This window comes from Megalobrama amblycephala, linkage group LG9, assembly GCF_018812025.1.
Source record: "Megalobrama amblycephala isolate DHTTF-2021 linkage group LG9, ASM1881202v1, whole genome shotgun sequence".
NCBI classification, from domain to species: Eukaryota; Metazoa; Chordata; class Actinopteri; order Cypriniformes; family Xenocyprididae; genus Megalobrama; species Megalobrama amblycephala.
This window is the reverse complement of record NC_063052.1, coordinates 42,982,402-43,251,646: the sequence shown is the minus strand read 5'-3', so window position 1 is coordinate 43,251,646 and position 269,245 is coordinate 42,982,402. Positions and strand designations below refer to the sequence as shown.

At 36.0% G+C, this 269,245-nt stretch overlaps 14 protein-coding genes, 5 long non-coding RNA genes and 2 other non-coding genes across 30 annotated transcripts; 10 read left to right on the top strand and 11 right to left on the bottom strand.

Annotated features, from left to right (window-relative positions):
* Nucleotides 1-2,415: 2,415 nt before the first annotated feature.
* Nucleotides 2,416-6,510, bottom strand: LOC125276037. Its single transcript, XR_007186572.1, has 5 exons — nucleotides 6,268-6,510; nucleotides 5,269-5,315; nucleotides 4,270-4,563; nucleotides 3,945-3,974; nucleotides 2,416-3,847 (listed from the first exon to the last, which is right to left on the bottom strand). It is a non-coding gene; the product is annotated as an uncharacterized LOC125276037 (long non-coding RNA).
* Nucleotides 6,511-6,629: 119 nt separating this feature from the next.
* On the top strand, nucleotides 6,630-12,738 carry LOC125276035 (glycosylated lysosomal membrane protein). Its single transcript, XM_048203432.1, has 6 exons — nucleotides 6,630-6,791; nucleotides 7,763-8,035; nucleotides 8,139-8,333; nucleotides 9,603-9,821; nucleotides 9,973-10,238; nucleotides 11,840-12,738. The coding sequence occupies exons 1-6, from the start codon at nucleotides 6,705-6,707 to the stop codon at nucleotides 12,009-12,011; spliced, it is 1,212 nt and encodes a 403-aa protein (XP_048059389.1). The 5' UTR covers nucleotides 6,630-6,704; the 3' UTR covers nucleotides 12,012-12,738.
* tmem79a (transmembrane protein 79a) lies at nucleotides 12,691-21,645 on the bottom strand. Of its 2 annotated transcripts, XM_048203434.1 has the most exons (6): nucleotides 21,519-21,645; nucleotides 21,133-21,305; nucleotides 18,749-19,280; nucleotides 17,227-17,412; nucleotides 16,809-17,031; nucleotides 12,691-13,881 (listed from the first exon to the last, which is right to left on the bottom strand). In XM_048203434.1, exons 3-6 carry the CDS (start codon nucleotides 19,173-19,175, stop codon nucleotides 13,689-13,691), a joined length of 1,029 nt encoding a protein of 342 aa, XP_048059391.1. In that variant the 5' UTR covers nucleotides 19,176-19,280; nucleotides 21,133-21,305; nucleotides 21,519-21,645; the 3' UTR covers nucleotides 12,691-13,688. The 2 variants fall into 2 exon arrangements, with proteins under 2 accessions (XP_048059391.1, XP_048059390.1); XM_048203433.1 differs by having other exon boundaries at nucleotides 21,133-21,543.
* Nucleotides 21,646-21,662: 17 nt separating this feature from the next.
* On the top strand, nucleotides 21,663-39,814 carry msto1 (misato mitochondrial distribution and morphology regulator 1). The gene is made up of 14 exons (XM_048203431.1): nucleotides 21,663-21,877; nucleotides 23,462-23,591; nucleotides 24,639-24,708; nucleotides 24,809-24,884; nucleotides 24,958-25,021; nucleotides 26,253-26,418; nucleotides 26,628-26,742; nucleotides 32,209-32,343; nucleotides 32,436-32,588; nucleotides 33,704-33,835; nucleotides 34,073-34,257; nucleotides 35,853-35,957; nucleotides 36,047-36,159; nucleotides 39,144-39,814. The coding sequence occupies exons 1-14, from the start codon at nucleotides 21,794-21,796 to the stop codon at nucleotides 39,386-39,388; spliced, it is 1,773 nt and encodes a 590-aa protein (XP_048059388.1). The 5' UTR covers nucleotides 21,663-21,793; the 3' UTR covers nucleotides 39,389-39,814.
* A 3,990-nt stretch (nucleotides 39,815-43,804) lies between these two features.
* On the top strand, nucleotides 43,805-43,995 carry LOC125276307. Its single transcript, XR_007186627.1, has one exon. It is a non-coding gene; the product is annotated as a U2 spliceosomal RNA (small nuclear RNA).
* A 278-nt stretch (nucleotides 43,996-44,273) lies between these two features.
* LOC125276031 (lanosterol 14-alpha demethylase) lies at nucleotides 44,274-56,157 on the bottom strand. The gene is made up of 11 exons (XM_048203424.1): nucleotides 56,010-56,157; nucleotides 55,706-55,859; nucleotides 53,087-53,185; nucleotides 52,824-53,000; nucleotides 52,507-52,633; nucleotides 52,040-52,214; nucleotides 51,835-51,954; nucleotides 49,720-49,915; nucleotides 49,423-49,518; nucleotides 49,163-49,331; nucleotides 44,274-45,441 (listed from the first exon to the last, which is right to left on the bottom strand). The coding sequence occupies exons 2-11, from the start codon at nucleotides 55,853-55,855 to the stop codon at nucleotides 45,251-45,253; spliced, it is 1,500 nt and encodes a 499-aa protein (XP_048059381.1). The 5' UTR covers nucleotides 55,856-55,859; nucleotides 56,010-56,157; the 3' UTR covers nucleotides 44,274-45,250.
* A 943-nt stretch (nucleotides 56,158-57,100) lies between these two features.
* nup42 (nucleoporin 42) lies at nucleotides 57,101-61,491 on the top strand. 6 transcript variants are annotated; one of them, XM_048203430.1, is made up of 8 exons: nucleotides 57,101-57,331; nucleotides 58,830-58,928; nucleotides 59,058-59,241; nucleotides 59,348-59,436; nucleotides 59,551-59,627; nucleotides 59,709-59,795; nucleotides 59,871-60,003; nucleotides 60,983-61,491. In XM_048203430.1, exons 1-8 carry the CDS (start codon nucleotides 57,205-57,207, stop codon nucleotides 61,432-61,434), a joined length of 1,248 nt encoding a protein of 415 aa, XP_048059387.1. In that variant the 5' UTR covers nucleotides 57,101-57,204; the 3' UTR covers nucleotides 61,435-61,491. The 6 variants fall into 6 exon arrangements, with proteins under 6 accessions (XP_048059387.1, XP_048059384.1, XP_048059383.1 ...); XM_048203427.1 differs by having other exon boundaries at nucleotides 59,001-59,241; XM_048203426.1 differs by having other exon boundaries at nucleotides 58,830-58,952; nucleotides 59,001-59,241.
* Nucleotides 61,492-62,378: 887 nt separating this feature from the next.
* tert (telomerase reverse transcriptase) lies at nucleotides 62,379-78,522 on the top strand. The gene is made up of 16 exons (XM_048203423.1): nucleotides 62,379-63,165; nucleotides 65,945-67,049; nucleotides 67,196-67,382; nucleotides 68,597-68,750; nucleotides 69,010-69,177; nucleotides 69,264-69,425; nucleotides 69,494-69,583; nucleotides 70,860-70,942; nucleotides 71,194-71,307; nucleotides 71,667-71,738; nucleotides 71,813-71,998; nucleotides 74,338-74,461; nucleotides 74,785-74,846; nucleotides 75,445-75,569; nucleotides 75,925-76,062; nucleotides 78,159-78,522. Exons 1-16 carry the CDS (start codon nucleotides 62,908-62,910, stop codon nucleotides 78,260-78,262), a joined length of 3,132 nt encoding a protein of 1,043 aa, XP_048059380.1. The 5' UTR covers nucleotides 62,379-62,907; the 3' UTR covers nucleotides 78,263-78,522.
* Nucleotides 78,523-80,854: 2,332 nt separating this feature from the next.
* slc6a18 (solute carrier family 6 member 18) lies at nucleotides 80,855-89,512 on the bottom strand. The gene is made up of 12 exons (XM_048203422.1): nucleotides 88,454-89,512; nucleotides 86,629-86,769; nucleotides 86,037-86,174; nucleotides 84,409-84,590; nucleotides 84,225-84,335; nucleotides 84,035-84,147; nucleotides 83,823-83,951; nucleotides 83,590-83,746; nucleotides 83,314-83,518; nucleotides 83,085-83,244; nucleotides 81,593-81,755; nucleotides 80,855-81,449 (listed from the first exon to the last, which is right to left on the bottom strand). The coding sequence occupies exons 1-12, from the start codon at nucleotides 88,596-88,598 to the stop codon at nucleotides 81,231-81,233; spliced, it is 1,863 nt and encodes a 620-aa protein (XP_048059379.1). The 5' UTR covers nucleotides 88,599-89,512; the 3' UTR covers nucleotides 80,855-81,230.
* On the top strand, nucleotides 84,495-127,532 carry LOC125276028. 4 transcript variants are annotated; one of them, XR_007186569.1, is made up of 20 exons: nucleotides 84,495-84,633; nucleotides 86,072-86,202; nucleotides 86,584-86,749; nucleotides 88,476-88,605; nucleotides 91,390-91,509; nucleotides 95,360-95,505; nucleotides 99,372-99,958; nucleotides 100,048-100,264; nucleotides 100,510-100,575; nucleotides 102,785-102,896; nucleotides 103,078-103,209; nucleotides 107,647-107,907; nucleotides 110,385-110,479; nucleotides 112,145-112,365; nucleotides 119,051-119,088; nucleotides 119,457-119,618; nucleotides 119,801-119,951; nucleotides 123,389-123,899; nucleotides 124,275-124,412; nucleotides 127,411-127,532. It is a non-coding gene; the product is annotated as an uncharacterized LOC125276028 (long non-coding RNA). The 4 variants fall into 4 exon arrangements; XR_007186570.1 differs by lacking the exon at nucleotides 127,411-127,532 and adding an exon at nucleotides 125,055-125,668 and having other exon boundaries at nucleotides 100,079-100,264; XR_007186567.1 differs by lacking the exon at nucleotides 127,411-127,532 and adding an exon at nucleotides 125,055-125,668.
* LOC125276026 (sodium-dependent neutral amino acid transporter B(0)AT1-like) lies at nucleotides 95,032-108,242 on the bottom strand. The gene is made up of 12 exons (XM_048203421.1): nucleotides 107,689-108,242; nucleotides 105,466-105,606; nucleotides 105,145-105,282; nucleotides 103,714-103,895; nucleotides 103,281-103,391; nucleotides 103,087-103,199; nucleotides 102,819-102,947; nucleotides 100,384-100,540; nucleotides 100,045-100,249; nucleotides 99,806-99,965; nucleotides 99,384-99,546; nucleotides 95,032-95,484 (listed from the first exon to the last, which is right to left on the bottom strand). The coding sequence occupies exons 1-12, from the start codon at nucleotides 107,885-107,887 to the stop codon at nucleotides 95,281-95,283; spliced, it is 1,902 nt and encodes a 633-aa protein (XP_048059378.1). The 5' UTR covers nucleotides 107,888-108,242; the 3' UTR covers nucleotides 95,032-95,280.
* LOC125276025 (sodium-dependent neutral amino acid transporter B(0)AT1-like) lies at nucleotides 109,610-128,112 on the bottom strand. The gene is made up of 12 exons (XM_048203420.1): nucleotides 127,417-128,112; nucleotides 124,262-124,402; nucleotides 123,756-123,893; nucleotides 123,469-123,650; nucleotides 120,269-120,379; nucleotides 119,488-119,600; nucleotides 119,233-119,361; nucleotides 114,313-114,469; nucleotides 114,004-114,208; nucleotides 113,491-113,650; nucleotides 112,186-112,348; nucleotides 109,610-110,512 (listed from the first exon to the last, which is right to left on the bottom strand). The coding sequence occupies exons 1-12, from the start codon at nucleotides 127,619-127,621 to the stop codon at nucleotides 110,264-110,266; spliced, it is 1,953 nt and encodes a 650-aa protein (XP_048059377.1). The 5' UTR covers nucleotides 127,622-128,112; the 3' UTR covers nucleotides 109,610-110,263.
* Nucleotides 128,113-133,107: 4,995 nt separating this feature from the next.
* Nucleotides 133,108-133,534, top strand: LOC125276024. The gene is made up of 2 exons (XR_007186566.1): nucleotides 133,108-133,162; nucleotides 133,297-133,534. It is a non-coding gene; the product is annotated as an uncharacterized LOC125276024 (long non-coding RNA).
* Nucleotides 133,535-133,674: 140 nt separating this feature from the next.
* On the bottom strand, nucleotides 133,675-136,021 carry LOC125276020. The gene is made up of 4 exons (XM_048203417.1): nucleotides 135,764-136,021; nucleotides 135,329-135,658; nucleotides 134,855-134,902; nucleotides 133,675-134,524 (listed from the first exon to the last, which is right to left on the bottom strand). The coding sequence occupies exons 1-4, from the start codon at nucleotides 135,822-135,824 to the stop codon at nucleotides 134,352-134,354; spliced, it is 612 nt and encodes a 203-aa protein (XP_048059374.1). The 5' UTR covers nucleotides 135,825-136,021; the 3' UTR covers nucleotides 133,675-134,351.
* Nucleotides 136,022-138,967: 2,946 nt separating this feature from the next.
* Nucleotides 138,968-141,083, bottom strand: LOC125276019. The gene is made up of 4 exons (XM_048203416.1): nucleotides 140,929-141,083; nucleotides 140,484-140,813; nucleotides 139,990-140,058; nucleotides 138,968-139,704 (listed from the first exon to the last, which is right to left on the bottom strand). Exons 1-4 carry the CDS (start codon nucleotides 140,987-140,989, stop codon nucleotides 139,532-139,534), a joined length of 633 nt encoding a protein of 210 aa, XP_048059373.1. The 5' UTR covers nucleotides 140,990-141,083; the 3' UTR covers nucleotides 138,968-139,531.
* A 1,003-nt stretch (nucleotides 141,084-142,086) lies between these two features.
* On the bottom strand, nucleotides 142,087-168,393 carry LOC125276021 (sodium-dependent neutral amino acid transporter B(0)AT1-like). Its single transcript, XM_048203418.1, has 15 exons — nucleotides 168,195-168,393; nucleotides 167,759-168,091; nucleotides 161,934-162,002; nucleotides 159,873-161,671; nucleotides 155,909-156,049; nucleotides 155,403-155,540; nucleotides 154,971-155,152; nucleotides 151,223-151,333; nucleotides 150,423-150,535; nucleotides 150,168-150,296; nucleotides 148,952-149,108; nucleotides 148,643-148,847; nucleotides 144,897-145,056; nucleotides 144,305-144,467; nucleotides 142,087-143,029 (listed from the first exon to the last, which is right to left on the bottom strand). Exons 4-15 carry the CDS (start codon nucleotides 160,216-160,218, stop codon nucleotides 142,781-142,783), a joined length of 2,094 nt encoding a protein of 697 aa, XP_048059375.1. The 5' UTR covers nucleotides 160,219-161,671; nucleotides 161,934-162,002; nucleotides 167,759-168,091; nucleotides 168,195-168,393; the 3' UTR covers nucleotides 142,087-142,780.
* On the top strand, nucleotides 144,428-150,943 carry LOC125276023. The gene is made up of 3 exons (XR_007186565.1): nucleotides 144,428-144,484; nucleotides 150,392-150,553; nucleotides 150,736-150,943. It is a non-coding gene; the product is annotated as an uncharacterized LOC125276023 (long non-coding RNA).
* Nucleotides 168,394-171,336: 2,943 nt separating the features above from the next.
* Nucleotides 171,337-172,276, bottom strand: LOC125274628. The gene is made up of 2 exons (XR_007186301.1): nucleotides 172,204-172,276; nucleotides 171,337-171,890 (listed from the first exon to the last, which is right to left on the bottom strand). It is a non-coding gene; the product is annotated as an uncharacterized LOC125274628 (long non-coding RNA).
* Nucleotides 172,277-178,272: 5,996 nt separating this feature from the next.
* fhod3a (formin homology 2 domain containing 3a) lies at nucleotides 178,273-242,606 on the top strand. Its single transcript, XM_048203415.1, is given in 27 exon segments — nucleotides 178,273-178,650; nucleotides 189,083-189,195; nucleotides 193,835-193,899; nucleotides 211,582-211,649; nucleotides 211,737-211,842; nucleotides 213,184-213,278; nucleotides 213,363-213,474; nucleotides 216,035-216,129; nucleotides 216,331-216,474; nucleotides 216,554-216,768; nucleotides 223,366-223,419; nucleotides 223,548-223,682; nucleotides 223,763-223,813; nucleotides 226,231-226,421; nucleotides 227,705-228,034; nucleotides 229,046-229,651; nucleotides 229,654-229,901; nucleotides 230,085-230,243; nucleotides 232,562-232,744; nucleotides 233,551-233,670; nucleotides 233,857-234,018; nucleotides 236,226-236,416; nucleotides 236,500-236,704; nucleotides 240,240-240,263; nucleotides 240,855-241,053; nucleotides 241,145-241,303; nucleotides 241,376-242,606. Coding segments are annotated over 27 exon segments (4,275 nt in total). The 5' UTR covers nucleotides 178,273-178,485; the 3' UTR covers nucleotides 241,456-242,606.
* A 2,469-nt stretch (nucleotides 242,607-245,075) lies between these two features.
* On the bottom strand, nucleotides 245,076-250,789 carry LOC125276016 (glutathione S-transferase A-like). Its single transcript, XM_048203414.1, has 6 exons — nucleotides 250,508-250,789; nucleotides 250,312-250,377; nucleotides 248,902-249,007; nucleotides 247,977-248,095; nucleotides 245,897-245,985; nucleotides 245,076-245,785 (listed from the first exon to the last, which is right to left on the bottom strand). Exons 1-6 carry the CDS (start codon nucleotides 250,673-250,675, stop codon nucleotides 245,653-245,655), a joined length of 681 nt encoding a protein of 226 aa, XP_048059371.1. The 5' UTR covers nucleotides 250,676-250,789; the 3' UTR covers nucleotides 245,076-245,652.
* A 15,205-nt stretch (nucleotides 250,790-265,994) lies between these two features.
* Nucleotides 265,995-266,156, top strand: LOC125276303. Its single transcript, XR_007186625.1, has one exon. It is a non-coding gene; the product is annotated as a U1 spliceosomal RNA (small nuclear RNA).
* Nucleotides 266,157-269,245: the final 3,089 nt, after the last annotated feature.

The following is a 269,245-nucleotide window of genomic DNA, read 5'->3' as shown; positions in this document are numbered from 1 at the left end:
AGTATTTCACATGTATATGTACATGTAGTGGACATGAAAAACATCTAATAAAAAAATGAGTTTGCACAAATCTTTTTTTTTAGACTCATTTATACATTAAAGAAGAGCAAATATCAAGTGGATACATTGTTTTTTTGCTCAGTGGAACATAATTCAGGTCTGAAGGGATTAAAGGGTTAGTTCACCCAAAAATGAAAATACTGTCATTAATTACTCTCCCTCATGTCGTTCCAAACCCGTAAGACCTTCGTTCATCATTAGATTAAGATATTTTTGATGAAATCGGATGGCTCAGTGAGGCTTGCATAGGGAGCAATGACATTTCCTCTCTCAAGATTCATTAATGTACTAAAAACATATTTAAATCAGTTCATGTGAGTACAGTGGTTCAATATTAACATTATAAAGCCATGAGAATATTTTTGGTGCACCAAAAAAACAAAATAACGACTTATTTAGTGACGGCCGATTTCAAAACACTGCTTCATGGAAGCTTCGGAGCGTTATGAATCAGTGTGTCGAATCATGATTCGGATTACGTGTCAAACTGCTGAAATCACATGACTTTGGCGCTCCGAACAGCTGATTCGACACAAAAGATTCATAACGCTCCGAAGCTTCATAAGGAAGCAGAGTTGAATAGAAATAGTATCAAAGGTTTTAGCACACAAAGGAATTAACGAACGGTCCTCTGTTCTGAATCAACAAACACTGGATGATGGAGGATTACACACTGTTCTCAATGACCGACCCATCACCAAAATGTCTGAAGATCCAAATGATCTTGAAGCATTTTCCCCCAATCATCTTTTACAATGTACTCTTATTTAAAAAAAAAGGGGGGTCAATAGTAATTTTGCTAAAATGTATAATGAACTGTTTGATGGCTCCTTATGTAAATATATGAATTGAATTGTTTATGTTATCATTAACAATGTTGGAGTCAATGCTAACACTGGTAAAGACTGTCAGGCCCTGTCTCAAATGACTCACTTCTACACACTTTCAGTCTTGTGGATTTACAATGGCTGCCTCGTGCATGTGTCCGTTAAATCCACGCTTTCTCCGATGGTGAGAGATACAGACCCTCTCATCTCCCTATAATCTCTGGTGTCGTGTGGAGCGTGCTGTGCAGGACTGTGACCGTTAACAGTTTATCCTCAATAGATTATTTGTTTTTAGTAGAAAGTCTAAGTTAAGTTTGGAGTTTTATTTTTGCCTTTGTTTTATTCTGTTGTTTGCAATGCCAGATGGACAATAAATGCATTGGCATACGAATTTATTCCACTGGTAAAGACAATGACTTTATTTTGCATGCATCAGAAACAGACTTCTACAGACCACATGCATTAAAGATCAGCAGAAACAGCAAATTACTGAATATTAACCACAAATGATTATGACTGTTTGAGCTTTGCCACAACTGAAGATCTGAACCACATCTGAACCACACTGGTGAACCTCCATCAGTGCTGACACAGAAACACTGATTAATGGTGACAGATTGTACACTAAAGCACACAAATGCGTCATTTAGATGATGTTTCACTAATCATACAGATTTTTGAGTGAATTTTACAAGAGAGAGTTTAGAGGTGTGACTCTCATCACTGTCACTGCAGAGGTTTACAGTACTGAAGACCTGATGAGAAAGCGTTACAATACAAGATAGAGCAGTATATAATAGATGATGAACACTTGAGGAGAAACTAAGACTTTCTCATGCTGTGTTAAATAGGGGTGGATTAAGGATGATTGGGACAGTTTGAATTTCCACATTGTGCAAGGTTTCTAGTCATAAAAAACATCAGAACACATTTCTTTTTTTGGTATCATTCGGGTGATTGTGACAGAACATCTTTAATTGATTTAGGGGAATGTGAACATATTTACTATATTGCATATGTTCATATTTTGATATAATTTTATATGCAATATTTCTTTTTCTGTTCATCATCATTAAGAGTCCATGTTTATGTTTACTTCATGTTTACTGTAACACGGTTCGTAGATGTGGGAAGAAGGAGGCGGGAACCGGCGAACATTTAACAAAACTTTAATATAAAATAAACAAAGACCAAAACGAAAGTAATGGGTCTGCCGGCCACACAAACATAATAAAACACAACATAATATCCAGGCCTGGTCCTCTCTCGTCCTTCACTGTCGTCGCTCCTGCTTTTATGCATCCGGAGCTCCTCCGTGAGAGACCCTGCGTTCCATTCGGAAGGGCTCATCCCTATATGCCCTAATCCCTTCAAAGGGTTTACCCTCAGGAGTGAGAGCTTTGAAGAGATGAAGGGTGTAGGGGTAAAAAAAAAGCACTTCTGCGTCATCTTAACGAGACAGTCAAGGAAGAGAAGATTGTGCAAGCTGCGCCCTTTGTTTAACGTCAGTTTATTTATTTTTGGTTTATTGCACCTAATATTGTATATTGTGTCTATGTATTTTAAACATTTGAATGGACTGATAAAGGAGCTGTAAAGTATTTTTGTTGAAGTACAATGTCATTTTGACCATAATAATGTACCAAATCTAACTTGTATAAATGTTGCAGCAGTATAGAAGAATACTATACATACATTTGTAGGTAAAATCAAACTCCTATAACCTCCTGTTCCCATTGTGTGACGTCAAAGAACTTCCCTGTGCAAAGGATCATGGGGTCCCAAAGTGTCCATTAGTTGTACCCTTCGAAATCCTTCATTCAGAAGGGCCCTTTGAAGTGGCCACATTTGAGCACTTCGGTTTGGAACGACCCTTCAATATGGCGGCCATGATTGTTTTCTCTCCGAAGTGCCCTTCAGAGGGCGATATATCCCGTTTGGAGCGCACTGAGACTCAAGGCCGGTGTGCCTCACAGGTGGAGCTCGTTATCGCTCGCGTCACCGGCCTCACGCTGTTCCCTCACGGCTCTCGCCGCCCTGCTCGTCACATTTGCTTTCTCAGTTTATAATCATCCTCAATTCATACAGTACACATGATGTAACTGAGGTACAAGAAGGCTTGAATACAGAAAGCTATTGAAAATACTTTAAAAAATCAAGTAAACAAGTGAAAAAAAAAAGCTTTAAGGCCAAAATGTATACAAAAAACCTAATGTTTATACTATGAACACTTGAGTTTTGATGGATTCAGTAGTAACCTCTCAGTTTCCAGTTCAGCAGGTCTTTCTACTTCACTTTATCTAAGTGTTGAACTCATTAGGTTTTTCCAGTCGTGTCTGACTCTTGATGATTTTATGGCCGTCTCTTGCCGTACAAGAGTGTCAGAGTGGATTTGTTCCTGAACTCTCCCTTGTTGTGCGATTCCTGTTAGCAGCCGCCCATAACAGTGAGAAACTAATGTTCATGGCAGTGTATTTTTCCGGGATAAGTAGCCAGGTCTGTCCTCAACCCTCCCCATTACATGGCTTGAACTCACACACAGTCAATGTGGCACGTCCACCTGACCTGCGTGTCTCTGGAGTGTGTGCAGTAAACCCACACTGACACGAGGAGAACATGTGACCTCCACACAGAAGAGACTCAGACTGAGATGAACCGAGGATCTTCTGCTGTGAGGAGACACTGAGACCCTCTGAACCCCTGCAGATACTGTCACCATGAAGAACATCCAGCTCTAATGTTCATACATGCTGACAATCCTCTAGATCTGTTGACTCTGAAGGCAGATTACAAACAATCAGTGTCGTCTCTAGATCTTCTGGACTACTGTATGTCTTTCATTTGAACAGGCTCATGTTCTGCGTTCCTGTTCTGACGTCGGTATTTCCAGATGAGAGCAGATATCACCAGAGCCAGCAGAGTTACACTCACACACAGCACAATAATCCTAGACGCTACAGCTGGAAGAAGGAAAGAGAACACAAATTTATTAAAATGATTTTTAAACTCACTGCTTAAAGATTTTGTAAAGTTTTCATTGACTCCTGTTTTACTTACTACGTTGTTCTTCATCTGTGTGCAGTTTTTCTGTAGAGGAGATTGAAAGGTTAGTATTTGCTGTTTAAATCATGATGAATAAACCTGAGCTTTAAAATAAGCTCAAATATCTCTGAACATCCACTGATCTTCTCTCACTGTAATCAAGATTTCTCCTTCATAATCCAGAACTCAGTGTCAGTGTAAACTCATTAATGATCATACTGGAGATGACTGATCTAATATATTAGACAGGATGAGTCTCATTCAGTGTCTCTATCACAGTCCCTCATGAAGATCAACACTATTACTAAAAGAAATCCATAAAAAAATGTTTTGACTTTACCATGAATATCAAGTTGGTACTCCAGTGTGTGTCGCTGCACTTCTGTCTGATTATTTTTGTAACGAATTCTCAGAATGTATTTCCCAGCATCACTGAATCTCAGATCCTTGATGATGACGTCACATGATCCATTTTTGAATATCCTGCCATCTTTTTCATTCGGATAAATAGGGATAATGTTTGAAAATCTGCTTAAAGCGATATCTATAAATCTTTCCGTCCTTTAATTCACATGACAGAGTGACGCAGCCTCCTTGTTCCCCGTCACACATCGAGGAGAGGATTCAGTGGATTCTGCAAACAGACAAAAAATATTCATATCAATACTGTGTATCAACACTGTAAACGTTTTCCTTTTCTTTGTCAAGTTGCAAAAGACATCAAACTCTCAAACATTTAATCAAGCTCTAAAACATGATTTTGATCTTTTTCCAGGATCTAAACACTATCCAGCACAAACCCCTTCCTTCATCCACACATTATTCTGGAGTTATTTGACTGGATTTGATTTTTCTCAGTCTCCACACACACTCCTGACACTGAATGAGCCAATGAGCATCTCCAGACGGGTTACTGAACCAAAGAACCGCTCACAAATCAACCAATCAGAAAGAACCCAATGATCCGGATCAATCAGATCTTTCTGACTCAGACTCGACCTGATAATCTGACTTTATCTCTGTCTGTAGATTTGATTTGATTCATTTTGAATCTGTAACGTGAGACACGAGAGAGCAGGATCCAAATGCACCTCAATTTTAATTTAATTTTAATAATAATAATAATAATAATAATAATAATAAAAAGATAAACCAATCTAGTATATTGTATATTGACACCACATACAGTATATGAAAGAAAAAGACTAAAGAACACAAAAAACACAGAGAAACACTCTTTAAAATACAGGTTCATTATTTCAAGCAAAGTCACTTGGTGCAAAATATAAATACTGAAAATCAAAGATTGTTACAAATTATAAACAAAAATGATACTGACCGATACAATGTATCAAACACAACAGCAGAAGATTCAAGCATCTGGACCTGATGAGAAACAGAAGAGCTGATTTATGTCACAGATTCAGGATAATAATCACAAACACATTTATACAGAGATAAACACTTTCCTGAACGGTAAAACATTATAAACATTTAGTCTGAAATATTTGACACATGAGGATCTGAGATGATGAAAATATCAAATAAGAAACATCAAACTATATCCCTGCTAGAAATTTTACGTTCCCAGAACATCAGAACGTCTCCACTGGTGTTAAAGGGATAGTTCACCCAAAAATGAAAATTTGATGTTTATCTGCAGAAGATAAACATCAAATTTTCATTTTTGGGTGAACTTTAAGGACGTTGTCTAGTAACGTTCCCAGAACGTTCAGAGGAAGTCACGATGTGGAGTTCTTTTAAGGTTTGGGGAACGTTATTTGGTGAACCTTCAGGGAACATTCAGGACGTTCTGGGAATGTTTAGTGGACCATTACTATAGGACGTTCTGATTACTTCCCAAATATCCTCATTGTAACGTTCTTATGTGACCATAAAATAACCAAAATGAACATCCTCCTAAAATCATATAAGGAACCTTGAACTGCAGCACTTTCATTAGCAAAAGAGGACGTTTTATATCCCGAATGTTCTGTAAAGTTTCTGAATTTTCGTCATCTTTAGAGAACTTTTAGGGAACGTTGCTCAAGGTCACGAGAATGTCGCCTTCTACATGGATAATCTCTTTGATTTTATAAATGATTCCAGTGTAACACTGAAAATGATCAGTCAAACTCAAACAACAGGCTTTAGAAACTCACTAACAATCTAACAATTATATTTAATAACCTCAGAGATAATAATAAAAATAATGGATTCATCATGGCGGCTTATTTCCGCGTCAGGTTGTTTTCCATAAACGGAAACACAAATATTGGTAAACACAAAACAAGCTTAATTTATATTATATATATATAAAAAAAGCATGAAAACTTACATTGTAAAAGTTCCGCATGAATTTCATGTTCAGGCGTCAAAACTGTGTAAACCTCAGGACAACATCTTCTTCAGAGATTTTCGCGGAAAAACGAAACTAAAAGTATCCCAAAGGTGATCTCGAGCTTCCTGAAATATGAAACATTATTTCCTCATATTTTCCTCTACTGGTTATTCTTTCAAAGCAGATTGATCTATCGGTAAATTAACATAATACTACATGATGTTCAGTGACTGAATTATTTATTTAATCATTCGCATATGAATTCAACAATTAACTAATGTTTTTTTTTTTTTTAAAGACTTTTAATTTAAAAAGTGAAAGACTCTCATTTTGAAACCTGTTTCCGTGTCTGGATCATGTGATTGGACGGGTCACATGATCTGAAACAGCAGAATGTCATTTCTTGTTTCCTCTTCAGTGTTTAGAGAGTAAAGATGTGGATATTCAGAGTGAGTTTGATCTGCTCGCTGTTGTTTGTTGTGTTTGGATTCCTGGGGAATGGAGACACATTTCGACGGAAGGTACAAATAAAACACTGAGATAAAACTGAACAATCAAACAAACTTCATCAAGATGCAACAACAAACAATCCTTAAAACCGACAAATACGTTTAGAAAAATCATTATTATTTACAGTTTTATTCTAATCTATGGAGGTTATGGAGCATATCCAAAACAACAACATTACTATAGTATTGTGTCTCAAACAGCATGTTGTGTAATTGAACATTTTGGCTCATTTTTGTTTTATCTGTTGATTATCAGGTTCATCTGTGTGTGTTTTTGTAAGATTAGATGAAACTAGATCTTATTTCAGTTTAATTAGTGACATTAATTAGTGTATTAATGATTTATGTGTGCTGTTGTTTCATACATAAGTCCCTTTAAACTCATAACCTGCTCTTGGTTGTCATATTATCATATTTTGAATTAAAATGAATAATAATCTCAATCTAGATCAACTGAATGTGAACTGATTTACAAATCATTTACAGTCACAGCATTACAGATATTTGACAATCTATCAGTAACCTTAAAATTGAAAAGTGATCAACATTATTGTTTAATTAAATCAGTATAATGTTTTTCTTTCTGATTGGTTCATTTGCTCTTCCAACATTTTAATTTGTTGCACCACAAAAAGTGATATGTTTTATTTTATACGTGTCATTTAATCTTAAGTTTTGTGTCACACTTTATTTTAGTGTCCTTGTCACACGTCACATGATGTTACTATAGTAATGACTATAAATTATGCATAATTACATGCAACTAAACTCTAATCAAACCCTAATCCTGCTAAACCTACAGTAAGTACACATAGTTAATTAATATTCCTCAGTACAATCAAGTTTTCCTTATTAAAAATCTATTGACTACAAATAATTAATTGGGTTTGTATGTTGTTATTGTAACTCTATAAAGTCCTAAACGAGCTTTATCAGGAACATGAGGGCATGTGCTGATGCTCTCTCTCCTCTGTTCTCCTCAGGTGTCTCTGGAGCTGAACCCCGGTCTGAAGCCTCCCTCGTCTCTTCCTCCTGGAGCGGTTCTGGTTCATGCGCGAGGACTGGGACTCAACGACACGCTTCACTTCTTACTGTGTAATCATGGCGCTCCAGCGCTGCTGCTGGTCCACACTAACAGCACAGAGTCTGCGGTGCGGCTGAACTGGCCCGTGTTCATCAACAGCACTTCCTCAGGCAGCCTGAGGGTGGAGCCGGAGAGCAGCGTGACCTACAGCTCTGCGCTAGTGTTCACCAGAGTGAGATTCATGTCATGCATTATCAGGGAACTGAACCACTTCTGCTACTGTGTAAAATGAGAACTGAATGTGAGAAGTGAATTCTGCTGTGTTTGTGTCTCAGTTATGGGAGTACGATGATGTCAACAACACCGCCGACCCGCAGAAGACGGCAGAGTCCAGTTTCTACCCTCCTTACGAGCTCCAGAACTTCATCTGGTCGGATCTGAACTCCACCGTCAACCAGTCGGATCACGTGATCACGTTATGCGGCAGAGAGAAATCAGAGAGCTTCCTCAACGGCTCCCTCTGTCTGAAAGTAAGCAGAACTGCAGTACGACTGACAGTAACAGGATGAATGTAGATGATTAAATCCGTCTGTCTATCTATCTATCTATCTATCTAGCAACCACCCAGAACACCATGGCAACTGCCTAGCAACCACACAAATCACCCTGGGAACATCCTAGCAACCAGCCAGAGTACCCTAGCAACCACCCAGAATACCTTAGCAACCGCATAGCAACACCCTAGAAACCACCCTGAGTACCCTAGCAACCACATAGCAACACCCTAGCAACCACTCAGAATACCTTATCAACTGCATAGCAAAACCATAGCAGCCACCCGTAGTACTTTAGCAGCCACATAACAACACCTCAGCAACCACCTTGAGTACCCAGACTCTATCAAACTTTATCTATAAAACTAAATCTATCTATCTATCTATCTATCTATCTATCTATCTATCTATCTCATATCTATCTATCTATCTATCTATCTATCTATCTCATAGCAACCACCCAGAACACCATGGCAACTGCCTAGCAACCACACAAATCACCCTGGCAACATCCTAGCAACCAGCCCGAGTACCCTAGCAACCACCCAGAATACCTTAGCAACCGTATAGCAACACCTTAGCAATCACCCCGAGTACCCTAACAACCACATAGCAACCACCCAGAATACCTTAGCAACCACATAGCAACACCTTACCAGCCACATAACACCTCAGCAACCACCTTGAGTACCCTGACTCTATCTATCTATCAAACTATTAATTAAATCTATCTATCTATCTATCTATCTATCTATCTATCTATCTATCTATCTATCTATCTCATAGCAACCACCCAGAAAACCATGGCAACTGCCTAGCAACCACACAAATCACCCTGGCAACATCCTAGCAACCATCCTGAGTACCCTAGCAACCGCATAGCAACACCCTGGCAACCACCCAGAATACCTTAGTAACCGCATAGCAACACCCTAGCAACAATCCATAATATCTTAGCAACCGCATAGCAACACCCTAGCAATCACCCTGAGTACCCTAGCAACTGCATAGCAACACCTCAGCAACCACCCCAAGTACCCTAGCAACCACATAGCAACACCCTAGCGACCACTCAGAATCTAAACTTCTAAACTTCAGAATCAAAACTTCTAAACTAAAACAAACTGAAAACTTTAAACTTTATAAACTACTTTAATCTTTCTGGACCGGCTTTTTCAAGCCAACTTACAGTTTGTCTCGACAAACTTTTTCATCTAGTTAATGTTTGTTCTTCGCTCTCATCAGTTCTCAGTGTTTGAGTCGGCGGGTCGGGAGCAGGCGTGGCCGAGTCTCCTTCATAACGCCAACTCCTCGCAGCTCCGCGTCTGGCTGGAGGGAGTCACACCGCGAGGAAACGACTCCAGATTCGCTCTGGAGTTTCAGTCGGTCGGTGACTCTGGATTCCAGGGAAGAGTTGATGTCCGCAGCTCCATAGATGATGAGTACACTCCCTCCATCTTCAAGGTACAAACCTATCTGCCTCGTCATCAGAGAGGAGATGTCGCTGAAGTAATTCTGATGAAGTTATTCTGATTCAGGATTATGAGGAACATAAATCATTTATGATAATTACTGCAGTACTCATGTCCTGTCATGTGGTGGTGTCTTCTCTCAGGTGTCTCAGTGGGTCTCGTTCCCGCTCAACTCCAGCGGAGCGTGGGGTTTCTCTCAGTGGAAGCCCGTGGCGTACCGTAAGCCTGAGCCGGTGTTTGAGGACGCCACGCCCTGCAGACACTCTCCGCTGGTGTCCGTGAGCCGCGTCCCTCCGTCCGCTCTGGTCCGGGCCTATTTCAGAGACGATCCTCAGATCCACGGGCTCAACATCAGCTTCGGCATCGATAAAGACCCCGTCTTCTACAGCGACACCCGATACGTCAGCTGGTGAGTGGACACACTTACAGTACTGATACAACTGTCAACGACTGGCTGCCAAAAACTGTAAAATTAAAGTGAAATATAATAAAAAATAAAATACTAAAACTTTTACAGAAATTTTCATTTAATGTTTTACAGAAAAACACTGTTATTTTACAGTTTATTATTATGATCAAACACCTTCACTTTAAATAAAATGAATAAAAAAACGGTCAAATTACTGACGGCAACAGAAAACAACTGTAAAATAATTTTTAATTGAGCAATTTTTAATTCATCGTTTATTTTACCTATGCTTACTTGCTGATTAGTATATGTTATTATAATTTTTTATTATATGAATTAAACATATTTAATTTTATATGTATTAAATAAAAATTTAATTATCATCTATTGACAAAAATAAAAAATTGTTTTTGAATATTTAAATTGAAGATATTAAAAATACTATATATTAAATACATATAAAATAATTTTGTATTGGTTCTTTTTTTAATTCATCATTTATTTTTTACCCATACTTGCCCATTAGTATTTGTTGTGAAATAAGAAAATATAAAAATATAAAGAATATTTGTAATAGTTTTTGAATATTTTTTATTTTTTAATATTTGAATTGTAAATATAAAAAATACTATATATATATATATATATATATATATATATATATATATATATATAAAAAATATTCAAAAACTATTAAATATTATTAAATATTAAAAAATATTCAAATATATATATATATATATATATATTGTTTAATATATATATTAATATATATATATATATATTAAATTGATATCTTATTAATTGTAACTTTATTTTTTCCCATACTTGCTGATTAATATCTAAGAAATAATATTTTATTTTATCTATTTTGCTTTTGAATATTTTAATTGATACATATTACATTTTAATTTTATTGATTGTAATTTTCTATTGTTTTTTTTGTCATTTACTTTTTTACCCCATTCTTGCTGATTAGTATCTGTTAGTATAATTATTTAATATATTAATTAAAAATATTTAATTTTATGTATTAAATAAAAATTTAATTATTGTCTATTGACAAAAATATTGTTTTTGAATATTTAAAGATATTAAAAATATTTAGATATTAAAAATACTATATATTAAATAAATATGAAATGATTTTGTTGATTGTAATTTTGTAATTTTTTATTGATCTTTTTGCATGAATGACCTTTGACTGCAGTTTTCCACTAATTACAACAATAAAGCACATATTTTCACCTTTTTTTAGTAAATATGTGCAGTTTGTTTCATTGAGTAAAATACATCTGCTCATGTTTAAATGGTTTACAAGTGAAGTAAGTTTCATGAACACGCCCCTTGTCAGTCAGATAGCCCCGCCCCCAAACTCACATGATTGGTTGAGTCAGAGGTCGACGGGCCGCTCAAATGTCTAACTACCAATGACTGAATTATAGTAACTTTACAACGACACACCAGAAACTGAACAACAGCTCTAAAACACATTAAACAAACAGTACCTCATATTAAATAGTATTTCCTGTATGACAGTGTTTGATCTGTTTGAACAGTGTTCGTCTGACCTCTGAACTCTGTGTCTGTTTTACTCTCAGGACGGTGTTAATGGGCATGGGCGAACCTCCGGCCGATGCATTCTCCACGTTAATCATTATCATCATCGCCGTTGGACTTGGCACTCCGCTGGCCATCATCATCGTGGGTGGAGTGTTTGTTTATGTCCGCAAGAGGATGACACATGGGTCAGGCTACGAGCCAATCAACTGAGTCCTCATGGTACAAGCCCCGCCCTAATGTACACACACACACGCCAATCAGTGACGAGATCACTCACCCCTGACCGGACGATAAGAACGATCACACGCACGTTACTGAGGATGATGTCTGAATGTGCCTGAACATTTGCACAGACAAACTCTCTCTGGATGAAAATATCATGACGTCTTTTTGATTTAAACATGTTACATATTGAATTTTTTACATCTTTATACTTCAAACTGATTGGCCACAGAACAAATCAAGTGATTATTTGATTTTGTTCATTTTATTTTTAGACATGATGCTTGTTTGTTCTGTGTCCCATAATAATAATAATTAATAATAATAATCCTGCTTGTATAATCAGTTATTTTAAAAAACATGAATTTCTCTTTAATCCTGAAATATATGCAGTTGTTTTGAGGAATGAAAGCACTGATGGAGGTTCTCAGGGATTCAGACTTCAGTAGGTTTAGTGTTTCCTGTTCATCAGATGATTTTAGGAGAACTCTGCTGCTTTGTTGTAAATTGCATTTTTGTAAACATTGATTTGCACCACGTTTAAACACTGAAATCTTTCTGTTTTTGCCACCGCCAGTGACTTATAAATCTGTAAATATGGATTCAAAAACTTTTTTTCTCTATATAAGCTTCTTCTCTGTGATGTTTATTACCTGTCAATCAAACATCCTGTGCATCATTTATTCATAAACATTCAATAAAGATGGAAACATCAGACTGTGAAGTCATAAGCAAGACTGCATTAGGACAAACATATGAGGAATATGGCACAAATCAACAATTATAATCACATCATGACATAAATAACTGCATGATGCATGTCTGAAACATTAAACATCAAAATACTTCTCTGTAAAACACTCTATTATCCAACATATCCGGCTTACAAATTACATTTCAAGGCCCGTTTTAGGATTCTTACGCTTGTATTGTGACATCTGCATGAATATTGAACACATATCTCTATAATTTCACTTTACAGTAATAAGAATGTTGAAAATTTGGGAGAGAAATGTGTTTAATTCTCATGTAATAATAAAAGAAAGGCATCATAATGGTCCTAAAAACAAGCAAAATATAGCCTTTATGTATAATGTACATTTTAATGCATTATCTTTTCATAAATAACTGTAACCAAAGTTAAAATGCATTATAATATTTTCAGATTCCACTTGGAAGTTTTCATGCGTTTTAATGCATTATACTTTCTGAAGGGGTGTTGAATGAATAGATAAGTATAATAATGTATTATAACTGTGGTTACAATTATTCATGAGGTCATATGATGCATTATAAGGTGAATTAAAATACGTTTATAATGCATTATATAGAAAGGCTATAAGTTGCCAGTTCTTTCTTTTGATTTCAAGGTAAAATGTGATCATGACAGGCTTTGTGAGAGTCACTCCTCTACTAACTGAGTAAATATTGAGGTCAGATCGTGAAAGCCCAAACCACCGGGGTTTACAGCAGTTAAACAGGTTTAGTCTCATGACACATATTGAGTTTCAGTGCAAGAGAGTCTTTACTGAATGATTCTCCAGTCTTTCAGTCTTCATTATTTGATTGTCTGGCTGGACGGAGGTGGACGTCAGCAGCAAAGTCGCACCCACATTTGTTTAAGTGATCGTTCTGATTATTCAGATGCTGAACGTGTCATTGTGTTCACCCCCACCACCTTGGTTTTGGGGGTGGGGCTGTGGTGGGCGGGGCCACATCAAACACCGCCTCCTGTCCTCTCACAGAGCCGATGAAGTAGAGGTTTGCTCCCAGCAGAACAAGCAGAGGAAGGAACGAGAGCGCGAAACCGAGCGCTCGTACGCTGCTGCCCAACGCCACGCAAACCCAGTAGATCAGCCTGAGGATCGACAACACACAAGATTCAATGAGCAACATTTAAATGAATGTGACAGTTTATGTGAGAGTGGTTCATGAACGACTTTTGTTCAGTTTGTATGTCATAAAGAAACATGCATGGAGTCATTTTTGGAATAAACAAGTAAAGTGTTACTTTTTGAGAACACAACATAATATCCATGTAACAATTTAGAGTATTGCAATGTAAATGTTACATTTAAAAGCGTTTCCAAATAAGAAACGTAACATTTCAATTTATTATTTTTTTTACTTTTTAAATGATTTATTTACTATTACTTAGACATACATTTGAAAATCAGTAAAGATTTAGAGCATTGCTATAATGTAAATGTTACATTTAAGTCTTAAAAGTAAAATTTTCCAGTTTAAAAGTAACATTTTTCCCATTTAAAAATAACAGTACTGCAATAATGTCAATGTTACATTTAAGTATTAAAAGTAACATTTTTCAATTTAAAAGTAACATTTTTCCAATTTTAACATAACAGTACTACAATAATGTCAATGTTACATTTAAAAGTCTTAAAGTAACATTTTCTGATTTAAAAAGTAACAGTATTGTACTAATATAAAAGTTACATTTAAGTGTTAAAAGTAAAATTTTCAGATTTAAAAGTAACATTTTTTGTAATTTAAAAGTAACAGTTTTCCAATTGTAGAGTAAAAGTATTGCAATAATGTAAATGTTACATTTAAGTATTAGAAGTAACATTTTCCAATTTCAAAGTTTTCATGCATGGAGTCATTTTTGGAATAAACAAGTAAAGTGTTACTTTTTGAGAACACAACATAATATCCATGTCACCATGTAACAATTTAGAGTATTGCAATGTAAATGTTACATTTAAAAGCGTTTCCAAATAAGAAACGTAACATTTCAATTTATTATTTTTTTTACTTTTTAAATGATTTATTTACTATTACTTAGACATACATTTGAAAATCAGTAAAGATTTAGAGCATTGCTATAATGTAAATGTTACATTTAAGTCTTAAAAGTAAAATTTTCCAGTTTAAAAGTAACATTTTTCCCATTTAAAAATAACAGTACTGCAATAATGTCAATGTTACATTTAAGTATTAAAAGTAACATTTTTCAATTTAAAAGTAACATTTTTCCAATTTTAACATAACAGTACTACAATAATGTCAATGTTACATTTAAAAGTCTTAAAGTAACATTTTCTGATTTAAAAAGTAACAGTATTGTACTAATATAAAAGTTACATTTAAGTGTTAAAAGTAAAATTTTCAGATTTAAAAGTAACATTTTTTGTAATTTAAAAGTAACAGTTTTCCAATTGTAGAGTAAAAGTATTGCAATAATGTAAATGTTACATTTAAGTATTAGAAGTAACATTTTCCAATTTCAAAGTTTTCATGCATGGAGTCATTTTTGGAATAAACAAGTAAAGTGTTACTTTTTGAGAACACAACATAATATCCATGTCACCATGTAACAATTTAGAGTATTGCAATGTAAATGTTACATTTAAAAGCGTTTCCAAATAAGAAACGTAACATTTCAATTTATTATTTTTTTTACTTTTTAAATGATTTATTTACTATTACTTAGACATACATTTGAAAATTAGTAAAGATTTAGAGCATTGCTATAATGTAAATGTTACATTTAAGTGTTAAAAGTAAAATTTTCCAGTTTAAAAGTAACATTTTTCCCATTTAAAAATAACAGTACTGCAATAATGTCAATGTTACATTTAAGTATTAAAAGTAACATTTTTCAATTTAAAAGTAACATTTTTCAATTTAAAAGTAACATTTTTCCAATTTTAACATAACAGTACTACAATAATGTCAATGTTACATTTAAAAGTCTTAAAGTAACATTTTCTGATTTAAAAAGTAACAGTATTGTACTAATATAAAAGTTACATTTAAGTGTTAAAAGTAAAATTTTCAGATTTAAAAGTAACATTTTTTGTAATTTAAAAGTAACAGTTTTCCAATTGTAGAGTAAAAGTATTGCAATAATGTAAATGTTACATTTAAGTATTAGAAGTAACATTTTCCAATTTCAAAGTTTTCATGCATGGAGTCATTTTTGGAATAAACAAGTAAAGTGTTACTTTTTGAGAACACAACATAATATCCATGTCACCATGTAACAATGTATTGCAATGTAAATGTTACATTTAAAAGTGTTTCCAAATAAGAAACATGTAACATTTCAATTTATTTATTTATTTACTTTTTAAATTTTTTATTTACTATTACTTAGACCAACAGCTGAAAATGAGTAAAGATTAGAGCATTGCAAAAATGTAAAAGTTACATTTAAGTCTTAAAAGTACAATTTTCCAGTTTAAAAGTAACATTTTTCTTGTTTAAAAGTAACACTACTTCAATAATGTCAATGTTACAATGTTACAAAATGTTACTTTTAAATTGAAAAATGTTACTTTTAATACTTAAATGTAACATTTTTTCAATTTAAAAGTATTTTTTTTCAATTTTAAAGCAACAGTACTACAATAATGTCAATGTTACATTTAAAAGTCTTAAAGTAACATTTTCTGATTTAAAAGTAACAGTATTGTAGTAATGTAAATGTTACATTTAAGTCTAAAAGAAAATTTTTTTCCCATTTAAAAGTAACAGTTTTCCAATTGTAGAGTAACAGTATACTGCAATAATGTAAATGTTACATTTAATTATAAAAAGTAACACTTTCCAATTTTAAAGTAACGGTATTGCAATAATGTCAATGTTACATTTAAAAGTCTTAAAGTAGCATTTTCTGATTTAAAAGTAACATTATTGCAATAATGTAAATGTTACGTTTAAGTCTTAAAAGTAAAATTTTTCCAATTTAAAAGTAACAGTACTGTAATCATGTAAATGTTACATTTGAAAGTCTTAAAAGTAATCTTCCCCGACACACACCTGCCAATCACGAAGATGATGGTGAGCAGCGGCACCAGTTTGAGCGTTTCCTGTTGGGTGTATGTTGCCATGACAGCGAGCTGCAGGAAGTAGAGCAGGTACAGGTGGAGTGAGTCTCGGACGTAGTGTCCGTGAACGGAGACCTCACGATTCTCCCACGTCCCGTCAAACAGAGGCCTCAGCGTCCCAAACTTCAGACGGGACACGCCCTGAACCAGCACACCTGAAACAGACAGACGGACATTACAGTTTACTATATATTCACATAGAAAACAGATATTATTTCACAATAATACTGTTTTTACTATATTTTTGATCAAATAAATGCAGCCTTGGTGCCTTTTAAACACATTAGAAAACTTTACCAATCCCAAACTTTTCATAGTAGAGTATATATCTATGTTTTATAGATCCTCACCCAGAATGATGGGAATGCTGGCGAAAAACGCACAGCGCAGTGTGTAGACCAGCCTGAGGGGGGTGCTGTCGAGGGGCGGGGCGTCAAAGGGGAGGAGCTTGTACCCGCCCCACGTCAGTAACGGGAACATGACCGCGGCAGCCGTTACACACGCGCACAACCGCACAACCTCCACACAATAACTGTCTGAGAGAGAGAGAGATGATCAACACAAACACTTTCATCAAATCAGCACTGAAGAAAAATGTGCTGCAATACTGCAATATATCCCACAATGCAATGCACTCTACTTGACCCAGGGTTATTATTAACTAAAAAAAACAAAAAAAACAAAAACAAATTTGCAACTTGAAATAATCGTTAATTGATAAAAAATAATAAAACAAAATGTATTTAAAAAAATATTGGAATATTTGAATATTTGAAATATTATAACTTTTTTTTAAAGTATTTTAATTCATGTTTTTGCCAAGGCAACATTTCTCATTTTTGTTTATTTTAACTTGAAGTAATAAAATAACTAAAACACTAAAACTATAGACACTTTTAAAAGAAACAAAAATGACAAAAACCACTACATTACTAAAACTTTAATTAAAATTAAACTGAAAATGGAAAAAATAGAATAAAAAATTCAAAATATTAATAAAATGTATAATAGTATAATCAATGACAGTAAAATAACATCAGTTTCATTGTTTTGTCTTAATAATTATTTGATTAGACTGCCATTAAACAAAAGTTAAAGTATTTTGCACAAAATGCAATTACTATAATTAGAAATGAAACTAAAACCATAAAAACATTTTTGCAACTTGAAATAATCATTAATTAATAACAATAATACAAAACTTATTTTAAAAAATTGCTTGAAATAAAAAAAAGTTAACTAAAATAATATAGAATATTTAAAAAATAAACATCTGAAATACACTAAAATATATATTTAAAAAAGTATCTTAATTAATCTTTTTGCCAAGGCAACATTTCTCATTTTTGTTTAGTTTAAGTACTAAAATAACTAAAACTGAAATAATAGACTCATTTAAAAAGAAACAAAAACTAAAAAAATGCATTACTAAAACTAAAATTGGAAATGGAAAATATTAAAATAAAAACTAATTCAAAATATGAATATAGTATAATCAGTGATACTAAAATAACTCAGTTTCAATGCAATAAATGAATCAGAAAAGAGTTTTTAACAGAAACCAATACTCTTTTATCTCAACTAATTATTTGTCTAGACTTTGATTACTATAATTAGAGATGAATGCATTTGTTTCCGCAATGATAAAGGAACGCTGAATTGTGAGCACTTCATACTGTTGCATGCTATTTTTAAATCTAATAATCTACTATAGCCTACAGTATATACAAGCAGTACACAATTACTCTAACACATACTCCTGTATTCATACAAACATCTTAAAGTTCAGGGTTTGAGTGTCATATTATGCTGTAGTGATTTGTTGTCCTGCACAAATCTGACAGATTGCAGTTGTTCAGAAGCATCATTTACCTCCAGGTTTGTCTATATCGTCGATCCAGGGCGGGTGGAAGTGTTGTGGAGGGTTTGTGTGGAAGTTCTGCACATACAGAGGGATCTTCTCCATCTGGATCTCCTGCATCTGAACGTCTTCTCGTCCCGTGGGCTGAACGATCGTCACGTTCGGAGTGAACGACTGCACCGCTTTCTCTGGCAGCCAGGAGTCCTGCGACCCGTTCCCATCAACTTCATCACCTTCCTCCTCATCGTCAGCCAGTGAACCGTCGTCGTCTCTGTGCTGTGACTTCTTCTCCTCAGTCTCCGTCCAGTCGTCTCGTCGCTCCAGCTCTCTGGTGCTCTCCGTCCTGCTGTCGGCTCCCTGAACATCTCCATCGGATCGGGTCAGATCAGGGAGGTTCAGAGGTTTGATCTCTTCAGATGTTTCAGGTTTATCCGTCATGCTGGAGTCCGTCTGTGTTTCTGAGCTGGACTGACCGATGAAACTGACCAACGACACTCAGAACAGAGTTCAAGATGAATATACAGGATTCACATTTCCATTGTCCTAAACATTGAGAGAGAGAGATTTCAAACATCTTCTGGAAATATAGATCAGTTCAAAATGAACAGTTTTAGTGCAATATTTAGAAATATTTGACATATTTATCAGTGTCCGACTCCGGTTTGAACAATGTAAGGCTGAACACTGTCGTCATTAGACATGTGCCGATATTTGACGATATATTGCGATAATGAATATGCACGATATTGTTATCATGGGCATTTCAAAATACCATAAATAACAATTTATTACCAATTATTGAAATATTTATAATGCATTTAAGAATACTTTCCACATCAACCGTATAAAATGCACAACACCGCTGTATTCTGCGTCAAAGAGATGTAAACAAGCCCAACGTGCACGAGAAGCACATGGCTGAAAGGAGACGCGCTGAATAAAAGTGCACGTTCACTGTCTAACAGCAGAGGGCGCTGATGGAACAGCAGAAATGCAGCGGTTACCCCGGAAACCCTGCAAACAAACCAACTGCTCTACTGCCTCAAACAGCCATTTATTTTTTTGTAATCTCAATGTTGTTCATCACAGCACCAAATACTTAAAGACTTAATAGGCTATTTATTTTCAAACTTAATCATTTTTCTATTTTAATCTGGACTACAACATACCCTAATGATTAGAAATTCTCTGATTATTTGTTATTGTTCAGTAAAACTTTGAGACATACGGCTTCATTAGTTAACATGTTAATTCATTATTACCAAACTGACAATGAAAAATACTTATAAAGCATTTATTATTCTTAGTTAATGTTAATTTCTTAGTTACTGTTTAATAACATTACTAAAATCAAAAGAACTTATTTAATGGACCTGAGATAAAACTAACAACGATCAGTTGTGTTTCTTAACTAACATTAACAAAAAATAACACTTTCTGTAACAAATGTAGCTGTTGCTCAATCTTAATTAATGCATTAAATAATGAGACCTTATATAGTGTTTCCTGTTGTTCTTTATAATTGTTTTGCACTTTAATCTGTTTGAAAATTTTGCTTTAAATATTTTGTGTATTATATTATTGTGTTTAAACATTCAGAGTTTTTTTTATTACAAAAAGAGTTCTTAAACCTGTTATACTATGACAACACTTTTTTTGCAACTTATGTCAATATCGTGATAATATTGTATACTGTGATAAAAGCTTCAGCAATTAATCGCAACATGAAAATTTGATACTGTTACATGCCTATTCGTCATTTTGGCTGCGTGAGATTCTCCAGTTTTGTTGTTGTTGAGCTGTTAAAGCTCCGCCCTCTTCTGGAAAGGGGGCGGGGAGCAGCAGCTCATTTGCATTTAAAGGGACACACACAAAAACGGCATGTTTTTGCTCACACCCAAATAGGGGCAAATTTGACAAGCTATAATAAATGATCTGTGGGATATTTTGAGCTGAAACTTCACAGACACATTCTGGAGACACTTATATTACATTTTATGAATTAGTCGAACACAAAAGTTCACATGGATCAAAGTTATCAGAGAACAGACTCCTCATGCATTAGTCACATACAGCACTTAAAAACACACAATACTTCACTGTGAAGTGTTACTCTGATTCACTCAGTGTCCACATTGTTACACTAGCTGTAATGAATGCAGTTCCACCAGTTTGACCTGAACTCGCGGAAATACAACAGAAATAAACACAACACTACTATAACAACACACTGTAATTAAAGGGAAATGATTCATTTAAAGCAAACTCAAGTACATGCTGCTATTAAAACGCCTAAGAATCTGAGGCTTAAACAACAAACTCTTGATGTGAGATTATTTCCCATGAAACTTTCCAAACAATCCGAGAATGAAGGTAAAAAGCTGTAGTTTCTTACCTGACACTCCACTGAGAGGAATATCATGAATGTATATTGAATATTATAACTTATAATGACAGATCAGGAGTGTGAGCCTCGATCAGGATCTGTGATCACACACTCGTACAGGTGCGACGGTCAGACCGCAGGTAAATCAATTTCTCTCGGGATCACGTGACTCGCGTCGACGCCTAGAAATAGAAACACCTCGCGCTGATTTTAAACTAGTGCATGTATGACGTATAGGATTTTACTTTTAATTTCGCAAGATTTACTTCATTCATCATGTTAAAAATTAAGGCAGTAAATAAGTGCACTAGAAATTAAATATTAAATTCTGCTTGTACTGAACTAAAGCTCAGTATAATAGGAATCAAAACTAGCATATGTATAAATAAACATACTTTTCACAACAACTATTCTGTTGTTTACCAGCGCTGCACATGTGTGCGAGTCAGGCGCAGTGAAACCGAACTACCCCGCTGCTGAGTGACAGCTCCCTCAGCCAATCACAGTGCTGCATGCGCCGTAACAGCCAATCACGGTGGAGGATTACTAGAGGCACACGCGGAAGTTCGTCTGGACTGCAGCCTTGCGTTTTTCGAGCACATCATGAGAAATATCATGTTCATCTTCACTAAACTTATGATTAAGATGTTTTAATATCTTAAAAGGCATAATGAGCGGCACGTGCAGGGAGGTGGTCACACTCCAGCTGGGACATTATTCCAACTTTGTCGGGACGCACTGGTGGAATTTACAGGTGAGTTTGTTTAATACATTCAGTTTATACTCAGAAAATATCATTTCAGTGGATCAATAACAAGAGATGTCTAATAATTTTATAACTTAACTTTAATTTTAGCTTCCAAAATGAAGAATGGCTTTGTTTTTAGTTAAGAAAAAGATGTAGATTTTACCATGGTAACAGTATTTTCTACAGTACAGTAAACTAGTACAGTGGTAACCCTGTCAAAAGAGACAGAGATTAGTTATTTATGATTTTACCGCAAAAACTATACTATAACTGTAGTAACAACACTTACTAAAACTGGCATGATTTTGTGCATTGTCATGGTGCTTGTGTCATGTTTTTGACCATGTAGCATGGTAATGCCTTTATATTTTGGATTATTGCAGTATTTATTATAAGTGATTTGTCTGTGCACATTATTTTTTATTAAATGCATGACTTTAAAGTAGTAATTTGATACTGTTGTAATAGTAGTAAATAGGGCTGGGTATTGACACAATTTTCACGATTCTATTCGATTACTATTCACATGCATTCGATTCGATTATTTTGGATGTAGTATTTCAGTTTCAGCACATGGCAAATATTCTAGAGGAAAAAAATCTCTCCACTAATGCTGTAAACTACACATGAGAGTCAGCTGGTACTACTATAATAATACTTGAAGGTTAAATTAACTTATTTATATACAAACACTTAAATTACACTCAATGATGTTTCTGTTATGAATAAGGTTCAGAATTACATAATCATATTTCTACTCCAATTCGTTTTTTTTAAATATAAACATTTAAATGGCAGCTGTCATAACTGATTTATTCAAACATGCATTAAATATTGAAGAACATTATAAATTATAATGAATATGTAACGGTGCATAGCTATATTTATCAGAATGCTGCTCTCTAGAGCACTTTTCTAGCTGACTAATGAGTTTATGGTCACTGAATATGTTTTTCTGAGGTAAATGTGACGTCACGTGACATTGAAACTGTTTTATTGAGGTTGAAGCACTGATTGAGCGATTACACGAGACATGATACGGATTTCAGTAAGTTGTACTGTATATTTTAACATACCTTCAGATGTTCATGCATGTTTATTTCGCTGTAACTGGTATTAAAGCGGAGGAGAGGATGATCACATGCTTCTCTTTAACTGAGGCGCTAAAGCGATCCGTCACGCCACATTAAACAGCGCCAAAACGGTATTTATTTTCTGAATCTCATAATAAGATGGACGTCGTTTGAAATCTGAGACTTTGCTTCATATCAAAAGTAACAAAGATTATTGCGATTTATTGGATGGGAGGAGCTACATATTCTGCTCATTCATCAACTGAAAACAGAGTAATCGATTCTTAGGATTTAAGAATCAATATCGGTTCGTAAAAATGAGAATCGATTAAAATCGAGAAATCGATATTTTTTACCCAGCCCTAGTAGTAAGAGCTGTGTGTGTGTAAACTGCTGTCTTTAGACCTGCTTGTTAGAGCGCCCGCCTCCTGTGCCAGCGTACCCGGGTTCGAGTCCCTCTTAGTTCAGGTGATTCGAACAGGTAAATCACATGCATCTCCCGTCTGTGTTTGTGTAGGATGCGGGTCTGGTTTATGATGCGGTGGTGCCGGAGGGTGAGCTGCAGAGTGACGTGATGTTCAGAGAGGGTCTGACGCTGGGGGGTCACGTGACATACACCCCCCGACTCATCGCCATGGACCTCAAAGGTAATGGACACAGTCTGATTGTACTGTTGCATTTTGATTTGGTTTCCCTCCACCTATTTGTATACGCATTTTGGGATATCGCATTAAAAACACTGGATAGAAGCGCCAAGATGCACATAAAATCTAAAAATATGCATAAAAACTGATCTTTTTTTTTTCATCTGATAAGAATATATACATATAAACTACGAACAAAAACATATAAATCCCTCAAAACCTCATGTGATTTTGCCTCAGCAGAGGCTGTGATTGGATAACTGGACTAGCCAGCGGACCAATCGCATCGCAGCATCGTGGTTCTGAAACGTCTGAGTCAAAGTCTGTCATCAGAATGATTTGGTTTAATTCCTCCAGGAGCGTCTCACATGATTGTGTTCCCAAACACCAGCATCAGAACGCAAGATCACATGACAGCGTTTATTGTGTTTCTGATGTTCTGAGACAAACTCATTTATGATGGAGGGAAAAAGAGCCTGATTGCAGAAATGTTTTTACTGATATTTTGCGCCAGTTTCCCAGTGACAATTTTTGTTCTCTTGGGGTGGAAACGCTGCTTTATTCACAAATGTTTTATGCGATAATCCAATTTTGCGAATAAGTTAAATTCACAACTTTGGATGGAAACACAGCTGTTGATGATGAGTGAACTGTGAGTTATTGTGCTTGAATTTTAGATAAATTGCGATTTATAAAGAGGGATGCATTTAGGCACATATTTTGTACATATGCGCTTACACAAAAAATAAACAAAGATAAAATAAAAAGTTCCTTTACTTTTCTGCATTTCTCCTCTTCTCTAGTTTGCTTCAAATAACCTGGCACTGTATATCACAAATATTGTTGGCTCCTTGACTAATTCCTCTCTAATTGAATTAATGTAAATGTTTTATAACTCATTTTTACATTCACATTCATGATCATTCTGCACACGTCTGTATAAATCGGGCTGAGCTGTCATGATCCAAACACTAATTATGAGCAACAGTACAGTAATGTTTGACTTGACACTTGATGCTTATAATGATTTTGTTTTGTTGGTATCTTCAGGAAGTCTTCAGACGCTGAGGAAGCAGGGCAGTCTGTACGACACAGAGAATGAAAACACCACCTTTACATGGTACAACACGTGTTTACTGTTTATACTCTTGTGTTGTTTTTCAGTGTTTATGATTTCTAATTAAAAGCTGAATGATTGAGTTTTTATTCTCTGCTCTCAGGCAAGGACAGATTATGACCCACAAAGAAAGTCCTCCCACCAAAAACCCTTTCCTAAAGGATCTCGACAATCTAGATGTAAGTGAGAGTGTATTAATGAAGCTCAGCAGGGGTTTTGAAAGCATGTAATAACTGATATCTGTGTGTGTAGACGGGAGGTTTACTAGCAGATCCAGGTTTCACGTGTCGTTCCTCTGCGGTGGGTCACAGCTCAGGTGTGTATGAACTCAAAATCAGCTTCATTCATCATTCTGCTCTTATTGTGAACATTTACACTGATACATTTGGCAGATGCTTTTATTCAAAGCGACTTGCATTGAAGGTGTGTGTTCATCAGTTCATGTGTTTCCTGGGAATCAAACCTGTGACCTTGATGCAGGGTTATTATCGTTAACTGAAGCCATTAAAAATATTTTATCTACTTTAAAAAAAGTTAACTGAAATAAAATGTTAAAATAAACTTGCTTGTAAAAATTAAATAAAAGGTAGTTGTGAAGGTAACATTTCTAATTTTCTTTAAGTTTAACTTGAAGTACTAAAATAAAATGTACTACTAAAATAACTAAAACTATTAAATAAAATTTAATAACTGTATAGACACTTTTTTTTAAATTAAAACTAATAAAAACGACAAAAACAGCAAAATTACTACAAATTTAACAATTTATAGTGAAAACAAAATATAAAAATAAAATCATTAAAAACTATATAGACAAAATAAAAAAATTAAAACTAATAAAAACGACAAAAACAGCAAAATTACTACAAATGTAACAATTTATAGTGAAAACAAAATATAAAAATAAAATCTAATTCAAAGTTGAAGAACTAAAATATCTAAAACTAATAAATAAAATAAAACTGTATTGACATATTTAAAAAATAAAACTAAGAAAAATTACAAAAACAGAACAAAATTATTAAAGTAATTAAAAGTATAAAAAGTATAAAAATAAAATCTAATTTAAACTTAAAGTACTAAAATAACTAAAACTAATAAATAAAATTAATAGAAACTATTTACATATTTAAAAAAATAAAAAACGGCTCAACACAAAATTACTAAAACTTTAACTAAAATTATAGTGAAAACAGAAAATATAAAAATGTATAATATAAACAAAATATTAATTGATTCAAAATATTAACAAAAACTATTATAGAATATCAATGCTACTAAACTAGCACTGCCTTAATGTTGTAATAATGACTTCCCTTTCAGATGACATCATCAGTCCCTCTTATTTCTTGCCATCTATCCAAAAAATGTCTCATCCTACATTTTCTTTGCTCATTTAATATCCCGCTTCACTTGTATCTACAAAAGCAAAAGAGGTTCTCAAAAGGATGAAAATGTCAAAATATATGTTATTTGTTGATTCTGTATTGTCCAGCCCTACCTGTAGCTATTCATGTATTCATGCAATATTGTGAATTGTCCTGAAGTGGCCAGCGCAGGAGCGAGCGTTGCCATGGAGACGGTGAACAGCAGTCTGGAGCGGATACAGAAATCCTATAGGCTGGAGGGAAGCGTGAGGGTGTGGTCAGATTTCCTGAGGATCCATCTACATCCTCAAACCATCTCCGTCATTAACCGGTACAACCATGACGGGTGAGTAATACAATGACTGAGAACCAGTTTACATTCTTTAGTTCAGCTGAAAATAGCATAGTCCAAAAACACTGACATAGTAAAGATGCGCTATTGGAGAAGCGCTAATTAAACCGTTTCGGTCAGTGATTTCGGCCCTCCAGAACTTTTTGACACTGCATCACTGTAACTGTAAGAGCTGTAACTGTGTTTATTGTGCGTGTGGTCAGTGAGTCTGAGCGTCTGGAAGCATTTGGCCAGGGGGAGGCGCTCTTACAGGGTCCAGTGCTGGAGGATCTGGAGGATCGGCTGCACTTCTTCGTGGAGGAGTGTGACTATCTGCAGGTAACGCACACATCCACCTCTACGAACCACGACAAACTCAGAAAACCTGTCAGCTTCACGTCCAGCTCAAAATCAAAGGAAATAAGGTTACATTTGAATAAAGGTTTTAAGCTTGTTATTTGGAGCATCAAGGTTTTTTTTGTTTGTTTTTTTACATTTTAACAAACTACCACATCTCCACCAAAAACCAATGTGACCTGAATGTGGTTTTGTGAGATTTATGGAGCCCATAAAAGGGTCCTGGTGTTGAGGAAAAATATGGGACGGGAGGAAAAATTAATATTATTTCAATGGTTATGCATATAACAAAACTTTGCATTCCCCCAAGAATCTTTGCGTTGCTGATTTTGTATTTGTTCAAAAGTGCAAATGTTTGAAGTGAATGCGTACAAGTTTCGAGCAAACACCAAAGGTTCAAGTGAATACGAGTTTCAAGCGAACGTGCAAAAGTTTCAAGTGAACGCAAAAAAAAGTTTGAAGCAAACACGTAAAAGTTCGAAGCAAATGTAAAAAAAAGTTTGAAGCAAATGCAAAAAAAAGTTTGAAGCGAATGCCAAAAAAAAGTTTGAAGCGAACACGTAAAAGTTTGAAGCGAACACGTAAAAGTTTGAAGCGAACACGTAAAAGTTTGAAGCGAACACATAAAAGTTTGAAGCGAATGGAAAAAAAAGTTTGAAGCGAACACGTAAAAGTTTGAAGCGAACACATAAAAGTTTGAAGCGAATGGAAAAAAAAGTTTGAAGCGAACACGTAAAAGTTTGAAGCGAACACATAAAAGTTTGAAGCGAATGCAAAAAAAAGTTTGAAGCGAATGGAAAAAAAAGTTTGAAGCGAATGGAAAAAAAAGTTTGAAGCGAATGCAAAAAAAGTTCGAAGCAAATGCAAAAAAAAGTTTGAAGCAAACGCAAAAAGAATTTCGAAGCAAACATGTAAAAGTTTGAAGCAAATGCAAAAAAAGTTTGAAGCGAATGCAAAAAAAGTTTGAAGCAAATGCAAAAAAAGTTCGAAGCAAACACGTAAAAGTTTGAAGCAAACGCAAAAAAAGTTTGAAGCAAACGCAAAAAGAATTTCGAAGCAAACACGTAAAAGTTTAAAGCAAATGCAAAAAAAGTTTGAAGCGAATGCAAAAAAAGTTTGAAGCAAACACGTAAAAGTTTGAAGCAAATGCAAAAAAAGTTTGAAGCGAATGCAAAAAAAGTTCGAAGCAAACACGTAAAAGTTTGAAGCAAATGCAAAAAAAGTTTGAAGCAAATGCAAAAAAAGTTCGAAGCAAACACGTAAAAGTTTGAAGCAAACGCAAAAAAAGTTTGAAGCGAATGCAAAAAAAGTTTGAAGCAAACGCAAAAAGAATTTCGAAGCAAACACGTAAAAGTTTGAAGCAAATGCAAAAAAAGTTTGAAGCAAACACGTAAAAGTTTGAAGCAAATGTAAAAAAAGTTTGAAGCGAATGCAAAAAAAAGTTTGAAGCAAATGCAAAAAAAAGTTTGAAGCGAATGCAAAAAAAGTTCGAAGCAAACACGTAAAAGTTTGAAGCGAATGCAAAAAAAGTTTGAAGCAAATGCAAAAAAAGTTTGAAGCAAACGCAAAAAAAGTTTGAAGCAAATGCAAAAAAAAGTTTGAAGCAAATGCAAAAAAAAGTTTGAAGCGAATGCAAAAAAAAGTTTGAAGCGAATGCCAAAAAAGTTTGGAGCAAACACGTAAAAGTTTGAAGCAAACGCAAAAAAAAGTTTGAAGTAAACACGTAAAAGTTTGAAGCAAACGCAAAAAAAAGTTTGAAGCAAACACGTAAAAGTTTGAAGCAAACGCAAAAAAAAAGTTTGAAGCAAACGCAAAAAAAAAGTTTGAAGCAAATGCAAAAAAAGTTCGAAGCAAACACGTAAAAGTTTGAAGCAAATGCAAAAAAAGTTTGAAGCGAATGCAAAAAAAGTTTGAAGCAAACGCAAAAAGAATTTCGAAGCAAACACGTAAAAGTTTGAAGCAAACGCAAAAAAAGTTTGAAGCGAATGCAAAAAAAGTTCGAAGCAAACACGTAAAAGTTTGAAGCGAATGCAAAAAAAGTTTGAAGCGAATGCAAAAAAAAGTTTGAAGCGAATGCAAAAAAAGTTTGAAGCAAACACGTAAAAGTTTGAAGCAAACGCAAAAAAAGTTTGAAGCGAATGCAAAAAAAGTTTGAAGCAAACGCAAAAAGAATTTCGAAGCAAACACATAAAAGTTTGAAGCAAATGCAAAAAAAGTTTGAAGCAAACACGTAAAAGTTTGAAGCAAATGTAAAAAAAGTTTGAAGCGAATGCAAAAAAAGTTTGAAGTGAATGCAAAAAAAAGTTTGAAGCAAATGCAAAAAAAAGTTTGAAGCGAATGCAAAAAAAAGTTCGAAGCAAACACGTTAAAGTTTGAAGCGAATGCAAAAAAAGTTTGAAGTGAATGCAAAAAAAAGTTTGAAGCAAATGCAAAAAAAAGTTTGAAGCGAATGCAAAAAAAAGTTCGAAGCAAACACGTTAAAGTTTGAAGCGAATGCAAAAAAAAGTTCGAAGCAAACACGTTAAAGTTTGAAGCGAATGCAAAAAAAGTTTGAAGTGAATGCAAAAAAAAGTTTGAAGCAAATGCAAAAAAAAGTTTGAAGCGAATGCAAAAAAAGTTCGAAGCAAACACGTTAAAGTTTGAAGCGAATGCAAAAAAAGTTTGAAGCAAATGCATAAAAAAGTTTGAAGCAAATGCAAAAAAAAGTTCGAAGCAAACACGTTAAAGTTTGAAGCGAATGCAAAAAAAGTTTGAAGTGAATGCAAAAAAAAGTTTGAAGCAAATGCAAAAAAAAGTTTGAAGCGAATGCAAAAAAAGTTCGAAGCAAACACGTTAAAGTTTGAAGCGAATGCAAAAAAAGTTTGAAGCAAATGCATAAAAAAGTTTGAAGCAAATGCAAAAAAAGTTTGAAGCAAATGCAAAAAAAGTTTGAAGCGAATGCAAAAAAAGTTTGAAGCAAATGCATAAAAAAGTTTGAAGCAAATGCAAAAAAAGTTTGAAGCGAATGCCAAAAAAAAGTTTGAAGCGAATGCCAAAAAAAAGTTTGAAGCGAATGCAAAAAAAAGTTTGAAGCAAACGCAAAAAAAAAGTTTGAAGCAAATGCAAAAGTTTGAAGCAAATGCAAAAAAAAGTTTGAAGCAAATGCAAAAAAAAGTTTGAAGCGAATGCAAAAAAAGTTTGAAGCAAACACGTAAAAGTTTGAAGCAAATGCAAAAAAAAAGTTTGAAGCAAATGCAAAAAAAAGTTTGAAGCAAACGCAAAAAAAGTTTGAAGCAAACACGTAAAAGTTTGAAGCAAATGCAAAAAAAAGTTTGAAGCAATGCAAAAAAAGTTTGAAGCAATGCCAAAAAAAAGTTTGAAGCAAACACGTAAAAGTTTGAAGCAAACGCAAAAAAAAAGTTTGAAGCAAATGCAAAAGTTTGAAGCAAATGCAAAAAAAAGTTTGAAGCAAATGCAAAAAAAAGTTTGAAGCGAATGCAAAAAAAGTTTGAAGTGAACACGTAAAAGTTTGAAGCAAATGCCAAAAAAAAGTTTGAAGCGAATGCAAAAAAAGTTTGAAGCGAATGCAAAAAAAAGTTTGAAGCAAATGCAAAAAAAAGTTTGAAGCAAACGCAAAAAAAGTTTGAAGCAAACGCAAAAAGAATTTCGAAGCAAACACGTAAAAGTTTGAAGCAAATGAAAAAAAAAAGTTTGAAGCGAATGCAAAAAAAAGTTTGAAGCAAATGCAAAAAAAAAGTTTGAAGCAAATGTAAAAAAAGTTTGAAGCGAATGCAAAAAAAAGTTTGAAGCGAATGCAAAAAAAAGTTTGAAGCAAATGCAAAAAAAGTTTGAAGCAAATGCAAAAAAAGTTTGAAGCAAACACGTAAAAGTTTGAAGCAAATGCAAAAAAAAAGTTTGAAGCGAATGCAAAAAAAAGTTTGAAGCAAATGCAAAAAAAAAGTTTGAAGCAAATGTAAAAAAAGTTTGAAGCGAATGCAAAAAAAAGTTTGAAGCGAATGCAAAAAAAAGTTTGAAGCAAATGCAAAAAAAGTTTGAAGCAAATGCAAAAAAAAGTTTGAAGCAAACGCAAAAAAAGTTTGAAGCGAATGCAAAAAAAAAGTTTGAAGCAAACACGTAAAAGTTTGAAGCAAACGCAAAAAAAAGTTTGAAGCAAATGCAAAAGTTTGAAGCAAATGCCAAAAAAAAGTTTGAAGGGAATGCAAAAAAAGTTTGAAGCAAATGCCAAAAAAAAGTTTGAAGCGAATGCAAAAAAAGTTTGAAGCGAATGCAAAAAAAAGTTTGAAGCGAATGTAAAAAAAGTTTGAAGCGAATGCAAAAAAAAGTTTGAAGCAAATGCAAAAAAAAGTTTGAAGCAAATGCAAAAAAAAGTTTGAAGCAAATGCAAAAAAAAGTTTGAAGCAAACGCAAAAAAAGTTTGAAGCAAACGCAAAAAGAATTTCGAAGCAAACACGTAAAAGTTTGAAGCAAATGAAAAAAAAAAGTTTGAAGCGAATGCAAAAAAAAGTTTGAAGCAAATGCAAAAAAAAAGTTTGAAGCAAATGCCAAAAAAAGTTTGAAGCGAATGCAAAAAAAGTTTGAAGCGAATGCAAAAAAAAGTTTGAAGCAAATGCAAAAAAAAGTTTGAAGCAAACGCAAAAAAGTTTGAAGCAAACGCAAAAAGAATTTCGAAGCAAACACGTAAAAGTTTGAAGCAAATGAAAAAAAAAAGTTTGAAGCGAATGCAAAAAAAAGTTTGAAGCAAATGCAAAAAAAAGTTTGAAGCGAATGTAAAAAAAGTTTGAAGCGAATGCAAAAAAAAGTTTGAAGCGAATGCAAAAAAAGTTTGAAGCGAATGCAAAAAAAAGTTTGAAGCGAATGCAAAAAAAGTTTGAAGCAAACGCAAAAAAAAGTTTGAAGCGAATGCAAAAAAAGTTTGAAGCAAATGCAAAAAAAGTTTGAAGCGAATGCAAAAAAAGTTTGAAGCGAATGCAAAAAAAAGTTTGAAGCGAATGCAAAAAAAGTTTGAAGCAAACGCAAAAAAAAGTTTGAAGCGAATGCAAAAAAAGTTTGAAGCGAATGCAAAAAAAGTTTGAAGCAAACGCAAAAAAAAGTTTGAAGCGAATGCAAAAAAAGTTTGAAGCGAATGCAAAAAAAGTTTGAAGCAAATGCAAAAAAAAGTTTGAAGCGAATGCGTAAAAGTTCAGAGCGAACGCAAAAGTTTTGTGAGCAGGATTCTCATGGGAACGCACAAGTTTTAAGAATGAACGCAATGTTTCTAGGGGGAACTGACAAGTTTTGCAAGTGAATGCACTACAGATCCAAAGCATTGAAATATTATTTTATGTATTATCTTCTGTTATATTGTTTATTATAATCTGTAAGTGTGAAGCCATCTGTCAGGAGCATGAATGTAAATATAAAGCTCTTCTCTCAGTCTCACGCTCTCCGCTTCTGTTTCCTGCTGTTCAGGGCTTTCAGGTGTTGTGCGACCTCGCTGACGGTTTTTCAGGCTTGGGGTCAAAGGTCACAGAGTTGTTGAAGGACTCTTACGGAGGGCGTGGCATCCTCACTTGGGGCGTGGCACCTGTCAATCACCCAGAATCGGTGAGATTCGTCATTCGTACGAAAAGAAATACAGCAGTTTTAACCGGTTTCATGTGTTAAAGCGGCTGAATCTATTTGTCTCCTGCTGACAGAGCCCTATAAAGGACTTGTACCACATGCTGAACTCTGCGTTAGGAACACTCCATATGGCCAATCACAGCTCGTTCTTCTGCCCTTTGACCCTGAGAGGTGGACTGGGGAGGCGTCCTCATCCGCCCACAACTTTCCCGCTGATCAATTATGATGTAAGCAGATTTCATTCACTGGAAACTGTTACAGTTACGATCACTTTATATTATTTAATTTAAGCTTTTACTCACATGTAAACATTAATCAATGATCATAAGCAGAAGAAAAATGACATAATTTTGGGGTGAACTAACCCTTTAACACCTTAATTTTGGTGGTTTATTGTGTGAACATTTTACATTGATGCACTTTAATCTGACTTGAAGCACTAAAATAGCTAAATCTAAAACTGAAATAAAATTAATAAAAACTAGGGATGCACTGAAATATAAATTCTGGGCCGAAACCAAAAACTCAGGATGAATTTGGCTGAAAACTGAAACCGAAAATAAATTAATAATCAATTAATTAATCAAACTTATTTAATAATCAACACTCAAATAGCTAAAGCTGAGTTGTACAAACATTTAAATAGCACACAAGGCAGTTTTTATATCAACATTTTAATAACAGAATGGTTTCTTCTTTGATTTGTTGGTGAAATATAAACAACAAACTCTGTAATAACTTGTTTTCATGTCAGATTTATTCAAACACACATTAAATAATGAAGACATCACTGACAGCTTAAGTAAAAACACAATGAATATGTAATACAGTGCATAACTAACTTTGCATCAGTGAGTTTATGGTCATTGAATTGAAGGTTAATGTAACTTTAAGTGATATTGTGTCGCCTATAAGCTGTTATATTGACGTCTTTCCACAATTGAAACACTGATTGAGCGATTACATGAGACATGATTCATTTCGAATAAGTTGTCCTGTACCTTCTGATGTTCATTCATGTTGATTTGGTGCTGTAACTGTAGTAAAAAGGAGATGAGCTGATCGGTTCACGAGCCGCTTGAACTGAGGCTCTACAGCAGTCTGTCACATGATATTAAAGGCTATTAAACAGATATTAAAATAGCTGTTTTGGTAGCTGAAATTCCGGTGCATCTCTAATAAAAACTTCTTTTTTTTACAAAAACTAATAAAAATGCACAACAAAGTTACTTAAACCTTTAATCAAATTAAAAACAGAAAATATTAAAATAAAAATGAATTCAAAATATGAATACTAAATAGCACAGATCTGTTGATTAATTCTGATGTTCTCTCTCATCAGCCGACGCTGTGGTTTCACTCCAGCTCAGTTCTGGCTCTGGCTCTGGACAGCATGACGGTGTCGTACAGACTGGGACAGGCCAGCGCCCCCATGTGGCAGCTCTCGGACGCTCTGACCGACTCGGGAAGGAAGGTCAGCGGGATTCAGTCCATTTAATACACAGCTTCATTATGTCATTTTTACATATTAAACATCATGTCAGTGATGCTTTTGATTAGAATTACAGCGTATTAGAATCCAATTAGAGCATTTAAAGCGACAGACGACAAAATAATAAACAGAACATCATCACCACTGCTGTTCTTATGGTTTTTGGTGTGAATGGGCCTCAGTCTGTAACTTGTGACTTTATGCAACTGTGTTTTCTAGGTGGTTTCAGCTTATGGCTCTGTTCCGTTTCCCATGATGCATGGCAGCTGCCTCCCTGAGGCTCTGGATGCTTTTGCTGATGCGTTACCGTGGAAACCCCTGTCTGCGTGTCCTGAGCTCGGCGACGGACGCTGTTTCGGCCAATCGGTGACTCTGAAAGGTTTCGGTGGGCAGAGTCTAGTCAGGTGAGAGGATGTTACATTGATATATTTAGCTGAGGTTTGTTTGTTTATCCTCCTAATAAATGTGTTACACTGTCACACACGAGTCCTGGTGTTGACGAGCATTAGTTTTAAAGTTACATTACAACAGACGAAGTGATTGAGTTATGATTAACCATCATGCACTGTTCGATTTCTGATTACTGCCTGTATGGTCAATACGTTTCACACATTATAAAGAATACAAATCAGAATTTATGATTTATAAAAATGTTTTTAACCACCTTACCTGTGGGACACTTGCTATTATACGTTTATAACAATCTTAGTCTAAACCTAAAGTAATCTTGACAAACTATAAATCATCTGAAAGCTTTCAGACTCTAGTTTTCATATTTGAAGAAATGACAGAGCAATAGATAAATAGCCATAGATTCTTCATTTGTGATGTGGTGCCAAACTATAACACACGGATTTAGGAGTTGAATTCAAATCAAATATTAACATTACTGCACAAACTTCTTCTGAATAGGAAATCTACTTCATAAATATTTCAAAAAGTGTGGAAAAAATATGGTTCAGATCACTCAAAACATATATGAAAGAGTCCTTATATGGTGGAGTCTGGATGTCATCTAGTGGAAGAGTTTGGTACTGCGCGCAAAAAAACCTTCAGATATCGACCTAAAATTTGGCACAGAACTTGTTCAGATATTTAATTTTGATTTTCTTGAAGTTTTAGAGTTGAACATGTTTTGTAAAATATATATTTTAATTTTTCATAAACTTCTATAACTTTTTTTAAATGTTACTTTTACAAATCTCTTCACTTGTACAATAATCTGTGAAGTGTTTCCTTTGAAAAAGATACCAATTTATGTTTAGATTAATTTATGTGAATGTCATTTCATTTAAATTCTGCTTCTTAAAATTCAAATTTTGCACCATGTTTGTTACCTTTAAAATTTAGCAATGGAATTGCAATTAAAAATGCAATTGAATCCATTTTAAAATGCTGTACCCAGTCCACCAGTTATTATATTTAACTAAAACTATTTAAAATATTTCTGTAAATTGAAATGAAACTATTTAATGAAAAACTAAACGAAAATTAGAAAATTAGCCTTTTCAACTAAATGAAATAAGTTTAAATAGAAGCACTAAAATTACTTGGAATTAAATAAAAACTAAAACTGAACTAAAATAAAAATAAATTAACCTAAATAGTATAAAAAATGTACAACTAATAAAAAAATAACAATAGCAGCACATAACAAACAAAAGCACATAACAAAATGACTAAAAAAATAAACTAAAATTTTAAATTAAAACTGAAAATATAAAAATAAAACCTAATTCAAAATATCAATAAACTATAGTGTCATATAAATAATATGGTCAAACTGTACAATAAGGTTTCATTAGTTATGTTAATTTCTACATTTACTAAAACTTTTTTAAAATCAAAAGTTAACATTCGTTAATGCACTGTGAACAATTAGATTTTTACTAACTTTAACAAAGATTAATAAATGAACCTTATTGTAGAGTGTAACCAATAATACTAAAATAACACAGTGAATATTGATTGGTCTAATATTAGTCTTGTATTTTGTCAGTCCTCCTCTCCCGGGCGTGGAGCCGCCCAGTCCTCTGCACTACGAGCGCTCTGGAGAAGACGTGCTGGCGACGTACGTCAGGTTACGTTACCCATCATCCCCACTGTGAGTGATCGACACACGCGGCTCTAACCGTACGGCTCTGAGACTGCTGTCATTGGTCATTGGTCTGAGTCACATGTCTGTTTCTGCAGGGCGGTGCAGCTGCTGTCCAGCCCCAGTAAACTCACCCCTCCATTCCCACAGATCTTCAGTCCGGATCTGGGTCCGCAGGGTTTCCTCCAGAACCAGTCCGCTCCTCCTGCCAGTGAGTGGATTTAAAGAGGACCTGTGATGTCGAAGTCTTTGATGAGACTGAATGATCCTATAATGAAATATTTCATACTTCAGTACAAAAAAAATAGCAAAAATGTATTTTTAGTGTTATAATAGTGATTTGATAATCACTAAAAATAAATTAAAAAGCAAATTGTGTGGGGAAAAAAAGGAATGGAAATGGTAAATAAGCCATTAAGTGCTCCTCTGCCGCCATCTACTGGTTATAGCGTTGATTTAATTTTACATTTTAAAATAAGTGTTTGTTTTTCACCATATGTTATTTTTCTTACATTGTTATACTTTAAATTTTACAAATGGTGACGATCTTTGAAGGATGAAAGAAAAACGTTTTTGGTCATCACATTAAAAAATAACATTTAAATTAGATAATAGTTACACTTTTGAGCTTTGAAGTGCTGGAAAGTCCTTAATTGCTCTAACAGTGGTCTATAACTATCTAATTGCTGGGTTATTATGATCAAAGCTATATGTGAATCATCTTTGGACACTCGTCACGTCGAGGGAGTAAGATTTGATGTCATCAGAGTTCGCCGTACCTTTGCTTTTGATGAATGGACTATATGCACGGTTCATATTTTAATGCAGTTATCACATTTACCTAATTTGCCAATAAACCAGTTTTATTGATTTCAATAAAGACGAAGCTATTGGGAGCGTTTAAAAACGCAGTATCTGTAATTAGACACACACACGCATTATTTTCCAGCACTTCAAATGTTATTTTTAATGTGATGACCACAAACATTATTTGTTCCTCCTTCTGAGATTGTCCCCATTGTAAAACCGAACGTTTAAAAAAGTAGGAAATTCAACATTTACGGAAGAGGATTAGGGCCAAGCAATAATAAAAAAATAAAACCATCTCGAGATTAAAGTTGCTAAATTGAGAAAAAACTCATTAAATTACGAGAAAAAAGTCGAGATAAAATGTTGAGAATAAACTTGTTAAATTACGAGAAAAAACTTGTTAAATTTCGAGAAAAAAGTCGAGATAAAATGTTGAGAATAAAGTCATTAAATTACGAGAAAAAAAGTCGTTAATTTACAAGAATAAACTCGTTAAATTACGAGAAAAAACTTGTTAAATTACGAGAAAAAAGTCTAGATAAAATGTTGAGAATAAACTTGTTAAATTATGAGAAAAAACTTGTTAAATTTTGAGAAAAAAGTTGAGATAAAATGTTGAGAATAAAGTCATTAAATTACGAGAAAAAAAGTTGTTAATTTACAAGAATAAACTCGTTAAATTACGAGAAAAAACTTGTTAAATTACGAGAAAAAAGTCGAGATAAAATGTTGAGAATAAAGTCATTAAATTACGAGAAAAAAAGTCGTTAATTTACAAGAATAAACTTGTTAAATTACGAGAAAAAACTTGTTAAATTACGAGAAAAAAGTCGAGATAAAATGTTGAGAATAAACTCGTTAAATTCCGAGAAAAAACTTGTTAAATTTCGAGAAAAAAGTCTAGATAAAATGTTGAGAATAAACTTGTTAAATTATGAGAAAAAACTTGTTAAATTTTGAGAAAAAAGTTGAGATAAAATGTTGAGAATAAAGTCATTAAATTACGAGAAAAAAAGTTGTTAATTTACAAGAATAAACTCGTTAAATTACGAGAAAAAACTTGTTAAATTACGAGAAAAAAGTCGAGATAAAATGTTGAGAATAAAGTCATTAAATTACGAGAAAAAAGTCGTTAATTTACAAGAATAAACTTGTTAAATTACGAGAAAAAACTTGTTAAATTACGAGAAAAAAGTCGAGATAAAATGTTGAGAATAAACTCGTTAAATTACGAGAAAAAACTTGTTAAATTTCGAGAAAAAAGTCGAGATAAAATGTTGAGAATAAAGTCATTAAATTACGAGAAAAAAAGTCGTTAATTTACAAGAAAAAAGCTTGTTAAATTTCGAGAAAAAAGTCGAGATAAAATGTTGACAATAAACTCATAATTTAATGAGTTTATTCTCAACATTTTATCTCGACTTTTTTCTCGAAATTTAACAACTTTAATCTCGAGATGGTTTTATTTTTTAATTATTGCTTGGCCCTAATCCTCTTCCGTAAACATTTGATAGAAATCACTTATTTAAAAATAAAAAAGACAATAATTACCACTTTAACCAGCAGGTGGCGGCAAAGTAGCATTTATTTGCGCATATATCAGCATAATCGTTTTTCACTTCAATTTTTAACTAAATATTAAACATTATAAAATAACTAGGTTTAAAAATACATTTTGTCAATGTGAAGTATGAAGTACTCATAAAATCTCATGAAAAACAATAACTTTTCTTGTGAATGAATGACACAGAAAGCGAGCGCCGCTCTCTCTTTATAATCACAGCAGCTGTCAGTCAGTGCAGCACAAGATCAATGATTTCAGCACACTTTATTCAATTAATCTAACTAAAGTGCACATTAAATATTTAATTTTTGAAGCTTATTTTCACCTAAAAGTGTGAAAATTGATGGTCGAATTGAATTTAGCAGAGGAGGAACACTGAGGTACAACTTTATTTATTTATTTTTTTATGCCGTCTTATGTTTGAATAACTAAATTAATGCTATGCCTGACTATTTAAGTGACTATATTCTGATTATAAGCTAAGTATTACACTACTGATGCTCAACACACCAGCACATGACTCTCACCGGAAGTTTTCCAGCTAGCTTATATTAATGCGTAAGTTCTAAAGAGCGCTCCGTGCATATAGTCCATTGACGCCACTGAGTTGTTGAACTGAATAACGACACTTGATTTCGATTTGAAATTTTGATTTTAATGAGGACTTTAAATCATTAAGGGATCATAAGACAAAATGATCTTCAGTGTAAATGTCAATATTTGTATTGAACCCAGGTTTCTTGTCTTGTTCATGGCCCCTCTCTCTCACTGTTCATCCCTGTGTAATTCCAGTTCTCGTCTTCTTTCTGTGTCTCTCCCAGCTCCCTCTCACTCGGTCAGTAGTCTTCCAGTCCTGACGTCTCTCCAGTCCAGTCCTGCTGTGGGTGTCCAGCTGTCCGAGCTGCAGAAAGCATGTGCTGCGCTGGACCTGCGCCGCGTGACCCCCAGCTTCCTCTCTCACGGGCCGGAACTGGGCGAGCTCACCGAATCCCTGGAGCAGCTCCTGAACCTCGCGCACTGCTACCGCCTGGACCATTCCCGTTCTTCATCGGATGATGATGACTGATGAAAGCTCGTCCATCCTCCCACTGTAGAGTCGGGTCAGAGACCCAATCAGCCCCGATTATCAGTCATGTCCGGAATGGACTGTCGCTCAGCTGCGTTCACGGCATGTTCCCTCTGGGAATTATGGGATATGAGCTCACTAACCCTTCAAAACAGCACAAACACTTAGAAGACTGTGAGAAGTGCATGTCTCTGTATATGTAAACCTCATTAAACCTGCTTTTCTAGAGCTTAATTGTGTAGAAGTAAAATATTTTTCCTTCATATAAATTATTGCTTAATTATCAAATATGCCTGTTATACCCTTCAAGAAAGTTAACGGTTATTATTGTGAATGGACATGCACCTTCATCGAACACTTGTTTATTTGACTGTAAGGTTTTTGCTGTGGTCTGATTATGAAGGAAATATACACTTATAACATTAAGTGAGACTTTTTTTTTTCTCCATTTGATTTATGTCAAATGTCACATGATCAAACAGGAAAACAGGTCTCATCGTTTCCGTTAGTGTTAACAGCAGTATGAATTGATGGCGATCTCCGCAGACTTTTGAGGTAATCAGCTAACCTAGCTAGCTATTTTTATCATTGCTGTTTTATATATCCGAATGAAGAAGAAAAATATAAACATTTAGATATCAATATGCATATGTTACGGATGCTCATCTTTGAAGGCATCTTTAGTACAACATATTTATATTTAACGAAGACCTGAACCGGAAGCGATGCAACCTGAGGGTATGCATCGACGTCACTTTCCCGCCGAAACGCGCTCCCTCAGCTGAACTGTGGCAAAAGAAGCTGCTGCATGACTGGATTTAATAGAGGAAACTGCGAAAACGCGAGTAAAACAAACGATTACACTAAAGGTTGGACTCGAAAGTGTTTCTTACAACTTGTCAAATAAACCTAATCCATGGATATTGACATGCAGCCAGGAATCGTGTTTCCTGACATGTGCCTGATTTCGACGCCGGGGAAAGGCGGTGAATATTTTATATAACTACAATATAGGTAGGTTTAAATCCGCGTAATCACTTATATAAATGTTATATATGTTGTCCAGCCCTGAAACTTGTAAAGTTTTTTGTCAGTGTTTATTTAAAAACACGCAATTATGCAGAATATAAGATGGTAAATATTAATTGATGAGTTGTCAACATAATATATAACAATACAATATATACGGTATGATTTTACCTCAAAATCCAACAATTTGACACAAAATGATAACTGCAATCCATGTTTCTCTGCTGGAGTCCAGCCGTTTCTGTGAATTGCAGCGATACATTTGCTTCTTTTTTCGGCAGTCTGTAAATATATACATAAGGTTTTGTGTCAAAGCTATTTGTACAGTCAATCACAAAGCTCTTTTCCGTTTTGGATGTGTTTTGTGTGTTTTTCGCGGCATTCACGCTGAAAACCAATGCTTCCGCTCAGTGGGCGTGACCGCGGTCGTAACGGTCGACAGTGACGTCACGTGCATACCCATACAGAAGTTTGTTGCGCATAAACTGAATTGCTATTAACGTTGCTAAAAGGAACTGATTTCTCGAAATAGGCCTATCTTATTTAGCTTTCTCACAGACAGCGCTGTTTGAAATTGAGAAATATTTCGTCATCAAAAGGTTATGGATATAAACACGATAAATTAGCATAACCGTTGCGTGGATTTGGCGGGAGTTCAGGTGTGTGCAGTTTCATAATTTCATATCACTCTTGTGAGTATTTTCATATTTAACCTTTATTCGAAAATTTGTCCTTCACTTTGTTTCGTATAAATACAAAAATATTTATAACCAATAAGCATTGATTAAATCCATTATCAGAAGATTTCATTCTCAAAATATTAATATTTTCATTTGTATATATTCATATTGTGTGTACAAGTTTAGAAATGTTTAAAGGTGCCCTAGATTCAAAAATTTAATTTATCTCGGCATAGTTAAATAACAAGAGTTCAGTACATGGAAATTACATACAGTGAGTCTCAAACACCATTGTTTCCTCCTTCTTATATAAATCTCATTTGTTTAAAAGACCTCCGAAGAACAGGCAAATCTCAACATAACACTGACTGTTACGTAACAGTCAGGATCATTAATATGTACACCCCCAATATTTGCATATGCCAGCCCATGTTCCCAACATTATGAAAGGCATTAGACAAGGGCAGCCAGTAATGTCTGGATCTGTGCACAGCTGAATCATCAGACTAGGTAAGCAAGAACAACAGCGAAAAATGGCAGATGGAGCAATAATAACTGACATGATCCATGATAACATGATGTTTTTAGTGATATTTGTAAATTGTCTTTCTAAATGTTTCGTTAGCATGTTGCTAATGTACTGTTAAATGTGGTTAAAGTTACCATAGTTTCTTACTGTATTCACGGAGACAAGAGCCGTCGCTATTTTTATTTTTAAACACTTGCAGTCTGTATAATTCATAAACACAACTTCATTCTTTATAAATCTCTCCAACAGTGTAGCATTAGTCGTTAGCCACGGAGCACTATCAAACTCATTCAGAATCAATGTAAACATCCAAATAAACACTGTACTTACGCGATTAGACATGCTGCATGACGAACATTTTGTAAAGATCCATTTTGAGGGTTATATTAGCTGTTTGAACTTTTTTTATGTTGTTCAAGGCAAGCGCGAGCTCTTGGGGCATGGAGCACGAGAATTAAAGGGCCACACACCCTGAATCGGCTCATTTCTAATTATGCCCCAAAATAGGCAGTTAAAAAAATTAATTAAAAAAATCTATGGGGTATTTTGAGCTGAAACTTCAGACACATTCAGGGGACACCTTAGACTTATATTACATCTTGAGAAAAAAAGTTCTAGGGCACCTTTAAAGGGTTAGTTCACCCAAAAATGAAAATAATGTCATTAATTACTCACCCTCATGCCGTTCCACACCCGTAAGACCTTCGTTCATCTTCAGAACACAAATTAAGATATTTTTGATGAAATCTGATGGCTCAGTGAGGCCTGCATAGGGAGCAATGACATTTCCTCTCTCAAGATCCATTAATGTACTAAAAAACATATTTAAATCAGTTCATGTGAGTACAGTGGTTCAATATTAATATTATAAAACCACAAGAATATTTTTGGTGCACCAAAAAAACAAAATAATGACTGATTTAGTGACGGCCGATTTCAAAACACTGCTTCAGGAAGATTCGGAGCGTTATGAAATCTTTTGTGTCGAATCAGCGGTTCGGAGCACCAAAGTCACGTGATTTCAGCAGTTTGGCGGTTTGACACGTGATCCGAATCATGATTCGACACTCTGATTCATAACGCTCCGAATCTTCCTGAAGCAGTGTTTTGAAATCGGCCATCACGGTGCACCAAAACGTCGTTATTTTGTTTTCTTGGCGCACCAAAAATATTCTTGTCTCTTTATAATATTAATATTGAGCCACTGTACTCACATGAACTGATTTAAATATGTTTTTAGTACATTAATGGATCTTGAGAGAGGAAATGTCATTGCTGGCTATGCAGTCCTCATTGAGCCATCGGATTTCATCAAAAATATCTTAATTTGTGTTCCGAAGATGAACAAAGGTGTGGAACGGCATGAGGGTGAGTTATAAATGACATTATTTTCATTTTTTGGTGAATTAACCCTTTAAGTAGAAATATTGAGTTATTTTCATACAGACCTTTGGTCTGTTGTATTATGTCCCACGTTATTGACATGACAGGAGATTATAATTTTTTAACAACAAACAGTTTTTCGTGGTACTTTGAACTTTTATTGCTAAATCGTGTTCACATTTGTATTATGCCTTCTTGGCTTATAGCAGTTATTATTTTTGCAGGTAGCCCAGAATGTTTGCATTTTTAATAATGCTCTAGGTATATAGATGGATAAATCATTTGTTTTCATCGTCTGTGCTGTGCTGGAATTCTCCTCAAACGCCTCAGTAACTTGATGAACGTGCAGTACCGCTTTTAACCACATCAAGCGAATATGAAAGTGTGTAAAAAGCTTCGTTTCTTCTGTGTTATTTCCTGAATCTGGGGTCTGAACTCGAGCAGAAACACTTTAATATTAAATAGTGAATGTTTCGTGATTAACTAAGACTATTAACAGAGATAAACAGTCTTACTCTGTCCTCGTGTTTGATTGGACGATGGACTCTGTGCTCGTGTTTGATTGGATGATGGTGAACTCGAGGTAGCGGTTGAAGAAGAATCCGCATGTTTTGTGGAGGTTTTCAGCTTCTTATTTGTTCAATATCTCAGAGTTTCTGTCAGTCTCTGAGCGGGACATTATTTCTCGAGTGTGTGTTTGTAGTTTGAAGTGTTTCTCGTGATGTCAGACCGTGTGACCGTCAGCGAGATGTGTAGCGCGCTGAGTGACTCCTTTAGCGCGGATCCATTATTGGTATCGCTTCTCGGCCTTTTGGCTAAGATCAAGTGTAGTATCTGTTCTTATCAGTTTAATATCTGATACGTCCCCTACCCGGGGACCATATATTAAATTGATTTTTGGATCAGGGAGATGGAATAGGGGCTTGCTCCGTCCACTCCACGCATCGACCTGGTATTGCAGTACTTCCAGGAACGGTGCACCCCACGGGGAAAAAAATTGGTGAAAAATAGAGTTGTAATTATGAACGGCATATATTTAACAGATTTGTGTATGCATAGACTTTTTATTCTTAATCTGAGAAATTTGTGTAATGGTTATATCATTATATGTCCACTAGGTGGTGATAAATTGTCTTCACTGTTAGAGGTTTTCTGTGAACAGGGTTAGATATTATTTTTATGATTTGAAGAAGTCTTTGAAACGAAAACTTGTGCTTTATTTCAAACAGAAACACGTTTTCCTCAAGAAGGACTCAAAAGCAGATTAATTTTTCCTTCATTTAATTTCTGAAATGTCACTGAAAATTAATTACTGCTTTCTGCAATTGTTTCAAACTGACAATATCTTGAAATTATTATTAAAACTTCATCACGGCACTCCTTGAATTGTGGCTGCGTGAAAAAAAATTGTTCTTAAAAATGTAGTTTTACAAAGTGGGATGATTTTAAATGAACTAGTAAAGACAAAATGTGAATAAATATGGTGACCAGAGACATACATCTTTTAAATAAACCTTAATGTTGACATGATTTGCATCAGCTATCAATATACTTTTATGTTTTATGTTGCCTATAAAAAAACATTTGTCAAATAATGAAAATTTAAGGTGTCAAAGTTAACACATTAAATATGCGTACTCACTTATAAATAAGTAAGCCATATTTTACATAAAGCTGAAGACAATTTCCATATTCTAAACAATGAAGTTATTGAACTAAATTAAAAACTCAAACTGCTTTTCTTAAGCAGTGTATGAACACCACCTGTTTTAGGTGGCCAAAGCACAACATAAACATCAGTCTGACATTTTTATATGACGTGATTTTAATGTTAAAAGCTTTTTATACATCACAGGTTTTCTGCAAAAACAAACAAATATGTTAAATCGTATAAAAATATTTTTTATTTATGCTTTGCTGGGAGGATGATGCTATCAGAAGATTTGAGGAATTAAAAACTGTGATTTTTGACTCTTGACCCCAGAGGTCATCTGGGCACTGCAGGTCACTTTAGGTAAAATAGGTTGTGTTTTAAATAACAAACACAAGATGTTGGAATCTGAGTAAGAGATGTCAGATTGATTCAGCCAACAATAATGCATTAATTCAGCCAACAATAATTGCATTAATAATGCAACAATAAGTAATAATTCACCCAACATTTGTAGTTTGAAGAGGCACTCAATAGTTCTGCTCCCAAACCTACTCATTACAATCAACTGCAGAAAGAGGATATTCCCATCACTTCTGTGTTTGTGTCTTCCTCCGTGTGTATCTGATGACGGGGTTGTGCGGTGTGTGAATCATGGTCGTGTAGTTCACAGGAGGAAAGTGTCCGTCTACCAGCTCAAAGTCGTACAGCCTCAGCAAAGTCGACCAGATGGTTTTAATCTGCACGTATGCAAAATTTTCTCCGATACAACGATGACGACCTGTAAAAGATCAACAAGTAAAGATACACAGTTGTTTAATATGACATTAAGACCCATTTCACATCAATCCTCAACAGTTATTAGAACTGCGACTTGTACTGGACGAGCTGGAGCTGCTTTAGGGTACGTTTACATGACAACGATGTACTAAAGTTTTTTCTTTGTACAGATGACAACGTTATCAAAACTATACACACTGATCCACGGAAATGAATAAAGACACTGTATTACACATGCCAGATGTCACTCTGTACAGAAAGATTACGCGTCTGCGCATATGCATTCTTTTACAGAGCACTTGCGCCAAATGCGCATGCTTATCCACCTTATTTTTACAGTTTACTGCACTTTGATATTTTTTTCATTTCCCTATCCACCTTATTCCTGACTAGCCTACTGTGTTTCGAATTATGGGTTGCACTTCTGGTTTGGGGAACTTCCATTTAAAAAGACTGAAACGAATCATTTCAAATCATAAGGTTGCCCTACAAATAAAGTTTATCCGTCAGTTTGACTGAATGATCTGTCAATGTTTCTTTCATGTTTTATTTTTTAGACATCATGAGAATAACGTAACGCTTGGTATTTTAACGTAACATGTTATAACAAGAATATCTATGGCAAGAGCTCTTTTCAGTCGCTGCTTTCTATCCTCGTGATTATTTTCTTTTGTCCATTTTCATACCGCTGTAATAGTATGAAAAAGGACAACATATACTCCACATTTGTGGTCTGTTCTCCTGATATAATTTATGATATATTAATAATTCACTGGAAGGATCGAAGAATCTCTTGTGTTTCTCCTCAAAGCCTCACGTCTCTTTCCTACGGAAGAGGATTAGGGCCAAGCAATAATAAAAAAATAAAACCATCTCGAGATTAAAGTTGTTAAATTTCGAGAAAAAACTTGTTAAATTTCGAGAAAAAGGTCGAGATAAAATGTTGAGAATAAACTCATTAAATTACGAGAAAAAACTCGTTAAATTTCAAGAAAAAAGTCGAGATAAAATGTTGAGAATGAAGTCATTAAATTACGAGAAAAAAGTCGTTAAATTACGAGAACAAATTCGTTAAATTATGAGAAAAATGTCGTTAAATTTCGAGAAAAAAGTCAAGATAAAATGTTGAGAATGAAAGTCATTAAATTATGAGAAAAAATTTCGTTAAATTACGAGAAAAAATTCGTTAAATTACGAGAACAAATTCGTTAAATTATGAGAACAAATTCGTTAAATTACGAGAACAAATTCGTTAAAATATGAGGAAAAAAGTCGTTAAATTGCCAGAACAAATTCGTTAAATTATGAGAACAAATTCGTTAAATTATGAGAACAAATTCGTTAAATTACCAGAACAAATTCGTTAAAATATGAGAAAAAAGTCATTAAATTACCAGAACAAATTCGTTAAATTATGAGAACAAATTCGTTAAATTACCAGAACAAATTCGTTAAAATATGAGAAAAAAGTCGTTAAATTACCAGAACAAATTTGTTAAATTACCAGAACAAATTCGTTAAATTACGAGAATTTGTTCTCGTAATTTAACAACTTTTTTCTCATAATTTAATGAGTTTATTCTCAACATTTTATCTCGACCTTTTTCTCGAAATTTAACGAGTTTTTTCTCAAAATTTAACAACTTTAATCTCGAGATGGTTTTATTTTTTTATTATTGCTTGGCCCTAATCCTCTTCCGTACTTTCCAGGTTTGTTTTCACAGGTAAATACAATTTATTATCTGTAAAAATGATGGAAATCACTTTGAAATAGTATCACGCAATGCTGAAGTTTATGAACATTTTTATTAAGGCAACGTATGTTATAATACAGATATATATCACTATAGTTATATTTAACCCGTCTGTTATTGCTGTGGAAAGAATCACGCTTTTTCATGGCCTGTTGAAAGTACCTTGTTGATGTCCTTTAATGTTCGTTGGTTGAAGGGTGAGTAGAATGGCATCTCATTAAAAAACGCATTATTGCGTTCATAGAGCGAGTCTTTCACTGACTGTTTACAGCTAGACGCAAGTAATTTGCGCAAAGCGTCATGGGCCGTTGGAATAAGGTGGACAGCGGCTAATAAATCTGAAGTCTCCATTCACTGAAATACCTTAATTCCGCATTGACAAATAAGGAGGATAGGGTAAATATGCATGTGCATGATGTCACCGTTTTTACAGTTTACATGGAGATGATAATGGTATCGTTTTCAAAAACTTGCACTTTGAAACCCGTTTTCAAAAGTTTGCATTTTCAGGCCACCAAAACGCAGTTGTTGTGTAAATAAACGGCCAAAATGCATAATTTTCCATTTTTAGTTGAAAATGATGTCGTGCAAACAGCCGCCGAGATGGATTTGGTGACGGCACTAAAAACCTTAACTAGATTTATATCATGACACAGGTTATTTTATAGTTTAGATATCACAATTTTAGATTACCATTGAAATCTCACAATTCTCGACACCAATTTTAATATCACAGTTATCAAAAACTACTGTTTACATTCACTTAAGACATAATTGACTGTGTTTACTTGAATACTCGGGCATATTTTTTGTATGTTTTTGTCCCGTTTATGTACAATAAACCATGAAAAAGAACTGGAATTCAGTACTCACACACTGTATTACAGGCGGCTTTCTGTGTGAGCGCTTCATGTGTTTGTGTGCGAGTACCGACACCAAGTAACGATAACTATAAAGATTAACTATATTTGTGTTCACACCAACGAACGATAACGGTCTGTTTATTCTGAGCTCACACGCTGCAGTTTCAAAGTGTGTACAACATGTTTTCGCTGTTCTTGTTGCAGTTAAGCACTTTAACCAGCAGATGTCCTCAGCATGCAGTGTTTGGAGTGAATAGCTAGTGTAATCGATCTAATCTAACAGTGAATTTAGCTGAACAAGTCAATATTAGTGGCATAAAAACAACGGCCTAGACTTTTTCACTGAAACTTCAAATGAAGCAAGACGAAACGAGCGCTGGATACCTGAGGTTTTCTGGCATAATGATCTCATCGTTAATACTTTTTATACTTTTTTTTCATTGTTAATACCATTTATTATTTTCATAAAGTATCCTTGAAAAGGGGGTTTGACTTGTAAAACAGTTTTTATTTCTGGACCTCGGTGATTAACTTCTCCGCACTGTCGCCCTTAAATTAGAACAGGATTCTGATTGGCTGTCAGTGTTTTATCGTTCAACAGCTAGAAAAAAATACGTTCTTAAAGTGATCCCAACGATATATATTTGATCTCTATATCGTTATCGTTATAGCTGTGGTGTACACAGTGCTATTCTTTAATATTTAGAATGATTTTTAGAACTATATCTTTTTCGTTATCTTTATATTTATCGTTCTTGGTGTGAACGGCCTTTAGAAGTCGAACCGATAATAGATTTTACCGATAACGATAACTAGGTTGGACCATTCTGGCTGATAACTGATAGTTTTTAAAATGGATACTGAATGTAAACGAACGTAACGCTGTAATGCCATCTCAGATGTTTGCCATTTGAAACGCTCAAGCGATTTTAAATCATTCAAGCGCAGTAAGATGAGAAAGTCAATCGGTTTTGCCGATTAATCGGCACCGATAACTAATTGCTGGAACAATCGGTTATCGACAAAAATCCATTCCGGCTTGTCAGATTTCCACCAGTTTAACATCTTTAAACCCTACCCAATCAAAGCATTTAATCAAACTCACCTGCTCCAAACGGGATGTACGCGAACTTCTCTCCGGCCGCAGGGTTGTCGTGTAGGTACCGGTCAGGGTTAAACTCCAGACGCTCATCCCACGTGTCCTGAAGACGGTGGTTCACTGTGGGAGACACACACACCTGGTGTCCCGGCGGGATGATGTAATCGCCCACTTTCTGTTGAGGAAGCAGAAAGACGCTTGGTCGGTCCAAAGTATTTTAAGGCTTTAATATCAGTATTGGAGCCACTTTTCCTTTCGGCTCGTACCTGAGGCGTCTTGGCCATCCTCATCATGGTCATTATAGGCGGTCGCAGTCGGAGCGTCTCCTTCAGACAGCGGTCCAGCAGACTCAAGTCTTTAAGCTGCGTCACATGCCAAAACAGTTCTTTAGTATCTCAGGTCAGTGTTTAAAGGTGCACTATGTTAGTTTTATAAACACTTATTATAGATGTACTGTAGTGATTCAGATCAGAAGATGTACATTTTTGTAAATTTACTTATAATTTATTGTAATGCATAATTAAAAATGAATGACAAGCAATAGACCGATGCAGTGAAATCACCTGGTCGTACTGGAGAGGAGGAAGATCTTCTCCGCACACGGTTTTCTGTTCGCTGTAGCAGCGCTCCTGCAGCGCTCTGTCCCGCGCCAGGAAGAAGCCCATCCACGCGCTGGTGGTGGAGGACGTGTGCTGACCCGCCAGCAACAGACCAATCAGCATCCCGGCTATCTCATCGTCATTCAGAGGACGGCCGTCTCTACAGGGCAGAGAGTTCATCTGTAGTGAGCTGCTGTCAATCATTCACACACACTGATTTCTTCCATACTTGAAATCTTAGTATGTAATCATTTGCTTTTGTTCACAGATCCACCACAGGATGGCAGTGTCTAGTTCACATGGTGTTTTTATATAGAGATCTGCACAGATATTTAGGTGAATTGTGAAGTCATTACTGCAGAAATGCACTGTAGAATTTTAAGAATGAACCCAAAACAGCTCACCTTAACTCAAAGATGGAGCGTGTTTGTGCAACATGGAAATGAGTCCTATGTAAATTAAATATTTCTATTTTTATGAATAGTAGATTTTTTTTATATTAAAAATAAGAATATTAATCTTTATATTAATATTATAAAACATTATAATATACATTATTATAATTTATAAGTTTAATTACACACAAATTACTATATAAAATGTATATGTGTGTGTGTGTGTGTGTATGTCTGTGTATATATATATATATATATATATATATATATATATATATATATATATATATATATATATATATATATAAAAGAATTATATATGATATATTTATATATATAATGTAAATATATCATATATAATTCTTTTATGATATAAACAAGTATGTGTGCAACATTTTTATAAATACATGTTACTGGAATAATAATTGTATATAATTGTATAAATATTTTTTTTATAAATACATATTAGAATAATAATAAATAATTGTATATAATTTTTAATTGTAAAATTATATAATTTTTAAAAAATTATATATGATTTTTAATTATAATATTACTATAAATTATTAATTTAATAGGATTTAATAGTTTTATTATTAATTATGCATGTTTATATTGTTATAAATTATATTTGTATAATATAAACAACAATTCTTTTACGATATAAACAAGTGTGTGCAACATTTTTATAATACATTGTTATATTAGAGTAATAATTATAAATAATTGTATATCATTTAAAATTGTATAATTATATTAATTGTTTTTTTTTATATATTTTTAGTCTATATAAAATATTACTAAAAATTATTTAATAGTGTAATAGTTTTTATATATTTAATTATGTGTTCATATTGTGTGTGTGTGTGCAACATAGGAAATGAGTTATAAATTTATTTATTTTATGAATAAATTGTTATGTTTGAATAATAATTACTTATAAATATATATAGTAAATAAATAAATAAGTGTGTGGGTATGTAATTTATATTATTATATTATAATTATAATATTACTAAAATCATTAATTTAGTAGGATTTAATTTAATAATAATTTGTAATTTAATTTTCAAAAATATGATAAATTATACATTTTATATAATATAAACATAATTACTTTTATAAGATAAACATTTTAGATTAACTTTCATTATAATATACTTTATTTAATAATTATTACTATAAATTATTAATTTAATAGGATTTAATAGTTTTTATATTAACTTTATGCAATGTTTATATTGTAATAAATTATATTTTTATATAATATAAACATATAATACATTATTTTACAATATAAACCAGTATTTGTGTGCAACATGGAAATTAGTTATTATAAATTATTTTTTTTAGAAATGAATTATATTTGAATAATAATTATAAAAAATTCTATATTCTAATTCTATATAATTAAAAAATTGTATATATTATATTATAATTATAATATTACTAAAATCATTAGTTTAATACGATATAATTTTTGTAATTATTATTTTTTTAAAATATAATAAATTATACATTTTATATAATATAAACATATATAAAATTATTTTATAAAATAAACATTTTATATTTTTTTTTACTTTTTAATTGGTTGCAAATCCAAGGTTATCCATGGAGAAACTGACCCAAACCCTGCTGCAAACAGAGCAGATTGGGTTTCAATGATGTGACGGTGACATACTTGTACGTGGCGTCTATGAGCGTCTGCAGGATGTCGTCGTTTTTCTCTGTGGCTTCTCTTCGCTTCTTGATGACGTTATAGAAGATTTTCTTAATCTCTAAGTGTGCCTGATCCCTGCGTCTGAAAACAGAGCAGAAACACAGCATGATGTGAATCCCAGAGCTCTTCCTGGTGTGTATTCAGTCATGTTTTCTGCTGGCGGTACCTGAAGCTGGGCAGAGGCAGCCATCCGGGCAGCAGCCAGGCGGCGTGAGTGAATCCTCCGTCCAGATCGGCGTAGAGCTGAGCGACCCTCTCGTCCAGCATGCCACGGATCTCACAGCCGTGCAGACAGCGGCTGGCCGTCAGGATGATCAGCTCGGATAACGCATCGAACAGATCTGAAGAGAGAACATTAAACACTCAGAGTCTTGATGTTGTTTCTGTGCTCTACTAGATTATTTTCCTCATATTCTCTATTGTTGCAGCTACAATAGAGTCGTTTCAGGGAGTTCAGAAACACTGACACTGATATAGAGAAATTTTTTTCACATTTTTCATCCTCAAACAGCAACATTACACACTACAGACAGCATAACAGGTCCTCTTTAATGCATGTTCCTGGTCTTATTGTGAACGATTCATCAATGCATGATATTCTAAAGAAAGAAACTGATGGATCCGTGTGCTTACTTCTCTCTCCTCTGTCTCCCCATCGCTTGAAATACTCTTTGGTTTCTTCTTCGATTATTTGAACGTGTCCTTTGAAGTGTGCGATGTTCAGTCCGGTCTTCAGCATTTTCTTCTGCTCCAGAAATAACTGAACGAACACAAATCACATCAACAGTGAATGCATGATGAGAGGATGCTGAAGAATGACGTCCAGGTAGGTGGTTCAAGAACTTAAAAATATTTTATGCGATTGTACCAACAAATATATCTTTTTATACTGTCTAAATATATAAAAGCTTCTCAGATATTTCCATGTTTTTCGGACTGTGGGATCTTACCGCATTGGGCACGTCGTAAGCGACGCCCTTGCCGAACACGGGTGTGGTGAGGCGCGCGTAAACGTCCTCCGCGTTCAGATCGTCGTTCTTGCTGTTGAACATGAGCGCGGCCGCGTCGCTGCCCAGCAGATACGTGAAGGTCTTCCCGACCATCGTGAAGCTGACCACGGGGCCGTACTGCAGGACAACAGCAACATGAGATCAGATGACCAGCCTGTTATTAAATGTGACTCTGAATGTCTTAATGTTCTGCTGAAACTGACCTTCTCGTAGGCCTGCTCCAGAAACTCAATGGGACTCTTGCCGAAAGCCACAGCGTGACCGAGAAAGGGAACACTGGATGGGATATGAGGAGGAAGTTTCTGAGGAAGAGAGAGACTGAAATTAACCTTTATATGTGATGGATGGATGGAGAGATGGATGATAGATGGATGGTTAGTTAGGAGGACATTTCTGAGGGAAAGAGCAAAACTGGAAATTGGACAGACACAAATATAGAAAGATAGAATGATGGAAGATAGATAAAACAATGGAAGGATGCAAGGATAGATAGAATGTTGAAAGGATAGATAAAACAATAGAAGGATATATAGATAGAAGGATAGACAGATGGATGGAAGGATGGATAGAACAATAAAAGGTTAGCTGGATAGAACGATGGAAGGATAGATAGATGGATGGATAGAACGATGGAAGGATTGACGGATAGATAGAATGATAAAAGGTTAGATGGAAAGAACGATGGAAGGATAGATAAATAAAATGATGAAAGGATAGATGGATGGATAGAACGATGCAAGGATTGACAGATAGATTGAACAATGGAAGGATTGACGGATAGATAGAATGATGGAAAGATAGATAGAAGGATAGACAGATGGATGGAAGGATGGATAGAACAATAAAAGGTTAGCTGGATAGAATGATGGAAGGATAGATAGATGAAAGGATAGATGGATGGATAGAACGATGGAAGGATTGACGGATAGATAGAATGATAAAAGGTTAGATGGAAAGAACGATGGAAGGATAGATAGATAAAATGATGAAAGGATAGATGGATGATAGAACGATGCAAGGATTGACAGATAGATTGAACAATGGAAGGATTGACGGATAGATAGAATGATGGAAGGATAGATGGATAAAACGATGGAATGACTGATAGATAAAATGATGGACAGATAAATAAAACAATGGAAGGATTGATAGAAAGATGGACAGATAGAATGACGGAAGGATCGATGGATAGACAGATGGAAGGATAGATAGAAGGATTGACGGATAGATAAAACGATGGAAGGATGGATGGATGGATAGACAGATAGAAGGATGAATAGATAAAATGATGAAGGATAGATAGAACGATGGAAGGATTGAGGGATAGATAGAATGATAAAAGGTTAGATGGAAAGAACGATGGAAGGATAGATAAAATGATGAAAGGATAGATGGATGATAGAACGATGCAAGGATTGACAGATAGATTGAACAATGGAAGGATTGACGGATAGATAGAATGATGGAAGGATAGATGGATAAAACAATGGAATGACTGATAGATAAAATGATGGACAGATAAATAAAACAATGGAAGGATTGATGATAGAAAGATGGACAGAGAATGACGGAAGGATCGATGGATAGACAGATGGAAGGATAGATAGAATGATGAATAGATAGAAGGATTGACGGATAGATAAAACGATGGAAGGATGGATGGATAGACAGATAGAAGGATGGATAGATAAAATGATGAAGGATAGATAGAACGATGGAAGGATTGAGGGATAGATAGAAGGATGGATGGATAGATAGATAGAACAATAAAATTATAGATGGATAGATAGAATGATGGAAGGATTGACAGATAGAACGATAAAAGGTTAGATGGATAAAATGATTGACAAATAGATAGAATGATGGAAGGATTGACGGATAGACAGAATGATGGAACAGTGAAAGGATAGATAGATAGATAGATAGATAGATAGATAGATAGATAGATAGATAGATAGATAGATAGGTATAGATTGATTGATAGATAGATAGGTTTAGTTTGATAGATAGATAGATAGATAGATAGGTTTAGTTTGATAGATAGGTTTAGTTAGATAGATAGATAGATAGATAGATAGATAGATAGGTTTAGTTTGATAGATAGATAGATAGATAGATAGATAGATAGATAGGTTTAGTTGATAGATAGATAGATAGATAGATGGATAGATAGATAGATAGATAGATAGATAGGTTTAGTTGATAGATAGATAGATGGATAGATAGATAGATAGATAGATAGATAGATAGGTTTAGTTGATAGATAGATAGATAAATAGATAGATAGATAGATAGATAGATAGGTTTAGTTTGATAGATAGGTTTAGTTAGATAGATAGATAGATAGATAGATAGATAGATAGATAGGTTTAGTTTGATAGATAGATAGGTTTAGTTTGATAGATAGATAGGTTTAGTTTGATAGATAGATAGGTTTAGTTTGATAGATAGATAGATAGATGGATGGATAGATAGATAGAATACAATTATAGATAGAATGATGAAAGGACTGACAGAAATAGAATAATGGATAGATAAACTGATAGAATGGTAGACAGAGTGATGGATATACAAATAGATGAATAAAATAAATAGAATGACAGACAAAGATGGATCAACAGATCAATAGAACAATGGATAGAAGAACAACAGATATTCATATGGAGAGAATGATAGATGAATAGAGTGATAGACAGAATGAAGGATGTATAGAAAGAACAGCAGACAGACAGATAGATGACGTGTGATTTTATTGATTTTGATCAGAAATCTCCATGCATCAGTGCAGTAAATCAGCAGAGCTGCAGGTTAATGATCCTCACCTGGTGCCGCTGCTGCTGCTGTCCGAACAGAGCTCTGCTCAGATAGGCCAGAGTGAGAGTGACCACTGAAGCGGCCAGAAGCACAGAGGTCAGACTCATCTTCTGCACAGTGCTCTCGATCAGCTGACCGCTCACCTCCAGGATCGTCATCTTACTGATATACAATAAATAAGACTTTATAAATAAAGCATGCAGAGATGTGAAGAGCTTAGTAAGATATTTTTTCAGGTGATGATGATGATGATGATGATGACAGCGCTGATCTCCACTGGAGTCTCTCTGATATCCCTAAAAACTTTAATACCTGCGTCTCTCCGTTCAGCTCCACAGCGTCTGCAGAAGGCTCCGCCCCCGCCTGATGTGAACCCGCCGCTCATTGGTCACCTGGGTGTGTCCATCAAGTAAGTCCATGCTCCGCTCCGCCGTCTCGCACGCTGATTGGCGGATGCCGCCTGAACTGATGTCTGCCTATATGATGTCACCTGCGCCGCTGTTGGTCAAATTTTGCGTCCAGCGCGCTCCAGATACAGCTTTTCTCACGCACACCTTTATTTATTAAGGAAGTGCGTTTATATACAATTTAAAAAATCTGATCTGAATAGATCGAATGTGTTTAAATGTCATTTAAGAGAAAATATTACATCTGAAAGCATCACAAATGTGTTTATGGCTGCAATACCTCAAAACTGAGTCCCAAAATGCCAGTGAGAACATTTTTTATAGCTTACTTCAAAATGTGTGCAATTCATAAATTGAGTAATTTAGAATTAATACAACTCGATATAACTTTCATTTAGACTAACTCATAGCTGTATAACACGTTTATCATAGTGTTTATTGTATTAATGTAGTATAATTTCAGTCAAACTGTAAAAATAACACTGAAAAAACAAATATTATCTTCTATATCAATAATGTGCCACGTTTAGAAATAATGTTTAATATATTTTGATTTACTTTTATTTTAAAATGTATACTTTTATTTTAAAAAAGTTCAAAATCAGCAATAAATTACTTTGCACCCTTTTAGTTTCGGTTCATCATATATTTGTGTGCACATTTAGCCACTTTCTAAATAAAAAAAACAACCTGTACTGTAAGTTAAAATGATAAAAAATATATATTTCTGAGAATTACTCTAAAATGGTTAGCATGATGGCAATGAAAAACATTCATTGCCATCATGCCAACCATTTTAGAGTAATTCTCAGAAATATAATTGTTATCATTTTAACTTTAAAGCACCAAAAACAGAAAACTGTAATTTTCCACAAATTAAATTAATCCACTTAAATACTGATCAAAGCTCCTTATTTTATGTGATAATTGTTTTAACACATTGAAAACGATTCATTTTCAAGCGCCGCATCAGGGCTTTTATTTTGAAACAATTTGTTTACGTCCGAAATGTGCGTCTTACGTCAGCGCTGGTGCCCGTCGTTAGAGAAGCTGCGTCAAACTAGCACAACAGCACATGATTTGTGTTTATAAAGTTTAAAATGACCGTGTGCAGCTTCTTTCTTCAAGGTCGCTGTCGATACGGAGATAAGTGCTGGAATGAACATCCGAGAGACGGAAGAGGAGGAGGAGAATATCGAGGAAACCAGCAGCAGCCCAGCAGAGGAGGTCAAACATAAACACACTTTCATTTCACTATATTGTGTTTTCATGAGCAAGATAGCATCAAGATATAGTCTGATTCAACTGTCTCTTACAAAACAACTATATCACCACAGTGATTACGTCATTTTTGGACACTATAATGCTCTTAAAGGGACAGTTCACCCAAAAATGAAAGTTATCCCATGATTTACTCACTCTCAAGCCATCCTAGGTGTATATGACTAACTTCTTTCAGACGAACACAATCGGAGATATATTTAAAAATATCCTGGCTCTTCCAAGCTTTATAATGGGAGTGAACTTAAAACTTAAAGTAAAATAACTAGCTTCCGCCAGATGACCATACGCATCGTTTCCCTGACATATAACTGATTGTGTTTGTCTGAAAGAAGATGGTTTTGATAATTTTCAGTTTTTGGGTGAACTATCTTTTAACACTTGTGAAAAATAAGTGCGTTTAATTGTATGTAGTGTACTTAAAATCTTAGATAATATATTAATGAAATAAAAGGCAACTTAACTGTACTTTAACGATTGTTTCTTAAAGGATTAGTCCACTTTTAAATAAAATTTTCCTGATAATTTACTCACCCCCATGTCATCCAAGATGTTCATGTCTTTTTTTCGTCAGTCAAAAAGAAATTAAGGTTTTTGATGAAAACATTCCAGGATTATTCTCCTTAAAAGTGGACTAATCCTTTAACACACTTAAGTACACTTTTTAAAATTACACTTTAATCATTTTAAATGAAATGTTTTACTTTAAAGCACATTTTAAAACATTGTTTTAACACTCTGTTTTTATGTTTTAAAATACTCTTATTTTGATGTGCTGACTAACACACTTAAGCAAGTACTTAATTATGATTTTAACTGTAGTGTTATTTGATATTTCATTTGCAACTTTATTATTAGAATATATTTGAGTTTACCATAAATGCTTGTTAGTACATTCTGAAGTACACTTTAAAGAAATTTCAAAGACCATGAAGGTAATTAAGAAATTAGATGTACTTAAGTGAGTCATAAAGGACTCTTAAGTTCAAATAACTGGATTTAATATAAATTTAAGCTACAATACATTTTCATTTAATTTGCAAATAACATGCACTTAAATGGCTGAAAATTTATATAGTAGCCTATATTCTTTAAAATTATATTAATTCTGTAATGAGTACTCTTTTAAGTGCTTTCACAAGGTAAACACTGTGGTCTACATGTATTTATATGCATATGTCTATATATGACCTTCAAAAATAATGCAATTGTATTTTTGCAAATTCATACATATGCAGTATTTATGTTTGTCAATCAAAAAAAAAAAAAAAAAATATATATATATATATACCTTGAGATCAGAAGGTTTTTAAAAGTGTGTCCAAACGTTTCACCTGTAGTGTTTATCAAAATGTCAAACAAAGTATTTTAACACCCAGTATTCTTTATACCAATTTTTAAACTGAACTTTACCGGCAGTGACTAAAGTGACGTGTCGTTGCAGGCTATGGGAACCGCGTGTGGATAAACCCGGCTCAACGGGGCGGCGGTGAGTTCATCCAGCCCTCCTCGTTCTCCCGCGGCGGTAATGATGGAAGCAGAGGTGGCGGTAATGACTGGGGTAGAGGTGGCGGTAATGACCGGAGCAGAGGTGGCGGAAATGACTGGGGTAGAGGTGGCGGTAATGACCGGAGCAGAGGTGGCGGAAATGACTGGAGTAGAGGCGGCGGAGGTGGCGGTAATGACTGGGGCAGAGGCAGCGGTAATGACGGAGGCAGAGGTGGCGGTAATGACTGGGGCAGAGGTGGCGGGATGTCCAGAGACTTCAGCAGCCAGAACAGATTCTCAGCGCTCAGCTCTCAGAGCAGCTTTGATACAGCTGGACAAAACGCAGCGGATGACAATGCAAAACATGTGTAAGTGCAGTTTACACTCATGCAGTTTTGGGGGGACTGCTTGTTCATTAGTATATAAAGAGATTATTAATGCACTTTGTGTTTTTATTGTATATTTGTATTTCAGCGAAACAATCCAGGGTGACATGGAGGTCTGGCAGACTTCTGGCCAGTGGCCGTTTTCGTGTTATTCGGTCCTCAACAAACAGATCTCAGGTCAGACTTATCACAGTGATTATTTGACCTACTTTCAGTCTTCTGCTTGCCTTTTGAGTAAATAAGAGTTTTTCATGGTGAAAAAACACTTAATCTTATCTTGATGTTTTGCAGGGTTTGTTGAGTGGTCTCCTGAGGAGCTGAGACAGGAATATTACACCTACCGAGCGTCTGGTGATATACAGCCTTATGTAAGACAACCGTAGATTCAATAGATACTTTCATTCCCATGATGATCTGTGCATTTCATGCAATCCTGTGTGGTGTTTCAGGTGAACTCAGTCCAGCTGCTGGCCAACCAATGGAGTAACAGAGTTCAGGAGCTGCGAACCATGAGCAGACCCACTCAGATCAGTGTGGTAAGATGATGTTTCTCATTCGGCATTGAACCGGATGGACAGGAGGAGTTTGAATCGTGTTATTGATGTTCTCAGATTGCAGAGCTGAATAACTCCAGTCCCCAGATGCCATCACATGGGCTTGGCTCATCAAGCGCCGGGTTCGGTTCGACAGCATCAGGGTTTGGAGCCACATCATCGTCAACAACATCTGGCTTTGGAGCAGGAGGTTTGTTCTGGATTTCTTCACAGTAATAAACAGGGAAATAACAGTGTTAAAGGGTTAGTTCACCCAAAAAGGAAAATTCTGTCATTAATTACTCACCCTCATGTCGTTCCACACCATCCGTAAGACCTTCAAATTAAGATATTTTTGATGAAATCCGATGGCTCAGTGAGGTCTGCATAGCCAGCAATGACATTTCCTCTCTCAAGATCCATTAATGTACTAAAAACATATTTAAATCAGTTCATGTGAGTACAGTGGTTCAATATTAATATTATAAAGTGATGAGAATATTTTTGGTGCGCCAAAAAAACAAAATAACGACTTATATAGTGATGGCCGATTTCAAAACACTGCTTCAGGAAGCTTCGGAGCACAAATGAATCAGCGTGTCGAATCATGATTCAGATCGCCAAAACTGCTGAAATCACGTGACTTTGGCGCTCCGAACCGCTGATTCGATACGCTGATTCATTTGTGCTCCGAAGATTCCTGAAGCAGTGTTTTGAAATTGGCCATCACTATATACGTTTTTTTTTTTTTTTTTTTTTTGGCGCACCAAAAATATTCTCGTGGCTTTATAATATTAATATTGAACCACTGTACTCACATGACCTGATTTAAATATGTTTTTAGTACATTAATGGATCTTGAGAGAGGAAATGTCATTGCTGGCTATGCAGGCCTCACTGAGCCATCAGATTTCATCAAAAATATCTTCATTTGTGTTCTGAAGATGATCGAAGGTCTTACGGGCGTGGAACGACATGAAGGTGAGTTATAAATGACAGAATTTTCATTTTTGGGTGAACTAACCCTTTAAAGGTACACTATGTAACTTTTGGCCCCCTTGTGGTTAAACAACTAAATTGCATGCATTTTGTGGAAGAACATTGCTTTGGTTGTGCTTGGGCTCTAGAGTTTGATCCTCTCCAGTTCATCCTGTATGTTTTGGTTAGTAACAGCTATATTGTTTTCTCAGGATTTGGTTCCGGTACTCAGAGTATCAACAGCTTCAGCTTTGCCCAGTCCAAAACTGACTTTGGAGCAGCACCTGATTTTGGAGGCGCTGCGTTCAGCCCTGCTCAGACCGCGCCAGGTTTCAGCAGTCCCGCTCCGTCTGCCACCTCCTTTTCTTTTGCAGCACCAGCTGCGGAAAATCAATCCAGCTCTGCAGCCGGGTTCAGTTTCAAGACGTCTTCGGCAGGATTGGGCAGCGGGTTTGGGTCTTCGGCACCGCCCGCGAGCGGCGGCTTCGGTCAGAGCAGCGCTGTGTTCACTGGAGCTGCACAGGCTGCTGGGAATTTAGGAGGGAGTCTGTTTACGGCCCAGAGCGACCTGAGCGCCGAAGAATTGAAGGAGTTCACAGCCAGACGCTTCACGCTGGGTCAGATCCCTCTCAAACCTCCTCCTGCAGACCTCCTCATGGTCTAACACTGACTCTGGGCTCATCTTTTTAAGACAGGATTAATAAACATGTTTATGGACTAAGACAGTGAGTTTTTGTATTTTAGTTCAACTTTACTAAATTTGCATTGTTGGTAATCCTTGCAAAATGCTTTAATAGATGTTTCCACATCCTTCAAATATATACTATGGTTGTAGTACCATGGTATAGTGATGGTAAATCATCAATAATATTGCAAATGAAGTAATATTATCAAATACATTTCTATCCAACTATGAAAAAGTGCATTCGAATAGCATTTGCTGCATACAATCCCTTATTGCTGTGATGTAGTACAGTGATGGTGTCAGTAAGTAAATTTACATTTACTCTTATTTATATACACAGGTATTTGCATGGTACTTGCATTTGCTAAAAGCGCAAGTTTTGTGCTCAAAATGAGCATAAAATTCAAAATAATAATCCTAATAAGGGATAGTAAAGATCTATTTTCAAAAGCACAAACATAAAAAATTTGATGAGTAAAAACAAAAATATAATTACTGTAGCCTATACTGTATATTCAGTTTGTGAAAATATGAAATGCACTTATAAAATGTTAAAAAATATTTGTTAAATACTAGGGATGTGCAACGATTAATCGTGATTAATCGCTTGCAAAATAAAAGTCTGTTTACGTAATATATGTGTGTGTTCTGTGTATAATAGTTATGTATATATAAATACAGACACATACATGTAGCCTATATATTTAAGAAAAATGTTAATTTATATATAAAATATTTATATTTACATGTACTATAAACTGTAAATATATATTTATTTAAATATGTATATATTTCTTAAATTTATACATGCATGTGTGTGTGTGTGTATATATATATATATATATATATATATATATATATATATATATATATATATATATACATACACACACACACACACACACACACACACACACACACAGAATATATAATTATACACAGAACACACATATATTACGTAAACACAGACTTTTATTTTGCTAACAATTAATCGTTGCATATCCCTATTAAATACAGTTTTCGTTTATCATTGTTCTCATTTATTTTGTTTTATTTTTGTAATGTGGTTGTAAAGTCATAATTTAGTTATATTATAGCACTGTTTTTATCTGTTTGCAATTTAGTGTTTTTACATGCTTATTAAAATTATTTAATTACAATTAATGAATCGCACGGATAAGACTTGGAAAGGAAGTATGTAGTTTCCCGCGAAATCCGTCCCCACAGCTCTTAAATGAATTTTACTGTTAGGCTTACGGTAGTGATTTAGGGTCAAAACAGGGTTTGTAAAATTGTTTTATGATGTACTCGCTTATTATTTAAATTATGTTGATTTCGAAGAAAAAAAAGTTTAAGTAGCTTTAAATATTCGTTTTTATTCGTCTGTACATCCGGGTCCTGCGACAGACGAATGATTGGCAGAGGCGCAGCGCGGGAAGCTCGAAGCACCGGATGAGGGAAACACAAACACGAACACGCATGTCTCGACGTGACTCGACAGATAGCGGTTTCAAATATGTGTTCGGCATTCTGCGGTCATTATATCCAGTCGTGCAGACTCTGGAGGAATTCACAGACGGGCTCGTGTTCTCTGATGGCCGGAAACCGGCTCTGCTGGAGGAAAGAGACGCACCGCGCTTTAAAAATCTCGTCAGAGGGCTGATGATATGCTCGTTCACGCCACTACAGCAGCTGCGCGTTCCCGCACAGGTACCTCACACCTGTTTGTGACAGTTAATTTGTTTACACATCAAAACAAACTGGAGATTCTTATTATATATTAGTTACTAGGAATCTCGTTAGAAAATGTCCTCCTGAGTCAGAGTTGGAAACGTCTTGGAAAAAAAATAAAAATTATATTAAAAAAATGTTTTTCCACAAATTTTGCATGTATGCAAATTGCATAATATCCAAGGTACACATTTTTAGTAATTGTACAGTTAATTCTCATATTGTATTTTCAGAAAATTTTGGAATATTTTCCCTCTCCCCACATTTATCACTACCGAAACACAATAATAAATAATTTAATAAGAAGAGTCACATTGATCTATTAATATTTTGTTTACATCTATCTTGTAAATATATTTTTTGCTATTTTTTAATAAAGTTTTCACAGGTAAATCAATAACAATTACAACTTTAACAATATTTCAAGTGTAATTTATGAGATTTGTTGCATTTTGAATCCAATCTTTCTTCGTAAAAGTCATAAAGTTTATCAAGCTGATTTCAAAGTGAAGGATTCATTAGTTTGAATAAACATTGAACCAAACACTATAATAACATCTATACTTTATTTTTGACAAAACATCCCAGTTTCGGTAGTGACCACATCACATGACACAATTTATCTCACATACTAAAACACTAATGATTTGAATAATAAAACCTACTGAAATTCTAATGATTTGCATAACTAAATGCTAAAATTTTGTTTTTTTTCCCCTCACAAATAAACGATTATGTGTTCCCTTTTGTCAGTACCGAAACATGTGGTAAAGTTTCGGTAGTGACAATTTTAGATACTTTTCAGTCATCAGCACATGGTTATCTAGTTCTGAACAGTTGTACACATAAAAAAACCCTAAATTTTCTTGAATAACCCTCAAAAACAATGATGTCACTACCGAAACTTCACCACGTTTCAGTCGTGACTGTTTCGGTAGTGACAGTTTTTAATACTTTTGAACTCAAAGATGGTTATCTAGCACAGTTCTGAACTGTTTTACACACATATAAACTAAATTTTATGGACCAACAAAGTTTGCTTAATTGCAGAAAAAAGGTGTTTGTTAGTGACGTTCCTTAAAGTTGCACACAGATTTTCAGACATTTGAACACATTTAACTCAGAATGATGATCTATCTGCTGTGAAAGAGAGGCTGTGAGAGGAGGAACACAGGAATTTTCCTGATCAAGTGTGTCAAAATCAGACTCAGACAATGGACTGAAACACACACTGTTTCGGTAGTGACACGAACATGCAGGACACTTTTTTTTTTTTTTTTTTTTAACATAAAGTTTCATGATTTAAAAGATAAAATATAAAATTTTTTTTTAACTTCACTTTAAAAAAAAAAAAAAATCTTTTTTTTTTAAATAGTGGGAAAAAATGCAAAAATTATTTCAATATAATTTTCTCAAGTTGAAATTTAGGGGTCAGGGTTCAGGACAGACACCTCCCAATTGAAAGTACCCAATAAATGATTATTTTATATATATTAATCTTAGTGATCTTTTAAATATTATTTATTGGGATTCAATAGATAATAGGAGGATCTTGGTAAACCTCTAATATTTGAATACTTAAATGCTTTTTAAATGTGTTTTCTTTGGTTGTGGGACAGCAGTCTGCACCAATTCTGGCCCATATATCATACTTGTATAAGCCCGTTTCTGCCACATAAGGAAAAAAATCATGCATTGGTAAATCTTAATTATAAAATGTCGAAAAAAGTATGACATGTTAAGTCATATATGAGATTGAAAAGTCGAAATTCTGACTTTCTGTTATAATTATGATGACTTTGCCACAATTTCAACTCTTTATATCATTAATACGACATTAAAAATTCAAAACTATGACTTTCAGTTTCTACTTAGTATGTCATAATTCGACTTAGAATGACAATTTAGGTTTAGTGAATTTAGTGATTTTATGTCATAATTTCAAAAGGTTTTTCAGCAAAGTTTTGATCATTTAGAGCAGTGTTTCTCAACCCCTAGTGGTCCTTGACATAATGCCAGGGGGACCTTATAAAATATCTGAATATGAATGTTTGTATATTTTGTCATTTGACATATTCCCATAAAAGAAGAAGATAATATATGTATTAGGGCTGGGTAAAAAATATAGATTTCTCGATTTGAATCGATTCTCATTTTTACGAACCGTTATCGATTCTTAAATCCCAGGAATCGATTAGTCTAGTCTGTTTTCAGTTGATGAATGAGCAGAATATGTAGCGCCTCCCATCCAATAAATCGCAATAATTTTTGTTACTTTTGATATGAAGCAAAGTCTCAGATTTCAAATGACGTCCATCTTATTATGAGATTCAGAAAATAAATACCGTTTTGGTGCTGTTTAATGTGGCGTGACAGATCGCTTTAGCGCCTCAGTTAAAGAGAAGCATGTGATCATCCTCTCCTCCACTTTAATACCAGTTACAGCGAAATAAACATGTATGAACATCTGAAGGTATGTTAAAATATACAGTACAACTTACTGAAATCCGTATCATGTCTCGTGTAATCGCTCAATCAGTGTTTCAACCTCGATAAAACAGCTTCAATGTCACGTTACGTCACATTTACCTCAGAAAAACATATTCAGTGACCATAAACTCATTAGTCAGATAGAAAAGTGAACTCTAGAAATCAACATTATGAAAATTAAAACAACAATATGGAAAAGCAACAATATGTAAATTATGAAAGTAAATGTGATGAAATGTTAAATGACATGTTACGTGTCTTATATCAGCTCAGCACTCTTCCGGAGGTTTTGGCGTTCACCCTGAACCACATTAAACGGAAGAAGCTGAGGAACGTCCTGGGATTCGGCTACCAGTGCAACGACGTGACGGCCTGTTCGGATCCCTTCCGATTCCACGGAGATGTTTCCCAGACGGCCGCCTCCATCAGCACCAGCGAGCTGTGGAAGAGGATCAACCAGCGTCTGGGCACGGAGGTCACGCGTCACCTGCTGCAGGACTGCGCCGTGTTCGCCACCGTCCCGCCCTCGTGTCTGCTGCAGGTGTGCGGCGAGCCCGTGTACGACCTCCTGCTTCCGCGCTCCTGGTCCGGGTTTTTCCTCAGCCACGTCTCGCCTCAAACGTCCTTCGGCGTGGTGCGGAAAAATCCCGCTGTGCCGCGGAAGACGGTCGCGAGAGACGGTAAGGAAATAGTCTTGAAAAAGAGAGCGAGAGATGAAGATGATAAACAGCCTGCGATGAAGAGGCGAAAGGTGATTACGGACGAATCCGACGGACCTTCGACCCAAAGTCACGGATCTCAGAGCTGGAAACCCGCGGATCAGCGGCCTCCTCGACCTTCACACTGCTCGATCCGTGTTCTGAGCATGCTCTATAATGGGCGGGGCATGAAGGGCTTCCTGCTCAACAGGAAACTGAAAGGTGTGGGCGGGGCTAGACGGCTGCAGGGGGCGGATCTCGTCCGGATGATATTCCTCCAATCGGATTTTAACGTGTCCGACACGCAACCGAGACCGAAGAAACTTCCCAAGCGATTCTTCGCCATGGTGCCCCTGTTCAGTCGACTCTTACGCCAGCACAGGAAGTGCCCGTACACCCTGTTCCTGCAGAGGAAGTGCTCGGGGACTCCAGACACGCAGGATATGGAATCGCTGCTGAAGTCGCATTTCTCCGCTTACAGGGTGTATCTGTTTGTGAGGGAATGTTTGTACTACGTTATTCCTGAGGAACTCTGGGGATCCCAGGAAAACCGGCTCCACTTCCTGTCCAATGTGAAGAAGTTCCTGCTTCTGGGGAAATTTGAGCGCCTCCCGTTGGTCCAGCTGATGTGGAAGATGAAGGTTAAGGCCTGCCATTGGCTGGGACTCAAGAAACGTGTGTCTTTAACATTCTTCACTCTTAAAATATACAAATAAAAGTCAATTCCTAATATTAATAAAAGCTAATAATATGCTAAATCAACGCTAAAGCTGTAGTTATCAGGCTGTAATGACTGTTATTGACCAGATGTGGTGCTGCAGGTCACTGCGCGAGTGAGCACCGCTACAGAGAGTGGATCTTCGGTCAGTTTCTGGCCTGGACGTTGAGCGGGTTCGTGGTCGGTCTGGTCAGAGCGCAGTTCTACGTCACCGAGAGTATGGGACAGAAACACGCGCTGCGCTTCTACAGGGCTGAAGTGTGGAACAAACTACAGGAAATGGCCTTCAGGTGCGCAAAACAGTCATGTGACTCTCATGACACCCAACAAGAACACGTCAAAAGAAATGAGAAAACATTTTTTTTTATTTTGTGAAGTTTTCATGACACACATTATAAGCACATTTTTGCTCACTTCTCATTATAGTAAATAAAAATTTTTTTTACTATTTATACTATTTATTACAATAAATAGATAGATTACTGTTCTTTTAAACTTAAATGTTTTTTTTATTTACATTTATTTGATATTTTTAAATTATTTTTAGATGCTTTTAATTGAAAATTATATAATTGAAAATTAATATAAATATATTTCAGTTTTTACACAGACACGCATTACCAAAGGTTCGAAAAATAGTAAACACATTTATGATGTTAGAAATTTTTTCTCAATAAAATAAAATATATTCAAATAGAAAAGTTATTTTTATATATATATATATATATATATATATATATATATATATATATATATATATATATATATATATATATATCTTTGCATTTGAAAAATAAATATTACTGACATATTTCTACTAAATAATGTATTACTAAATATTACAGTATCTAATTTATGGTTAAGATTAAAAACTGTGCACCGTTTTTTTGTAATATTTATCATTTTTATGCACATGTATACATTTAAAATAAATATTCATAAATTTTATATATATATATATATATATATATATATATATATATATATATATATATATATATATATATATAGTAATATTTATTATTTATATATTTTATTTTTTATAAAATAAAATATTTATAAAAGATTTTTTATAAAATAAATATGCATAAATTATATGTATATTTATATATATATATATATATATATATATATATATATATATATAGTAATATTTATTATTTATATTTTTATTTATATATATTTTATTTTATATATATATATATATACACACACACACACACACACACACACACACACACAAAATAAAAAATTATATATAAAATCAATCTTTGCATTTGAAAAATAAATATTACTGATAGTATTCAGTAACATCTGAAAATATAAATATTACAGAATCTTATTTATGAAACTTTATATAATATTTATCATTTTGATGCATTTATATATGCATATATATATATATATATATATATATATATATATATATATATATATTACAGAATCTAATTTAATTTTAAATTTTGATTTTAATTCTGGACCGGTTCTGGTGGTTTGTTTGCAGAGTTCATCTGTCTAAGGGCCAGTGGAGGGCGCTGTCTCCTTCTCAGGCCTTGAAGTTCCCAAAGACCACAGTAACATCCCGAATCCGGTTCATCCCGAAGGTCAGCAGCATGAGACCCATCACTCGACTCACAGGAACCAGAGAGTCTCTGCAGGTGCGTCACGAGCGTTTACACTCAGTTTACAGGCGAATTCAGTTCGTCTGGAGTCACATTACAGCTCATTCAGGATTTGAGTGGTTGAAGTTTCTCATTCGGCTGTTAGTTTAGTACATTGTGAATGTATAAGGGAAAGTGTGTGATTCACATGTGTTAATGTTTGTTAATAAAAATAAATTTGTGTTTTTATGTGGAAAGTAGTGTGGTTGTGTATGTAATGTTGTTAAATGATAGATTAGTTTGTGTTTTTGAGCAGCATTTCCAGAGTTGCGTGCGGGTCCTGCTGAACGTGCTGAACACGTGTGTGCGCTCGGCCCCGGGGCCCATGGGATCCACCGTCTGGGGTTGGCAGGACATTCACAGAGTCCTGAAGAACTTCAGCCCGCAGCAGAAGAGCTCGCCGCGCCCGCTCTACTTCGTCAAGGTCAGAATAATCCTAAATAAATAATAAATCATAAGGCACCAGTTCTGTTTCCCATCATTCTCTGTGTGTGTGTGTGTGTGTGTCAGGTGGACGTGAGCGGGGCATACGACAGTCTTCCTCACCAGAAGCTGGTGGAGGTGTTGGGTGAAGTGTTGGGTCCGTTTGCGGAGCAGAGTTTCTTCCTGCGTCAGTACGCTCGCGTGTGGAACGACCCCAACCAGGGCCTCAGGAAACACTTCTGCACAAAGGTGTGTGAACGAACGCCAGCGCTGAAGATGAGAGAAATGTGTCCGTGTGCTGATGTGTGTGTGTTCAGGCGGAGATGTCCGAGCCGCTCAACATGAAGGGGTTTGTCGTGGACGAGCAGGCCAGCGGTTCCCTGCGCGACGCCATCCTGGTGGAGAGGGTGAGACATACGTATTCATTTATTGTAAAACGACGAGCATCGCAAGCAATTTATTAGTGCTGGGCAATTAATCCCATTTGATATTTAATTGCAAATTTGGCTTCCAATGATTAAATGTTAATCAAGATGAAATGTTTACATACTCATTTACATTTCTACGTTTACATTTCTCAACGATTCTCGTTTTGTCTTGTATTATAAATCACGTGCACACCTTTCCTTTACAACAGGCAATGTTTACACCACTAAAAGCCAAACTAACTTAAGTGTAGTGTGTATATATATATATATATATATATATATATATATATATATAATATAATATAATATAATATATTTATTTATTTATTTTTAAGTTTTTACATTTATTTAAAAAAACATTTAATTTATATTTATTTTTTTATTTCATATATTTTGATTTATATTAATATTTAATATATTTTTATTTATAATCACATATATATATATATATATATATATATATATATATATATATATATATATATATATATATATATATATGTATGTATTTATCTGTGTATTTATTTGTTTAATTCATTTATTTATATTTGTATAGTTTTTTTGTGTATTTTATTATTTTTATGTATTTTTTATACATTTATGTGTATTCATTTTAATTCATTTATTTATTTTAATTTATTTTTAATCCATTTGTTATTTTGTTTTATATATGTGTATTTTTATTTTTAATTCATTTATTTTTATGTTATATATGTATCTGTGTGTTCATTTATTTTTATTTATTTATTTTTAATTCATTTGTTATTTTGTTTTATATATGTATTTGTGTATTTATTTTTATTTAATATATATGTGTGTGTGTATTTATTTCTTTTAATTTTTATTTAATTCATTTTGTTTTGTTTTATATATGTATTTGTGTGTATTTATTTATTATTTTTATTTAATTTGTTTATTTTTATACTTGTGTATTTATTTATTTTAATTTTAATTTTTTTTTTATATATACAGTATGTATATGTATATTTATTTATTATTTTATCTTTCATGTAAAACAATTCAAAACACAAATATAATTCTATTAAAACACACTTTTTTTTTTTTTTTTTTTTTTTTTTAAGTTGAATAAATGCATGTTTCCAAAGTCAATAAATCTCAATGCTGTCAGAAATAATGATGTTTTTCGCCCTGTTATTGAGCTCAACATCAGTGTTCAGACAGTTTAATCAGTTTTCTAGTTCAGATGACAGAATGGCAGCAGATCAATAAGTGTGTGTGTGTGTGTGTCTCTCAGCACTCGTCTGAGGTCCGCGGAGGAGACGTGTTTCAGTTCTTCCAGAAGATGTTGAGCAGCTACGTCATCCATCATGACAATAAGTGAGTTTAATTCATTCAGCCATCAGTTTTCCATTTACATTACATTTACATTTATGCATTTGGCAGACGCTTTTATCCAAAGCGACTTACATTGCATTATACTATACATTTGTATCTGAGTATGTGCAATCCCTGGGATCAAACCCATGACCTTGGCATTGCTAGTGCCACGCTCTAACCACTGAGCTACAGGAAAGCTTTCCCTGTGACTCTGTCGAGTGATGATGTCATCAGCGGCTCCTGTGTTCCAGAATGTTCCGTCAGGTGTGTGGGATTCCGCAGGGATCTCCGGTGTCGGCTCTGCTGTGTAATCTGTGTTACGGACACATGGAGAACTCTCTGCTGAAGGGCATCGCCAAGGGAGGGTGAGAGCATGCAAAAACCCTAATAATCAGTTTATAATCTTTAATAATTCATGTTACATTAAATTGTGTTCAGAGTAAATGCAAATGAATATGTGAATTGGATTGAAAATAGTCCAAACCTGTATTATTTATATACTATTATAGTTTTTATTAATATTTTGAATTGGCTTTTAATTTTAATTTATTTTTATTTTAATATAAAATATAATTCAGTTTCCAGTTAGTAATTTTAGTGCATCTACTTTCATCTAATATTTATATTTTATTTCAGCTTTCAGTTAAAAACAGTTTTTAATAGTTAGTTTTAGTAAACGATAATAACCACTAGGTGTCATGTTTTCATGTGTGTGTGTTTGCAGGTGTCTTATGCGGCTGGTTGATGATTTTCTGCTCATCACTCCTCATCTGAGTAAAGCCACAGAGTTCCTGACGTACGTCCACACGCCACAGCTCTGACCCACACACGTGATGTCATCACGCTCGCTCACCTCTGTCTGTCTGTCAGGACGCTGCTGGCCGGCGTTCCCGATTACGGCTGTAAGATCAACCCTCAGAAGGTGGCGGTGAACTTCGCGGTGTGTGAGGAGTGGGTGAGCTCGGGGGTCAGCGTGTTCCCGTCCTGCTGCCTGTTCCCCTGGTGCGGCCTGCTGCTCAACACACACACGCTGGACGTCTACAAGGACTACTCACGGTGAGGCGTCTCTCCTGACGCTATCAGGCTGTAAATCAGGGAGGGACGTCTATCTTATCTGTGATGCGCTTATACTGCAGCGATGAGGCTCCTGAGATCATAATCCATACGAGTGTCATCACCATAATGTTTTATGTAATCATTCCAGCCTGCAGTGAAAAGATCAATTTGAGGTGACGCGTCATGGATTATTGACAGGGAGAAGGAATGCGGTTGCTAAGGTGTTCAGAGTGGTTGCTAAGGTGTTTTCTGGTCGAAGCACATCACTATGAGTACATCAATAATTGTTACCGAATAGGTTTTCAAACACTTCCACCATTCGTTACTATAGTTAAATAAAACCATAAACGTTTTTGTTGCTTAAAAAATAATAAACATCAACTGAAATAAAAATAAGTTTAAGGTTTTTTATATTTCAGCTAGTTGTCCAAGGAAAATTTTCTGATCTTCATTTAGTTTAACTTGATGTACTGAAATAACTTAAACATTAATAAACACTATATAAACATATTTCTTTTTAAAAACTAATAAAAATCACAAAATCCCCAGAGTTAAATCAACTCTGCTCAGAGAACATATAAAAATAACACTGAAGCATAGTTAAAGTTAATGAGATAATATGATGTTTGTAGAGTTGTTTATTCAGATCTTAAGAGATTTAATGTCTTTTATCTTCAGTTGAGTTCATCTAAGGCTGTGGCTGGACGTTATTTGTAGTTATTGTGTTTCTCTTCTGTGATTCTGCTTGTTAACAGCAGGCGTTCATCAATAATGCTCAATCATAACTTAATTATCTCATTAACTTTAACTCTGCTTCAGTGTTACTTTAAAACTATATAGAGAGGGACCGTATGTAATCTGAGCAGAGTTGATTTAACTCTGGGGATTTTGCTGTGTATAATTACTAAAACCTTAACTAAAATAAAAAATATACAGTACAGTCCAAAAGTTTGGAACCACTAAGATTTTTAATGTTTTTAAAAGAAGTTTCGTCTGCTCACCAAGGCTACATTTATTTAATTAAAAATACAGTAAAAAACAGTAATATTGTGAAATATTATTACAGTTTAAAATAACTGTTTTCTATTTGAATATATTTTACAATGTAATTTATTCTTATGTTGGCAAAGCTGAATTTTCAGCATCGTTACTCCAGTCTTCAGTGTCACATGATCCTTCAGAAATCATTCTAATATGTTGATCTGCTGCTCAAGAAACATTTAATGTGTACAATTGTACAAAATATTTGAGTACAATATTTTTTTTTCAGGATTATTTGATGAATAGAACGTTCAAAAGAACAGTGTTTATCTGAAATCTAATCTTTTGTAACATTATAAATGTCTTTACTGCCACTTTTGATTGATTTAATGCATCCTTGCTGAATAAAAGTATTCATTTCTTTAATTTCTTTTCAAAAAAATAAAAATAAAAATTCTTACTGACCCCAAACTTTTGAACGGTAGTGTATAATGCTACAGAAGCTTTGTATTTCAGATAAATGCTGTTCTTTTGAACTTTCTATTCATCAAGGAATCCTGAAAAAAAAAGTACACAACTGTTTTCAACATTGAAAATAATCATAAATGTTTCTTGAGCAGCAAATCATCATATTAGAATGATTTCTGAAGGATCATGTGACACTGAAGACTGGAGTAATGATGCTGAAAATTCAGCTTTGCATCACAGGAATAAATTACTTTGTCAAATATATTCAAATAGAAAACAGTTATTTTAAATTGTAATAATATTTCACAATATTACTGTTTTTTACTGTATTTTAATTAAATAAATGTAGCCTTGGTGAGCAGACGAAACTTCTTTTAAAAACATTAAAAATCTTAGTGGTTCCAAACTTTTGGACTGTACTGTATATATATGAAATTAAAAATTAATTCAAAATAGGAATATAAATTTTCAAGTATTTTTGCATCAAAATGAATTTAGCATCAAAAAATTTCTTAGCTTTTAACAATCTAGATGACTAAACTATCGCTGCGTCTGAATATGCCTACTTCCATACTATATAGTAAGCGAAAAACAGTATGTGAGCCGAGTAATGTTCATAAAACAGTAGGCAAAAGTCCTCTGATGACCTACTACTTCCTGCGAGATTCTGAAGTGCGCAATTCGATGGACACTTTACTATCCCATGAAGCCATGGAAGATAACGCTGTAGGTCACATGACAGTGACAACATGGCAGATGTAGTACGTCAGAAAATCATTCATACTATATAGAATATGTAGTCGCAAAGTAAGTTTCAAATCAAATCTAGTACCTACTATACAGTTTTTCTGATGCAACATATGTAAATGATCTCTGCTCCGCCCTCTTAGGTATGAAGGCCTATCACTGCGCTACAGCCTGACTCTAGGCTCCGCCCACTCGCCAACCGCGGTCATGAAGAAGCTGCTGTCAGTCCTCAGTCTCAAGTGTACCGACATCTTTCTGGACCTCAGGGTGAGTGACCTGGAACGCTGGAATCTCATTGGCCTACAATTACGCATATTAAACACCAAATACGCTCTGATTGACTGTGATTTTTCTCACTTTCATAGAGTGTAGCTAGTAAAAATCCCATAGGGGAATTGATGTATATCAATATGTACATATGGGGTAAATACTTCTGGAGCCAAAGTCACTGAAAAAGTGGTGTTGTGATCTTTTAAGAACAGAAAAATGAGTAATGTTACAATCTGACTCTTATTAATATTCATGAGTAGTGTGAGAGGATCAGGGTTATTGAGGAGGGTTTATTCATCATGTGTCTGATGTTTCTCCAGATGAATTCAGTGGAAGCCGTTTACAGAAGCTTGTATAAGCTGATTCTGCTGCAGGCGCTCAGGTAAACTGTTCAAAAGCTTGCCATAGGTAAGATTTTTTGTTTTTTTTGAAAGAAAATGTATGCTTTTATTCAGTGAGGACACATTAAATTGATCAAAAGACCTTTATAATGTTATAAAAGATTTTATTTCTGTTCATCAGAGAATCCCTGAGAACGAATCATAAATGTTTCTTGAGCAGCAAATCAGCATATTAGAATGATTTCTGAAGGATCATGTGACACTGAAGACTGGAGTAATGATGCTGAAAATTCAGCTTTGATCACAGGAATAAATTACACTTTACTATATATTCACATAGAAAACAGCTGATTTACATTATAAAAATATTTCACTATTTTTACTGTATATTTGATCAAATAAATGCAGCCAAGAGACAAAAACAATCAACTTTTGAACACTAGTGTAGTTGCTTTGTCTTGGTGGCAAAAGTTTAACACGAACACAGATCTGAGTTACTCAGACTGTGATGTTTGAATGTTTAGTGGTGAATGATTGTGAGAAACTGAGCGGTAAAAGATTCCATTCACTGCAGAAACGACCCACAGTAACCATCAGCCCCCGAGAATGAGTGACGCTCGTGTCTGTGTGCGTTTGCAGGTTTCATGCATGCGTGAAGAGTTTGCCTCTGGGTCAGAATGTGGAGACACACCCGTCTTTCTTCCTGAAGATGATCTGGGCGATGGCTCGAGTCACGAATAAACTCATCAGACACACAAACACAGGCAAGAGCACGAGCAGACTGAGCTAGAAACATTAAAAACTGAAGTTGTACTGGTATTTTCTGCTCTGTTGTGTCGTATATATGAGTGAAACGCTTTGCAAACAAGAACAAATGTAGGGCAGGGCTTGATTTTGTTTGTGGGGAATTGATTGGATGCTTGTGGTTTGCTATTGGTGGATCTCATGACAGGTTGCCCCGCCCTCATCATCAGAGAACAGAAGATATTCAAGATTCAAGACTGAGGAACATGAATTTAACACAATAATGATAAATCATTTATAATAAACACTGCAATATTCCATTAAATAAAGCAAGAATTGTCCGTTTGGTGACGTTCTCACGGTGTTGTCCCTCAGGTCTGGTTCTGGGCTCTCCGGACGGCGGAGGCGTTCTGCAGTATGAGGCGGTCCAGCTGTTGTTCTGTCTGGCGTTTGAGGTTGTTTTCACACGGCATCGATCGGTTTACCGCAGTCTTCTTCCTCCACTGCAAAAACGTACGTCTGCGTCAAACTCTTGCAACACAATCTTCTGTGTTTTAGGCTGTTGTTTGGTGTGGAATGAGGCGACAGATGCATTATGGGTGTTGAGGCTGTAATAGCAGTGCTATTTTAGTGTCATTAATATACTATTACAGTATTTATTAATATTTTTGATTAGTACTTTTTTTTTTTTTTGTATTTTCTGTTTTAATTTTAATTTTACTAAATAGTATTTTTTATTTTATGATACTTTTAATTCATTTTTATTTTAGTAATTTTAGTACTTCAACTGAAACAAAAAAAAAAGCTGAAATAAATTAATTTTAACATTTAAAAAAAAAAAATAATAATTTGCGTTAACTATAACAAGCTTATTTACTTAAACGACTTAGAGGTCGAGTTGCGTTAATAAAACTCCATAAATTTTATTCATAAACTAAAAATATAAATATAAATATGGAAACCATAATTCAGTGTGATTCAGAGATATTTTAGTATTATTTATGTTATTTTAGTTTTATTAATATTTTATATATATATATATATATATATATATATATATATATATATATATATATATATATATATATATTTATTTTTTTTATTTTTTTTATTTTTTTTATTTTTTTTTTTACGGAAGAGGATTAGGGCCAAGCAATAATAAAAAAATAAAACCATCTCGAGATTAAAGTTGTTAAATTTCGAGGAAAAAAGTTGAGATAAAATGTTGAGAATAAACTCGTTAAATTACGAGAAAAAACTTGTTAAATTTTGAGAAAAAAGTCGAGATAAAATGTTGAGAATAAACTCGTTAAATTACGAGAAAAAAGTCGTTAAATTACGAGAACAAATTCGTTAAATTATGAGAAAAATGGCGTTAAATTTCGAGAAAAAGTCGATATAAAATGTTGAGAATAAACTTGTTAAATTACGAGAGAAAAAACTCGTTAAATTACGAGAAAAAAGTCATTAAATTTTGAGAAAAAACGCATTAAATTTCGAGAAAAAAGTCGAGATAAAATGTTGAGAATAAACTTGTTAAATTACGAGAAAAAAGTCGTTAAATTACAAGAAAAAACGCGTTAAATTTTGAGAAAAAAATCGAGATAAAATGTTGAGAATAAACTTGTTAAATTACAAGAAAAAACTTGTTAAATTACGAGAAAAAAGGCATTAAATTATGAGAAAAATGTCGTTAAATTTCGAGAAAAAAGTTGAGATAAAATGTTGAGAATAAAGTCATTAAATTATGAGGAAAAAATACTTTTTTCTCGTAATTTAATGACTTTATTCCTAACATTTTATCTCTACTTTTTTCTCGAAATTTAACAACTTTAATCTCGAGATGGTTTTATTTTTTTATTATTGCTTGGCCCTAATCCTCTTCAGTATATATTAATGTTGAATTAGCTTTTATTTTTATATTTTCATTGTTTTTGTGAATTTTGCTTGCTGATTTTGTCATGTGTTTTTGTCATTTTTATTAGTTTTGGTTGTTTAAATACTACTATTTAGGTTTAATTTATTTTTAGTTTTAGTTCTTATTATTTAATTTCCCATGTAGTAATTTTATTGCTTTAGTTCTACGTAAGCATATTTTAGTTAATTGCCAAGGGGACATTTCTTAGTTTTCCATCTAAAAGATTTATATTTTATTTCAACTAAAATGTTTTTAATAGTTGTAGTTTTAGTTAATAATGATAATAATCAGGTGTGATTTCAATGTCATATTTTTAAAATCATGTTTAATAGCCATATTCCCACAAAAGACCTAAACAACCCTCAATCCACCAATCAGGGACGTCGCTGTTACTGTGGAAACAGAAAGCAGAGCTTTTAGAGACAAATGACACGTTTACACTCTTAAATGACTAATGATTTTTGTTAATGTGTATTTGACTTATTTTATGCTTATGGAGGAAAAACAATGGAAAATACTTCCAGGAACTTGGACTGTCGGAAAATATACGAGCGTTTCGTAATGTGAACATCTTCTGTTACAGTTTTGCTAATGATTTGCTCTGTCAGGTTTTTATTCGGGCTATAGTCTTGTTTCTGCATCATAAATGAGGTCCTGAAACGTAATGGAGTGTGTGATCTCTGTGCTTCAGGAAAGAGGCGTCTTCAGCGCGTGCTCCTCGGCATCAGACTGGCACGCGTCCGACAGGCCGCCACTCCCAGAATCCCTCAGGACTTTAAAACCATCCGGACGTAGAATCGTTTTCTCGTGAAAACGTTCTGCTCCAGCTTTGTTTTTATTCGTCTCCTGCAGCAGCTGACTAAACAGATCTACGCCGAGTGTAAATTGTTGATGGATTGTCGTTAAACGCAGCGAGAGATAAGAGACGCTTGTAAACTAAAGTGATTCATTTCAGTTCATGTTTATCTGATATCTGCATGTTCATGTTTGTGCTTTAAAATGTAAAAAGAATCAGTTATTTCAACACAGAAAATAAATTAAGTTCATCGCACAAGTGAGTTGTTTAAGTTACTCAAACAAAAGGACATTTCCTGCAAACCAATGAAATATTTAGTTTAATTTGATGAAGTTTATCATAATCAACCAACCCTTTAATGTGTGTTTTGCAGATTTTACTCTTGAATTAGTGCCGAAAATGTGTAAAAACTCAACAGGAAATGCACTATTTGTAAAAATAGCATTTTTATTCTTATAAACGTTGAAACAAATTTTATCAAGCATGACATTTTCACTGAAGTGAATGAGTTGATTGACAGATGTTTTCAGTCACATGACGACACTCAGTTTTATGCAGCTGTAAACGCCTGCGCTCGTTATTCTGGTTAATAACTGACTGAACTGAGGGAACGTGATCCGTGAGCGAAACACGTTTGAATGGAAATGTACAAACTCTCTGATGTCTGTAATGTGTGACCAGATGATGAGATTCTGTGCAGCTGCTTAAATATAACATTAAAGAATCAAACGTTTGTCTTGGAGGAACTTTTTATGTAGTAAAACATTGATCTGCGCTAGAATCGCTCCAGCTACTGCGTCAAGTCAACTCAAGCATCTGAAAACACTTCAAAATGTGTATATATCACTTAGACAAATGTTAATTTAATAAGGATGTTAATTCTTAAACACACATATATGCACACAGTGCTGGGTAGTAATTGATTGCATGTAATCAGGTTCCAAAAATTAAGTAATTAGATTGTATTGCATTTTAAAATACTCGTAATCGGACTACAGTTACTTTTTTATTGATTACATATATTATTTGAATTATCACTCAGAGAGTTATTTAACCTTGCATTACTTTCTCTGGAAAGCTTTTGTCTTTCAAACACATTAAAATGTATAAATTCACATCATTTATTTCATATTTACTGTACATGCAGTGCAGTGAACCTCTTTGACCTGATATATTTACTAGAAGTTCCTCCTGAGAATTTAACTTTAATAAGTTAGGTCAATAATAATGGATAATAAATTTAAGTTCATATTCTCTGATGTTGGTTAATGGTCACATGACATGCATTTTTGTTGTTTTATTTTTATTTGTTTTTATTTTAAAAATGATTTACTTTAATTTAAAATGTTTATGATGTAATTACTTATTAGCATTTCATTAAACTCACAAACCCCTGCAGTGGGAAATGTAATGTAATATTTAATGCACTTTAATGTTGTTGATGACAAATAATGGAATATATTTTCTTTCTATTTGTATTTTTCCAACAATATGGTACAAGATTATCCTATTCAAATCAATGCGATAAACCAGTTTAGTCAAAAGTAATCTAAAAGTAATCTAAATGTATTCTAAAAGTAATCTAAAAGTAATCTAAATATAATTTAAAAGTAATCTAAAGGTAATCTAAAAGTAATCTAAATGTAATTTAAATGTAATCTAAAGGTAATCTAAAAGTAATCTAAATGTATTTTTTTATGTAATTTGGAATCAGTATTCGAATACAATTTGTAAGTAATCTGCCCAGCACTTTAATTTAAAATGTTTATGTTTAAAATGTAAATGTTTGTTTTCATTAAACTCACAAACCCCTGCAGTGGGAAATGTAATGTAATATTTAATGCACTTTAATGTTGTTGATGACAAATAATGGAATATATTTTCTTTCTATTTGTATTTTTCCAACAATATGGTACAAGATTATCCTATTCAAATCAATGTGATAAACCAGTTTAGTCAAAAGTAATCTAAAAGTAATCTAAATGCAATTTAAAAGTAATCTAAAGGTAATCTAAAGGTAATCTAAATGTAATTTAAAAGTAATCTAAAGGTAATCTAAAAGTAATCTAAATGTATTTTTTAATGTAATTTGGAATCAGTATTCGAATACAATTTGTAAGTAATCTGCCCAGCACTTTAATTTAAAATGTTTGTTTAAAATGTAAATGTTTGTTTTCATTAAACTCACAAACCCCTGCAGTGGGAAATGTAATGTAATATTTAATGCACTTTAATGTTGTTGATGACAAAATAATGGAATATATTTTCTTTCTATTTGTATTTTTCCAACAATATGGTACAAGATTATCCTATTCAAATCAATGCGATAAACCAGTTTAGTCAAAAGTAATCTAAAAGTAATCTAAATGTATTCTAAAAGTAATCTAAAAGTAATCTAAAAGTAATCTAAAAGTAATCTAAATGTATTCTAAAAGTAATCTAAAAGTAATCTAAAGGTAATCTAAAGGTAATCTAAAAGTAATCTAAATGTAATCTAAATGTAATTTAAAAGTAATCTAAAGGTAATCTAAAAGTAATCTAAATGTATTTTTTAATGTAATTTGGAATCAGTATCCGAATACAATTTGTAAGTAATCTGCCCAGCACTGTATATGTACATATATATATTGCACGTAATATTTTTTAATATTTAAATTAAAAAAACAATTAAATAAAAAAAAAAATCACTAAAAATGAAATCACTATTTTGAGTTTTGTAAACATGATATTTACACCTTGGAAATTTGTCGAGCATCTTGCGTTTTTTTTTCCACATAGTTTAAGGACAAACTTTTGTCACTAATATATATATGTAATTTAAATAATTTCCAGATGTAGTGAAGTCAAATTTCAGAGTTGTACTAAAAACTGGTTCTTCCTCGGGCACACGTTGGTTTAAAAGTAAAAACGTGCTTAAAATCCAGGGATGGAGTTTCAAGAGTTTGTTTCGAGGGAGTGGCGTCTCTTCTAGAGCGCTTTGAAGCTCTCAGTCTGAGCGTCGGGTGCGAAGGCCTCGTTGCTGTAGGGGTTGGGGTAACCGCTGCCGGTCTGCGAGCGCGTTTGCCGTCGGATGAGTCTGTAAGCGGCCACGATGGGGATGGAGAGCACAGGAACGGAGCTCAGCAGCACACAGATCGCAAACACCCAGTCCGAATACGGCTTCACCTCCGACTCCGGGAAGTTTTCCTGCAGGTGACGGACATCAGAGAAACATGAGCTTGGATTTTCATTTTAGTAAGTGTGTTTTAAGGTCATTTTAAATTTGCATTTTTTTATGATTTAATTTAATTTGTTTTATTTTTTATTTTTATTTTAGTATTCTCACTCACATATTTGGGGTCCCAGGTGGGATACGTGGGGTGTTTCTGGACCTGGACGGCGACGTACGCCACCAGAACCACCAGCAGCATGAGGGGACTGATGCCCATCCAGCACACGCGCCAGTACAGGTTCGGCCTGCGTCCCGTCATGTTCTCGATGTCATCGCTGAACCTGAAACACAGACGCCGTCTGTCAGTCTCAGACCATCTCATGCTCAGTCGTATCATCTGATACTGAGACTCAAACATGCCAAAACCCTCGAGCTACAATATTGAGATTAGTTCATATTTCAGTCATTTTTTATTTCAATAATTGTTCATGGTTCTCTGATGTCGATTAATGACATAAAGCTAAACAAATAAAATATTAATCTTTTTATTTTTTTATTTGAAAAGTTTTACTTTTTTATGATTTTATTTTGATTTTGAAATTTTCATTTTACATTTATATGATTAAATATGTACAAAGGTTTTAATTTTGTTTTATTTTAAAATATTTTTATTTTATAATATTTTAGTTTTTATATTAACTTTTAGTAAGTGTTTTATTTGTATTTTTTAAAATCGTTTTAATTTAACTTGTTTATGATTTACATTTTACTTTTAGTAAGTGTTTTGCATTTTAACATTTTAAAATTATGATTATTTTTACATTTTTATCATTTAATTTAATTAGTTTTTGTTATTGTTCTTTTTAATTGATTCTAATTGCACATTTGTTATTTATTTTTAGTAAATGTTTTTGTAGTTAATTTATTTTTGGATTTTTATGATTTAATATTATTTTTAATTGAAAATTATTCATTTTAAATATGTTTATTATTTAAATTGAGTGTTTTTTTTGTATTTTACAATTATTTTAAGTTTGCATTTTTCTGATTTAATTGAATTTTGTTTTATTTTTTATTTTAAAATTATTCATTTAATTTGATATTTATGATTAATATTAGAAAGTGTTTTTTTGTATTTTAAAATTATTCATTTTAATTTTACATTTTTATTTGTTTTTTACAGTTATTTTAAGTTTGCATTTTTCTGATTAATTTAATTTTCTGTTTTATTTTAAATTTTTATTTTATTTTAATTATTATTTTAATTTTGTTTTATTTGAAAATTATTCATTTTAATTTTACATTTTTGATTTGTTTTTTTTACAGTAAGTTTGCATTTTTCTGATTTGTTTTTGTTTTTATTTTAAAATTATTCATTTAATTTGATATTTATGATTAATATTAGAAAGTGTTTCTTCTATTTTAAAATTATTTATTTTAATTTTGCATTTTTATGATTTAATTTTGTTTTATTTGAAAATTATTCATTTTAATTTTACATTTTTGATTTGTTTTTTACAGTTATTTTAAGTTTGCATTTTTATGATTTAATTTAAGTTTTAATGTTTTTTTATTATTATTATTATTATTAACTGTTTTCATCCACTCACAAACCTGTTTTTTACTGATGGCATTGCTTGCTTTAAAATGAATAAATTAATTTTCCTTACTGTTTCATTCCATAGAAGCAAACGACTCCGATGATCTCGAAGAAGGCGATGACGAGGAGCGGGACGGAGCCCACGTAACTGTTGAAGATCTCCAGCCAGTAGTTCCCAGATCCCAGCGTGAAGATCAACGCCACCAGGAAGCTCAGCACGCAGATCAGACCTATATTAGCATATCATTAACATACGCCCTCCCTCATTTGCATACGGCCTGTGTTTTAGGATTCGGTACCTGTGAAGAGCTCTTTGGGCATCCACTTGGGCACCATGTGCAGGTCGAGCAGCGGCGTCAGGACGCCCTCCAGATTCCCAAACATGGAGGACAGACCCAGACTGAACAGCATGACGAAGAAGAGCACGGCCCACACCTGAGAACCCGGCATCTCCGTCACCGCCTCCGTGAACACGATGAACGCCAGACCCGTTCCTGAAGCACTCTGGGTAAGAGACAGGCGCGTCAGCCCTCGCACACTTTACATTCAGCAGAAAAGTCTTGGTCTCGGTTTACCTGGTCCAGGAAGTTCTGCAGGTCGCAGTGCTTCAGGTTCAGACTGGAGACTTTATCCGGATCCCTCGAGTTCAGATAGCTCAGCCAGTTCTGGTAGTTCTCACTCGTGATGTTTTTGTCCGCGATGTCGAAGGCGTTGGTCAGATCCAGGATGTTACTGCAAACAAACACAAACCTGTCAGTTTAAAGACACTCGACGGCACATTGCTGAAACTGCAGTGAGTTCGTGTCACCCGTCGACGCAGCTGTTGAAGTTGCTCGTGGCCTTGAAGCCCAAGATGGCGAATATGGGAATGGAAGCGTAGAGAGACGTGGCGCTGTTAATGCATCCGACCAACACAGCGTCTCGCTCACAGTTATTCCTGTCGGAAGCACATGAGTGTGTCTAAGTATAATAATGTATATTCAGTTAAGAACTGATAAAACACTGATTTGACACTCTTACTTTTTGGGGTTGTAGCTGGAGAAGGCGATGAGTCCTCCGAAGGCCAGAGACAGAGAGAAGAAGATCTGAGTGGCCGCGTCCAGCCACACCTGAGGGTGCGTCAGCAGCGTCCACTGCAGAGAGAAGATCACATGACTCCTGAATCTCCTGCAGGTGTTTATATACTGCACATCTGTGCTGTGAGACTCACGTCTGGTGTAAAGAGGTACCGCAGACCGTCGGTGGCCCCTGGTAACGTGAGGGCCCTCACTAGGAAGATGGTCAGCACCAGGTACGGGAAGGTGGCGGTCACGTACACGGCCTGCGCAATCACCACATTAACCATCAGCGTGATCCACTAACCACAAACAAACTCGGATAGTGTGTGTCGTCACCTTCCCGATGGTCTCGATGCCCCGTATGAAGCAGATGTAGACGATGCTCCAGGCCGAGGCCAGGCACAGGACGAGCCACCACTGCAGAGAGCCGCTCTGCTCGATGTCTGGAGAGATGTTCAGCGTCTGTCTGTACCAGTAGTAGTTGACCGGTGTGCTGAGCACACACTCCTCCACATAACCTGAGGACATCAGCACGCACATTACAGCTCTGCACACACTAATGTGAGTACATGCTGTTATACAGGTTTATTTTTTAATGTATTTTTATATACTTTTTATTTATATTTATGCATTTGATTACTTTTTACTTTTTATTTATTTTTAATGTATTTATACTTGTATTTTTTATTTTATTTTATATTGATTTATTTGAATGTATATTTATTTATTTTTGTTTTATTTATTTATTTATTTATTTATTTATTCTCAATGTATTTATAATTATTTTTAGATTTATCTTATTTTTATTTATTGTTAATGTGTATATATATTTACTTTTTATATTGATTTGATGTATTTTCAATGTATTTATTTTATTTTTATTTTTAATGTATATTTATTTACTTTTTATGTATTTTCAATTATTTGTATTTGTAATGTTTATTTTTAATGGATTTTTTTAAATATTTTTATTTATTTTATATGGATTTATTTTAATGTATTTGTTTTGACTTTTTATTTATTTATTTTCAGTGTATTTGTACTTTTATTTAATGTTTATTTTTAATGGATTTATTTATATTTTTGTTTATTTTATATTGATTTATTTTAATGTATATTTATTTATTTGATGTATTTATAATTTTATTTAAATTTTAATGTATATTTACTTTTTATTTATTTCCAGTGTATTTATACTTTTATTTTTTAATTTATTTTTCTTATATTTTGTTTTTTATATTGATTTATTTGAATGTATATTTATTTATTTTCAATGTATTTATACTTATTTTTAGATTTATCTTATTTTAATTTATTTTAAATATATATTTATTTTCTTTTTATGTATTTTCAATTATTTGTATTTGTAATGTTTATTTTTAATGAATTTATATATTTATTTTATATGGATTTATTTTAATGTATTTGTTTTGATTTTTTTTATTATTTATTTTCAATTTATTTATTCTTTTATTGTTTATTTTTAATGTATTTATATTTTTGTTTATTTTATATTGATTTTAATATATTTTTTATTGTATTTATTTATTTTCAATGCATTTATAATTGCTTTTGTTTTATTTTCATTTATTTTTAAAGTATATTTTTATTTATTTTTAATGCATTTATTTACTAATTTTATTTATTTATATTTATTTTATTATATCATTTACTTTTTACATATTTATTCATTATTATTATTATTATTATTATTATTATTATTTATTTGTTTGTTTTTCAATTGAGGTGTGAAATATTATGTTCTTGACAGGCTTTGTGAAAATTGCTCCATTTATTTGACTAGTTAAATTTTATTCAGATTTTAATGTGAAAGAATCGTATTTATCCATACAGGGCGTATTTCATTACTTCCTGAACATCATGCTTCTTCCTTTAGTTTTCATGATATTACAGTAATGAGCGTGTAGTGACGATCATCTGTTTTTGTGTTTGTGTGTCTGTACCCGTGTTGTTGTCATTGACGGGACATCGACTCCAGGGCAGCGGCTCCTCGAACGAGTGGAAGAAGTACCACAGAACCCAGGCCAGAATCATGTTATAAAACAAGCCCACCAGGAAGGAGAGGAACATAGACGCCACACCTGCCAACACATCACTGCTCTTCATACTGTAATAACTGTATAACCACTTTTATGAACTCATAAAGTAGTTGATATACAATAACGCACATCAAACATTTGCTCATGGAAAATCACAGACTGTTAGATCAGTCAAAAGTGTGGAATAATTATGATTTTTTTGTAAAGAAAGCTCTATTTATTTGATCAAAAATACAGTGAAACATTGTTAGAATTTAAAATAGCTGTTTTCTATGGGAATATATTGTAAAATGTCATTTATTCCTGTGATCAAAGCTGAATCTTCATTATTCTAAACTGTTGACCGGTAGTGAACATCACAGTACATCTGTGTAATATTCAACACCAGTGTTTATCTATTCAGAGAAAAATCAAGACCACTGATATGATTTCATCTCTTTCTGTCTGTCAGGGTCTGTGACATGCAGATGACCGTGTGACTCCAGCGGTCACTCACCCACTCCACCCAGCAGAGGAGAGATGGAGTGCCAGACGCCGATGCTGCCCTTCCTCAGGCTCTGACCGATCGCCAGCTCCAGATACAGCAGCGGCAATCCCTCGAAGACCAGCGCGATCAGGTACGGGATCAGGAATGCACCTGACACACACACAGGTCACAACCTCCAAATGTGGGTATTGAAATACTGATATTGACTTGATACTTTGACTAAGAAATATTGATTTTTCTTCTCTGCATTTCTCCTCCTAATCTATTTGTCAGATAAACCTGGCATTGTTCAATACCAGTATTTTTGGCTCTTTGCCTTAAGTTGGATAAAGTGTGCTAAAATGTAAATGTAAAACACTTAATACTTTAATTGATACATTTTTAAAAATAAAGGTTCTAAAACATATTTCGCAGTGATACCATAGAAGAAGCATTTTTGGCTCCTTGAAGAACCATTCAGTGATCAGTTCTTAAGAGAACCATTATTTTCTTAGTGTGAAGAACACTTTAATAATCTAAGAACTTTGGAAAGATTCCATGGTTGTTAAAGATTCTTTATGGAACCATCAAGAACTTTTGTTTTTAAGAGTGAATCTGGAACAGTGTTTTGTCGTCATGTTTATACTTAAGAGTGACATAAGAGCACTTACTGTGATCAATTCGATTATTACATAACATGATTTATTATTTATTAACTTTAATTTTCGGGAAGGAAAGGTAATTGCTTTCAACTTTTTCACTCATTAAATGACTTTTTGATAACAGGATGGTTTGATTAGTTAGCAGACCTAACAATGAACAATACATTTATTTATCTTAATGTGATTTCAGCTTTTACTAACACTTTTTTAACATCTAAAGGATCTGTTAGCGTTAGTTAATAACAATGAACAACTGTATTTCTATTAAAGAACATTAAAGAAATGCATGCTGTAAATAATAAATATGTGACCCTGCTCCACAAAACCAGTCATAAGGGTAAATTTCTTTTCTGAAATTGAGATTTATACATCATCTGAAAGCTGATAAATAAGTTTGGATATTTGGCTGAGATACAACTATTTGAAAATTGAGTGTGCAAAAAAATCAAAATATTGAAAAATTCAAGTCCTTAGCAATGCATATCCACTCACAAAAATACATTTTTGATATATTTACGGTAGGAAATTTACAAAATATCTTCATGGAACATGATCTTTACTTAATATCCTAATGATTTTGGCATAAAAGAAAAATCGATAATTTTGACCCATACAATGTATTGTTGGCTCTTGCTACAAATATGACTAGTTTTGTTGCCCAGGGTCACATTTATTGTTTGTTGTTGGTTCATGTTAGTTAATGCATTAATGTTAACTAATCAGCCCTTATTGTAAAGTGATGCCCAACTTTTAAACAATTTTTATACTGAAATTGCTATGTTCTTCCTCAGTCTTGTTTTCCAGCACAAATATATAAACATACTTAAATCAAGATGCATTTACTGGAGAAGCAAAATGAAAAATTGTTTTATGAAAAATGCATCAAAATTAAGTGAGTAAAACAAGAGCAAATATTCACCAGTGGAGTCAGAAAAATAAACTTAATTCAAAGGAAAAACAAGATTATGATCATTTTTAAAAGTCTTAATATCTTCAGTCATTTTGCTTCTCCAGTAAATGTATCTTGATTTCAGAATGTTTAGATATTTGTGCTGGAAAACAAAACTGTGGAAGAATATAATTATGTCAAAAACAGACGGATATCCTCCATAGACATCCATCTAAAATCATCTTCGGTTTTATTCTCACTGTAATGAAAATCTGCTGCACAAAAGCTAAAATAATAAATTCACCTCCTCCGTAAATCTGGCACAGATACGGGAATCTCCAAACGTTCCCGAGTCCCACGGCGAATCCGATGCATGTCAGCAGATACTGGACCTTGTTGTCCCATTTGGGTCGTTCCTGAGCGCTGGAGGCTACGCTGGCCGTGTCCATCCTGACGGTCAGTGTGTGTGTGATGATCTGATGGGTGTGTTGTGTGAGGTGTTTGATTCCAGATCCAGTTTAATGTGTAACCGCCGGAGTCAGGAATGCTGCTCAAATCCATGTTTTCACTGTAAAAACAAACCGCTGCGGATGCAAAGGTTGCGAGTGAGTCACTGCTGTAATTTCTTTATAGTGCTCATTATGTTTTTATTTCATTCGACTTAAAACAAAGTCCTTTCTTGCAATCGAGAAGTGCAGAAAAAAAGGCACTTTATTTAATGTGTTCCTGTCACAGTGTGTTAATTAACTACACGTGCATGTTGCTCGTAATTATGCATAAAAGGCTGATTTTAGTGTAGTGATATCACGTGTAACAGGGACGCTGTGAAATAAAGCGTTACTTATGAATTCAGTTCAATGCGTTCTTCAGTTTGATTGTGCATCAGTGTGTTTGAGCAGACCGAGGAGGTCTGAAGATGGAGAAGAACAACTCACTTTTACTAACACATCAGTGTCACCTCAGCCGGTAACTAGGGTGCTCTGGCTGGTTGCTAGGTGAGCAGCACCGGCATCAGCTGCTCATGACTTCATCGTGTTGTGTTGTCCAATGGGTCACTGATAACAATCTGTTTCTAGCTCAATAATATTTATCTGCTCGTAGATTATAATCTCTACTATCAGCTTGAGTAAAGGAGACCCAAAACTCATTAGATGGACGATAAGGATACTTTTTGATTTCATTTTTTATTGCACACACACACACACACACACACACACACACACACACACACACACATTCTATATAGAGAAAGATAGCTCTTAGACATAAATATATATACACACTTCAGTTCAAAAGTTTGGGATTGGAAAGATTTTTTTTTTAATGTTTCTGAAAAAAGCTGCATTTATTTGATCAAAAATACAGTAAAAATAGTGAAATATTATTCCAATTTAAAATAACTATTTTCTATGTGAATATATAGTAAAGTGTAATTTATATCCAGTGATCAAAGCTGAATTTTCAGCTCCAGTCTTCAGTGTCACATGATCCTTCAGAAATCATTCTAATATGATGATTTGCTGCTCAAGAAACATTTATGATTATTATCAATGTTGAAAACAGTTTCATATTCCTGTGGAAACTGATATTTCTGATTCAACTGATTTTATTCTTCAGGATTAGGATCTTCTAGCAAACATAAAATTACCTCGGATATCCAGCGCTAGTTTCGACAACATTGTCTTTCTTCCTTTGAAGTTGCAGTGAAAAAGCCTAGAGCTGCGTCCCAAATCACGTACTGTTGAGTAGGTACTACATTTGAATTTAAATTTACTTCACGACCATTGAAAAAATACTGTACGAATGCGTGTAGTATGAATGAATTCGGACGTACTACATGTCACATGACCTACCAGCGTCAGTTACATCCCTTCAACTCCATTCACAAATCCTCTCCCATGGCCTCATGGGATAGTAAAGTGTCCATCGTATGCGTACTTCAGAATCTCACCGGAAGTAGTAAGTCATCCGGGTGCTTTCCGCCTACTGAATACTATGAATTTGGACATACTACTCTTTTCGCATACTGTTTTTCGCGTACTATATAGTAGAGAAGTATTTGATTTTGGATGCAGCGTGGGTTAGGGCTGCACGATTTATCGCAATAAAATTGCACGCGATTTGGCAAAGGCTGCGATTATTTAATGCGCAGCTTGTCAGAGCTGTACGTCTCTGTGATCAGTAGTAAATGCTTCTCCATCTGAAAGCCAGAGGGCGCTCTTGCGCAGAAAATCAAAATATGCCCTGCAGCAGAAGAAGATAACACGCATCATATCGCTGTAGCTGAATAAACAGAAGATTGAAACGCTTTGACTAATAAACACACGACTGCCTTATTCTGTGTAAGAAGCCTCATCATCTCACAGAAGGACGCTCAACTGTATTTATGAAGTGAGTTTGGAGTAAAAACATGTTATTAAATGTTGTCTTTTGTTAATAAATGCTTCTCGTGCCTGAAATGAAGTTTGACGCGTGTTGCCTTTTCAAATGTACATTATAAGCGACTCAAACTCACAGTGCTTTCAGATGGATTAACATTTGGAGCCATACTTCATTGACAAGCTGCGCATAAAAAACAATCGCAGCCTTCACGATTTCATAATCGCACTAAATCATTTTTAAGCGATAATCACATTCAAGTTCAATGTTATTTTTCGTATCGTGCGATATATCGTGCGGCCCTAGCGTGGGTGTTGTTTTTATTCTACTATATTGACTTCTTCAGCTAAATTCACTGTTAGATTAGATCGATTACACAAGCTGTTCACTCTAAACACAGCATGCTGAGGACATCTGCTGGTTAAAAATGTGTAAGTGCATCAAGAACAGCAAAAACATGTTGTACACACTTTGAAACTGCAGCGCGCGAACTTAGAATAAACAGACCGTTATCATTTGTTGGTGTGAACATGCCTTTACAATAGTTCAGTCTGGATAGAACAAGAGCTTGGACAAAAATTTGTGTGGAATGCTCCGATAGGAAGGGTCTTATCTTCCTAATGTTGTATAACACAAATCTGCAGGTTATGATGAAGCCTTGGGTTGGTAGAGACCACAAGCAGTTCTGTCTTTGTGAGGTTTAGATGAAGGTGATGGTCCTTCATCCAGCCAGAAATGTCTGTCAGGGAGGCTGAGATGCGAGTAGATACCGTCAGATCATCTGGTTGGAATAGATGATGAAATAGAGTTGAGTGTCATCAGTATAGCAGTGATAAGAAAAGCCACGTTTCTGAATGACAGATCCCAGTGTTGACATGTAGATGGAGAAGAGAAGCGGTCCCAGCACTGAGCCCTGAGGAACCCCAGTAGAGAGATGATGTGAATTAGAAACCTCACCCCTCCTGAAGAACCTACTGAGAGGTAAGACCTGAACCACTGGAGTTTGGCTCCCAAGATTCCCATCATCATGAGGGTTGACAGGAGGATCTGGTGGTTAAAGGGGTCATGAACTGCGTTTTTATTGTTTTATAATGTTAGTATGCTTTTTACATCCGCAATTGTCATAATTTATAAATAAAAGGCATTTTTCCTACCCTGATTTTATCCCTCTGGTTTGAACGCTCTGTTTTAAGGGGCGTGTCTGCTGTGAGACTTCAGTGTAAACGCCCACTGCTGTGATTGGCTGACATCTTTTCATTTGAAATAGCTGAGTATTACTCTCTCTTTTAGCACGTTTTTACTATTACAGCTCTCAAGGTTAACTAATCATGAAAAGTGTTGCATTATATTTCGATTGTGGCATGAAAGGTTGCAGAGATGAACACTGTATTCAATCACAGACATGTTGTTGATCTCATGAAAGCAGTGATCTCATCATTGAAACTCAATTTCTGCACACTAACAAATGCTTTCACCTTCACTAACAGTGCAAACGCGATATAATTTAAGAGATTCGTTGAATAAAACTGTAGTTTTGCTCGTCAGTCACTGATAAACTCAGGCTGTTTGATTGACAGCTCCAACGATTGTAAAGGGAGCGTTCTTTGATCGCTTTCTTTATATAATTTAATCACTGTTAAATAACAGATTATTTTCATCCTACTAAGAGAAACAACGCAAGTTGACATTTAGCCACTGGTTTGATTTACTGACACACAGACAAAGAACATGTGACTGTACATGAATCATTAATATCAGATCAGGCATTAGAATGAACACAGTTACTGACATGTTGTTGCATTACTGTCGAGTCCAGGCACTGCACAATATTTTGTAATCCTCAACAGCATGTTTATTGCTTGGTAGCTTGATCTGGTTTAGCACCCCGTAGGCCTGTGTTACTTTTTAGGCTACCTGTTCTGTTGCATGTCATGTGTGAATTGGTGGGCGGGGCTAAACAGGCAGTAGGCGTTGATCTTCTTCTGCAGAGGCGGTGCTTGCTGCCCTTTGACATCATAGATCCCCACTGTGTAAATTCAGTCGTTTGCAGGGTCTGGTGTCAATTAAAGCTTCTGTTGGACTAACAACGATGTTTTCAGCTCTGAAACTTACAGGATATTCTTAAAGTATGATGAACTCTTATATGTCAAAAGCTCAAGGAAAATTAGATTTCTCAGTTCATCACCCCTTTAACTGTGTCAGTACTGATGATTTGGAATCTGCTCGTGTCATTTGAAATAATAGAATCTTTTGTAACTTTATAAATGTCTTTACTGTGACTTGATCAATTTAATGCATCCTTGATGAATAAAAGTATTATTTCTCTCCAAAAAAAAATGGACTGACCCCGAACATTATACATAAGCATAAATGATCCATTGGTCCATAAACTTCCATATTTAACCTGGAACATTTCTTAAAGAAAACCATGTGACTCTGTGATCAAAGTGAAACTGAAACTGAACACGATCAACCATTATGAGATCAAACTGCTAATCAATGGATTTATTATTCTGAATAATATATTCTGTTAAATTTCAGAGTTATTTTTCTCCTTTATTTTGTTTTTGTTCTAGTTTTTTATTATAAACATATATATATATATATATATATATATATATATATATATATATATATATATATATATATATTAAACACATTAAAAAAAATAATAATTAAATGAATAAATATATATATATATATATATATATATATATATATATATATATATATATATATATATATATATATATATATATATATATAAAAGATTAGCTATACACCTCTAACTGATTTCAGGACAGTTGCTGTCAGGTTTAGTGTTGTGCTGATAGCGCCACCAGCTGGACGCTGTGAGTCAATGCCATGTTTTCCCTCACATTTTACTAAGACGTCCAAGATACAGCAGTGGCCTTTAAAAGAGACTTCCGTCTTTGGAGAATGTGTGTGTGATAAATAAGCAAATTAATTCAACCAGTGTTTGTAGAGTAAGCAATTTACTGTACAGTTTATACATTATTATAATCAATAAGGCTATAATGGACATGTAAACAATTGTATTTGTAATTACTGTTCCAAACTTTATTGTAAACTGGACTGATATTCTTCAGAACTCAGTTATTATCTTGATCACACTCTGATTATATTGTGCTGTGTGTGTGTGTGAAAGAGATAAGATGCATTAATTGTAGTTCTTCTGGACTATAAAGTGATTATGCTGTTCAACACACAGGGACACGGACTAATAAACACAAAGTCTCTATAAGAAACAAAGAGAACACAACATGTCAGATAAATCTGATTGTTATTAATTTAACAATAAAAGAAAAGAGCTGTAAAATCTTAAGCACAGACTGTTCTGTAAGAGATGCAAGTGCTACAGCACTTCTGAAATCAGCGCTGTGTGGAAATGTAGATAACACACACACACACACACACACACACACACACACTGTTATAGAAATCTGCTACTGTACAGTAGATATATCTGCTTTCTATCCACCTTATTTTTAACATATGGAAGACAAAGTTAAGACATACTAAGTCAGCCTAATTATGAGATTAAAAGTCAAAAATTTAATGCCAATTATTATGTCGTTTAAGTAATAATTATGTTGGCTTGAGAAAGCAACACTGAAATAAAATTTCTAACTAACTTATCCTAAAACTTTCAAGCTACGACCACCAAACTCGGCTCAGACCTTCAGACTGTTCTGACTCGCATCGCTGAGTCTTTTCTAACTGATCCGACCTTGGGAACTCGCTTATCGGACTTCCAAACAATCCCAAATTCCCTTAGACTTTCATTGAGGGGGTCAAAACTTTTACACAATAACTTTGTTATTGTAACCTTATAAACTTTAAGGTTTTAAAACGTCTTCGAAAATGTCTGGTCAGGCTTTCTCAAGCCAACATCAAAGTTTGTCTTGACAACTTTTGTTTTATTATCTAGTTTTGACTTGGTATGTCATAATTTCTAGTTTTTGGTCTCATAATTATGACTTAGTATGTCATATTTATGATTTACCAAAGCGTGCTTGTTTTTTTATGCGGTGGTAATGTGTTTCCATATTAGCGTAATAGTGGCGTATGGCCATTTGTAACTTAAATTTATTATCATAATCATAAAAATACTGGTTTGTAGCCAAATATTTTTACGGTTTACTGCACTTTGTTATACCGATAGAGGCTAATAAATCAGAAGTCTCACATATTCATAATCATGTAAACATTATGGCAAAGGAAGGAAACCAAATATAGTTTCAGTTTTTATCAAAAATAGATTACTTTATTGATAGTTTTACTTTTTTTTTTTTTTTTTGCCATGAAAATAAACTGGCATGGCGTTAAAAAATCAAACAAAAAAACAAACAAATTGCAAAATAAGGTGGACAGTGTTGCAGCAGCTCAATCGTGTCATTGAAAAACAATCATTGATGATTATACATGGGTATATTATATACGTGTAGGACACAAATATAAGAGTCTAATGGCTGAGGTCTATAATGTTATTAAATGTAACTTTTAATTACTTTGCGCTGTATACACTTTATACATATTTATATTGCATTCTTCCTTTTTGTGGTTTAAGTATTTTTTTATGTCATTTATGTTTGCATTGTGTTAATTTTTGCATATTGCATGTTGTCTTTATCCACAAAAGAATTTCATTGTGCGTTGTACTCTGCTACATATGACACTTTGACTAAATGTTTTCCGTTAAAAGGAAGCTAGTTTGGTCACACATGGAAACTACGCTAATGTATTCACACTTATTTGCCCTTTTTCTGAAAAGACACTCTCTTCTTTCGTTTTCTTTCCCTTTGAGAAGCATTTCCTCAAAGCTTGGAAGATGGCGACTCCAGGGATGCAAAGACAGGGAATCCCGGCTAGTATGAAGATGACGGCGCTGATCCAGTTAGGGTAGTTCACCTCTTTGAGCGTTGGGAAATTATCCTGCGTTAAGAGAGAGATGAGGTTAGTCTTTACATACTAGCAGAACAACAGCTCTCTAGATTTTAAAGTCGACGTGAAACCCATTTTACTGTATTTTGATGGAGCTACTTCAGAGTCAAACGTATGGAATCTTGTTTCCGCTTTGGGGGGGGTGGAGTTTTTTCTCACAATTGTTTTTGTCTCAAAATTTTGAGAAAAAAAGTCAGATTTGCAAGCTGTGAACTCGGAATTAAAGTTAGAATAGCGAGATATAAATTCCCAATTGCATGAAAACGTCAATTACGAGTTTATTTCTCGCAATTGCAAATTTATCTCACTATTCTAACTTCTTAAGTTAAAATATATGCAAATAAAACAGAGTAAAAAATGAACTCGCAATTGCAAGCAATAAAGTCAGAATTTTGAGATATAAAGTCAGAATTGCGAATTATAAAGTCGGAATTGCAAGTTATAAATTCGGAATTGCGAGAATATAAAGTCAGAATTGCAGGTATATAAAGTCAGAATTGCGAGATATAAAGTCAGAATTGCGAGATATAAAGTCAGAATTGCGAGATATAAAGTCAGAATTGCGAGAATATAAAGTCAGAATTGAGTGATATAAAGTCAGAATTGCGAGATATAAAGTCAGAATTGCGAGTTATAAAGTCAGAATTGCGAGATATAAAGTCAGAACTGCGAGATATAAAGTCAGAATTGCGAGAATATAAAGTCAGAATTGCGAGTTATAAAGTCAGAATTGCGAGATATAAAGTCAGAATTGCGAGATATAAAGTCAGAATTGCGAGAATATGAAGTCAGAATTGCGAGTTATAAAGTCAGAATTGCGAGATATAAAGTCAGAATTGCGAGAATATAAAGTCAGAATTGAGTGATATAAAGTCAGAATTGCGAGATATAAAGTCAGAATTGCGAGTTATAAAGTCAGAATTGCGAGATATAAAGTCAGAACTGCGAGATATAAAGTCAGAATTGCGAGAATATAAAGTCAGAATTGCGAGATATAAAGTCAGAATTGCGAGATATAAAGTCAGAATTGCGAGAATATAAAGTCAGAATTGCGAGATATAAAGTCAGAATTGCGAGAATATAAAGTCAGAATTGCGAGATATAAAGTCAGAATTGCGAGAATATAAAGTCAGAATTGCGAGTTATAAAGTCAGAATTGCGAGATATAAAGTCAGAATTGCGAGAATATAAAGTCAGAATTGAGTGATATAAAGTCAGAATTGCGAGATATAAAGTCAGAATTGCGAGTTATAAAGTCAGAATTGCGAGTTATAAAGTCAGAATTGCGAGATATAAAGTCAGAATTGTGAGATAAAGTCAGAATTGCGAGATATAAAGTCAGAACTGCGAGATATAAAGTCAGAATTGCGAGAATATAAAGTCAGAATTGCGAGATATAAAGTCAGAATTGCGAGATATAAAGTCAGAATTGCGAGATATAAAGTCAGAATTGCGAGAATATAAAGTCAGAATTGCGAGATATAAAGTCAGAATTGCGAGATATAAAGTCAGAATTGCGAGATATAAAGTCAGAATTGCGAGATATAAAGTCAGAATTGCGAGATATAAAGTCAGAATTGCGAGATATAAAGTCAGAATTGCGAGAATATAAAGTCAGAATTGCGAGATATAAAGTCAGAATTGCGAGATATAAAGTCAGAATTGCGAGATATAAAGTCAGAATTGCGAGATATAAAGTCAGAATTGCGAGAATATAAAGTCAGAATTGCGAGATATAAAGTCAGAATTGCGAGATATAAAGTCAGAATTGCGAGAATATAAAGTCAGAATTGCGAGAATATAAAGTCAGAATTGCGAGTTATAAAGTCAGAATTGCGAGTTATAAAGTCAGAATTGCGAGATATAAAGTCAGAATTGCGAGAATATAAAGTCAGAATTGAGTGATATAAAGTCAGAATTGCGAGATATAAAGTCAGAATTGCGAGATATAAAGTCAGAATTGCGAGAATATAAAGTCAGAATTGCGAGAATATAAAGTCAGAATTGCGAGTTATAAAGTCAGAATTGCGAGATATAAAGTCAGAATTGCGAGAATATAAAGTCAGAATTGCGAGTTATAAAGTCAGAATTGCGAGATATAAAGTCAGAATTGCGAGAATATAAAGTCAGAATTGAGTGATATAAAGTCAGAATTGCGAGATATAAAGTCAGAATTGCGAGTTATAAAGTCAGAATTGCGAGATATAAAGTCAGAATTGCGAGAATATAAAGTCAGAATTGCGAGATATAAAGTCAGAATTGCGAGATATAAAGTCAGAATTGCGAGTTATAAAGTCAGAATTGCGAGATATAAAGTCAGAACTGCGAGATATAAAGTCAGAATTGCGAGAATATAAAGTCAGAATTGCGAGAATATAAAGTCAGAATTGCGAGATATAAAGTCAGAATTGCGAGTTATAAAGTCAGAATTGCGAGATATAAAGTCAGAATTGCGAGAATATAAAGTCAGAATTGCGAGTTATAAAGTCAGAATTGCGAGATATAAAGTCAGAATTGCGAGAATATAAAGTCAGAATTGAGTGATATAAAGTCAGAATTGCGAGATATAAAGTCAGAATTGCGAGTTATAAAGTCAGAATTGCGAGATATAAAGTCAGAATTGCGAGAATATAAAGTCAGAATTGCGAGATATAAAGTCAGAATTGCGAGATATAAAGTCAGAATTGCGAGTTATAAAGTCAGAATTGCGAGATATAAAGTCAGAACTGCGAGATATAAAGTCAGAATTGCGAGAATATAAAGTCAGAATTGCGAGATATAAAGTCAGAATTGCGAGATATAAAGTCAGAATTGCGAGATATAAAGTCAGAATTGCGAGATATAAAGTCAGAACTGCGAGATATAAAGTCAGAATTGCGAGAATATAAAGTCAGAATTGCGAGATATAAAGTCAGAATTGCGAGATATAAAGTCAGAATTGCGAGATATAAAGTCAGAATTGCGAGATATAAAGTCAGAATTGCGAGATATAAAGTCACAGAATTGTGAGATATAAAGTCAGAATTGCGAGATATAAAGTCACAGAATTGTGAATTGCAGGTTATTAAAAAGTCTCAATTACCTTCCATAGAAATGGGATATTCAACAAGGATATTGGTGTTATCCATTGGGAATTGATTGGATGGTAAAAGTAAAAAAGTTGTGAAAAACCGTTTTCAGTTTGTTTTTTCTTTAGAATAACGAGCACTGAGGAAACGTTTGAGTAAAGACGCGGTTACGTTTACTGTTGCTCCAATAGGATTCCACGCAATCGGGAGTTTTGCATGAGGGCAGAAAATTTTGCAATGCAGATTTTGCTCATGTTCAAGTTGGTTACGTGAATTCATCGTTCTGACCTATGGAAGCTTATTTCCACCACGGAATAATAAAAACATGAAAAAAGGTAAGAACGACTTTTTATCTCACAATTCTTTTTTTCCTCACTATTGCGAGTTTATATCTCGCAGTTCTGACTTCTTTCTCGCAATTCTAAGAAGAAAAGATGGAATTGTAAGAAATTTATAAAATCAGAATTGTGAGATAAAAGGTCACAATGAAGTTTTAAATTTTTTTTTTATTCCGTGGTGGAAACAAAAAAAAAACATGCAATTGTAAGAAAAAGTGAGAATTCTGAGATATATACTCGCAATTTTGAGTTTAAAAAAGTCAGAATTGTGAGATGCAATTACTTTTTTTTTGTGAAAACAAGCTTCCAGAAAGCTAAAAGAAATTTAACTTGGACAAAATTTACAAAATTCACCTTAAGACATTTTGATTTCATGTTGACTTCAAATCTTTCTCAGTTTTTATGTTATTTACTTTAACGTCTCTGATATATTAGAAATAAACTGGAAATAATATGTTTGATTCTTCTAAAGACCGTGATGTACCGATTCAGGGTCCCAGACGTTGTAGGTCAGCTGTTTGCTGACTGTCGTGACGAAGTAGAAGATCAGAATGACCAGGAGGATGGCGGGACTGAGGAACCGCCACGTCACCTGCCAGAAGATGTTGGGCTTGTGTCCCACCATGAACTTAATGTCTTCGTTAAACCTGGAAGATAGAGAACAGCAGCGTTATCTTTCTTCTCAGTGCTTGAAAACATCTGACACTCCTGTTGGACCATATTTCTCACCATTTTGTCTTATTGTGAAGAACTTTTTAATAAACCTAAATAACTTGTATGTTAAAGGTTCTTCATGGAACCATCAATGCCAACATAGAACCTTTATTTTAAACATGTTGAATAATCTGCACTGGTTAAACATGTTTTATAAGTCTAGGAACATGTAGTTTTGACGTTGACTCTTACCTGTCAATCCCATAGACGTAAACGACAGCGATGATCTCGCAGAAGGCGATGACCAGCAGAGGAATCGAGCCGGCGAAGCCGTCAAACAGAGCCAGCCAGTAGTTACCAGAGGACTGGACGAATATGAGCGCCGTCACGAAGGACACTACACACGTAAGACCTGAAAAACATGAGGAGGTTGAGGTTGACCTGCAGTGGTCATTTTGTCATTGAAAGCTCTTTATGGTTGATGTGTTTACCAGTGAACAATTCTTTGGGCCATTTTTTGGGGAGGATGTTGAGGTCCTGAAGCGGCACCACCACACCCTCAATGTTCCCGAACATGGTGGACAGTCCCAGACAGAAGAGCATGATGAAGAACAGCACTGACCAGAGAGGAGCGATGGGCATCTTGGTGATGGCCTCAGTGAACACGATGAAGGCCAGACCGGTTCCCTCAACGCCCTGCAACAAAAATGAGTAAGCCTGCTGTCTACCTGGAGAGTTATTTTTCAGATATCTTTGTTCTGAAACTCTGAGTGATGTAGTAAAGGTTCGACATGGAAATATACATCAGTATGCATCTGTAACTTGTGTACCTCGCTGAGGAGCGTCTGCAGGTCGCAGGTCTTGAGCTGGAGCTCCTGAATGACTGCTGGTGATGTGCTGTTGAGATGCTGCAGAACACTGTCATAGTTGCTCTCTGTGATGTTTCCCTCCGGCAGATCAAACGCGTTCAGCAGCGCCAGGATGTTACTGCGAAGAAAGTGCGGTTCTTTAACCCTCATAAGGTCAGATATAGTCTTCAGTGTCACATGATCCTTCAGAAATCATTCTAACATGATGAGTTGATGCTCAAGAAACATTTCTGATTATTATCAATGTTGAAAACAGTTGTGCTGCTTCAGATTTTTGTGGAAACTAGGGGTGTGACGGTACATGAACATGATTTGGTACAGCAGGGGGAAAAACAAAACATAAAATTGTTGCTTTTTTCTTTCTTTTTTTTATTAAACAGTGGTTTATTGAAGAAATTGTGTCTCTCTTTTTAAATAAATTCAATCATTTACATTTTCAAGGATTAAAAAAAATTTACAGGGAGCTATGGAAGCCCGTTTCCACTACAAAAAAAAAAAAAAAGATGAATTGCGACTTTTTAACTCACAATTGCGAGTTATAAAGTCAGAATTCTGAGATATAAAGTCGCAATTGTGTGATAAAAAGTCAGAATTCTGAGATATAAAGTTGCAATTGCGTGATAAAAAGTCAGAATTGCGAGATATAAAGTCGCAATTGCGAGTTATAAAGTCAGAATTCTGAGATATAAAGTCAGAATTCTGAGATATAAAGTCAGAATTCTGAGATATAAAGTCAGAATTCTGAGATATAAAGTCAATTGCGTGAAAAAAGTCAGAATTCTGAGATATAAAGTCAGAATTGCGAGTTATAAAGTCAGAATTCTGAGATATAAAGTCGCAATTGCGTGATAAAAAGTCAGAATTCTGAGATATAAAGTCAATTGCGTGAAAAAAGTCAGAATGAGATATAAAGTCGAGTTATAAAGTCAGAATTCTGAGATATAAAGTCAGAATTGCGAGTTATAAAGTAAGAATTCTGAGATATAAAGTCAGAATTGCGAGTTATAAAGTCAGAATTCTGAGATATAAAGTCGCAATTACGTGATAAAAAGTCAGAATTCTGAGATATAAAGTCAATTGCGTGAAAAAAGTCAGAATGCGTGATAAAAAGTCAGAATTCTGAGATATAAAGTCGCAATTGCGTGATAAAAAGTCAGAATTCTGAGATATAAAGTCAGAATCTGAGATATAAAGTCAGAATTGCGAGTTATAAAGTCAGAATTCTGAGATATAAAGTCGCAATTGCGTGATAAAAAGTCAGAATTCTGAGATATAAAGTCGCAATTGCGTGATAAAAAGTCAGAATTCTGAGATATAAAGTCGCAATTGCGTGATAAAAAGTCAGAATTCTGAGATATAAAGTCGCAATTGCGTGATAAAAAGTCAGAATTCTGACTTTTTTTCTCGCAATTAACTGATGGTCAGTATCTCTGTCTGTAACAGTGCATCCAACGATAGCCGTGAAGTCTGACTTTATAACTCGCAATTCTGACTTTATATCTCAGGATTCTGACTTTATAACTTGCAATTGTTTTTGTTTTTTTGTGGCGGAAACGGGCTTCCATAGGGAGCCTTTCTTATACATTACTAAAATATTAAAGGTTAAAATGAACAACAGAGCCCAAACTATTAAATTCGGTTGCTATTTATTTTATATATAATAATCAACATTCAAATTAAAAAAAAAAAAACATGTAAATTGCACAAAGCAGGTTTTGCATTAACTTCTAAATCTAATTGTAAAATTATTTTTCAATTATTTTTCTACTACAGTTCGTTTTTGAAATATAATCACTTTCGTAACTTGTTTTCAAGTCAAATTTATTTAAACATATATTAAATAAAGATATTACGAACAGGTAAAGTAAATATAATGCATATATAATCTAATTTAATGCATATATTTAGTGAAAGAGTTAGTTTCTCTAGTGAACCAACATGCTGCGGACACTAAATGACTTGCCTGAGGTAAATGTGATGCTACGTGAGATATTATTCTGCAGTTGAAACACTGGTTGAGAGATTACACGTAAACATATCTATGCATAAATCGTCTGTTCTTCTGCACTTTTTCTTGTTGTGGTGGTTAGCAAACAGTGTTGCATTACTGCACACGCCCCCTTATGGATTGGAGTGTGGATCGCCTGTGACTGACATGTACTGTTACACCACTACTGGAAACTGTGATGCATTTTATTTCTCTTGATGAATAGAAAAAAGTTCAAAAGAACAGCATTCATTTGAAATAGACTCTTTTGTAACATTATGAATGTCTTTACTGTAACTTTTGATCAATTTTATGCATCCTTGATGAATAAAAGTATTAATTTCTTAACTCTTACTGACCCAGAACTTTTGAAAGATAGTACAAATGATATGGTTGGTGAAGGACGCACCTCTCGAGACATGCATCATAGTTCTCCGTGGCTCTGAAGCCGATGATGGAGTAAATGACGGTTGCGGAGTAAACCGAGGTGAGGCCGTTGATGATGGAAATGGTGACAGCGTCCTGCTCACAGTTATTGCTGATGGAATAATAATCATTTGTTCAAATTATGTACAACATAACCTACAGTATATGATTTCTTTCCTAAAACCCAGTGAGCTGCCTCATGTAGATATTAGGCCGCTCTCTCAATGTGTGTTGTGTTTTAGATCACTTACTGCACAGAGTTGTAGCTGGAGAAGGAGATGAGGCCTCCAAACGCCAGAGAGAAGGAGAACAGCACCTGAGCTCCAGCGTCCAACCAAGTCGTTGGATTAATCAACTCATTCACCTGGAAACAGGTAAGCAGATCCATCAGATCTCCTGGAGTTTAGTAAGTTAATATACATGCACTGAGGTTTAGCTAACGTACGTCTGGAGTGAAGAGGAACTTGATTCCGCTTACAGAACCTTTTAGGGTCAGAGCTCTTATCAGGAAGATGGTGAGGACCAGGTAAGGTAACGTAGATGTTATGTACACAGCCTAGAGAGAGAACAAGTACTTAGACGGGATATTTTGCTGCCATATGTGTCAAGTCAACTTTATTTCTATAGCGCTTCAATACCATACAGCTCTTTTCAAAGCAGCTTCACAGTAATATACAGGAAAATATGTTCATCAATTTTTGTTGATTCAGTTCAATAAGTGTGTCAATGCTACAAAGTTCATCAATTATGAAACTAAATCAAATGCAGCTCTACAGAAGACAATAGTGTCAAGTTTGGTTCTCATCGGATGGTGTCAGTGCATTTAAATCAATAATATTACTGAATATTAAGTGACTTTTAGGTCATTTTGTCATTACCTTCCCTGTTGTTTCGATGCCTCTGATACAGCAGACGTATAACACAGTCCAAGCACAGAACAAACACAGCACCAGCCACCACTGCAGCCCGCCGGATTCCTCGATCGCAGTCGAGCTGTTCAGAGTCTCTCTGTACCAGAAGTAATCCACCGGAGAGCTGCGTGCGCATTCTGGCTCCAGGCCTGCAGGGGGAGATATGTGGCCATGCGCTCATGTTAGGAAAGTTCAGGTTTTTTTGACCAGGTTGAGGTTCACCCTTTAGAGCATCTCTATGTCAGAGATGGTCTTATTTTTGGGAGATGAGGGTCTATTTCGCTTTATCTTTGGTTGTGGTTATTTTAACACTCTGGGTGATTTGATGATATATTGTGGCGATTATATAAAGTGTGAATCGATTTAAAGGGGACCTACTATGCCTCTTTCACAAGATGTAATATCAGTCTCTGGTGTCTCCAGAATGTGTGTGTGAAGTTTCAGCTCAAAATCCCCCACAGATCATTTATTATAACTTGTTAAATTTGCCCCTATTTGGGTGTGAGCAAAAACACGCCGTTTTTGTGTGTGTCCCTTTAAATGCAAATGAGCTCCACTTTCCAGAAGAGGGCGGAGCTTTAACAGCTCAACAACAACAAAGCTGGAGAATCTCACGCAGCCAAAATGAGGATTGTCAGTAACGGTGTTCAGCCTTACATTGTTCAAACCGGAGTCGACACTGATGGAGAGACTCAGGAAGAAGTTACAACTTTTAGACGTTTCTGAATGGTTAGTGGATAAATTGATGTAGTTGCTGTGGAGTTGATTCAACTCATCCACTAGCATGTGCCGTCATGTTCTTCTGTTGTGTTGAATTGACCCTCGTTTGTGAAGCAGTCCGGCGTAAAATGACGACATGTCAACAACACTCTACAACAACTCTTCCTCTTCTCTAAAGCAGCCCAACATGGCCCCGCCCCCTTTATTGTGTGCTCTTGGGGGCGGGGTTTATGTAAATTTAAGGGTTTGTGATGTCACTAACTCGGGAAGAAGCTCGTTGTAGTCCTTAAAATGCGATTTCTGTAAAAGAAAATATCTCTCTTTGCATTGAACTTTGAGCGTCGTAACTTTGCAGATGTTGTTTATGCTCAAACAGCAACATTACACACTAACTAATGTTAAAAAAGTCAAATCCTAATCAACCACCCCTTTAACTTTTTCTGTATAGTTTATATATCACTTGTATTCACATATACACAGTCGGTTTATGTCTTGAATGAAGGTAAACAGCTTGGATAATGGGATGTGTATCAGTATATTGCATCCGTGCATTGGGTCTTAAAGTGACAGCAGCCTAATAACTGTTTACTTGTCTTCAATAATTGCTTGTGAACTTTTTACTTAGTGTTAGTTTTTGCTGTGGTATCAAACTGGTATTGAGAATAGTGATATTCGTACCTGTTCTGTTGGCATTAACTGGACAGTGACTCCACGGCAGAGGATCTTGCAGCGAGTTGAAGAAGTACCACATGACCCAGGCCATGATGGTGTTGTAGTACATCCCCACTATGAAGGAAGCCAGCATGGAGGCGATACCTGAGGAACCACACGAAATATATCATACAACTTGATGCAGCAGATCTTTTGAAAACAAAAGAAGCACAGTATTCTCTGTAAAGACCTGTTGAGGGATATGATCTATGGAAAGACTCATTCCTGCCGTAGATAATTCAGGAGTCACTTATTAGGGGATGATCTGCTTATCTGTTTCTGACTCACCGACTCCAGTGAGAGACGGGCTGATGGATCTCCAGACGCCGACGCTGCCCTTCCTCAGTCTCTGTCCGATGGCAAACTCCATGTGCAGGAGCGGAATTCCCTCCAGAACCAGAAGAATCAGGAACGGGATCATGAACGCTCCTGGAATAAAGGAAGAGTCGCATCAATCCAGCCTGCTAATCAGATAGTTAATAGAAACAAATATTAAAGGCCCGTTCACACCAAGTACAATAACTATATTAGCGTCCAAATTAGTGTTCGATATTTATCTGTTTATTTTAATCTGAATGCTCAAGCTCATTAAAGTCTGGAGGATTCTGATTGGCTGTCAATTTTTTTTTTTTTTTGGTCGTTCATCAGCTGTAAAAATCATTCTTGATGTGGACTATTCCTCTAAATTTAGTAGTAATTTTAAAACTATATATGTTATCGTTATAGTTAACGTTTTTGGTTTGAATGCTATTACTGGGTGCGATCTTTATGGTGCAGGTCAAATTAATCCTAATTGGATTCAATATATATCAAAAACAAGTAAAAACAGTAAATCTTCAACATTTAATCTCACACATTAGAAATAAAAATGAACACAAGAACATATTATTTTTAATATTGAACTTTACTACTTTTTTCAAACTTTTGTCACAAACTGTGAATGTTATAAACCCCCAAATTTAAGATTGTGAAGGTGGTTTTAGTTTTTTCCTGAAATAAGGGATTTTTGTTGGATCCTCTCAGGTTATTGATTGACTATAGGAATATTTAATCACTATACATTAACCCTATTACTCATTGACACTAATTACTCTTATGTGGCCGGTTGCATGAACTGCTTAAACTAGTCATGCAAGTATTTTCTTTAAGGCTGATTTTTCCCATTTTTGAGACTGAAAAAGTATCCACTGGCTAATTGTTAAATAAGATAAATAGATAAATTCAGATAAATTCTTAGGACAGTGGATTTTTTTTTTTTACAAGTGGCCCCTGAATCTCATTTCTCGCTTTTTGAGTCTCTGTAAATGTTTGTAGATTTTCCAGATTTAATCTGTTAACCTCACCTCCTTTTTGAGCACACATCCGAACTTAAATGGATGTAGTTGATGAATGCTTTAGAGTACAGAGCTAAAGCTGGTCTCTTTTTCAAGAAGACACTCAGCAGATTATTATTATTGAAGGCTGAAATCAAAAAATGGAAGTTTAAAAAAGTTATAGAAGTTTTAAGTTTAGAAGTTTATTCAAAATATATGTTTTACAAAATAACTTGGACTCTAAAACTGATAGAAAATCAAAGCCAAATGTCTAACCAAGTTGTGTACCAAATTTGAAGTTAATATCATAAAAAATAGCTGTAAAGCAAGTTGTTTACTGTAAGGCAAATGTACAGAACTGATTTTTTTTTATTTATTTTTTTTATCCAAAAATATTTTTACAAAATAATTTGGACTCTAAACTTGCTAGAAAATCAAAGCCAAATGTCTAACTAAGCTGTGCACCAAATTTGAAGTAAATATTACAAAAATTGAGCTGTAAAGCACTTTTTTTTAAATTTTATCCAAAATAAATTTTTACAAAATAACTTGAACTCTAAAATTGATAGAAAATCAAAGCCAAATGTCTAACCAAGTTGTGTACCAAATTTGAAGTTAATATCACAAAAATTGAGCTGTAAAGCAAATTGCTTACTATAAGGCAAATGTACAGAACTAATATTTTATTTTATGCAAAATATATTTTAACAAAATAATTTGGACTCTAAAATTGATAGAAAATCAAAGCCAAATGTCTAACTAAGCTGTGCACCAAATTTGATGTCAATATTACAAAAATTGAGCTGTAAAGCAAATTGCTTACTGTAAGGCAAATGTACAGAACAAAAAAAAAAAAATTTATTTTATGCAAAATATATTTTTACAAAATAATTTGGACTCTAAAATTGCTCCTAAACCAAAGCCATATGTATAACCAAGTTGTGTACCAAATTTGAAGTCAATATCACCAAAAATGAGGTTTAAAGTACCATTTATATGGTAACACAATTTCAAAACAGTTTTCACAGGATGAGTTTTGAGTTATAATAAAGGGAAAAAAGGCAATAAAAAGCACCCCAAGAGGCAGTTAACAGGCTATTTTTTCAGTAGGTTTAAGAAGTCTATTTTGATACCAGACAATGTTCTATGTTTACAGGTCAGAAGAACCAGGCTGAATGATAAATGTTGAAGGGCCAACCTCCTCCGTGGCTCTGGCAGAGGTAGGGGAACCTCCAGACGTTGCCCAGCCCAACACAGAAGCCCACACAGGTCAGCATGTACTGGGCTTTGTTGTCCCACTGCGGCCGCTCTCCAGCCTCCTCCACCTCCAGCTTCTCCAGCTCGGCGTGAGAGGGGATCCGCTCATCCAGACCCGGGTTGGGGAGCTTCAGCTTCATTCCTGCTGTGATAATGGAAGGTGCGTCCTCAGGGAAGCGATTGAGAGTCTTCAGATAAGTGTCTCTCTGTGTGTGATGATAAAGAGGATCTGACTGGTGGCTCACTATTAGTGACCTTTAATACTCGCTCTCTTATTCCGGGACATTTTAAGTGTTTTGTCAGCAAGATAAAGGCCGGATGAAAGCTAAACTTCTCTCATTGGTGGTTAATGTGTAATGTTATCTCACGGCTGGATGGTTTCAGGTTGTCAGTATCTGCTCAATCTGAAAATGAGTCATTTAAATAGGTTTCACTTATTTCCAGCGGTGTTATATTAGTCTCATTGATATAATATTAAGATTTTATTATATTTTCAATTTTAAAGTTTGTCATTTTGGTGTTTTTTATGTAATTATTTATTTATTTATTTATATAGTCTATATAGTTTTTATTTAAGTTTTAGTTTGTTATTTTAGTACTTATTACTAAATTAAAATGTAGATTAAATAAAATAAGCTTAATATATATTAAAAAATTCACAGAATAAAAACTTTTTTTTAGGTTTTAGTTAACAATAATAACCCCAATTTACAGAAAATTGTGTTTATAGCATATTCATGTGTTTGTGTTTTAGTTTAGAAATGTTTGATTCATTAATGTAGGAACTACAGTACAGTCCAAAAGTTTGGAACCACTAAGATTTTTAATGTTTTTAACAGAAGTTTCGTCTGCTCACCAAGGCTACATTTATTTAATTAAAAATACAGTAAAAACAGTAATATTGTGAAATATTATTACAATTTAAAATAACTGTTTTCTATTTGAATATATTTCACAAAGTAATTTATTCCTGTGATGCAAAGCTGAATTTTCAGCATCATTACTCCAGTCTTCAGTGTCACATGATCCTTCAGAAATCATTCTAATATGCTGATCTGCTGCTCAAGAAACATTTAATGTGTACAATTGTACAAAATATTTGTGTACAATATTTTTTTTCAGGATTATTTGATGAATAGAAAGTTCAAAAGAACAGTGTTTATCTGAAATCTAATCTTTTGTAACATTATAAATGTCTTTACTGCCACTTTTGATTGATTTAATGCATCCTTGCTGAATAAAAGTATTCATTTCTTTAATTTCTTTTCAAAAAAATAAAAATAAAAATTCTTACTGACCCCAAACTTTTGAACGGTAGTGTATAATGCTACAGAAGCTTTGTGTTTCAGATAAATGCTGTTCTTTTGAACTTTCTATTCATCAAGGAATCCTGAAAAAAAAAAAAGTACACAACTGTTTTCAACATTGAAAATAATCATAAATGATTCTTGAGCAGCAGATCAGCATATTAGAATGATTTCTGAAGGATCATGTGACACTGAAGACTGGAGTAACGATGCTGAAAATTCAGCTTTGCATCACAGGAATAAATTACTTTGTCAAATATATTTAAATAGTACACAGTTATTTTAAATTGTAATAATATTTCACAATATTACTGTTTTTTACTGTATTTTTAATTAAATAAATGTAGCCTTGGTGAGCAGACGAAACTTCTTTTAAAAACATTAAAAATCTTAGTGGTTCCAAACTTTTGGTCTGTACTGTATATTTTAACAATTCTAACTAATACATGCTTTATAAAGTATCACAGGTTAATATACGTATTGCAGGTTATGATCTGAATGCATAGACTGAGCTTTTCTTATCTCAGAGCGGATATCTTTAAACGCTAATCAATGTACTCAATCATATCTGGTTTATTATTAAACTGCCATTGTTGAGAACAAAAGAACATCATAAAAATATGTATAATACATTTACAGTGACATGGACCTCTAATGGTTATAAGACATTAGAATTTGCATGTAAATATTTTATATTATAGTCACTATACACTGACATGAACAACAGTATTATATGAGACAAAGCATACAAAATGCGTATTTATAATTAAATATCTTATATAAAGATGAAAATTGTTTTTTACAAATGCAAAAAAATCAGACAAAATATTTTGCTTGCTCTTGACTTTCAGTTCGATGTGCATGAAGCCAGAGCAGAGACATCTGGGTGAACGTCTGTTTTCTGGGTCATTATTGTTTATGGATGTTGATTAGGATTGTAGATGTCATTAATGGTTTTATCTTCGGTGACTTGATTATAAAACAATAAAATAGATGCATATAAACTCTGCTCTGTGTATATACATACAAACAACAGTATCATTTACCGCTCAGTGCAAATCACATGTAAACTCGAGTTGATATCACTGGTTATTTCTTCACGCATGATCGTGATCACATTTACTGTCCGTTATTGTTCTTCCTTCACGTTTCAATGTGCGTTTGTGTTTCTGTCCCAGTGCTGAATGATCTGTTTGTTGATTGGCTGAGCTAGTCGAGCGCTTTAGCTGTAATTGGCTGAACGCCGCGGTCCGTCTCGTCCGGCTCGATCTGTATTTTGTCCGAGATGGAGTAGAGCATTTCTGCAGCGTGTTTCTCCTCTTTTTTGCAGCAGCGGTTCCTGATGAGTTTGTACAGAGCCACGGCCGGGATGACCAGCGCTGGAACGCCCGACAGGATGAAGATGATGGCGTAAATCCAGTCCGGGTAGGAGCGCGTCGCCAGCGTAGGGAAGTTCTCCTGTCAATGTTAATCAGGCAACAGCATGAGTGATTATTTATTGCTCATATTTATTTATTAGTCATATTTACTTATGTATTACTCAATTATTTGTTTATATTTATTTATTACAACATAAGTTTATTTTGTACTCTTTTATTTATTACTCATTTATTAGGGATGCACCGATATGAAAATTTTGTCCGTAACCGATAACCGATATATTGGCCGATAAATCTAAATCTAAATCTAAATCTAAATCTTAATTTCTATAATTATTGAGAGCCTGATTACAAACACAAGTCTCACCATTAAAAAAATGTCCCAAAAACTTCAACATAAATCAAACACAAACAGTACAGTAGCCTAGTTTCAACCAGTGCAAGTTTTAAAATTAATATATGTATTGTCTGCAAATAAATAAAATGCCTCTTATTTATTTTACTAATTAATTGATTCATCATGTGTTTATTATTCATATTTATTACACTTATTTATGAATTACTCATATCACTAATTTATTATAATTAACTAATGATTTGTATAATTATAACTAATTTATTTAATATATTATAATTAATTTATTAATCATGTATTTATTATTCATATTTATTACTTATTTATGATTTTCTTATATTTATCACTAATGTATTTAATTTATTACAATTCACTAATTTGTTTCATTTATTATAATTAACTAATTATATAATTATTACTAATTTATTAAATGTATTATAATTCATTTATTCCTCATGTATTTATTATTCATATTTATTACACTTATTTATGAATTACTAAAATGTATCACTTATTTAATTGATTATAATTCACTAATTGTTTTTTATAATTGACTCATTATTTATTATGACTAATTTATTTAATGATAATTTATCCTTCATATATTTATTTTTCATATTTATTACACTTATTTATGAGTTACTCATATTTATCACTAATTTACACATTTTATTAATTATTATTGATATGTATTACTCATATTTGTATCACACACTTATGTATTAATTTCATTTATTTATTACTCTTGTTTATTTATTTATAACCATTATTTATTTATAACCATTTTCTAACTATGCTTATGTATTTATTCATATTATTTATTACATTTAAATATTGCTCTATATTACTCATTAATTTTTTTATTTATTCATATGTATAACTCATATTATCACATTTGTTATAAATATATTTTATGTATTTGTTTGACCGTTTATTTATTAGTGATATTTTTACTACTCATTTATGTATTACATTTTTTTTTTTTTTTTTTATTCATATGTATTACTCATATTTATTTATTTATTTCAAATGTAATTATTTATTTATTACTAATATATTTGTTTATGTTGTCTCATATATCGGACACAGAACACATTTTGTGACGTATATGAGCCATATTTTCGTCAGCTGTCACTGGGTCACAATTTTCAAAAGATTTGATGTTTTTGGAAAGAAAGCAAACCTAAAAGTAATGCATTTCTTTCTTTCTTACACTATTGGAGATTCTCTTTGGAGTTTGTCCGGAAATTAATAACACAAACTGATATTTTTGATCCCATGCAAATCTGTGTCTTATTGTTTGACCATAGACATGAAATGGTTGCCATGGTAACCAAGACATCCCGTTATTTTCAGGAACATGTGACTGAATGCGGTGTGGTGCGGACGGCACGTACAGACTCTGGGTCCCAGGCGATGTAGGTCAGATCTTTGCTCACAGTCGTGACGAAGTAGAACAGGAAGATGACCAGCACTATGAGAGGACTGATCACCCTCCAGGTGGCCTGCCAGAAGAAGTTGGGCTTGTGACCGATCATGAACTTGATGTCATCGTTGAACCTGTGTACAGAGAACAGGTCAGCCTCACCATATCAACTCTGTTTAATAAACATATTAAATCATTTACACATATATTGAAATATTTAATAAACATACTAATATTTTAATATTTAAATGAATTTATTTTTACAACTGGTGGGGTTTGCCCACCATATTTTTATAGATACTACTGTTATTTTGTAATGTAATTAAGTTTTAAGAGTTTTTTTTTTTTGTGAGAATATAGTTGTTTCGACCTCATAGGGCTATATTAAGTTTCATAACTTTATATTTACATTGAAATTAAATCCTGTACTAACTAGAGCACTGCTTTTGTACATTTGACTTTGCTTGTTTATTCCCTATTTTACTTCTTATACTGTTATAATGGCTATTGTTGTTAATTTACATATTATTGTTCAATATAAATATACATTTTATATAAATAACATGCTGTACTTTTGGTATTGATAAAGTCCCCATTAGTGATTTTGACTTGTTACATTAATACGCCATTAGATGGCGGCAAAGACTGTCTTTATGAGTGAGTGAGTCAGTCGCAAAGACTTTTATATTGAAATGGACTGAAAAAGGAAACGAGGACATTGTTTTTACTTTAAACAACATCTTACGAGATGCAACTGACAAATGCATTGACTAGCGCTGTCATGGGAAATCCTCTTAAATGTTAAAAGGACAAAGTCAAAGATATCGCTTTCTTCGGCGGACATTCAAACTGATTGTGATTATGAATATAAGACTGACCTAAAGAATATCAGCTAGATGCAGATAATACACTCGCTCATAATACTCTACATATTACAACGAGTTTCAATGAAGCGACTCAATGTTCCTTCGGTGCAAATTCTAAAGTGATGTTTAGAATTAGTAACGGATCTTGGGCTCAAATGTTAAACTGTCAACTTAAGATTCGAATCTGTGGTGCAAGGAAGTAGTTCCTCACTTTTAAAGACAATCCATTGTTGTTATTTATTTGCACACTCATGCCGTCAAACTGTTGTATAAACGCAATATCACACTCATAGCTGTGCAATATGGCTGTATATCGGCACGCTGTGATTACCTACGGCCGAATCATGAATTACAGTGTGACCTCACTTTTAAAAAGAAACATTTTCCATGCATCCTTGCCGTAGACTCACCTGTCAATCCCATAAATGTAAGATACAGCCATCATCTCACAGAAGGCGATGATCAGTAAAGGAATGGATCCGGCGAAGCTGTCGAACAGAGCCAGCCAATATTCACCAGAACCCTGAGCGAAGATGATCGCAAAACCAAAAGAGACGAAACACACCAGACCTGAAACACAGTGAAAGAGAAATGAGAAGAAGTTTCAAATCTAGTGATTAGTTCCCTAAAATGTTCAGTGAAGTCACTTTTTAATGGAACATTTCAGTGTTTATCTTAAAAGATTTAAGTGTTTTAAATTCATGTTCCACATAATCTTCAATCAGAATATCTTCTTCTCCCTCTTGCACATGAGATCCACCAATAGCAAACCACAACCATTCAATCAATTCTCCACAGATAGGATCAAGCCCCGCCCTACATTTGTTCTTGTTTGCGAAGCGTTGCACTCATATATACAGCACAATAGTAAAGAAAACACTAGTGCTGCTTCAGTTTGCCAACTTTATTCTGTGCAAATGTACCTGTATAGACCTCCTTTGGCCACTTCCTGGGGAGGATGTTGAGGTCCTGGAGCGGCGCGACCACACCTTCGACACTGCCGAACATGGTGGACAGTCCCAGACAGAAGAGCATGATGAAGAACAGCACTGACCAGAGAGGAGAGATGGGCATCTTGGTGATGGCCTCAGTGAACACGATGAAGGCCAGACCGGTTCCCTCAACGCCCTGCAACAAATAATAGGATGCGGTCAGCCACTCACTATTTGACCCTCATTTAGATGAGATCCTGAAGAGCCTTTGAGAGAAACGCTGGAGTCGTTTAGACAGACCTGACTGAGGAGCGTCTGCAGGTCGCAGGTCTTGAGCTGGAGCTCCTGAATGACTGCTGGTGATGTGCTGTTGAGATGCTGCAGAACACTGTCATAGTTGCTCTCTGTGATGTTTCCCTCCGGCAGTTCAAACGCGTTCAGCAGCGCCACGATGTTACTGCGAATAAACAAATTTGAAAAATGGGAAAACAATAAAAATATAAAATTACATATTTTAATATATTTACTAATTTACTTGTTTATTTTTTAATGTATTACATTATATACATATATATTTTTTTTTTCTTAATTTAAATTTCTAAAAAAAAATAATAATAATTATATATATAAATATATATATATATAATGTTTAAATATGTATTATTGAATAAAAATGTCAATATTGAAATCTATTTAAAGTTTATTAAATTTAGATATATATGTATTGTTTTAACATGCATTTTATGTATTAAATACATTTAGATACATTTATTTGAAAAAAAAAAATATATATAAATGTATATTAAATAATATAATAAAGTACATATTAAAATAATTAAGATATTTATTAAATATATACTTTTATATTTTTTAATGTATATAATTGAATGATATATATATATTAATAACATGCATTTATTAATATATTTATTAAATATATTAAATATATATTTAATATATTTTTTATTTGTAAAAAATATTATATATATATATTGTTAAATACAGGGAACTGTCCACCTTCAGGGCTCCACTGAAGGTGGATTTAAAAGGTTTAATCCCCCACACTTGGCCGTCGGATCAGTCTAGGATCTCTTCCGCCCTTTAGCCATTGGCTGCCAAAAGCAGCTCATCCGCCTAGTGGTGCATTGTGAACACCACACCCTCACGTGGTTTAGCCTGCAGCTGCCGGACAGCAAAGATGACCCTCTATCCATACCCCCTACAGTTCCCTGTTTTCATGCACTGTTCTGGCTACTCCTGCAGCCAAGCCAGTGCCAAACGTATTGCTCTGCATTCCTTTGGATTACATAAGTGAGGCCAAGAGGGGGATCTTGACGACTGGGCATCCCAGGATCTCCATACATTTTGCCCATACTTGCACCCTGGAGAGGTCACTCCAGTGCCGCTGTTCTAGCGACAACTCAACACGGGAGACGGCAGTTACATGTTATAAGCCCAGAGTGGATTGGCGTAAGCTCAGGCGCAACGGATTGTCTCCAATGGTGGGAGGGATCATCATGTACCACTGGTCAGCTAACGCCCGCCTTAAGCTGGGCAACCCCCAGCCAGTAAGGTGCTGACCCGCCACAGTCTGCCTGCTTCAATGGGTGCTTGGAGCTTAGGGAAACGCCCTAAAAGCAGACTGCAAAACCTGCACCAGGCAAAACAAGAAGAAAAAATAAACAGCCAGGAAGTCATTCCCAAGCTGGAATGTCAGATCCATGTGTCCTGGCCACTCTGATGAATTACAACAAGTTGATGACGCCAGGGAGACAGCCATTATCAACCATGAGCTGAAACGACTGGACATCAACATTGCTGCCCTACAGGAGACTAGACTCCCCTCCAATGGCAGACACGTTCTTTTGGCAGGGAAAGGAGCCCGAGGAGCCTCGAATTCACAGTGTTGGATTTGCAGTGAGGAACTCTATGCTGTCCTCAGTTGAGCTGTCTTATGGAGGTACACCCAGAATCCTCTCTCTCCGCCTCTCTACCTCTTCAGGCTGAGTTAATATCATGAGCATCTATGCTCCTACACTCTGCTCCACAGCTGAGACAAAGGACAAATTTTATGAAGAGCTTGAGATCACCATCAAAGAGATCCCTATCACATAACACCTGTTCCTACTTGGGGACATCAACGCCTGGCCCCGTTGCGTCAGCCACTTTGGAATTGGCAAGCTTAACGAAAATGGACAGAGACTGTTGGAACTTTGTTCGTACCATGACCTGTGCATTTCAAACACGTTTTTCTCAACCAAACCCTGCCATCAAATGTCCTGGTGGCACCCCAGATCCCGTCCCTGGCACCAGCTGGATCTTGTTATTACCAGAAGATCCCTCTGAACTGCGTTTTCACAACCCGCAGCTATCATAGTGCCAATTGTGACACTGACCACTCACTGGTTGGGAGCAAGGTACGTCTTTACCCCAAGTGGATGCACAATTCCAAGCAGAAAGGACGGCCACGTATCAACACAGCCCTGACATCAGTCCAAGAAGTTTGTACACTCTTTACCAGTGCCATTGAAGTGGCCCTTAAGGACTGCCCAGACAGCAGTGCTGAAGAGAGATGGAGCCACATCCGTGATGACATCTATAACTCGGCCATGGCAACCTTCAGCAAGTGGGAGAAGAAAAATCCTGACTGGTTTGAAGCAGGAATAACCGAACTTAACCGAACAGCCAAACGTACAGCTCTGCTAGATTTCAAGCGTGAGCCTTCAGAGAATGCATTAGCTGCACTCCGGAACAACAGAAACGATGCCCAATGGATCGCCAGGAAATGCGCTAACAATTATTGGCTGAACCTCTGTCAGAGCATTCAGCTCTCTGCAGACTGTGGGAACATCCGCGCCATGTATAGGGCATGAAGAAAGCATTTGGCCCAAGTACCATTAAGATCGCTCCCTGAGGTCCACTACAGGTGCCGTCATCACGGACCGCGGTAAGCAGATGGAGAAATGGGTGGAGCACTACCAGCAGCTATACTCGAGGGAGAACATTGTCACTGACACTGTAATGGAGAGAACCACCTCCTTGCCTGAGATGGAAGAACTTGATGCTTAGCCCACTGTGGACGAGCTCAGTAAGGCTATTGACTTTTAGCTTTTAGCTGACTTATTAGCTTTTAGCATGTGGCAAAGCTCCAGGCAGTGACGGCATTCCCCCAGAGGTCATCAAGGCTGGAAAGAAGATTGTTCTCCTCAACCACCTCCATAAACTCTTACTCCAGTGTTGGGAGGAGGGAACAGTTCCTGAGGACATGCGAGATGCCAACATCATTACGCTCTATAAGAACAAAGGAGACCGCAGTGACTGTAACAACTATCGTGGCATCTCCTTGCTGAGCATTGTGGGGAAGGTTTTTGCCCGTGTGGTGCTGAATAGACTACAAGTGCTGGCCGAACGTGTCTATCCAGAGGCGCAGTGCGGCTTCAGATCACAGAGATCAACGATCAACATGATCTTTTCACTGAGACAGCTACAGGAGAAGTACCGGGAGCAGAGACAGCCACTCTACATCACCTTCATCGACCTGACCAAGGCCTTTGACTTGGTCAGTAGGAAAGGCCTCTTCACTCTACTGCACAGGATCGGATGTCCCCCCAAGCTACTGAAGATGGTCATGTCCTTCCATGATGAAAGGAAAGGTACCATCCAGTATGATGCCTCATCTTCGGAACCTTTCCCGATCCGAAGCGGTGTGAAGCAAGGCTGCGTCCTTGCCCCAACACTCTTCGCATCTTCTTCTACCTGCTGCTGCGCCACGCTTTCAGTCAGTCAGAAAATGGTGTCTTCATCCACGCTAGGAGTGATGGTAACCTTTTCAACCTTGCACGTCTGCACGCAAAGACCAAGGTGTGCAGGGTCCTGATTAGGGAGATGCTATTTGCTGACGACGCCGCCCTGACTGCCCATACCAAGGAAGCACTACAGCGTCTCATCAGCAGCTTCGCTTGCGCCTCTGATGTGTTTGGGCTGACCATCAGCCTGAAAACAAACGTCATGGGCCGGGATGTCAGCAGCATTCCCTGCATCTCCATCGGCAAATACACCCTTGAGGTAGTGGAGGACTTTACATATCTCTGCTCCACTATCTCCAGCAACCTCTCTCTGGACAACGAGCTGAATACCAGGATCGGCAAGGCATCAATATCGATGGCCCGCCTGACCAAGAGAGTGTGGAACAACAGTATGCTCACCATCAACACTAAGATGAGTGTACCAGGTCAGTGTTCTCAGCTCTCTTCATTTTGGCAGTGAGACATGGACTATGTATACCTGGCAAGAACGTAGACTTAACTCTTTCCATCTGCGCTGCCTGAGGAGGATCTTGGGCATCACTTGGCAGGACCGTGTCCCAAACACTCTCACAAAGACGCCTACGCTGGCTCAGCCATGTCTGCCAAATGCAGGATGGCCAGATTCTTAAGGACATCATGTATGGTGAGCTCGCCTCTGGCACTAGACTAACAGGCAGACCAGCGTTCCGGTACAAAGACATCTGGAAGCGTGACCTAAAAGCCGGAAGCCTGAATCCTGCAGACTTGGAAGCTGCTACCGCAAACCATGTCAGCTGCGGCTCACTGCCAGGACCAGCATAAAGCTGAGTGAGGGAAACGGAGAGCAGCGGGAGGAGAAGAGGCAGCGTAGATGGCAGAGAGCAGAGTCAATTCCCACAGAAACAGTCACAGGATTCACCTGTAGCAACTGCAACAGACTCTGCCGCTCTAGTATTGGACTGTTCGGCCACAGCAGGTACTGCAATTCCACAACAGACTGACTTGGGCGCAGATACTCTATTGTCTCCAGAGACAGAAGGATGCCAGGGATTGTTAAATAAAAATAACACATACGGTAATCTATTCAATGTTTATTAAATATATGCATTTTATTTTTGCGATATATTTAATATATTTATTAAAAATAGGAAATAAATCATTAAAAATTAAATAAAGTAAATAAATGGACTACTTTTAACTGTGGTCACTATAAACTGTTGTTCATAAATAATCTTAGTCTTTGTGTTCCACAGAGAAAAACAACAGCGTACAGATTTGAAACATCATGAGAGTGAGTAATTAATGATATTTATTATTTTTTGGTGAACAATTCCTTTAAAGATTATCAAAGTCAGTTGGGTGGTTAATATGAGATCTGTTCCTGCTGTCATTATCTCCGAATAACAGTTTAATTTTGACAGAAATTAACATTTACCCGTTGAGACAGTCGTCAAACCTCTCGGTCGCCCTGAAGCCGATGATGGAGTAAATGACGATGGCAGAGTAAATCGATGTGAAGCCGTTTATTACAGAGATGATGACGGCGTCCTGCTCACAGTTATTACTGCAGAGATAGAGGAGAACATGTTTTCCTTGTTTTAGAAAGATCAACCCTGCGACATCATTATACTGACACAAACTCACTGCTTTACTTTGCAGCTGTCAAACATAAAGAGCTGATGAGACTCACTGCACAGAGTTGTAGCTGGAGAATGAGATCAGTCCTCCAAACGCCAGAGAGAAGGAGTAAAACACCTGCGCTCCCGCGTCCAGCCACGTCGACGGATTCAGCAGCTCGTCCAGCTGAACGAGACACGATCAGTGAGGAAACGCATCATTCACTACACTTACATAGACATCATAGTCACAGCTGGATTCTGCTGTTCACACATGCATCAAAACACATTCATGAGCAGTTTTACACTGCAAAAAAACGATGTTCTTAAGAGTTGTCCTTCTGTTTTACCGCTATTGATTGGATGAAAGCCAATCTTTAATTTCAGGTACACAGCTGGACAGAGGAGGTGGAGGAAAGGAACATGAGGGCTTGGAAGGCAGATGAAAATTGATACCATATTTCCTGAAAATATAGCCAAGAAGTAGTAAATGATGAATAGAAAAGAGCCCAAGACCGAACCGTGAGGAACACCAGAGGTGAGTTTAGATGATTTTGATTGGAATTTTTTAAGTTGAACAAACTGAGTTCGACCAGATAGTTAAGGGGGAACAAGGCCAGAAACACGTGAGGAATTAACCATTTTAGTAGCTAAATAAGACAAATATGGTAGACAGGCTTTAGCTAAGTATAGAGTTGAGCTGATAGATGGTATATTTGGATTTCAAGATATGAGAAAGTATCTCCTCAACAGTTGGTGGAGTGAAAGTAGAAAGGACAGAAGGAGAAGCTGGATAGAGGGAATCACAACCTGAATTATTTACAAGTGAATTGAGGGTAGTGGGGTCAAACTCACATCTGGAGTGAAGAGGAACTTGATTCCGCTCACAGAGCCTTTGAGCGTCAGTCCTCTGATCAGGAAGATGGTCAGGACCAGGTATGGCAGAGTGGAGGTGATGTACACGGCCTGAGGAGATAAGAGACGCCACATTCAATATCTGAATCTTGACCAAAACCTGTCTGGAAATAAGATCTGTGATGTTTACTAAAGCCCTTCTGCTGTGCTGAAGATCCTTCACCTAATTTGGTGTACTTTTAAATCTCTCATTATGCTTTATTTTCACCAAATATTGGATTCAGTCTTTTCATCAACTTCAGTTAGCACAGGTTTTGTGTTTCATTTTGGAACTGATTGTTCGTATGGCTTCATTGATCTGAACTCAGTATTTGAGTGAAAAAAATTCAAAACACTCAAGTTTAAAAACACTGAAGTTCAGATCAATGAGGCCTACAATCAATCAGAGCCAAGAAGAAACACAAAACCTGTGCTAAAGAAAATGTTGATGAGAAGATTGAATCCGATATTTGGCAATAACAAAGTATAACAAGATATTTATTAGCAGTTTTTATTATAGGCGGGTCATTTTTGACCCATAACACTTGAGTACAAAAATGATTCCAAAATGTTTGTGAAGTTGTTACACCCTCTATGAGCAAAGTCAGTAAGTTTTAGTCCAATGCAAATAACATTAATTAGCTTTTTCTGGGGGGAAAATGGTTCAAAATAACCTGAACACAAACCACATTACCTATACTTTAATGTTTAAAAAAAAAAAAAAAAAAAAAAAAACACTCATGGAATTTGTCTGTCATTAAAATTATTTGAAATTAATTTACTAAGTTTCATTCATTAATAAAAATATAGTTTTGCATTTAATGAAGAATTCTTTTTTTTAAAATGCAATTTTTGTAAACGATAGTAATGATTTTGGTTGTAAATACATCATGAAAATAATCTTGCAATGCAAAAAATCTTAACTGTTTTAAGAAGATTTCTCTTTCTTTATGCAAATTGTAACTTCATATTTATTTTCTTTAGATTTTGGCATCAAATACAACCAGGAAGTTTCCCTTCCTGTTCTTACAGTTGCATCCTGCAATTTACCAGAAAAGTGTTATCAATGATGCCATTACAGCTTTTAGTCGCGTTTGGGATCTTTACAGCAGCCTGACGAAAATTAATACCATATTTTCTAAAAAAGTATAGTCAAGAGGATGCAAGTAAATGATGAATAGAAGAGGGCCCAAGACCGAACCCTGAGGAACACCAGTTGTGAGTTTTGATCATTTTGAGTAGAAATGTTTAAGTTGAACGAACTGAGTTCGACCAAATGTAAGAGTTGGGGAAACAAGGCCAGAAACAAGTGAGGAATTAACCACTTTAGTAGCTAAAGAAGACAAATATGGTAGACAGGCTTTAGCTAAGTGAGTTGGTAAAGTTGAGCTGACAGGTGGTAGATTTGAATTTCCAGATATGACGGTTTTAAGAAGATTTCTCTTTCTTTATGCAAATTATAACTTCATATTCATTTTCTTTAGATTTTGGCATCAGATATAACTAGGAAGTTTCCCTTCCTGTTCTTACAGTTGCATCCTGTAATTTACCAGAAACGTGTGTGTTATCAGTGATGCCATTACAGCTATTAGTCTCGTTTGGGATCTTTACAGCAGCCTGAATCTCGCTGCCCTTTGTGCTCTTTATATAATAGTGTAAAACATGTGCAGCCATTGTATCAGTTTCCTCGCATTATCAGTTTTATGAGTATTTTTCTTAGGATTGTTCAAAACTACCAGGCTGTTTCTAACTATACTGTCAGTCTGTGTGCTAGCTAATGCTTAACCAGAACAACCACACCCAGATATCCAGCTTTGGATTAACCTCAGGTTATCTCGTTTCATGTGTCACACTGGTCGTGTTACTTGAGGTTAGTAATTGATTTTGTGTTGGCAGGTTTCGAGATTTCTCATCGTAAACCCTGGGTTAATGTTTGCATATATTTATGAGGTTATGTTGCTACGTCGACCCTCTAATATATTACTGCATTTTGATGACTCCAGTTCACACATTTGTCGTCATTGTACAGCGTGTGTGAGGCTTTGACACCAACTATAGCCATTCATAATTAAAAGTGTGGAAAGTTATTTAGTATTAGTTTTGTGTGATGTGTTATTTAATTTATTTATTATGCATTTCACCTAAAATCACACTCAAAAATAATAATAAAAAAATCAAAAACTGTAAACCTCTAACATCAATACTTCTCACACATTGTAAAAAAGTAAACATGAGAACATATTATTTTAAAAGTTATATTGTTTTTTAAACATTTGTTTTTTAAAATGTTAATATTAGAAACAGTATGTTAAATATCTTTATAAATTATATTTTTATAATATTATATTCTTGTAAGCACAAGATCATGGATTTGATTATCAGCTAAATTCATGCATAAACCTATAAAAAGTTTGTCTTCAGTGCAGCGTATATTTCTTAAAAAAAAAAAAAGTCTGTCAAATGCATAAAAGTAAATCCCCTTTAGAGTAGTTGAGAAACTTATATAACCAAATACATAATTTTTTTAAGTTATTTTGGGTCTGTGCAGCTGCCTTTAACCATAAAATCTGAATAAATCTGAATTGACATACAAAGTCATAATTATGGTATAAAAAGTTGAAATTATGACACAAAAAGTCAAGATTATGACATTAAGTCAAAAATTTTGGCAAACTGAAATTGAGACATAACTCAATTATTATATATAAAGTCATAATTATGACTTTCAAAGTTGAAATTGACATTCAGTGTCAAAATTATGACACACTAAGTCAAAACTGACATTCAGATTCATATTTGACATAAGGCAAAAGTATGACAGTCGAAATGATGTAAAAGGTCAATTATTACATACCAAGTCATAATTCTGATATTCAAAGTCAAATTTATGACATTCAGCACCATAATTATGATATACTAAGTCGAAATTATGAGATAAAAGACAAAATACTGATAAAGATAAATATTGATTGTTGATAATAAAACACAAGGAAAATATTCCCCAGAACTCTTTTTTATATAATGAAAGTCAATGGGGTCCAAAGCAACATTGAACCCCACTGACTTCCACTCTACGGACAGTCCTGCAGGTTTAGAGCGATATGGAAGAGCAGTAAATGATGACAGAAGGCTGAAGTGTGTGATGGACACGAGTGCTGTACCTTCCCGGTGGTCTCGATGCCTCTCAGACAGCAGACCCAGAGCAGCGTCCAGGCGCAGAACAGACACAAGACGATCCACCACTGCAGACCGCCGGAGTCACCGATCACTGGCGTCGTGTTGAGCGTCTCTCTGTACCAGAAATAATCCACTGGAGAGCTGCGCGCGCATTCAGACACGAACCCTGTTCACGGACACACGCAAGTCATTAGCACAACTGGATCTGCGTGACTAAAGAGCCACACGAGTGACGTCACAGTGGACTGACATGAATCCTGACGCTCCGTACCTGTCCGGTTCTCATTGATGGGACACTGACTCCAGGGTAAAGGGTCCTGAAAGGAATTGAAGAAGTACCACATGACCCAGGCGATGATGGTGTTGTAGTACATCCCCACCATGAAGGACACCAGCATGGAGGCGATACCTGAGGGTGAGAATCACATTTAAGGCCTGTTCACACCAAGAACCATCACTATATCAGCGTCCACATCAATGCATGATATCCATCTGTTTATTATAAGTGTGCTGCGGTTTTGTCGTCTCTCTTTAAATACTCGAGATCTTTTAAAGCTAATTGGCTGTTTCAAGTTTACAGCTGGTAAAATCGCTCTGAAGGTGATTCCAATGATATTGTTCCTCTGTGTCGTTATCGTTCTGGAAATGTATGCAAATTAATTCATGTTTAATGAATGCATCATTTGCATATTTAAACATTACATTTTAGAACTTTTTTTGTGATTAATCAACTGGTGAAATAGTGAGATCTGTTAGTTGACCTGCATTAACACTCACCGACTCCTACTAGATAGGGGTTGATGGATCTCCAGACGCCGACGCTGCCCTTCCTCAGTCTCTGTCCGATGGCAAACTCCAGGTGCAGGAGCGGAATTCCCTCCAGAACCAGAAGGATCAGGAACGGGATCATAAACGCTCCTGGAAAAGCGTGAGATCACTTATTATCAGCAACACAAACTCCTGTTTAATCATTTTATGGCACACAATTATTATTAAAACAGCATTTTAAATAGTTTTATTACAATTTTAAAACATTTTAAACAGTTAAATTGCATTTATAGTGCATCACTCTTGATGTTCTAAGGTTCTTGACTCCATTTTACAGAACACTTTATTCCAGAAAGGTTCTATATAAGGACAATTGAGAAAAGTTTGTAAACAAACCTTGATGTTTGCTTGGGAAAAGCCTATAATCTGAAGGTTTGAAGTCAATGTAAAAGCTTGAAGAGTTGAATAGTTTAGATATAGTGTGACAGAGAGAGTTTAAAAAGATTGAAGGGTTTAAAAAAAGCAATTTTAAAGGTTTTAAAGTTTGAATCCATTTTAAAAACTCAAAGTTTAAAGGTTTTAAGATTGTTTGCCATGCGGTTGCTAGGGTACTTGGACTGGTTAATGAAATAAACATTAACTAAGATTAATAAATGTTACCAAATTTTCCTTTACTTTAAAATGTTCTGTAACACTTTATGAAAGGTCCCGTTGGTTAATGTGAGTTAATGCACTAACTTACATTAACTAACAACTGGAACCTTATTGTAAAGTGTTTGCTCTTCGCTGTGTCATACTGCAGCAGCTGTTTTGGAAACAAAGTGATGTCAGCAAACATCTGCATCTTTATCTGAGCGTTTGACTCTTATCAGCCCAACGCTTCAAAAGTCCACATGACGATAACCTGAGGTGAAGGTGAAATGAATATGTCATGATGAATATGTTTTTTTGGAAGATGAGATTGGTTGTGCTTTCATAGCTCATATCTTTCTCCTTAAGATCCTCGGGAGAAATGAAGCTGGACGAATGAGTCAATCGCTGTCCTACAGTAAGAGTATAGAGATATAACATGAACATGGATAAGCTCAGATCATTTGATGAGAAATGTTTGAGTTCATATGGACATCTATATAACTTTTGGTTTTAGACTTTGGTTTTTAAGTAAATCTGAGCTCAGTTTGAGACATTATTGAGATCTCTTCCCTGAAATTATGTTGATCGATTGTTGAGCTGCTTAACCCATGATGATTTTTCTTGAAGTTTTGTGAAGTTTTCACTTGAACATGCATGCAAAGTTTCGACACAGATGTGTTGTGTAATGTGCGTACGATTTTAATGTTTGCGGGTCAATTTGACCCGTGCGTTTCATGGTTAAAGTCAGCTGCGCAGACCAAAAATAAAAATGTATTTTGTTTAAGGCTGTCAAACGATTAATCGCGATTAATCGCATACAAAATAAAAGTCTGAGTTTGCCTAATATATGTGGGTGTACTGTGTGTAATTATGTATATATAAATACAAACACATTCATGTATATATTTGAGAAATATTTACAAGTATATGTATTTATTTATATTTTTATAGAATTTATATTATATATACATAAAAATATTTTGTACATAAATAACATATTTCTCTTAAATATATACATTAATTTGTGTGTATTTATATATACATAATAATTACACACAGTACACCCACATATATTAGGCAAACTCAAACTTTTATTTTGTATGCGATTAATCGCGATTAATCGTTTGACAGCCCTAATTTTGTTATGTCAGTTTCTCAACTTGATCTGGCTGGATCATCTTAAACAGCTAGAATATAATATAATTAGTGTCTCTTGATGAATATACTGTACTCACCCTACAAAAGCCACTTGTAGAGTAATTATCTATATTAAACTAGCAAACGGACACATGGAGACGTTCACTGCATTTCTGAATGGAAACTTCCATCCAGTTTTAATAGCGTAATTAATCTGGTGTTCGTCAGCAGTGGGAGCATCCGTTGCTCTTATTTCATCCGTTGAATTAATGTTTAACTATAATCGTTTTAAGTGGCTGCTTTCAGTCCATTACGAGCTTTTGGGTTTTATGAGGCGCGTTTATGGTGATCTCTCTATCATATACACATATGAAAACACACAGAATTACATCATTTCAATCTTTAAAATACAAACAAACATGATGATGTTTATGGGTTGTACTATTTTACTGCTCCCAGAAACACTTTTCGACGAATTGTTTTTAATACACTGATATATTTTTTAAAAATTACATGCCGATTTTTTTTTTTCCCCCTCTAAATCAGCTATTTTAATGCACCGCTCCTTTAAAACAATCACAAAAATGTCTTAATGTCATTATATTACATGAAAAATGTCTTTGATGATAAATTAAGAAGCACAAACAGACTTTACACAACCTCTGTTGGCTTTGAAATGCTGATAGATGTCGTGTTGAACATGAAGTTTGTGGTTAGTTAGTGGATGATGCTGCTAATGTGATTGTGAACTTCATACATGCACTAAAATCACTGATTCAAACACATTGAGGCTTCAGACATGATCAGAAAAGAGAGTGCTTTTGTGCACTCAAGGAAGATTTAAGATTTATGTATTTGAATTGCATATAAAGCATCCGTCCATTTGAATTACACAGTTTCAACATAAACAAACTAATAAACTTAATTTGATGCATATTTGTCAGTCATGCATAAATGAAACGGGTCAGAATTCTGTAACTGTATTTGTGTTTTAAATACACAAGAACCAGGTTTATATATTTATCATCAATAAATCTCATTTTGTTTCAATCGCATACATTTTAACCACTGAATACAATGTAATTGTTTTCACAATGAACACATTTATGCTGATTCTAAGCAATTTGAATACATGCATTTTAAAAAAATATGATTATTTGAATATAATCAAATAGATGCAAATAGTTAATAATAAACTATACCATGATTTTCTGAAATCTGAGCTTGACTGACAAATATGCATCACATTACGTTTATTAAAACTGTGTGATACAAATGGATGGAAGATTTATATGCAATTCAAGTTCTTCCATCTTAAATCCAGGCCTAAAGATCCCACAGACGTTTAATCTGATGTTCAGATGTTTGTTGGTGTCTTGTTTGGTCAGTCTCACCTCCTCCGTGGCTCTGGCAGAGGTAGGGGAACCTCCAGACGTTGCCCAGCCCCACACAGAAGCCCACACAGGTCAGCATGTACTGGGCTTTGTTGTCCCACTGCGGCCGCTCTCCAGCCTCCTCCACCTCCAGCTTCTCCAGGTCGGCGTGAGAGGGGATCCGCTCATCCAGACCCGGGTTGGGAAGCTTCAGCTTCAGCTTCATTCCTGCTGTGTTTGGTCTCAGAGATGGAAGAGAAGAGAAGAGATGGAGTGATGGCAGGAGATGTCCATAAATACTGGCTGCAACATTCACATGGTGACCTTTAGCACACTTTAGCACTCACATCCCCTCCCACACACACGCACACACACACGCACACACACACGCACACTCTCATATGGCGTTTTGACAGGTTAGACTAGAGGTTTGTCAGGTTGGAAACGGCAGAAATCCTAGTAGATGTCGTGACTAATCATTCTAGTGTCTGTGCTTTCTTGCATTTTGGAAGACAAAAAATGTTTTGCAAAAAAAACTTTTATTCAGCAAAGACAAATTAAATTGATCAAAAGAGACATTTATAATGTTACAAAAACAGAAGAGACCTAAACTTTAGAACACTAGTGTATGTATTTTAATATTCTTTTATTTCTTTTTTAAAAGTTTGTGTACTTACGGAGGATTGAATATGCTCAATTAAATTTATGCAAATTTTAATATATTTTTTTTAATTATTTTATTATAGATAATTTTTCTAGATTTGTTTTCATTATTTTTACCAATTATGAAAGTCATTTATTATTCAATTATTATTTTACTAATACTTAGAAAATTTGCATAGTGTTAAATAGGCATGAAAATAAAGTCACACAAAAAATTAACACTTAATTTTCTGTATGCAAAATATATGTTTTTTCTTTATTTTGAATTTGAGGTTCAAAATATTTATTCATATTCATAACATTTGACCTTTTAAGATTCATTTTGGCACCTTAGTTATGTTTTAATATTAACAACAGTGATTCAGATGCAGTTATATAATGACTGATGGTTTATTCCAATAATTAGTGCAGAAATGAGTGACGAGAAACTGCTATCTGTCAGCAGGACGGTGATATTTAACTGATAGTGATTGAACTGATGGTTTATCAAGGGTGGGTTTACAGCTCAAGAGTGTCCTATCTTACAGATACAGCCTATAGCATCGTAAATCCATACCCATTCCATTAAGTCCAACAGTTTATAATAAATGAAAAACACCTTGTTGAGTGTAAATGTTATGCGTGCTCACGCTTTGATTTGAAGTGAAAGGAATCATTGATGGTGTTTGAACAGCTCAGCTGTGAAAATTGAGACATTTTCAAGCAAATTATTGACTCGTCCGAACCGCTTGCATAAGATTTGAGATGTTGTTCGCATCTGGTCAATCATTTGTGATTAACACTACATAAATTGTGTTGTAATCATTTTACTAAGTAGAGAATGTCGTGTTTAAATCATGGAATAAGTGAGGCATAAAACACAGTGAACCAGCATAAACCCTGACGTGAAGCGCTGAGGTCTTATATAACACACTGAAGAGGTTAATTTTATGATGAACAGTAACTGATTGCACATTATCATGTTTGATACTGCTATTACTTAATTTGAAAACATTTTATTGCGTGAGCAGAGAGTGTAAAGAGAGTCGTGAAATAAGTGCAATGACAATCGTTTATAAATTTATACATCATTGATAACATTCTGGCAAGGTTCTCTCAAAGTTATGAACAAACACTCTTCAGTAACATTAATAGAGTTACTATTATGGGACTATTCAAGTCAAGTCACCTTTATTTATATAGCGCTTTTTACAATGCAGATTGTATCAAAGCAGCTTTACAGTGGTAACTGGTACATAGTTTTTGCTGCACAGCAGCTCTTCAAGAATAGTGTCAATGCAGGCAGATCAAAGCACTGTTGAATAAATGTCAAGAATACTGTTGAATATCAAATGTCAAGTGTCCCCAACTAAGCAAGCCAAAGGCGACAGCGGCAAGGAACCAAACTCCAACAGGTGACATCAGGTGGCAAACAAGTGGCAAATAGGTGTTAAAATGGAGAAAAAAAAAACCTTGGGAGAAACCAGGCTTAGTCGGGGGGCCAGTTCTCCTCTGGCGAACACTGCTTTGTTACAATCAGGTTGCTATCATAAGTCTGATAGGATCACAACATTCAAAGTATTTATTTCTGTTCCATCCAGTTGAGGATCGTATTCATCACGCCGGTATGGACAGTTTGTTGAGGAACTGTGGCACTGGCTGTCCTGTCGATGAGGCCTTCACAATGGATGATCCAGTTGACTCGATCTCTGCTGATACTTCAGGGCTGCGTTGTGGTCGTGTCAAGGCGCAGGTCCTTGGTCTCAGCTGGATACGGCCCGGATCCGGTTGACTACGGTAAACCTCGGGATAAACAGAAAGACTAATATTAGCGTAGATGCCATTCTTTTTCTGATGTAACGAGTACATCTGGTGTTATAGGAAGTGTTCCCGGTTCCGGCTGACCTAAATTATGCAGCCTAATAATCCTTTAACGGATTTGAAAATATAAATTGATAATGTGTTATGTGTATGCCAGGTTAAAGAGATGTGTTTTTATTCTAGATTTAAACTGACAGAGTGTGTCTGCATCCCGAACAATGCTAGGAAGATTGTTCCAGAGTTTGGGTGCCAAATAGGAGAAGGATCTACTGCCTGCAGTTGATTTTGATATTCTAGGTATTATCAGCTGGCCTGAATTCTGAGATTGCAATAAACGTGAAGGACTATAATGCATTAAGAGCTCGCTCAGGTACTGGAGAGCTAAACCATTTAGTGCTTTGTAAGTAATTAGCAAGATTTTAAAATCTATACGATGTTTAACAGGAAGCCAATGCAGTGACGACAGAACTGGGCTAATATGGTCATACTTCCTAGTTCTAGTAAGAACTCTAGCTGCTGCATTTTGTACGAGCTGTAGTTTATTTATCAGGCGAGAGGAACAACCACCCAGTAGAGCGTTACAGTAATCTAGCCTTGAGGTCATGAACGCATGAACTAACTGTTCTGCATTTGTCATTGAGAGCATATGCCGTAGTTTAGATATATTTTTAAGATGGAAGAATGCAGTTTTACAGATGCTAGTAACATGGCCTTCAAATGAAAGATTGGTATCAAAGAGCACACCCAGGTTCCTAGCTGACGACGAAAACTTAACAGAGCAGCCATCAAGTGTTATACAATATTCTAGGTTACTGCGTGAAGTAGTTTTCGGTCCAAAAATTAGAATCTCTGTTTTTTCTGAATTTAGCAGTAGGAAATTACTGGTCATCCAGTTTTTTATATCAGCTATGCATTCTGTTAATTTAGCGAATTGGTAAGTTTCGTCAGGGCGTGAAGAAATATAGAGCTGAGCATCATCAGCGTAACAGTGAAAACTAACGCCATGCTTCCTAATGATATCTCCCAAGGGTAGCATGTACAGAGTGAAAAGCAACGGTCCTAGTACTGAGCCTTGCGGTACTCCATATTTAACTTGTGATTGATATGACATCTCATCGTTTACTACTACAAACTGATAACGGTCAGATAAGTATGATTTGAACCATGCCAATGCAGTTCCACTAATGCCAACATAGTTTTCGAGTCTGTTTAGAAGAATATTGTGATCGATAGTGTCAAATGCAGCACTAAGATCCAGTAACACTAATAGAGAGATACAACCACGATCTGATGATAAGAGCAAATCATTAGTAACTCTAATGAGAGCAGTCTCAGTACTATGGTATGGTCTAAATCCTGACTGGAAATCCTCACAGATACTATTTCTTTCTAAAAAGGAACATAGTTGCGATGAAACTGCCTTTTCTAGTATTTTTGACAGAAAAGTGAGATTTGAAATCGGCCTGTAATTGACTAATTCTCTAGGATCAAGTTGTGTTTTTTTAATAAGAGGTTTAATAACAGCCAGCTTAAAAGTTTTTGGTACGTATCCTAGTGATAAAGATGAATTAACAATATTAAGAAGAGGATCTATGACCTCCGGAAGCATCTCTTTCAATAGCCTAGTCAGTATAGGGTCTAACATACATGCTGTTGATTTTGATGATTTAACAAGTTTAGACAATTCTTCCTCTCCTAAAGCAGAAAATGAATTGAATTTTTCTTCAGGGACACTACAATGCACTGTCTGACACAATACTGTAGTAGACAGTTGCATGGTTATAATTTTCTCTCTAATATTATCAATCTTGCAAGTAAAGAAGTTCATAAAGTCATTACTGCTATGCTCTTTGGAAACATCAGAAGTTGAAGCTTTATTTCTTGTTAATTTAGCCACTGTATCAAATAAATACCTAGGGTTGTGTTTATTTTCTTCTAAAAGTTTTGAAAAATAGGCAGATCTAGCAGTTTTTAAGGCCTTTCTGTACTCAATCATTTTCTCTCTCCACGAAATGCGAAATACTTCTAGTTTTGTTTTCTTCCAGCTGCGCTCCATTTTTCTAGCTGCTGTTTTTAGGGCCCGAGTGTGCTCATTGTACCATGGCGTTGGATTAATTTCCTTAATCTTTTTTAAACGCAAAGGAGCAACTGAGTCTAATGTGCTGGAAAAGACAGAGGCAATAGTTTCTGTTGCAACATCCCGGTCTTCTAAGCTGTCTGGTATGCTAAGGTGATGAAACTGATTAGGAAGATTATTTATAAAGCGATCTTTAGTGGTAGAAGTGATGGTTCTACCATATTTATGGCATGGAGGCAGTTTAGCCTCTTTGACTAAATGTAATATACACGAGACTAGATAATGATCTGAGATGTCGTCACTCTGCTGCAGAATTTCAACGGCATCAATATCGATTCCATGTGACAATATTAGATCTAAAGTATGATTACGACAATGAGTGGGTCCTGACACGTGTTGTCTAACTCCAATAGAGTTTAGAATGTCTGTAAATGCCAATCCCAATGAGTCTTTTTTATTTACATGGATATTAAAATCACCAACAACAAGGACTTTATCTGCAGCTAGTACTAATTCTGATAGAAAATCTGCAAATTCTTTGATAAAGTCTGTATGGTGTCCTGGTGGCCTGTATACAGTAGCCAGCACAAATGTCAACTTACATAATGTTACGTAAAGCACCATCACTTCGAAGGAATTATATTTGAAAGACTTCTGGCTGATACTGTAAACATTACTATAAATTACAGCAACACCTCCCCCTTTGCCTTTCTGACGAGGATTGTGTCGATAATCATAACCTTGAGGACTAGACTCATTTAAAGTAATGTAATCGTCCGGTTTTAGCCAGGTTTCTGTCAAACACAGCACATCTAGATTATTGTCTGTGATAATATCGTTTACAATAAGTGCTTTTGAAGAAAGTGATCTAATATTTAACAATCCAAGCTTTATCATTTGTTTATCATTATTATCTCTCTTTTTTATTTGTTGAACATCAATTAAATTTTTACCATTGAATGGGTTTGGAAGTTTTTTGTTTTTACTAATTCGGGGTACAGACACAGTCTCTATTTGATAATATCTAGGTGTAAGAGTTTCTATGTGTTGGGATTTATCTGACTTCTGTAACGTGAGGCAGCTAGCAGACGGTCGGTTTAGCCAGTCTGTCTGCTTCCTGTCCTGGGCCCCAGTTTGTCATGTTTCAGCTCTAAAACTATGTGCCATATTACTAGAGAGAAGAGCAGCACCATCCCGGGACAGATGAATGCCATCTCTTTTCAACAGGTCAGGTCTGCCCCAAAAACTTTTCCAATTGTCTATAAAACCTATATTATTAAAAGTGATTATTTGTTAGCTTCATAATCAAAGAGTGTCTGGTGAGTGGTTCACAATTGTCACAATTGTCAATTGTCTTTCAGGTGAAGACAGAGATGAGGAGGCATTTCTTCTCTTAGATGAGGACACTATCAAAAATCTTGTCCCTCAAGTTCAATCCAGTTATTGAATGTTGTCAAATGTTTTAGAGAGAATGAGTTGTTTGTTTTTCTATTTTTTTTCTAATGTCTAATGTTATTACTGTGTGACCTAAGATAAATAGGTCCAAGTGTGTGTTTATTTATATAGAGTTTAATTTAATGCAATAAAAATTTAAAAGTGCTTAAAGTGTCTAAGTGCCTGAAGTTTACTTAAACGCCTCTGATTGGCCATTGCGTTCAAGAAATCAACAGATATGTCTGTGAATGGCTACATTGCTCAATGCTGCAAAAGCAGGTTGAATATAGAAACCTTAGATGCTTTCCAGAGTGCAAACACACATACGCACTGGATCGTTTGAGAAATCTGGTTTGCCAATATTATTACAGTTTCAACTAAGTGTGATCTTGCTTTCATGTAAACAACAACTCAATAACCCTTTTATTTAAAGGCTTAATCTACTTCCCCACTCCAACATACATAGCACCCCAAACCTAAAAGTTCTTCAGCCCCTGAATGAGTGATGCTTTTCTTGTCAGTGACAGTCGGTTCATTTTCACTTCATATTTTTGTGGTTTTAGTCACATGATCTTATTCCAGTCAGTCAGGAAATCATGATTGTTCAAAAGAATTCAAAAGAATTTTGTTTTTCTAAAATAGTCAGATCTGACATCATTAGCATTAGTAATGATCAGGTTTTCTGTCAGAAAATGCACAACACGTGTGATTTCTTAGTTTTACAGCTGTTTATTTAATCAGAACTCTAAACAACACATTTAACATTGAAGACATTTTATTTAAACAAGTTTTATGTGTCATTAAACAGATTGTATTTATATTTTCTCTTGAACTCAGCTTATACGCACGTATTAATGTTGCTCTAGAGCTTTGCCACAACAGAAGATCTGGCCACCAGAACCACATCTGAGTCACAATGGTGTGCCACATTGGTGGTAACATACAAAAATGCTGATTATTGGGATAGAGTGTGAAATAAATGTCATTTAGGTGAATTTTGATCAGTCAGACCAGCACGTTTTGCTGCGGCCCATCCTTTCTGCCAGCCGTGATGGTGAATGTTTCGTCCTGTGACGACTGTAGTCAGAAAAAACGCAAAAGCAGCGAGTCCAACACCACTGAATATCAGCACACGTTCTAGCATCGTCAGCCCATCTACACAGAGACACAAAACATTCATAAACTAATTACAACAACAGAATAAAGAAACACGGACAGATCAGACACTAATTCTGACGTTTGCAACTGTGATAAAATGGCAGTAAAACACACATTCTGTAATAATGTGAGTATAGTTATGTTGCTCAGTAACTATGAACAGTTACACTCTTAAAATAAAGGTTTTTATTTCACTTTGATGGTTCAATGAAGAACCTTTATCATCCACAGAAATATGTCCATTGGACAAAATGTTCTTTATAGTGGGAAACAAGTTCTTTAGATTGTTAAAAATTGCATAACTTATAACTCGATTTCCACTCTCACCTGTGATCTCAACATCTTCTGGCGGTTCTGTGACAGAATGAACTTTGTCTGTCAAAAATATTTAAAAAATATGATCATTTCATAGAGTACAAAGAGTCTCAATATTATTATAGCAGCAAACTTCTCAACAACACACATGATTTGAGGAATAATTCATTTCTGGAGCACAAACACAAAATAAGGTCCTTTAATATCCACAGAATCTTTCTATTGCACAAAAGGTTCTTTATAGTGGAAAATGGTTCTATAGATGATATAAATGTTCTTCACACTAAGAAAACATGCTTCCTTTAAGAACTGATCACTAGAAGGTTCTTTGTGGAAACAAAAATGGTTCTTCAATGGCATTGCCGTGAAAAAAAACGTGTAGTTCTAGTGATGAATGAAATAAATTGAGAAGCAGTAAAATAGTTCTCATCAGTCTCAGCATTAAAAATAAAGCTTTGAGAGAATTGAAAAGTCAGCAGTACTAACCCTCGAGCTGTAGTCTGATGGGTTTGTGAAAGTGCCTGTCTTGATTCTCTGTTCTTGTTCCACAGAAATAAAGACCCGAATCTGACTCTGTTAGATTTTCAATAACTAGAGATGCAGTGTTGCTCCCACTATCTGATTTAACTGTGATATGAATGTCTGGCTCTTCTATCCCTATGATTCCGTAGTACGACCACACCATTATCTTTATTTGTCCAGAATCAGGATCCTGGCGATACCAGGCCATGTCATGTCTGCTGGTCACGCTGCAATTCAGACTGATGTTTCCGTTCAGCTGGAATCTTAACAGAGTCACATTATGTCCTGAAACATCTGGGGGTAAAAAATCATAAACTGATCATTTGAAGATTTAGATAAAAAAAATGATTAAGGATAAAAAGGTCAATGATGTGAAATTGTAAAGTAGAATAAATTTACCGCTAGAAGTGATCTGAAGAATCCTGTACAAAAAAACACAAAAGAACAAGATCTTCTCCATTGTCTTTCGTTCGTAACAGCTTTGATCAAACTGCAGGTTTAAATGCAGAGACACTAAACCACAAAGAGCTTCACTTCCTTTCTTCAGCAAAGCTTCTGTAGCTTCATCATTTGAAGGGCTTTGTTTTGATCCTGTGGTGAAATAATATAATTTCTACATTAAAGGTGCCCTAGAACTTTTTTTTTAAAAGATGTATGTGACGAGCAGGGCGGGCGAGAGCCGTGAGGGAACGGCGCGAGTGATAATGAGCATCACCTGCGAGGCGCGCCGGCCTCGAGTCTCTCACGGAGGAGCTCCGGAGGCATAAAAGAAGGAGCAACAACCGTGAAGGACGAGAGAGGACCAGGCCTGGACTTTATTTTATGTTTTATTATGTTTGTGTGGCCGGCAGACGTCCGCGAGGGTCTGCCGGCATTACTTTCGTTTTGGTCTTTGTTTATTTTTACTTAAAGTTTTGTTGAATGTTCACCGGTTCCCGCCTCCTTCTTCCCGTACATACGAACTACGTTACAATGTAATATAAGTTTGAAGCTTCGGAGCGTTATGAATCAGCGTGTCGAATCATGATTCGGATCACATGTCAAACTGCTGAAATCATGTGACTTTGGTGCTCCGAACCGCTGATTCGACACAAAAGATTTATAACGCTCCGAAGCATCCTGAAGCAGTGTTTTGAAATCGGCCATCACTATATCAGTCATTATTTTGTTTTTTTGGCGCACCAAAAATATTCTTGTGGTTTTATAATATTAATATTGAACCACTGTACTCACATGAACTGATTTAAATATGTTTTTTAGTACATTAATGGATCTTGAGAGAGGAAATGTCATTGCTCCCTATGCAGGCCTCACTGAGCCATCAGATTTCATCAAAAATATCTTAATTTGTGTTCTGAAGATGAACGAAGGTCTTACGGGTGTGGAACGGCATGAGGGTGAGTAATTAATGACATTATTTTCATTTTTGGGTGAACTAACCCTTTAAAGGTGCCCTAGAACTTTTTTTCTCAAGATGTAATATAAGTCTAAGGTGTCCCCTGAATGTGTCTGAAGTTTCAGCTCAAAATACCCCATAGATTTTTTTTTAACTGCCTATTTTGGGGCATCATTAGAAATGAGCCGATTCAGGGTGTGTGGCCCTTTAAATCTGGTGCTTCACGCCCCAAGAGCTCACGCTTGCCTTAAACAACATAAAAAAGAAAAGTTCAAACAGCTAATATAACCCTCAAAATGGATCTTTACAAAGTGTTCGTCATGCAGCATGTCTAATCGCGTAAGTACAGTGTTTATTTTGATGTTTACATTGATTCTGAATGAGTTTGATAGTGCTCCGTGGCTAACGGCTAATGCTACACTGTTGGAGAGATTTATAAAGAATGAAGTTGTGTTTATGAATTATACAGACTGCAAGTGTTTAAAAATGAAAATAACGACAGCTCTTGTCTCCGTGAATACAGTAAGAAACGATGGTAACTTTAACCACATTTAACAGTACATTAGCAACATGCTAACGAAACATTTAGAAAGACAATTTACAAATATCACTAAAAATATCATGATATCATGGATCATGTCAGTTATTATTGCTCCATCTGCCATTTTTCACTATTGTTCTTGCTTGCTTACCTAGTCTGATGATTCAGCTGTGCACAGATCCAGACGTTAATACTGACTGCCCTTGTCTAATGCCTTGAACATGAGCTGGCATATGCAAATATTGGGGGCGTACATATTAATGATCCCGACTGTTACGTAACAGTCGGTGTTATGTAGAGATTCGCCTGTTCTTCGGAGGTCTTTTAAACAAATGAGATTTATATAAGAAGGAGGAAGCAATGGAGTTTGAGACTCACTGTATGTCATTTCCATGTACTGAACTCTTGTTATTCAACTATGCCAAAGTAAATTCAATTTTAGAATCTAGGGTACCTTTAAATATTTTAGTTCATGCAAGAATAAAAAGAGTAAATTCTATACTAGTACTCAATTTGAGGAAATTAATATTTTATATTACATTGTACAGTTCAGTCTATTGTCTGTATATTTATGTGTAACTTAATATATATCTTTCCCTGCTTTAATAGTTGAGCATCTTTTATTTTAGATGGTGTTAAAAGCCTAAAATTGCAGCTTTTCAAAACTTTTTCCTCTCTTCTTAGTCCTTCTGAACGCCCTCCAGTGGTTCAAGTCTTTCCTCTCAGTAGGTTCTTCAGGAGGGGTGAGGTTTCTAATTCACATCATCTCTCTACTGGGGTTCCTCAGGGCTCAGTGCTGGGACCGCTTCTCTTCTCCATCTACATCTCAACACTGGGATCTGTCATTCAGAAATGTGGCTTCTGACACTCAACTTTACTTCTCAGTCCAACCAGATGATTTAATGGTGGTTCCTCACATCTCAGCCTCCCTGACAGACATTTCTGTCTGGATGAAGGACCATCACCTTCAACTAAACCTCTCAAAGACAGAACTGCTGGTGTTCTCTGCCAACCAAACACTTCATCACAACCTCTCCATAGGTTCATCTGCCATAACTCCTTCCAGGAAAGCCAGGAACCTTGGAGTTGTGATTAATGATCAGTCAAACTTCACAGAGCACATTGATAGAACAGTCCGGTCCTGCAAATCTGCCTTATACAACATTACCAAGATCAGGCTCTTCCTATCAGAGAACACGACACAACTCTGTGTCCAAACTCTTCTTCTATATGCAGACTGGATTATTGTTCTCTTGCCCTTCTAGAGTCATCAAGATTATCATCCTCACCCCATATTTTTGAGGTTGTACTTACATCACCATAATGCAGTCAGTCAAAACAATTGATTGTAGTTTGCACGTCATTGACGTGAACCCATTTTCCCCTGAAAGCGTGGGAACAGCTTTGAAAACTTTTTTTACACTTAAAAATATTGAGTAAATTTTAAAGCAGTGAAAACAATTACATATACCATATGAAAATAATTGGGGGAAAACATTTAAAAACCAGTTTTTATGAGTAATATTAACTTTTATATTAAGAGAAATATTAACTTTTAATTTCCTCTAACCCTTTGTGAAATACTAATCTAATTTCAGACCGCCGGACCGTTTCACTCATAGCTGAACATTTCTGCATAACCTGCCAATAAACACACAGTGCACACTTTTGACAACATCATGCAAATTTATTTTCTTCATTATCTTTAGGAATAAACCTTTTATGCAAGGCATGAGGCATTTCAATCACATGAAAAGACAGATGCGACACTCGTTTAGGTGTCTCACATTGAGTCCAACCTTTAGTTTAAACTGATAATTGTTTGTTTTAATCGCATTTTTGTATTTTTCCCTATATAATCCAGTCATGCAGCAGCTCTTTTGCCACTCAGTCCAGCTGAGGGTCGTGTTTCAGTGGGAAAGTGCATATCCTCTATACTAAGACAGTGTTCTGATGTAGAACCTGGAAGCGCTGCACTGCATCTACAACATAAACAGTGTATGAGAATGACAGGGAAGAGATGAAATTGTTGAATAAAGTCATTATTTTTGTTTTGTTTTTGCACAGAGGGTGAGTAATTAATGACAGAAATCTCATTTTTGGGTGAACTAACCCTTTAATAAATGAAGTCATTTTGCTCCTCCAGTAAATGTACCATAATTTAAGAATGTTTATACATACAAAATTGCTGACTATTGGGATAGAGTGTAAAATAAAGCGCACAAATGTGTCATTTAGCTGATTTTTGATCAGTCAGACCAGCACGTTTGGCTGCGGCCCATCCTTTCCGCCAGCCGTTATAGTGAATGATTCCTCCTGTGACGACTGTAGTCAGAAAAAACAGAAACACAGCAAGTCCAACACCACTGAATATCACCACACGCTCCGTCACCGTCACTCCATCTACAGAGACACAAAACATTCAGACACTAATTCTGACGGTTTGAAACTGTGATAAAATGGCAGTAAAATACACATTCTGTAATAATGTGAAGTATAGTTATGTTGCTCAGTAACTATGAACAGTTACACTCTTAAAATAAAGGTTTTTATTTCACTTTGATGGTTCAATGAAGAACCTTTAACATCCACAGAAATATGTCCATTGGACAAATGTGCTTTATTGTGGAAAAAAGTTCTTTAGATTGTTAAAATTTGCATAACTTATAACTCGATTTCCACTCTCACCTGTGATCTCAACATCTTCTGGCGGTTCTGTGACAGAATGAACTGAGTCCTCTCTGCCTGTCAGCTTGTCTGGAAATATTTTAAATATATGATCATCAAACACAAAGACTTTAAATATTATTATAGCAGCAAACTTCTCAACAACACGCACGATTTGAGGAATAATTCATTTCTGGAGCACAAACACAAAATAAGATCCTTTAATATCCACAGAATCTTTCTATTGCACAAAAGGTTCTTTATAGTGGAAAATGGTTCTATAGATGATATAAATGTTCTTCACACTAAGAAAACATGCTTCCTTTAAGAACTGATCACTAGAAGGTTCTTTGTGGAAACAAAAATGGTTCTTCAATGGCATTGCCATGAAAAAAAAAAAAAAAAACGTGTAGTTCTAGTGATGATTGAAATAAACTGAGAAGCAGTAAAATAATTCTCATCAGTCTCAGCATTAAAAACATTATGAAGATTTGAGAAAAGTCAGCAGTACTAACCCTCGAGCTGTAGTCTGATGGGTTTGTCAAAGTGCGTCACTGAATGTCTGAAACTTCTTCCACAGAAATAAAGACCCGAATCTGACTCTTTTAGATCTGTAATAACTAGAGAGACTTTGTCCATTGCTATGAGCCTCTGTCTCTGACGATCGATTTGATGGCTTTCCCACATGTCGCCGTTGACAGACATCAGTATCTTTTTTAGTTGTCCAGAATCAGGATCCTGGTGATACCAGGTTATGATGTCTAAACTGGGGATCATGTTACACTTCAGACTGATGTTTCCGTTCAGCTGGAATCTTAACAGAGTCACATTATGTCCTGAAACATCTGGGGGAAAAATCATAATCTGATCATTTTAAAAGATTTAGATAAAAAAAAAAAATGATTATGTTTAAGGATAAAAAGGTCAATGATGTGAAATTGTAAAGTTGAATAAATTTACCGCTAGAAGTGATCTGAAGAATCCTGTACAAAAAAACACAAAAGAACAAGATCTTCTCCATTGTCTTTCGTTCGTAACAGCTTTGATCAAACTGCAGGTTTAAATGCACTGCAGAGACACTAAACCACAAAGAGCTTCTACTTCCTTTCTTCAGCAAAGCTTCTGCAGCTTCATCATAATTTGAAGTTTTGTTTTGACTCCATGGCAAAAAACAAATGTAATTTCTACATTAAATATTTTAGTTCAGACAAGAATTAAAAAAAAAACCCGGGTAACCCCCCCAATATTCAAATCCATCAGTTACAACCCCCCCCCAATATTTCAACATGAAAATCACAGTAGATCTATACTAACATATGTATAATTAATTTATTTTGTAACAATAATTTTGTTTCTAATCGAATATGAGTTTGTCATAATAAATTAGTCAAAAAAATACTTCATTGAACCGATTGGTAACGCCCAACCAATGCGCGTCGCACTTTCACCAAAACAACGCGAGTGAAGCTCTAATGTTTGAATGGAGAGCACGGGTAGCACCAAAAAATGAAGAGAAACGTTGTCCAGCCGACTATATTAAACTTCTGTTCAAAGAGGGACGTTAAAAAGAATAAAGCATATATGGAGAAGGAGGTATGAAAACATTGTAATAGCTAAGTACACTCCACATATATTTTAACTAGCTAATCCATTGCAATTTAGCCATAACTATCAGTGTAACTGTAACCAGTTACTAAAACAGCCGTCTGTTTTGTTACTTCATTTTTCAATAGTATCTTATCAATGACAAAAGTATTCACATCGGTGTTTGTTTTCTTCCTTAATTAATCTGATTTTGAACGAATTTGCTTGAATGAACGATTTAGATTTATTAAAATGTCGAATCGCTGCCACCTACTGGCGGTTTCAATATTTAACATAATTTCTTTCTTTTTAGAATCACTCCATTATGTTAGAATTTGATGAATGGTTATAGATAAATTCCATAAAGTATAGATAGATAGATAGATAGATAGATAGATAGATAGATAGATAGATAGATAGATAGATAGATAGATAGATAGATAAGAAATAAATTAACCAAAAACGCTATACACCTTAAAAAAAAAAAAAAAAAAAAGTAATTAAAAAAAATAATAACAGGCAGCATACCAATGCTCAACCCCCCCAATGTTGAAACCAAATCTACGCCCTTGCCGGAGGGCACTCCACCCCAGACCATTGACACTCAACTTCATCCCCCATAATCCTTTGTCTGGACTCATCATCACTGATCATATAATTACATTGTTAACCAGGCCTATCTTGTGTCTTTCAATCAGTCTTTGTCAGTCGTTGTCTTTGTGAGGATGTAGCGTGTGTTTTGCCCTGTGTTTCTAGATTTCTTGTTCATGTTTTGATCATCTCTTTTATTAAATTTCTGCTTGCATTTGGATTCTCTTCCCTGCATTGACACGTTACAATTATATGAGATAAAGCATATAAATCCCCAAAATACTTATTTATAATTAAATATTAGCTTATATAAAGATGAAAATAGTTTTTTACAAATGCAAAAAAATCAGACAAAATATTTTGCTTGCTCTTGACTTTCAGTTCGATGTGCATGAAGTTGACAGCGGAGACATCTGGGTGAACGTCTGTTTTCTGGGTCATTATCGTTTATAGGCGTTGTGTTGGACTGTAGATGTTTGTGTGTCTTCAGCAACTCCATTATAATACAATAAAATAGATGTAGACATATGAACTCTGTTTTGCATATATAAAAGTATCTTTTACCGCTCAGTGCAAATCACATGTAAACTCGAGTTGATGTCACTGGTTATTTCTTCACGCATGATCGTGATCACATTTACTCTCCGTTACTTCCTTCACATTTCAATGTGCGTTTGTGTTTCTGTCCCAGTGCTGAATGATCTGTGTGCTGATTGGCTGAGTAGAGCAGTTCTGCGTGTTTCTCCTCTGTTCTGCAGCAGCGGTTCCTGATGAGTTTGTACAGGGCCACGGCCGGGATGACCAGCGCTGGAACGCCCGACAGGATGAAGATGATGACGTAAATCCAGTCCGGGTAGGAGCGCGTCGCCAGCGTAGGGAAGTTCTCCTGTCAATGTTAATCAGGCAACAGCATATTTACTTATGTATTACTCAATTATTTGTTTTTTACTCATCTATTTGTTGTTCGTATTTATTTATTACAACATAAGTTTATTTTGTACTGTTTTATTTATTAGGCTACTCATTTATTAGGGATGCACCGATATGAAACTTTTGGCCGATACCGATAATTGCTTATGTTTGAAGACCGGTATTATTAAGAGCCTAATTACAAACATTAAAAGCCATGTACTGTACTTCAACATAAATCAAACATAAACAATACAGTACAGTTTTAAAATAAATGTTTACCTCCTATGGCCAATTTTTTTTATTCCTATATATATATATATATATATATATATATATATATATATATATATATAGCCTAAAAATAAAATAAAATAAAATAATGCCTCTTATTTATTACACTTATTTATATTTTACTTATTTATGAATTACTCATATTTATCACTAATTTATTTACACATTTTATTAATTAATTTATTATTCATGTATTACTCATATTTATTTATCGCATATTTATGTATTACTCATTTATTTATTACTTTTGTTTGTTTATTTATAACAAGTTTAACTATACTAATGTATTTATTATTCATATTTATTTATTTATTACTCTTATTTATTACTCATTTATTTACACATTCATATGTATAACTCATATTTATCACATTTATGCATTACTCGTATTTATATTTTTACTATTAATATTTATGTATTACATATTTATTTATTTGTTTATTATTTATGTATTATTCATATTTATTTATTACACTTATAAATTACTCATATTACTAATTTATTTAGATGTATTTATTTATTATTCATATGTATTACTCATATTATCACATTTATGTATTACTTATATTTATTTTATTTCCAATTGAATTATTTATTTATTATTCTTAATTATTTATTAATGTTTTTCACATGTTTATTTATTGGACACAGAACACATTTTGTGATGTATATGAGCCAGATTTTTGTCAGCTGTCACTGGGTCACAATTTTCAAAAGATTTGATGTTTTTGGAAAGAAAGCAAACCTAAAAGTAATGCATTTCTTTCTTTCTTACACTATTGGAGATTCTCTTTGGAGTTTGTCTGGAAATTAATAATCAAACTGATATTTTTGATCCCATGCAAATCTGTGTCTTATTGTTTGACCATAGACATGAAATGGTTGCCATGGTAACCAAGACATCCCCTTATTTTCAGGAACATGTGACTGAATGCGGTGTGGTGCGGACGGCACGTACAGACTCTGGGTCCCAGGCGATGTAGGTCAGATCTTTGCTCACAGTCGTGACGAAGTAGAACAGGAAGATGACCAGCACTATGAGAGGACTGATCACCCTCCAGGTGGCCTGCCAGAAGAAGCTGGGCTTGTGACCGATCATGAACTTGATGTCATCGTTGAACCTGTGTACAGAGAACAGGTCAGTCTCACCATATCAATTCCAGCCATACGATATTCTACCAATATCCCACAGGAACCATTTCACGGTTTGAATCACTCCACTGTCAGCATTCTCACAGCGAGTGTCATGGCAGACGAGCAAACTCACCATATTTTTATAGATACTACTGTTATACTGTCACAAAACAAGGTTTTAAAGACAATCCATTGTTATTTCTTATTTATTTGCACACTCATGCCGTCAAACTATTGTATAAATGCAATATCACACTCGTAGCCGTGCAATATAGCTGTATATCAGCACGCTGTGATTACCTACGGCTGAATCATCAATCACAGCCGTGCTGATATACAGCTATATCGCACGGCTACTAGTGTAAACTCACTTTTAAAAAGAAACATTTTTCCATGCATCCTTGCCGTAGACTCACCTGTCAATCCCATAAATGTAAGATACAGCCATCATCTCACAGAAGGCAATGATCAGTAATGGAATGGATCCGGCAAAGCCGTCGAACAGAGCCAGCCAATATTCACCAGAACCCTGAGCGAAGATGATCGCAAAACCAAAAGAGACGAAACACACCAGACCTGAAACAATTAAAACAAGAATATGGAATTTCAAATTCAGGGATTATTATGATTTATCTGTGCACATCATTGTTTTAAATTCATCTCTTCTCTGATGATGAGGGCAGGGCAACCTGTCATTCACATGAGATCCACCAATAGCAAATCACAACCATCCAATCAATTCCCCATGGACAAAATCAAGCCCCGCCCTACATTTGTTCTTGTTTGCGAAGCATTTCACTCATATACAGTGGTGTGAAAAAGTGCTTGATTCCATGCAGTTTTTAAATGAAGGTTTTTATTATGAAGGGGGAAAAAAATCCAAACCCACATGGCCCTGTGTGAAAAAGTGCTGTTAAAACATAACTGTGGTTTATCACACCTGGGTTCAGTTTCTCTAGCCACACCCAGGCCTGATTACTGCCACACTTGTTCGCAATCAAGAAATCACTTAAATAGGACCTGCCTGACAAAGTTAAGTAGACCAAAAGATCCTCAAAAGCTACACATCATGTTGAGATCCAAAGAAATTCAGGAACAAATGAGAAAGAAAGTAATTGAGATCTATCAGTCTGGAAAAGGTTATAAAGCCATTTCTAAAGCTTTGGGACTCCAGTGAACCACAGTGAGAGCCATTATCCACAAATGGAGAAAACATGGAACAGTGGTGAACATTCCCAGGAGTGGCCGGCTGACCGAAATTACCCCAAGAGCACAGCGACGACTCATCCAAGAGGTCACAAAAGACCCCACAACAACATGCAAAGACCTGCAGGCCTCACTTGCCTCAGTTAAGGTCAGTGTTCATGACTCCACCGTAAGAAAGAGACTGGGCAAAAATGGCCTGCATGGCAGAGTTCCAAGACGAAAACCACTGCTGAGCAAAAAGAACAAATGCTCGTCTCAGTTTTGCCAGAAAACATCTTGATGATCCCCAAGACTTTTGGGAAAATACTCTGTGAACTGACGAGACAAAAGCTGAACTTTTTGGAAGGTGTGTGTCCCATTACATCTGGAGTAAAAGTAACACAACATTTCAGAAAAAGAACATCATACCAACAGTAAAATATGGTGGTGGTGTGATGGTCTGGGGCTGTTTTGCTTCTTCATGACCTGGAAGACTTGCTCTGATAAATGGAACCATGAATTCTGCTGTCTACCAAAAAATCCTGAAGGACAATGTCCGGCCATCTGTTCGTGACCTCAAGCTGAAGCGAACTTGGTTTCTGTAGCAGGACAATGATCCAAAACACACCAGCAAGTCCACCTCTGAATGGCTGAAGAAAAACAAAATGAAGACTTTGGAGTGGCCTAGTCAAAGTCCTGACCTCAATCCTATTGAGATGCTGTGGCATGACCTTAAAAAGGCAGTTCACGCTCGAAAGCACTCCAATGTGGCTGAATTACAACAATTCTGCAAAGATGAGTGAGCCAAAATTCCTCCACAGCGCTGTAACAGACTCATTGCAAGTTATTGCAAACGCTTGATTGCAGTTGTTGCTGCTAAGGGTGGCCCAACCAGATATTAGATTCACACAGGGCCATGTGGGTTTGGATTTTGTTTTCCCTTCATAATAAAAACTGCATGTTGTGTTTACTTGTGTTATCATTAATATTTAAATTTGTTTGATGATCTGAAACATAAACTCTCTCGGGTCGGTGGTTTTTTTTTCTTACCAGTGTGAAAGAGACTCAAAATACTCCATCAATGTTGCACATACAATTAAGAGTTATACACCATTTTAATCTGTGGAATATCTTCTTTTATTTGTGTACACTCAGAGTAAAAACAAAATGTTGTGCTTTTTGCAAAATAATGAAAATTAACATGATGCGTGATCTCTCCTCTCCCTCTGAACGAAGTCCAATCTGATAGTTCTCAGAAAATGAACTGTAACTTAGTGAATACTAATCACAAAAAAATTAGACTTATGTCTAAAGAAACGTTGAAAAGTCAAAACGAAAACAAATATTCTGTGTTTATGTAATCTGTATGAAAAGATAAATATTGAAAAAATATTACTTCTCTGTATAGAAAATTGACATATGAGAATCCATCAATATTTCTCCATATGTGCATGCTTTTAAGCTAAAAGGTTATGTGAAATGCCACAGAGGTAACATAATTGTTCAGACACTTTGCATCACAGAAATACATTATATTTTAAAGGTCCTGTTTTTCGTGTTTTTTTGAAGCTTTGATTGTGTTTATAGTGTGCAATATAACATGTATTTACACAGTATTTTTCACATAATTTACTTATCTGTATACCGCTGTTTCCACTATCATAAAAACGGGCTGATGACTTCCTTGTTCTATGAAGTCCCTCCTTCAGAAATACGTAACGAGTTCTGATTGTGCCAGCGGTTCCTGTGTTGTGATTCGACAGCAGTTTAGCGCATCTTGCCCGGAAAGGTCACGCCTCTTACCATAACGTGGAGATGCACGCGCTCAGTGTTATTGTAAACATGTCTTTAATTTTACCCTATCAATTTGAGCCGGAATCAGACCCGGTGATTGGACTGCGGGATGAAAATAACAGCGTTTCGACGACATGGCGACAAACACACTCTACAAACGCAACTCTTGTGTATTCCTGTGGGCGGAGGTTAGTCAAAAAACTGTTTTAGTGACGTCATTAAAGAAGGAAGTAGAGGGATGTAGTCCAAACTGGCCGTTCGATGTAGGCGACTTCTGTTAAATAAAATATCTCGCTTGGCATTGAACTTTGAGCTTTAACATTTTACAGATTTTATTTAAACTCTAACAACAACATTACACACTAACTAAAGTTTGAAACATGGGATCATGAAGAACGGGACCTTTAAAGTATATAATAGAATACCATTATTTTAAATTGAAATAATATTTAACAGTATTGCTGTTTTTTCTGTATGTGTATGATATACACCATGATGAGCTTGAGACATGATCACAGATGGTTTTTTCACAGCCTACCTGACTGAAAGAGCTCATTAATATGCAAGTCATTACAGGTCATTATGCAATTCTTTTGTCTTCTCAGGTGTGAATTACATGATTATTCATGGTGATTCATGCCTCCACGCACACTGTGTTTCTTGACAAAAAGTGTCTTACAAAAATTAAATCAATATATTGGTATATATGAACGAGTGGGCAGGATAATTTTTACATCATTTTGAAACAAAAACTCTAGTCTACAACCTCCAATACCCAGAAGTCTTGTGTACACAGATTTAATATATTTTTTGGCCTTATTTCAGTTACTTAAGTTTTTTTTTTTTTTTTTTCAATAACCATGCATAAACATTATTCCTTCAAAAACACAAACCTGTACATACATGTTCCTCACATATTATTGTAGCCTAGTTTGTGCTGAATACAGTGTAATGACACTTTCTCCATTAATATGTTTATGAACAACTGTAAAAAGCACAAATGTCTGGGCATGTCAAAACTTCTCCAGGGCCCCGAAAATCCTCAGACCCCAGAGGGTTAAAGTGTGACAAACATGCAAAAAAATAAAAAATCAGGAAGAGGGCAAGCACTTTTTCACACTACTGAAAAGAAAAGACTAGCACAGCTTCTGTTTCATGCTGACTTTATTCTGTGCAAATGTACCTGTATAGACCTCCTTCGGCCACCTCTTGGGGAGGATGTTGAGGTCCTGGAGCGGTGCGACCATACTTTCAACACCGCCAAACATGGTGGACAGTGCCAGACAGAAGAGCATGATGAAGAACAGCACTGACCAGAGAGGAGAGATGGGCATCTTGGTGATGGCCTCAGTGAACACGATGAAGGCCAGACCGGTTCCCTCAACGCCCTGCAACAAATAATAGGATGTGGTCAGCTACTCGCTATTTGACCCTCATTTAGATGAGATCCTGAAGAGCCTTTGAGAGAAACGCTGGAGTCGTGTAGACAGACCTGACTGAGGAGCATCTGCAGGTCGCAGGTCTTGAGCTGGAGCTCCTGAATGACTGCTGGTGATGTGCTGTTGAGATGCTGCAGAACACTGTCATAGTTGCTCTCTGTGATGTTTCCCTCCGGCAGTTCAAACGCGTTCAGCAGCGCCACGATGTTACTGCGAATAAACAAATTTGAGTAAATTATCTTTTGAAAAATGGGAAAACAATAAAAATATAAAATTACATATTTTTATATATTAATTTACTTATTTATTTTTAATATACATTTAAAATATATATTTTTTAAAAATATAAAAAAAGATTTTATATATATATATATATATATATATATATATATATATAACATACAGATAAACACTTCAAGACAATAAATACACAAGATATATATATATATATATATAGATATATATATATATATATATAAAACAAAATATATATGTGTATATAAATATATTATTAAATATATATTTGTGTGTATGATTTATTATAATGAATTAAAATGTGTATTTTAAAATATATAAAATATATTAATTAAACACATTGAATATATTGTAATCTATTTAATGTTTATTAAATATAGATATATGTATTATTTTAACATGAATTTTATATATGTATTAAATATATTTATTTAATATATGTATATATAATTATAAATTAATAATATAAATTAAATATAATATATAAAATATATATGAAAATAATTCAATAATTTATATATTTACAGCATATATACTTGTTATTTAAATATATATTTCATGTATTTATTATAAAATATATCTAATATATATTATTAAATAAAAATATCAAATATATTTTAATCTATTTTGTTTAATTCATATAAATATATATGTATTGTTTTAATATGAATTTTATATATGTATCATGTTTATTTATATATATATATATATAATTACATTTTATAATAGGAAATAAATAAATAATTTTAATTAAATAAAAAATAATTATATGGACTACTTTTAACTTTGGTCACTGTAAACTGTTGTTCATAGGAGCTTTTTCTTCTTCTTTTGTTCCACAGAAGAAGAAACAACAACAGCATACATATTTGGAACAAAATGAGAGTGAGAAAATAATGACAATTTTTTTTTTTTGGTAAACTATTCCTTTAAATATCATTAAAGTCCGTTTCAGATCTGTTCCAGCTGTCATTTCTGAAAAACCATTTAATTTAGACAGAAATTAACATTTACCCATTGAGACAGTCGTCAAACTTCTCGGTCGCCCTGAAGCCGATGATGGAGTAAATGACGATGGCAGAGTAAATCGATGTGAAGCCGTTTATTACAGAGATGATGACGGCGTCCTGCTCACAGTTATTACTGCAGAGATAGAGGAGAACATGTTTTCCTTGTTTTAGAAAGATCAACCCTGCGACATCATTATACTGACACAAACTCACTGCTTTACTTTGCAGCTGTCAAACATAAAGAGCTGATGAGACTCACTGCACAGAGTTGTAGCTGGAGAATGAGATCAGTCCTCCAAACGCCAGAGAGAAGGAGTAAAACACCTGCGCTCCCGCGTCCAGCCACGTCGACGGATTCAGCAGCTCGTCCAGCTGAACGAGACACGATCAGTGAGGAAACGCATCATTCACTACACTTACATAGACATCATAGTCACAGCTGGATTCTGCTGTTCACACATGCATCAAAACACATTCATGAGCAGTTTTACACTGCAAAAAAACGATGTTCTTAAGAGTTGTCCTCCTGTTTTACCGCTATTGATTGGATGAAAGCCAATCTTTAATTTCAGGTAAACAGCTGGACAGAGAAGGTGGAGGAAAGGAACATGAGGGCTTGGAAGGCAGATGAAAATTGATACCATATTTCCTGAAAATATAGCCAAGAAGAAGTAAATGATGAATAGAAAAGAGCCCAAGACCGAACCGTGAGGAACACCAGAGGTGAGTTTAGATGATTTTGATTGGAATTTTTTAAGGTGAATGAACTGAGAGTAACCAGATAGTTAAGGGGGAACAAGGCCAGAAACAAGTGAGGAATTAACCATTTTAGTATCTTAATTAGACGAATATGGCCGACAAGCTAAGTGAGTTGGTAAAGAGTTGAGCTGACAGATGATAGATTTGGATTTCTAGATATGCCAAAGTATCTCCTCAACAGTTGGTGGAGTGAAAGTAGAAAGGACAGAATGTGGAGGCAAAGGAGGAGCTGGATAGAGGGAATCACAACCTGAATTATTTACAAGTGAACTGAAATGAGTGTAGTCGAGTCAGACTCACATCTGGAGTGAAGAGGAACTTGATTCCGCTCACAGAGCCTTTGAGCGTCAGTCCTCTGATCAGGAAGATGGTCAGGACCAGGTATGGCAGAGTGGAGGTGATGTACACAGCCTGAGGAGATAAGAGATGCCACATTCAATATCTGAATCCTGACCAAAACCTGTCTGGAAATAAGATCTGTGACATTTACTAAAGCCCTTCTGCTGTGCTGAAGATCCTTCACCTAATTTGGTGTACTTTTAAATCTCTCATTATGCTTTATTTTCACCAAATATTGGATTCAGTCTTTTTATCAACTTCAGTTAGCACAGTTTTTGTTTCATTTTGGAACTGATTGTTTGTATGGCTTCATTGATCTGAACTCATTAAATGAGTAACCTGAACACAAACCACATTTCTCCCAAAATCTCTGCCTATACTTTAATGTAAAAAAAAAAAAAAAAAACTCATGGAATTTGTCATTAAAATGATTTGAAATTACTAAGTTTTATTAATTAATAAAAATACATTTTTGCATTTAATGAAAAATGCTTTTTTGAAAATGCAATTATTCTAAACAATAGTGATTATTTTGGTTGTAAATGTATCATGAAAATAATCTGAATTATGAAAATAATAAACTGTTTTAAGATGATTTCTCTTTATGCATGTAACGGATGGGGAGCGGGACAATGGAGTTGGAGATCCATGTGCAGGCTTTATTAAGAGCATAGTCATACAGGCAGAGGTCAAACACCAGCAAACAGTAACAAGAAGGCAAGGCAAAAAGAGTAATCCAAAACACAGGCAGAGGTCAAGACAGGCAGTAAACGATAATCATACAAGAAATCAGTCTAGAGTCAAAACACAGGCTAGGAACATGACAGAACCCCCCCTCAAAGGAGTGGCTTCCAGACGCTCCTAAATCTTGGAGGGAGGTGGAGCGGAGGCGGAACAGGGGGCGGGATGAAGGGCTCAGGTCCGTGGAAAGGAAGGTGACTTGGAAACAGGGGTGGGGCAGATGGCCAGAACGAAGAGGACTGGACAGACAGCCAGGTAGACGGGCTTGAGAATCCCCATGGCGGAGTAGATGACCACCACTGCAGCTCAGGTAACACTGGGAACCAACATGGCTGAACAGGAGAAACTGAAACATGAAGCACAGAGAGGTTAGCATTGGCCACTAGGGCCATGACAGTACAGGCAGGGAGCTCAGAAAAGCCCTCCAGGGCTCTGACTGGAACGTCCTCTCTGGTCATGTAGCGGCAAGCAGACAGTTCAAGAACAACCTTTGCGGTTACGTCGGGACAAACGGACAGTTCTGGTTTGATTTATGCGGTCATGTCGAGGCAGACAGGAAGCTCGAAGACCACCTCAATAGTCGTCTCAAGGCAGACAGGGAACTCAGGGATGACCATGAGGCTGGATTCTAGAACTGGGACAGACACAGGACTGGACTCATGGACAGAGGTGGACTCAGGAATGGACTCATAGATTGAAGCAAGCTCAGGAGCAGATTTAAGGATTAGAGTGGGCTCTGGAGCGGTTTCAAGGACTGGAGCGGGCTCTGGGACTCTGGCGCAGCCCACACACACCAAATGGCAGTGGCCATAATGGCCAGTGCTGCAATCTCTGAGGGCTCAGGCATGGCAGCCATCTCGGCTGAGGGCTCAGAAAGATCTGAGGTGTGACGAGGCTCTGGAAGATCTGCTGAGACGTCACGAGGCTCTGGAAGATCTGCTGAGACGTCACAAGGCTCTGGAAGATCTGCTGAGACGTGGCGAGGCTCTGGAAGATCTGCTGCTGAGACGTGGCGAGGCTCTGGAAGATCTGCAAATACAGGAATGGACTCTGATGCGGCCATCACATGAACAGGATCTGGTGAGGGAATTACTGGGTTTGGAAGTGCGGAGAGTATCGGGGTTGCAATAATCAGACTGGAAGGCATAGAAATTTGTGACGGTACAAGCTCTGCTGCCACCAGAGCTTGTTGGAGTTGACCCTCCCCCCAAACATTTTTTGGGTTCTTAAAGTTCTCCGTTTCCCCCACAGTGAAAGATGAACAACACAAAATTAGGGCATAGTCCATAAAGTCTTTTAGACTACAATTAAACTTCCCTTCAGGAAACCAGGATCTTATGGGCTCATTTAGACCAAAACAGAAAATGTCCTTTCAAGCCACATCAAATGAAACTTTATAGGAGAACTCACAAAACTGGTGAACATACTCCTCAATGGATAAAAGCCCTTTGTCGAAGATGTAGTAGCTGGTTGACTGGGTCCATGGTTGGACTGGAAATGCTCATAAAAGCCGCTGGATCTTGGTATGGCTGAGTATTCTCTAACGGATGGGACGGGACAACAGAGTTGGAGATCCACGTGCAGGCTTTATTAATAAGAGCGTAGTCATACAGGCAGTAGGTCAAACACCAGCAAACAGTAACAAGAAGGCAAGGCAAAAGAGTAATCCAAAACACAGGCAGAGGTCAAGACAGGTAGCAAACGATCATCATACAAGGAATCAGTCTAGGGTCAAAAACACAGGCTAGACTAGGCAGAACAAGGAACAGACAGAAATACACGGCAACAAGGCAGAGACACTACTCAGCCGTGTGTGTGAAGGAGTGCAGCTTATAAAGAGAACCTGATGGGAAACAAGTGTGAGTGTGATCAGTGCCTAGCTGAGGGAATTGTGGGAAATGTAGTCCAGAGTGACTTGACTGCATGTGTGCAATGAAAAAGTCTTAATGGTGAACAGTAGACCTGTGGTGGGGAGTGGAAGGAAACAACAGTGGGCGGAAACATGAAAATGCAAATTGTAACTTCAGATTTATTTACTTTAGATTTTGGCATGAAATACAACCGGACCAGAAAAGTGTCTGTTATCAGTGATTCCATTATAGCTATTAGTCTCGTTTGGGATCTTTACAGCAGCCCCATGAAAATTAATACCATATTTTCAAAAAAATATAATCAAGAGGACGCAAGTAAATGATGAATAGAAGAGGGCCCAAGACCGAACCCTGAGGAACACCAGTGGTGAGTTTAGATGATTTTGACTAGAAATGTTTAAGTTGAACGAACTGAGTTCGACCAGAGAGTCCATTTAAGAGTTAAGGGGGGACAAGGCCAGAAACAAGTGAGGAATTAACCATTTTAGTAGCTAAAGAAGACAAATATGGTAGACAGGCTTTAACTAAGTGAGTTGGTAAAGGGTCAAGCTGACAGTTTTAAGATGGTTTTATAACGGTTTTAAGAAGATTTCTCTTTCTTTATACAAATTGTAACTTCATATTTATTTTCTTTAGATTTTGGCATCAAATACAACTGGGAAGTTCCCTTCCTGTTCTTACAGTTGCATCCTGTAATTTACCAGAAAAGTGTGTGTTATCAATGATGCCATTACAGCTATTAGTAGCTGTAGATCCGTTTGGGATCTTTACAGCAGGCTGAATCTCGCTGCCCTTTGTGTTCTTTATATAATAGTGTAAAACATGTGCAGCGATTATATCAGTTTCCTCACATTATCAGTTTTATGAGTGTTTTTCTTAGCGTTGGTCAAAACTATCAGGCTGTTTCTAACTATACTGTCAGTCTGTGCGCTAGCTAATGCTTAACCAGAACAATAAATGAAAGTCAATGGGGTCCAAAACAACATTGAACCCCACTGACTTCCACGCTACGGACAGTCCTGCAGGTTTAGAGCGATATGGAAGAGCAGTAAATGATGACAGAAGGCTGAAGTGTGTGATGGACACAAGTGCTGTACCTTCCCAGTGGTCTCGATGCCTCTCAGACAGCAGACCCAGAGCAGCGTCCAGATGCAGAACAGACACAAGACGATCCACCACTGCAGACCCCCGGAGTCACCGATCACTGGCGTCGTGTTGAGCGTCTCTCTGTACCAGAAATAATCCACGGGAGAGCTGCGCTCGCATTCAGACACGAACCCTGTTCACGGACACACGCAAGTCATTAGCACAACTGGATCTGTGTATTTGCCCGTGCGAAACCTTACTTGGATATTTGTTCTGGAAAACAAGACAAAAAATACTGAGCGAGGAAATCAGTTTTTGTGATATAAAAAAATAAAATTTTAGTTTGACAGGTTTTCCTTTGGTTGTTTTGTGTGCAGTCAGGTAAATAAAGAGCCACACGAGTGACGTCACAGTGGATTGCAATGAATACTGACGCTCTGTACCTGTCTGGTTCTCATTGATTGGACACTGATTCCAGGGTAAAGGGTCCTGAAAGGAATTGAAGAAGTACCACATGACCCAGGCAGTGATGGTGCTGTAGTACATTCCCACCATGAAGGACACCAGCATGGAGGCGATACCTGAGGGTGAGAATCACATTTAAGGCCTGTTCACACCAAGAACCATCACTATATCAGCGTCCACATCAATGCATGATATCCATCTGTTTATTATAAGTGTGCTGCGGTTTTATTGTCTCTCTTTAAATACTCGAGATCTTTAAAGCTAATTGGCTGTTTCAAGTTTACAGTTGGTAAAATCGCTCAGAAAGTGATTCCGACCGTTCCTCTGTGTCGTTATCGTTCTGGAAATGTATGCAAATTACTTCATGTTTAATGAATGCATAATTTGCATATTTAATCATTACATTTTAGAAAACTTTTGTGATTAATCAACTGGTGAAATAGTGAGACTTAGTTGACCTGTAGTGTCCTGCATTAACACTCACCGACTCCTACTAGATAGGGGTTGATGGATCTCCAGACGCCGACGCTGCCCTTCCTCAGTCTCTGTCCGATGGCAAACTCCAGGTGCAGGAGCGGAATTCCCTCCAGAACCAGAAGGATCAGGAATGGGATCATAAACGCTCCTGGAAAACCGTGAGTTCATTTATTTTCAGCAGCACAAACTCCTGTTTAATCATTTTATTGCACACAATTATTATTGAAACAGCATTTTATAGCAATTTTAAAACATTTTAAAGAGTTACATTTTATAGTGCATCACTCTTGGGGTTCTGTTTAGAACTGAAGGGCTCTTGACTCAGTTTTAAACACTTTATGCCAGAAAGGTTCTATATAAGGAGAAATGAGAAGTTTGTAAACAAACCTTGATGTTTGCTTGGGAAAGCCAATAGCCTAAAGGTTTTAAGTCATTGTAAAAGCTTGAAGAGTTGAATAGTTTAGATATACAGTGGTGTGAAAAAGTGCTTGCCCCCTTCCTGATTTTTAATTTTTTATTGCATGTTTGTCACACTTTAATTTCAGATCATCAAACAAATTTAAATATGAATCAAAGATAACACAAGTAAACACAAAATGCAGTTTTTAAATGAAGGTTTTTATTATGAAGGGGAAAACAAAATCCAAACCCACATGGCCCTGTGTGAAAAAGTGCTGTTAAAACATAACTGTGGTTTATCACACCTGAGTTCAGTTTCTCTAGCCACACCCAGGCCTGATTACTGCCACACCTGTTCGCAATCAAGAAATCACTTAAATAGGACCTGCCTGACAAAGTTAAGTAGACCAAAAGATCCTCAAAAGCTACACATCATGTTGAGATCCAAAGAAATTCAGGAACAAATGAGAAAGAAAGTAATTGAGATCTATCAGTCTGGAAAAGGTTATAAAGCCATTTCTAAAGCTTTGGGACTCCAGTGAACCACAGTGAGAGCCATTATCCACAAATGGAGAAAACATGGAACAGTGGTGAACATTCCCAGGAGTGGCCGGCTGACCGAAATTACCCCAAGAGCACAGCGACGACTCATCCAAGAGGTCACAAAAGACCCCACAACAACATACAAAGAACTGCAGGCCTCACTTGCCTCAGTTAAGGTCAGTGTTCATGACTCCACCGTAAGAAAGAGTCTGGGCAAAAATGGCCTGCATGGCAGAGTAACAAGATGAAAACTGCTGCTGAGCAAAAAGAACACAAAGGCTCAGTTTTGCCAGAAAACATCTTGATGATCCCCAAGACTTTTGGGAAAATACTCTGTGGACTGACGAGACAAAAGTTGAACTTTTTGGAAGGTGTGTGTCCCATTACGCCTGTCGTAAAAGTAACACAACATTTCAGAAAAAGAACATCATACCAACAGTAAAATATGGTGGTGGTGTGATGGTGTGGGGCCGTTTGCTGCTTCAGGACCTGGAAGACTTGCTGTGATAAATGGAACCATGAATTCTGCTGTCTACCAAAAAATCCTGAAGGACAATGTCCGGCCATCTGTTCGTGACCTCAAGCTGAAGCGAACTTGGGTTCTGCAGCAGGACAATGATCCAAAACACACCAGCAAGTCCACCTCTGAATGGCTGAAGAAAAACAAAATGAAGACTTTGGAGTGGCCTAGTCAAAGTCCTGACCTCAATCCTATTGAGGCAGTTCATGCTCAAAAACCCTCCAATGTGGCTGAATTACAACAATTCTGCAAAGATGAGTGAGCCAAAATTCCTCCACAGCGCTGTAACAGACTCATTGCAAGTTATCGCAAATGCTTGATTGCAGTTGTTGCTGCTAAGGGTGGCCCAACCAGTTATTAGATTCACACAGGGCCATGTGGGTTTGGATTTTGTTTTCCCTGCATAATAAAAACCTTCATTTAAAAACTGCATGTTGTGTTTACTTGTATTATCATTAATATTTAAATTTGTTTGATGATCTGAAACATTAAAGTGTAACAAACATGCAAAAAAATAAAAAATCAGGAAGGGGGCAGGCACTTTTTCACACCACTGTAGTGTGACAGAGAGAGTTTAAAAAGCTTGAAGGGTTTAAATATGAATCAATTTTAAAGGTTTGAAGTTTAAATTATTTAAATTTGAAGTACTTTTAAGTTTAAAGGTTTTAAGTCTCAGACAAATTGTTTGTTGATGGGGTATTCTCTGTGGTTGCTAGGGCGTTATGCGGTTGCTAGGGTGTTGCTATGATACTCAGAGTGGTTAATGAAATCAACTAAGATTAATAAATTCTAATATGTTATTGTAAATTGTTACCAAATTTTCCTTTACTTTAAAATGTTCTGTAACACTTTATGAAAGGTCCCGTTGGTTAATGTGAGTTAATGCACTAACTTACATTAACTAACAACTGAAACCTTATTGTAAAGTGTTTGCTCTTCGCTGTGTCATACTGCAGCAGCTGTTTTGGAAACAAAGTGATGTAAGCAAACATCTGTGTCTTTATCTGAGCGTTTGACTCTTATCAGCCCAACGCTTCAAAAGTCCACATGACGATAACCTGAGGTGAAGGTGAAATGAATATGTCATGATGAATATGTTTTTTTGGAAGATGAGATTGGTTGTGCTTTCATAGCTCATATCTTTCTCCTTAAGATCCTCGGGAGAAATGAAGCTGGACGAATGAGTCAATCGCTGTCCTACAGTAAGAGTATAGAGATATAACATGAACATGGATAAGCTCAGATCATTTGATGAGAAATGTTTGAGTTCATATGGACATCTATATAACTTTTGGTTTTAGACTTTGGTTTTTAAGTAAATCTGAGCTCAGTTTGAAACATTATTGAGATCTCTTCCCTGAAATTATGTTGTGGGTCAGTTTGACCCGCATCGATTGTTGAGCTGCTTAACCCATGATGATTTTTCTTGACGTTTTGTGAAGTTTTCACTTGAACATGGATGCAAAGTTTCGACACAGATGTGTTGTGTAATGTGCGTACGATTTTAATGTTTGCGGGTCAATTTGACCCGTGCATTTCATGGTTAAAGTCAGCTGCGCAGACCAAAAGTAAAAATGTATTTTGTTATGTCAGTTTCTCAACTTGATCTGGCTGGATTATCTTAAACAGCTTTACTATTTAAAATATAATATAATTAGTGTCTCTTGATGAATATACTATACTCACCCTACAAAAGCCACTTGTAGAGTAATTATCTATATTAAACTAGCAAACGGACACATGGAGACGTTTACTGCATTTCTGAATGGAAACTTCCATCAGTTTTAATAGCGTAATTAATCTGGTGTTTGTCAGCAGTGTTGCTCTTTCATCTGTTGAATTAATGTTTAACTATGTTTATGGTGATCTCTCTATCATATACACATATGAAAACACACAGAATTACATCATTTCAATCTTTAAAATACAAACAATCATGATAATGTTTATGGGTTGTACTATTTTACTGCTCCCAGAAACCCTTTTCAACAAATTTCTTTTAATACACTGATATATTTAAAAATAATGACATGCCAATTTCTTTTCTAAATCAACTATTTTATTGCACAGCTCCTTTAAAACAATCATAAAAATGTCTTAATGTCATCATATTACATGCAAAATATTGTCTTTGATGATAAATTAAGAAACACAAACACACTTTACACAACCTCTGTTGGCTATAAAAAAAGCTGATAAATGTCATGTTGAACATGAAGTTTGTGGTGATTCTAAGCAATTTGAATACATGCATTTTTAAAAATATGATTATTTGAATATAATCAAATAGATGCAAATAGTTAATAATAAATTATACCATGATTTGATTGACAAATATGCATCACATTACATTTCTTAGTTTATGTTAAAACTGTGTGATACAAATGGATGGAAGTTTTATATGCAATTCAAGTTCTTCCTTCTTAAATGCAGGCGTAAAGATCCCACAGATACAGACGCTTGATCTGATGTTCAGATGTTCGTTGGTGTCTTGTTTGGTCAGTCTCACCTCCTCCGTGGCTCTGGCAGAGGTAGGGGAACCTCCAGACGTTGCCCAGCCCCACACAGAAGCCCACACAGGTCAGCATGTACTGGGCTTTGTTGTCCCACTGCGGCCGCTCTCCAGCCTCCTCCACCTCCAGCTTCTCCAGGTCGGCGTGAGAGGGGATCCGTTCATCCAGACCCGGGTTGGGGAGCTTCAGCTTCAGCTTCATTCCTGCTGTGTTTGGTCTCAGAGATGGAAGAGAAGAGAAGAGATGGAGTGATGGCAGGAGATGTTCATAAATACTGGCTGCAACATTCACATGGTGACCTTTAGCACACTTTAGCACACATCCCCTCCCACACACACACATGCACACTCACTCTCATATGGTATTTTCACAGGTTAGACTAGAGGTTTGTCAGGTTGGAAACAGCAGATATCCCAGTAGACGTTGTGACTAATCATTCTAGTGTCTGTGCTTTCTTGCATTTTGGAAGACAAATGATGGTGTTTGAACAGCTCAGCTGTGAAGATCAAGACACTTTCAAGCAACTTATTAACTTGTCTGAACTGCTTGCATAAGATGTGAGATGCACTTTCATCTGGTCAATCATTTGTGATTAACACTACATAAATTGTGTTGTAATCATTTTGCTAAGTAGAGAATGTGTGGTGTTTAAATTATCTTTGTACGGGTGGCCGACTGCCAACTAGTCTACATCATTTGACTTGATCTCTTGTGGTGGAATTCTGCCAATTGATGGTCAACTCTTTCTCATAGGTAAAATGAAACATTGTATCAAAAACAATCAACACTCCCCAGAGGCAAGAAGCCTTCGCATGACACCCTTAATAATGATCTTATACATTTCACATCCTCCTGTTGTCTGGTGGAAAACTACCAGCAAAATATGTTTAGTGGCCAAGCTAACTTCTCAGATACATCTGACCTTACAGTAGGCCTCAAAACACTTCTGGCTTTTATAGTAAGCAAACTAATTCTACAATTACAATTAGGTGGGTACAATTAGAGGGGGGATTGGTTACGGCCAATCTTGGATCTGTGTGTCTTGAATCGGGCCCTTCACAAGCTCCCATTCAAGATGCTCATGCAGAAACACATCCTCACCTGCGTTCGCTCCCAGGATTAGTTTGCAAGCATGTTGACCGTAGCATACATCAACCATTAAGGTGGTCTAACCTCATATTTTTGTGGTTTTAGTCGCATGATCTTATTCCATTCAGTCAGGAAATCATGATTATCATGGTCAACGTGGTTTTTGGTTTTTCTAAAACTGTGAGAACAGATTGCTATGAATTAGCATTGCTATGATGGTTTTCTGTCAGCAAATGCACAACACGTGTGATTTGTTAGTATTAATGCTGTTTATTTAAGCAGAACTCTCAACAACACATTTACATTGAAGACATTTTATTTGAACAAGTTTTATATGCCATAAAACAGATTGTATTTATACTTTCTTTTGAACTCAGATTATACGCACGTATTAATGTTGCTCTAGAGCTTTGCCACAACAGAAGATCTGGCCACCAGAACCACATCTGAGTCATATTGGTGTGCCACATTGGTGGCAACATACAAAAATGCTGATTATTGGGATGAGAGCAAAAATAAAGCACACAAATTTGTCATTTAGGTGATTTTTGATTTGTCAGACCAGCGCGTTTGGCTGCGGCCCATCCTTTCTGCCAGCCGTGATGGTGAATGTTTCGCCCTGTGACGACTGTAGTCAGAAAAAACGCAAAAGCAGCGAGTCCAACACCACTGAATATCAGCACACGTTCTAGCATCGTCAACCCATCTACAAAGACACAAAACATTCATCTGTGATAAAATGGCAGTAAAATACACATTCTGTAATAATGTGAGTATAGTTATGTTGCTCAGTAACTATGAACAGTTACACTCTTAAAATAAAAGTTTTTATTTCACTTTGATGGTTCAATGAAGAACCTTTAACATCCACAGAAATATGTCCATTGGACAAAATGTGCTTTATGGTGGAAAAAAGTTCTTTAGATTGTTAAAATTTGCATAACTTATTACTCGATTTCCACTCTCACCTGTGATCTCAACATCTTCTGGCGGTTCTGTGACAGAATGAACTGAGTCCTCTCTGTCTGTCAGCTTGTCTGGAAATATTTTAAATGTATGATCATCAAACACAAAGAGTTTCAATATTATTATATCAGCAAACTTCTCAAAAACACACATGATTTGAGGAATAATTCATTTCTGGAGCTCAAACACAAAATAAGAACCTTTAATATCCACAGAATCTTTCTATTGCACAAAAGGTTCTTTATAGTGGAAAATGGTTCTATAGATGATATAAATGTTCTTCACACTAAGAAAACGTCTCGGTTACGTATGTAACCCTCGTTCCCTGAAGGAGGGAACGGAGACGTACGTCAGTAGTGACCGACGAATTGGGATATCGCTAGAGAGCCCCTATCAGCTTCGAGAAAACTAAAACAAGCCAATGGACATTGGCGTGCGATATTTGCATAACGCACCCCTCCCCAAACCGGGGCATATAAAAGGGGGAGGAGATGCAATCTCACTCTGTTTTTCGCTGAGGAGACAACTGGTGTCCGCACTGCAGCGAGGGTACAGAAACTGTGGCGACGGGACGTACGTCGGTCGGTCGGTCAGTCAGTCGGTCACGTTCGACATATGTCAGTAATGACCGACGAATTGGGATCCCAAATAAAACGCCACAGTTACGAAACTCCTTCCAGTGCCCAGCGCAGGCTCTAGCCGCCCAAAGATGCACGTATCCAGCCCAGAGGGCGGGAATGGCATTGCAAGCCGACACATAGAACAGGTTCAATGCGTCTACCGGCTAGTGGAAGCGAGTACACGGGAAGAAACCGGTTCCACACGTAAGCTATAAAACCTAGCAAACGTGTTGGGTGTCGCCCAGCCCGCAGCTCTACAGATATCTGTCAGCGAGGCGCCATGAGCCAACGCCCAGGAAGAGGCCACTCCTCTGGTGGAGTGGGCTCTCAACCCGAACAGGCAAGGCACGCCCTGGGAATCGTAAGCCAGGGCGATGGCATCCACAATCCAGTGGGCCATCCTCTGCTTAGAGACAGCCTTTCCCTTCTGCTGGCCTCCGTAACAGACAAAGAGCTGATCTGAGGTCCTGAAGCTTCGAGTTCTATCCACGTAAACGCGCAGAGCGCGAACTGGACAGAGCGAAGCCAGGGCTGGGTCTGCCTCCTCCGAAGGCAGCGCTTGCAGGTTCACTACCTGATCTCTGAAGGGAGTGGTAGGAACCTTGGGCACATATCCAGGCCAGGGTCTCAGGAAGACGTGAGAATCCCCAGGCCCGAATTCCAGGCACGATTCGTCGACCGAAAATGCGTGCAGGTCCCCTACCCTCTTGAGCGAGGCCAATGCAACCAGGAGGACGGTCTTAAGGGACAGTACTTTTAACTCGACTGATTGCAAGGGCTCGAAGGGATGACGCCGAAGGGATGAAAGAACTAAGGTGAGATCCCAAGAGGGTATGGAGGGGGGGCGAGGCGGATTCAGTCTCGCTCCCCTCAGGAACCTGACGACCAGATCATGCTTCCCCAAGGACTTCCCATCAACTGCATCGTGATGTGCGGCAATGGCGGCGACATACACTTTGAGGGTGGAGGGAGACAGCCTTCGCTCCAAGCCCTCTTGCAGGAAGGAAAGCACGGATCTGACCGAGCATGATCGGGGGTCTTCTCGGTGAGAAGAACACCATTCAACGAACAGGTTCCACTTCAACGCATAGAGGCTCCTAGTGGAAGGAGCTCTAGCGGAAGTGATGGTGTCTACAACCGCTTGCGGGAGATCACTTAGAACCTCCGCATCCCGTCCAGGGACCACACATGGAGGTTCCACAGGTCGGGACGCGGGTGCCACAGGGTGCCCCCTCTCTGAGTCAGAAGGTCCTTCCTCAGAGGAATCGGCCAAGGAGGGGCTGTCGTGAGGAGCATCAGGTCCGAAAACCATGTCCGGGTGGGCCAATAAGGGGCCACCAACAAGACCTGCTCCCCGTCCTCCCTGACTTTGCACAAGAGTTGTGCAAGAAGGCTCACTGGGGGAAACGCATATTTGCGAAGACCCCGGGGCCAACTGTGTGCCAGCGCATCCGTGCCGAGAGTACCTGCGGTCAGGGAATAGAACCACTGGCACTGAGCATTCTCCTGGGAGGCAAACAGATCTATCTGAGCCTCGCCGAAGTAACGCCAAATCAGTTGGACCACCTGGGGATGGAGTCTCCATTCGCCCCCAAGTGGAGGCTGCCGTGAGAGCTCATCGGCTGCACGGTTGAACATACCTGGGACATGAATGGCACGAAGCGACCTCAGATGCTTCTGACTCCATAACAAGAGATGGCGGGCGAGTTGCGACATGCGGCGGGAGTGTAGACCACCCTGATGGTTGATGTACGCTACGGTCGCGATGTTGTCTGAGCGGACTAGAACGTGCTTGCCTGTCAACAGCTCCTTGAAGCGGCCCAGCGCAAGACGAACTGCCAGCAACTCGAGGCAATTGATATGCCAATGCAGCTGAGGCCCCGTCCAAAGACCCGAAGCTGCATGCCCGTTGTACGTGGCGCCCCACCCTGAGGTCGAGGCATCTGTGTGGACCACAGCATGCCTGGACACCTGTTCGAGGGGAACTCCCGCCCGCAGGAACGAGGGGTCTGACCATCGAGTGAGGGCACGGCGGCAGCTCAGTGTCACAGGAACACGGAACGTGCCGCGTTGCCACGCCCATCTCGGGACCCGGCCATGGAGCCAGTGTTGGAGCGGCCTCATATGAAGCAATCCGAGCGGCGTGACTGCGACTGCGGATGCCATATGCACCAGGAGCCTCTGAAACATTTTCAGTGGGGCCGCTGTCCTGCACTTGAGCATACTCAGGCAGTTCAACACCGACTGGACGCGCTCCTCTGTGAGTTGCGCAGTCAGGGCGACCGAGTCCAGTTCCATACCGAGATAAGAGATCCTCTGCCCGGGGGAGAGTTTGCTCTTGTCCCAGTTGACCCGAAGACCCAACCGGCTGAGGTGTGCCAACACCAGGTCTCTGTGTTCGCACAACTGTTCTCGCGAGCTGGCTAGAATAAGCCAGTCATCGAGATAGTTGAGAATACGAACGCCTTGTTCCTTGAGGGGAACAATGGCCGCCTCCGCAATCTTCGTAAAGACGCGGGGGGACAGGGCCAGCCCGAAGGGCAGGACTTTGTACTGATATGCCCGACCCTCGAACGCAAACCGTAGGAAGGGTCTGTGACGAGGCAGAATCGAGACATGAAAGTACGCGTCCTTCAGGTCTATCGCTGCGAACCAATCTTGGGGACGGATGCATTGAAAAATGCGTTTCTGCGTCAACATCTTGAACGGCAGCCTGTGAAGGGACCGGTTCAGGACTCGCAGATCCAAGATTGGCCGTACCCCACCTCCTTTCTTCGGTACAATGAAGTAGGGACTGTAGAACCCTGACTTCATATCGGCTGGAGGGACCGACTCGATTGCATCCTTCGCCAGGAGGACAGCAATCTCCGCCCAAAGAACAGGAGCACTGTCCAGTGACACCTGAGTGTAGTGGACACCTCTGAACACTGGGGGACGCCGGGTGAACTGAATCGCATAGCCGAGCCTGACAGTACGGATGAGCCAGCGGGACGGGCTGGGAAGCGCTAGCCAGGCTTCCAGACACCGAACGAGCGGGACCAAGGGCACCACAGGCGCACCAGGAGTGGGGCAGCGAGGCAGAGTACTGAGGCTCGACTCGGACGGCACAGTGGCCCGAAGTGGAGTCAGACTCTGCGGGGTGACAGCACCGATGGGAGACGGTACACGTGGTACGGCCTGCACCATCGGGGTGCCCCCCTCTGGCGAATTGAGAGGGGGCTGCGGACACCGAGGCAGGGCCCCGGGTCCTGACAGCCGCGCCCTCTTGTGACCTGGAGGAAGGAAGGGAAACAGCTCTTTCTGTGAAAAGGTGGATACCGCTGGACTCCGGAGAGCCAGCGGCAGGACAGACACAACAAATTTCTCCCGGCCCTCCCCCAGGAGTGGAGGAGATGATGGAATCCTCCCCCGAAGAGCTGCAACTTCCTCCTCCAGGTCGCCCGCTTCAGGATCGCGACTTCCTCGACCTCTTGCCACCTGGCTTGGCTTGAGCGGGCTGGGCGCCACGTCCGGCACCGGCTCCCTGCTGTTTGGCTGGTGGAGGCTGCTGCTTGGCCAACTTAGCAGGGGCGGAGCACGATGCGGGCGGGCGCCCTCGGCGACGAGCAGGCTGAGGTTGTGCCGCCGGCTGGGTGGAGGCAGCAGCGGGCCGGCGGGGCAGGACATGTTTTATCGCCTCAGCCTGCTTCTGGGCAGCGGAGAACTGTTGGGCCGAAGCTCTCCACTGAATCGCCGAAAAGGCCAGCCTGGGACACGGGGGAGTCCAGGAACCGATATTTATCGGTCTCCCTTATGTCAGCCAGGTTTAGCCATAAATGGCGCTGCTGGACTACCATAGTAGCCATCGCTTGACCAACGGAGCGTGCTGTCACTTTAGTCGCCCGGAGAGCGAGATCGGTGGCAGCACGCAACTCCCCAGCAGATGTTGGCCTGCGGCATTTCTGATAACGCTTTTGCTTGGTATACTTGCAAAAGGGCCATGGCATGCAGGGCGGAGGCGGCCTGCCCACAAGCTCTGTAAGCCTTCTCCGTCAGAGAGGAAGAAATCTTACAGGCTCGGGACGGAAGGCGTGGTTCTCCACGCCAGCCGGCGGCCGTAGGGCACAACTGCATCGCTACAGACCGTTCGACTGGAGGGATCCCCGTATACGACACCGGCACCGAAGGACAGTACCGCATGCTCCGAAGAGGGCCCGGCACGGCACGGCGGTAACACCACTGGCTGCGGTGCTGAAGAGGCGGCAGGGGCCCGCGGAGCAGCGCTCGGCGGGGAAGCCCTAACCGTGATCCTCAAGTCACCCTGCCTACACGCCGACGGACCGTCACTCCGACCGGGGCCAGAGAAAACAGCCGCACGGGGCATAGGGGAGGGGACCCCCGCTCCCTGAGAACCAAGGAACGAAAGTCTCGACCTCAGCACCGCGATAGTCATGTTCTCACAATGAGAACATGAACCATCTACAAACGCTGCCTCAGCGTGCTGAACGCCCAAGCACGTGATACAGCGATTGTGCCCATCAGCAGGGACCAGGGAACGACCACATCCAGTAGCGCACAGACGAAATGCCATCTCCCCAGATGCAGGGTTCGTCTGTAAAGTCTGATAGAGGGGGAATCACAGCTCTTTTGTGAATGAGACACACAGGGAGTGTCACAAGAGTGTGGAAAACACACATACGGGCCATACCCGGCCAAATCGCAGACCAAACTCAGTTGGAATTACAGCAGAACGCTGTCTCACAGCCGATGTTGCCGCCCAGACCCGGAAGCTCGTGGACTCGCTGCAATGTCGTCGCGCCAAACACGGTAAGAGTGCTGTTTTCTTGTTTGAAGATCTTCTCAGCCGTAGGACACCAACGCTTGGCTCCGAAGCGAAAGACAGAGTGCGATTGCATCTCCTCCCCCTTTTATATGCCCCGGTTTGGGGAGGGGTGCGTTATGCAAATATCGCACGCCAATGTCCATTGACGTGCTGACGTACGTCGAACGTGACCGACTGAAAGGGAACAATAGTTCCTTTAAGAACTGATCACTAGAAGGTTCTTTGTGGAAACAAAAATGGTTCTTCAATGGCATTGCCATGAAAAAAAAAAAAACGTGTAGTTCTAGTGATGATTGAAATAAATTGAGAAACAGTCAAATAATTCTCATCAGTCTCAGCATTAAAAATAAAGCTTTGAGAGAACTGAAAAGTCAGCAGTACTAACCCTCGAGCTGTAGTCTGATGGGTTTGTGAAAGTGCCTGTCTTGATTCCATGATCTTGTTCCACAGAAATAAAGACCCGAATCTGACTCTGTTAGATTTTCAATAACTAGAGATGCAGTGTTGCTCCCACTATCTGATTTAACTGTGATACGAGGGTCTGGATCTTCTCCCCAAGCTAGGTTTCCGTAGTACGACCACACCATTATCTTTATTTGTCCAGAATCAGGATCCTGGCGATACCAGGCCATGTCATGTCTGCTGGTCACGCTGCACTTCAGACTGATGTTTCCGTTTAGCTGTAATCTTAACAGAGTCACATTATGTCCTGAAACATCTGGGGAAAAAATCATAAACTGATCATTTTAAAAGATTTAGATTAAAAATGATTAAGGATAAAAAGGTCAATGATGTGAAATTGTAAAGTTGAATAAATTTACCGCTAGAAGTGATCTGAAGAATCCTGTACAAAAAAACACAAAAGAACAAGATCTTCTCCATTGTCTTTCGTTCGTAACAGCTTTGATCAAACTGCAGGTTTAAATGCACTGCAGAGACACTAAACCACAAAGAGCTTCACTTCCTTTCTTCAGCAAAGCTTCTGTAGCTTCCACATGATTTGAAGGGCTTTGTTTTGACTCCATGGCAAAAAACAAATGTAATTTTTTACATTAAATATTTTAGTTCAGGCAAGAATAAAAAGAGTAAATTCTATACTAGTACTTAGGGGTGTGACGAGACAGGTATCTCACGAGACGAGACAAGATGGCGAAAGCACTGTAAAAGGTTTTGCCACAAACTCAACTGACTGACTTCTCTTCTGTATGATTTCAGTCTCTTCAGACCTTACTGTACATGATTTATGAGCTTCTACAACTTTTGACCTCCTGACTGAACTCCTTTCCACAAACTGATCATAGAAATAAAAACAGTATAAATAAAAATGGTAACACTTTACAATAAGGTCTCATTTATTAACATTAATGTATTAACCAACATCAACTAACAATGAGCAATATATTTGCTACAGTATTTATTAATCTTTGTTTATGTTAGTTAATAAAAATAGTCATTCATTGTTAGTTCATGATAGTTCACAGTTCATTAACTAATGTTTACAAATGAAACCTTATTGTTTGTGCTTAATAAGATTAAGAGAAAACTGTTATTCGTTTTCATGGTAACACTTTACATTAAGTGCAACCATAACCACACTCTCTCAATATTCAAAGTGCAAATAAGACCAAATTTTTCTTTGATACAGAGCTAAGAGATGGTTACACTACACTGCCCAGCCTAAAATAGCTTTCATACTGAGAGATATCTGTATTCATCAGGGAGCCGCTTTCAAATGCGAGGTATTGAAATCGCGTTTGAATGCGCGCTCGCGTTTACTTTCACTTTCGCGATCGCGCATAACTCTGTAAATATGGAGCGGCAACAACCGTTATCCAACTGAATGAAATGTTTTTTATTTAAATACAAAGCAAAACCATAGTGGAGGCGTAATGTAAACGTAGCGGTGGCATATTCTTTCCTAATCATCCTAACACTCTGTCATGGCAACATCACCAGACTATTTTTCACTCGTCACAGTTTAGTCTCGCGAGATCTCGTGACACTCGTCACACCCCTACTAGTACTCAATTTGGGGAAATTAATATTTTACATTACATTATGCAGTTTTACATTCTATTGTCTGTATATTTACATTTGTAACTTAATATATATCTTTCCATGCTTTAAAAGTTGAGCATCTTTTATTTTAGATGGTGTTAAAAGCCTAAAATTGCAGCTTTTCGAAACATTTTCCTCTCTTCTTAGTCCTTCTGAACGCCCTCCAGTGGTTCAAGTCTTACCTCTCAGTAGGTTCTTCAGGAGGGGTGAGGTTTCTAATTCACATCATCTCTCTACTGGGGTTCCTCAGGGCTCAGTGCTGGGACCGCTTCTCTTCTCCATCTACATCTCAACACTGGGATCTGTCATTCAGAATCATGGCCTCTGACACTCAACTTTACTTCTCAGTCCAACCAGATGATTTAATGGTGGTTCCTCACATCTCAGCCTCCCTGACAGACATTTCTGGCTGGATGAAAGGACCATCACCTTCAACTAAACCTCTCAAAGACAGAACTGCTGTGGTCTCTGCCAACCAAACACTTCATCACAACCTCTCCACAGGTTCGTCTGCCATAACTCCTTCCAGGAAAGCCAGGAACCTTGGAGTTGTGATTAATGATCAGTCAAACTTCACAGAGCACATTGATAGAACAGTCCGGTCCTGCAAATCTGCCTTATACAACATTACCAAGATCAGGCTCTTCCTATCAGAGAACACGACACAACTCTGTGTCCAAACTCTTCTTCTATATGCAGACTGGATTATTGTTCTCTTGCCCTTCTAGAGTCATCAAGATTATCATCCTCACCCCATATTTTTGAGGTTGTACTTACATCACCATAATGCAGTCAGTCAAAACAATTGATTGTGGTTTGCACGTCATTGACGTGAACCCATTTTCCCCTGAAAGCGTGGGAACAGCTCTAACATCATCTCTGTTAAAGTGAAAGTGAAAGTTTATATTAAATCATTAAACACAGAATCCCCAAAAACAAAACAAAATGGAAAACAGAGAATTTATGTAAAAATAAAATGGATTTCATAGAGCCCTAAATTAGAAGGTAGCTGCTCTGTGGAGTTTAATTGTGAACAAACAAGTTTACATTCATTCTCAAGGTCTAACAAATATCTGACTAAATTATTGATGTCGTGTGATATGGAAAAAACACTGTGATTGTGAAGAAAATACTGCAGTTACACCCACTGAGTTACTACTTATCAGCATGAATGCTATGAAAACCACACAAAACAGAAAAGAGCTTTGCGATTGACTGTACAAATAGCTTTGACGAGAAATTTGAGGTACATCTTTTCAGACTGTCAATATGTTGAATTTTGAGGTAAAATCATACCATATATATTGTATTGAAAACTTGTTTACACTTAAAAATATTGAGTACATTTTAAAGCAGTGAAATCAATAATATATAACATTAAAAAAAATTGGGGGGAAACATTTAAAAAACAGTATTTGAGTAATATTAACTTTTCGTTGAGTAATATTAGGTTTCATAGTATGAGAAATATTAACTTTTAATTTCCTCTAACCCTTTGTGAAATACTCGACACAACCACAGATAAACATGACACTGGCCTTTATTGTCAATGAGTAAGGCATATTTTAACATGTATACAATATTGCCTACATTTAAACTCATGTAACAAACATTTGAGAAGTAAAAATTATACATTTAAAAGTAATTCAAGTGTAATCAACCGCTCTGTTATCCCGTTTCTACCGTATCAGCACTGATTCTCGAGCGTTTCACTAGTAACTGAACATTTCTGCATAACCTGCCAATAAACACACAGTGCAGTTTTGAGAACATTTTATCATGCAAATTTATTTTCTTCATTATCTTTAGGAATAAACCTTTTATGCAAGGCATGAGGCATTTCAATCACGTGAAAAGACAGATGCGTCATTTGTTTAGGTGTCTCACATTGAGTCCAACCTTTAGTTTCCCTATATAATCCAGTCATGCAGCAGCTCTTTTGCCTCTCAGTCCGGCTGAGGGTCGTGTTTCAGTGGGAAAGTGCATATCCTCTATACTAAGACAGTGTTCTGATGTAGAACCTGGAAGCGCTGCACTGAGTCTACAACATAAACAGTGTATGAGAATGACAGGGAAGAGATGAAATTGTTGAATAAAGTCATTATTTTTGTTTTGTTTTTGCACAGAGGGTGAGTAATTAATGACAGAAATCTCATTTTTGGGTGAACTAACCCTTTAATAAATGTCATTTTGCTCCTCCAGTAAATGTACCATAATTTAAGAATGTTTGTACATACAAAATTGCTGACTATTGGGATAGAGTGTAAAATAAAGCGCACAAATGTGTCATTTAGCTGATTTTTGATCAGTCAGACCAGCACGTTTGGCTGCGGCCCATCCTTTCCGCCAGCCGTTATAGTGAATGATTCCTCCTGTGACGACTGTAGTCAGAAAAAACAGAAACACAGCAAGTCCAACACCACTGAATATCACCACACGCTCCGTCACCGTCACTCCATCTACAGAGACACAAAACATTCAGAAACTAATTAATAAAGAAACAGACAGATCAGACACTAATTCTGACGGTTTGAAACTGTGATAAAATGGCAGTAAAATACACATTCTGTAATAATGTGAGTATAGTTATGTTGCTCAGTAACTATGAACAGTTACACTCTTAAAATAAAGGTTTTTATTTCACTTTGATGGTTCAATGAAGAACCTTTAACATCCACAGAAATGTGTCCATTGGACAAAAGTTCTTTATAGTGGAAATAAGTTCTACATTATTAAAATTTGCATAACTTATAACTCGATTTCCACTCTCACCTGTGATCTCAACATCTTCTGGCGGTTCTGTGACAGAATGAACTGAGTCCTCTCTGCCTGTCAGCTTGTCTGAAAATATTTTAAATATATGATCATCAAACACAAAGAGTCTCAATATTATTATAGCAGCAAACTTCTCAACAACACACACGATTTGAGGAATAATTCATTTCTGGAGCACAAACACAAAATAAGATCCTTTAATATCCACAGAATCTTTCTATTGCACAAAAGGTTCTTTATAGTGGAAAATGGTTCTATAGATGATATAAATGTTCTTCACACTAAGAACTGGGGCCGTATTCACAAAACATCTTAAGGCTAAAAGTAGCTCCTAACTTGCCAATTTAGGAGAAACTCTTAAAAATAATGGGCGTGTCAGTCCTAATTTTAGGACTCCTAAATTTTTGCTCTAAGAGTATTTCACAAAGCATTTTAGCGCTAAAACTAGCTCCTAAATCTGTGAAACGTTAGGAGTAGTCAAGAGGACTCCTAAATCACTACCCCGCTAGAAATTTTACGTTCCCAAAACGTCCCCACTGGTGTTGAGTAACGTTCCCAGTATGTTCACAGACGGTCACGATGTGGAGTTCTTTTAAGGTTTGGGGGACGTTATTTGGTGGACCTTCAGGGAACATTCAAGACGTTCTCTGAACGTTTAGGGAACCACACTTTATTTGGAAATGTTCTCAGAACGTCCCCGCTGCCCTTTTCAAAAACTTGACTAATAAAAGTGGCTGTTCAAACAAAAACTATTTTCACTTAAAGCTCTATACAGGTATTTTCATAATTAATATTTTGAAACCTTTTCTTTAAAATGCAAATCTCTTGCATTAAGTCATTAGCTGACAAAAACACACACATGAGCTAAATGTAACTGCTCTATCACTGCATCAGTAACTACACAGTTACTGTCTTTAAATAAAGCAACATGCAGCAGAACATCAGTGTTTCTGGATCATCACTGACTGAAGCACAGGAGCTACCCTTCAGCACAATGGTGACACATAAAAACAGATAACACAAACAACATTAAACAATAACAGGGGCTGTATTCACAAAACATTTTATCTTACCACTAAGAGTTCTCCTAAATAGCAGTAAAAGTTCTTAGCTAAGAGTTTTCTCTTAAAACCTATTCACAAAGCTGCTGAGACCAACTTTTACTAAGGAATAGACTGAAGTCTTAAGCTAAGAGTAAGGGCGGGGTTGACCTCGTTGCTATGGACTATACACACAGTGATTGGCTGATGGGGGAGGAGTCAGTGATTTAATCATAGAAATATTGTAGAATGAGGTGTCATGTTTCCATATTAAAATAAAGGTTTAAAAATACAAATGTTGCCCTATTCAAATAAATGTTTTTTTAATAAAAATGTTCCCACAGTCAGACATATTTTTGCCATAAAGGTTTTAAAATGTAGGCTAAGTGTCACTAATTAAACTATCCAGTTAATTGTCCACCTCTTGGATGTCTTCATCTCAAGAGAATGCAGAATTCAACCGACAAATTATGTTTTATAAACAAAGTTTGGGAGAAACACATTCAAACGGTCTTTCTAATCAGCACGAGAAGAGGAATAAATACACAGATGAGATTATATATATATATATATATATATATATATATATATATATATATATATATATATATATATATATATATATATATATATATATATATATTTTTTTTTTTTTTTTACTCTATTCAATTATTTGTAAGTGTGAACCCATGTAAACCACTGCCACAGGTAATCAGACAATATTTATTTATTTATTTATTTGTTAAAGATTAATTTTTGGCATCTCATCATTGATTCAAATCTATAAATTAAATTTTTTTTTATTGCATTGCATTTTATTGCATTTATGAAGAAAATGTTCAGCACCTAAGGCTCTATCCTCTATTCCCTCAATGGTTTTCAGTGTCTTTGTGTGGATTAGGACTGATTGTGATTTGGTCTTAGTGACTTAGGAGTCCTCTTGACTACTCCTAACGTTTCACAGATTTAGGAGCTAGTTTTAGCTCTAAAATGCTTTGTGAAATACTCTTAGAGCAAAAATTTAGGACTCCTAAAATTAGGACTGACACGCCCATTATTTTAAGAGTTTCTCCTAAATCGGCAATTTAGGAGCTACTTTTAGCCTTAAGATGTTTTGTGAATACGGCCCCTGATCTCTCTAGATCTCTGCATCTTCACTTATTACAAACCAAATTTTACAGAACATTTGGGACATAAAACGTCCTCTTTTGGTTATGAAAGAGCTGCAGTTCAAGGTTCATTATATGATTTTAGGGGGACGTTCCAATTTGGTTTATTTTATGGTCACATAATAATGTTACAATGAGGATATTTAGGACATTAAACTGAACATTGCTACATGGTCATCTAATAACGTTCTTGATATGAGTTTAGGGGAACGTTCTATTTTGGTTATTTTGTGGTCGCGCAAGAACGTTACAAAGAGGACATTTGGGAAGTTAACAGAACTTAAAAACAGAACCTAAAATATCTTTTTTGTAGCTTGTTTTGTGATGTTCAGAGTTTATCTGAAAATTTTGTCACCATTGTTGAGGATCATATGCAGAATCTTGATGTCTGTGTGAATCTACATGATACTGTCTGAATAATTTCTGCATAAGGATAAAAACTTTCATAATTTCAAAGTAGGACAGGTTCTCCTGCATTATGTCTAGATGAATGATAACACAATATTCAAAGATTTGTGAATAAGACCACTGTATGACTTTATGTCATCATCAATAATCAAGCATCCAAACCAATTTGATCAGAGTTTAATTTTCTCACAATTTTTTATTGTACAAAATGCTTTAGAAAAACACAGTTACAACAATTGGAGAAAAACTAAAGTCAAATTGTCAAGGGTCAGGAGCCCAACTAAAACAAGCGCTTACCTCCATAACGGTGACATTTATAAATTTTGATAAAACATCTACACCTCATTAAGAAGATGTGTATGAAAGAAACAAAGAAACAAAAACTTTTATTAGTCAATTTAGCTCTAATTTTCAATTCATGTTTTTGAAAAGGGCAGCGGGGACGTTCTGAGAACATTTCTAAATAAAGTGTGGTTCCCTAAATGTTCAGAGAACGTCTTGAATGTTCCCTGAAGGTCCGCCAAATAACGTCCCCCAAACCTTTAAAGAACTCCACATCGTGACCGTCTCTGAACATAATGGGAACGTTACTCAACACCAGTGGGGACGTTCTGAGAATGTTCTGGGAACGTAAAATTTCTAGCGGGGTAACCTGTCACCTAGTAACGTTCCCAGAACATTCAGAGACGGTCACGATGTGGAGTTCTTTTAAGGTTTGGGGAAAGTTATTTGGTGGACCTTCAGGGAACATTCAGGACGTTCTGGGAATGTTGAGGGGACTATTACTATAGGACGTTCTGTTAACTTCCCAAATGTCCTCTTTGTAACATTCATGCATGACCATAAAATAACCAAAATGGAACGTTATTAAATGATCAACAGAGGACCGTGTGGGAACGTTCTGTTAATGTCCCAAATATTCTCTTTGTAACGTTCTTTTTTTGACCATAAAATAACCAAAATGGAACGTCCCCCTAAAGTCATATAAGGAACCTTGAACTGCAGCACTTTCATTACATTCATTATATATATATACTAGTTTAATTAGTGACACTTAGCCTATATTTTAAAACCTTTATGGCAACAATATGGCAACATTTTATTTTGAATAGGGCAACATTTGTATTTTTAAACCTTTATTTTAATATGGAAACATGACACCTCATTCTACAATATTTCTGTGATTAAATCACTGACTCCTCCACCATCAGCCAATCACTGTGTGTATACTCCATAGCAACGAGGTCAACCCCGCCCTTACTCTTAGCTTAAGACTTCAGTCTATTCCTTAGTAAAAGTTGGTCTCAGCAGCTTTGTGAATAGGTTTTAAGAGAAAACTCTTAGCTAAGAACTTTTACTGCTATTTAGGAGAACTCTTAGTAGTAAGATAAAATGTTTTGTGAATACGGCCCCAGAAAACCAGTTTAGGCATGTTTTTGAATATGTTAACATATTACATTTTCAATTTACTTCATCATTTCAAATAAGTCATAGGCCTATACATTACTTCTATTAGTAACATTAGTTCTATTAGCTACTCAAAGACACAATGAAATATTCAATTATATTTATTAATATGAATCCTGTAAACACTGACACACATGTGAAACAAACCCATAAACTGCTCACATGAGAGACTGTATACATGATTTTGGTTACTTTTATTAGGACACTACACAATATAGATGATTTCAGAGCTACATACACAGAATAAAAGTCATAAACCTTTAATTTCCAGGGTTCTTTAAAAGTTCTTGACTCTCAGATTCATGCTGCCCTCTGCTGGTCACATTAAGAAATCAATACAGTACATTGATAAAAACTATTGATTAACATGAAACAAAGAAACAAACCTATTACATAATACTGTCTATGGTTAATCTCTGCTCCGATTTGAAATATATAGTAAATGAAATGACATGAAATGACATGAAATATATAGTAAAATCCTTCAAACTGCTTAAAAGGCTACATGACAGGCAGAAAGAACATTCTACTGGATACACAGCAAAATTAGTTAAATTAACTCTGCTCGGATTAAAATTAACTCTAACTCTACATATGGTCCCTCTCTAAATAGTGTTAAAGCAACACTTAACCAGAGTTAATGTTAATTAAATAATTATGTAATGATTGAGCGGTAGTGATGAACACCTGTTGTTAACAAGCAGAATCACTGAAGAAAAGAGAAACACAAGAACTACGACTGACTTCAGCCACAGTCTTAGATGAAATCAACTGAAGATAAGAGACATTATATCTCTCAAAATCTCAGCAGAGGAGGATTATCTTTTCTTCAGTGATTCTGCTTGTTAACAGCAGGTGTTCATCACTAACGCTCATTCATCACTTAATCGCTTAATTATCTCAATAACGTTAACTCTGCTTCAGTGTTACTTTAACACTATTTAGAGAGGGACCGTATGTACTCTGAGCAGAGTTGATTTAACTCTGGAGATTTTGCTGTGTACCGTATAAAATACTTTTAGGCAAGACTAAGAAAAAGACAATGTATTTAAAATTGTTGAAAGCACAAAAAAGTAACGAAAACCCCCTTGCATTGAAATACGAAAAAGAGTGCAATGTGCCGAAAAAGTGTTTTAGAGCTGAGCAAAAGTTGCCATTCCATATTTCACTATAAAATGCAACATTGTTAAAAAGTCTATTTATTTCTCTGATAACTTTTTCTGGCATAGAAAACACAATTTTAAAAGTATGATGACAGTATGATGTCATCAGTTAATAACATTACAGTAACACAGTCACAGTATGATGATTAAATTTAGCTTCAAGTTTCCTCAAAGTTTGCATGAAACAGAAGTTGCACAGTCTTTTCTTTTATATCGTGACTTATATCTGAGTGAAATGCATCTGGAACAAGAACAAATGTAGGGCGGGGCTTGATTTTGTCTGTGGGGAATTGATTGGATGGTTTTGGTTTGCTATTGGTGGATCTCATGTGAGTGACAGGTTGCCCCGCCCTCATCATCATCAGAGAAGAGATGCTGCAAGAGGGAGGAGAAGATATTCTGATTCAAGATTATGAGGAACATGAATTTAAAAAAGCCTCAAAGCTGCTCAGAAAAGGTTACAGATGAAACGGAGAGCAGGTGTGTGTTGTTAATATCGCCATTATGTTTCCTGACCACATCTGCTCATGTGGTTAATACAGTGTCTGACTGTCTGTAGAACGAAATTTCATCAAAAACCTTAATTTCTTTTCGACTGAAGAAAGAAAGACATGAATATCTTGGATGACATGAGGGTGATTAAATTATAAGGAAATTTTAATTTGAAAGTGAACTAATCCTTTAAATCTCAGCCCGTGTTGTCTCCTGTGGTTACTATGGTAAATGAGCCCTGAGGAACAGATGTATTCTTCTCTCTGCCCGCCAGAGGTCGCTGTTTCACCTCTCGCGGTCACCGGGTCCCGCTGTTAAAGCGCTTAATCCGCGGGGGGCGTCCGGCTGTCCCGCACCTTCACGCGCCCGTGACACAGACGGACACTCGCGCTCAGCACAGAACAGTAACGGGCGCGCGCAGCTTCTGCATTCCCCGGTCTGTCTTATTTCCGCGGATCCGCCGAAGGTCTGCGTTGTTGTCGTTACCGACGCGCTTGGAAACAGCCGCGATAGTTACGGCGGCCCGTGCATGGATGCATCATGTCTTCGTTTGTGTGCCGGGTTCAGTTTTTAGACGACACCGATCCGTTCAACAGCACCAATTTCCCGGAACCGACCAGACCTCCTCTCTACACCTTCAGAGAAGATATTCCTCTCATCAATCAGATCGCAGGAGTGCACAGACTCCTCAAAGCTCCTCACAAGGTCAGACTGCCGCAGAAAGTTATCAGTTCACTAAAATATACTTTATTGATGTTTATTTACTCACAGTAGGCTACTAATATATGTTTTTAATAAAGTGTCTAATAAACTTATAGCCTATTCAAAATATTTTTTAGTGTTCTTTAATATGATTTGTTTCAGAATGTAAAGGGTCAGTTGAATGAGTTTGATTTGTGATGGTCATTTTAAAGCGCGACAGGTGCGGCTCTGAGCCGCTTTTAGAGCCGCTCATTCATTCACTCTGACAGACAGACTGTGTTTATGAGAAACTAGCCTGACATATGAGATATTATACACACAATATAAAAAATATAAAATATACGATTTATGTTTTGTATCATATTTGATGCATTATGGCTCATATTTAAAAAACAGCTTAATTTTATTCAGAGACTCAAAAATATGCAATCTGGTACAGCACATAACATGCATATAAATATCAATATCTTCCAATAATATGTCTTAGTAAGATGATATTTAAATGCTTAGTTCTATGATCAGATCTCTGTAGTTTTAAAACATAATGAGACGTGAACAAATAAACCTGAAGATCATAATTGATACTCATGATTTTTTATAATAAATGATGTCTGGAGAATCAAATAAACCTGAATTATTACTAACAATATCAAAGTTATTCTTATGATAAAAATTGGTGATGCACCGATATGAAAATGTAATAACCGATAATTCTTTATATTTGAAGGCCGATAACCGATATATTGGCCGATAAATCTAAATCCAAATTTTTATATAATTTTTGAGAGCCTGATTACAAAAACAAACGTCTCACCATTAAAAGCCATGTCCCAATAATGTTTTCATTATAATATTATGTAGCCGATATGACATTATTTTCCTTTTTGAAGTGATTTCAATCATATTTCAAGCAATTCAAAACCATCATGGTGGACAGTGTGCATCTGAAGGAAATAATCATTTATCGGCTTTAATATATATATCGGCCAAATTTTCTTATCAGGTCATTAACAATAACATTAAAAATGAACATATATCGGCCGATAACCAATAATTCTTTATATTTGAAAGCCGATAACCGATATATTGGCCATCTAAATCAAAATTTTTATATAATTTTTGAGAGCCTGATTATAAAAACAAAAGTCTCACCATTAAAAGCCATGTCCCAAACACACAATTATAATGTTCTCATTATAATTTTATGTACCTTACATGACAGACTTGTGCTGTATATTTTACCTAACTGTATTTTCATTTTTAAAGTGATTTCAATCATATTTCAAGCAATTCAAAACCATCATGGTGAACAGTGCACATCTGAAGTGTCTCAGCTGAAGGAAATAATCCATTATTTATTGGCTTTCATATATATCAGCCAAATTTTCTTTAATGATAACATTAAAAATGAACAAATATCGGCAGATACTGATAACCGATAATTCTTTATATTTGAAGGCCAATAACCGATATATTGGCCGATAAATCTAAATCCAGATTTTTTGATAATTTTTGGGAGCCTGATTACAAAAACAGAAGTCTTACCATTAAAAGCCATGTCCCAATCACACAATTATAATGTTCTCATTATAATATTATGTAGCCGATATGACATTATTTTCCTTTTTGAAGTGATTTCAATCATATTTCAAGCAATTTAAAACCATCATGATGGACAGTGCACATCTGAAGGAAATAATCCATTATTTATTAGCTTTAATATATCGGCCAAATTTTCTTATCAGTCCAATAACAGTAACATTAAAAATGAATAAATATCAGCCGATACTGATAACCGATAATTCTTTATATTTGAAGGCCGATAACCGATATATTGGCCGATAAATCTAAATCCAGATTTTTTGATAATTTTTGGGAGCCTGATTACAAAAACAGAAGTCTTACCATTAAAAGCCATGTCCCAAACACACAATTATAATGTTCTCATTATAATTTTATGTACCTTACATGACAGACTTGCGCTGTATATTTTACCTAACTGTATTTTCCTTTTTAAAGTGATTTCAATCATATTTCAAGCAATTCAAAACCATCTTGGTGAACAGTGCACATCTGAAGTGTCTCAGCTGAAGGAAATAATCCAGTATTTATTGGCTTAAATATATATCAGCCAAATTTTCTTTAATGATAACATTAAAAATGAACAAATATTGGCAGATACTGATAACCGATAATTCTTTATATTTGAAGGCTGATAACCGATATATTGGCCGATAAATCTAAATCCAGATTTTTAGATAATTTTTGGGAGCCTGATTACAAAAACATAAGTCTTACCATTAAAAGCCATGTCCCAAACACACAATTATAATGTTCTCATTATAATATTATCTAGCCGATATGACATTATTTTTCTTTTTGAAGTGATTTCAATCATATTTCAAGCAATTTAAAACCATCATGATGGACAGTGCACATCTGAAGGAAATAATCCATTATTTATTAGCTTTAATATATCGGCCAAATTTTCTTATCAGTCCAATAACAGTAACATTAAAAATGAATAAATATCAGCCGATACTGATAACCGATAATTCTTTATATTTGAAGGCCGATAACCGATATATTGGCCGATAAATCTAAATCCAGATTTTTAGATCATTTTTGGGAGCCTGATTACAAAAACATAAGTCTTACCATTAAAAGCCATGTCCCAATCACACAATTATAATGTTCTCATTATAATATTATGTAGCCGATATGACATTATTTTCCTTTTTGAAGTGATTTCAATCATATTTCCACTTTTACTGGATAAAACAGTCTAATCTATTAATCAGAGACAGAAGGACTGCAGGAGATTGTGTGCGACTGCAAAGATTTGATCATTTACAGTCCTTAGAAATTCATGTTTTATAGTGTTTGTGCACAAAACATTTTTCAGCACATCAAGATGTTGAGCGTTTGTGGATGTAAAGGGTTAAAGCCACAGATTATTAGGTCTTAAAGGACATTTAATGTCACACACAGAGATTATAGTGCACTTCATCATGTAGTGTGTCTGATCAGAATGAAAACACTCTATAATCACATGTTCTCTGAGGATCTTGCGTTCAGATGAGCTCAGTTACGTCTTTTATTTCACACTAAATGCACTACAATGTCAATGTGCCTTACAGTGTTTTCCAGGCCATATTTACATGGCTTTGCATGTTTGTCAGATCTCCTCTGTGCATCAGTGATGGTAACGCTGCTGGATGCAAAACACAGTCTTTTTATTCATAATGAGAAAGAACATGCAGAAACAAAAGACCAGCTTAAACAAATGTAAATAAAAGGCAATACAGCAAAACTGGGTCAGCAGCATATTAACATAATGTTATTGTTTATGAATATTATTATACATTCTGTTTCGGCTGTTGAAATCACACATTTTTATATTAAATTTGGCAATACTGGATTGTAAACACTGATTTAAATCATGTGTTTTTCTTCATTAGTTTGATAGATCTGTATATCTACTTCTGGTTTCTCTCTGTTTTCTTGTGACATTGTGTTTTTCTGAGTCAGTCTGTCATTGGAGGGAAAGTCATGGGCAGTAATTGGCGGTTTCGGTCGAATCTGTGAAATAAAATAGAGGTCAGGGCTGCTCCCAGATTGCCGCAGCGGATTCCCATCAAATTACTCATACTCACAAACACATGTGATGATGATGATGATGATGCTGATGATGTATCAAAATATTGTGAGGTCTTCCCTCAAAACTGTTCAACACTGCATCAACACTCTCAGTCAGTAAGAGTGTAGCGCTGTAATATTACATAAATATTACATAAATATTACATTTTTAAAGTAAAAAACAAATAATTAGGCCTAAATTTAAGATTTATGTATTTGCATATACAATTTCCATCCATTTGTGTCACGCAATTTTAACATAAACTAATAAACTTAATGTGATGCATATTTGTCTGCACTTAAAAATCAAAGAATAGTTTATCTTTATTTGCTATTTAATTGTATTTAAATAATCATATTTTCAAAATGCATTTATTCAAATTGCTTAGAATCAGCATAAATGTGTTTATTGTGAAAACAATGACATTTATTCAGTTGAAAAGTATGAACATGGTTAAAATGACTAGCTGTGAAACAATCAATATTCAATTAGTTGAAACAAATTGGATTCATTGATGATAAATATGACTAAATATGTTTCCATGGAGCCCAGTGAAGCTCATTTCTGTAATACGGAGAGCTGAACTCCAGTCCAAGATCTTCTGCATGGACTTCAGCGTCTGTCTCACATTCTGGGTTATAAATAGATGGGCTGAATCTCATCCACAGTGTAAGTGGTAGTTAGTGAAGTTCCAGCGACTGTCCGACTGTCCTTAGCGCAAAACACTTAACCCTAACGCCACGTGCTTCCCAACGGAAAGACAAATCACCACTGAGATCTCTGCAGTATAATATTTCCTGAGGGAAAGTCTTACATCTCAACAGTGTCTCAAAACGCTGCTCAGATTTGCAAAGATTCAAGTCTGCATTAAAAAAATCTGTTATTTCCGTAACATTTATATTTATATGTTAATAATAAGCATTATTATTTATATATTCATAATAACTAAATGTAATGGTTATATATAAATTTGACTTTACTGGGAAACATATTTAGCAATACTGAACAAACTTAATTAAACATAGGAAACTTCAAAAGATCCCATTTATGATGGAGGAAAAAAGAGCAGCTTCTTCCCCGATTGCAGCAACTTCCATTTTTATTACTGATATTTTGTGCCAGTTTCCCAGGAAGTGTCACAATTATGTTCTCTTGAACACATGGGATGGAAACACTGCAAATGTTTTATGTGATATTCCAGTTTTATCCAGTTTTTATCCAACAGTGATTTGGCTCTATGTCTATTAAACCTTTGACAAGTCTGATCACAGCGAACATTCAGATCTGTGTTCTGATCCAGAGAGAGCTGTTGTCATGTATAGGTATGAAACAGCTTCACAAACAGTCTTTTTAAACACACAGTATCATTATTTCTGCGTCATAATAATTCATATTAACACAGAAGTACTGAGATAAAAGTTTAGAGTTTTAATATAAACACTGCTGTCTATGGTAGCGATCAAAATGACCTTTTGAAAGTAACTTGCCACTTCAAATAAAGATTGTATCAATTACATAATTTTGTCATTGAATCATTCACTCAAAAGATTTGCTCAAAAACGATGATTCATCCAGTTATGAAACAAGTCAAGTCTTAATGAGTGAGTCATTGAATCATTCACTCAAGAGATTTGTTCAAAAACGATGATTCTTTCAGTTATGAAACAAGTCAAGTCTTAATGAGTGAGTCATTGAATCATTCACTCAAAAGATTTGTTCAAAAACAATGATTCTTTCAGTTATGAAACAAGTCAGGTCTTAATGAGTGAGTCATTGAATCATTCACTCAAAAGATTTGTTCAAAAACAATGATTCTTTCAGTTATGAAACAAGTCAGGTCTTAATGAGTGAGTCATTGAATCATTCACTCAAGAGATTAAAAAAATCTAATTGCAAACTGCAGCAATTAACATTTTGTCAGAACCTCTAGTAAATTACATGTTATTTTGTTTAGTTGTCTATTCAGAATCATGAGAGAATCTTGATCTCTGTTTTTAAACAAACAAAATCATGATTCTCAATTTATCCAGAATCATGCAGCTCTAGTCCACATTTAAGAGCTCAGATCAGTGTGTGTGTGTGTGTGTGTGTGTGTGTGTGCGTGTGTGTGTGTGTGTTGTTAGCAGGTGGAGTGTTTGTTTGTGTTGTTGTAGTGATCGGTTGATTAAACTTTGCATCTGACTCATCAGTGTGCTGTCAGTTCTAGATGTTTCCTCTGATCTATGGTTTTCTGTAGATCCTCTCAAAGCATCATTTGATCATTGATTTAATGGTGCATCACTACTACTATTGATTGTAAATAGAAACAGGCAGATCTCACTCAGCACTCTCTTCTTTCAGCAGGTGTAGTGTATGATTCATCCGTTTGTCCGTCCGTCAGCCAGTTGTACGACACATTCTTGGATGCGATGAGTTTGTTGACCCTAAATCACAGCTGAAGTCTTGAGCTGGAAAGCGAGTGTTTGATTAGGGTTTGGCTGAGTTCAGACTCGATGGAGACGCAGGTGTTACGACCTCGGAGAAGCCAAACCCAATGAACGTCAGCACTCCTGCTCTCTCAGCTTCAGATAAACCATAAACACGCTGTGCAAATGTTAGTTAAAATGTTCTGTGCCTTTACACATACTACATATGAGCTGATGATAATTAACATTATACATTGTACTGATTTTGAAAGTCAGAATTGCAAGATATAAAGTCAGAATTGCGAGTTATAAAGTCAGAATTGCAAGTTGTAAAGTCGGAATTGCGAGTTATAAAGTCGGAATTGCGAGTTATAAAGTCAGAATTGCAAGTTGTAAAGTCGGAATTGCGAGTTATAAAGTCAGAATTGCGAGTTATAAAGTCGGAATTGCAAGATATAAAGTCGGAATTGCGAGATATAAAGTCGGAATTGCGTGATATAAAGTCGGAATTGCGTGATATAAAGTCGGAATTGCGAGATATAAAGTCGGAATTGCAAGATATAAAGTCGGAATTGCGTGATATAAAGTCGGAATTGCGAGATATAAAGTCGGAATTGCAAGTTATAAAGTCGGAATTGCGAGATATAAAGTCGGAATTGCGAGTTATAAAGACAGAATTGCGTGATATAAAGTCAGAATTGCGAGATATAAAGTCAGAATTGCGAGTTGTAAAGTCGGAATTGCGAGTTATAAAGACAGAATTGCGTGATATAAAGTCAGAATTGCGAGATATAAAGTCAGAATTGCGAGTTGTAAAGTCGGAATTGCGAGTTATAAAGTTGGAATTGCGAGATATAAAGTCGGAATTGCAAGATATAAAGTCGGAATTGCGTGATATAAAGTCGGAATTGCGAGATATAAAGACAGAATTGCGTGATATAAAGTCAGAATTGCGAGATATAAAGTCAGAATTGCGAGTTGTAAAGTCGGAATTGCGAGTTATAAAGACAGAATTGCGTGATATAAAGTCAGAATTGCGAGATATAAAGTCAGAATTGCGAGTTGTAAAGTCGGAATTGCGAGTTATAAAGTCGGAATTGCGAGATATAAAGTCGGAATTGCAAGTTATAAAGTCGGAATTGCGAGTTATAAAGTCAGAATTGCGAGATATAAAGTCAGAATTGCGAGTTATAAAGTCAGAATTGCAAGTTGTAAAGTCGGAGTTGCGAGTTATAAAGTCAGAATTGCGAGTTATAAAGTCGGAATTGCAAAATATAAAGTCGGAATTGCGAGATATAAAGTCGGAATTACGAGTTATAAAGTCAGAATTGCGAGTTGTAAAGTCGGAATTGCGAGTTGTAAAGTCAGAATTGCGAGATATAAAGTCAGAATTGCGTGATATAAAGTCAGAATTGCGAGATATAAAGTCAGAATTGCGAGTTATAAAGTCAGAATTGCGAGATATAAAGTCAGAATTGCGAGTTATAAAGTCAGAATTGCGAGTTATAAAGTCGGAATTGCAAAATATAAAGTCGGAATTGCGAGATATAAAGTCGGAATTATGAGTTATAAAGTCGGAATTGCGAGTTGTAAAGTCGGAATTGCGAGTTGTAAAGTCAGAATTGCGTGATATAAAGTCAGAATTGCGAGATATAAAGTCAGAATTGCGAGTTATAAAGTCGGAATTGCGAGTTGTAAAGTCGGAATTGCGAGATATAAAGTCAGAATTGCGTGATATAAAGTCAGAATTGCGAGATATAAAGTCAGAATTGCGAGTTATAAAGTCAGAATTGCGAGTTGTAAAGTCGGAATTGCGAGTTATAAAGTCGGAATTGCGAGATATAAAGTCAGAATTGCGAGTTATAAAGTCAGAATTGCGAGTTATAAAGTCGGAATTGCGAGTTATAAAGTCAGAATTGCGAGTTATAAAGTCAGAATTGCAAGTTGTAAAGTCGGAATTGCGAGTTATAAAGTCAGAATTGCGAGTTATAAAGTTGGAATTGCGAGATATAAAGTCGGAATTACGAGTTATAAAGTCAGAATTGAGAGATATAAAGTCGGAATTGCGAGATATAAAGTCGGAATTACGAGTTATAAAGTCAGAATTGCGAGATATAAAGTCAGAATTGCGAGATATAAAGTCAGAATTGCGAGTTATAAAGTCAGAATTGCATGATAAAAAGTAGCAATTACCTTTTTAATTGTTTTATTTAGAGGCGGAAACAAGCTTCCGTATGACTATGATGCACATTTTAGAGCATTTTACCAAATGTCTCCAAATGGTTATAATATTTATAGTCATATTCACCAAGGTCATGGGATCGCATGTGCAAACATTTTTTTACTGACCCCAGACTTGTGAATGGTGTAAATAACATATAATGAAAATAGAAGTAAAGGTTTTGTGTGTCTATGCACATTATGATTTAATTTATATGCACACCTGTGTTTGACACGAGCAGCTGGTCTTCACACTCTTTGGTCATGCATACTAACATTTTAGCGTGTGAACCCTTCAGCACGTGTGTGTGATGTGTGTGTGCAGGTCGATGTCTGTTACAGCAGACGCTGGAAGCTGCAGGTCGAATCTGCCAAATTAGCCTGACGACCGACCGCCGTGTGATTGTTGATCAAAGCTACAAATCCATCGCCACGCGCCCTGAATGTAGTTCATACTGGCGTCTGTTTCCCAGGAGCGCAGTGAAGTTGAAGTGAAAGCACATGTGTGTGTGTGTGTGTGTGTGTGTGTGTGTGTGTGTGTGTGAGTGTGTGTGTGTGAATGTGGCGTGTGGCGCGTGTTCCTGTGCTTTATGACCGGCAGTAATTGCATTTACTGCTCTGTAACGTCTGAAACAGGGAAACGCTGCTCTAACATGACACGTCTCTTACAGTCATTTGTTTTATGGCTGATCCTCACAAAATTACTTTTATTTCAGCACTGTCAGTCGTTTGAAAGGGTGGTCAGTTACCCACAATCCCCTGCTGGTTACCTTTGATGTGTCTCTGTAACAGAGGCAATTGTTTCGCAAAAATGATGCACTGTTTCAAAGCGTTCATAACGCCACATGCTGGTCAAAACGGTGTAAATGCAGAAAAATCTCAACACAAACATGCATAAAAACACCTTTTATAAAACAACATCAAATGTTTTGTTGAAAATGTCTATTAAATGTTAATTCCGAAGTGTCTGTATAATATGTGTTATTTTATTAAATCTTGTTTTGTTTGTTTAATGGAGAGCTCGTTAATCAGACCAGTGAGAGACTTTTAACTACAACTCGTTACTTTTTATTATGGAAATGTGTCATTAAATGTCTATAAAACTGATCTGGGATCAGGTAAAAACCATACAGACACTGGTTCATGGGTTGAACGAGAACCACTGACATTTCGAAACAGTGACGTAACGAAACCTCGGTTACTGAAATCACATGACTTTGGCAGTTTGATACGAGCTCCTAATCACTGATTCGAAACAAATGATTCATAAAGGTTTTTCAAAAGTGCCCAACTTTAGCTGTAAATGCAACATTTCTCATTTCCATTTAGTTTCACTTGCTGTACTAAATTAACTACAAATTTGAGTGTCAGGCAAAAATTACCGATTTTTTTATTTCACTGAAATGAATGTACTATATTTTAGTTTGATAATGTTTTTTATTTAATATTTTGGATTTTCAGGGGATTTTATGATACTAAATTATATTTACGCTGTAGTTATAATCCATTTATTCCAACTTAAACTGTCATAAATCTTGAATGCTTGAGAGCACAGACTTAATTTTGATCTCCTTTCAAAGAAGACACTTGACAGATTATTGCTGGAGTGAAAAAAGTTTTAAAAAGTTAACTTAAAAAAGTTACAGAATTGCAAATGCAATTTGTGTTCCAAATTTGAGGTTGATATCTCAAAAAATGAGCTTTCAGTAAGATTTTGTTTGGCCGCAGTACCAAAAGTTTCCACTAGATGAAATTTGTCTCCCATTCATTTCCAATGCGCTCATTTTTTGATTATTTTTTCAGGACCATTTAACCTTTTCAAATCATGTCCATGATTTTTTTTATGTGTGTGTGTGTGTGTGTGTGTGTGTGTGTGTTCACATAGGAAGTGCCAAAACTTTGACCAAGTTTCATACCATTGCGATGAAGTAAAAAATGCTAAAAAAAAAAAGAAAGAAAACTTAAAATTTTTCAGTCAAAAATGAACGAAGAGCACCAGAGGGCTAAATAGACATTTAAAATAAAATAATAATAAAAATGACAAAAACACAAAAAAAAATACTAAAAACTTGAAAAATGAAAACACATAATATAAATTGAAAATATGAAAAAATCTAGTGCCACTGTTGGTAATGTGTGTGTGTGTGTGTGTGTGTGTGTGTGTGTGCAGCTCGATGACTGCGCTCTGCAGCTCTCACACACCGGTGTGTATCTGGATCTGGAGTCGACGCTGGACGAGCAGAGAGATGAACTGGAGGGATTTCAGCAGGACGACTGCGGAGGGTGAGCCACACGGAGTACATACTGCACTGTGTGTGTGTGTGTGTGTGTGTGTGTGTGTGTGTGTGTGTGTGTGTGATATGAGCAGATCTCCTCACTGCAGTGACAGCAGCTCTCACACAAATCACCTTAACAGATTTCCTGAGAGAGAGAGAGAGAGAGAGAGAGAGAGCGACTTGTATGCAGTATTCTAAGTGCACTCAGTGTGATTTATCGTCTCTCCGTGTGGAATAGCTGCTCTCCTCACTGCACCTGCGAAGATAGCAGAGAAATAATGTTACAGATCATGTGATATGAAAATGTGTTTTTTCAAAATGTTAGAGACTCAAAATAATTTAAAAGTCTTTTCTCCAAATTTTTCTTCCATACTGTGATGTACACGATTGGTCAACTGTGTGGAATAATTATGATTTTTTAATGTTTTGTAAAAAGCCTCTTCCGCTCACCAAGGTAGTATTTATTTGATCAAAAATACAGTAAAAATAGATAAATATTTTTACAATGTAAATCGGCTGTTTTCTATGTGAATATATAGTAAAGTGTAATTTATTCCTGTGATCAAAGCTGAATTTTCAGCATCATTACTCCAGTCTTCAGTGTCACATGATCCTTCAGAAATCATTCTAATATGATGATTTTTTATTTTATTTTTCAGAATTCTTTGATGAATAGAATGTTCAGCATTTATTTGAAATAGAATCTTTTGTAATGTCATTTTTTATTAATTTAATTCATCCTATTGACTTCTTTATTTTTTTGTCTTTTAAATGCTGAAAATTCAGCTTTGCATCGCAAAAATAAATTACATTTTACAATATATTTCAATAGAAAACATTTATTTTAAATTGTAATAATATTTCACTGTTTTTACTGTATTTTTGATCAGATAACATTAAAAAATGATAATATTCGAAACTGTTGATCAGTAGTGAACATCTGAGTGGAATTGATTATCGAAAAAGAAGAAATGTAGGGCGGGACTTGCTTCTGTCTGTCGAATGTTGATTGGATGTTGCTGTGATCAGTTTTCAGAAGGGAAACGGTGATTATTTCCCCATTTAAAGCTGGAGTTTATTGTGGGATCTCTGGAAGTTTCTGGAAGGTTTGTAAGCTGCGCTGCTCATTGCTTCTCTCCCTTGTGTCTTGTTTTTTGTCCTTCTCGTATCCGTGATTCTAGGAAAGGTGAGTTCATGGAAAGAATGAGGAGTCTGGGAAACCAACAGACTCAAATATCCTCGTATCTGTCGGAGGGTCAGTAAATACGGCCCCGGACGAGAGCTCAGATCTGACATAAACTGCAGTTTGACTTCAGGGAATGATGTGAAAGATTCACTCTTTTAGGTTTAAGCTTTTCACACAGACTCTGTGTAAATGGCCTCTGATTGGCTGATCTGCCGGTGTAGTTGATATGTAAATGCAGGTGCTCATGTATATTAATGAGCTCATAGTCCTGACGATGTTCTGGATGAACATCAGATCCCGTGTCGGCGGATTTGCGGGATGTCCTGTGATCCGTGAGCTATTTTCCATACGTCACTGAGTTAAATTCGTTTGAATGATTCAGATGTGGCGTGTGTGTGTGATGGTCTATATCAGTGTGTGACGCTCCTGTTGCCCCTCCATCTGTGGAACTCAACACACACATGATCTCTGTCACAGTTTCTTTCTTCTATTAGTAAATCATATAGTGAATGACTGATATATCAGCCGACGCCGTTTCATCTATAGGGTGAATTCATGTCAGAAAGTGACCCGATTTCTGCTTTGATACTCACAATTTGTCAGCCGAACCCCTGTGAGTTAAAATATCAGGGACTTCAAGTAAATATTTTAAATTTCAATAATGTCACATGAATGCAGCTAAACAAATAAAATACTTTTTTTGGTGTTTTTAGTAATTGTTTTATTTTTATTGGTTTTATTTCAAAATTATTTATTTGAATTGTACATTATTTATGATTTAATAGCCTATATTTTAAGTATTGTTTATTTTTATTGGTATTATTTTTTTTATAAAATAATTTATTTTAATTTAATAAAATGCATTTTTTGATTTAATATATTTTGATTTATTTTTTTTTTTTCATTTAAAATTATTACATTTTTTACAGTTGTATGATTAAATAATATTTAGTAAGTTTAATTGTTATTGTTTTTTATTATTAAATTATTTTTACATTTTTGTATTTTAATCAATTTTTAGGTTTTTAGTTTGATTTTTTTTTTTTTTTATTATTTTCATTTTACATTTGTATGAATTAATATGTTTAATTAATTGTTTAATTCAAATTATTTATTTTAATTTTAATTTAACATTTTTATGTTCTGGTTTCATTTGGATTGTTTTTACTCTAAAATGATTTATTTTAATTTGACATGATTGAATGAATTATTTTCAGTTCATCGACCCATAAACCCCAGTTAGGGAACCCCTGTTCTAGATTTTGGACATTGAGAATCTCCTGGCAGTCGATTAAAGCATCTCCACACAATAAGACGGTCTGTTTGTGTGTCGGTCAGTCTCTCAGTAACGGTGCTCATCGTTTGAGTTCTCCGCGTGTTCAGAGAGCCGCTGTCGCTCTGTTGTGTTTGTGTTTGGGGAACGGTCTGTCGCTCCTGCTGTGATTGACAGCAGACGAACAAGCTTCTGTTTGTTCTGTGTGTGTGTTCTGACGTCCGTCTGACAGCTGATTGACATGTGAATATCTCTGCTGTCAAACAGACCTTCTTCTCAGTGTGTGTGTGTGTGTGTGTGTGTGTTTTAGCCGGACTGTAGGATGTTGGCTAACTGGTTACTGTAAACAAATGGCTGACACCCAAAAAACTCCATGGTGATGAAGTGGCAGAGACGGCGAGCGGCTGAATGAGTTTATCCTCCGTCTCTCCTGTATTTATTATTGTTTGCATTGAGGGGTCAGAGGTCAGCGCCGGTGTCAGTCCGTACCTCCTGTGGTTCGTATCAAAAGAGAGAAGATGCATAAACGTTTATATTCAGGGACTGATAATCGTACACATGATGTGCATTTCAGTAGAGTTTTGTGTGCAAGATACTGAAGCAATCATGGGAAAGTGATCTCAAATAAGTCAAAGAGGCAATTATAATATTATTTCAAATAAATGCTGTTCTTTTGAACTTTCTGTTCATCAAAGAAACCTGAAAAATAAAATATATCCACAAAAATACTGTTTTCAACATTGATAATAATCATAAATGTCTCTCTCAGCATCAAATCATATTAGAATGATTTCTGAAGGATCATGTGACACTGAAGACTGGAGTAATGATGCTGAAAATTCAGCTTTGATCACAGGAATAAATCACAGTTTACTATATATTCACATAGAAATCAGATATTTTAAATTGGAATAATATTTCACTATTTTTACTGCATTTTTGATCAAATAAATGCAGCTTTGATGAGTAAAATCTTACCAAACTTTTGAACAGCATCTGGGTCATTGACAAATAAGGTTTTCAAACGTGTAAAAAAAAACATAATGGAGATATAATTAATTTTGAAGTTTTATTAAGTGTTAACAATGAGATTATGTGGTTTTTATAATCAATTAACACTGATTTTGTCATTTTTTACAAGATGGACAAAATTTGTCACTAAAAAAGTCATTCGGTTTAACCAAAATTTCGGTTACACCGAATGACGATATTTTCAAACAATGCTAACAGGCTGATATCTAGCAAAAGGACAATCAAATATTTTATATTTAGTACAAGTTTCTAAAATATTACAACATTTTCCATGTTTTATAGCGGTTGCACCGAATGACCTGATGTTTCGGGACATGCGTATGATCAAGTGAAAAGGGAGTTTGTTACTTTGCTTCATGACCATGTGGTCCTTTGCAGGTGTCAGAATGATGTCACATCCTGTCACATGATATTGATCACATGACTTGATCCAAAATGGTACCTTTATATTGGTTACTCCGAATGACATCAATGAAATTCATTTTTCCGGACATTCTTTCTCATAACAAAGCAACGACTTCTACACTTAATTTTAATGCCATTTTGCACTACGTTGATATATGATGTTATAAAATCATGCCAGAATAAATAATATATACATTTATTACATTTTAAGATATTTTAATCACAAATGAACGGTTGGATGGTTAAATGACCATTTTGACACTTCAAAATCTTTAAAATACCTTTATATGGAGCGAAATATAATTCAATAAAAGAGATCTAGTTGTACTTCCTCACATACTTTGGATGCCATATCTTTGTTTTATTATTATTATTGAGGCCTTTGGACAGAAAAATGACCGGTCACGTCATTGACTCTAATATATTTTTAATATTATTCTATCTTGGATTTCTTCTAACTTGTCAAAATGCATTTAATTCGATTTGTAACTAAACAAGTAAAGGATAAAAGAACATAATGGAGGAAAGTCTGAATGGAGGAATGAAATGAGGGCAGCAGAATCATGTTCTTATCGATGGCATGTTAATATTGAGCGCTGTTTCCCAGAAGAGCTTTAACACTGATAGCAGGAGAGCTGGAGTGTGTGTGTGTGTGTGTGTGTGTATTACTGGTCAGTCTATGACATCTCTGTTTTATTGCTATTAACTTCTGTAATAAACGTTATTGCTTCATTTTCTGTTTGTCTCTAGGAGGGGGAAGAAGCACAGTGTGGTTTTACGGACTCAGCTGAGCGTCCGTGTTCACGCGTGTATCGGTGAGTCTCAGAACAAACATGTGATCAAACACGAGTGACTGACCCCGAAAACGTATGAACCGCAGTGTACAAATGAAGCAGTAAATCAGGTTATTATGCTGAAATATTTTGTGCAAAAAAGTTTTTGTTGCCGTCAGACTCTGGTTTGAGTGAGTCACAGACGGATCTCCACGCCTGTAATCACCGTCTGTGTGTCTCTCCGTCATGCTTGTGTTGGTCTGTTGCACTGATAATGTGTCTATTCCTGGATTGCGGGTCAAGTGTCCCATTGGCTGTTGTCGTTAGAGATCAGGGGTGGGGCTTTCATCAGGTTCATTAAAATTCACACTTGACTTCCCAGAATGCCTTTGTATATAGTCGGCATTTCCTGTGTCAGCACAGCAGGACATTTGGTAGCTTGATGGTTTGTGTGTGTGTGTGTGTGTGTGTGTGTGTGTGTGTGTGTGTGTGTAAGGCTTTAAGTGGACAGATGATGAGTTTTAAGTCTCCAACCACCTGCTTCCGCCTCGAATCCCCCCAAACCCTTGGATTTACTGTGTGCTCTGTTGTTAAAATCACTGAAACACGGTCTTTATTGCTGTATTTTGTGTGCACATGCAGGACTTAAATCCGTTTTAAATTTTTCTGAACTCCATTTTAATGGTTTAATTAAATTTTAATAATAAAAAAATGTCTTATCAATTGAACTCATAAAACTTGAACAGCTTTAAGTATTTTTAAGAAATTCTGTGTGCTGTTTACTAGTGTTTTGAATTGCATGAAATGTTCCTCGGAGGATCAAATCCAGTGTGATTGTGGCTTTTATTTCTTAAGCGTCAGGAAGGAGCCGTTTTATTCCTCTAAGCTGTACTAATTTCATTGTCAGGAATGTCTTAATCCTCACCGGACCCGATGAGATCTGCTTCAGTGTGTGTGGATAAATCTCCGAATTAAACAGCGTAAGACTGCAGATTTACTGTGATCTGTGTCGAAATAGCAGATTTTGAGGCTGTGATTGTCTGGTTTCCATGGCAATGGCCTTAATGACATGTGGGACGGTAACTTATACCATGTCAGAATGACCGTGTTTACTGTATAAACCGGATTATATTAATGCCTTTCTGTTCTCCTCAGTTAAAGAATCACTGCGGAATCTGACTGGAGTTGGTTTAGAATTAATCAGTAATTGTGAATGTAGACTTTTACAATTTATTTTGTAGACATTTGTTGAATTAAATTCACAGGCTATCCTACATATATGGCAGTGTTTCCTGCAGGGAGTTGATGAAAAGATAATAATTCATTAAATCATAAAAAAATGTAAACAAAACTATCAAAATAAGTACTTATTAAATAAGATGAAATATTTTGTTTACCTGCATGGGTTTGGGTTTTAACTTTTGATTTTAATAACGTATTAATAAATGTTCAAATTAACTCAGATCAATAAATGCTATGGTTTTATATTATTAGTTAAATGTCCAGTTCAGTCATGAAACTCTGCAAGCAATCACATCATTACCGCATGGCACAAGCTGATTGGCTCTGCTGATCCTGCAGCCAGTGAGATTGCTTGCTCAACATTTAAATAGTCTGGTTCAGTGTTTGCTGTTATCTGTCCTGTATCGCACTGTTAGAGCTCCTCTGAAACCCTCCACCTCCCTCAGTTCCACCTGCCTGGATCTGCTACGGCATTTATGTATGTATATTTATGAAGCGGCAGCATATCTTAGATGCTCACAGCAGTGTGTCTGTGCAGAAGCATTAATCAATAGCAGTATTAAACAGCAGCAGCAAGAATCCTCATCAGCAGCAATAATCGTCATCAGCAGCAATAATCATCAACAGCAGCAGCAATAATCAGCAGTAATATAAGCAGCAATAATCAACAGCAGAAGCAGCAGCAGCAATAATTAGCAGCAGCAATAATCATCAACAGTAGCAGCAATAATCAGCTGTAATTTAAGCAGCATTAATCAACAGCAGCAGCAATAATCAGTAGCAGCAATAATCATCAACAGTAGCAGCAATAATCAGCTGTAATTTAAGCAGCATTAATCAACAACAGCAGCAATAATCAGTAGCAATAAGCAACAACAGCAACATTAATAATCATCATCAGCAATAATCAGCAGCAGCAGCAATAATCAACAACAGCAGCAGTAATAATCATCATCAGCAATAATCAGCAGCAGCAGCAATAATCAACAACAGCAGCAGCAATCAACAGTAGAAGGAATCATCATCAGCAGCAGCAATAATAAACTGCAGAAGCAGCAATAACCAGAGCAGCAATAATAATCAACAGCAGCAGCAATAATCATCAGCAGCAATAATAATCAACAGCAGCAGCAATAATAAACTGCAGCAGCAGCAATAATCAGAGCAGCGACAATAATCAACAGCAGCAGCAATAATAAACTGCAGCAGCAGCAATAATCAGAGCAGCGACAATAATCAACAGCAGCAGCAATAATCAGCAGCAGCAGCAATAACCAGAGCAGCAATAATAATCAACAGCAGCAGCAATAATCATCAGCAGCAATAATAATCAACAGCAGCAGCAATAATAAACTGCAGCAGCAGCAATAATCAGAGCAGCGACAATAATCAACAGCAGCAGCAATAATAACCAGAGCAGCAACAATAATCAACAGCAGCAGCAATAATCAGCAGCAAAATCAATAATCAGCAGGAGTAATAATCAACAGCAGCAATCATTAGCCATAGCAGCAGCAGCAGCAGCAGTAATCAACAGCAGCAGCAATAATCAACAGCAGCAGCAATAATAAACTGCAGAAGCAGCAATAACCAGAGCAGCAATAATAATCAACAGCAGCAGCAATAATCATCAGCAGCAATAATAATCAACAGCAGCAGCAATAATAAACTGCAGCAGCAGCAATAATCATCAGCAGCAATAATAATCAACAGCAGCAGCAATAATAATCAACAGCAGCAGCAATAATAAACTGCAGCAGCGACAATAATCAACAGCAGCAGCAATAATCAACAGCAGCAGCAATAATAACCAGAGCAGCAACAATAATCAACAGCAGCAGCAATAATCAGCAGCAAAATCAATAATCAGCAGGAGTAATAATCAACAGCAGCAATCATTAGCCATAGCAGCAGCAGCAGCAGCAGTAATCAACAGCAGCAGCAATAATCAACAGCAGCAGCAATAATCAGCAGCAGCAATAATTAGCCATAGCAGCAGCAGCAGCAATAATCAACAACAGCAGCAGCAATCAACAGTAGAAGGAATCATCATCAGCAGCAGCAATAATAAACTGCAGCAGCAGCAATAACCAGAGCAGCAACAATAATCAACAGCAGCAGCAATAATCATCAGCAGCAGCAATAACCAGAGCAGCAATAATCAGCTGCAAAACCAATAATCAGCAGCAGCAATCAGCAGCAAAACCAATAGTCAGCAGGAGCAATAAACAACAGCAGCCACAATTAGCTGTAGCAGCAGCAGCAGCAGTAATCAACAGCAGCAGCAAAACCAATAATCAGCAGCAGCAATAATTAGTCGCAGCAGCAGCAATAATCAACAGCAATCATTAGCAGTAGCAGCAGCAGCAACAATAATCATCAGCAGCAGCAATAACCAGAGCAGCAATAATCAGCAGCAAAACCAATAATCAGCAGCAGCAATAATTAGCCATAGCAGCAGCAGCAGTAATCAACAGCAGCAGCAATAATCAACAGCAGCAGCAATAATCAACAGCAGCAGCAATAATCAGCAGCAAAACCAATAATCAACAGCAGCAATAATTAGCCATAGCAGCAGCAGCAATAATCAACAGCAGCAGCAATAATCAGCAGCAAAACCAATAATCAACAGCAGCAATAATTAGCCATAGCAGCAGCAGCAATAATCAACAGCAGCAGCAATAATCAGCAGCAAAACCAATAATCAACAGCAGCAATAATTAGCCATAGCAGCAGCAGCAATAATCAACAGCAGCAGCAATAATCAGCAGCAAAACCAATAATCAACAGCAGCAATAATTAGCCATAGCAGCAGCAGCAATAATCAACAGCAGCAGCAGTAATCAACAGCAGCAGCAATAATCAGCAGCAAAACCAATAATCAGCAGGAGCAATAATCAACAGCGGCAGCAATAGTCAACAACAGCAGCAGCAATCACCAGTAGAAGAAATTATCATCAGCAGCAGCAATAATAAACTGCAGCAGCAGCAATAATCAGCAGCAAAACCAATAGTCAGCAGGAGCAATAAACAACAGCAGCAATAATTAGCCGTAGCAGCAGCAGCAGTAATCAACAGCAGCAGCAAAACCAATAATCAGCAGCAGCAATAATTAGTCGCAGCAGCAGCAATAATCAACAGCAATCATTAGCAGTAGCAGCAGCAGCAATAATCATCATCATCAGCAGCAGCAATAATCAACATCAGCAGCAGCAGCAATAATCAACATCAGCAGCAGCAGCAATAATCAGCAACAGCAATAATCATCAGCAGCAATAATTAGCAGCAGCAGCATAGTGAATCTAGTCCACCAAGACCAAATACATTAATATTGTCATATTCATCAACATGCTAAAACTATTTTGAGAGTTGTCATGATTGAACTAATGTTAACTAATCATAGTACATTATAAACTAGTATGATAAAGAATTAGGATGCAGCCATTGTCTGATCTCTGATTGGTCAGGAATGGACGTTGGTCACAGATGCCAAATGATTATTGGATGCAGAAATGAACATCAAAGCATTATGATGACGCTGAGTTTTGAGAGATGTCTAGTTGTGATTGATAGACTCCGTTGTGACAGCGATATTTGAGAGAAGTGTTTTCACAGGAGTTGATTATGTAACGTCTCTAATATGAGTTTCTTTACGTTAATGCCGTCACTGTTCATCCAATTAGAATCTGTTTTCTAACACCAGTTTCAGAGTTTTGAGTCTCTAGTTTTGAACTCAAGTGATTTATATGAATCTGTTTTCACACTGATTCATTCATTTGATAAAAAGATTCAGATAAAAAGAGAAAATAAAGCAGCCTTTATTTAAATTGCCATGCATCACAAGATTATTGAATAAATGTACTGTTTTTGTTGAATTTCTAGCCAAAATAACTCTATTGTGACGTGTGATGAGGCTCTGGCTGTAGTGTTCAGGGCTGTAATGAAATCAGGTGCTCTGATATCAGAGCTGATGTGGGTCTGTAAACCGATATAGTTTGAGGAGCGCTGGGTTAATTTTAGCAGGAGGTTGATGTTTTGGATGCCATGAGCCCAGAGAAACACAAGCGTCACTGTGATATCTTTAGAAAGCGTTGACAAGACAGAAACATGTGAAAGAGACACTGCAGGTCGAGAGAGAGGTCGAGAAAAGATAAAGTCTAATTACCCAGATTACACAAGACTCTTTCAGCGATTCATGTACAAAAGAGACTATGAAAACTAAAACGTTAAATTCAAGATAGATTTAGGATTCAAATATCAAACTAAATATTATTATTGTCTGTATTTATGTTTACACTACAAAAAATATCTAACAAAATGTACTGAGGTTTTTTCTTAAAACAATAAAGAACCAGCAAACGTCAGACGCTGAGTTCAATAATGTTCATGAAACAGCAGCAGTGTTTCATCATCGTTCAGATCTCAAGTTCATTGATGTGTGTGTGTGTGTGTGTGTGTGTGTGTGTGAGTGTGTAATTTAGTAAATCATTCTAAGTGATTGTTTTTTGAACATGTAAAATTACAGAACGTTCTCTGTGATGGGTAGGTTGAGGTTTCGGGGACAGAATATACAGTTTGTACAGTATAAAAATCATTATGTCTATGGAGAGTCCAAGTACAACATGAAAACCCAACATGTGCGTGTGTGTGTCGTGTTGTAAACAGAGGCTGATGGCTTTACAGTCTGTGAGCAGAAACACACTGATGTTAAACACATAACCTCAAACACACACACACACACACACACACCTGCCAGTGTGGCTGAAAAACACACGTAAATGCCAGTAAATCTACACAAACGCACACAAATGTCTGCCAGTATATATATTGTGTATTTATTTTTATATATGTGACCCTGGAGCACAAAACCAGTCATAAGTTGCACAGGTATATTTGTAGCAATAGCCAACAGTACATTGTATGGGTCAAAATTATCAATTTTTCTTTTATGCGTAAAATCATTAGTAAAGATCATGTTCCATGAAGATATCTTGTAAATATATCAAAAATGTATTTTTGTGAGTGGATATGCATTGCTAAGGACTTTATTTGAACAACTTTAAAGGCGATTTTCTCAATATTTTGATTTTTTTTGCGCCCTCAGATTCCAGATTTTCAAATAGTTGTATCTCAACCAATAATGTCGTATCCTAGCAAACCACACATCAACGGAAAGATTATTTATTCAACTTTCAGATGAGGTATAATTTAAAAACACTGACCCTTAAGACTGGTTTTGTGGTCCTGTGTCACAAATAATTTTAAATTTTGTAGTTTACACTACAATACAATTATTTTTATATTTTTACATTTGTTTTTATTTTTTATTTCGTATATTTATTTGTATTTTTATATATAATTTTATGGTAAATTTTGAATATATATATATATATATAATTTATATATATTTTATATATATATATAATATATATATAATTTTATTTTTTTTATTTATATTTATACATTTTTTATTTTTTGACATATTTACAGTTGTATTTAATATATTTAATACATTTATTTTTTATTTTTATGTATAGTTAGGGTTAGGGTTTCATATTAAATGTAGTTTACACTCTTTTTTATGAGCTGATTGTTTCACTCCACCCTTGTGTTTCTGTCTTTGTGTTAATCAGTTTATGACCCTCTTTGTGTTTAAATCGCCCAATTTTATCTGCAACTACAGAGGTGCGTTTCCTCTTACAGCATCAGGTTGTCATGGTTACGTGACGACCATCATCTCACAGTGGCTTTACATTATATAGTTTAGTTACTAAATGGAAGTGACACTTCCACAGGAACCACCTGATCGTTAGCATACAGTGTGTGTGTGTGTGTGTGTGTGTGTTGTTGTGTTTGTTCTCAGTTGGATAGAGCTGCCATTTACTGGGCATTGTGGGATATGATGACATCACTGCCGCAGCATTCTGGGCTTCAAGGTGTGAAGTCTGGGATCTTTAGTGGTTGATCTACAGCAGAACAGAGATGAGAATGAGTGTGTGTGTGTGTGTGTGTGGAGCTCTGTTATCTATACATGTTATTTTTACCGCTCCAGAGGCATGTGACGCCACATCATCAGCACATGAAGTGCCTTATGGGATGTTATAATATCAAGCCTATAAAGCCCACTGTATCATATGTGATACTTGAACTTCTAAGGCCTGTAAATGATCAGAACTTTGCTGATAAACGTGTTGCACACAATCTCGCATTATCTTTTGCATATGTATAAATCTCACATTTACAGATTCTGCACAGAATTCTGCAGATTTCCCCATCAAATCAGTGCAGATTCTTAGTGTATGTGTGTTTAAGTGACCCCTGACGCGTGAGGTCAGACTTTTACAAATCGCTGTCGCCACAGAAACAGTAGCATTCGGACATGGTGATGTCATTGTTGGAAACAGGAAGAAGTTTGCGCTATTAAAGCGGTGTGAAGCATGTCATGGACTGCATCGGTTTCAGACACACGAGCTGCAGATATAAATACTCTCTCGGCCGAGGGTCAGATATCAGTCTGATCAAACCAACAGCACTTCACTTTCCTGACTCAGAAACTGCTTTTATTAAACTATGCACTGTACATTTATTCATAATGCCTTATAATCCACATTATGATTTATGATTCTAATACCAGTAGCAAGTTAAGCTTGTAATGCATTGTAGAAAGTGAGTTTTGATTGTGTCATGTGATATATATTACACTAATAACGCAGTATGTTTGGCCTCTGTGGATTTATGCTTGTTTTTCTCTGGACACAACTGGAGAAAGTCGTGTAACATCTCATTCCCAGACACATTTAACTCGACCACAGACCTACAGCTGCTGCCGGACGCCGACGCCGCGTGTGCTGGATCACATTCAGCAGCTTATTTTGGGTGTTTTTGCTCTCAACTTATTATTTCCCTGTTTTGCTTTTGGCCCTTTGAGTTCATAAATGTTTGAGCTGCAGTTCACCATCTGTTTTCTTCATACTCTGGACTGCATTTCATCTTTTTTTAGAGTTCTTGTAGTATTACTTCCATATCATCCCAAAACATTTGTCAATTCTGAAGGAGGTCAGAGGGAAGATTTGAACTCTCTTAACATTTATTTAAAAACATTGTGTGTTGTGTTTGCCTGCACAAAACCTGCCCCAGAGATTCTAGAGCATTGTGGGTGGTTGCTAGGGTGTTGCTATGTGGATGTTAAAGGTTTCAAAGAGTTTTACTGCATTGTTGTTTGGTTAAAGTGTTGTGGGTGATTGCTAGGGTGTTGCTCTGTGGGTGGTAAAGGTTTCACAGTGTTTACTGCATTTCTATTTGGTTAGAGTGTTGTGGGTGGTTGCTAGGGTGTTGATATGTAGTTGTAAGGGTTTTCAGAGTGTTTTTTAATGCATTGCTATTTGGTTATTAGAGTGTTGTGGGTGGTTGCTAGGGTGTTGCTATGTAGTTGTAAGGCTTTTCAGAGTGGTTTTTAATGCATTGCTATTTGGTTAGAGTGTTGTGGGTGGTTGCTAGGGTGTTGCTACGTGGATATTAAAGGTTTCAGCGTGTTTTTCTGCATTGCTATTTAGAGTGTTGTGAGTGGTTGCTAGGGTGTTGCTATGTAGTTGTAAGGGTTTTTAGAGTGGTTTTTAATGCATTGCTATTTAGTTAGAGTGTTGTGGGTGGTTGCTAGGGTGTTGCTATGAGGTTGTAAGAGTTTTTAAAGTGTTTTTAATGCATTGATATTTAGTTAGAGTGTTGTGGGTGGTTGCTAGGGTGTTGCTATGTGGATGTTAAAGGTTTTAGTGTGTTTTTCTGCATTGCTATTTGGTTAGAGTGTTGTGGGTGGTTGCTAGGGTGTTGCTATGTGGATGTTAAAGGTTTTACCGTGTTTTCTGCATTGCTATTTGGTTAGAGTGTTGTGGGTGGTTGCTAGGGTGTTGCTATGTGGATGTTAAAGGTTTTAGTGTGTTTTTCTGCATTGCTATTTGGTTAGAGTGTTGTGGATGGTTGCTAGGGTGTTGCTATGTGGATGTTAAAGGTTTCAGCGTGTTTTTCTGCATTGCTATTTGGTTAGAGTGTTGTGGGTGATTGCTAGGGTGTTGCTACATAGTTGTAAGGGTTTTCAGAGTGGTTTTTAATGCATTTCTATTTGGTTAGAGTATTGTGGGTGGTTACTAGGGTGTTGCTATGTGGATGTTAAAGGTTTCAGCGTGTTTTTCTGCATTGCTATTTGGTTAGAGTGTTGTGGGTGATTGCTAGGGTGTTGCTATGTAGTTGTAAGGGTTTTCAGAGTGGTTTTTAATGCATTGCTATTTAGTTAGTGTTGTGGGTGGTTGATATGGTGTTACTATGTGGATGTTAAAGGTTTTAGCGTGTTTTCTGCATTGCTATTTGGGTAGAGTGTTATGAGTGATTGCTAGGGTGTTGCTATGTGGATGTTAAAGGTTTTAGTGTGTTTTTCTGCATTGCTATTTGGTTAGAGTGTTGTGGGTGGTTGCTAGGGTGTTGCTATCTAGTTGTAAGGGTTTTCAGAGTGGTTTTTAATGCATTTCTATTTGGTTAGAGTATTGTGGGTGGTTGCTAGGGTGTTGCTATGTGGATGTTAAAGGTTTCAGCGTGTTTTTCTGCATTGCTATTTGGTTAGAGTGTTGTGGGTAATTGCTAGGGTGTTGCAATGTAGTTGTAAGGGTTTTCAGAGTGGTTTTTAATGCATTGCTATTTAGTTAGAGTGCTGTGGGTGGTTGCTATGTAGTTGTAAGGGTTTTCAGAGTGGTTTTTAATGCATTGCTATTTAGTTAGAGTGTTGTGGGTGGTTGCTAGGGTGTTGCTATGTGGATGTTAAAGGTTTTACCGTGTTTTCTGCATTGCTATTTGGTTAGAGTGTTGTGGGTGGTTGCTAGGGTGTTGCTGTGTGGATGTTAAAGGTTTTAGTGTGTTTTTCTGCATTGCTATTTGGTTAGAGTGTTGTGGGTGGTTGCTAGGGTGTTGCTATGTGGATGTTAAAGGTTTCAGCGTGTTTTTCTGCATTGCTATTTGGTTAGAGTGTTGTGGATGGTTGCTAGAGTCTTGCTATGTGGATGTTAAAGGTTTCAGCGTGTTTTTCTGCATTGCTATTTGGTTAGAGTGTTGTGGGTGATTGCTAGGGTGTTGCTACATAGTTGTAAGGGTTTTCAGAGTGTTTTTTAATGCATTGCTATTTCGTTAGAGTGTTGTGGGTGGTTGCTAGGGTGTTGCTATGTGGATGTTAAAGGTTTCAGCGTGTTTTTCTGCATTGCTATTTGGTTAGAGTGTTGTGGGTGGTTGCTAGGGTGTTGCTATCTAGTTGTAAGGGTTTTCAGAGTGGTTTTTAATGCATTTCTATTTGGTTAGAGTATTGTGGGTGGTTGCTAGGGTGTTGCTATGTGGATGTTAAAGGTTTCAGCGTGTTTTTCTGCATTGCTATTTGGTTAGAGTGTTGTGGGTGGTTGCTAGGGTGTTGCTATCTAGTTGTAAGGGTTCTCAGAGTGGTTTTTAATGCATTTCTATTTGGTTAGAGTATTGTGGGTGGTTGCTAGGGTGTTGCTATGTGGATGTTAAAGGTTTCAGCGTGTTTTTCTGCATTGCTATTTGGTTAGAGTGTTGTGGGTGGTTGCTAGGGTGTTGCAATGTAGTTGTAAGGGTTTTCAGAGTGGTTTTTAATGCATTGCTATTTAGTTAGAGTGTTGTGGGTGGTTGCTAGGGTGTTGCTATGTAGTTGTAAGGGTTTTCAGAGTGGTTTTTAATGCATTGCTATTTAGTTAGAGTGTTGTGGGTGGTTGCTAGGGTGTTGCTATGTGGATGTTAAAGGTTTTACCGTGTTTTCTGCATTGCTATTTGGTTAGAGTGTTGTGGGTGGTTGCTAGGGTGTTGCTATGTGGATGTTAAAGGTTTTAGTGTGTTTTTCTGCATTGCTATTTGGTTAGAGTGTTGTGGGTGGTTGCTAGGGTGTTGCTATGTGGATGTTAAAGGTTTCAGCGTGTTTTTCTGCATTGCTATTTGGTTAGAGTGTTGTGGATGGTTGCTAGGGTGTTGCTATGTGGATGTTAAAGGTTTCAGCGTGTTTTTCTGCATTGCTATTTGGTTACAGTGTTGTGGGTGATTGCTAGGGTGTTGCTACATAGTTGTAAGGGTTTTCAGAGTGTTTTTTAATGCATTGCTATTTGGTTATTAGAGTGTTGTGGGTGGTTGCTAGGGTGTTGCTATGTGGATGTTAAAGGTTTCAGCGTGTTTTTCTGCATTGCTATTTGGTTAGAGTGTTGTGGGTGGTTGCTAGGGTGTTGCTATCTAGTTGTAAGGGTTTTCAGAGTGGTTTTTAATGCATTTCTATTTGGTTAGAGTATTGTGGGTGGTTGCTAGGGTGTTGCTATGTGGATGTTAAAGGTTTCAGCGTGTTTTTCTGCATTGCTATTTGGTTAGAGTGTTGTGGGTAATTGCTAGGGTGTTGCAATGTAGTTGTAAGGGTTTTCAGAGTGGTTTTTAATGCATTGCTATTTAGTTAGAGTGTTGTGGGTGGTTGCTAGGGTGTTGCTATGTAGTTGTAAGGGTTTTCAGAGTGGTTTTTAATGCATTGCTATTTAGTTAGAGTGTTGTGGGTGGTTGCTAGGGTGTTGCTATGTGGATGTTAAAGGTTTTACAGTGTTTTTCTGCATTGCTATTTGGTTAGAGTGTTGTGGGTGGTTGCTAGGGTGTTGCTATGTGGATGTTAAAGGTTTCAGCGTGTTTTTCTGCATTGCTATTTGGTTAGAGTGTTGTGGGTGGTTGATAGGGTCTTGCTATGTAGATGTAAGGGTTTTCAGAGTGGCTTTTAATGCATTGCTCTTTAGTTAGATTGTTGTGGGTGGTTGCTAGGGTGTCGCTATGTGGATGTTAAAGGTTTCAGAGTATTTTTACAGCATTGCTATTCCATTGCTAAGGTGTTATAGGTGCTATCTAGCTGTTTTGTTACTAGTCCAAGTATAAAGAGAGTTAAAATATTTCTCAGGTCACTCCTTCAGTGCTCATCTGTGGGATTTTTCACCTGATAACATTTTTTTCAATGCAAGACACGCAGTCATGTACAGTCTCAGCTCCTGCTCACTTGGACTCATAAACTGTACAAGTCTGTCCACTATTTTTAGACTGTTTGGTCTTTTCTCTGTTTGCAGCCTCTCGTCAGCGGCTCCTCTGGGTTCATTCTATAATTTCAGATTCTTTTTTTGTTCTGGAGCGTTTCATCGTGAGCACCGTGAGTAAGCAGAGCCCAGCAGAGCCAGTGAAAGTTCACAGCAATGTTTCAGGTCAGCCAGACTAAATGAGAGTCTGTCCTCTGCCTGTCAAACCACATGTGAGCCGCCCGCTGAGCCGTGACCTGCTTCAGACTTCTAACACCATAGTACAGTCATGATGATAACAGTATGAGACGCTCATGATATGCTTTCAATTCAGAGCACCCTAGCAACCACCCAAAAATACCCTAGAAACCCCCTAGCAGGCACTTCTGGAGCCACACAGCATTGATATACTGTGAACATGAGACTGTGCTGCTGGTCGTTAGTCGTGACCTCTGTGACCCTGTCTGACGGACAGCAGCTGCATACGAGGTCAGAGGTCACTAAACCTCAGCTTGCTGAAGACCTTCTGTAATAAGAGTTACAGTACTGGATGTATTGAACAGCGCCTTGAGTGTGATTTGATTTTAAAAATTAAAATAATAATTTATAATAATAACAATAATAATAATAATTTATTTAAATTTATAAAGCACTATAAGATTGCAATAAGCATTTATTAATTGAAATTACTTATTTTATTGTTATATTTTATTATTAATAAAGTTTTTAGGTTACTAGTTTTATTTTTATTATTACTTCAATTCAAAAAGCATTTTAAGATTTACAATGATAAGCACCTTATAAATTGAAATAGTTATTAATTATTATTATTCGTTTTTATTATTAATAAAATAAAAATGTAGAAGTTTTTCTTTTATTTTTATTATTCAATAATAGTTATTAATTTTATTTTTATTATTTTTTAATTTATAAAGTGCTTTAAGATTTGCAATGCAAAGTGTTTTATAAATTGAAATATTAATAATAATTTATTATAAAAACAACAATAATAACAATTTCTAATAATAAAAATAATAACTAAATTTATTATTTAGTATTTATTTTATTATTATTTTTTAATAATGTTTTTTTTTTCCAATTTATAAAGCATTTAAGATTTGCAATGATAAGCACTTTATAAATTGAAATTGTTTTATATTATAATTTTTATTATTATTATTAATATTAAAGGTTTTTATTATTAATACAATAAAAATTTAGACTTTATTGTATTATTTTTATTATTCAATAATAATAATAATTTTTTATTTTTATAATTTTTTCCAATTTATAAAGCACTTTAAAATTTGCAATGCAAAGTGTTTTATAAATTAAAACAAAAATAATTTATTAAAATAACAACAACAATAATCATTTGTAATAATAAAAATATAACTTTAACATTTTTATTTTATTATTTTTATTTTTCAATTTATAAAGCATGTAATATTTGCAATGATAAAAGGATATAAACTGAATTAATAATTATTATTGTTGTAAATCTGCTAAATGATTTCTTTTTTTTTTTCAGATTGTTAAAGTAAAGAAATGTTTTGAGTGTTTGTGTCTGAATGGACTGGTCTCTGTTTGTGTGTCCAGATTACTCTGCTGAGATTATTGACCGCGGGGGTCACACATAATCTGATTTGGATCTGGACAGAGACCTGCTGGATTACACACGTAGAAACACACAGGAAGGACAGCGAAACACACACGATCATGTAGTGAACACACACGTGGAGTATGAATGCAGCTGTCATGCGGCGGGGACAGTGACGGTCAGTCAGACGCAGCAGGGCTTTAATTACAGACGCTCTGTACAGAAGGAAAGCTGAGGTTTAATGGCTCTCTGCAGGAAGTGGGTCTGTTAGAGACAGGAAACAGTGTGAAACTACAGTTCAGCTGAAGCTGGTCAGTGTCAGGTCAGTCAGCCGTCCATCACAAACATTATAAAAGATCAGAAAAACACAAAGAGGAGGATTTATTGGTGATACAAGATAAAAAATGAACTGAAAAGAAATGCAGAAAAATAAATACATATACACTGTTAAAATATAATAATATATTATAATAAATAAAATATAATGTAAAAAATATAATATAAAATAATGTAATATAAAAATATATAATATAAAATGTAATAATATATAATATAATATAAATATAATATAAAATATTATATTTTATTTATTATATAAATAAATAAAATATAATGTCGTAGTACAGTATGACAGTGTATTATTTATATACTGTTATTTAATATATAATTATACTAATGCTATACTAAATATACTAATAAATATTAATCAGTACTAAATATATTGATACTAATGTAAAATTGATTTTGATAATATAATGTAAAAATATAATATAAAATAATGTAATATAAAAAATATATAATATAAAAAGTAATAATATATAATATAATATAAATATAATATAAAATATTATATTTTATTTATTATATAAATAAATAAAATATAATGTCGTAGTACAGTATGACAGCGTATTATTTATATACTGTTATTTAATATATAATTATACTAATGCTAAACTAAATATACTAATAAATATTAAGCAGTACTGAATATATTGATACTAATGTAAAATTGATTTTGATAATATAATGTAAAAAATATAATATAATATAAACTAATAATATAAAAATATACGGAAGAGGATTAGGGCCAAACAATAATAAAAAAATAAAACCATCTCGAGATTAAAGTTGTTAAATTTCGAGAAAAAACTCGTTCAATTTCGAGAAAAAAGTCGAAATAAAATGTTGAGAATGAAGTCATTAAATTACGAGAAAACATTTTATCTCGACTTTTTTCTTGAAATTTAACGAGTTTTTTCTCGTAATTTAATGAGTTTATTCTCAACATTTTATCTCGACTTTTTTCTCGAAATTTAACGTCATTTTTCTCATAATTTAACGAATTTGTTCTCGTAATTTAACGAATTTTTCTCGTAATTTAATGACTTTATTCTCAACATTTTATCTCGACCTTTTTCTCGAAATTTAACGAGTTTTTTCTCGCAATATAACGAGTTTATTCTCAACATTTTATTTCGACTTTTTTCTCGAAATTTAATGAGTTTTTTCTCGTAATATAACGAGTTTATTCTCAACATTTTATTTCAACTTTTTTCTCGAAATTTAACGATTTTTTTCTCATAATATAACGAGTTTATTCTCAACATTTTATTTCGACTTTTTTCTCGAAATTTAACGTCATTTTTCTCATAATTTAACGAATTTGTTCTCGTAATTTAACGAATTTTTCTCGTAATTTAATGACTTTATTCTCAACATTTTATCTCGACCTTTTTCTCGAAATTTTACGAGTTTTTTCTCGTAATATAACGAGTTTATTCTCAACATTTTATTTCGACTTTTTTCTCGAAATTTAACGAGTTTTTTCTCATAATATAGCGAGTTTATTCTCAACATTTTATTTCGACTTTTTTCTCGAAATTTAACGATTTTTTTCTCATAATATAACGAGTTTATTCTCAACATTTTATTTCGACTTTTTTCTCGAAATTTAACGAGTTTTTTCTCGTAATATAACGAGTTTATTCACAACATTTTATTTCGACTTTTTTCTCAAAATTTAATGAGTTTTTTCTCGTAATAATGAGTTTATTCTCAACATTTTATTTCGACTTTTTTCTCGAAATTTAACGATTTTTTTCTCATAATATAACGAGTTTATTCTCAACATTTTATTTCGACTTTTTTCTCGAAATTTAACGAGTTTTTTCTCGTAATATAACGAGTTTATTCTCAACATTTTATCTCGACCTTTTTCTCGAAATTTAATGAGTTTTTTCTCGTAATAATGACTTTATTCTCAACATTTTATTTCGACTTTTTTCTCGAAATTTAACGAGTTTTTTCTCGTAATATAACGAGTTTATTCTCAACATTTTATCTCGACCTTTTTCTCGAAATTTAATGAGTTTTTTCTCGTAATAATGACTTTATTCTCAACATTTTATTTCGACTTTTTTCTCAAAATTTAACGAGTTTTTTCTCGTAATATAATGAGTTTATTCACAACATTTTATTTCGACTTTTTTCTCAAAATTTAATGAGTTTTTTCTCATAATATAACGAGTTTATTCTCAACATTTTATTTCGACTTTTTTCTCGAAATTTAACGAGTTTTTTCTCATAATATAACGAGTTTATTCCCAACATTTTATTTCGACTTTTTTCTCGAAATTTTACAACTTTAATTTCGAGATGGTTTTATTTTTTTATTATTGCTTGGCCCTAATCCTCTTCCGTAAAAAAAATATACTCATAATTTAAAATAAAAATATACTAATAATATAATAAAATACACTATTACTATTTTTGAATTCACTTTTTTATTTTCAGTTTTCTTTTTAATTTTAGTTTGTGTTTTAGTAATTTTGTTATGTGCTTTGGTCATTTTTATTACTTTTTAAATATTTCTATTTAGCTTTTTATTTTAGTTTTAGTTATTTTAGTAATTCAACTTATTGATTCACTAAAACTTTATTTCAGCAACATTTCAAATTTTCGTTTATTTCGTAAAGTTTATATATATATATATATATATATATATATATATATATATATATATACTTATTTACTTATTTATTTTATTTTATTTTATTTATTTTAATTCACAATTTTAGTTTCAGTTAAAAAGAAACCTGTGCCTCCTTTTCCATTAATTATGTCAAACAATATCATGTGATTACAGTATGGAAATATTTGGCAGGTCGTTGTGTGTGTGTGTGTGTGTGTGTGTGTGTGTGTGTGTGTGTGTGTGTGTGTGTGTGTGTTTAAGCTGAACTATATTTGAGCTCGTATTGAACGTGTGTGTTATTGATGAAAGCAGCAGTGTGACGGACGGAAGTCAATCATCAGGTTAATAACGAGTGTATGAACTCATCATCATGTTCTCAGGATTAATGAGCAGATGTTGGCGATCGATCGGTGGATTGATCAGTGTTGGGCCTGTGGGAAGGTGATCAGGACACTGAACTCATCCAGATCCGACTCAACCCGTTTGTGACCTCAGACTCACTCAGTTTTCTTCTTCTCTCTCGGCTGCAGTTCTTTCTTCTCTTTTATAGATCATCTGAAGAGATTCACGGTCTGAAAACGTTTAGTTTTTCAGCACGAGTGACTTTAATTAGCGTCTGACTGATGTGCCGTCACTCCTCGTGTTTTCGTCCAGCGTTATTTTTCCGCAGCTCATCCCACATTAAGGCCGTGTGAATCAAAGATCAGAAGATCTGAATAATGATGGATGTTTATTCTGAGGGGTTTCGTTCTTCTGGCATCTTCATCAGAACATTCCAGCAGTTCCTGTTGTGTTTCCATGACATACAGACCCTGAAACTCTCTCTCTCCCTCCAGAGAAGCTGTATAACTCAAATGGCCGTGACCTGAGGAGGGCGCTGTTTTCCCTCAAGCAGATATTCCAGGTAAAAACACGTCTTTTTTAAATAAATCTACAGGTAAGAGCATTGACTGGCATGTGACTGTGTGTGTGTGTGTGTGTGTGTGTGCAGGACGATAAGGACCTGGTGCATGAGTTCGTGATGGCTGAAGGTCTCACGTGTTTGATCAAGGTCGGCGCTGAAGCGGATCAGAACTACCAGAACTACATCCTCAGAGGTTCGGCAGAGTGAAACTGTATTTTCAGAACAGAATCAGTCATTTATTTGCATACTCTAAACTTTTTTCTCTGAAATGATAATGTTACTTAATGTTCATATTCTGATCCTTATTGTTCAGCTGATACTTTTTGTGCTACTGTACCTTTAAGACTTCCTTATGCAAATGACTGGCTAACATCTTTGCATGCAAAATGAGTGATATTGTAAGTTTAAATGGCCTGAATGGGTTTAGATATAAAAAGATCTGTGTGTGTGTTTATAGAAAATCATAATTTATATCATCTTAATATCTTCAATGCATTATTGTTGAATTTAGCAGATATGAACACAAATAACAGATTTCTCGCTCATTTTAACTTCTGAGAGTCACAGAAATATGAAGTATTTGATGTTTTGTAGATGATAATTGTCTGTTATTGTATTTTCATCACTATATGGCGTTTTCTGACCACAGCTTTTGTGTTTGAGGAAGAACAGCGCCATCTTTTGGTTGCCATTTTTATTGTCAGAAAACAAGTTTGTTTACTCACTTTATACACTTTTTTTGTAATAAACTGTCTTTAATATTATTTGATAAATGTTTCTTGCTATAAATGGAATAAAAAAATAAAATAATAAAAAATAATTGCTAATAAATGGAATAAAACAGGTAATTGTGAGTTTATATCTTACAACTCTAAGAATAAAAGGCCAGAATTATCAGATATAAACTTGCAATTCTGACTTTTTTCTGACAATTTACATTTTTTATCTCTTTTGTATCTCTTATATCACTTTCAGTTATAAACTGCTAGTGATGAAGTCCAAATTTTGATCAGAATTGTGAGATATAAAGTTGCAATTACCATTTTTATTTTTTATTTTACAGTGGAAACAAGCTTACATAAATTATTTTTAATAATATATAAATAATAATTATTAATAAATAAATAAATTATTAATAAACATAAATTATTTTATTTTATTTTATTTTATTTTATTTTATTTTACATCCAGGGGAAGTTTCAGTACTTTAAAGACTCTAATTATTTAAATATAAGCTGTTGTTTTTTTGTTTTGTTTGTTTGTTTGTTTGTTTGTTTGTTTGTTTTTACCAAAGATTAAATTAAATGTACGTGAGTTTTAAAAATCCTTCTCCAGTAGTTACAAATGACTGTGATTGGTCCGTCCAAAGCAGTGCTGAGAAAGGTAACATGTATCACATGACGGCGTCTTCAACAGACATTAAAATACAAACAAACATTGAAGAGTGTCTGAAAAATCTGTTATATCTGACCAATCAGAGACTGTCCATGCTGCTGAGCCCCACCCACTAATTACCATCTCTCTCTCTCTCTAGCGCTCGGTCAGATCATGCTGTATGTGGACGGGATGAATGGGGTCATAGGTCACCCCGAGACCATCGAGTGGCTCTACCTGCTCATCGGCTCAAAGGTAACCTGCTCTTCTGCTGTAGATCAGTGATGATGATGATGATGATGATGATGATGATCAGAACGAGAGTGTTTGTCGGTTCAGTTTCGTCTGGTGGTGAAGACGTGTCTGAAGCTGCTGCTGGTGTTTGTGGAGTATTCAGAGTCCAACGCTGCGCTGCTCATCCAGGCCATCAGCGCGGTGGACACTCAGAGAGGTGTGTGAGAGAGGTCACATGGTACCACACGGTCTCTGCACATGACCTGAGCGAAATATAAGAGCAAACTACACAGGAGTACTGTATCCCACAATGCAATGCAAATAATATCAGTAGGAACCATTGAAAACATGTCTAATGAAAATAAGGCCCCGTCCACACGAACATGGGTATTTTCAAAACTGCAGCTTTTTCTCTGCGGTTTATCCGTTCGTCCACACGCAAACTCATTATCCGGTCACTGAAACCAAACCTTTTTGATAACGTCATGTAGGCAGTGAAACCGGAGATTTTGTTTTGTGACGTTGGACCCACAACCGGTAATAACCTTTTTTCCAGGCTTCTGATTGGCCAACATGGCTTTACGGTTAATGTTATATCACCACCTGTTGGTTTGCTCTTGACAGCGCTTCAGTGCGTTTTCATGTGGACACATTTTTTTTTTAAATTAATTATAAAAATACCCGTGTACGTGTGGACTAGGCTTAAGTCAACATTATTTTAATTAAGCATTTTCTCCTCAAATTCACTGTAATTCTGAAATTCTCATTACTGGAATTATTTTTCGGATTTATTTTTGCATTTTGTAATTATTTTAAAATATTATTAACAATGATTAACTTATTTTTCATTTAAATTAGCCACACCAAATACTACCATGATGTATGAATTCTTTAAATAATAAATGAACAATTAATAAATAATTAAAATTAAAAGTTAATTACGAATGGTTTATAATTGATTTATAATTATAAAGTAATACTTATTTATAAATAATAATTAAGAATTATTAATCATTTTAAAGCCATGCAAAATACTACCATAATTATGGAAGAGGATTAGGGCCAAGCTATAATAAAAAAATAAAACTATCTCGAGATTAAAGTTGTTAAATTTCGAGAAAAAACTCGTAAAATTTCGAGAAAAAAGTCGAGATAAAATGTTGAGAATAAAGTCATTAAATGACAAGAAAAAAGTCGTTAAATTACGAGAACAAACTCGTTAAATTTTGAGAAAAAAGTTGAAATAAAATGTTGAGAATAAAGTCATTAAATTACGAGAATAAACTCATTAAATTATGAGAAAAAAGTCGTTAAATTACGAGAATAAATTAGTTAAATTACGAGAACAAACTCGTTAAATTTTGAGAAAAAAGTCTAAATAAAATGTTGAGAATAAAGTCATTAAATTACGAGAATAAAGTCATTAAATTACGAGAAAAAAGTCGTTAAATTACAAGAACAAATTCGTTAAATTACGAGAATAAATTTGTTAAATTACGAGAACAAACTCGTTAAATTTTGAGAAAAAAGTCTAAATAAAATGTTGAGAATAAAGTCATTAAATTACGAGAATAAACTCATTAAATTACAAGAAAAAAGTCGTTAAATTACAAGAATAAATTCGTTAAATTGCTAGAATAAATTCGTTAAATTACGAGAACAAACTCGTTAAATTTTGAGAAAAAAGTCGAGATAAAATGTTGAGAATAAAGTCATTAAATTACGAGAATAAACTCATTAAATTACGAGAAAAAGTTGTTAAATTACAAGAACAAATTCGTTAAATTACGAGAATAAATTCGTTAAATTACGAGAACAAACTTTTTAAATTTTGAGAAAAAAGTCGAGATAAAATGTTGAGAATAAACTCATTAAATTACGAGAATAAACTCATTAAATTACGAGAAAAAAGTTGTTAAATTACAAGAACAAATTCATTAAATTACGAGAACAAACTCGTTAAATTTTGAGAAAAAAGTCGAGATAAAATTTTGAAAATAAACTCATTAAATTACGAGAATAAACTCATTAAATTACGAGAAAAAAAGATGTTAAATTACAAGAACAAATTCGTTAAATTACGAGAATAAATTCGTTAAATTACGAGAACAAACTCGAAAAAATTCGTTAATTTAATGACTTTATTCTCAACATTTTATCTCGACTTTTTTCTTGAAATTTAACGAGTTTATTCTCAACATTTTATTTCGACTTTTTTCTTGAAATTTAACGAGTTTAAATCATCTTAATTATTATTTATAAATAAGTATTACTTTATAATTATAAATCAATTATAAACCATTCGTAATTAACTTTTAATTTTAATGATTTATTAATTGTTCATTTATTATTTAAAGAATTCATGCATCATGGTAGTATTTGGTGTGGCTAATTTAAATGAAAAATAAGTTAATCATTGTTAATAATATTTTAAAATAATTACAAAATGCAATAAATAAATAATTGTCATTTTAATAATAATAATTATTATCATTATCTTTTTTTGTGTTATAGTAATGAAGATTTTTAATTGTTTTGGAAAAATGTCACAATGCAATAATTCCTTATCCAAAATATAATTTCTTATTTATGTCTTTGATTTTGGGGTGAATTATAGTTATTGCATGTTCTTGATACGGTTAATCTTACAGTTTCTGCTTCATTTCTCACTGATGACAGCTGCACTACACCAGGTTGTGAGTTTTGAATGATTTTGCTAAATTATGAGGTGTGTGTGTGTGTGTGTGTGTGTGTGTGTGTGTGTGTGTGATGGTCAGGCTGTAAGCAGTGGTCAAACGCGATGGAGATTTTAGCGGAGAAGGACGGTGTGGACACAGAGCTGCTGGTGTATGTGATGACCCTCATCAACAAGGTAAATAAACCACATGAAACACTTTAATTTTGTGGCTTAAAATGAAAATTTGCTTCTGGTTTTCTAAAAAATTGTGGCAATATTTGCATTTTTGTGATGATTCTGCAGTGAAATTATTATTTATGCATCATTCATGGAATTTAGTTGGATGTTTGTCTAACGTTTCAGAGCGTTCAGAAATAACGTTGTTGTGTGTGTCAGACGCTGGCGGCGCTGCCCGATCAGGACTCCTTCTATGACATGGTGGATGTTCTGGAGGAGCAGGGCATGGAGAACGTGTCCCAGCGCTATCTGGGCCGCAAGGGAACCGACCTGGACCTGCTGGAGCAGCTCAACATCTATGAGGTCTGACAGCATAGTTATTAATTACTGTGATAATTACAGTTATTATACGGATTGACACGGTCCTCTGACTGACCCGCAGGCGACTCTTCGTCACGAGGACGGTGATGAGGATGGTCTGCCTCCGTCCTGCGCTCGGCGGGACAGACGGCGCTCCAGCGTCGGCCCAGGAGAGAGGCGGGGCTTGGAGAGACGCCGCAGTCGCAGGCATTCATTGGGCAGGTCAGGCCACGCCTCCCCGCTCAGCCCCGCCTCCCCACACCGCTCAAAGTTTAACGGACAGGAGATCAACGAGAGGTGAGAGACACTTCAAGACTTCAAAATTATGCAAATTATACAAAATTATGATAATTATACAAGATAAAAATTCTACAGTTGAAGATTTTACATTTCAATTAAAAAAGTTAGAATTTAGATGTTTAGGCATGATTATTTGATTTGATTTGAAAAATGAAAAACCGAAAACACATAATAATTTACACTACAGTCATTTTGGACAATACGTAATGGGTTTCATAGATCCCTACATGAGTGAGTGTTAATGTGAAAAAGTGTTTCGGATCAGTGATTTATGACGTTTCTTGTCAGTGAGGATGTTCCCTAAGAAGGGAGCTGCCTGTGTAGACAGTGGTGCAGTTCACTAGGGTTTAGAAAGTCACATGATTTCAGAGTGTGACGGGATATTCTCAATATTTCCTGATGTTTTTGCTCCAGAGCTCATGTGACTCATGAATATCTCCCCGTGATGTAAGTCTGTGTGAGTCCATCAGACGCCCCTAACAACAGCTGTTGCACAGAACATCCTGTGGGAAAATAGGGGGGATTTCAGGTTGATTGGGACACTTTTTCCTAGTCGTTTCAATGGCAGAATGTGTCCCAATCAGTCAACCTTATTTTATTCATATATTAGTTACATTAAATGTTTTATATGTATATTAGTATTATGCTTTATATACATTAGAAAAGCAGTCGATTTATTATTTAGAGACTGAAAATGTTTTGATTTTGCACTGAGCACTTTTGCTATTTTAATGGTTTCGGACCATTTTCAAAGCATACATATCAGAGTAATATGGGATAAATATTATATTCACATATATATTATTATTATTTATTATATTTTTATTTTATTTATTATCAGTATTTTATTACCAGTATTTTTATAGTATTTCATACTATATTGTTATTTTATATATTGTCAGTATTATTATATTATATTATCAGTATTATATGTTTATTATTAAAGAAAAATGGGAATTTATTATATTATATTATATTATATTACATTATATTATATTATATTATATTATATTATATTATATTATATTATATTATATTTTATTTATTACCAGTATTTTTATAGTATTTTATACTATATTGTTATTTTATATATTCTCAGTATTATTATATTATATTGTATTATGTTATATTATATTATATTATATTATATTATATTTGCATATATATTATTATTTATTATATTTTTATTTTATTTATTACCAGTATTTTTATAGTATTTTATACTATATTGTTATTTGATATATTCTCAGTATTATTATATTATATTATATTATATTATATTATATTATATTATATTATATTATATTATATTATATTATATTTGCATATATATTATTATTTATTATATTTTTATTTTATTTATTACCAGTATTTTTATAGTATTTTATACTATATTGTTATTTTATATATTCTCAGTATTATTATATTATATTATATTATATTATATTATATTATATTATATTATATTATATTATATTATATTATATTATATTATATTATATTTGCATATATATTATTATTTATTATATTTTTATTTTATTTATTACCAGTATTTTTATAGTATTTTATACTATATTGTTATTTTATATATTCTCAGTATTATTATATTATATTATATTATATTATATTATATTATATTATATTATATTATACTATATTATATTATATTATATTATATTATATTTATTTGCATATATATTATTAATTATTATATTTTTTTAATTTATGATCAGTATTTTATTACCAGTATGTTTACAGTTTTTTATACTATATTGTTATTTTATATATTCTCAGTATTATTATATTATATTATATTATATTATATTATATTATATTATATTATATTATATTATATTTGCATATATTATATTTGCATATATATTATTATTTATTATATTTTTATTTTATTTATTATCAGTATTTTATTACCAGTATTTTTATATATTTTTAAAGTTAGATGAGGGATTTTTGAACCTACGCACCAGAGTAAAATGGGAGTCTATAAATAAAGAAATTATATTAATAAATGATCTATATACTCATTACTGCAGGTTGTTTGTGGTGTTATTCGGGGCGTCTGTGGTTCAGTCTCTGAACTCTGCTGTGGTTATTATCACTAACAACACAAACTGATCACCTGTGTTCTTCACTGGACATGTGACTCATTCAGGTCACCTCAGATCAGTCTTATTTTAGTATCATTCATGGTTTTTATTAACATTTTATTTGTATTTATTATTAGCAGACGCTCTCAGACTCATTTCACGTGTGTGTTGCTCATGCTCAGCACTTTGAGCTGCTGTCGTAACCAGCCGAGTCACATGCTTTCATACTGAAGCGGCCTGCGATGATGATGATGATGATGATGTCACACACATGCACAGATGCGTTCTCCGTCTCATCGTTTCTTTCCCTCTGTTTTGTTGTGCATGATTGCTCTTTCTCTCTGTGTGTCCGGCTGCAGAGAGGAGGATGAGGAGGAAACTCCCGTCACAGAGTCGGGTGATGATGATGATGATGATGATGAGGGGGAAATTAACCCTTCTAATCACAGTATCATCAGGTATTTTAGTGCAGAGAGGGAGGTTTCCACGTGTGTTCGTTCTACAGTCAGATTTCACACCGCACAGCTTTACCTGTGAATCTTGTAATGTCCTTCACCTCTGACCTCGAGTCCTGAACCCCTTAAACTCGACCTCTGTGTCACACGGTCTCTATCACACACCGCTGGATACTAACCGATGAATACCGCTGACAAGGGAAACTCGTCCTCCACCATTAAACCCTCCTTCAGGATCCTAAACGACTCTTTAGCCTACTAAGTGCCTAATTATAAATCCTATATTTCCTGCTGATATGTGTCATTTTAATGATTTATGTCTTTTATATATCAGGTCAATTTCAGTTTCTCTATCCTTGTGTTTCAAGACCAAATATATTATATTATATTATATTATATTATATTATATTATATTATATTATTGTTTTATTTATTGCATTATTTATATATAATATTATGTATTATTTAAATAAATATATATATATTATTGTTTATTATATTATTATTTTATATACAATTAGTATTATCAGTATAATGTATTATTTACATAAATATAAATATAATATATATATAATATAATAATTATCAGTATTATATTATCATTAAATTAATAATTTACATATTATTATTTTATATATTGTCAGTAATATGTATTATTTACATACATTTATTTACATATACTATTATTATAATATTTTATAAAGTAATATATTATCAATATTATGTATTATTTACAAAAATACATACTACTGTTTATTAATTACTTTTTTATATATTATCAGTATTATGAATAATTTGCATACATTACATACATTTATTTACATAGTATTATTTTTATATTTTATAATTTCATATATTATCAATATTTTGTATTATTTACATAAATATATTTTATCATTATTTAATATATTATATTTTGTATATAATAAGTATTATGTATTATTTTCTTAAATATATATTATTTTTATTATTTATATTATAATTTTATATATTATCAGTATTATGTATTATATTACTATTTTATATATTATTTTATTTTATATATACTATTTTATTAGTATTATGAATAATTTACATACATTTATTTACCTATATATTATATTTCTTATATATTATCAGTATTACGAATAATTTACGTACATTTGTTTACATATATATTATTATATAATCAGTATTATTTACCTGATTAACCAACAGGATAACAAAAAACGCTTTTTATTAACGTGTTTGTGGTGGGGTTGGATGTGTTTTAACACTGTTTCCCGGAGCGAATATTACCAGTATAAACACTAGTCACTGTATTTTACCCATGCTGCCCGTCTTCAGCGCCGCCGACAGTAAATCAGAGCAGTGTGACAAACACACACCCGAGGAAGAGGAGGAGAGGAAGGCCACGCCCCCTCCTGACTCCGCCCAGCCGTCTCTCCTGGCCAGTCTGCTCGCACACCGCAAATCGTCCGTCAGCGTACCGGCATCCAATGAGATCAGCCCTCCGCTGCGAGGCTCCGCCCATCTGCCGTACCTGCCGCACTCGCCGTTCTTCCTCTTCTCCTACGATGTAGAGGAGGAGAAACCAGCAGAGAAGAACAGCAGGTAGAAGGCTTCAGCCACGTGTCCCATGATGCAACGGTCTATAACTACATCACCTCCTCCTGCACCTGCTCACGCGTGTCTCTGAACCCGAGTTCTGACACTTCTCACAGATTCACCAAACTCTTCCTCCTCTGCCTGATACTGTCACTTCACTGCGAAAACATGATGTTTGTGTTTCCAGTGCAAACATCTGAACATCCTGAAATCAACATTCAGTTACTGGAGAAGATATTAAGTCTTTTTTACTGAAAAATGCATCAAAATGAAGCGAGTTTGTGCTTAAAACAAGAACAAATATCTGCCAGTGGAGTCAGAAAAGCTTCAGTCTATTTTTCTGACCTCGCTCACAGATATTTGTTCTTGAGGATGTTTAGATGTTTGTGCTGGAAATCAAGAAACACTGAGGAAGAACATCATTTTTGTTGCAGTGTTCTTCTGTTTCACTTGTGAATGTGCAGTGAAACGGGTTGTGAATATCGTCCCAGCAAACAAAAACATGTTCTGAGAACGTTTTGCAAATGTTCTCATTAAGTTAAAAAAACGTTATTTCTGAATGTTCTCTGAACGTCCAGTTTTTTAAATGTTTAAAATGTTTTTTTGGTTAAGGAAACATTCCATTTCATCATTCTTCAAACATTATAGGAACGTTTCTTTTGAATGTTGTCTGAACGTTCTGAAACAATCAGTAACATTTAAAGGCACACTACGTAAGATTTTTGGATTCAAATATCCAAAAGCCACTAGAACAGTTTTATATTTTGTTGACTTGTGTACTTACATGATCCCAAATGTTTCCGAGAATGTTTAAATCCAGAAAAATAAGCAATTTTAACCAGGACTCGGAGCGTGTCTTGTTTTTAGGGCCCTATGAAATCAGTTTAATTTTTCCTAAATTCCGTTTTATTTTTTCCAAAATTCATTTTTTTCGGTTTTAATTTTTCTGGATTCTTCTTTTCTTTTCTTTTTTTTCAGTTTTTTTTTTTCTTTTTTTTACTCCATTTTAATGGTTAAATTAAATTTTAGTAATCAAAAAGCATGTCTAATCAATGGAAATAATGAAACTTATCTAATTTACCAACAATTTATTAAAACTTTAACAAAAAATTACATTTTTTAGGACCCAATGTTATATGTTTTATTCTTTCTGTTTCTGGATTCCATTTTAATGGTTTAATTACATTTTAATAATCAAAAAGCATTTCTAATGAATTGAATTCTTAAAAACAACAACATTTATTAATAAAAAAAAGTATTTTATGGATTTTTTTTTCTTCAGAAATTTTGTTCCGTATTTTCATTTTTCCGACAATCGAATAAACACATACCATTTAATTTAATGTACTGACCTGCTTTTTATTCATTCATCAAAAAATTGAAAAATTCCGTGACATTCCATGTTATACACTAAATTCCGTTTTGATGACTGGATTCTGTGATTCCGTCTACGTTTTCTGCATCGCAGAAATCATAGGACCCTACGTTTTCTTGATTTACTGCGAGTACCGTGAGTCCCGCCCCGAATCTTTTCAGAATAGGCGACCTCTAGTAGCGAAAATCTACATAGTGTGCCTTAAAAAACGTTAAATGAACGTCCAACAAAATGTTCCATCAATAATGTTTTTCAGAACATTTTTAAAGACCAGATAACTTTGAACAAACATTCTATTAAAGGTGCTCTATGTATGTATTTGACTGTACTAAAGCATAAAATACCATAGTATGTTTTTAGATATGTATTAAACATGCTCAGTTCACATACTAGTTTCTCTGAAAAGTATTGCTACATCCAGTTATTTTACTTTGAAATGTGCGTTCCGTGTCGGAATTTCTGTTTTTGTTTCAAGGCCGCACGTTGTCAATTTACCCAACAGTATTTGTCCACCCCGGGTTGCCAGTTGGTGGAAAACACATGCAGCGAATTGCAGCCGTGGAAGCCAGCAAACAAACTGGGTCAGAGGTCGCAGATTCTACCCGACCTAAAAAGCCTCAGCATCCATCTAAAAATCTCTATGAATGGGAGCATATTAAAACACAATATCAACTCATCATAAATCAATAAATCAATGAATTATCTTACAGTGTGTAAGTCTCCTCGCCTTCCAATATCAATTGAGCTCGCTCCTGTTGCGTGTCCTCAAACTGGCAACCCGCGTGAGCGTCGAGTCTGAGGAGGAGGGGCAGGGGGGAAACAGTATTTTGAATTAGGCCTGCAGTACCCATTTCAACCACTAGCTGTCATTCTTACATAGAGCACCTTTAATGTTACTGGAAGAACATTTGATCTAGATCTTTGACAGAACGTTCCCTGTTCGCTGTGGAATCATGTTGATGTTGACGCTTCAGGTGAACGGTGTCACATCAGTCGTGAAGCAGCTGAAGTCTGACAGCGATTTGCACAGCGTTTATGACCTTAAATGACTTTATCTGTCTGTGTCTCTCAGGTCATTTTCTGCTGTGAGTTCTCCATCTACACCAAACAAACAACAGAACGAACGGTGAGATCACACAAACACACTGTAGCTTCAATTATTGAAATATTATCTTAAAATCTCAAGTACATATTTTGAAATGAAATAAACAAGTGACAATGCTGAATAATAATACTCGTGTGTGTGTGTGTCAGGCCTGCTCTCGGCGGCCTCATCTCCTCCTCGTACCGGCAGCATCAGGAGTCTCTGGCCGCGGAGAGAGAGAGACGGCGTGTGGAGCGAGAGGAGCGACTGCAGAGGATCGAGAGAGAGGAGCGCAATCGACAGAGGTTCAGCTCAACACCCTCTCTCCTCACTTATACGTGCAAATGACCTGTTCTTCACTGTGTGTGTGTGTGTGTGTTTGCAGTCGGGACTATGTGTCGAACATGGAGGAGGCCAGACACGCTCGAGAGGAGAGGTGAGTTTATTCACTGAATATATTTAGGGGCCAAGCACTGAAGGTCTTCTTCCACTTAAGTCCACGTAAGAACCGCTTGTGGGAAAGTTATGAAATTTGGCACACGGATAGAGGACAGTCTGAAATGTCTCTATAGCAAATTTGGAGTCTCTAACTCAATCCCTCTAGCGCCACCAGCTGTCCAAAATTGCACTCACGTTTATGCTAATGACTTTTGAACCATAAGGCCCACACAGCAGGAGACTCCTAGGCGGATCCGCATTCAAGTCACCAAACCCGCGTGACTGTCACATTCTTTTTGGCGCCGCCCAGAGGATCAGGTCCGCCTCCGGGCGGCGCCGTAAATTCTACTGTCAATCAGTGGATCCTGAGTGGACCCATGTCGGATCCGCCGACACGCACGTGCCTTTACTGTAACCGTTGTATCAATTTGCGTAAGGTTTTAAGCGCGGATGAGGAGCGGATGCAGTGCGGAGCCACGGCGGGTCCGCGATCCGCCTTCGTTGCGGATCCGTCACTGCGAGCAAGTGGACGCCGATACAGGTCCGTTCGCGGATATGTCCGGAAGCCGCGATACCTCCGTGGCCGATCCGCCGCGGAGTTCTTTTGCTGTGTGGGGGGCTAGAAACAAAATTCTTGTTTCGAATTTTTTCCTCTGATTCCTTGACTCAAGACGATTCAATTGCACCCTATGGACGTCATTTTCTGTCATGAAAATTTCCGCCATTTTGGATTTTCCGAAAAACCTACTTTTTATAACTCCTCTTAGGCTGTTGCTCCGATTTTCACAAAGATTGAACGAGATCATCTTCAGACCATGCTGGCAAAAAGTCAAGTTTATTCGTAAAAGTGTTCTTGAATAACGCGCAAACAAATTTTACGTAGCATTTGCGAAAATAGATGCAAAGCTGTATCTCCGTAGCGCTTTATCGTATTCAGACCAAACTTGGTACATGTCATCACAAGCATGACCTGAGGCTACATGCTGCGTTTTGGCGCAGCGCCTCCTACTGGTCTGGAGATACGAAAAATGCCTATTTTTGCTTATAACTTCTGAACGCTTTGCCCTAAAATCATAAAAGTGGTGAGATTCGGGGAGGCATGCTGAGTCCAATGATATACAATTTTCCCATATCGGCCATTTTGGGCATCGGCCATTTTGAATTTTGTAGTAAAAACTATATTATATGAATGCATTAGCATATCATTACGAAACTTGTTATGGGTCATCGGCACGATGCCCTAAAGGAGCCTTAGAAGTTTCAAGCCAGTGCCACCTAGTGGTAAAATCAGATATTCACACAAATATTCCTGAATCCTTGCCGAGCAAACATGCTAGGTTTTGCCTTATGTTTTGTGCAACGTTGTGATTTAGCGTTTAAAGAACTTTCACGAATATCTTCGAAACCGATCAAGACGAAACCACCGTAGCAAAATCAGAAACATAGGTCGTTAACTATGCGCTAATGGCCAAATTTCAAAATATTGATAATAAGTGGCAAAAAAATGCAATAAAAGTCACGCATGGGTCATTTTTATGTTTTCATAAATATAAATGTTAGATATTAGATATTTTCACCAAAATCGACACACACATGTATGGGCTCACTCTGAGGACACATAAAAAATCGGTGGGATTGTGTCACTTGGTGGCGCTATAACTGAACAAAACATGAAATTGCCAATAACTACAATACAATATTATGATATAAATTGCTTTATTTTACAAATGCAGTGGTGTATCATTACGAAACTCTGTATGTGCCAAAAGTTTCAAGATAGCGCAACCTTGTGGTCAAAAGTTATAATGAATTTTTTTTTTTTAATGCTAATAGTTTTTGATTAATTTAATCATATTTTCATGAGACTGGTCTTAATAGATTCCTTGGGTCACATTGAGAACATAGATACCAGTGTTGCCACAGTTGGCCAATCTTTCTCTCCACCATTTAGATTTTCTTTGAAAACATACTTTTTCCAACTAGACTGTTTGTCTGATTTTCACCAAATTCAAGTCAGATCATCTTCAGACTGTGCCTTCGTTGTGCTTGGCCCCTTAATAGCTCCCTTAACTTATATTATTTTAGTATAATATTATTGTATTTTAAAATTATATATATGTGTGAGTGTGTGTGTGTGTGAGAGAGAGTGTGTGTGTGTGGTGACTGATGTCACATCTTGAACAGGTTTAGACTGATTTCCCTCCTCAGCCTTTTTTTAACCCACTTCTCCTCAAATCCAAACACATTTTTCCTCCTCCTCTCGCTTCCAAACACTCCCCTCCTGTTTGACCGAACACACGCAGCATGAGAATGTGTCCGAAGCTGCGACTGAGAGCATTAGCAGAGAGGAGAGGAGAGTCCGGAGTTTGCCGTGTTTCCTCAGTGTTTTCTCTGACGGATGTGTGTGTGTCTCAGGTTTAAGACGGCGGAGCGACTGGCCGCGGAGGAGTTCGAGCGAGAGCGACTGCGTTCAGCACCTCGAGGTCTCAGCCTCACTCTGAGCCCGACGGACACCTGTCAATCATCCCGCAGCGACACGCCCTCCCCTGTGACATCACAGGATGAGCAGGACACACCGGTCACGTCGTACCCGCCCTCTGAACCAGGTAAATCCACCTGACGGACACTAACTCAATCAATGAATGTCAGTGAAATGTTGTACAGATATTAAATCTTGCATGCTTCAAGCTAGATTAATTTATAATTTTAGAGCAAAAAATGTGCAGTGAATATCAATAAATACACAAATGGGTAACCGCTGACCCGTCCGTCTTGATTTAATCACTGGAAGAGAGTTTGGATTCACGTCAAGCATTAGAAGCAGGTAAATGTTTTCAGGATGTTTTCTGTCATCCAGAATCGTGGCAGAAGCTGCTGATGTGTTTCACAGTAACATGAATTTTGCACATGTGCAACACCAAATGATTTAAACATGTGCCACGCGTGACGGTTCATTCTTCTACAGTGTTTCGCTGTGAGAAACAGTCACTTTGGAGTTATTCTGTGTTGCTTTGAGTTTATATCACATTTTTATTTCAAGTAACAGTGGAAGAACGAATTATATTTTTTGTTGCACATTAACTTTTTAGTGGTGAAAGACTCATAAATATATATATATATTTATACACACACACACAGACATGTGTAATAAGGTGGCGGGTGGTGTCTGCGAGTTCGCGTGAGAGAACATGTTTGGAAAAAGCAAAGCGAAAACAACTGTTCTGAAGTCAGTGTGTCTTTGTTTAACTGGTTTAAAAGGAGTCAGTCATGAGCGCTGATATGTAACCTCTCTATCACCTCACACACACACACACACACTCACTCTGAAACACACAGTGTGTTAATTCTCAGAGGAGGTGTGTGTGTGTGTTGACACAAACAGGTGTGTTTCCTGTTCATATCCGTGACGGAGAGGCCCTTACAGCCACACAGAAACACTATATACACCACACTTACCGATCAAAAGTGTGGAATAATTATGATTTTTAAATGTTTTTAAAGTCTCTTCTGCTCCTAAAGCTGCATTTATTTGATCAAAAATACAGAAAAAATCTGAAATATTATTCCAGTGTAAATCAGCTGTTTTCTATGTGAATATGTAGTAAAGTGTAATTTATTTCTGTGATCAAAGCTGAATTTTCAGCATCATTACTCCAGTCTTCAGTGTCACATGATCCTTCAGATATCATTCTGATATTATGATTTGCTGCTTTTGAGCACTGTTTTTACTGTATTTTTGATCAAATAAATGCAGACTTGGTGAGCAGAAGAGACTTTAAAAGAAAAAAAAAAAGAAATCTTAATTATTCCGAACACTAGTGTACAGTATATACTGCAGCAGTAGTGTGTTATTCCGAACGATTTTAAGTCTCTATTACCTTCTCCACAGACACTAATGATCTAGAACCGGATGTGGAGGCGAGTCTAGAACCGGAGGAGAAGCTTACAGAACCCAGAGAAGAACCGGAAGAGGAAGTGGAGGAGATTAGTGCCGAACAGGAAGTGGGCGGGGCCGAGGAGCAGGTTGCAGAGGAAGAGGAAGAGGAGGGGTCTGAACGGGAAGCGCCGGACGGAGAGGCGGAGGACAGCGGGATCTTGAGTGATAAAGAACGACAGAACGAAGAAGTAAACGAGAAGGATAACTGCTCTGCCTCCAGCATATCTTCAGCCAGCAGCACACTAGAAAGGGAAGATCGACTCAGTGCAGGTGCAGAGACAGGTGAGACTGTTATACATTACTATATCTAAAAATAATGAGAATATTTTTATACTGATTTTATGTATAACATTATGGAAATGTGTCCTTGAAATAAAAATTGAACTGTAGGTAATAAAAATTGCTGCATCTAAAACTTTAGAGTTGATAAAAAAAAAAACTTTTTTAAAAAAAAGAATTATATAAAAAATGTCATTATATTTAATATACTGCTTTATAAACAATATGTATAATATTAAATATAATTTAAAAAATTATATTTTATTTGATTATTATTTTTTTTAAAATCTTTTAATATTCAAATAAAATATAAAAATGGTATAATATTTAATATTATAATATACTATATGTATATATTATATACTATATATTATATAATATATAATATTTAATATATATACATAACTGTATTTATATATATAAAATAATATAAAATGAAATATGAAAAAAATAAAATATTCAAATACAAATACATTTAAAAATACTAACCTATAAAAATTATTGCTGCAACTTATGCTTATCTAAAATTTACAGTTAATTAAAAATCTGAAATATTAAAATATTAAAGATATTTGAAAATGCTAAACTATAACAATTATTGCTTAAACTAAAACTGAATTAAAATTTTAAGTTCATAAAAAATATTAAATATTAAAAAAGTTAAAATAATAAATATTATTAAATGTGATACAATACATAAATATTAAAATGTATATAAATTGTTATATGTAAATTTAAAAAATGAACATGTAAATGAGCTATTTTATATATATAAATAATAAAATGCTAAATTATAATAACCATTTGACTTTTTTCACCGTTTCTACACTGATTTTGAGTAAAATGTGGCTAAATGTATTTAAACATGATAAAATGTGAGCACCGCACTCTTATTGGTTGCTGAAATCATGATCAAATTAACAGAAATATTGAATAAACGAGGGTCAGAGATGCACTCAGTCTCTGTGTCATAACTGACGTGTGTGTGATGTCCGTCTGTCGGTGTGTTTGCAGCAGGTCAGTGGCCTGTGAATGACCAGCGAAACAAGATCCTCGACAGCAAACTCTTCATGCTGGACATGCTCTACTCACAGAGCAAAAAACCCTCGGAGGAAGACGAGGAAGAAGAGGAGCTGGGCGAGGACAAAGAGCGAGACGGAAATGAGAAAGAGCAGGCTGAGGATTCGTCCGTGTCGACGCAGGACACAACGGCACAGGAAGAGAACGTCTGTACGACTGAAGGAGAAAAGAAAGTGGAGAACCAGAGCAATGTACGGGCGTTCGCCGAGCGCTTTGGAGATCTGGTAAAAGGTCTCACTTCTCCACCAATAGAAACGCAGGAACCTCCTCCACAACCTCCTCCGCCACCTCCGAAAAAGGAGTCGGACTGCATATGGGACCAGCTGATGGCGAGTCCGCGGGATCTGCGCATCGGTGACATCGACTTCACCGATCTCGGAGACGAGGATGATCAGGACGTCCTGGACTCCGGAAGTTTATTGAGCTCTGGAGATCTGCTGGCTCCGCCTCCTCCTCCACCCTGTCCATTTAACCTCCCGGCCCCGCCCCCAATGTTCGCCTGCCCTCCGCCCCCTCCCGTCTTCAGCATCCGCATGCCTCCGCCCCTCCGTGCTTCTCCAACCAGGCTCCGCCCCCTCCTCAGCAGCAGGCGGAGCAACCGCCGCTCTTCCAGAAGAAGAAGAAGACCATCAGGCTGTTCTGGAGCGAAGTCCGGCCCGCCGACTGGATCTTCCGCAACCACAAACGGAGCCAAGAGTCGCTCTGGTCCAGACTTGAACCTGTCAAACTTGACACCTCTAAACTTGAGCATCTGTTTGAGAGCAAATCCAAGGAGATGCCCGCGGCTAAGGTGAGCAGTAATAGCCCCATCACAATACATTCAAAGAAACAAATGAAGTTTTGCTCAAGTTACTTTTTTGTTACTTTGTTAAACCTTATATAACCTTATATATGATTTTCTTATTATTCACAGGTGTTTGACTCATTTGTTGAGCTGTAATATTTCAGATGATGATATTTGTGTCTTGAACAGAAAACCGCAGCAGATGGGAAGCGCCAGGAGATTATTGTTCTGGATTCCAAACGCAGCAACTCCATCAACATCGGCCTGACGGTTCTTCCGCCACCGCGCACCATCAAAACTGCCATACTGAACTTTGACGAGTATGCGCTCAACAAAGAGGGCATCGAGGTGCAGAAACTGATACGTTTGTTACATCGTACATTTTACAATGTTACAATGTAACATTTCTGAGTGAAACAGGATATTTAGAATGTTAGAATGTTACATTTCTGAGTGAAACAGAATATTTAGAATGCAACATTTCTGAGTGAAACAAGATATTTAGAATGTTAGAATGTTACATTTCTGAGTGAAAAAGAATATTTAGAATGTTACATTTCTGAGTGAAACAGAATATTTAGAATGTTACATTTCTGAGTGAAACAGAATATTTAGAATATTTAGAATGTTACATTTCTGAGTGAAACAGGATATTTAGAATGTTACATTTCTGAGTGAAACAGAATATTTAGAATGTTACATTTCTGAGTGAAACAGAATATTTAGAATATTTAGAATGTTACATTTCTGAGTGAAACAAGATATTTAGAATGTTAGAATGTTACATTTCTGAGTGAAACAGGATATTTAGAATGTTACACTTCTGAGTGAAACAGGATATTTAGAATGTTACATTTCTGAGTGAAAGAATGTTACATTTCTGAGAAACAGAATATTTAGAATGTTACATTTCTGAGTGAAACAGAATATTTAGAATATTTAGAATGTTACATTTCTGAGTGAAACAGGACATTTAGAATGTTACATTTCTGAGTGAAACACAATATTTAGAATATTTAGAATGTTACATTTCTGAGTGAAACAGAATATTTAGAATATTTAGAATGTTACATTTCTTAGTGAAACAGGACATTTAGAATGTTACATTTCTGAGTAAAACAGAATATTTAGAATGTTACATTTCTGAGTAAAACAGAATATTTAGAATGTTACATTTCTGAGTGAAACAATATTTAGAATATTTAGAATGTTATATTTCTGAGTGAAACAGGACATTTAGAATGTAACATTTCTGAGTAAAACAGAATATTTAGAATATTTAGAATGTTACATTTCTGAGTGAAACAGGACATTTAGAATGTTACATTTCTGAGTGAAACAATACTTAGAATATTTAGAATGTTACATTTCTGAGTGAAACAGAATATTTAGAATATTTAGAATGTTACATTTCTGAGTAAAACAGGACATTTAGAATGTTACATTTCTGAGTGAAACATAATATTTAGAATATTTAGAATGTTACATTTCTGAGTGAAACAGAATATTTAGAATGTTACATTTCTGAGTGAAACAGGACATTTAGAATGTTACATTTCTGAGTAAAACAGAATATTTAGAATGTTATTTAGTAAAACAGAATATTTAGAATGTTACATTTCTGAGTGAAACAGAATATTTAGAATGTTACATTTCTGAGTGAAACAGGACATTTAGAATGTAACATTTCTGAGTAAAACAGAATATTTAGAATATTTAGAATGTTACATTTCTGAGTGAAACAGGACATTTAGAATGTTAGAATGTTACATTTCTGAGTGAAACAGGACATTTAGAATATTTAGAATGTTACATTTCTGAGTGAAACAGGATATTTAGAATGTTAGAATGTTACATTTCTGAGTGAAACAATATGTAAATGTAACATTTCTGGGTAAAACAGAATATTTAGAATATTTATAATGTTACATTTCTGAGTGAAACTAAATATTTAAAAGTTAGAATGTTACATTTCTGAGTGAAACAGGACATTTAGAATGTTACATTTCTGAGTGAAACAGGACATTTAGAATATTTAGAATGTTACATTTCTGAGTGAAACAGGATATTTAGAATATTTAGAATGTTACATTTCTGAGTGAAACAGAATATTTAGAATGTTACATTTCTGAGTGAAACAGGACATTTAGAATGTTAGAATGTAACATTTCTGAGTAAAACAGAATATTTAGAATATTTAGAATGTTACATTTCTGAGTGAAACAATATGTAAATGCTACATTTATGAGTGAAACAGGATATTTAGAATGTTAGAATGTTACATTTCTGAGTGAAACAGAATATTTAGAATGTAACATTTCTGAGTAAAACAGAATATTTAGAATATTTAGAATGTTACATTTCTGAGTGAAACAGGATATTTAGAATGTTACAATTTAACATTTCTGAGTGAAACAGGATATTTAGGATGTTAGAATGTTACATTTCTGAGTGAAACAATATGTAAATGTAACATTTCTGGGTAAAACAGAATATTTAGAATATTTATAATGTTACATTTCTGAGTGAAACTAAATATTTAAAAGTTAGAATGTTACACTTCTGAGTGAAACAATATTGTGTGGGAAACATTTAACTCATTCTCATCTGATTTTGAAACACAAAAATATGTTTGTAAAATCTCTCTCTCTCTCTCTCTGCTGTAGAAAATCCTGACGATGATTCCCACAGAAGAAGAGACGCAGAAGATCCAGGAAGCTCAGCTGGCGAATCCTGACATTCCGCTGGGCAGCGCGGAGCAGTTCCTCCTGACGCTGTCCTCCATCAGCGAGCTCTCGGCGCGCCTGCAGCTCTGGGCCTTCAAACTCGACTATGAAGCCACGGAGAAGGTGAGCGATCGCTCGTGTGTCAACGTCAGAACATCACAGGAAACTGATTGCAATAAAAGTGATGTAATAAAAGTGGCACCAGTATATATCAGGTTTAAAAGTTTGGGGTCGATAAGATTCTTCTGCTCACCAAGGCTGCATTTATTTGATCAAAAATACAGAAAAATAGTGAAATATTATTACAATCTAAAACAGCTGTTTCTATGTGAATATATAGTAAAGTGTAATTTATTCCTGTGTTCAAAGCTGAATTTTCAGCATCATTACTCCAGTCTTCAGTGTCACATGATCCTTCAGAAATCATGATAGTAAAATAACACTGGTTGAAAGTTTTCAGAGCGCGACCCCAGTCGAAATAATCAAACAAACAGATCAATGTTTCAGGGAAATCAACTTACGCATCATCTTCACATCCGCTCTTTTACCTACAAAGGTAGAAAACGTTTTCAGGTGTTAGTGATGACTGCCAAACACCTTTAACAAATAACATTCCCCGTCTCTCTCTCTCTGTCTTTTTCCATTAAAGTTTACAGCATTCCTCAGGTTTTCTGTGTTTTATCTCTCCTCTGACGCAGGAGATGTTTTCAGTTGTGCTAATGAAGGGGAACATCCTGTGCTTCAAACAAAAGAATCCAATAACGAGAAGCACATTTGTTTTGCAGACACAGAGAACTGGTTCAGTCACCTGTGTCTCGATCTCCTCCTGTCGTTCAGAGCTTCGTCTTCGATGTGACATCATCCTCTGTCAGAGGAGCAGGCATTTAATAGGTCAATTAAATAATGATGTGATGATTCCGCTTTGACAGGAAGTGGCTGAGCCACTACAGGACCTGAAGGAGGGCATGGATCAGCTGGAGAAAAACAAAACTCTGCGGTTTATCCTGTCCACTCTGCTGGCGATTGGAAACTTCCTGAATGGCACAAACGTAATTTTATCACAACACACAGACTGAAATATTTCAATCAGTTGGGTTTAAATTCACTAAAAATATATCATTATATTACTAATGTTACTGGAAGAAGGTTTGCTCATAACATAATGGCAGATCGTTCCCTGTTATCTGGGTGTTTTGATATACAGACGTGATGATGATGAACGCATGTTTGCGCAGGCTAAAGGCTTCGATCTGAGCTATCTGGAGAAGGTTCCTGAAGTGAAGGACACGGTCCATAAACAGTCTCTCCTGCATCACGTCTGCAGTCTCGTGGTGGAGAACTTCCCCGAGAGCACGGACCTGTACTCGGAGATCGGAGCCGTCACACGCTCCGCCAAGGTACGAGGACAGCGGGATTTCAGATCTAACATGCTCCGCCTCATTCAGACGTGTTTTACTGACAGTTTAACATACATTTATTATCCTGTGATGAACGTCCTGCTGTCTGATGCATGAACAGGTTTAGAGGTTGTTGACGTCAGATCAGATCAGGCCATGCAGGATTATTATCCTTAACTAAAACTAAAACCAATAATATATAAATATAAATATTTATATATATATATATATATATATATATATATATATATATATATATACAGTGACTTGAAATAAAATAAACATTAAAAGAAAAATAATATTTACAAAATTTTGTTGTGTAAGTGTTTGTCAGGGTTGTTACTCTTAACTAAAACTAAAACCATAATAAAAACCCATCATTTGAAATAAAATACACCCTAATTAAAATATTAAATAAAATATTTTTAAAAAATGATTTAACATTTCTCATTTTCATTTAGTTTGTTGATGTACTAAAATAACTAAAACTGAAATAAAATTAATACGAATTAAGTAATAAAAAGTAATAAAATTGACAAAAAACACACAAAAAAAACAAAATTACAAAAAAAATTCTTAACCAAAAATAAAAATGTCACAGAAAAAATATATATAAACAATTTCAAAATATTAATAAAAATGAATTAATAATAATAATCAATGATAGTAAAATAACACTGGGTTAAATTGAAGTACTAAAAAAACTAAAACTGAAATAAAATAAATAATAAAAACTATATAGACATATATTTATTTTAAAAAATTAATAAAATGACAAAAACACATAACAAAATTACTAAAACATTAACTAAAATTAAAATATATAAAATATTTAAAAATATTGATAAAAATTGCATTACATTTCTGAGTGAAACAGGATATTTAGAATGTTACATTTCTGAGAGAAACAGGATATTTAGAATATTTAGAATGTTACATTTCTGAGAGAAACAGGATATTTAGAATATTTAGAATGTTACATTTCTGAGAGAAACAGGACATTTAGAATGTTACATTTCTGAGTGAAACAGGATATTTAGAATATTTAGAATGTTACATTTCTGAGTGAAACAGGATATTTAGAATATTTAGAATGTTACATTTCTGAGTGAAACAGAATATTTAGAATATTTAGAATGTTACATTTCTGAGAGAAACAGAATATTTAGAATATTTAGAATGTTACATTTCTGAGTGAAACAGGATATTTAGAATATTTAGAATGTTACATTTCTGAGTGAAACAGAATATTTAGAATATTTAGAATGTTACATTTCTGAGTGAAACAGGATATTTAGAATATTTAGAATGTTACATTTCTGAGTGAAACAGAAAAAATATATATAAACAATTTCAAAATATTAAAAATTAATTAATAATAATAATCAATGATAGTAAAATAACACTGGGTTAAATTGAAGTACTAAAAAAACTAAAACTGAAATAAAATAAATAATAAAAACTATATAGACATATTTATTTTAAAAAATTAATAAAATGACAAAAACACATAACAAAATTACTTAAAACATAAACTAAAATTAAAATATATAAAATATTTAAAAATATTTAAATAGAACCTCAACCGAACCTCATCCGAACCTCACCCGAACCTCATTCGAACCTCAACCGAACCTCATCCGAACCTCATTCAAACCTCAACCGAACCTCAACCGAACCTCAACCGAACCTCATCCGAACCTCAATCGAACCTCATTCGAACCTCAACCGAACCTCAACCGAACCTCATTCGAACCTCACCCGAACCTCAACCGAACCTCAACCGAACCTCAACCGAACCTCATTCGAACCTCACCCGAACCTCAACCGAACCTCAATCGAACCTCAACCGAACCTCATTCGAACCTCAACCGAACCTCAACCGAACCTCATCCGAACCTCATTCGAACCTCACCCGAACCTCAACCGAACCTCAATCGAACCTCAACCGAACCTCAACCGAACCTCCGAACCTCATTCGAACCTCACCCGAACCTCAACCGAACCTCATTCGAACCTCAACCGAACCTCAATCGGTTTCCTCAATCGTTCCTCATTCATTCGAACCTCACCCGAACCGCTCCAGAGTTCGTTTTCACCTCGTTCAGGCCATCTCGAATCGATCGTTCTGGTCCGGATCCGAGTTCATTTATGCCTAAACGAACCGAACTAAGAGAGAAATGTGTGTTTGATGTGTTTGTCTGCAGGTGGATTTTGAGCAGCTGCAGGAGAGCCTGACTCAGATGGAGTGGCGCTGCAAAGCATCATGGGACCACCTGAAAGTCATCGCAAAGCACGAGATGAAGCCGGTGCTGAAGCAGAAGATGTCGGACTTCCTGAAGGACTGCGCCGAGAGGATCATCATCCTCAAAATAGTCCACCGCAGAATCATGAACAGGTGAACTGTGAGAGGTCGTAGGTCACCAGAGTAAATAACGATCTGAACCACAGTGATTCTGAACGCTGTTGTTTCCGCACCAGGTTTCATTCGTTCCTGCTGTTCCTGGGTCATCCGGCCTACAGCGTTCGGGAAATCAGCGTGACTCGCTTCAGCAAGATCATCAGCGAGTTCGCGCTGGAGTACCGGACCACACGCGACCGCGTCCTGCAGCAGAAACAGAAGCGGGCCGACCACAGAGAGAGGAACAAGACGCGCGGCAAGATGATCACGGACATCAACACACAGGTGAGCGTCAGACCACGGGTTTACCTGCAGACAATGTCATTTATTAACACGTTCACATGATGGCAGTTAATGGTCACATGACATGCAGGGAAATATTTCATCAAGTGTTTTATGTTAATTAATTCGTTTATTTATTTTAGTTGTATTAATTTTAGCAAGTAGTTGTTTTAGTTATTTTTATTTTACATTTCTGTACTTTTAATAAATTTTATTGGGTTGTTTATAATTTAAAATGATTTATTTTTATATATATATATATATATATATATATATATATATATATATATGATTTTCATTATTTTTATTAATTGTTCTAATTAATTTCAGTAATTTTTTTATTTTGGTTGTTTTTAATTTTAGTAGGATTTATTTTTTATTAATATGATTTTAAATTCTTTTGTAATTGTTCTATTTTTATTGTTTTTAATTTTCTTTTTAATTTATATTCTTATGATTTTAATTAATTTTTAGTAATTGTTCTATTTTGATATTTTCTTAATTTAAAAGGTTTTCTTTTTATTTACATTCAGATTAATTTAATAGTTTTAGTAAGTGTTTTTTATTTTATTTTAAAATGATTTATTTTTATTAATATGATTTCAATTATATTTTAGTAATTGTTCTATTTTGATTGTTTTTAATTTAAAATAATTTATTTTTAATTTACATCCTTATGATTTTGATTATTTTTTAGTAATTGTTCTATTTTGATATTTTCTTAATTTAAAAGGTTTTCTTTTTATTTACATTTAGATTAATTTAATAGTTTTAGTAAGTGTTTTTTATTTTATTTTAAAAGGATTTATTTTTATTAATATGATTTTAATTATTTTTATTAATTGTTCTAATTAATTTCAGTAATTTTTTATTTTGGTTGTTTATTTGAAAATGATTTTTTTTTTATGTGATTTTAATTACTTTTCGTAATTGTGCTATTTTGATTGTGTTTAATTTAAAATAATTTATTTTTAATTTACATTCGTATGATTTTAATTCATTTTAGTAAGAGTTTTATTTTTTTTTTTTACTTTTTTTTTTTTTTTTTAATACATTTTAACAAGTTCTCTATTTTGATTGTTTTTTATTGTAATTTTAAGTTTTTATGATGTAATTGTTTATTAGCATTTCATCAGCTCATGAACTCTCTTCAAAACCCCACCCTCTGTCACTTCAGATCAGAAGTGTTTTAAGTGTCGATAGCAGGAGCGGTGATCCTGATCCGTCTGTGAAAGAGGAATATAATGTGTGTGTACCAGTTCACACTTCTCCTGTCAGTTACTGTAAAGTTCCCTGCAGGCCTGAGGAAGCCGTACAGTGATTATTCACTGCGGTTATTCTGGGCCTCTTCAGCTCATCATTCACTCGCCGCTCCATTCACACTTTGACGTTTCAGTGTTTTCTAGCGGTGGAGACGCTGATGGTTTAACCGCAGGCTTGTGGGCTCAGATCCCAGATGAGATACGGCTTAACCCGGCTTCACTTGAGCGAGTTCACAGCTGTTTAAACACGGACACATTGCCACTGAAATAACAATCACGCGTGTCACATGGAGGAACAGCGCTGTGTTCGGTGTCTCTGAGCCGCTCCTTTCAGTTTAACCCCTGCGTTTGCTTCACTTCAGCGAGTTACAGGTCCCTGAAATAATTAGGAACAAATGCTGATTGTGATGAGAGGAGAGAGACAGAGCTGCTGTGCTGCAGAACGAGCTCTGAATCATGTGACAGCTCACGGACAGGACTTCTGAGATGAGGGCGGGGCTAGAGTTCTGATTATTCAGTGATGTGGGTGGGGCTAGGGTTCTGATTATTCAGTGATGTAGGCGGGGATGCGGTTCTGATTATTCAGTGATGTGGGTGGGGCTAGAGTTCTGATTATTCCGTGATGTGGGCGGGGCTAAAGTTCTGATTATTCTGTGATGTGGGTGGGGCTAGAGTTCTGATTATTCTGTGATGTGGGCGGGGCTAAAGTTCTGATGATACCGTGGTGTGGGCGGGGATAGAGTTCTCATTATTCAGTGATGTAGGCGGGGATGCGGTTCTGATTATTCAGTGATGTGGGTGGGGCTAGAGTTCTGATTATTCTGCGATGTGGGCGGGGCTAAAGTTCTGATTATTCTGTGATGTGGGTGGGGCTAGAGTTCTGATTATTCCGCGATGTGGGCGGGGCTAAAGTTCTGATGATACCGTGGTGTGGGTGGGGCTAGAGTTCTGATTATTCTGTGATAGAGTTCTGATGATACCGTGGTGTGGGCGGGGTTAGAGTTCTGATTATTCAGTGATGTGGGTGGGGCTAGGGTTCTGATTATTCTGTGATGTGGGTGGGGCTAGAGTTCTGATTATTCCGCGATGTGGGCGGGGCTAAAGTTCTGATGATACCGTGGTGTGGGCGGGGTTAGAGTTCTGATTATTCAGTGATGTAGGCGGGGATGCGGTTCTGATTATTCAGTGATGTGGGTGGGGCTAGAGTTCTGATTATTCCGTGATGTGGACGGGGCTAAAGTTCTGATTATTCTGTGATGTGGGTGGGGCTAGAGTTCTGATTATTCTGTGATGTGGGCGGGGCTAAAGTTCTGATGATACCGTGGTGTGGGCGGGGATAGAGTTCTCATTATTCAGTGATGTAGGCGGGGCTAAAGTTCTGATGATACCGTGGTGTGGGCGGGGATAGAGTTCTCATTATTCTGTGATGTGGGTGGGGCTAGAGTTCTGATTATTCTGTGATGTGGGCGGGGCTAAAGTTCTGATGATACCGTGGTGTGGGCGGGGATAGAGTTCTGATTATTCTGTGATGTGGGCGGGGCTAAAGTTCTGATGATACCGTGGTGTGGGCGGGGATAGAGTTCTCATTATTCTGTGATGTGGGTGGGGCTAGAGTTCTGATTATTCTGTGATGTGGGCGGGGCTAAAGTTCTGATGATACCGTGGTGTGGGCGGGGATGCGGTTCTGATTATTCAGTGATGTGGGTGGGGCTAGAGTTCTGATTATTCCGCGATGTGGGTGGGGCTAGAGTTCTGATTATTCAGTGATGTGGGTGGGGCTAGAGTTCTGATTATTCCGCGATGTGGGTGGGGCTAGAGTTCTGATTATTCTGTGATGTGGGTGGGGCTAGAGTTCTGACTATTCCGCGATGTGGGCGGGGCTAAAGTTCTGATGATACCGTGGTGTGGGCGGGGCTAGAGTTCTGATTATTCTGTGATGTGGGCGGGGCTAAAGTTCTGATGATACCGTGGTGTGGGCGGGGATGCGGTTCTGATTATTCAGTGATGTGGGTGGGGCTAGAGTTCTGATTATTCTGTGATGTGGGCGGGGCTAAAGTTCTGATGATACCGTGGTGTGGGCGGGGCTAGAGTTCTGATTATTCTGTGATGTGGGTGGAGCTAGCGTTCTGATTATCGGTGTGGGCGGGGCTAGAGTTTTGATTATTTACCGATGTGGGTGGAGCTAGTGGTCTGATTATTCAGCAGTCACCCAGAATCAACACTACTTAAGACTGTAAGGCGTCTGTTCATTCTTCATTTCTCTCTTTCTCACACAGACGGATGATGAAGAGGACAGTGAGGTATGAGGGTGTGTTCGTTCTGCTCTCTGTCTGGCAGATATTAACCATTAATGTCTTAATAACTTGATGCTTGTTAAAGCTCACTGATTGAGTCTCACTGTATAACCCTGTACAGATTTGCTAACCTGGAAATGCTCGGCAGTGTTTTAGTCTTGATTTGGTCTGGCGTGTGTGTGTGTGTGTGTGTGTTATCTTGAGAGTTTCAGGTTTATGACAAAACCTCTTGACAATTTTTATGATTTTATTCATTTTACTGTTTTGTTTTCTTTTATTATGATTTATTTATGATTTTTTTTATCTTTATTTATTTAAATTTTTCATGATTTTATCATTTTTTTCCAAGTGTTTTGATTGTTTTTTATTTTAAAACTGTTTATTTTTAACTTAACATTTTTATGATTTTATTAACTATTTTCATCACCTCATGAACCCCAGTTTGGGAAACCCTGTTAAATATTACAGAAAAGATTCTAATTTTTCCAAAAGATCAGGCAGCTGTAATCATGTCTAAATATGTTCTTCACTCGGGTCAGTGTGTCTGACTGATGTGTGTGTGTGTGTGTGTGTGTGTGTGTGTGTGTGTGTGTTCAGGCGGGTCGTGTGTGTGTGAGCAGCAGCAGCGCTCCTCCCGTAGGGCCGCAGACGGAGCCGCAGGGTTTGAGTCACGCTGAAGAAGCGGCCGAACACGAGCAGATGAAGGCCGTGCTGAAGACCAGCCTGCAGAGCAGCGACAGCGACAGCACCGTGGTGCCGGGCCTGCGGACACGCATACGCACACGAGCCAGCAGAGGTGAGCGGCACACGGAGGATTCACATTAGCATTATCACGCTCAGATAAAACAGACCTGCATCCTCATGTGAGTCTCCCTGTCTCTCTGAAGGTCGAACCCCATTAGCAGCTGCGAACGAAGAGTCCCAGTGTGGGACAGATGACGCTGCCGACGAGATCATGGAGAGGATTGTGCGTTCAGCCACTCAATGTCCCAGAGAAAGAGCGCAACCCCGTGAACGACGACGCTCACGCGCAAACCGAAAATCATGTAGGTTCATCTCTTAACTACTGTAGCAACTGCTATTAACTAAAACTAACTGTGGTTGTTCTTGTGTCTCAGTGAGAAGGACTCTGAAGGGCGGTCTGACCCCAGAAGAAGCCCAGGCGCTGGGATTCGACACATCGGAGATGCCGGTGTAACGGGACGTCCCGACTGAACCACACTGACGCTTTTACCTTCAGCAGAACTCACCTCAGGACAACAGAATACCCAAGATACCAGAGTAAAACCATCTGTCTAATGAAACGGCTGATCATATATTGAGCTACGCTCCCTCTGCTCCGCCTCCTTTATATGCGTTTCATTCTAAGCCACGCCCTCTCATTACATCGCACCTCACCAGCCAATCACAGGCCTGCACTGTGACTTTTTAAAATCCCTTTAAAAAGACGTCAAACAAAAGGTGAGAATATGTTTTTACCCCCGACTGAACACTAACTCAGGGTTTTGACTGTATTCTTCATTTTAACTATTTTTATTTAAATCTCATCTCAAATAGAAAACAGAGGAGTGATGAAATGAAATCACTTTGTTTGCATCAGTCAGTTCAGTAAAATTGTTTTAATCAGGCTGTGGTCTGATACTTTGGTTTATTTATTGTAAAATGTATAAGATAAGAGCATTAAATATGTTTATTTTTCCGGTTTCGGACTGTGAAACAGCTTTAAAACACAGACTCGGACGTTTCCACCATTGGAGTTTATAAAAATATTGTTGAGTTTTATATCTTTTGCCATATTTTGCCATATTCTGGTATGTTTTAAATGACGTGGGTCTTTGATTTTTGAAAAATGACCCGTTTTATGACGGCAAAATGCTGCGAATCCACTGCTGCCGTTTCTTGTTTTGGTCTCCTGGTTTCTGTAGGTGTCTTTCGGTTCAGAGTGTGTTATAGTAGATTTCAATGTGCCTTTGACACAGAAGGAACTAGAATAATAAACTCATTCATGTGGTTTGGCCAAACCTAAGGATTCGTTGCATCGTACGGTAGAGCTGCGCGATTAATAATTAAAAGATGGCGATCTTGATTCAAACACCCATGCGATCTGATTCGTAAATGACAATCATTCTGCTGTGAAACAAGTGAAGTATTTATGAGTGAATCATTGAATCATTCACTCAAGATATTTGTTTAAAAATGCTGATTCATCCAGTAATGAAACAAGTGAAGTATTTATGAGTGAATCATTGAATCATTCACACAAGAGATTTGTTAAAAAACGCTGATTCTTTCAGTAATTAAACAAGTATTTTCATTCACTTGAGATTCTTTCAAAAACGCTGATTCTTCAGTAATGAAACAAGTATTTATGAGTGAGTTATTGAATCATTCACACAAGAGATTTGTTAAAAAACGCTGATTCTTTCAGTAGTGAAACAAGTGAAGTATTTATGAGTGAGTCAGTGAATCATTCACGCAAGAGATTTGTTCAAAAACGCTGATTCATTCAGTAATGAAGCAAGTTAAGTCTTAATGAGTCATTGAATCATTCACTCAAGAGATTCATTCAAAAACACTGATTCTTTCAGTAATGAAACAAGTGAAGTCTATATGAGTGACTCATTGAATCATTCACTCAAGAGATTTATTCAGAAACGCTGATTCATCCAGTAATGAAACAAGTATTTATGAGTGAGTCATTGAATCATTCACTCAAGAGATTCCTTCAAAACTGCTGATTCATCCAGTAATGAAACAAGTATTTATGAGTGAGTCATTGAATCATTCACTCAAGAGATTCCTTCAAAATTGCTGATTCTTTCAGTAATGAAAGAAGTGAAGTCTATATGAGTGAGTCATTGAATCATTTACTCAAGAGATTTATTCAGAAACGCTGATTCATCCAGTAATGAAGCAAGTATTTATGAGTGAGTCATTGAATCATTCACTCGAGATTCCTTCAAAAACGCTGATTCATCCAGTAATGAAACAAGTATTTATGAGTGAGTTATTGAATCATTCACTCAAGAGATTCCTTCAAAACTGCTGATTCATCCAGTAATGAAGCAAGTATTTATGAGTGAGTCATTGAATCATTCACTCGAGATTCCTTCAAAAACGCTGATTCATCCAGTAATGAAACAAGTGAAGGATTGAATCATTCATTCAAACCGATATTTTAAAATATACTTTCTAATTAAGTAAACATTTTTAAATAGACTGCAGCAATTAATATTTTATCAGAACCTCTAGTAATTTATACGTTATTTTATTTAGCTGTTTGTTCAGAATCGTGATCTCTATTTGGAAAAAAAAAATCATGATTCTCACTTTTTCCAGAATCGTGCAGCTCTATGGTATATTCTCACATTCTCCAGGTCCTGCTTCTGATTGTCTGTGTTTGTGAGGAGTTTTTGTTGGTTCAAGCTGTAATGAGAACCATCATGTTGCACCTTAACATCCATTAATATGGGGTTTTTATGAGAAAACAAGACTTATATAAATAACTAAAGATTTTTATGAAATCTACAACAGATGCATTCTATCTCCAAAAAATATTCTAAATGTACAGAGCGGTCAAACTGTTTTTGATGATGAACAAGACTGTATAAATGTTAATGCCCTTTTTGTTATTTTGTAGATTGCTGTCTGATAGTTTTTCCTGTACATGTTAATTTAAGAAAGACAACTGAAGCCACGAACGCCACACAGTGTTAGAGGACGTGCTCAGATGTTGTCAGCAATAAAAACCTAGTTTTTAGTTTACAGTGTTTGAACAGAAACTTAGAACACAAAACACAGACTTGCACGATCCACACCACTCTGTTTTACCTTGTTAAAGCCTGTAATGTTTAGTAGGGAACTCATTTTGCAGAATTGAAAGCCTTGTACTGTAACATTTTTCCACTTTGATCCGCATGCGTTCACAGCTGGCAATAAACCCTTTCTGAAGTAAGACGCTGTCTGTGTTTGTCTGTTTCTGACACCTGAAGAGAGTGAAAAAACTGCAGTGTTATTGAGATCTTGCCCTTCAATACATATGAACATCTTTGTATGAATATATATATTTTTGTTTATTTATTTGTTCACTTTAAGAAATTATTGTAATTGTAACTGTTCTAAACTGTAAAAAAATGCTGCAGTAAAAACCTGTTAATTGGTAAACAGTACCAGTCCCTTACTTCAATGGGGAATCCTGAAATCTTAAAAACTGCTTGACTAATTCGCATTTAATATCATATTTCAAATCAGCATCAAAATCGGACATAAAATGTCCCATAAATTGTATTTCTTATGCTCAAATGGCGTTAAGCTTATTTTGTAGGCAAGAGCAGCCCATGTGCCCATCCTTAGCACGCGTTTTTATTGCAACCGTTTTTAATGTACCGTTTTTGGAAGTAAAAAAGAACAAATTGTCTTATAATTTACAGTGAAAGCCGGAAACTGACATTACCACAATTCTGTGATGTTTTTAATTGTAATAATTGTTTATTTTTAGTTTTTGTTAACATTTATGTACATTTCGGTTTAGTATTTGTTTCATGATGATTTCTCCATACTTAAAAGTTGGAACCAGCAAGAATTTTTTTTTTTAATTTTAACGCAAACGTTTGGCATTTGTCGTTTTAATTCAAAGTTGCACACGTGCATGAACCAATGCTTGCTTTTTTAAAACACTGAAGATGTGAAACGTAACCTGTAATTTAATTTCAAGTGAATCCGCTAAAATGTAAACAATTAAAATACTTTTTCAAACTACTAATTTAAAACCGAACCATATTTTTATTTCTTGTAATGATGGTTAATATTTTCCTCATCTTGATTGAACAGGACAAAACTTTATTAATCCCAAACAACAAGTTAATCTTCCATTACAGACAATAACAATGAGCTTCGTTTTTAGAAATTGTTCAAAATAAAGTGCACAGATTAAAGGGTTAGTTCACTTTCAAATAAAATTTTCCTGACTCTTTACTTTGAAGCTGCACTGAATTTTGACCTTTAACCGTTTGGAGGCCAGTGAAATCCACTATAAGGAGAATAATCCTGGAATGTTTTCAACAAAAACCTTCATTTCTTTTCGATTGAAGAAAGAAAGACATGAACATCTTGGATGACATGGGGGTGAGTAAATTATCAGGAACATTTTATTTGAAAGTGGACTAATCCTTTAAACGGTCTGCTGTATCAAAGATATGCGACAGAAAAATGCTAAAAACGTCAGAAAGTGCCACAATGTAAACAAGAGTTGTGATTTAATAGCTGTAGGTGTAAATTGATTAGTAAGAGAGAATGATTCTTCTGAAACATTAGGAAACACAGCATAGGCAATAACTGAATACATCAGAGCTGATTATTGATGTGATCCAGCGGTGTTGGGGACGTCTCGTGTTCCTCACAGGTTCTTCAGCGCGTCTGGACCCTCAAGATTGTCCAGCCAGTGCGGAGGCCAGCTGGCTTTAATACTGGGACGATCCTTCACCATTTCGTAATACTCCATCAGTCGAGGACATCTGTCTTTAGGACAGCTGCCAATCAGAAACAGATCAAACATTAAACCAGCCTCTGATCCGAACCTTAACCTGACATTATAATCAAACATGCCGTCATGGAGAAGGATTGATTATTAATCCACTCACTGAAGTCGTGGGAAATATGCGATGGTGGGGAAACAAACCACGTCCGCCATGGTGAAGTTCTTGCCGGCGAGGTACGACCCTTTACCCATCTGACGAACAAATGACATTCAGTAATATTGATTTGACTGCACTGACACTATCAGATGAGAATAAAACTACAACTGAATTGATCTGATTTACAGCTGAATTTGTCTCATATTTGATGAAGTTTGCATCACTGATTCTGTTATTGTCCAGTTTATTAATGAAACAATCTGTATTGTATATAAAGTGCTATAAAGCTGACATGACTTAAAACTAGGGCTCTGAACCGATTCAAGGAACGAAAACCGGAAATGAACGAAATTTTGATCGGAACGTAACCAGAAACGGAAACGAAATCAAATTCAATCGTTCTGAACAGAAATGCTAATTTGAAATGGCCATTAACCGGTTAATAACGTTATTTTATCGTTCCGTTTAATATTTTGATTTGGCAGTCAACCAATCACGAATTCAAATAGTACAGCCTATATGACGCTGACACATCCAACGAGTGAAATGGCGCGCACGCTCTACAGTGAGATGCCCGCGCTGACGCGCTCAGCCCAGCTGTCACTCATCATAGGTTAGGTAAGTCACAATGGCAATGCCCTGGCATTAGTTTTTCCGATGATATGCAACTGTCAAGTATAGGCCTACATTAAAGTGAAAATGAATGTCAAGTAATATGCAGCTTGTTGTGCGTTTCAAAACTAGAGAAAATTGCAGGATAGTACAATTTTCAATGTCACATCAAGCATCTGCAGCGCTTCAGTGAACGGAGAAAACTATAGGCCTTCCTACATAACACATATAAAATAAAAGGGGATATTTAGGCCTATAGGCTACGCGAAATATTTCACTTAAATATTTGGTCTACAGATTAACAAAACGAAAGTGGTTCATTGTTGCGCACTCCAAAGATCTAGAAAAGGAAACAGACATTCTGCTTGTTTTCGTTATTTGAGTGTCTTTTGTAAATGTATGAATTATGTCTTGCTTTTACCTGCATGACCATAAATTACGGAGACAGTTTACTGAAGGGAAAAAAAAACACGGCGCACACTCACGGGCGCGCACACAACTTCTTGCATTGCTTACTTGATATCGCAGCCTATTCAATTCAATTCTGTAATACAATCTGTCCAACCACCGCCTCACTGTTTTTAATTGAAGGATTGTCGATAATGAGGAAGTAGGCTACAAAGCTTAATAAATAGCCTAATAATTGGATTCGTCTCGAAAATGAAAACAGTATGATTCGTGCAAAATGAGAAAGGTAGGCTACAGATTCACTTTAAATTAATTCGTTTTACATCTTATTTTGGTGTTTCTCGCCTTGAAAATAAAGCTATGGCGTTAAAAAAGAAAAGGATTTTTTTTTTATTCGTTTTGGCTTGAGTTTTATAGTTCATAATTTAGAGGTTTTGTTTTGGATTTATAGGCAAGGTAAAATAATATAGGGCATTATAAATATTTACAAACATTATAAACAAAGCTATGTAGACTAGTCTATTTGTAAACATTTTACTTTATTTATCGATAACTTTATTATCATTATTTCGGAATGTAATAATAAAATGCGACGTATAGGTCTATGCGACTTATCTTTTTTTCCTCTCAGGAATAGCATCGGTAATTTTAACCATGTCCATGCAGCAAACATTAACATATCTTGATGAAATACTTTCATTTATAAACCATTGTTTTTCCTTTCGTTTAGGTTTACATTTGGACAGAATCTTGTTATAAAAGATAATTGGCCTATTGGCTAAGACGCCAAATACACTATGTTTTTTAATAAATAAAATGCTATAGGCTATGTATTATTATTATTATTATTATTATTATTAAGGCTATGCAAAAATAAAAAATAAAATAAAATAAAAATAGCGTTATTAACCGTTATTTTTTCTAATCAAACCGGTTTCGGAACGTTTATAATACAGAAGGACAGCTGGAACAGAAACGTTAAAATACCGATTCTGCTCGGAGTGGAACGATTGAAATTTTTTTTTTTTTTTTTTCTTCCGTTTTTAAGCCCTGCTTAAAACACAACCTTCTCCAAGTATCCGTCCCACAGTTTCAGCTCGGTTACTAAATTCTCTTTATTCCTCTTCAGGGCCGATTCGTGTCGCTCTCCTTCAGGAACGTACCACTCATAGAAGGCCACGTCACCTGCACACACAAGAATTCAACACAAAATAACTGGTTTATTTGGCTGATCACTGTCCCCTATAATTTTCCTCAATAGAAGTTCGATAAATGTTCGCCACACGAACCATTTATCCGCTCGCCTCAAACGGCAGTGCAGCACGAGCTTATCAGATCTGTCTCGACCACTAAACAAAGCTGTGAGAAGTGCTTGAATTCAGTGAAGAACACAAATGTCTTGGTGATTTAAACTAGTTTAAAGCCAGCGCTGATATTCTCAACTGCACTGACAAACAAGAGAAACATTGTGCCATGAACGATCCAGTTGGAAATCTTTTCAATCAACAAATCACCATCATTTACCAAGGATTTACACAGGATCTCAACTGGATCTCGGGTGTGGCGGGTAGGGACGATATGTACAACTATAGGATCTCAAACAACACTTGTTACTTATTCTATGTAATTATAATTATTTTTATGCTTTGTGGTATATGCTTATGTTCAGTAAAACACTCAGATCAGGAGGTTTGGAGAAGTTTTTGGACTTTTAATAAAAATGCTACCATGGTTTTAAATGCCAAAACTTTTGATTGATTTGAGATATCAACACAAAATGTGGCACAGAGGCAGTTAACATGACTGAACAAGCCCAAACTTGATTTTATGACTTGTTATATATACTGACTAATCATGACAAGCAAAAATAACTAAATAAATTGCATCACTTTTTCTCTGGTTTTCTGAGCAGTGTTGTAACATCCTCCAAACATGATCAAAATCTATTTAGGAGAAATCAGCTTTAAATGTTCATGATTTAAATCTCTTACGCATTTTCTGATGCAGGTTGTTGGTCTCAAACATCCGCTGGTAGACGAGCGCCTGTTCAGCTGGATCATCTGGGATCAGACGGGTTCCTTGAGACTTGAACGCACTCTAGAAACCACAAATACGTTCAACTTTGTGTTTGAATCTGTTCATTTATTACAAAAAATCTTTTATTATTACTATTACTGTCCCTTGAAAAGCATGGATTTAATTTCCATTCAAAGTCATTTTGATATTTTTCTTGGAGTTTTAAGTAAAAAATATCCATGTGTAATTATTCTAAGATGATAATGAAGAAAAGCACATTGAGAGACAGTGAAGCACAAAAACCTTCCCATCGAGCAATATAAACTCTTAATATATTTCTGTCGTGACAACTCTCTGAGTGTTTGGCATGGTAATGTTGATATGTTTGATCATAAACATGGAGAGTCTACATTGGAAAGGATAAAATTAATTATCTACTCTGAATTGGAATAAAATCATTTAATTTGATGCCATTAGCTTGTCTTAAACCCTTGAAAACTAGTACAAAGTGATTATTTGTAACTCACCTATCCTAGTTTGATAGACAATATTAATATTGTTGTTTATTTGGACTGTAATCCATTGGGTTGCTGTGAGATGTTCGTATAAAACCAGGAGAAACAAATTAATCGCTCACTTTTTTACATCATATTTTGTTTTTGTTATAGAGCCCCTAAACTGACATAGTGATGGAAAAATATGCTGCGAGTTTAAAATATATTTTATTGTTTTTGCGTTCTGGTTCCGGCGAGACAATTTGCGTTCACTCACAAAAACTTTGCATTCTTCTGCGACCGAACACATGCTAAAGTTTCTCGGGGGGAACATATAGCCTACTACTAATATTTTTTTTATGAATTTGTGAACGAATCAAGTATGAAGTATTTTCACCACTCAAAAAAAAAAAATGCTTTTGTAAATCATAATTATGAGATGAATAGTCAAAACTTTTACTTTTTCTCACAATAAAGACATAAGTCAGTTATGACGTCATAACGATTATTATCGAGTCATAATTTCGACTTTTTGTCAATTTTGGTTTTTAAATCTGTTATGACTTGTACTTTTTATCTCAGATATGATTTAGTATGTCATATTTATGACGACTCCTTAAACTCATAAAACTCATAATTTGATTTTTGGCTTTTTATGTATGGCTAGTATGTCTTAATTTCTACTTTTATATCACAACTTTGACTTTTTTATTATTAAGATTTACCGAACTGTGTTTCTTATGTGGCGGGAATGGGCTGACAAGGTTTTTGCTGAGCATCTTATTTTCTTATAAATGACGCTTTCGGGTTGTGTTAGTTAAAATTTGGCACAGATTTATTTCTACGAACATTAGGTTCTCGCCACGCCTTTCTTTAATGAAACAGTTTTACCTCCAGATACAGACACGCGGCGAAAGACTCGTTCACGATGATGTCTCCGTGCTTGAACGTTGGAATCTGCAAATAAATAAAAGTGCAATATTTAAGCAAAAGTTTGGCAAATGTTTTGTCGCTTCATTAAAGTTGCATATGTATAAAACACTTAATGCAATCATAGGAAATCACACACAACGCGCGCTGAACGCACCTGAGCTCTGGGATTGAGAGCCTTCACTTCGGCACACTGGTGCTCTTTCTTCTCAAACGACAGGAGTTTGTGTTTGTATCCCTGCAGCTTCTTCTCCTCCAGCGCGATCATGACCCTCCAGCACGGCGGAGAGCCCGAGCCCCAGTAAAGCATCATATTCTGCGCCATGACTGTTAATGTCGAGTTTAATCAGGAAATGTGGCTGTTGCTGTGTGTGGACACCAGATTTTTGCTGCGTCAGAATGAATAAACACTTGGCGTTTCGAGTCTGAAAACACGTGGGCGTGGTTTGTTCTCAAACTCAAGGAGCAAGGAGCATGCGCAGTCCATGTGAAGACGCGCGCCTAAACGGAGATCATGTAGGTTCTTAAGGAATAGTTCACACCAAATTGAAAATTACCCAATAATTTACTCACCCTCAAGCCATCGTATAGGTGTATATGACTTTCAGCCGAACACAATTGGAGTTATATTAAAGTAATATCCTGGCTTGCTTTGTAATGGCATTAAATAGTGTCCGACTTTTTGAAACTCCAAAAGTGTATCCATTCCATCATAAAAGTAATCCATACGACTACAGTGGGTTGATTCTGAAGTGAAACGATGGGTTTTTGTAAAAAAAAAAAAAAAAATCCATATTTAAAACTTTACAAACTATTACTGGCTTCCGGTGTTATGACAAATCGGGTCCTTCCTCGAAATTGTATCTCTACCCAGCAAGCAATTTTATGTCTAATAGACGTCTAATAGCCGTCAAAACATAGCCCGGCCGTCTAGGCTAAAACAAGGCTGAATTTGGGCCGTCAGTGAAAATCTAATAGACGTCTAACCATAACCGAAGAATAGACTATAGTCATCAATTACACTACTAATGAATGACTACATATATACATGTAATAGACAACAAAACAATGGCTAAAGGATTCTTTTCACTTAAATATAACAGGTTCTCATAAATGACAATCCATCCAAACAAATTAAATATAAAAGGTTTTATATATGCAGATAATACAAAATGATAAAAATAATGAAAATTAAATTTTACAAATACAATATTAACAAATAATCATTAAAAAGTTAAATAAAAAAGGTTAAGTGTTTTTTGGTTTATAAAACAACCTGATTAATTTTCGTTTCAATACATTTCATGTTTTATGTAAAGCACTTTGAATTACCTTGAAAATTGTTGTTGAAATGTGCTATACAAAATAAACTTGCCTTGCCAAATCAAAAACTCATATTTTCATATCATAATGATCAAAAGATTAAAGGATATATGAGGCTTTCGTAACAAAATAGGGTGCACAGGTTTCATGTTTATCCCCTTGTATTTAGATAATAATGAGTTTTAGGGCACAAGGAAACACTACAGTACATGTGCATGCAGCATGTTAATCTAACCACAACATGGCTTACTCTGAGTCTGCACTGATAGCCGCTAAAATGTCACGGTTCCTACGCATGATAACACATGATGTATACATAAATAATGAACGCATGTCAAAATGAAAAACACAGATACTTACAATACCAAAAGCAGGAAAGAATTTGCTTTAACATTTGCTGTTACTTGCTCTCCAACAGTTGTAAAATGCCGGAAATGTTTATCGCGAGATCTTGCAAAAGTGATCGAGAGCTAACGTTCAAGTCTCGCGTTGCCAGTGGTCATGTCTCAGTAGAGCCACAGTTGCCATCTGATAATTGTAATTGTAATTTTTTATTTAACTTAAAATGAAATACAGTCATATATTGTGGTGTGATTGTGAATATATATATATATATATATATATATATATATATATATATATATATATATATATATATATATATATATATATACGGGATAAATATCATAGTTCAAGGGTTCTTTAAATAAATCCTGCTGTAATGTGTTCACGCTTCCTATTGGTTGCGCTGGTGGCGCTATAGCCCACCAAGTTCGAACAATCTGCAGCAGAGCTAGAGAGAACTGCTGTGGGTGAGTCGTTTCTGCTGCAGCTCCGTATTAAAAGTTAAAAATATAAGTTTCATGTTGAATGTTAGACGATGTATGAAGGGGATTGCACACATTGAACACTAGTTGACTTATAGAGTATGTTTTCTGTTCATATTTTTGTGTGTTTGATGGTTTTATTTCCGTTTTTAATGAACCGAATCTTTCATGTGCTCCCGAACTAGTGAAATGTCTCGTATAGATGGAGCTGAAGCAACTTTACTCACTACTCTCTATTTCCTCCACTGCTCTGTGCAGGTAATTGTTTTTGTATTTAAGAATTTACTATTTTGTAGAACGTGTTGTTTTACTGAAATTTTTTTTATTTCTAGTCATTGTATTCTGTTTAATATAAAGTGGATGATTATTATATCTTATATTTAATATATTATAATATTTCTGTCTATGCATATTACTATCTGATATTGAAAACTATCACAAAGCATTAAATCTAAGAAGCCAAATTGTTTATTGTTATATTGGTAGCAGCAGAGCTAGAGAGAACTGCTGTGGTGAAATGTCTCGTATAGATGGAGCTGAAGCAACTTTACTCACTACTCTCTATTTCCTCCACTGCTCTGTGCAGGACAAATAAATACTGTGATCATCCGTATTCTGAGTTGCGTGTTAATGAAGGGTGAGACAAGACGGGCCAGAGAAAAACCAAAGAGGGTCACATTGGTGCCGTGACTCAGGACTAGGGCTGGGCGATATATCGCATGCGATTGTCACGCGCATTTCATCAGTAAAGCCGGTTCCCTGATTACCGCTAAATCACCATCACCTGCTTTCAAATGGAGCGGCATTTAATAGACAGAGCCGTAGTTCACAGACAAGCCACGCAATATAGCGTTCATATCGCAGATGAATCGCCTCCGATAATGAACGCGATATTGCGTCAGGACTTCAATCGAGGTGGTCGAAGATCATCCCAACTTCGGACCGGTGGGCCTGTCGTCATTCTTCACTGCACGGGACCTTCAGCTAAGATTTTATTAGTTGTCCCTGGACTTTAAAAAAAAAAAAAAAAAACAACCTGGGAAGCGACTTTTGAATGGACACTTTGAAGTGGTTTAATATTTTTATTGACTCCAGGTATCATAATAGAATATAGTGTACACATTTTTTTTCCCTCTTTTCCTCTTTTTTTATTTATTTTTTTTCACTCCTATTAGTTGATTATGGAAAACACAAGGTTGACTGGATCTCAGTATCTAGAAACTCCAGTTAGTGTTGGTCGAGGGAGAGGTCTGTTAGCGACACCAATTCCCTTTCCAGACATTAGCCCTAGCTCTGTTATGTGTGGCGCCAACAATGGGTTGGAAGCAAATGTATTTCCCACCACAAATGTCAATGAGACTGTAGCTGTAAATTTTAGCAGTTCTGTAAATACGCAGCCCATTAGTACATCAACTCCAGTCCTTACCAGTGACATGATGAGTCAGATGGGTAACATAGTGCAGCAAGTAGGCCTGCAACTGGCGGACAGTATACTTGCACATTTGAATTTGCACAGTCAAACAGAAGTTACATCTAAGCATACTCAAAATAACTACAATAGTAGATACACGCCTGACCAAAGCTCCATGTCAAGTGCATCGCAGATTCAAGTAGTGCGTCAGAGAGAAGTTAAAGATCCTCCAATTTTCAGAGGTGACGCATCAGACACTGTTACACTTGATGAGTGGGTGGAGCTCATGAAAAACTTCATAAGAAAGGAGTTCCTGCCTACTGAAGAGCAGGGTGAAGAAATTTTAATCCACTTGAGAGGCAAAGCCAAAGATGTTGTTAAAGTGGGGATGTTGTCTAGCGGATTAGATATCAGAACAAATCCTGATGCAATCTACACCCTATTACGGAAGCATTTCAGTTGCCAACAGTATTCTCCTGTCCCTTTGCAAGATTTCTACACTACTCTTCCAGGAGGATCCTCAGGAGGATCCCTTTGATTACTGGTTACGCCTGAACCATACTGCTGACGTCACAGCTGAGTGTCTAAAACAACAAGGGAAGGTGCTAGACAACCAACTGATTGAAGTCACACGCATGTTCATTAGGAATTGTCTAAACTCAGATCTAGCGCTGACATTTCGTTCAAAAACCATTGATAAATGGACAGCTCATGAAGTACAAGAGATCCTGAACGAGTATCATTCAGAGAAATGACTCAGAGCTGCTGGACAAGGAAATAGACAGATTGAATGTGAGAAGAAAATCGCTATGAATGAGATGCGTGTAAGTCCTAGCCCATTCCCAGTGAAAGCTGAACAGGATTCACTTCAGTCAAAACAGTCAGAAAACATGGCTCTGGAAAAAGTGATCAATATGCTGGAGAGAGTTCTGATGAATAATAGTGGTAATGCGCAGGCAAGCAAGGAGTATAGAAAGAGAAGCACCATGTCTAGAATTCCAGGCTTGAATGATACACCATGCTTAGTGTGCAAGGACACCTCACATTCTGCTTTTAATCACTGTAGAGACAAAAGGCTCTGTTTCCAGTGTTTTTCGCCTGACCATCCCAGATTCCGGTGTCCACAGGAAAGGAAGAATGCTTCCTCAGTCAACCAGCAGTCAAACTAAATGATCTACGTGTGAGGGAGGATCACGTAGATCTTGAGCGTGAATCTCCCATATCCAGTTTTGAAGATGAAATGGATTATGAGTCTTTATGTCAAATGTTCAGTGATGTAACTTCAGACAAAACAATCATCTTCCAAGGTGTACAGAGAGTTCCCAAAGCTGATAGCTTGTTTTACACATCTGTCTCAGTTGAAAATGATATCACCCTTAAAGCTTTAATTGATAGTGGATCAATGGCATGTACAATTAGCGAGTCCGCTGGAGAAAGGTTGCTGGAAAGTATTCCAGATATGACAAGCCAGTCAGCACAAGATATTGTCATTGTTGGTTGTGGTGGCCATCATGTTGCCCCTACTGCAGTCTATGATCTTAGAGCTACAGTGTATGGCTGCTCCATGATAATTCCTGCTTTAGTTGTGCCTGGGCAGACCGAAGAGATGATTTTGGGCACAAACGTCATAAAGAGACTTCTGATGCAACTGAGAGAAACTGACGGTTACTGGAGGCTCATGTCTAAGTCAAGTAACAATGAGAGTGATGAGTGCTGTATGTTTCTATCTCTTTTCTCAAATGCAGAAAGATGGAGAAGCGAATCCATACCTAAGAAAATTGGTACTGTAAAGTTACAAAGGAGTGTGACGTTAGAGCCACAAACTGAACATCTAGTTTGGGGTAAGCTACCTCAGTCTTCTGTTTTGTCAGTGGGAAGCACTGTCATTGTAGAACCGACCGAGTCCAAATCAAGACCTAGACAGATATTGGTCAGGAGGGTCATAACACCACTATGGGGAGATGGTTCTATCCCCTTGAAAGTCATCAACCCCACTAATCATCAAGTTGTGTTAAAGAGAAATGCAAAAATAGCTGACGTGTCACCTTGTATTGCTGTGCAAGATTTGCCGCTGCCGAAACAAATTCAGTCTAATCTACAGTGTACTGAGGAACCCTTACCACACAGATCAAGCGAAGAGATGAAGCGTGTCTTGAATGATTTGAACCTTGGTGAACTTGATTTAGAGTCATGTGAAGTGTCATCCCACTGGAAAGACAAGTTGTTGCACATCATTGAGAAGTACAAGTCAGTTTTCTCAAGAGACAAAATGGAGTGCGGAGTGGCTAAAGGCGTTGTCCATCGAATTAACTCAACTGATGACAGACCCTTCCGTTTCCCATATAGGCGTATACCACCGAGCCAGTATGCTAAACTGAGGACAGCGTTAAATGAGATGGAGGAGAAACGAATCATTCGCAAGTCACATAGCGACTATGCTTCACCTCTTGTGCTACTTTGGAAGAAAAATGGCGATCTCAGGATCTGCACTGATTTTAGATGGTTAAACGTGAGGACTGTCAGAGACGCCTACCCTTTGCCACAACAGTCTGATGTGTTAGCTGCACTGGGAGGAAACACCTTCTTCTCAACCATGGATCTTACCTCAGGGTATTATAATGTTCCCCTGGAAGAAGAACATAAAAAGTACACTGCATTCTCTTCACCATTTGGACTCCATGAGTACAATAGGCTTCCTCAGGGTCTTTCTAATAGCCCAGCCACTTTCATGAGAATGATGATGTCTATCTTTGGAGATGAGAATTTTAGCAGCGTTCTCTGTTACCTTGATGATTTGATGGTGTTTGCCCCTTCTGAGTCTGTAGCCCTGCAACGTCTCGAAATGGTTCTCTTGCGCCTGTCACATCACAACCTGAAGTTGGCTCCAAAGAAATGTTGTTTCTTGCAACGATCTGTGAAATTTCTTGGGCACATTGTGTGTGAAGAAGGGATTAAGACTGATCCTGGTAAAGTTGAGGCAATTCACGATATTCAAGCTTCTGATTTGATGGAACCTGATGGAAAAACACCATGTCAAAAAAAGATCAGGTCCTTTCTTGGAATGGTTCTGTACTATCAACATTTTATTGAAGGATGTTCAGCAAAAGCTAAGCCTTTATTCAAGTTGACATCAGGTTCAGTCAAACGGACTCCTGTCACAAAAGGACGTAGACCAAGAAAGAAAATTAGTTACCTCAAACTTTCCCCAGCTGACTGGACGGCTGATTGTGAAGAAGCTTTGCACACCCTAAAACTAGAACTGACTGAAAATGTGACACTGGCTCATCCAGACTTTGACCGACCTTTCATTTTGGCTGTTGATGCATCTTTCGATGGAGTGGGAGCTGTATTGTCGCAGGTTCTGCCAGGTGAAGAAATTGCCAGACCTGTAGCCTTTGCAAGTAGAACTCTGTCTCGCTCACAAATGAACTATCCAGCTCACAGATTAGAGTTCTTTGCCTTAAAGTGGGCTATCTGTGAAAAGTTTAGCTATTGGCTGAGAGGACGGCACTTTACGGCATGGACCGACAATAATCCTCTTACATATATCCTGACTAAACCCCGACTTGATGCATGTGAGCAGCGATGGGTGGCAAAACTTGCTTCCTACAGTTTTGATCTGAAGTATGTCCCAGGAACAAAAAATGTTGTTGCGGATGCTTTGAGCCGTGAGCCATTTGTCCAGTCTTGCATAGGACATCGCCTTATCACTGAACCGTACTTATCTCTCTTGAAGGATGTCAGTGGTGTAGTTGATGACACTGTCCAAGATGCTTTCAAGTGCACAAGTAACCATCAGGTGGTACAGAAGGATGGCAAAGGTTCATGTGAACCAACCAGTGATACACTCTTGCCTTCAGGTTCTTCTGGGAGCCAAGAAGTTTCTGCGTTGTTAGCAGCACACACTACTGGGAGTTTGAGTGAAGTATTGGGGTCAGTGCCAGCCATCTCACAACCACAACAGTTTAGCCCTCCTTTGCAGCACAGCAACATCATGAATGAGCAGGAGAAGGACAGCACCTTGTGTCGGATTCTGTACTATATTGAAAGACGTCGGAAACCATCTAAGAGAGAACAAACAAAGGAATCCACAAGTGTGCGGAAACTGTTGAAACACCATGATAAACTTGTTGTCCGTGATGGTGTGCTGTATAAGGTGAAAAGAGATCCAAAGCTAAACAAGAAAGTCTACCTGTTTGTTGTACCTGCTTCATTAAAAGTGCAAGTTCTCCATGGAATCCATGATATGACAGGTCATCAAGGACGTAGCAGGACACTGTCATTGGCGAGACAAAGATTCTTCTGGATTGGAATGAAAAAAGATATTGATGATTATGTGAAGAATTGTCATCGATGTGTGGTTGGTAAAACCTCAGAACCCAATGCTTGTGCTCCATTAGAAAGTATCCGAACATCTGAACTGCTCGAGCTGGTCTGCATCGACTTTTGGTCGGCAGAGGTCAAAGAAGGAAAGTCTGTAGATGTGCTGATTGTGACGGATCATTTTACTAAAATGGCCCATGCGTTTCCATGCCAGAATCAGTCGGCCAAACAAGTTGCAAAAAGACTCTGGAATGACTTCTTTCTAGTTTATGGTTTCCCCAAAAGAATTCATTCTGACCAGGGGGCTAATTTCGAGAGCAAGCTAATCAAGGAACTATTGACCATGGCGGGTGTAGACAAGTCCCACACAACACCGTACCACCCCATGGGGAACGGCATTGCGGAGAGGTTCAATAGGACTCTTGGTAGCATGATCAGGACATTGCCCCCTAAAGCTAAGGCAAAATGGCCGCAGATGTTGCAGCAACTTACCTTCTGTTACAACTGCACGGAACATGAGACAACGGGTTTTGCGCCATTCTTTCTTATGTTTGGCAGAGTTCCTCGTCTCCCTATTGACATCCTGTTTCAAAATGTGCTTTCAAATGAGGATGTGGTGGATTACAAAGATTTTGTGTCCAAGCTGAAGAAAGACTTGCGTGAAGCAGCACACATAGCAAGGATGCACACTCTGAAAGAACAGGAACGACATGGCAGACTTTACAACAGAAAGGTGAAGGGCTGTCCTCTGGCTGTCGGAGATAGAGTGTTGGTTGCGAACAGAGGTGAAAAAGGTAGAAGAAAAGTTTCTGACAAATGGGATTCATCTCCGTATGAAGTCATTGCTGTGTGTCCTGATATCAATGTTTACAGGATTCGAGAAATCAACTCAGACAAAGTGAGAGTGGTCCATAGAAATCTTTTGTTACCTGTGAACTTCCTACCAGTTGATGAACCTCAGGAATCAGATCAAAAGGACAATGATGTGAATGATGAAATTGAAGTTCAAGGAGATGGAATTGACCATGACGACAGAACTGCAAACTGGATATTAAGTAATCCTAATGATTTTGCTGAAGAGGATGTTCATACAATCCATACAGATTCACTTGATGTGTCAGATTGTGTGTCAGTGATGCTGGACTCTGCAAGTGCTGGTGCTGGGAACCTGAATGACCGAAGTGATGTCAGAATGGAAATTGATGTCGAAAGAAGTGATCAAAATGTAACAAATGATTTTGATTTACCTGAAGTGGAAGGTCAAGATTCTGACTCGACTCAAGGAGAGCAATTCACAAATGACGTCATAAAGGAACCTGTGGTGTGCACACAGCCAAGACATGTTGAGGCTGCCGTAACTCAAACTAGATTTGGCAGAGTCATTAAGCCTACTAAAAGACTGATTTGTGAAATTAACAAACAACACATAGACAGTCCAGACTCTACAGTGAGTTCTTTTGTTTATTTAGTTAAAAGCATTTTCACATAAAATGTTACATTTGATTTCATGCAAAGTTGAGAACACAAAAAAGAAGCTGATTGATACAGAGATTAGAAATCAAATGAGTTATTACGTTATGAAATTTTGAGGTGTAACAGGCATCTCCTTAGTCTACTTTCAGACTGGGGTTAGGCGCCACTCTTGTCTGTAGGTACTTCTTATGGAAGAATCTTTTGATTGACAGATAATCCTACTCAGTGCGCAGTTTTTCTTCTCTTCTTTATTAATTGGAAACCATGAAGTGTGAGTTCCATATCTGTTTTTCTCTTTATCTTTCTTCACTGCTGGTTTTTCTTGTTATGGTATTTCCACATTAAGCAGGATTTAAGGGGGGTGTATGTAACGGGATAAATATCATAGTTCAAGGGTTCTTTAAATAAATCCTGCTGTAATGTGTTCACGCTTCCTATTGGTTGCGCTATAGCCCACCGAGTTCGAACAATCTGCAGCAGAGCTAGAGAGAACTGCTGTGGGTGAGTCGTTTCTGCTGCAGCTTCGTTTTTTTTTTACTTTTAACTTTATTAAAAGTTAAAAATATAAGTTTCATATTGAACGTTAGACGATGTATGAAGGGGATTGCACACATTGAACACTAGTTGACTTATAGAGTGTGTTTTCTGTTCATATTTTTGTGTGTTTGATGGTTTTATTTCCGTTTTTAATGAACCGAATCTTTCCATGTGCGTCATTCCATGTGCTCCCGAACTAGTGAAATGTCTTGTATAGATGGAGCTGAAGCAACTTTACTCACTACTCTCTATTTCCTCCACTGCTCTGTGCAGGTAATTGTTTTTGTATTTAAGAATTTACTATTTTGTAGAACGTGTTGTTTTACGGAAAAAAATGTTATTTCTAGTCATTTTATTCTGTTTAATATAAAGTGGATGATTATTATATCTTATATTTAATATATTATAATATTTCTGTCTATGCATATTACTATCTGATATTGAAAACTATCACAAAGCATTAAATCTAAGAAGCCAAATTGTTTATTGTTATATTGGTAGCAGCAGAGCTAGAGAGAACTGCTGTGGTGAAATGTCTCGTATAGATGGAGCTGAAGCAACTTTACTCACTACTCTCTATTTCCTCCACTGCTCTGTGCAGGACAAATAAATACTGTGATCATCCGTATTCTGAGTTGCGTGTTAATGAAGGGTGAGACAAGACGGGCCAGAGAAAAACCAAAGAGGGTCACATTCTATATATATATAAAATATCGTAGAATGTGTAGAATTGTGTGACAGCAAAAATATGCTGTTTCAAATTGCATATCATGAATCCCAAGCTTTGTGGCCGAAAATTAATTAACACTATTTTGGTTACTCATTGCTGGTCTGAATCAGGGCTATAGCCAAGCCGTAAAAATTAAGACTATTGCCTCGATTTCGCCGGGTGGACTAAAAGCAGACTGCACATAGCCTGTTCAGAGCTAAATCGTGACTACATATAGACCATGCCATGAAATGCCACTTACATCTTGTAGAAATCATTGACATTGCGAACATGATGGGATATCAACCATCTCATGCACTTCCTGTCCAAAAAATACAGTAAATCAGGATTGGCTATATGTGGGCTACAAATAGGTTTGACTACGAGCTAAATCATGGCTATGCACAGCCTACGCAATATAACATGTCAAAGATATGAAACCAAACACCTTGTAATCACTGTTGACTTTGCTTACATGATGCAATATCATACATCTCGCAAGTTATTTTGGCAAAAACGACATGTAACCAAATTAAAGATTATTTTGGCTAAAAGTGGGTTACACCTAGCCGGACTATATATCGGGTCTATAGTTAACCGAGACGGTGAAATGACGGCTATTGCTTGCTGGGTAACTATCAGTTAATGAAGTACAAACCATATTAATTTAAAATATGTATAGCTTACTATATAGTGCATAATAAAACAAATTGAATGTAATTTATTTCAGTTGATAAATAATAATAATACCCTATAAAGGGTATGCATCGACGTCAATTTCCCGCCGGAACGCGCTCCCTCAGCTGGACTGAGTGGCAAAAGAAGCTGCTGCATGACTGGATTTAATAAGGGAAACTGCGAAAACGCGAGTAAAACAAACGATTACACTAAAGGTTGTGCTCGAAAGTGTTTCTTACAACTTGTCAAATAAACCTAATCCATGGATATTGACATGCAGCCAGGAGTCGTGTTTCCTGACATTTATATGTGCCTGATTTCGACGCCGGGGAAATACATAAAGCAAATCTGCCTGTGAATGTTTTATATAACTACAATATAGGTAGGTTTAAATCCGCGTAATCACTTATATCAATGTTATATAAATCGTCATATTGGCCCTAAAACATATAGTTTTATAGTATAGTTTTTGTCAGTGTTTATTTTAAAACACACAATTATGCAGAATATAAGATGGAAAATATTTAACTGATGAGTTGTCAACATAATATATAACAATACAATATATACGGTATGATTTTACCTCAAAATCTAACAATTTGACACAAAATTATAACTGCAAATCCTTGTTTCTCTGCTTGACACAAAATTATAACTGCAAATCCATGTTTCTCTGCTGGAGTCCAGCTGTTTCTGTTGATTGCATCAATCCATTTGCTTCTTTTTTCAGCAGTCTTTACCTCAGGTTTTGTGTCAAAGCTATTTGTACAGTCAATCACAAAGCTCTTTACCGTTTTGGATGTGTTTTGTGTGTTTTTCGCGGCATTCACGCTGAAAACCAATGCTGCCGCTCAGTCTTTTGCCACTCAGTGGGCGTGACCGCAGTCGTAACGGTCGACGGTGACCTCACGTGCATACCTGAGACAGAGCGACACGCGTCATAATCTGAAAACCACGCCCACCGGGGGGAAACAATCCAACAGTCCCATTGACTTTATATAGCGTGAGGCTGCCTCTTTGTCATTTCTGGCTTTAAAAAAAAAAATAGAACAATGTCTAAAAGCTGCTATGAGACGTACAGCAAACAAGCCAGTTTTTATAAGCTGTCGACCCCAAAAAATGAATGTTTAAGGAAACAAAAGTGAGACATAGCACAACGGGTCATATTATAAGAAATACAGTGGGTACGGAAAGTATTCAGACCCCCTTAAATTTTTCACTCTTTGTTATATTGCAGCCATTTGCTAAAATCATTTAAGTTAAATTTTTTTCCTCATTAATGTACACACAGCACCCCATATTGACAGAAAAACACAGAATTGTTGACATTTTTGCAGATTTGTTAAAAAAGAAAAACTGAAATATCACATGGTCCTAAGTATTCAGACCCTTTGCTGTGACACTCATATATTTAACTCGGGTGCTGTCCATTTCTTCTGATCATCCTTGAGATGGTTCTACACCTTCATTTGAGTCCAACTGTGTTTGATTATACTGATTGGACTTGATTAGGAAAGCCACACACCTGTCTATATAAGACCTTACAGCTCACAGTGCATGTCAGAGCAAATGAGAATCATGAGGTCAAAGGAACTGCCTTAAAAGCTCAGAGACAGAATTGTGGCAAGGCACAGATCTGGCCAAGGTTACAAAAACATTTCTGCTGCACTTAAGGTTCCTAAGAGCACAGTGGCCTCCATAATCCTTAAATGGAAGACGTATGGGAAGACCAGAACCCTTCCTAGAGCTGGCCGTCCGGCCAAACTGAGCTATCGGGGGAGAAGAGCCTTGGTGAGAAGAACCCAAAGATCACTGTGGCTGAGCTCCAGAGATGCAGTGGGGAGATGGGAGAAATCTGTAGAAAGTCAACCATCACTGCAGCCTTCCACCAGTCGGGGCTTTATGGCAGAGTGGCCCGACGGAAGCCTCTCCTCAGTGCAAGACACATGAAAGCCCGCATGGAGTTTGCCAAGATGGTGAGAAATAAGATTCTCTGGTCTGATGAGACCAAGATAGAACTTTTTGGACTTAATTCTAAGCAGTATGTGTGGAAAAAACCAGGCACTGCTCATCACCTGCCCAATACAGTCCCAACAGTGAAGCATGGTGGTGGCAGCATCATGCTGTGGGGGTGTTTTTCATCCCCAGGGGCAGGACGACTGGTTGCACTCGAGGGAAAGATGAATGTGGCCAAGTACAGGGATATCCTGGACGAAAACCTTCTCCAGAGTGCTCAGGACCTCAGACTGGGCCGAAGGTTTACCTTCTAACAAGACAATGACCCTAAGCACACAGCTAAAATAAAGAAGGAGTGGCTTCACAACAACTCCGTGACTGTTCTTGAATGGCCCAGCCAGAGCCCTGACTTAAACCCAATTGAGCATCTCTGGAGAGACCTAAAATGGCTGTCCACCAACGTTTACCATCCAACCTGACAGAACTGGAGAGGATCTGCAAGGAGGAATGGCAGAGGATCCCCAAATCCAGGTGTGAAAAACTTGTTGCATCTTTCCCAAAAAGACTCATGGCTGTATTAGATCAAAAGGGTGTTTCTACTAAATACCGAGCAACGGGTCTGAATACTTAGGACCATGTGATATTTCAATTTTTCTTTTTTAATAAATCTGCAAAAATGTCATAAATTCTGTGTTTTTCTGTCAATATGGGGTGCTGTGTGTACATTAATGAGGAAAACAAAATGAACTTAAATGATTTTAGCAAATGGCTGCAATATAACAAAGAGTTAAAAATTTAAGGGGGTCTTAATACTTTCCGTACCCACTGTACATTGGAGGGGAACATATTTGGCGACAGGTAAATTAATTCTTTGACATGGTTAAAAATAATTAATGTTTTTTTTTTTTCTTTGTTTGTTTAGCATAACCTGTCGCCGATTACGTTCCCCTCCAGTGTATTTCTTATAGTAATATGACATGTTGTGCTCTGTCTCACTGCCTGTATCCACTTTTGTGTCCTTAAACATTCGTTTTTTAGGGTCGACAGCTTATAAAAACTTAGTTCTGGGGTTTTTAGCTTGTTTGCTGTACACGTGTCACACAGCAGACATTTTAGACATTGTTCTGTTTTTTTGTAATAAGTCAGAAATGACAAGGAGGCAGCTATACAAAGTCAATGCAGACGGTTGGATTGTTGAATTAATATTCATCTGATTCTCGACTCTGTGTAATAGGTTGTTTGCACATGACGTCACAGCAGCAGCGCGAATGAGTCTGGAGGGCAGGGACCCAGACAGCAACATAGTGTGGCCCAGATCTGGCCCACATCTGGTACATGTGGATTACACACGGACCAGATGTGGGCCGGATCTGGGCCGACATATGTTGCTGTCAGGGGAGTGATTTTTCTATATAGGAATCCTATCAAAAACTCAAAATTCTTATGTTTTGCGTTGTTTATGGTCTGCTGATACTGACATGAATATTGATACCTGCTTACCTTTTGTTTTTGACTTGGTTAAATATTCACATTCTACATGCTATCGTTTGCAGGGTTTAGAAGATATTTTATCCTATTGAATGATAATTTGATGTTTTCACTTCAGTTTTGTAGAATTCCGTTCACAATGTTGATCTGGTTACCATGAAAACAGTCACGCACTGCTGCTTCAGCCATCCTATGGTAGAAAAAGTCCAAATAAAATAAATCTGTTCAACAAGCTGACAGAAGTCGATCCATTTATTTGTTGGAAGCGTGTAAATCTAACTGTAGTTTTAATGTTGTCTTTGTAAATATTCCCATATGACCACGAAGAGAGGGTCACGTTCAGGGGACAGACACAGACACGCTGTATTTTTGTATTTATTTCAACAAATGACAACTAAAATTAAACCCATAGAAGCTCGTGAACAGTTTTGAAGTAGATATATCATGAGTTCCTATTACAATTCTCGATTCAGCATAAACAATGGTGACATTTTTCACAATCATGACAGAAAATCAAAATACTGCCCTTAACATCACTAGCAGAAAAGCAGCGCGATATAAACAAACCAGACTAGAACTGAAAGCGGCGTGACGGCATCTTCACATCCTCTGTATCTTCCTCCTCGATGGCAATCAAATCTTTCAATTCAGTAAAAAAGTCGCTCCTCTTCATAACATAAGGATCACGTCCAACATATGTTGTGATTTTCTGTTTATACCTTTCTAAATCAGTACAGAAATAACTTTTCTCCATCTCTCCATTCTAAAATCACTGCTTGCCCTCCAGCGGAATTCGCGCGTCACCAGAACCACGTGATTGCAAACAACCTATTGAAATCGTTACAATTCGACCTTATGTTCCTCGTGAGTCACGTGTTGATGTTTGTTAGTCACCGTGGATGTGAACGGTCGCAGCTTCATACTTACCTGGCAGGGGTGACACTATGATCATGAAGGTGGTTCTCCTTGAGTGAGGATCAGTCATTGTATTTAGACTGATTTGACCTCAACGAATTCCCCAAATGTGGGAATCTCGACTGCATAATTTGTGCTAGTGAGGACTGCGTTCGCGCTCTCCCCTCACATTCTGGTATAAAAATAGATAAACATAAACCAATATTATGGGAATCTATTACCTCATGTTTGAAATGTAGACATTTACGATATAACATCGTGAATTAATTATAGTATATATAAAAAGAAGCTTTGTGGTTTCATTTTGCTTTAAAGTTGATATTTTCTTTCTCTTATTTGTGTTTCTCCTTGTGCTGTGGATGTTAAATCAATGTTTATTGCATTACTTTAGTGCCGTGTGTTTAATGTATGACATTTTGCGCCTTTTAGTTTTTACCTCAGCTGGTGGAAAAGCTCTTTCTTAATGACTTTCTTACTGGTGTTAGCCTATATCAAAGGTGCAAAATAGATAATTTTTGTTTTTTTATTGATTATTAGTATTTGTTTATTTTCATTTATTATTATTAGCATTATTATTATTATTATTATTATTATTCGTTATTTTATTTCGCGAGCAGCAGTTCTATCTCCGGCCACCAGATGGCAAATTACCAGCGGATGTTTGAGACCAACAACCTGCAGCAGAAAATGTGTAAGAGATTTAAATCATGAACATTTAAAGCTGATTTCTCCTAGTCTGTTACTTGTCAGAACAATACCAGAGTTACTCGAGCACTCGTGGTTTGTGTTACTATTTAAAAAAAGACAAAAAAATAATAGTTCATGACAACAAGTGTTTATTAATGGACAGCCTGATGTTTGCATCTGTTATGTCTCTTACATGTAAAACATTAAAATAAAAGTTTTTTGGGGTTTTTTTGTATTTGATAAAAAGGCAAAATAACACGTTATAAATGAACATGTAACAATATAACTAGGGATGCTCCAATCAGGATTTTTACAGCTGAGACGAACTACTGATTCTTTTTTGGCCGATCCTGATCATTCAAGCTTTATATAAGTGATATTCAGTCTCTCTGTAGACTGTCACTGTTAACCCCTTACACCCTGAAGGCATTTTTAATGATTTCACGTGATTTCAAGTTGCATATTTAATAATTCTCAAAAAAAAAATGGTCTCGTTTGATAGAAAACCTTTATAATTTTAAAGAAAATAGTTTTTGATCATGTTTGGAGGTTCTTATGTTACAACACTGCTGAGAAAACCCCAGAAAAAGTGATGCAATTTATTTATTTATTTTGTTACTATTCTTGCTTGTCATGATGACTAGACAGTATATATGACAAGTCTCTCCTGCATCACGTCTGCAGTCTCGTGGTGGAGAACTTCCCCGAGAGCACGGACCTGTACTCGGAGATCGGAGCCGTCATACGCTCCGCCAAGGTACGAGGACAGCAGGATTTCAGATCTAACATGCTCCGCCTCATTCAGACGTGATTTACTGACAGTTTAACATATGTTTATTATCCTGTGATGAACGTCCTGCTGTCTGATGCATGAACAGGTTTAGAGGAAGGTCCTTATTGTTGACGTCAGATCAAGCCATGCAGGATTATTATCCATAACTAAAACTAAAATCATTAATATATATATATATATAGTGACTTGAAATAAAATAAATATTAAAAGAAAAATAATATTTACAAAATTTTGTTGTGTAAAGTGTTTGTCAGGGTTGTTATTCTTAACTAAAAAAATAAAATACACCCTAATTAAAATATAAAATAAAATATTTTAAAAAATGATTTAACATTTCTCATTTTCGTTTAGTTTGTTGATGTACTAAAATAACTAAAACTAAAATAAAAATTAATACACATTAAGTAATAAAATGTAATAAAATTGACAAAAAACTTTAAAAATTTAAATGACACAGAAAATATATATATAAACAATTTCAAAATATTATTAATAATAAATTAATAATGATAATCAATGATAGTAAAATAACACTGGGTTAAATTGAAGTACTAAAAAAACTAAAACTGAAATAAAATAAATAATAAAAACTATATAGACATATATTTATTTAAAAAATTAATAAAATGACAAAAACACATAACAAAATTACTAAAACATTAACTAAAATTAAAATATTTAAAAATATTGATAAAAATTGCTATACAACTTTATCAACATATTTAAAAAAACAAAAACTAATAAAAATGACAAAAAACAACAAAATTACTAAAACTTTAACTAACATTAAAGGCGTTTCCAGATTGTTAGCTTTGTTCCGGAACAGGAAACAGGGACTTAATTTGTTACAATGTTGCGTTTTCTTCTTGGTTTGGTTCGCTTTCACAAGGCAACATTTCAAAGTGTAACAATATTTGTTTATTCAAGTCACATGAGTAAAACTGTCCTCTTATTGGTCAGAGTTTCCTCTGCATCATCCATCAAGATGATTGACAAGTTTGTTTCCATGAGATTATCATAGCTTTATCTGTAGCAAAAATTATACATTTAATTATATTTTAAATTCATTCAAACCTCATCCGAACCCCAACCAAACCTCATTCGAACCCCAACCGAACCTCATTCAAACCTCAACTGAACCTCATCCGAACCTCAACCGAACCTCATTCGAACCCCAACCGAACCTCATTCAAACCTCAACTGAACCTCATCCGAACCTCAACCGAACCTCATTCAAACCTCAACTGAACCTCATCTGAACCTCATTCAAACCTCAACTAAACCTCATCTGAACCCCAACCGAACCTCATTCAAACCTCAACTGAACCTCAATCGAACCCCAACCGAACCTCATTCAAACCTCAACTGAACCTCATCCGAACCCCAACCGAACCTCATTCGAACCTCAACTGAACCTCATCTGAACCCCAACCGAACCTCATTCAAACCTCAACTGAACCTCACCCGAACCTCATTCGAACCTCAACCGAACCTCACCCGAACCTCATTCGAACCTCAACTGAACCTCATCTGAACCCCAACCGAACCTCATTCAAACCTCAACTGAACCTCATCTGAACCCCAACCGAACCTCATTCAAACCTCAACTGAACCTCATCTGAACCCCAACCGAACCTCATTCAAACCTCAACTGAACCTCATCTGAACCCCAACCGAACCTCATTCAAACCCCAACCGAACCTCATTCAAACCTCAACTGAACCTCAATCGAACCCCAACCGAACCTCATTCAAACCTCAACTGAACCTCATCCG

Coding starts and splice junctions, on each gene's coding strand:
- LOC125276035 (XM_048203432.1), top strand. CDS start 6,705: ATGTGGATATTCAGAGTGAGTTTGATCTGCTCGCTGTTGTTTGTTGTG. Junction 8,334..9,602: donor ACGGCTCCCTCTGTCTGAAA/GTAAGCAGAACT, acceptor CGCTCTCATCAG/TTCTCAGTGTTTGAGTCGGC. Junction 9,822..9,972: donor ACACTCCCTCCATCTTCAAG/GTACAAACCTAT, acceptor GTCTTCTCTCAG/GTGTCTCAGTGGGTCTCGTT.
- tmem79a (XM_048203434.1), bottom strand. CDS start 19,175: ATGACGGATAAACCTGAAACATCTGAAGAGATCAAACCTCTGAACCTC. Junction 17,413..18,748: donor CGATATAGACAAACCTGGAG/GTAAATGATGCT, acceptor TCTCTCTCTCAG/ACAGTTATTGTGTGGAGGTT. Junction 13,882..16,808: donor ATCATCTTCGTGATTGGCAG/GTGTGTGTCGGG, acceptor GTCGATCCTCAG/GCTGATCTACTGGGTTTGCG.
- msto1 (XM_048203431.1), top strand. CDS start 21,794: ATGAGCGGCACGTGCAGGGAGGTGGTCACACTCCAGCTGGGACATTAT. Junction 21,878..23,461: donor CGCACTGGTGGAATTTACAG/GTGAGTTTGTTT, acceptor GTGTTTGTGTAG/GATGCGGGTCTGGTTTATGA. Junction 24,709..24,808: donor GAAAACACCACCTTTACATG/GTACAACACGTG, acceptor CTCTGCTCTCAG/GCAAGGACAGATTATGACCC.
- LOC125276031 (XM_048203424.1), bottom strand. CDS start 55,855: ATGACGATCCTGGAGGTGAGCGGTCAGCTGATCGAGAGCACTGTGCAG. Junction 53,186..55,705: donor AGCAGCAGCAGCGGCACCAG/GTGAGGATCATT, acceptor TCTCTTCCTCAG/AAACTTCCTCCTCATATCCC. Junction 49,916..51,834: donor CTCATAGACGCCACGTACAA/GTATGTCACCGT, acceptor TCTGCCCTGTAG/AGACGGCCGTCCTCTGAATG.
- nup42 (XM_048203425.1), top strand. CDS start 57,205: ATGACCGTGTGCAGCTTCTTTCTTCAAGGTCGCTGTCGATACGGAGAT. Junction 59,437..59,550: donor CCTCAACAAACAGATCTCAG/GTCAGACTTATC, acceptor GATGTTTTGCAG/GGTTTGTTGAGTGGTCTCCT. Junction 60,004..60,982: donor ATCTGGCTTTGGAGCAGGAG/GTTTGTTCTGGA, acceptor TTGTTTTCTCAG/GATTTGGTTCCGGTACTCAG.
- tert (XM_048203423.1), top strand. CDS start 62,908: ATGAGGGAAACACAAACACGAACACGCATGTCTCGACGTGACTCGACA. Junction 69,584..70,859: donor ACGCCATCCTGGTGGAGAGG/GTGAGACATACG, acceptor TGTGTCTCTCAG/CACTCGTCTGAGGTCCGCGG. Junction 74,462..74,784: donor ACATCTTTCTGGACCTCAGG/GTGAGTGACCTG, acceptor ATGTTTCTCCAG/ATGAATTCAGTGGAAGCCGT.
- slc6a18 (XM_048203422.1), bottom strand. CDS start 88,598: ATGGACACGGCCAGCGTAGCCTCCAGCGCTCAGGAACGACCCAAATGG. Junction 83,747..83,822: donor TTCAACAGCTGCGTCGACGG/GTGACACGAACT, acceptor GTTTGTTTGCAG/TAACATCCTGGATCTGACCA. Junction 83,519..83,589: donor TGCAGAACTTCCTGGACCAG/GTAAACCGAGAC, acceptor TCTCTTACCCAG/AGTGCTTCAGGAACGGGTCT.
- LOC125276026 (XM_048203421.1), bottom strand. CDS start 107,887: ATGAAGCTGAAGCTCCCCAACCCGGGTCTGGATGAGCGGATCCCCTCT. Junction 103,896..105,144: donor AGTTAATGCCAACAGAACAG/GTACGAATATCA, acceptor CTCCCCCTGCAG/GCCTGGAGCCAGAATGCGCA. Junction 99,966..100,044: donor GCCCAAAGAATTGTTCACTG/GTAAACACATCA, acceptor CATGTTTTTCAG/GTCTTACGTGTGTAGTGTCC.
- LOC125276025 (XM_048203420.1), bottom strand. CDS start 127,621: ATGAAGCTGAAGCTGAAGCTTCCCAACCCGGGTCTGGATGAGCGGATC. Junction 123,894..124,261: donor CCCCTATCTAGTAGGAGTCG/GTGAGTGTTAAT, acceptor TCTCACCCTCAG/GTATCGCCTCCATGCTGGTG. Junction 123,651..123,755: donor CATCAATGAGAACCGGACAG/GTACGGAGCGTC, acceptor GTCCGTGAACAG/GGTTCGTGTCTGAATGCGCG.
- LOC125276020 (XM_048203417.1), bottom strand. CDS start 135,824: ATGGAGAAGATCTTGTTCTTTTGTGTTTTTTTGTACAGGATTCTTCAG. Junction 135,659..135,763: donor TCTTCAGATCACTTCTAGCG/GTAAATTTATTC, acceptor TTTTACCCCCAG/ATGTTTCAGGACATAATGTG. Junction 134,525..134,854: donor AGAAGATGTTGAGATCACAG/GTGAGAGTGGAA, acceptor GTCTCTGTGTAG/ATGGGCTGACGATGCTAGAA.
- LOC125276019 (XM_048203416.1), bottom strand. CDS start 140,989: ATGGAGAAGATCTTGTTCTTTTGTGTTTTTTTGTACAGGATTCTTCAG. Junction 140,814..140,928: donor TCTTCAGATCACTTCTAGCG/GTAAATTTATTC, acceptor TTTTTCCCCCAG/ATGTTTCAGGACATAATGTG. Junction 139,705..139,989: donor AGAAGATGTTGAGATCACAG/GTGAGAGTGGAA, acceptor GTGTCTCTGTAG/ATGGAGTGACGGTGACGGAG.
- LOC125276021 (XM_048203418.1), bottom strand. CDS start 160,218: ATGTGTGTGTGTGGGAGGGGATGTGTGCTAAAGTGTGCTAAAGGTCAC. Junction 145,057..148,642: donor GCCGAAGGAGGTCTATACAG/GTACATTTGCAC, acceptor TAATTGTTTCAG/GTCTGGTGTGTTTCGTCTCT. Junction 144,468..144,896: donor TACATTTATGGGATTGACAG/GTGAGTCTACGG, acceptor CTCTGTACACAG/GTTCAACGATGACATCAAGT.
- LOC125276016 (XM_048203414.1), bottom strand. CDS start 250,675: ATGGCGCAGAATATGATGCTTTACTGGGGCTCGGGCTCTCCGCCGTGC. Junction 249,008..250,311: donor CCGCGTGTCTGTATCTGGAG/GTAAAACTGTTT, acceptor TGTGGTTTCTAG/AGTGCGTTCAAGTCTCAAGG. Junction 245,786..245,896: donor GCATATTTCCCACGACTTCA/GTGAGTGGATTA, acceptor TCTGATTGGCAG/CTGTCCTAAAGACAGATGTC.